Source organism: Ixodes scapularis, unplaced genomic scaffold, assembly GCF_016920785.2.
Source record: "Ixodes scapularis isolate PalLabHiFi unplaced genomic scaffold, ASM1692078v2 PGA_scaffold13__105_contigs__length_92229423, whole genome shotgun sequence".
In the NCBI taxonomy this organism is placed as follows: Eukaryota; Metazoa; Arthropoda; class Arachnida; order Ixodida; family Ixodidae; genus Ixodes; species Ixodes scapularis.
The window spans coordinates 22223004-22482710 of NW_024609839.1; the positions used below are offsets into that span (position 1 = coordinate 22223004).

The following is a 259707-nucleotide window of genomic DNA, read 5'->3' on the forward strand; positions in this document are numbered from 1 at the left end:
AAAAGATTTTATCATAGTTTAATTATTTAATCAGCGGCATTTGAAGTACCATGACCCGAAGAACAAAAAAGTGCTATGTTTGATATAAAATATCTAAACAAAAGAATTTTACACTACATTCAATTTTTTTTCTGCATATTACCAATTGTAAGCACTACATCTGTAGCTAATTTCATTGCCCTAGCGCGTGTCATTAAAAACATATTTGTGCTGAAAAATGTCAATTTATGGCAATATTTGGAGGGTTGAAAAAAACAAAGTAGTGCAAATACCAAAAAAGCGTATTGTTACATTCTGCTCCGACATCATCTTAACAAAACTGCTATATTGGAACCGTGCTATCTTTAATGGATCGTTAATAAAACATGAACTTGCGGAGCAAGTCAGGGTCCGCGCCATCATATTCGCAACGTTACAAACGCGCATGAACAGTAAAAACCAACACATACATAATATCAAATGAAAGAGGATTGCATTGCCTTTCGAATGACATTAATCCCACAAAACAGTATTTAAAAGGAGATGAGTAATGACCTGCCAAAAAGTACCTAAACTGCCACATTCAGTGGGACCGTGGCCTTAGAGCGGCCGTTGTTTGTGCACGTGTGTTATGGTTCGTAGCGCCCCGCGTGACGCACCGCAAATCGGACACGCATGGGCGCTTGGAAGTGTCCCAGCCGGCCGGTTGACGTTTTTTTCGGTGTTTAGAATATACCTGGACTCTAATAAAAAGCGTCTTCGCCAGTTTTTTCCCGTGTCGAGAATAGAGCAATTGTTGAATTCGATCGTGTGACCCTCTTTTTGGACGTCTTTTGCCAGCGCGCTCCCCTGCACGTTATTCTTTTTGACGTCATACTGATGCTGACGTAGACGTTTTGGGAAGTGTTTAGTTTCCCCAGCGTAGGAGGCGGCGCAGTCACCACGGGGAATCCTGTAGACGAGTCCCTGAGCCAATGAATGAAAGGGAACCGTCAGGCCCTAGCTCAATAGACCGATCTCACCAAGCGTTCGGAGCACGCGCGAGGCCGCCATAACTTTAGTTCACAGGAGTCAATCGGCAGAGCACGAGACTGTTCGTACCCTGCACGCGCAGAGCTCCAGCGAGGTTGTCGCACGCGCAAAGACTAAAGTTCCCTCGATGCATTCCGGCAGTGGTGGCGTAGTCAAACTGGCTGGTGAGATTGGTCTATTGTAAATTGTATCGCAGGTTCGATGGAGTTTAAGTGGTGGTGAAGCTTGTTGATTTCTCTGGTATCGACCAGAGAAATTCATTCTTCCATTCTTCCATACATGGACGTGCTAATGAAGAGAAAGTACAATTGTTTGACATTCGAAGTTTACAAAAAACCGACACACACCGGCCGATACGTCAACTTCTCGTCCTACCACCCTGCAACGCACAAATCTTCTGTGGTTTCCGCACTCTTCAGGCGAGCAATTACTGTCTGTTCCACTGAAGAGGCTCTACGGAAGAGGTCACAACGATCAAACACGACCTGAACCAGAACGGGTGTCCCGCGAGGTTTTTGAAAAACACGTACACAATCTTAGGCAGAATCGAACAAAAAACGCCCCCCCCCCCTTTCCACACAACCGCGTATGCGTATCATACATCAAGGGCACTAGCGAGACTTTCGCACGCGTTTTACGAAAATACTGCGTCAGTGTGACACAATAACCGGTGTCCCCCATTGGACGCCTCTTCTCTCTTCCAAAGGATCGTCCTCCAAAAGAAAAGGATCAGGGACTCGTCTACAGGATCCCCTGTGGTGACTGCGCCGCCTCCTACGCTGGGGAAACTAAACACTTCCCAAAACGTCTACGTCAGCATCAGTATGACGTCAAAAAGAATAACGTGCAGGGTAGCGCGCTGACAGAACACGTTCAAAAAGACGGTCACACGATAGGATTCAACAATTGCTATATTCTTGGCACGGAAAGAAACTGGTGAAGACACCTTTTATTAGAGTCCTGGTATATTCAAAACACCGAAAATAACGTCAATTGGCCAGCTGGGACAGTTCCAAGCGCCTACGTGTCCAGTTTGCGGTGCGTCACGCTGGGCGCTACGAACCATAATACACGTGCAGAACAACGGCCGCTTTAAAGAGGCCAACAACACCGCGCAATTTTCAGGACAACAGCAAGAACGAAAACAGTTATCCGTGAACGAGGGGCCGAACTTGCCTGGAAACGTCGGGCTCTGTGTTATTTTTTTTTTTTGGTTTGAGTTTTTCTTTTACTTTAATTAGTCATAAAATGTTTGCTTTTACTAACGAGGGATATGCGTGGTTTCTATCGTTGAATACACAAATAGCTAGCGAGAGTAAAGCACGGCTTTAGGCTACATTTTTTTTTTAAAACGTAGAACAGCATTTGCACAAGCATTAAAATTAGGTAAGCTACTCCTTAAGACTGTTTTAAGGAAGTATTGAAAGTGAATAAACTTCGGAATGCGCGTTCAAAAAACAATAAAAAATTTGGAATGCACGGAAATTCGAACAGTCCAAAAATAGTTCCTCTCTAGCGAGTTTTGAGTCTTGCAAACTTTCAAATGTGACATTAATATTGCATTTTTTGCTCATGTATTCCAGTCTAAATACCTAATACTTGCCCCTCAATTGCGTGGATATAAAGTTTGAAACGTAAACACATATTACACTTTTCTGCGCGTACATAATCATTTCTACTGAACGTGCATGTTTTGTCGTGCTCTGTTTTTGCAGATTACAAAAAAGTAAATTGTTGTACTAAAGAAAACTACATATATTGCTTATTCTTGCATGGTAACTCCGTTCAAGGCACAACAAATATTTTACATGACTACAGTAATATATTGGCACCGTTGTTTCTACTTGTTGTTTCTATACGTTACATTTATGTCACGTATAGAAACAACAATAGCCCGAGCTTGCCTTTCGACGATTTCATCCGGCATCTGGTCTTAGCCCTCTGGTGATGGAGAGTTTTCCGTTGACCCAGAAAGTTTAAAGATACAAACACTACAGTTTGAAAATTCCTATGGTTCAGTGATCGAATATTGTTAAAATAAAGCACCCCCATGGGAGTATTTCACAAAGACCTTATTTTACAGGAATATAAATTTTTCTGCTCCTAAACGAAAAGAAAAAACTGGTTGTTTTCAACATAACGCAAGCACGGGCTTGGGCTCAACAGTAGTGACAGATGGGCTAGTTGGTGTATAGTTCTTTGTGACATTAAGCGTCGGAAGACAGCCACATTTAGTAAGAGACACATCACTAAGCGACACCGTTTTGGTCAACTTTTTTATTTGGACAAAACATGGTTTGGTGGCATTCTTGAAAAAAAAAAACGGCTAGCTTGCCGAAGCATTTCTTTTCAATGTTATTGATAATCGAAGCGGCCGAGACGAAAACCGACGTTTCTTCTCTGTCGGGGAACACGAATTTGACCGCTCGCTATTTTGTCAGTTCTCACACTACTGCACTCTAATGTAACATTTTCAAAATATATGAAATATGCTTTCTCAATCAGTACAATTATAAATACATTAAATTTGAAATTAATGTGAAACTTTTTGTTTGACAATTGTTGACAAAATATGGCAATTGTCTTTCTGTGGCCGATTTACATTATTTTAATGACGTTGATATCACCAGAAAGCCGAAACGTAGCCTTTTCATTCTATAGAAATTTTACATTATAATGAAGAAACAGCACGTAAACAGTCTAGCTGCTTGATGTTACAAATACTTGGAAAAAAGAACGCAGACGATGGATGAAGAAGGGGACAAAACGTCTCAATTGGGACATTTTGTGTTAGTCCCCCACTTCATCCGTCGTCTCCGTTTCTATTTTTTTATCTTTTTTCAAAAATATGTTACAATACAAGTACAAAATAAAATCCGTTGTAAGGACGTTTTTTTTGTCCTTAAACATTTATTTAAAAAAAAAACATTCTAAAAGCTATACTACTATGCAGTCTGTGCAGGTAAGTTATACTGTCGTGGGGTACATAATATTAGCATGATATTTAAAGTATATAAAAAAACATTTATTTAGTAATATGTTTCTAAATTCGTGAAAATAAACCTGTAGCTCCATATAGAAGAAGCTTGTTCGTGTTAGCATAGTATGATGATTTCTGCCATATGCTCTAATTGGAACATATATTTTTCCAATTATAAACTTGCTTATCTTCATCGAAAACCAGTAAATCGTTTTTTTTTAAAGATAATGGCCGCATGCGAAGCGCAGTAGTGCGCTAAAGCGGCACCACCTAGAGGAGAAGGCCAGAACACGGCTCCAGTGACGTCAAGGCAGCAGGCTGACGTGCGCCGCGCTATAGAGCTGAACTGAAGGCTTCACGCGTATCTTTTACGTCTTAAAAACGCGCTTTTTCGCTCTATTTTTTTTTTCTGAGTTAACATGAGGGTTGTGAACACCAAGTGACTTAAAGAACAAATTTTAGAACGCAGCAAAATTATTCTAGACTACAATTGTTGTGGTGATTTCTCGACACAGATGCGTTCCCGTTTGAAACGAACTGAGCTATAAATTATCTCTAAATGGCATGAGCGTGGTAAACATTTTTCTTAAAATGGCAGCACTGGTAGTGATGGGACACGTATAATCTCGAACTAAACTGGCACCTTTTATAAACCGGTACGTCAATCGGATGCGCTCTGCTTATTCCAATATAAAATTAGTTATCTGATTGTTGTATTAAAAAAAAACACTGATACGTTCAATTCACATATTACAGTGCTAAAATTTAATATCTAAGTACAATAATATTGTAGCAGTTGTACGCCGTTCCACACCCATAAATACTTCGACGTAACTGAGTCTGGACACGGCACAGCTATGTTACTGCGTCTAAAAGTAAGTTATGTGTGCGAACGGATGCACGTCTTGAATCTTCATGACCGAAGCTGCTATCATTTACACTTCAAAAAGAAATTACTCACGTTTGAATACAGGTGAACAAGCCTTCTTGTATCGAGCTTTTTTCTCAAATATACGTGTTGAGAAATTTCGCACGCATGCATCTTAGACGACCGTCGGTAGATGTAATGACACCGAGACACACAGTATGTGTACGACATGTCGACCTTTGTGCCATAGAACCACACGAGGATATTGCACAAATGAAATGAAGGACACAGCAAAAATACTATCTGCACTTGCACGCAGGCAACATCCCAGCTGCGTTGCCTTCGCATGAGGATGGAGCACGAAAACATTTTTGGCTTAAGGTGAACAAATTTATGAACCTTTGACAACTTAGATCTTCATTGTAAGGTCTCGCACTTTCACTCACTGCATTAAAGTCTAAAACACATGCTACAGCAGAGACTCACTCTTGTGGTCGTCCTCACGCGCATCACTGTTCAATCGTCAATGGTTGCAATGTGAGATGGTGACGAGCGGGTGCTGAGTTGGTCGCAAATTGTTTTGCTCGCAGAGTTTTGGCTATTTTTTCTGTTTTGCATTCGCACCAACACTGCGATCGTTCATTCTGTTGCAGAAATTTCTTAAGAGAACGTTTGCACTGCACCACAATATGTGTTTCAGGACAAGTTCACTCGTGTGCCCATTGTCGCAAGTGTCAAAGTCTGAAGTATCTTCACTCACCAGGAGTTCCACTGTGATCTCTTTAACGAGTTGTCTCTGACTGGGCACCTTCAAAAACTCTGAATGGCTCGAAACCTGCTGGAGAACAACATAGTTGTGGGCAACAGCATTTTCTGCAAACATTGTTGGAAAAACAAGCCCTCCTCGGTCCAGTTCCTTCACGAGTGCATAGTGTTCCTGTGCGAGCGATATTGTGGCCAGCTTGTTATCTTCTGACAACGCGGCCTTGCATCCCTCGCACTTCAGCTTTTTTAGTGTGGCGTAAACAGCGTATCCAGCCACGTAGACCAGGACCGGCAAGATGCCTGCTATTTTTGACAGTGCCTCTCTGGTCACCGCCACATTGCAGGTAGGGCGTGGCGTGTCCACTCGCTCGTGGAGACCTTCCCAGGCCTTATCTCTGCCAGCTGTGGTGATCATTGGCAGCGTGCTCTGGAGCGGTAGCTTGTTTTCCCCTTCGTAAATCTGCCTTATGGATACGTGATACTGGGAGCCGGCCAGTTGTCTATACTTGCCAAAGCGATCTTGAAGGCCGTCAGTTTGGATCTTCCCCAGGAGCACGTAGTTCAGCCCTAGTTCCTCGAAGCAGTATCGAACAACCTCCAGAAGTGCACGAGTTGTTTGACGGAAAGCTCGATGGGTATCCCTGGTGAGCACACCTGTGCTTAGATCCTTGCTCTTCCATAGATCTAGCCAGTCTAGAAGTTCGTAAAGGAAATCCACCTTGGGGTCGTCATCCAGAGAAAATACTGGGTTCTGGAAGTCGTCTTTTACTCTCCTTCCTTTGTTCAGAGTTTTCACATTCACGATTTTCCACCACTTGACTGTGATCTCGATGAAACTTGCGGTTCCCTCAAACTTTAACAGATTGTGCTTCACTCGAATGGACCGAAGGGCCGGTGGAAGAGAGTCGTTGAAGATCTGCAAAGCGAGTTTCACGTTTTGTCTCTCGATGTTCGGCGGACAGAGAGCCTTTCTTGACAGGCTGTGGCCGTACCTCAACAGCTGGTCGCACACTAAGTTGTAGGCTTCCCTGATAGTTGGAAAAGATGCAGAAAGCATGTGCCGCTCACGTGTGGACTCAGCTTGGAACTCAGGAAAGTAGAAGACACGTCGGTCATTACTTTGGTTGAGCCAATTGTTCCTTGTGCACTTCAGGATGTGCACCCAGTCAATCACAAAAAACAGTGGCCTGGAAGGATCACCACGGTTGGGGATACACATATCCTTCATTTACCTCTTCATCCGGAGCTCTGTTTCTTTCAAGCTTTGGTACCGACAGAAAGTAGGACATTGCCTTGCTGTTCACAGAGTTGTTGTCAGTTACGACGCACGTAACCTTGTACCCAATCTTCTCCAGTCCACATATCAGATCTTCCAACAACTTGTGCAAAACCTCCGCGTCAGCTCTGTGCACAGCTCTGTGCAGCTCTGTGCAATGTGAGCAACTTCCTTGAAAGTGCACGTGAGACTTTGGACCATAAAAACAACCGCGCTGTTGGCTGTTTCTGTGGAGTTGAGTGCCGCACCGGTCATGTTGCCCCCTCTGTAATCGTAGTAAGGCTTGATATGGATGTCGTCCACCATCAATGTCACGAAACGTTGGCGATCATCCAGAATATGAATCCTTGACTCCATGTAGGAGGAAAGGAACGTTTGACTTTGATGCTCCTGTTGGGGGTTCGTTCCGTACGACGAGCATATCCGTCGGATAATCATCGGATGCGGCAGAAAAATGCTCCCATGTCTGCGAACGTACTTATAGGCATGGGGGGAGATTGTGAAGAAAAGGCAGCAAAACACCCTGAAGTCAGCTGAGTAACGCCGCTGCTCCTTCTTTTCTGAGAATAGCTTCCACTGCTCAGTGAGGAACTGGATTATATGGACCTTGTCGACTGTTGACGTCACGGACAACTTGGCGAGCAGCAATCTAATCATCTCGCAAATTTCTTCATCCAAACCTTGGGAACCTGAATTGAGGTTGCAGTTCCCATTTTCGACATCTTCAAGGAACCTCATCACTGTCCTCTTGCTCTCTGCGACAGCCGGAACCTGCAGATGGGATCCCAACTTAGTGATTGGTGTCTTCACCAGATGTAGGGTAACAGTCATGTCCTCTCTAACAACCACCAAGTACTTCATCTATGGTGCGTCATCTTCAATGATGTGCACTAAGGTTAGGTGTCCACCGCCTTCAATCAGATGCCAAAACGTATACTGCCGACTTCTCAGGTAGTCGGCAAGATCTTTGAGGCTGAGGATGGTGTCTGTTTCTTTTTCAGAGTGGAAGGTCTTCATGGAGTCTGAAATCGCGGTCTCCACGACGGCGGCATGCCGACGACTTCTTTTGGAGTCGGGGTTCTCTCTCGTGGTGTTTTGAGAGGACAGGTAGCTGGGGCAGTGCAGGAACTTCGAAGGGATTGCGTCCGGGCGAAGGCGGGGGTGCGTCAGAAGCGCTGTCAGTGTGCGCCCCGAAGAATCGTCAACATGAGACGCCTCCCGTATGATAACTTCGTCGCCAAAATGATGCTCGCAGACCTAGAACGAAGATATGACATCGTGTAAGTAACAGATGAAATATCTTTAAAAACGTTCCGCTAACTTGGCTCAAATGTTGCACAAGCTTGGCAGATGGAACTTTTCCACCGTTTCGAAAGGCCTTCGAGAGTTCGCCAAGTACCTAAAAATTGGTGGCCCTTGCTCCGAGTTGGCTTTAAGGTCAGAGGGGGTCCCTGGCCGCTTGAATAGCTGGATGCCGCTAGACTTGGGTAGTGTGACTTGGGTAACTTATGTAACGGGAGCCCAAGAAACTTAGGAAGCAGCTGAAACGCACTGCGCGTTAGTTTGGACATAAGGTTATACTAGCTAAACGAACATGGCCTAAATGCCCCAAACAAAAGTTGAAATCGAAGAGGCGTGTAGTGGAGCTTCCGCTGTTTGCATGGCTTCACTGCAACGTGATGATCGTAAACGTCGCTTGCTGGATAACTGTCGCCTGCACTCATATATCCGGGCTACCGACTGGCAATAGTATAGCCGTAATTATTATCACAAACTATTTCAAACAAAATTTAAGATTAAATTGAAGATGATTGTCAATTCTTATATTTTGTAAATGTGAGGCAACCTGCAATGCTGTTTGATTTGGCGCTCTCCAGCGAATGAAGCAAAAAACAATGGGTTTGCCTGGGAGCGGCGGCTGCATTGTTCAAACGTCAGCTAATACTCTGATGGCGCCCTTTATCCTGGTGTCTCAAGCAAGAAATACTGGGTAGGCCAGAGAGCCGTGGTCGCGGAAGCTACGGCCTTGGCGGGCCTATCGGAACGTGACTACGTATCACCGGAGTGCGCTTTTACTGCCAAGAAGTATCTGGCTTTTCGCTGCGTCATGCTCCAATATATGCGCGTTGCGCTCGTATACGCAGCGCATACCGAAGCCGTCGGAACGAAATGTGGGGCTTATCGTTCACTCTTTTGCCAAGTTATAACGAGACAGGGTAGCTCTGGGTATAACCGTGGGCTTTCATTCTGCCGGCGCCACCTTGCTGTTGCCGGCTGGCTATAGTACAATATGCGAATAGAATTTAGCAACCGGCATTTATAATATCGCGTTGCGGGTTAGCTAACCAGCGAAAACTACATTTCCGAGGATTCGGGCGACTGGGTGAGTATACGCACCCAGTTGCCCGAATCTGCGGAAATATATATATGACCGCTTCTTCAAGAACTGCAACGAAAAGGGAGAAAATCGGTAGCGGCCACTGGGAGGGAAATATGATAGGGAAGAACTAGAAAAATTATAAGGAAAATCAAAATGGTCTGTTTAGTAAAACTGAATAAAACCGTTGCTAACGTTCATCCTCATAAAATTTCTAATTTCTTAAATATATTTCGTGACTCCGTATTGAACAGAAACTGTACCAGTTTGTGGACCATGCATACAACATTTGGTAGGTGTTATCGGTAATGCATATTGAGGGATACGGCTCCGAATGTCATATGTCGCCAGATTGTGAAAAATTACGATGTATAACATTTTTATCATGGTTATTGCATATGTCAAAATACATGACGAAAATAATCCCTGGAGAAGGGGAACAAAGGGACGAAGGACAGACATAAATCTCCAAACACAGCTAGGTGACTGGTGAGCGACCGAAAAAATCCGTCTGGTCCGGGTATCGAACCCGGGACTTCTCCATTACAGGTGGACCGCTCTACCAACTGAGCTAACCAGGGGTTAGACGTCAGTAGAGCAAACGGGTTTTATCAGCTGCCACCAGTCTAACACCAACAAGGGTGAATTTTCGGTCGCTCACCAGTCACCTAGCTGTGTTTGGAGATTTGTGTCTGTCCTTCGTCCCTTTGTTCCCCTTCTCCAGGAATTATTTTCGTCATTCTGTCCAGCTCGTTTGCCCCTTTGCATTTAATTGCATTATAATCAAAATACATGTTTACTCATAAAAATGGGTTGTGTACCATGGATCGACACACACAACACAGCGAACTAATGTTTTTTTTCGTTATTCATGCGAACTAAGAGAGCTACGTGCCATTACCGCGAGCACGAAATTCAATTCTCACCTTGCTTGACTTTTTTTTTCTCGTGTTTTATAAAGTTATACATTAAAAAATATATATTAAACTGATTTTGTTTCATACAGACATGAGGTTATTAATGTTATACCTAATTGCACGACATCCAAATATGCGCCCCGACACGCGTGTTTGAATTAAAAGAAAGAAACGCCCCATTAACATTTTCTCTAGAGAACCGCCTGCACTGACGTGGCCCTTATGGGAGCCTGATGTGCTAAGCCGAATCTTAAGTAGTGCCTCTGTTTTGGGTATACCTAAAATTGTCAAGTAAATAATTGCTATCCTGCGCGTATACAGCAACTCCAAAACTGGATGTAATATGTTACTTACTAGAGACAGATACCTTCTGCGCTCCGATGCTTATACGCAAAAACGACATGATGTGCTTCGATTTAATTATTTACATCAATGCGCAAGTTGCAACAGCGATCATTTATAAGTAGCATAACATCTGAAAATGCATCGAACCTAAAATCGTCAAATCAATTAGGTCATTCTTTAGTTCCATGCCTAAAGGAACAACCTGCTCAGCAGTTGAATTCCTTGCTCCAATGCCTTAATGATAACACCCATAATTTTTGCATCCCGTCAAGGGACCTACAAAAACAAAGAGCGGGAAGTTCTCACCCTAGTATTCTGAGAAATCACGAGGTTTTCCCGGGGAATAGTTCGAATCCAAGCCTTCCGCAGTCCTTCATTTTGCGGAAACTTGAATATGGAAACTTTAAGGTCGGCTATACCAGTTGCTTTGTCATAATTCCTGCGGCAGCGAGGTACACAACATTTATACGGCATCGTTGCACCGAACCTCAACCGAAACAAACAGAAGTGTTTGAACTGGCGCTACAAGACGCGAGGAGAACTGTGGTGTGTTCCAAAACATACTCCATTACACGGAAGAGTTACTGACCTTGTCGTTCGAAAACTTCCTTGTGTCCAGCTTCATCCTCGTTGGTTTATCCGTCTTTGTTGTCACGTGATCTGATCCGCAGGAGTAGCTAAGACGCACAGTTGAGTAACATTTAGAACACACCCTTGAATGAAACGAACGTGGTAGACGTTCGTTGGGAAAACCCGGGGCGGCCTGGGTTTTCCGGGTTTTCTTAAGCCCGAACGAAAAAAAAGAAAAAAATAAAGCGCAGTGTCGTTAGCGGGGAGAGAGAGAGAAAAAAAGTAAAAGGGAAGGTGCATGGCAAAGAAGCCAACTATCAGGGGAGCCTTGTGAAGAAGCGCACTACCAGTTCAGCCTACTCATGCAGACGCTACCAGACGCTACTTGAAGGGAGAGAGGGAAGCGCTGCGACTTTAGATATAGGTGGTTGTGTCTCGACGCGTATCGGCGCAGTAATGTTCGTGCGCGTTTATCCGACATTAATGCACGTTTTAAAAGCGCAATCTTGTTCAATTTACTATATATATATATAATATAAACGTAATATACAACGCGTTACCAAGGTTGAAAGTGCTAAATTTATATTTTCGAATGAACCGGCTCCGACTTTCCAATGCGACATCTTCTTCCCTCGTACAGGCTCTGATTCCGGTAAATTTAAGTTGTTTGTCAGCTGCTGACTTTCTGCAAAGGTACGCTGAGACATTTCAGAAGGGAAAGAACCGAAAAAAAATCCAGTCATCGCCGCACGAGCAAGAGATGGGTCGACCATATTAAGCCTCTCGTTTCACAATGTTGGTGCTGCTCTCGCGCGCATGTGTGTGTGCGTGGTTTTGTCCTACCCATCGTTTTTTTTGTTTTTTCTTGTCGTCACCACAGTCTCGGGTAGATTTTTTTTGTGTGTGTGTTCGCTTGATACTGCGCCATTTACATGGATTCGCGAAACAAGTCCTGCTACGGTTTGACTGACGTGTGTGGCAACTAGTCAACGATGACACTGGCCGATGACCTCTCTCTTTCGAGAGAGACTTCTTGAAGTTCGTGTTAAAATTTTTTCGTGGTGGATCGTGTGGGACGTATGGATGCGATCGACATGTAAGGAACAACTTATTTAAGGGCTTTCATGGTCAAATAAGACGCAATTAAAGTGCTGCAGTCGATTTTTTTTTAAAATATGGTGATAGAATGGACTTTTGTTCTTCGTCGTTATTCGTTTGCTATAGCGTCGACATCTGTAAATTGCGTGGTAATCTTCTTGTTTTTACTTAAACGCAAATAACAAGTTTGTGTGATTATTGAAAGTGCGTTGTTTGTGCTTATATGTTTTTTTTATACTAATGTTTTGTTGCCTTAACCGTGTTTATACTCACGCTACGCGTGTATAATTATTTGTCTTAGATTTATAACCTGACCCAGTACTTAAACCATTCATTTATCGATAGTAAATCTTCCAATATATTTATTAAATGTGAAGGTAAAAAGACACAGAGATTGATGATGATACAGACGCCAACGCCGCCCTCGGAATTTTTTTGAACACTAGAAATCAGCAGTTTGTCTGCCATCCGCCAGGTAGCGCAACAAAACGCCCAAACAGTTTTTAATAGTTTTTAAAATTAGCTAACCTCTACACCTATTAAAAACCAAACCAAGATCATTGTGAAAATTTAATACATCGCAATGTATATCTATTACCAACAATAAATGTTATTAAATGCCAATAAATCTGTTTGATGTCCAAAAAAGATATGCGTCAAAAACAGGTAAGTTTGAAGGGCTCCTGGAGCGTTATGACTTTGAAAATGAAAAAAAGCCATCGTCCACCTCTTGGGCAACCATTGTAGCTCCAAATATTATAAAAGATTTTATCATAGTTTAATTATTTAATCAGCGGCATTTGAAGTACCATGACCCGAAGAACAAAAAAGTGCTATGTTTGATATAAAATATCTAAACAAAAGAATTTTACACTACATTCAATTTTTTTTCTGCATATTACCAATTGTAAGCACTACATCTGTAGCTAATTTCATTGCCCTAGCGCGTGTCATTAAAAACATATTTGTGCTGAAAAATGTCAATTTATGGCAATATTTGGAGGGATGAAAAAAACAAAGTAGTGCAAATACCAAAAAAGCGTATTGTTACATTCTGCTCCGACATCATCTTAACAAAACTGCTATATTGGAACCGTGCTATCTTTAATGGATCGTTAATAAAACATGAACTTGCGGAGCAAGTCAGGGTCCGCGCCATCATATTCGCAACGTTACAAACGCGCATGAACAGTAAAAACCAACACATACATAATATCAAATGAAAGAGGATTGCATTGCCTTTCGAATGACATTAATCCCACAAAACAGTATTTAAAAGGAGATGAGTAATGACCTGCCAAAAAGTACCTAAACTGCCACATTCAGTGGGACCGTGGCCTTAGAGCGGCCGTTGTTTGTGCACGTGTGTTATGGTTCGTAGCGCCCCGCGTGACGCACCGCAAATCGGACACGCATGGGCGCTTGGAAGTGTCCCAGCCGGCCGGTTGACGTTTTTTTCGGTGTTTAGAATATACCTGGACTCTAATAAAAAGCGTCTTCGCCAGTTTTTTCCCGTGTCGAGAATAGAGCAATTGTTGAATTCGATCGTGTGACCCTCTTTTTGGACGTCTTTTGCCAGCGCGCTCCCCTGCACGTTATTCTTTTTGACGTCATACTGATGCTGACGTAGACGTTTTGGGAAGTGTTTAGTTTCCCCAGCGTAGGAGGCGGCGCAGTCACCACGGGGAATCCTGCAGACGAGTCCCTGAGCCAATGAATGAAAGGGAACCGTCAGGCCCTAGCTCAATAGACCGATCTCACCAAGCGTTCGGCGCACGCGCGAGGCCGCCATAACTTTAGTTCACAGGAGTCAATCGGCAGAGCACGAGACTGTTCGTACCCTGCACGCGCAGAGCTCCAGCGAGGTTGTCGCACGCGCAAAGACTAAAGTTCCCTCGATGCATTCCGGCAGTGGTGGCGTAGTCAAACTGGCTGGTGAGATTGGTCTATTGTAAATTGTATCGCAGGTTCGATGGAGTTTAAGTGGTGGTGAAGCTTGTTGATTTCTCTGGTATCGACCAGAGAAATTCATTCTTCCATTCTTCCATACATGGACGTGCTAATGAAGAGAAAGTACAATTGTTTGACATTCGAAGTTTACAAAAAACCGACACACACCGGCCGATACGTCAACTTCTCGTCCTACCACCCTGCAACGCACAAATCTTCTGTGGTTTCCGCACTCTTCAGGCGAGCAATTACTGTCTGTTCCACTGAAGAGGCTCTACGGAAGAGGTCACAACGATCAAACACGACCTGAACCAGAACGGGTGTCCCGCGAGGTTTTTGAAAAACACGTACACAATCTTAGGCAGAATCGAACAGAAAACGCCCCCCCCCCCCTTTCCACACAACCGCGTATGCGTATCATACATCAAGGGCACAAGCGAGACTTTCGCACGCGTTTTACGAAAATACTGCGTCAGTGTGACACAATAACCGGTGTCCCCCATTGGACGCCTCTTCTCTCTTCCAAAGGATCGTCCTCCAAAAGAAAAGGATCAGGGACTCGTCTACAGGATCCCCTGTGGTGACTGCGCCGCCTCCTACGCTGGGGAAACTAAACACTTCCCAAAACGTCTACGTCAGCATCAGTATGACGTCAAAAAGAATAACGTGCAGGGTAGCGCGCTGACAGAACACGTTCAAAAAGACGGTCACACGATAGGATTCAACAATTGCTATATTCTTGGCACGGAAAGAAACTGGTGAAGACACCTTTTATTAGAGTCCTGGTATATTCAAAACACCGAAAATAACGTCAATTGGCCAGCTGGGACAGTTCCAAGCGCCTACGTGTCCAGTTTGCGGTGCGTCACGCTGGGCGCTACGAACCATAATACACGTGCAGAACAACGGCCGCTTTAAAGAGGCCAACAACACCGCGCAATTTTCAGGACAACAGCAAGAACGAAAACAGTTATCCGTGAACGAGGGGCCGAACTTGCCTTGAAACGTCGGGCTCTGTGTTATTTTTTTTTTGGTTTGAGTTTTTCTTTTACTTTAATTAGTCATAAAATGTTTGCTTTTACTAACGAGGGATATGCGTGGTTTCTATCGTTGAATACACAAATAGCTAGCGAGAGTAAAGCACGGCTTTAGGCTACATTTTTTTTTTAAAAACGTAGAACAGCATTTGCACAAGCATTAAAATTAGGTAAGCTATTCCTTAAGACTGTTTTAAGGAAGTATTGAAAGTGAATAAACTTCGGAATGCGCGTTCAAAAAACAATAAAAAATTTGGAATGCACGAAAATTCGAACAGTCCAAAAATAGTTCCTCTCTAGCGAGTTTTGAGTCTTGCAAACTTTCAAATGTGACATTAATATTGCATTTTTTGCTCATGTATTCCAGTCTAAATACCTAATACTTGCCCCTCAATTGCGTGGATATAAAGTTTGAAACGTAAACACATATTACACTTTTCTGCGGGTACATAATCATTTCTACTGAACGTGCATGTTTTGTCGTGCTCTGTTTTTGCAGATTACAAAAAAGTAAATTGTTGTACTAAAGAAAACTACATATATTGCTTATTCTTGCATGGTAACTCCGTTCAAGGCACAACAAATATTTTACATGACTACAGTAATATATTGGCACCGTTGTTTCTACTTGTTGTTTCTATACGTTACATTTATGTCACGTATAGAAACAACAATAGCCCGAGCTTGCCTTTCGACGATTTCATCCGGCATCTGGTCTTAGCCCTCTGGTGATGGAGAGTTTTCCGTTGACCCAGAAAGTTTAAAGATACAAACACTACAGTTTGAAAATTCCTATGGTTCAGTGATCGAATATTGTTAAAATAAAGCACCCCCATGGGAGTATTTCACAAAGACCTTATTTTACAGGAATATAAATTTTTCTGCTCCTAAACAAAAAGAAAAAACTGGTTGTTTTCAACATAACGCAAGCACGGGCTTGGGCTCAACAGTAGTGACAGATGGGCTAGTTGGTGTATAGTTCTTTGTGACATTAAGCGTCGGAAGACAGCCACATTTAGTAAGAGACACATCACTAAGCGACACCGTTTTGGTCAACTTTTTTATTTGGACAAAACATGGTTTGGTGGCATTCTTGAAAAAAAAAAAACGGCTAGCTTGCCGAAGCATTTGTTTTCAATGTTATTGATAATCGAAGCGGCCGAGACGAAAACCGACGTTTCTTCTCTGTCGGGGAACACGAATTTGACCGCTCGCTATTTTGTCAGTTCTCACACTACTGCACTCTAATGTAACATTTTCAAAATATATGAAATATGCTTTCTCAATCAGTACAATTATAAATACATTAAATTTGAAATTAATGTGAAACTTTTTGTTTGACAATTGTTGACAAAATATGGCAATTGTCTTTCTGTGGCCGATTTACATTATTTTAATGACGTTGATATCACCAGAAAGCCGAAACGTAGCCTTTTCATTCTATAGAAATTTTACATTATAATGAAGAAACAGCACGTAAACAGTCTAGCTGCTTGATGTTACAAATACTTGGAAAAAAGAACGCAGACGATGGATGAAGAAGGGGACAAAACGTCTCAATTGGGACATTTTGTGTTAGTCCCCCACTTCATCCGTCGTCTCCGTTTCTATTTTTTTATCTTTTTTCAAAAATATGTTACAATACAAGTACAAAATAAAATCCGTTGTAAGGACGTTTTTTTTGTCCTTAAACATTTATTTAAAAAAAAAACATTCTAAAAGCTATACTACTATGCAGTCTGTGCAGGTAAGTTATACTGTCGTGGGGTACATAATATTAGCATGATATTTAAAGTATATAAAAAAACATTTATTTAGTAATATGTTTCTAAATTCGTGAAAATAAACCTGTAGCTCCATATAGAAGAAGCTTGTTCGTGTTAGCATAGTATGATGATTTCTGCCATATGCTCTAATTGGAACATATATTTTTCCAATTATAAACTTGCTTATCTTCATCGAAAACCAGTAAATCGTTTTTTTTAAAGATAATGGCCGCATGCGAAGCGCAGTAGTGCGCTAAAGCGGCACCACCTAGAGGAGAAGGCCAGAACACGGCTCCAGTGACGTCAAGGCAGCAGGCTGACGTGCGCCGCGCTATAGAGCTGAACTGAAGGCTTCACGCGTATCTTTTACGTCTTAAAAACGCGCTTTTTCGCTCTATTTTTTTTTTCTGAGTTAACATGAGGGTTGTGAACACCAAGTGACTTAAAGAACAAATTTTAGAACGCAGCAAAATTATTCTAGACTACAATTGTTGTGGTGATTTCTCGACACAGATGCGTTCCCGTTTGAAACGAAGTGAGCTATAAATTATCTCTAAATGGCATGAGCGTGGTAAACATTTTTCTTAAAATGGCAGCACTGGTAGTGATGGGACACGTATAATCTCGAACTAAACTGGCACCTTTTATAAACCGGTACGTCAATCGGATGCGCTCTGCTTATTCCAATATAAAATTAGTTATCTGATTGTTGTATTAAAAAAAAACACTGATACGTTCAATTCACATATTACAGTGCTAAAATTTAATATCTAAGTACAATAATATTGTAGCAGTTGTACGCCGTTCCACACCCATAAATACTTCGACGTAACTGAGTCTGGACACGGCACAGCTATGTTACTGCGTCTAAAAGTAAGTTATGTGTGCGAACGGATGCACGTCTTGAATCTTCATGACCGAAGCTGCTATCATTTACACTTCAAAAAGAAATTACTCACGTTTGAATACAGGTGAACAAGCCTTCTTGTATCGAGCTTTTTTCTCAAATATACGTGTTGAGAAATTTCGCACGCATGCATCTTAGACGACCGTCGGTAGATGTAATGACACCGAGACACACAGTATGTGTACGACATGTCGACCTTTGTGCCATAGAACCACACGAGGATATTGCACAAATGAAATGAAGGACACAGCAAAAATACTATCTGCACTTGCACGCAGGCAACATCCCAGCTGCGTTGCCTTCGCATGAGGATGGAGCACGAAAACATTTTTGGCTTAAGGTGAACAAATTTATGAACCTTTGACAACTTAGATCTTCATTGTAAGGTCTCGCACTTTCACTCACTGCATTAAAGTCTAAAACACATGCTACAGCAGAGACTCACTCTTGTGGTCGTCCTCACGCGCATCACTGTTCAATCGTCAATGGTTGCAATGTGAGATGGTGACGAGCGGGTGCTGAGTTGGTCGCAAATTGTTTTGCTCGCAGAGTTTTGGCTATTTTTTCTGTTTTGCATTCGCACCAACACTGCGATCGTTCATTCTGTTGCAGAAATTTCTTAAGAGAACGTTTGCACTGCACCACAATATGTGTTTCAGGACAAGTTCACTCGTGTGCCTATGTCGCAAGTGTCAAAGTCTGAAGTATCTTCACTCACCAGGAGTTCCACTGTGATCTCTTTAACGAGTTGTCTCTGACTGGGCACCTTCAAAAACTCTGAATGGCTCGAAACCTGCTGGAGAACAACATAGTTGTGGGCAACAGCATTTTCTGCAAACATTGTTGGAAAAACAAGCCCTCCTCGGTCCAGTTCCTTCACGAGTGCATAGTGTTCCTGTGCGAGCGATATTGTGGCCAGCTTGTTATCTTCTGACAACGCGGCCTTGCATCCCTCGCACTTCAGCTTTTTTAGTGTGGCGTAAACAGCGTATCCAGCCACGTAGACCAGGACTGGCAAGATGCCTGCTATTTTTGACAGTGCCTCTCTGGTCACCGCCACATTGCAGGTAGGGCGTGGCGTGTCCACTCGCTCGTGGAGACCTTCCCAGGCCTTATCTCTGCCAGCTGTGGTGATCATTGGCAGCGTGCTCTGGAGCGGTAGCTTGTTTTTTCCTTCGTAAATCTGCCTTATGGATACGTGATACTGGGAGCCGGCCAGTTGTCTATACTTGCCAAAGCGATCTTGAAGGCCGTCAGTTTGGATCTTCCCCAGGAGCACGTAGTTCAGCCCTAGTTCCTCGAAGCAGTATCGAACAACCTCCAGAAGTGCACGAGTTGTTTGACGGAAAGCTCGATGGGTATCCCTGGTGAGCACACCTGTGCTTAGATCCTTGCTCTTCCATAGATCTAGCCAGTCTAGAAGCTCGTAAAGGAAATCCACCTTGGGGTCGTCATCCAGAGAAAATACTGGGTTCTGGAAGTCGTCTTTTACACTCCTTCCTTTGTTCGGAGTTTTCACATTCACGATTTTCCACCACTTGACTGTTTTCTCGATGAAACTTGCGGTTCCCTCAAACTTTAACAGATTGTGCTTCACTCGAATGGACCGAAGGGCCGGGGGAAGAGAGTCGTTGAAGATCTGCAAAGCGAGTTTCACGTTTTGTCTCTCGATGTTCGGCGGACAGAGAGCCTTTCTTGACAGGCTGTGGCCGTACCTCAACAGCTGGTCGCACACTAAGTTGTAGGCTTCCCTGATAGTTGGAAAAGATGCAGAAAGCATGTGCCGCTCACGTGTGGACTCAGCTTGGAACTCAGGAAAGTAGAAGACACGTCGGTCATTACTTTGGTTGAGCCAATTGTTCCTTGTGCACTTCAGGATGTGCACCCAGTCAACCACAAAAAACAGTGGCCTGGAAGGATCACCACGGTTGGGGATACACATATCCTTCATTTACCTCTTCATCCGGAGCTGTTTCTTTCAAGCTTTGGTACCGACAGAAAGTAGGACATTGCCTTGCTGTTCACAGAGTTGTTGTCAGTTACGACGCACGTAACCTTGTACCCAATCTTCTCCAGTCCACATATCAGATCTTCCAACAACTTGTGCAAAACCTCCGCGTCAGCTCTGTGCACAGCTCTGTGCAGCTCTGTGCAATGTGAGCAACTTCCTTGAAAGTGCACGTGAGACTTTGGACCATAAAAACAACCGCGCTGTTGGCTGTTTCTGTGGAGTTGAGTGCCGCACCGGTCATGTTGCCCCCTCTGTAATCGTAGTAAGGCTTGATATGGATGTCGTCCACCATCAATGTCACGAAACGTTGGCGATCATCCAGAATATGAATCCTTGACTCCATGTAGGAGGAAAGGAACGTTTGACTTTGATGCTCCTGTTGGGGGTTCGTTCCGTACGACGAGCATATCCGTCGGATAATCATCGGATGCGGCAGAAAAATGCTCCCATGTCTGCGAACGTACTTATAGGCATGGGGGGAGATTGTGAAGAAAAGGCAGCAAAACACCCTGAAGTCAGCTGAGTAACGCCGCTGCTCCTTCTTTTCTGAGAATAGCTTCCACTGCTCAGTGAGGAACTGGATTATATGGACCTTGTCGACTGTTGACGTCACGGACAACTTGGCGAGCAGCAATCTAATCATCTCGCAAATTTCTTCATCCAAACCTTGGGAACCTGAATTGAGGTTGCAGTTCCCATTTTCGACATCTTCAAGGAACCTCATCACTGTCCTCTTGCTCTCTGCGACAGCCGGAACCTGCAGATGGGATCCCAACTTAGTGATTGGTGTCTTCACCAGATGTAGGGTAACAGTCATGTCCTCTCTAACAACCACCAAGTACTTCATCTATGGTGCGTCATCTTCAATGATGTGCACTAAGGTTAGGTGTCCACCGCCTTCAATCAGATGCCAAAACGTATACTGCCGACTTCTCAGGTAGTCGGCAAGATCTTTGAGGCTGAGGATGGTGTCTGTTTCTTTTTCAGAGTGGAAGGTCTTCATGGAGTCTGAAATCGCGGTCTCCACGACGGCGGCATGCCGACGACTTCTTTTGGAGTCGGGGTTCTCTCTCGTGGTGTTTTGAGTGGACAGGTAGCTGGGGCAGTGCAGGAACTTCGAAGGGATTGCGTCCGGGCGAAGGCGGGGGTGCGTCAGAAGCGCTGTCAGTGTGCGCCCCGAAGAATCGTCAACATGAGACGCCTCCCGTATGATAACTTCGTCGCCAAAATGATGCTCGCAGACCTAGAACGAAGATATGACATCGTGTAAGTAACAGATGAAATATCTTTAAAAACGTTCCGCTAACTTGGCTCAAATGTTGCACAAGCTTGGCAGATGGAACTTTTCCACCGTTTCGAAAGGCCTTCGAGAGTTCGCCAAGTACCTAAAAATTGGTGGCCCTTGCTCCGAGTTTGCTTTAAGGTCAGAGGGGGTCCCTGGCCGCTTGAATAGCTGGATGCCGCTAGACTTGGGTAGTGTGACTTGGGTAACTTATGTAAGGGGAGCCCAAGAAACTTAGGAAGCAGCTGAAACGCACTGCGCGTTAGTTTGGACATAAGGTTATACTAGCTAAACGAACATGGCCTAAATGCCCCAAACAAAAGTTGAAATCGAAGAGGCGTGTAGTGGAGCTTCCGCTGTTTGCATGGCTTCACTGCAACGTGATGATCGTAAACGTCGCTCGCTGGATAACTGTCGCCTGCACTCATATATCCGGGCTACCGACTGGCAATAGTATAGCCGTAATTATTATCACAAACTATTTCAAACAAAATTTAAGATTAAATTGAAGATGATTGTCAATTCTTATATTTTGTAAATGTGAGGCAACCTGCAATGCTGTTTGATTTGGCGCTCTCCAGCGAATGAAGCAAAAAAAAATGGGTTTGCCTGGGAGCGGCGGCTGCATTGTTCAAACGTCAGCTAATACTCTGATGGCGCCCTTTATCCTGGTGTCTCAAGCAAGAAATACTGGGTAGGCCAGAGAGCCGTGGTCGCGGAAGCTACGGCCTTGGCGGGCCTATCGGAACGTGACTACGTATCACCGGAGTGCGCTTTTACTGCCAAGAAGTATCTGGCTTTTCGCTGCGTCATGCTCCAATATATGCGCGTTGCGCTCGTATACGCAGCGCATACCGAAGCCGTCGGAACGAAATGTGGGGCTTATCGTTCACTCTTTTGCCAAGTTATAACGAGACAGGGTAGCTCTGGGTATAACCGTGGGCTTTCATTCTGCCGGCGCCACCTTGCTGTTGCCGGCTGGCTATAGTACAATATGCGAATAGAATTTAGCAAGCGGCATTTATAATATCGCGTTGCGGGTTAGCTAACCAGCGAAAACTACATTTCCGAGGATTCGGGCGACTGGGTGAGTATACGCACCCAGTTGCCCGAATCTGCGGAAATATATATATGACCGCTTCTTCAAGAACTGCAACGAAAAATGAGAAAATCGGTAGCGGCCACTGGGAGGGAAATATGATAGGGAAGAACTAGAAAAATTATAAGGAAAATCAAAATGGTCTGTTTAGTAAAACTGAATAAAACCGTTGCTAACGTTCATCCTCATAAAATTTCTAATTTCTTAAATATATTTCGTGACTCCGTATTGAACAGAAACTGTACCAGTTTGTGGACCATGCATACAACATTTGGTAGGTGTTATCGGTAATGCATATTGAGGGATACGGCTCCGAATGTCATATGTCGCCAGATTGTGAAAAATTACGATGTATAACATTTTTATCATGGTTATTGCATATGTCAAAATACATGACGAAAATAATCCCTGGAGAAGGGGAACAAAGGGACGAAGGACAGACATAAATCTCCAAACACAGCTAGGTGACTGGTGAGCGACCGAAAAAATCCGTCTGGTCCGGGTATCGAACCCGGGACTTCTCCATTACAGGTGGACCGCTCTACCAACTGAGCTAACCAGGGGTTAGACGTCAGTAGAGCAAACGGGTTTTATCAGCTGCCACCAGTCTAACACCAACAAGGGTGAATTTTCGGTCGCTCACCAGTCACCTAGCTGTGTTTGGAGATTTGTGTCTGTCCTTCGTCCCTTTGTTCCCCTTCTCCAGGAATTATTTTCGTCATTCTGTCCAGCTCGTTTGCCCCTTTGCATTTAATTGCATTATAATCAAAATACATGTTTACTCATAAAAATGGGTTGTGTACCATGGATCGACACACACAACACTGCGAACTAATGTTTTTTTTTCGTTATTCATGCGAACTAAGAGAGCTACGTGCCATTACCGCGAGCACGAAATTCAATTCTCACCTTGCTTGACTTTTTTTTTTCTCGTGTTTTATAAAGTTATATATTAAAAAAATATATATTAAACTGATTTTGTTTCATACAGACATGAGGTTATTAATGTTATACCTAATTGCACGACATCCAAATATGCGCCCCGACACGCGTGTTTGAATTAAAAGAAAGAAACGCCCCATTAATATTTTCTCTAGAGAACCGCCTGCACTGACGTGGCCCTTATGGGAGCCTGATGTGCTAAGCCGAATCTTAAGTAGTGCCTCTGTTTTGGGTATACCTAAAATTGTCAAGTAAATAATTGCTATCCTGCGCGTATACAGCAACTCCAAAACTGGATGTAATATGTTACTTACTAGAGACAGATACCTTCTGCGCTCCGATGCTTATACGCAAAAACGACATGATGTGCTTCGATTTAATTATTTACATCAATGCGCAAGTTGCAACAGCGATCATTTATAAGTAGCATAACATCTGAAAATGCATCGAACCTAAAATCGTCAAATCAATTAGGTCATTCTTTAGTTCCATGCCTAAAGGAACAACCTGCTCAGCAGTTGAATTCCTTGCTCCAATGCCTTAATGATAACACCCATAATTTTTGCATCCCGTCAAGGGACCTACAAAAACAAAGAGCGGGAAGTTCTCACCCTAGTATTCTGAGAAATCACGAGGTTTTCCCGGGGAATAGTTCGAATCCAAGCCTTCCGCAGTCCTTCATTTTGCGGAAACTTGAATATGGAAACTTTAAGGTCGGCTATACCAGTTGCTTTGTCATAATTCCTGCGGCAGCGAGGTACACAACATTTATACGGCATCGTTGCACCGAACCTCAACCGAAACAAACAGAAGTGTTTGAACTGGCGCTACAAGACGCGAGGAGAACTGTGGTGTGTTCCAAAACATACTCCATTACACGGAAGAGTTATTGACCTTGTCGTTCGAAAACTTCCTTGTGTCCAGCTTCATCCTCGTTGGTTTATCCGTCTTTGTTGTCACGTGATCTGATCCGCAGGAGTAGCTAAGACGCACAGTTGAGTAACATTTAGAACACACCCTTGAATGAAACGAACGCGGTAGACGTTCGTTGGGAAAACCCGGGGCGGCCTGGGTTTTCCGGGTTTTCTTAAGCCCGAACGAAAAAAAAGAAAAAAAAAAAGTGCAGTGTCGTTAGCGGGGAGAGAGAGAGAAAAAAAGTAAAAGGAAAGGTGCATGGCAAAGAAGCCAACTATCAGGGGAGCCTTGTGAAGAAGCGCACTACCAGTTCAGCCTACTCATGCAGACGCTACCAGACGCTACTTGAAGGGAGAGAGGGAAGCGCTGCGACTTTAGATATAGGTGGTTCTGTCTCGACGCGTATCGGCGCAGTAATGTTCGTGCGCGTTTATCCGACATTAATGCACGTTTTAAAAGCGCAATCTTGTTCAATTTACTATATATATATATAATATAAACGTAATATACAACGCGTTACCAAGGTTGAAAGTGCTAAATTTATATTTTCGAATGAACCGGCTCCGACTTTCCAATGCGACATCTTCTTCCCTCGTACAGGCTCTGATTCCGGTAAATTTAAGTTGTTTGTCAGCTGCTGACTTTCTGCAAAGGTACGCTGAGACATTTCAGAAGGGAAAGAACCGAAAAAAAATCCAGTCATCGCCGCACGAGCAAGAGATGGGTCGACCATATTAAGCCTCTCGTTTCACAATGTTGGTGCTGCTCTCGCGCGCATGTGTGTGTGCGTGGTTTTGTCCTACCCATCGTTTTTTTTGTTTTTTCTTGTCGTCACCACAGTCTCGGGTAGATTTTTTTTGTGTGTGTGTTCGCTTGATACTGCGCCATTTACATGGATTCGCGAAACAAGTCCTGCTACGGTTTGACTGACGTGTGTGGCAACTAGTCAACGATGACACTGGCCGATGACCTCTCTCTTTCGAGAGAGACTTCTTGAAGTTCGTGTTAAAATTTTTTCGTGGTGGATCGTGTGGGACGTATGGATGCGATCGACATGTAAGGAACAACTTATTTAAGGGCTTTCATGGTCAAATAAGACGCAATTAAAGTGCTGCAGTCGATTTTTTTTTAAAATATGGTGATAGAATGGACTTTTGTTCGTCGTTATTCGTTTGCTATAGCGTCGACATCTGTAAATTGCGTGGTAATCTTCTTGTTTTTACTTAAACGCAAATAACAAGTTTGTGTGATTATTGAAAGTGCGTTGTTTGTGCTTATATGTTTTTTTTATACTAATGTTTTTTTGCCTTTACCGCGTTTATACTAGAATCTTAACTGCATTAAAGTAATAGTATTATTGTATACAAAATAAGTTATATTTTGTTTTAAGGCAGCTCGAGCTCATAGGGAGAAGTAAATTAGTTGTCTGTAAATAGTAAGTTTAGTACCCCCGCCACACGTAAAACTTAATATATTTCGATTAAATAATACGGGATTTAAGCAGCTCGCTGTTTTGAGTGATTATATGAGCGTCGCAAGCTGATTTGTCGTCCCCATATTTTTATTCGATCGAAATTCCGGTAATTTTAGTTCAGTGACTGCACGCGATAACATTGGTTACATGATCGTAAGTGGCACTTGTCGGGCCGTGTCCGCGTTGGCTACGTCTACCTGATCTTTAACTTATCTCTATTGTTGCGTCCAATCACTGCGTGTCTCGCCATTTTGTCGAAATATTTCTGTATAAAATACTCATTTCCACAGCAATATTTTTTGACTCAATATTTTCTACTTAAAACAATCACATTTTTCTATAGACGTCTTCTGCGCATTCCTCATGCCATTTCGCATCGATTATTTAGCGGTGTAATGTTTTTCCCGTGTAATAAAGTCTTTCTTAGACCGTTGCAATGTGCAGCTTTCATTTTAGCTAATAAGACACGCGTACGTGACGAAAAGCGCGTTACGACGGTCGATCCACACGCGTTGCCTTTGCTTCGACATGCGCCCCCAATGGCCTTCCTTTGCAACGTCACGAGAAGAGCGCTACGGCCTTATTTCTAGGAGATGTTGCCCCAGCCCGTCTTACCCTCGCCTTACCTTCTTGAGTTGGCACGGACTATAGCTACCCAGACTCTTCATCTTTCGTATTTTTTTCTGATGGAACCAATTTTTAAAGACACGGTTGGTATCGCGAGGATAATTGAAATCCTCAAGACTTCGTCCTTTTCTGGAGTTGACAACATGAGCTCTAAATGTTTAATCGGTACTAAGGTGAATAGCTCGATAATCCTGACTAAAATGTTTAAACAATCTTTCGACACAGGCTGTATACCCGAAACTTGGAGGGTTGGGAAGTTGATTCATTTACGGAAATCTGGCGAACAGCATTGGACAATTAATTGTCCAATGCTGTTCTGTTTCAGACGTGTTCTACTTTCAATCCAAATTTGATCGTGGATCTCTGACAGAATGCATACTAATCAAAATTTCATAAGCATTCCACAATGTAACCCACAAACTACGTTTTCTCAAATTGAGTAAACTTAAATTAGATGCTAACATACTTGCATGGCTGCACTATTTTTTCAATAACCAGTCTCAGTTTGTAGCTGCTAATAACACGAATTTAATTCCTTCTCTATTTGGCACAGGTGTCCCTCAATGTTCCGTCCTGGGCACTCTCCTTTTTCCTATTTATATTAATGACATGCCAGCTAACATACGTACGTGAGTCTCTTCGGAGATGACTGCATGATCTCCCAATTTCGCCAGACTGAAGTACTGGGGAAAATTGCGAATGTACAGAACTCGCTCAGCGTACACTCGAGTAAAGGAGATGTCATTAAGAGTAAAATAGAAAACGAGACGAAAACAATAGAAGGTATAGAAAATAACTTAAATGGGCGTTCCACCAAGTACGATGAGGTTATCGCAAAGTTAAATACTCGCAAAATTACAATGAATTAACTGAAAAAGAAATCAGCTGAACCAAAAACTAGGATGGAGGTAAGTAACCTAGAAATTCTTGAACTCGGAAATACGCTGAACGAGGCACAAACGTACTCTCGTCGAAAGAACATAGAGATTCACGGTTAAAAACAGCAACCACATGATGATGTCACAGAACTTTTTCAGGATCTGGCACCCAGCTGGGACTCCGCGTGCCAGCTACTGAACCCATTGAGACCTTGCACAGGTTAAAAGCTAGGCAAGGAAAAATACCTCAGAACTTCGTTAGATTCATTGACTAAACGAGTAGGAATTTGTGGGCGGAAAAACAAACTGCACTCAGAACTGATGGCATTTTTATTAATACAGATCTAGCAGGACTATTCCAGGGATGTTCTGGTAGGAAAAACAATTCTGCCAGAGAAAAGGAGTACAAGTATGTATAGATGCCTAATTGTAAAATCTTCGTACGGCAAAGAGAGGCTGCGCCATCTATTAGAATTGATAATACAAGAGACCCGAGCAAAATGCGTTAAAATGGAAAGCAGATTTCAATCATCCTCAAAATGGGAGGATTTTATTGAGTGCACTAAAACACAGTCTGAGAATATCGCATTCACGCTGCTCCATGTTAACGTTAGAAGTCTGTAAAAACACTGGGAACAGTTGAATGTTTATTTGTCAGGCAGGTTGAGCAACCTAAATGTGTTAGTATTGACGGAAGTCAATGTTGATAAACCTGCTTGTTCCGGGTTCAAATTTGAATATTCCACGTATCATTTTTTCTGTTGTGAAAAAAGGTGTTGTATACTGATGTCAGAACGTCTCAGGATGACATTTACTTCTGCGCAAGTCCATAGCAGTTCAATATTCAGAAAAAAACGCGTCATCCACAATTTGTACTGTTTACAAGCCTCCCGCCCTCAAAGTAGCTTCTTCTTGCAAGAAATCTGGCTGTTTTTTTTAAGTACAATAAGAGCCTTTATTTGATTTCGGTGGGTGATTTCAACACCCGATAATCTGAGTACCTAAATATATATGCAAAAATATTCCAAAAGCCGAGAATCATAATGATAAAAAAAAACTGCTCCGACTTACCCAACAAGATTAACAATTTAATCAAACGTTTCGTCTCCCATGCGGCAAACATCGTCAGTGAAACCTACAAGCAGGAATTCCTGCTTGTAGGTTACGCTGACAATGTTTCCCGCATGGGAGACGAAACGTTTGATTGAATTGTTAATCTTGTTGGGTAAAGTCGGAGCAGTTTTTTTTTTATCTAAATATATTTTCCGAATTTGGTTTGCAAAACACTATCACCGACTATACAAGAAAAGAATGCTTATGAGACAATATATCTTTGAGCTGCATTGGTCACATCACAGTGAGAAGTAATGAATGTAGAACATTATCCGGAGTGATTAAACAGAAATTTGCACATCATTACTTTGAAATAATAACACTACTGCATGACGTATCCATTCGAAACATTGAGACTGAAGATAAAATTGTGTGTATGTTGGATAATAAAATATTCACAGGTTAATCCAGGCACAAAACTGAAATCTCCTCGTTGAATACGATCATTATGCTATATACCAGCGCCTAGTCAATAAACTAAAAAAGTATACTCCGAGTCAAAATGAGAAAGAAATTTGAAAATAAAAGATACAGATGCATGCATCAATAGAAATATGATAGAACTATGCTCCTCTAAGGAAAATGAAGGGAAAGATGTAAGCAAAATCCTGCCAATTTTCATCAGAAGAAAGAATTCTTAAAAATGAGATATAAGGTAACAGGTAAGATAAGACTAGCAAAAACGAAATATTACCTGAAGAAATTTAAAGACTGCAAAAGTATTTCCAGAAGAAATTGGCAGCTCATACGACAATTAGCAAATCAGACGGCTAAACAAAATGTTGATGGAGCAATTAATAAAAAGTGCGGATGCTACGGACTTCCGAGAGCTCGAAAAATCTTTTAACCATTCATTTGTTAGCAGTGTACAGAGTTTGAGAGACGAAATCAATAAAAAAAAATACGACGACGGGAGGCACAATAACTAATTTAAATTCAGCATACTTACCATAGATGTTAGAGCAAGACCTCAAGGAAATTATCTCGAAGATATCTTTGGTGAAACCAGCACGTTATGATCTGATACGAGTGCTTGATCTTTATTGCAATTTCGACAGATGAAAAGGTCTGTTACTTAGCTTTGTCAATGACATTTTTGAAAACAGGAAAACCCTAGACGGTCTGAAATTGCCTATCGTTAGACCTGTGCACGGGAATAAATATAAAAAAGCACCTAAAAATATCGAACAATGTCGATACTTCCAGGCATCACATATATATCATGGAAAAGTATTTAGCGAAATTTGTGAGCTCATTTTGTGACATATAGCCACGCTCGTCGGCGAACGACCGCGTGCGTGGCCGAGTGGTTATCGCTCTTGACTGTCGCGCGGAAAGTCTAGGTTCGATTCCAGTCAGTGGAATGCTATTTTATTTATTCTTTGAACATTTCGTTCTCGTGAGTTCGAGATCATTCTCGTCTGATCGAGTTCTGAAAGTTCCAGTCGCCGAACATTCTAGGCCGATTGTTCCAGAAGCCAACGCGCGTACATAAGGGGCTCCGCGTGGCGATCTGCAGTCAGTCTCGCCCCAGCATTCGACTCTGCCGTTACGAAGATTTCGACGCCCGCGACGCTCTGTTGTTATCTTTTGTACCCTTTTATTTTTGGCACACGTTCGCCACATTAAACATTTATTTCTTCCTATTTATTTATTGTTTTTTGGTCACCACCGGTGACATTTTGGTGGAGGTAAGGGGTACCGCATGCCCGTTCAGCGTTCCCCTCCAAGGGCCCGCAGTGCAAGTCCGATTCCCGGCTCGGTGAGAAAACCACTCACCGCGGAAACTGAAACTCGGCCCGGCTGCCGCACCAAGGTACAGGATCCTGAGTACGGTTTGCTGCTGGACAAGCCCAAGCCCAAGAAGACGACGATGGCCAACCAGTCGCAGACCCCCGCCGCTCCTGCCGTCGTCTACCTACCAGTCACTCCTCGGACACCGGCTCCCTTCCACGGCGAAAGCCACGAAGACATCGACGACTGGGTCCAACTGTACGAACGAGTGGCCCGTCATAACGGGTGGACACCAGAACAGTGTCTACAGAATGCTTAATTCACCTTGGAAGCAACCGCTCGGAACTGGTTCGAGAACTACGAAGCATCGATCACCTACTGGGAGCAACTCAAAGCTGAGTTGCGAAGAACATTCACGAACCAACAACGAAAAGAACGCGCGAAAGAGCTTCTTCAAGCGAGGAGCGAAGGCCCTAACGGGAGCGTCGTCAGCTTAGTGGAGGACGTCCTGCGACTCAGCAACCGCGCCGATCCTCAAGCCTCCGAAGCGAAGAAGGTTAGAATCCTGATGCGAGGGATCAAAAGAAAACATCTTCGGTGGCCTTGTGCGAGCCCCGCCTACCACAGTCGAAGGATTCATCACGGAGGCAACAAACATTGAACGTGCCCTTCAAGCATGGGCCTCCCATTACCAGCGACTTCCCGGCGTTGCGGCCCTCTCGACTTCCAGCTGCAACAGCCCGGACCTCCGCTAGATTATCCGGGACGTCGTGCGGGAGGAAATAAGGAAGCTGCTACCTGCTGCCACAAGCCCGGCTACGCCCTCAGTCGCCGAGATTGTTTGGGAAGAACTTCAGCAGGCGCTGCAGCCAGAAGTTCGCGCCAGCGCCGCTCCTGAACCACTGAAGCTGAGCTACGCCGCAGCTACCCGACGACCACCGCCCCCTGCTCACCCGTATTCGGCGCCACCTCAACATGAACCTCTAGCGCCGAAGTATTCCCGACGCCAGGAAGATCGAGCGTACGTCCGCCCAGAACAAGCTACGCCACAAAAGACCGACGTGTGAAGGACGGCCGATCGACGCCCGTTGTGTTATTATTGCGGTGAAGCCGGCCGCATTTACCGTCGATGCCCCTACCGACAACTGGGGCTGCGCGGGTTCCACCCGAACGACCCGCGCCCAAGGTACGACGAACGCCCTCGTGACATCGAGGAGTACCTCCGACGTTCGCCATCCTCAACTCCGCTCCGCCGTGAGTCCCGCTCACCGTCGCCCAGACGTTCAGCGTCTCCAGCGCCACGACCCCGCCTGTCCTTTGCGCCGCCGGGAAAACTAAGTACGGCAACGCCTGCAGGTGGCGTTGCCGAAGAAGACCGAAATAAAGAGCCTTCAAGAACGCCCAGAGCGCTCTCACTCTCTCGACGCTACGCATCACAACGACGTCTCTGCATCGGTGTCCAACAACCTAAACATTACTATCGACGGCCACGACGCATCGGCACTCGTGGGCACGGAGCAGACTACTCAGTCTTGAGTGGGAGGCTCTCTCGTCGCCTGCGAAAAGTGACAACGCCGTGGGAAGGCCCTCAAATACGAACCGGCGGTGGGCACTTCATCACACCAGTCGGGCGATGCACTGCTCGCGGCGAGATCCACGGTGAGACGTGCCCTGTGAAGTTCGTTGTTCTGCAAGACTGTTCGAGGGACGTTATCCTCGGAATGGACTTCCTCTGCGAATATGGCGCCGTCATCGACCTCGGAGCAAACCAGTTGACGCTACGAAAACCTGTTTCACCACCGGAGGAACCCAAAGCGACGTCATCTGCGGTCCGAGTCCTCGCCAGCCACGTGAACTTACCCCCGCGGTCGAGTGTTTTCGTACCCGTCGGGGTCACCGAAGCTTTTTCCGGCGAAGTTCTGCTCGAAGGAAACCTCCAGTTGCTTCTTGGAAGAAAAATAGGCGTCGCGAGAGGAGTTGCTGAACTTCAGGATGGCCGCACTGTGGTCCTCGTTACGAATTTTTGAAATGATGCGCAACACCTCACAAAAGGTGCAGCCGTGGGCCAGGTCGAGGAACTTAGAAACACCGCCGCTATCGCCGCCATTACTGACGAGTCCTCGCCACCTCAGCAGAACAGTACGTCGCCAGCGCGGCTCGACATTGACCCTAAGCTTCCGGGCCCGAAACGACGGCAGCTGCTTAACGTTTTCGCAGAATACCGCGATTGCTTTGCGACGTCCTCGAAAGTGCGCCAAACCACCGTTGCGAAGCACCGCATCGTTACCGAGGACAACGCGCGCCCTGTGCATCGATCGCCTTACAGAGTCTCCGTTAAAGAAATGGAGGTGATCCAGGAGCAAGTTCAAGAGATGCTGAACGACGACATAATCCAACCTTCAAGCATTCCGTGGGCCTCTCCAGTCGTACTGGTTAAGAAGAAGGTCGGAACGCTTAGGTTCTGCGTGGACTACCGGCAGCTGAACGCGGTGACGAAGAAAGACGTCTATACACTCACCCGCAACGACGACACGTTAAACGGGCTGCGCCACTCTCGATACTTCTCATCGATGGACCTGAAAAGCGGCTACTGGCAGATCGAAGTCGACGAACGGGACCGAGAGAAGACAGCTTTTGTCACACCGGATGGGCTGTACGAGTTCAAGGTGATGCCCTTCGGACTGTGCACGGCGCCAGCAACTTTCCAGCGTATCATGGACACCGTACGGGCAGGACTGAAGTGGCAGAGCTGTCTCGTGTAGCTCGACGACGTCGTGGTGTTTCCCAGCAACTTTGACGAGCACTTGCGACGACTCCGAGCAGTTCTCCAAGCCATATGGAACGCCGGACTCACCCTGAAGCCGTCAAAGTGTCGGTTGGCCTATGACGAACTGAAGTTCCTAGGTCACGTGGTTAGTAACGAAGTCGTTCTACCCGACCCAGAAAAGACTCGCTCCGTCGTTGCATTTCCGACGCCGACAGACAAGAAGACCGTGCGAAGGTTCCTTGGACTATGTGCGTACTATCGGCGCTTCATCCAGGATTTTGCAAGGATTTCCGCACCACTCACAAACCTCACAAAGGACGCCGATAAGTTCGAATGGGCAGAGGAGCAGTAGCAGGCATTCGACGAGCTAAAACGACGACTGCAGACTCCTCCTGTTCTAGGACAATTCCATCAAGATGCGGAAACCGAAATTCACACGGACGCAAGTAAAGCTGGACTTGGCGTGGTACTGGTTCAAGTCCAAGAAGGCACCAAGCGAGTTATCGCCGACGCAAGTCGGACACTGTCCAAGGCGGAGAAAAATTACTCCACGGCTGAGAAAGAATGCCTTGCGGTCTTTTGGGCAATCACGAAGTTTCGTCCGTACTTGTACGGGAGCCCGTTCCGTGTAGTCACGAACCACCACTCGCTCTGCTGGTTTGCGAACCTCAAGGACCCGTCAGGACGCCTCTCTCGATAGAGTCTACGACTAAAAGAGTTCAACATGAGTGTGCCTACAAGTCAGGCCGCAAGCACAGCAACGCCGACTGCCTGTCCAGAGTCCCCGTCGGAACAACTTTCGGCAGCAGCGACGATGATGACTACGAGTGCTTCCTAGGTGCAGTGAACTCCGACGACATAGCACGACGTCAAAGAGACGATCCTGAGTTGCGTGCGCTAATCGAGCAGCTCAAAGGACGAGGGGGTACCGTCCCCCGTGTCTTCTCGAGAGCCCTGCCGACTTTCGTGCTCCGACAAGGCGTACTCTACAAGGAGAACTTCGTAGACAACAGCATACCAAGGCTGCTGGCAATCCCTACAACCTTAGAGCGGAGATCTTTCAAGCCTGCCACGACGACCCGACGTCCGGGCACCTTGGTTTCAGCCGTACGCTGGCCCGTATTCGTGAAAAGTATTACTGGCCTAATCTGCCGAAAGTCGTTCGCTTCAACACAAGGTCGTGCCACGAGTGCCAGCGACGCAAGAAACCGCCGACGAAGCCGGCAGGTCTCCTGCAGCCGATTGCTCCCCCGACCGTACCGTTCCAGCAGATCGGAATGGATCTGCTTGGTCCTTTCCCACCATCGACGCAAGGAAACAGATGGATAATCGTCGCCACAGGTTATCTCACGCGGTACGCCGAAACGAAAGCCCTTCCTTCAGGGACTGCTGTTGAAGTCGCCAAGTTTTCCATCGAGCCCATCGTCCTCCGGCACGGTGGTCCTGAAGTTCTGATCTCAGACCGTGGATCATCGTTCATGGCCCAGCTGACGCAAGAAATCCTTCGTCTCAGCCACACCAGCCATTGGCGCACAACAGCGTGCCACCCGCAGGCCAACGGGCTGACGGAGGGACTCAACAAGACCATCGCCGACATGATCTTCATGCACGTCGACGTGGAGCACAAGACATGGGACGATGTGTTGCCGTACGTCACATTTGCCTACAACACGGCTGTGCAATAGACCACCGGGGAGACACCCTTCCAACTGGTTCATAGTCGCAAAGTAACGACAAGGCTGGACGCGATGTTACCTCACGAACAGGCTGTCGACGGAAGCGACGACGCCCAGGTGGTTGCTCGACGGGCAGAAGAAGTCTGCCAGCTTGCCAGACACCGTATTCAAGCCCAACAACGTGTCGACACTGGCGGCTACAACGTTCGTCGTCGGGACGTCGACTTCCAGCCCGGAGACAGGGTGTGGGTGTGGACACCGATCCGCCGCCGTGGTCTCAGCGAGAAACTCCTAAAGAACTACTTCGGACCCTACAAAGTACTTCGTCAACTCGGGGATCTGGACCACGAGGTGATGCCCGACGGAACACGGACTTCATCACGCCGCCCTCCACGACCGGAAGTCGTCCACGTCGTGCGCCTCAAGCCGTACTACACACGATAAGATTGCGAACCGTGATCTTGTGCAACGTTTCATACGATTGTGTTTGGCCAGCTTCTGTATTTTCCCATTCTTTTACTTGTCTAGCTCTGTCTTGGGGGGGGGGGGGGGGTAATGCCACGCTCGTCGGCGAGCGACCGCGTGCGTGGCCGAGTGGTTATCGCGCTTGACTGTCGCGTGGAAAGTCTAGGTTCGATTCGAGTCAGTGGAATTCTCTTTTATTTATTCTTCCTACATTTAGTTCTCGTGAGTTCGAGAACATTCTCCTCTGGTCGAGCTCCAAAAGTTCCAGTCGCCAAACATTCTAGGCCGATTGTTCCAGAAGCCAACGCGCGTACATAAGGGGGGCCGCGTGGCGATCTGCAGTCAGTCTCGCCCCAGCGTTCGACTCTGCTGTTATGCCGACTTGGACGCCCGCGACGCTCTGTTATTATCTTTTGTACCCTTTTATTTTTGGCACAAGTTCGCCACATTAAACATTTATTTCTTCCTGTTTATTTATTGTTTTTTGCTCACCACCCGTGACAAAATATAACTCACCGCAATACATACACTCAACGCAATATAAATTTCGCAAAAGCAAAACACGACGTGGCTAATGGAAAATTCTTCAAATAGCATTTATCACTATTTAAATAATGATCAAAATGCTCTAGAATTTTTTCTTAACCTATCCAGAAAATTTGATAACATAGATCATTCAAATATTTTAGAGATTTGGATTCAGGGGACCGTCGTACACAGTTATTGAAAACTACTTTATGAACAAATACCAAGTGCTAAATAATGACTGTCAAACAAGTGATCCAATTAAAATAAACTTCGATATTCCGCAAGGATTTATATTAAGTCCTTTACTCTTTAACATACACATTAATTGAATAGCTCACCTGAAACTAACATCAAAACTATTCCAATACGTAGACGACACAGCACTAGTGTACCACACACACAATACAATTTTGGAGCCACTATTTTACAAGCTTATATAACTCAATTAATGAGCTGGTTCTGTAATAACTGTATTTCTGTCAGCGATAATATGACAAAACTGATCTGCTTTAGAAATGCTCATAAACAGGTTACATTCGATTTCCCTCTATTTCTCATGCTCGACATTGTTGTCCGTGTAACTGCGAGACATTGGAGAATGTGAGAGCAGCATGTCATCTTAGAGGGCATTTTGACAGAACAAAATGTTTCTTTTGAGTGATCACGTTGATCATGTTATACAAACCTTCGTGTTGCTCCAGCGTATCTCAGTAGAATTAAAAGTGGTTGCAACACCAAATTTGATGCGAGAGGTATACCAATAGTTGGGAGTGTCCTGTTACACGATACGGTATTACTATATACGAAAGCTGCCCTGAATTTAACCAAAAATAATTCATAGAACCATTTATAGGTGTATCAGTAATGTAGTACAGTGGTTCTCAAATAGGGGTCCGTGGACCCTTTTGGGTTCCACAAAAGCATTCTTGGGGTCCACGAAGCCCTGCCTCATCAGTCAAGCCCGGCAATAAAAGTCAATTTTTTGAGGTCGAGAAGAAATGTATCAGTTTTCGGGCGAGTTTTCTCGTGTATATGCCAATAAGTTAAGTCTACTTCTCACTAGCCCTTAGTTATATCCATTTATTAAATCGCTATCATAATTAACCTATATCTCTCCCTTCCGCTCACCGCGAACGGGGTCCTCCATCATCTCCGCCGATCCACAAGGGGTCCGCGAAATAGCGACGGTTCTGAACCACTGATGTAGTAATGCCGCGCCCGCAGCTGGCCAAGTAGGCAGCGCGCGCGTGGCCCAACGGTTATCGCGCCTGCCTCCCACGCGAAAAGCCAAAGTTCGATTCGTGGGAGCCACGCATCTTTTGTTATTCCTGCAATATAGTTTTCTGGTAAATTCGGAAATCCTGTTGCTTGTTCGAGGTCCGAATGTTCTACGCGTCGAACATTCTACGCCGACTATTCCAGAAGCTCACTCGTGCACATAAGGGGCTTCGCATAACGAGCCACAGTCAGTTTCGTCCCAGCGTTCAGCTCTGCTGTTACGCCGACTTCGACGCCCGCGACGCTCTGTTTTTATCTTTTGTAACCGTTTGTTTTGGGCACAAGTTCGTCGCATTAAACGTTTATTTCTTTCTGTTTTTTATTGTTTTTTTGGTCACCACCCGTGACAGTATGTACGTCTAAATATGAAACTTACGAAAATAATAAGAAAATTGATGCAGTTCAAATAATGTCATTTGAAAATATTTTTAAACTAGCTGTTTAAGCAGTTACTATTTTTTTCAAGGGTTTCAGGGAAGTATCCCGAAGACTAAAATATCTTCGACGCACAAAAATCTATGCTATTCTGAAAATATATACTAAACATGGAAAAAGCCAACAGCAGTACTATGTTCCCACTACATTTATAACATACGTATATATCTTCTTAACATATCGAATAAGAAGCAAATGAAAAAAGTGCTGCTTTTCTCGAGAGATCTAACCAGAGGATCGATGAGTTGAACGACGAAACTTGGTGCGAACATCTGTGTTCTTATTCATTGCGGCTTGCTATTTTACTTATGGTGATCTTTGTCATTACATATTAATATGTACTAAACTGAACTATATCGTTTAAAAGGTTTAACAAGAGTTAAATTTGTACTTATTCTTCTGATTGTACAGTTTCTTGTTTTATTATTGTAAAGTGTCGAAACTGTTTAGCGGCACCTTTAGTTATTTTTCGTTTATGTCGATAAATTGAGGCGAGTACATTCACTGCCTTGCCCTGCATACGATCGCAGAAAGCTTAAGCGGGCTGGGTGTTTTTTTTTTTTTTTTGTAAATTGACTTTATCCTTTATTTTTTGCTCTTCTAGTTTATCTATCGTGAGATTTACACTGATTATGACATCCACGTCTTCCTCTCTTATATTAAACGTATCTCTAAATGGTGCGACTTCTTGACATGAAACACAGTTTTAACAAGTGTAAATATTTGCGGGTTTCTTGTCGTGATACCGAATGTCCTTCTTATCATCTAAGTAACCTTTTTCTTGAAGCCGTGGCCACGTGCGAAAACGTGGTTCCCGTAACCGCAAAACTACTGAGGGCAGCACAAGCATGCCACGCGAAACATGGAGGTGGATTACCAAGACCCGGTTCCCAACAAACATCTGACCAACCTGGGGAAGGCACGCGAGCGGCTTCACAAAATATATCTGAACAACGGTAAACCATTCAAAAACGCAGTGCGTTTGTGCCACAAGACGGCACAGGCACCTAGATACGCCAAATGCCTGGCTCGCTCGAGGTGGCTTGACAATCACGCAACGTTTGACGAACGAACGGGCACCCGCAAGCTATGGCGCACCTTCAGAGCCTTGACCGGCGAGACCAAGGCGCCCAACACTGCTCGCAACATCCAGCTAGCCACCGACCAGACTCCATAGCAATTTGAGGAAGCAGCCGCCAGGGCCTTATTTGCAAAACCTGCTAACGATCCGGACCTGTGGCTCTACGAACTGCAAACGCCAAGCAACAAAAACAAGACGGCCGTTTATGATTCAAGATTTGACACTGGTCATGAAATGTGTCAACGAGCGCAGCGCCCTGAGCATGAACGGCATCACGTGGCGCATGCAGTGCAACCTGAACGAACCGGAGATACGAAAGTCTTCGAAGAACTTAACGACGTTTGTGGTTCGGGAGAACTACCAGGCGACTGGAAACACTCAGTAGTGTACCCTATCCCAAAACCAAGGAAGACGCCGGATCAGATGCAAAACCTCCGATCCCTCTCACTTCCGTCTACGCTACGCAAGCTACTCCAGCGGGTGGCCCTCCCGCGACTCACTTATGTCTTGCAAGAACCCGAGGGCGACCCTCACTACGACGATGCGCAGACTTCTTTTCGCCCCGGACTGTGAACCCATGACAATCTAAACCTCTCTCCAAAACCTTGTGGGTAAGAGGCGCCGAGGAACCAACAAGGTACCCGTGCGCCTGGTGGCGGTGGCTTTCCGGAAAGCTTCTGACACCGTTGAGCATTCGGCAGTGATCAAGGCACTGGAAGAGAGCGGCGCGGGCGCCTGCATCATCAATGTCAGGAGTTTCCTCAAGAATCGTACCTTTGAGATCAGCTCGGGCGCCCAGCAACCCCGGACATTCCGGAATTTCAGTGGAGTGCCTCAGGAAAGCATTTTTTCGTCAACACTTTTTAACTTGGTCATAAGAAAATTAGCGAGAGTTTTGCGCGCCGTCCCACACCTTCAGCACATAACTTATGCGGACCACATCAGCCATTGGGTGGACCCCCATAATAAAAAGCTCGACACTAAAAAACGGTCATCACCATGCATACGTGCCTAGATGCCATCGACCAGTGCCTGCATACTACAGGCATACAACCTTCTCCAGGGAAACCAGCCTTCCTCATCGATGGCAGTCTGTAGCACAGCAGAGCTCAGATACACCTGAACCTGGCCGGCCAGCCCATTCAGCGCTCCCGCAAACTTTGGATTCGTAAATTGGGAGTTTTGCTGGACGAACAAGGAAGCACGCCAGAATGGATCAGGCAACTCAATCCCAAGTGTCGACAGCAGCTCCACCTAATGAGGAAAATGGGCAACCGCCTCGGGAGTGCGGGCCCGCGCACCATCCGCTTGCTCAATCAGGCAGTCCTTACCTGAAAAGCCTGCTATCGGACTGCGTGTTTCACCCTGACCAAGGGACACCAAGGCAGCTAAAAATATCGGTATCTGCAAGAAAAGCAAACACCGTTTTTCGCTCACAAAGAAAAAAAAATGGAGAAATTGTGCACCGCTCAAACTCTATCCGAACGTAGCCCCAGCCTCCCGAGCAAGATGTCAAAGTTTGAACACTTACCACTACTAGAATAAAAAGTAAAAACTGAAAAAAAAAAATCTGTTCTGTCTATGAGAGGACGGCGTCCGTGAGGAGCAGCAGACGGAATGCCGCTGTTTGCGACCGCATCTCACAGATGGTGCCACTTGCCCCCTAGGCTTCCCGCGCTCCCTCACTTGTCCAACCCGAACGATTGGCGGCAAAGTACAATACCAGACAAAAGTATTGTATCCTTGTCCCCAACTAACGAAAGAATAAGAAATTGTAGTAACTCGTTTTTTTTTCTAAGGAAAGGGATTTTAAATAAACACCGAGTCTTCACGAACGCCGAAATTTACCTACGTGCACCTGCATTGATTGTTTATGTTCAGTTTCATTTTATTACCAAGTAGTGTTCCTTATGCGGCAGTTAAGGCACAAGGCTGGCGGTGAGAAAAAGCAGATGAATTTTCGCATCTCCGTTTCTATGCCATCCCGTTCAACATGTCAAATTTTCAAAAATCAACGCATACAAAGTTCTATCGTCTCAAAGTGGGAATGGTTCGGCCGTTTGTAGGCATTTGTTCATATTTTTAAATTTAAGCATCCACCCCTCGCCAGGGAACTTTTTGAGGACAACCTAGTTCCCAACTAAACTCGAGATATGAGATGTAGAGTTCTCGGGCTTATCTTGATAGTATGCATACCTAGCAAGAATAACAGTTTGAAACCCAGTCCGGAAAGTAAAATCCCGACTAAGAGCAAACTGGAGTCAGACCAGAGAGGTGGCTTCCGCTTTGCTCATACCGTGATTTTTTTTTAATCCGGTTCAAAGTCAAATTGGAGAAAATCCGGACTGACGAATTCCGGTTTGCACAAACCGTGATTTTCCTAATCCGCTTCCAAGTCCAATTGGAGGAATCCAGAAAGACAAGCTCAGGTTCGGACAAACCGTGATTTTTGGAATACGGTCAAAAGTACGATTGAAGGAATTCCAGAAAAACAACATGCGGCTCGAACAAACCCTTCCTTGCCATATTCGGCTAAAAGGCAAATTGGGCGAAGCCAGGACTGAAAATATCCGCTTTGCACAAACCATACTTTGCAATATCTTGTTCAAAAGAAAATTGGATGAGTCGTCCTATGCCGAAGACTTTCACACGTACAGTTGAAACATCAAGTTGCAAACAGTCCATCGTGATCCCGTACGGGCTGCGTCGATCAGAGCTCAGAGCGGAGAAGACGAGCTGCTATGCGGCGCCAAAAAGGCGACATCATGGTGATTTTTGTGCAAGTCATCGCCATTTAATTCCATCTAGCTATTTCAATGCACTCTGCGATACATGTTAATTATTACGCTTAAAACGCGTTTTGTTATTTTAGAGCGCAGCTCTTAGGGGCCCATTTCCGGCTTGAGTGGCGTCGCCGTAACCGCGAGGTCACGTGACCTCCCCAAGGTCACATGACCCCCAAGGTCGCGTGACACCCCCCCTCCGAGGTCACGTGACCCCCAGATCACGTGACTTTCCCCTCCGAGGTAACGTGACCCCCCAGGTCACGTGACTTCTCCCCCAGGGGATGATGACCCCCCTACTGAGGTCACGTGACTCCTTCCCCCAAGAGTCACGAAACTCCCCCCACGGTTACGTGATCCCTCCCTCCCAGGGTCACATGACCTTCACCCTGAGGCTACGTGACCCCCCGAGGTCACGTGATCCTTCCCCTCCCAAGGTCACGTGACCACCTCTTCACCTCTTCCCAAGGTCAGGTGACCCCCCCCCCCCCCCCGGAGGAGATTGAAGAATCAGGGGAGGAGGAGAAGAAGGACGAGGAGGGGTATACCCTCCCCTCAATACCCTTCCCTCCTCCCCCTCAAGAGCTGCGCTCTAATTCGGCGTTGCAGGGAGTTGTAAACGGCTGACTTTTTTAAATTATTTTTCAAAATATTTTTTTATAACTGTCAAATAACCTTTTTTTATATAATTTTCACCGCATAAAACAAACAAAAACAAAATCTATCTCGATGCCACAGCTACGTATGCGCACAATCGGAAAGTGTCATTTGAGTATCTTTGATAGCTTTCCTGGGGTCTCCTTGTTTATGTTGGAACTTTCCCGAGAACGGTATCCGATTCCCTCTGCCTAGAGGATGCACGCGAGGCGCGAGCTGAACCTTGCACCATGGCTTGCCTCGGTGGAAACAATCGCGCGCGGGGGGCGAGCTGTGAACTTCGTACCCGCAGCGGCCGGATGCAGCAGCGAAGATCAACAGGTGGGAAAGTAGAGACTCGACCAGAAAGAAAGCTGGAATGCAAGCGCGCGGAGTATGAGAAAGTGGCACATCGGTTTGCAGCGAGTGTGAGTAGTTTAGAATAAATTTGTGGGTTTTGTTAAGATATCTCTTCGTCCGTCAGGCTTCAGAAGTATCCAGTGAGCGAAACATATGCTGAAGACCCCCGTCTGCGATGGCATCATGAACGAAACCTTGACTCTGCTCTGGATTTCTCAACGGTGGCGGGTGCTGTTTTGCGAGTTCGTGGTTTTCGTTAAATGTGCTTACTGTGACTGTGTATGTGTACGTGATGTGCACCTGTTCGGTTTTATTAGCTAAACTACCGTACATCAGGAATTTACCCAGCAACATTGAGTACTTTGAAATATATTTTTCTTTCTGACAAAGAAGTCAGTTGTCCTTATTTGATATTATCTTTTCCATCTACAGCTGCTTGCGCCCGGGTTTGAACAAACGCTGGTTTTTATTGTGCTTTTGAGTTATAATACGCTTGTAATACTAAATGTCTGCAATAAATTTTCAATAACGTTTTCAACTGCGTTTTTTTCTATGGCTCACAATCATTGGGGCGTCTAATGGGTAGATGGGCTGAAGGGTTTGGGCTTAAGGGTCTGATGTGTTGAAGGGTTTCTCTTGTGGGTATCTCTGTTTCACCTTCTTAAGAGCGAGACACATGAACGGCAGAATCGTCCGATCCGACAGTCCGAACGCCGCTCCGAATCGCCGCACGCGACAGTTTGAGACACACGCTTCCGACCTTGCATGCGACACGACTATCCGTTCGGCTCCGCCCAGGAGGTAGAAGCGATCTAGCGGAGATCCACGTTCACAGATCTCTGGTCCCAGATTGACGGTTTAGCTCACACGAGCGAAGTTAGAAGCTCGTTCTCGTTAGCGCGTGCATTCTTTGCCGTGGCCATCTTCCTCGAATGGCGCAGCGGGATCCACGCATCCGTCTTCCCGCCGCTCGTCCCGCCAAACCCAGTACGTCATCATCACGTTCGCGCTAGCTGTGCTGTCATTGGCTGGACGCTTCCGACAGTCCGTCCGCCGTGTGAAACGGTCTGGCACGTTGTACGCACGCCGGATCGCCGATCTGGCGTCTGAAGCGACAAAATTTTTCAGATCAGGCAGTCTTACTGCCGGATCGGACGCTGGATCGGATGGATTTTTACGCGCATGTGTCTCGCGCTTTATGCAATGCAGCAGATGCTACGAGCTATTCCTAAAAAACAAGCACGGCGAGCATGTCACATAACTGGTCACACCCCGAGCAGCTGTGCCCTACCGGAAAGTCAGGTGACACGCTTTCAGCACTGCATTTCCCAAGATGGCTGGTAGCATCAGCTGCAGTATATCGGAAGGTGAAACAGAGTAGGTATGTCACTCTATTAAACCATCTCTATTATTTCCGGTGTTGCCTGATATGGTTTAATATACGGTTAGACTTACTCCGGTGAAACTCTACGGATTGGCCAGATACGGTTCAGCTTCCGCTTCTACCAATTACGGTTGGGTTTCCGGACTGGTTATTTCCATCTCATTTTACGGTTTCTAGAAATATGGTTTGCTTATGGGCCCATATGACGGACTGAAATTCCGGATTCATTCCGGTTAATTTTTTTTTAATTATTTTTTTAGTAGGATGGCAAATATTCAAAAGTATTTTTTTAGCAAAAGTGGTCTCAAATGGGATGATTCGGCTGTTTTTACGCATTCGTTCATACATTTAAAATTGTCCGACCGCACCTTGCCAGGGAACATTTAGATAACAATATAGTTCCCAACTAAAGTAGAATATGAAATATAGAGCCTTCCAGCCAACCCTGGTACTATGCAAAGTACTTCAAGATTTATACTTTTTTTCGAAGACCGGTCTGAATGTGCGAATGGTTCGGCAGTTTTTTTCGCATCCTTTAATCTTTTGAAATTTGAGCACCGGCGCCTCACCAGAAAACGTTTTGAGGACCACCAAGCCCCCAGCTAAAGGTGGAATAGCAAATTTAGTTCCCTCAAGCACATCATTGGTACTATGGCAAATACTTAAATATAAGTCTTGTTTTTTCAGAAGACCAGCCTAAGAGTGCAGATGGTTCGGCTGTTCTTATGCATTCGTTCATCTTTAGAAATTTAAGCACCCGCGCCTCGCCAGGGAACTTTTTGGGGGCAACCCAGTTCCCAACTGAAGGTAGAATATAAAATGTATAGCTTTCGAGCACATCCTGGGCTTATGGCATATACATCCAGATGAGTCATTTTTGAGAAATCCTCCATCAAATTGCAGATGGTTTGGCTGTTTTAATGCATTCGCTCATCTTTTAAAATTTGCGCACCCGCACATCGCCAGGGAACTTTTTGAGGACAATGCAGTCCCCAGCTAAAGTGTAAGAGTAAATTTAGGGCTCTCCAGCACATCCTGGTACTAAGGCAAATGCTTCACAGCAAGCTTTTTTTAGAAAACCTGTCACAAAATGAGGATGGTTCGGTTGTTTTTGAGCATTCGTTCACCTGTTGAAGTTTGAGCACACTCTCCTGTCCAGGGCACTGCAGGTTTTGAAAATCAGTAAAATAAAACACAGTTCCAAGTTAAAGGCGGAATATAAAGTCTAGAGCCCTCGAACACACCCTAGTACTATAAGAAATACATCCAAATGAATCCTTTTTGAGAAAACCGGGCTCAAAATGCGGATGGTTTCGTTGTTTTTACGCATTCCTTCATCTTTAGAAATTCGAGCACCGGTGCCTCGCCAGGAAACTTTTTAGGGAGGAAGCAGTCGCCTGATAAAGGTGAAATAGTAAATATAAAGCCCTCAAGCACATCTTGGTACTATGGGAAATACTTCAAAATAAGTCTTTCTTGAGAAAACCGAACTCGAGTGTGGATGGTTCGGCTTTTTTTATGCATTCATTCATCTTCAGAACATTCAGCACCCGCGCCTCGCCAGGGAACTTCATGAGGACAGCCCAGTTCCCAACTAAAGGCGTAATATTAAATGTAGCGTCCTCGACCACATCCCGCCACTATAGAAAATACCCTATGATCAGCTATTTTTAAGAAAATCGCTCTCAGTGCTGATGGTTCGACTGTTTTTACGTATTCGTTCATCTTCTGAAATTTGAGGACCAGCGCCTCGCCAGGGAACATTTTCAGGACAACGGAGTTCCCACCTAAAGACGGATTATAAAATTGAAAGCCCTCGAGGCTTGAGCACGTCCTGGTACATTGGAAAATACTTTAAAATGAGTCATTTTTGAGAAAACCGGTCTCATATTGGGGATACTTGGCTGTTTTGACGCATTCGTTTATCTTTTGATATCCTGGGACACGAGCCTCATTCAGGAACTTTTTTAGTTCGACCGAGAGCTTGACTGGTGACAAAAATAGAAAACCTGCACTATAATAAGTTGCTGCCATGATAAATCGTCTAACATTAGTCATCTTTGAGAAAACTTGTTATGAGGTGGACCTATTTCGACTGTTTTTAGCATTCGTTCATCACTTGAAATTTGGGCACCCGTGCCTTGTCCGGGGACGTTTTGAGCTCAGCGACTTGACGCTATTCCGCTCATCAAGCATTTACTCTACGCGGACGACTTCACAATCTGGACGACCTCCGGGCCGAACGGAGAAAAGCAGGACGCCCTACAAGAGGCCATACGAGTGACGCAAGACTACCTCAAAAAGAAACGACTCCAGTGCGCACCGGAGAAGTCAGAAATTCTCTTCATCAATTCACACAGGAAAAGAAAATCTTCGACAGATATGAAGCTCCATTATGAGGACGGCAAAGAAGTTCGCGTTGTAGAAAAGGTTTGAATCCTGGCCCTCCACCTCCAACAGGCTAGCTGATCGGCCCACACGATGCGATTCCTGCGAAACTCCGCTGATCAAGTCATGCGCATGATGAACCGGCTCACCTGTTGAAAACACGAACTTAAGGAGGTTGACCTCATACGCATTATGCAGTCCCTCATCCACAGCCGCCTTACGTATGCGGCACCGTACCTCAGGCTCGCGAAGAAAAACACGGTGCAACTAGATACCATCATCAGGAAAGCCTACAAGCTGGCGCTGGAACTTCCCATGAACACGTCGACTAAGAAACTTCTTAGTCTAAGGGTTTACAACATATACATGGAGCTCGCAGAAACAAAACCAGAAAACAGCGGATACGACTCTCCACCACGTCAACCGAGAGACACGAGCTAAGAACCATCGGCTTCATCATCTCGAGAGAAATACAGGAAACGCAGATCTCGAAAGAAATTTGTGAGAAGATTCAGGCCAACCCCATCCCACGCAACATGTACCTGACACTACATACCGGTAGGAGGGCGGCGAGAGCCAAATTCTTCGCAAAAAAATACAGCGTGAACCAGTACGTCTGATACACAGACGCGGCAATGCACCACACTCAAACCATAGTGTGTCCTCGGACCGTGTGGCGGATCCCTGGTCACGGCCTCACTACGGACAAATCTCCCGGTCGTGGCGGAGGAACAGGCCATCGCGCTAGCTCTCACCACTGCCACCCCAAACTCATCGTCACTCACTATCCTGACAGACCCTCAGGCAGCTCTATGACGCTACCTCGCCGGGAGAATCTCACCTGATGCGCTCCACGCTCTTGCAACTGTTGAACCCAAACTCCTGAGGGTTACCCTCATCTGAACGCCCGGTCATGCAAACGTTCAGGAAAATCGGCGTGCGCAGGCTGCGGCTCGAGCTGGTATCCTCCAAGCCACCCCTCCTTTTCCTTCCACGGCCAGCGGCCGCCGTTCAACGAGTCGAGCTGTAGACCCACAAGAAGAAGAGGAGGCACAGCTCTTTGCCCTTCACGTGCACCCCACGGACCTTCTAGCATTCTACGGGGAATACAGATTAGAGTATCCACCGCCGCACAAGACGCTAACCCGAAAGGAGGCAACAGCTTGGTGACAACTGCAGACAAACACACACACACACACTTAGCTTTATTGCACAAGCTGTTTCCTCAACAATACCCAGCCGAATGTCCTTTCTGTGTAGATCACCAATCACTCCACCGTGTTGCATGGGCCTGTCCCATTAACCGTTCCCTTTCCCCCTCCATCCCTCCCAGAGAACGCGATGCTTGCGAAGTTTCGCTGCGCAGCCCCTCTCCAAACGACCAGCTCTCCCTGATCCGGTGGCTAATAGCTGCAGCAGAAAGTACTGGAGCCCTGAATTGAGGGCTCCATCCCGACCTTAGTGATTTCCTGAAATAGCTGAATAGGTTTGTACCACTAACCACCGAGTTCTTAACTGCCGACGAAATATAAAAGTAAACACCGACGACTACACGGCAGTACTATTTCAAAATCTTAAGCTTCCGCCCTTTTCGAGGAATGTGACATAAAGTCGGATATTTCAATAGGCTCTTCTGCCAAATTTTTTTTCTTTCTCTTTTACTTTCTTTGTGCAGTTCGGTTAAGATAATTAATTTATTGTAAACATTTAGTGCGTTAATAAATATTACTTCTGACATGTGCTAGCTAAATCCACAAGAAAAATCACCTCATAAATTGAGTACTCTTCTCAGTGCTCCCCCTCTTTACAATAAACATCACATTGTTATAATCACATTGCTTTAATAATTTGAAACAATAATCTGAAAACTTTTTTCTTAAATTTTATTTCAGATTATCCCAATTTAAAACATTTGTTCTTTTTTTTGCTAGTTTATTGGTGCCTGTAGCAGAATACTGGAGGTGGCCGCAAGCGTCTAGACGAGAACGAATCCACCTTATTTGAGGAATCGGTCTCAAGAACCTAAGAAAATAACTTTAAGAAAGAGCGCACGTGGTATAATAATAAACGCACAAATACTTTAACAGGATTTAATAAAATATAAAGGCCACCTGACATCCTATGAAATCTACCAAACCTTAAACGAAATACAGAAGTTACGCCTGGAGCGTAACGGACGTCGCCTTCTTTATATATTTTAATAAACAAATTTACAAATCCGCCAGGTCTTACCAAAGGACACATTTTTACCAAAGATCGAAAGGACACAAAGGACATGTTTTCAGTAAAACCTGCAGCCCATTTCGAGATTGTTTTCGATGAATCTGTTAAATCTTTATTCGAAACTCCGAAAATCGATCTCCGGCCGTGCTACTCGATACTTCAAACTCATGTTCGAAGCTTTCGAACTTTTCAAGCTGGTTCATGAAAAAAAATTTAAATTCTTGAAATTTTTGAAATTTCAAATTTTAGGTAAATTTGAAATTTATTAATTTTCCGAAGTTGGTTTGTCAAGAAATTTAAAATCCTCGAAATCCTATTGTACAGAAACCTTTACAACTTCAAATTTTCTGATTTCGAACATCAACGGTTTTCCAAACGTGCGTACTTTTCGAATCTGACTTTAACAAGTTTTGAAATTTTCGAACCTTTTATACCTAGAACGTCAGCAGGTTTGCGGCATCCTTAATTATTAATAACTTACTATTCTTTGTGAATGTATGGGTGGCCGTTTTACGGGGTTGAAATTGTCTACTTTGAGTATGAACCTTGTTGGTGAATAGCAAACAAACTTGTTGGAATGTCATCATCTGTTTTAAAGCTCGGTGTCTGTAGCCGGGTCGAACTTTCAATGAATCCCGATTAATATTGAATAAGAATTGTACGGAAATGTGCACTGTTTTTATTCCACTTCGTAGCATGGGACTGCCCAATTATTTATGTTCTAGTTTAAGACGTTTTACAAAATTGTCAAAGAATGCAGATTTATATAAATATCAAAATACCGCCAATTTTTTTTTTATAAGCAGACGGGGAAAGTAAGACCATCCAAATTTAGGCTGCAATAACCCACATCGGAGGAAATTATGAAATGACCCAGAACGGAACGATGTTCACGAGGGTACCTTATGTGGGTTGTGCATAAAAAACCACTATGGGCCCTATAAAGAAAATCCTTCCCTACTGGAAAAAGAACATTTTGGCGGCTATATAAAAGTAAACGGGCTCATACCCTTAACAGTTTAGCCATACCGGCCACTAGTTTGTCAAAGGGGTCGGTCGCCCGTATGGCTCAAAGTGGTCCCCCGGATGAGCCAAAACGGTCACCTATTTGGGCAAACAGGTCAATTCTTTGGCAGATGGGACAGTTGTCTGGGCAAATGGATCAGTCGTTTGGGCAAAGTTGTCGGATGTTTGGTCAAACCGGTAACCATGTTGCACAGACGGGTGACCGGTGACCGGCAAGCTGTACCGGTTTAATCAAACGGCTCTCCGGAGCCCCTTTTAATACTGAACGTACAGATCGGGGGCATGGGCACGCCAGTTTCAGCAGTGGCAGCCTGTTTCGGGAAAGTCGGGAGCGTCGGTTCATAGATTTACAATCGTCGCTTAACGGAAGTAATTATATTTATATTTTGATTGCGCTGATGTTCGCTTATACTGCAACAACGATAAATACTTTTTTACGTAAACATGCGACGTTGCCGAGCCGATATTTTTGACACATCTTTAAAACTTTGGAGTTCTTCGTTGCATCAAGTTACTTACTTTGGCGTTCTTTTTTGCATCAATTTACTTATTCAGCTCGAATCTCTCTCGCAGAAAACTCTAGACACCGTTTCGCCTCAATTCAAGACACAGCAAAGGTAGCGCGTGAACACGTGGTTGCACGAACATCAGGCATTGCGAGAGACGGCCCGTTGTTGCAGCAGTCAAATTACAAGCTCGCGCTGGGTGCTTTTTTCGGTCGGGCGCTAGCCCAGCTTCTGTCCGGCGCGGCGCGCGCCCTTTCCAGCGTTCAAGCGTGCTGAAAAAATTCGCCTGCTTTTCGAGGCAGCAAACACGGCGCGGTCAGCTTTCTGTGGCAATCCCGAGAGAGGAGGAAAGCGCGTGTACTACGGTTGGTGCACCCTCTCCCCTAACATTGACTGCAACTAAAAAAAAAAAAATAATTAACCGCCAGTTTTTTTTTTTTTTTTTTTTTTTTCGTAGAAGGGTGGGGGTGTCCCGGTGTCCTGCGCCTTGACCTCGCCCCCTCCCTCCTTTCTGGTCAGCTGTGTCACGTGACCCGGGAAAGCTTCCCAGATCTGGCCAAGGGCGCGTTGGCAGCTGCTTTGTTTTTTATCTGCTTGTAGTCCTGTGCAGTTCGAAATTCGATCGTCCTGCCTGCTTCGATCTGCCGTCTTTCCCTGCGGTCTTATTAGGAAGTTTCTCGACAATGTATTGGATGTGCACCAAAGCTATCACTGTTCGAAATGTCCTACGCTTACATCGCCCACAAGCCATTCTGCAAAGAAGTCAGGAATTCTTGCTGTTTGGTTGGGTTCGGCAAATTACAACTTGTGCGCCGCATCGTGTTGAAACTTCAAGCTTCTTCTTTTTGTGTTTGTGTGGTTGTGCTGCTTTGATCATGTCGACATATATTTTGGATTACATCTTTCAAGTCCGCTATTATTATGGTAAGTGCACTGCAACCTACTCGTTGGCTACGATTGACCGTTCTTCTACGCGTACTCTTCCAGATTATCTATAGAATTATGCAGCGTTTAATCTCGCGGCAACCGGGAGAATAAGTTTCCCCAAAGTTTGTCATTACAGTCTGAAATTACCTCGGCTGTATAAAAGCTTCCAGTGCCTCTTCACATTTCACAGATCGCTTGCACGTTTGTACTTGTCTACGGAATGCGGTGTAATAAACTTCTAGGAGAATTGAACACAATCTTTTGTGTCTGTTTTTCTGCCCATGGGCAAGCACCTGCGCGAGCATGATTTTTTCCACGGGTTTCCTCCATGTTAGAAATAGGTCTATGAGTTTAAGATAGCCCACCTTCCAGACGGTACCCATTTGGGGCTAGCGAATAATTTGCCTATCCGAAATTCGCGTTCAAATGTGTGGTCACGTGCCTGGTCGAACGGGCACCCTTTTCAAACGGGTACTCTTATCCCATAATCATGTTTGATCCAAACGGATTGACAGGTTTGCCACCCATTTGATTCAAACGGGTCGACCAGTTTCCCACCCGTTTGAATTTAAAATGTTTTTTTTTTTCACGAGGGTTGTTAGCTGCCGACATCTTCTTTGGGCCCCAAGCTGCGTCCAATGTGGGCTGCCCAAGTAGGGCTCCTGTGGGTCTCCCGAGGACAGCCCACTTTGCACTAATGGGGTACGTACGCTCCTAGGTAGAGGTCCAATATCAGAATAACTAAACATATGCTAGTGCGTCGAAATATTTTTCTAATATTTTTTAACGTTCAACAAATACCGACTGTTTTCAGTAATCTAGAACATGCTGAATAATCATTGGTAATGTAGTTATGTTTAAATAAAACGCTGAACCCTTCGCTGTGTTCTTTCATATCTTTATTTTTGACTTCTCAATGAACATGTTTATTACCAGAGCACGCATTTGTGTCTCGGGTTCATCTTTTTACCGTTGCTGCAGCTGAAAGCGCTTGCAAATTCGGCAGAGTTCATCAAAGCCACATTTACCCTGTAAATAAAAGAACCATGTTTTGCGCGCATTAGTGTTAGTAGCCGTATACACCAGGACACGCGTTGAAAATAGTTTACTACTACTAGTCTAATCAACCATGTCACAGGAAGGTACAAAATATTATCACCAACCATCAACGCTGTTAGCTTAAATTCGTAAAGTATTTTGATATTTCGATTTGGAGAATTCTGATAATATATAAATGTTAGTGGTTCCTTCTTACAAAATATTTTAAATAATCAGCAATTCCAGGGGCCTGGCTATTGAACAGTACTAAATAATAACAGAAACTTCTTTTTTTTACCACAAACAAGTTTTAGCTTTATTTTAAATTCCTGCTTAACGGTTTATTCTTGTCCCGCTAAAATACTTCCTGTAAATAGTTCATGGGTTACACAGGTACGTCACATTCAGCAAAATGCGAACGACTTGCTTCGCATCTCTCAATTGTTTTCTCCAAGTCCATAGGTACAATTGAAACTTGGTCGCCCTGTCTTAGCGTCATTGTAACAATCATAGTTTGGTGTTTCCCGGCGTGCTGTATATTGTCGCGGATGGAAAAAGCTCCACCAGCCTACAACTGAAAAAAAAAAGTTTTAAGCGGCCAACTTGCGACAGAAACAAAAGATAGAACGAGCGTCCAGACAGCAGCTGCGAGCGTCGAGATTTCGGCGTAAGTTGCTGTTTATATACCAAAGTCGACAAAGGAAACGCGCGTCAGAGCATGCCGACGTTCGTCTGCCCCTACGCCACGTCACACCCTTCTGAGAATCTCCCGGACAAGCGAGTTTACCCTCCAGGGTAGACCAGAGCGCCCGGATGAACTGCCGAACTTTGCGCATGCTTCTCTCCGTGGCAACCGCGTCGTCTCGCGCGGCGTCTTTAAGCTTTCTGGTCGGTACCATTTGTGTAAAGAGTAAGTGTGGTCCGTCCGTGGTCGTGTCGTCCTTCAAAGCAGCGATTCGGAGCAGTATTTTCCAGAACGAAAGCTATCAGATTATGACCATAACGAGTGCGAACCAGCAATTATCGGCTCCCAAATGTCGCAGAAATGTTGGTGCAAAAACGAAGGATTAGGATATTACGTCTGTCGAAACTGGCCACGGCCGCTCGGAAGGTTGGCCAGAAGCGCGAGACAAATGCGCGACAAAGCAATTCGATGCGACGTGCGAACCACCGGAGAAATGGCCGTTCCGACTCCCCGCACACGACAGTTGGAGACGCATATGCTTCCGACGCGTCGTACCCTTCGGCTCCGCCCAGTCCCGGGTGTCTTTCTGCAGTATGGATCTCTGGAAGCTAATGGCTACAATTATAAATGCGGTACCTTGCGCCACCGAGTCTATGAACCAAAAATGTGATTCATCCCCTCTCCTTTTGTGGTTTCTCTGAATTTTAAACAAACACGTTTTCATTAGCTTGAATATAACTGTACATGTTTGAAGACTTTACGAGATGTTACTTTTTTGCTTAAAGTCACTTAACCAGGATGAACAGCATCGGACCTTAGGAGCCATGCCAGCGAAGCGAGCACTGCGTACAAGTCACGTGACTACGCACACAGCGGATTACTGCGTCTGTCCCGAAGTTCACGTGACACTCACACGGCGTTGGAATGGCCTCGAAGCGTCCGCTGCTGTCCATTGTAAGATAAAAAGATGTATATTCTGGTCTAGGCGGTCTCGATGGGTCCAAGAAGGCTGGTTTACTATGAACGTGCGAAGTCAGCAGCTCATTTTGTGCGTGCGGAAAAACTCCGTGGCGTGCGTTGCCTTTAGTTCACGACGATAACTCGCGTGACGAACCGCTTTCATCCTCTTCTCCTGATCGAGCCTCCCTTCCTGTGACAGCTTGACGTTATTGCCATCCGTGCCGCCATTGGCTGCGGCCCTCCGACAGTCAAACGGCGGGGGCGGCGAATATCTGACAAGTTGGTCGCGAGCCGGAGCCGGCGACGCTCCGGTCCGACTAAACCTCTCTGGACCGACGGTCGGTCATATAGTGCACATGTCGGATCGGACGCTTTTGACTCGCACGTGTTTTGTTCTTGAGTCGTGCCAAAGTCACTTTCGTGAATCCGCAGAGATACTTCAATAGAAGCGATGAACTCAATATTACGGAGCGGCCTCTTTCTTACAGAGGGCCAGTGTACTATAATCATAGCTAGGCTTTCACGTCCTCTCCAGAAAGTGGCACCGAAGAAAGCGGACGATGCCCCAATGGCAAAATGTACGCATTCGAAATGATGGCGCAAGCAACGGAACCAGAACAAACTATCCAGGCTTAAGGTGCGTTTTTATCGCTTACCCCTACCCTCGTCTACAGGTTGGTATGCGCGACATAAAAATGTATGACTGACTAAATAGTTCAGGTATGTTTTACTGGGTTTCTCGTTCTCGCACATTTGAAGGCGTTTGTTCTTCCAATCGGGAACGGCTGCCGATGTGGACAACTAGCACATGAAGTCATTCCTAATGCTAAATAACTGCACATTTGGCACGTCATCGAGCTTCAAGCTTTTGGCAGCACCCCGTGCGAGTTCGTCCTGCTCGTTAGGCCTACAAAGCATCTCGGGCTAGCGCGTTCTTGGAGCGTTTCCCATCTACGCACCAGCTCGCCGAGTCGAGCGGAAAGGTGTCAAGTATACACGCCAACACACGAACGCGATAACATGACACATAACATAACATGATCGCCCCACACGCTCTGGCTGGCCCCGAACCCTCGACATCCCGATTCCTGATTGGAGCCCACGCGCGAGAGATTCTGGGATAGCCACCTTCGTCGAGGTGCGGCCTGTGACGTTGCCAATAGAGCATGCCCTAGTTCAGTGGTATTTAACCACTAATGTTTCGGGGATTTCTTCTTGGTTGGTAGTATAGAATAGGGGACCCCATCCTTCAAGAGAAGGGAGGAATTCGACGATTGCGATAAACAAAAGTAAATGAAATTAACTAATTGAGCTCCCTTACTCACTCAGCCCGTGTGGTTTGGTCTATTTAGCTTAGTGGAACATACCTCATCAACAAAACAAAATTGTTGCTCGGCTTGACTGATGGCCACAAGGCACAAGACGGCGTTCAGAAACTCCAAAGGGTCAGCGAACTCCCACTTGAGAACCAGTGCTCTAGTTCGTGGTGCCAGGCGCCGAAACACGCCGGACTACGCTGCTCTACGCCAAGTTACGCATGGCGACGGAAACTTCCAAGGCAATCGGGCGGTGCGCTCGTCGAAGTTACGTCGGAGCATAAACAACCCTTAACCGCTGTACAGCACGAGAGCCCGTCGTTGTCGGAAGAGGGATTCGGCAATGGCACTATGGGCTCCTGAGTCCTTACCTATAACAGTCGGTATCTCGAACATTCCGTCTAGAGTGTTCGAGTATCCAACACTCGGAAAACTGACTCGCCAAGTTAATGTAGCCTTTTTCTCTATCAGACTCGCGACAAGAATAAACGCGAATCTTCTAGAAGTATAGAGAAGCGTTGCTTTTCGGTAATGCACGCGGTAATAAATCGTTGTTAAAGGTTTCATACATTTTCCGTTGCCTTAAAGGTTAAAACCTTGATATTTTTTTTTTTCAAGAATCAGATTTAGTGGTTACGCTGCGGTGGCAATCAGTTCGTCGAACGACGTTTCATGGACGAATCGTTTCGTCGACAGTGCGATGTTTCATGGACGAATCGTTTCGTCCACAGTGCGATGTTTCATGGACGAATCGTTTCGTCGACAGTGCGATGTTTCATCGACAGATCGTTTCGTGGAAACGAGCGTCCGCTCGTTTCATCGACAGACGTTGCGACGTTTCGTGGACAGCTCGCTATGCAGCTCCGCCAGCTCCACCTCCGCATGGCCTCTGCGCCTGCGCGGCGCGCGGCCTTCTGCTGGATGGATGGATAGATGGATGGACGGATGAAAGATGGCCGACTGGGCCAAGAAGGGCGAACCAGTGCGCAGCCATCTTGCCTCACCAAGTTAAACTATTTTGTTTTACTACCGGTTGCACCGATGTCGGAACTAACGATTTGTATGGTTTCGCTCGCGTCTTCGCCCGAACCTTCGGGGAAGCGTTGTCAAAGCAGGAAAGTTTTGTTCTCGACCACTGCCCTTTATCAAATTAGATTCTTAAAACATTAACAATCTGCGCTGCTCTTGAGGGCTACGTTTTCCCCAGCATACCTGATCGAGGTGCCTGTACGTCATCAAATGCAACCCTTCGCGTGCTGGCCGCCCGCACTGCGACTGTTTTGACGAAGTGTCAGGGTCGTTTCCAAAGAAAGTGTATCTTTCCGCGCGTCGCGTCTTTTGATAGAATCCTCAAGAGCCACTAGAACAGTCCCCACGTCAAAATAATAATATGTCAAAATATAAAATCGCATAAATCGGTTGTTTAGCTGACTGGCATCTAGTCTTAGCCGCTAGCACTAAACTTTGGAGGAGACTGAGCATTCGGTCACGCGTAGTTTACTTTTACGGTTATAACACATGGTTCTTCTCTTATCCAAACACCGGGTATTCAACGTACCGTATTACCACAACGCATACGATTTTTAGACTTCAGCATATTCAACTTCTGGATATTCAATAACATAATGGTTCTGCATAAGTTATGTCTGTACTGCAATTTTGCATGCACATAAACCAATGGGTACGTGACCATAGAACATTATATTTAGCTGCTCTTTTATGCAAACAGCTGGGTTACGAACTTGCCCAGGTATCTCTCTGCTGGCATCAATAAAAAAAGCATTGAATGTCGCGTCTAAGGACCAGTCGGCTGCTGCCGACAGATCTCGCCTAGTGGTACTCCCGCCTCCAATGCCTTATCTGTCGCGGCCGTTGTTATCAATTATGGTTTACTTTGTGTAATAAGACTGAAATGGGGGTAATGTTTTATTTATCTATAGTACCAACTCTCGTGTTTGTTTCTTTGCACTGCAATGTAGCTTTTTCTTGGTTTACTCGCGGGCACCGTGCTTGCGGGAGTGGGAGTGTCATTGTTTTTCGCGCTTTTGTTGTTTATTTTTATTTGACATTGTTTACAGCCCCTTTCTTATGTAATGTCTCGTTTAAACGGCCCTTAAAGATTAACGACAATGAATCGAGCGCTACCAAACAGTTTTTTCGCGTATAACTCGCAGTAGCCGGTAAAACTGCATCAATTTTCCTTTTGAGTAATTGAGGCTAATGTTGATGTTTAATTTAAATTTAAATATTAGGGTTGCAATGTAGCAAGAAGAAACTCCAAGCTGTATTTTTGTTTCAAAATAACCAATCTGAAAAAAATATATATATATATATCGGTGTCCACTTCCTTTTCCGCAACCCACCATTGGATCGAAGTTTTGTTTTGCGCCTACGCATATTTTCCTTCACCACTTTTCTCCTTCCAGTAACTTTCGGTTCCATAAACTGGCTTCGGAACTTGCAAATATCCCAATAGGCCGCGCGCAAAGTTCTGTGCCCTCTTGCGTATTCCATGTGGCACGGATGAGAGCTAGAAGGTAGCGCAGTTGCTCGCGTTGGAGAGCAACTGCTCTTGCGTCTGGAGAGCAGTTGCTCTCCAAGGTCGTCTTTGTCGTCTGTCACAACCGCTTGCACCTTGAGTTTCCGGCATTCCTTTCGGCGCCGCAAAGAAAAAAAAAACAAAGTAAAAAAAAATGTTATCGACGAAACGTTTTAGGGTTATGCTGTCCACGAAACGATTTTCGACGAAACGTCACAGCGTCGACGAAACGTGTGTCCACGAAAAATTGTCAATAAAACGTAATTCCATGAAACGAGTTTCGACGAAATCATAGGGACCCGTTACGCTGCGACTCTTATGTTGTAACCTCTAAGATGTGTAGAGTTCGGGTCGTCCCAAAGCGGGGAGAAAGGACGAGGAGAATGTGTTCGTAAACTCTATTTTATTTGCAACTTGAAACGGGAGGACCGATGCGTGGTCCCCACACCTGTGCCGGACGAACAGCATCTGGGTTCGACTCGTCGGGGTCCCTTTCTTCTTTCTCTTCCCCGACGATGTCCTCCTTTCTGGTCCTCCTCGCAACGTGTCTCTCCGTCCTGGCGGCTCCCTTTGTTTCTCAAAGGGAGGCAGGCCGGGGAGAGATATCTGATTCCCGATAGTGCTTGCCGCTTCCAACTCGTGTCGGCTTCTTCTCTTCTGATAAACCGCCTTGGCAGGTGGCTACGACTACGCCGACGTCGCCACAGATGTAACGCTGGACAAGCACCGGTAACATCTACACGATTGACACGATTGTTTATTTTTGTTTCCTCCCAAAAAGATAACTTAGAAAGGGAGAGGGCGAGGGAAGGACCAACACGTCCAAGAAGGAGGCAGAATAGGAGGGGGAGTGAACAGAACCGTTTTAGTTCAACGAATTCCGAAACTATAGAGACGTAACCTCACGTGACCAGACTCTTTGGCGCCTTCACCCCTTCACTGCCATCGCCGCCGACGATTCGCTTTCGGAGGGATCGCGGTTGTGGCCGCGCGCGGCTGTTGTGCATGGTTTCGGATCGGAACTCGTCGTCGCTGCTGTTTCATCTGGACTACGCTAAGACGACAAATCTTCACGAAGTGTGCTTGACATTTGGCTAGTGAGAAAAATGTTAATGCTCGACGCAGTATTGAATCTACATCACAGCTTCGGTTCACGTTCCTATACCGAATGTTATTTTATGCAGCTTGGTTTTGAGTCCGAGTTGAGATGCCAAAGGCAAGTGTCTGCCCTCGTGGACGCCGGGATCAATGCAGTCAACATCTTTCCAGAAATGCACGGAAAGCGCTGTTTTTTTCTCTGACGTTGAGCGACGCCTGAAGCCAGCTGAAGCGAAGTACCTCTTGATCAACCAGGTACGGAAGGTTTCAAGACTCATTTTCTGCGTTGTCTTGTGCGAGATTTCCAATAACAAGTTGAATACTTCTGATGTATATAATTTACGTGAGTAACAATATAATGCCTTAGGTTGGCAAAATAGTGAAGATTGGAACATTTATTACATGCAGGCAGACAATGTCCCCTTGTAGTACTTTTAACGATAGACCAAATCCACATATTAGGGAGTTTTCGTAGATCGTTTCCGCTGTCCCGCAACGCTCTCCGCAACCAGTTACGCTAGCCGGAACTCTACAGTCAAGCCCATCGGCGCGCCGGCGCAGTAGTGGCTGCTTCGTTGCGGAGGGCTTAGCGGAAGGGGAAACGCGGTCTACGAAAACTCCCTATTGTCAGACCAATACTGATAAACGATCAGCACACCAATGATTTGAAAAATTCCACAAGCTCGGGGAGTTAGTTTCTTTTTTGTCTGTTCATGCTGCAGGCAGAGGTGCCTGGCAAACCCACTTTGTCTGTCCATCACATATACGAAACAGCTGAGAAGATTGTGATTTACGGCGCAAAACAAGGACAACGTTCCACCAAGTGATCCGTGCACACTGTAGAAAGCCCTCGTGATCGCACTTGCGCAGCTGTTGATACCGCTCCAAAAACAGCTTTTGCCCAAGGGCACTGCACCCCGACGGTTAAGGAACGGAAAACTGAAAGCATTGCTGGTTAAGCTGCGGCAATGAAGATTTGTGTGACCTATGTCGAGCATTATTATGCATTAAAAGATCATTTTTTTTGGAACATTGTCGTGAACAGGACGTTTCATTTTTTTTTTGTAATTATTTTAGGGCTTTGACAATAAAGAGTGTAGTTTTCAATATTTGTTGCATTATTTATGCTACTCAAGCGCATACTTTTATGTGGGATGTTCATATTCAGCAATTAGCGAGCCTACACTCTAAAAAATGTCTGTGCGTCTACTTTCACACATAACACTCGGAGAGCCAAACAGCGCAACTTACGGATGCAGCTCAGCGAATGACGATGCGGAAGCATATGTTTAGACCAAAAAACGTAGTCTGAGTTGACACATTAAGCAATGCAAGCGTGACGTTTTGCATTGCTTAATGTCAAAACTCAGACTCCGTTTTTTGGTCTAAACATATGTTTCGGCATCGTCATTCGCTGAGCTGCCCCTGTAAGTGGCGCTGATTGGCTCTCCGGGTGTTGTGCGTGAATGTAGAAGCACAGACTTTTTTTAGAGTGTATGTAAGCGTAGAAATGACAAGGGTCAGAGTCAACTTTAAATGAGGGCCGATTATAGGGCGAGGGACGTGCTTCGTGTTTAACTTTGTTGCTAAAACCTATATTCAAGGAGGATCCTAAATTGGTGAAAATAACTTGTTGAAAAGTGTACATAAGTAAATACTATATACAGAGCGTACTTTTATTGTTTACGGTGTTTGTTTTAAGAAAGGGGGTATTTCTAAGTGATTGCAGTCTTTGCCGCATTTTTATGGGGCTCGGCGAATATTAGATGAGGGGATAAACGTCCCATTTTGTTGACTAAATAAGCAAAGTGTGTTGATTAACTTTTGAATTAATGGCTCAATTGGCCAAGTCGCAATTGCAGTCTTAACGGGACCAATTATTAAAACCTGACCGAATTTAGACAGTTCACAAAAAAAGGAATTACAACCTTTAAAATATTTGTCGTTTAAACGTTTGCCTTCCCTGCTTGATTCAAAGCCGCTCGCAAGAAGGCGCACCTGATTATGGTGCGTATAAGTGATACGCACTTTTATCGAGTTTTATTGTAACTATCTCGACGGCGTGCCTTTGGTGGACGCGCTGGCGTGAAGCTTAAATGACAGTGACGGAGGGACAGGTGTAACTACGTCACTTTGCTGCGGATTATAATCAGCTTGAGGTCTTGAACTGAGCGAAGGCAAAACGTTAACCGCAAATATCTGAAAGATCGTTGTCTTTTCACAAAATGCCTCAATAGGGTGAGGCAGTAACCATTACCCACGTTAGGACTGCAATTGCAACATGACAAATAAAGCCATTAATTAACAGGTTAGTTATCGAATTTAAGTTAATTAGTGAGCACAATGCAACGTTTATCACCTCATATAATTTCCATCGGCTACACGAAAATACGGTGAAGACGGCATCCACGTAGCTATTACCGCCTTCTAGAAAAAACAACTGTGAAGAATTAAAAAAAAAGCCCCGACGGAGCGGTCGCCCACATTTTAAACCTTAAAAAATAAAAAAATAAACACGTTATTTCAGACGTTATTGTAACTTTCACGCAGGAGCTTTCACGTGACCACTGCGTTGAGGGTAATAATGTTTGCGGTTACATTGTAACTCCTATCTTAAAAGATACAAATTTGCAAAAACCTACTCTCTACTAAAGGTTAACCCTGCTAAGAGTGTAATAATGAAATCTATTAGCAATGGTTCGTTTGAAGAGGGACTAGCTTTTAGCTAGTAGAAATTTCCTAACCTGTGTCTCGGTACCATGTGGGGGTTTGTACGAATGAAGTCTTTCCTTGCTTCCGTAGTCATTTTGTTGCAGAACATCTGTGAGAAAAGAAGTTTGAATAACGTGCGTTTATAGAGGTAATACAGATCGACCAGAAAATTATTATACACGGTACGGGTACATTTAGTTCACATGCTCGTCCCTGGATCTCAATTTTTGGAATGTCGAAACGTTTAATAGGAGCTCAAAACAAGTTTCAAAGTTAAGAACGTCATAAGTTTCAAGCATTGGGCTCGGACGCGTTATTAAATTAGTATGGTCGCCAAACGTTTGGCAAGGGTTCGGATTGGGGACCTGTTGCAGTCTCAATATTAGATTTAACAATGTAAACCAAAAACAAAAGACTAAATAAACAACCATTTAACTGAAAAAATTTAAACTAGACAATAAATTCAAAAAAAAATGTAATACATATACTTTGTTTTTTAAATGAATTATTTCGACATTCACTAGATTGCAAAATAATTGTGACCCCGAGATCTCACCAGACATAAATCAAATTGCATAGAAACTATGGTATATTCACAAAGGACCGAATACTAATGAAAACGGTAGATCAGGTAAGAATACTAAGCGCGAGACGCACAAGATCGCAAAGGAGTTTTTGTTTTTTAGCTACGCAGATATGAATCAGAAAACTACGAATAGTAACTCTGGTAATGATGATGTACACTAAATAATATGCCCAGAAAACCGGCGTTCGGACACAATTTCCTAGGCATGTGGAGATACTGTATTTAGAGTTTTAAGTGAATTTGAAGCGAAGACTGGTTTTCCCGAATATTTTTTAATCGTATATATTATAGTTTCTTTAAGTATTTCAGGTCTGCCATGCCTAAACAAAAACCCATCTGAACTTCCAAAAGGTTGTTCCGAAGCTACCCCTTGTTCATATCTAAGCAAATTTTATTATAACTGTTTTTATGAAGTGTGACCTCACAAACTTTATTGCCTAAATGGGACTGGTAAGTAAACGATGTATTTCACGTAAAATTAAACCTATAATAACGCCCAGCTATACCTAATCAAAAGCACTTATAAATGTTTTTTTTTTGTGATGCGAATATTTTTAATTATATCTAGAATTTTGAGAGAAAAAAGAATCACGAATGATGCTCGTAAGTGGTCTGGACCCCCCCCCCTCTCTCTCTGCCTAACCTATACTCTATCATAATAGCCACCGTTTAATTCTGAAAATTTTACTGTAGTGTAAGTATCAACATTCACGAAGTTTCCGTTTCTTTTTACACACACCACACGAGCGCGTGCACCATCTCGTTTTGAAAGTGGGCTTTCCTCTTAAACTGCAATAATAGTAGTTTTGGAAATGTTCATCGCGGCGAGTTTGCCTCGTTGGGGCCGCTTTTTACCGAGTACCGGTGCACTGCGAAAAAGCAACACCCGCGGAAGCGAGCTTCGCGGGTGTTGCTTCTCCGCAGTGCATCGGTGCTCAGTAAGAAGCGCGCCCAACGGGGCTAACTCGCCGCGATCAACACTTCGAGAAATACGAATATCTCAGTTCATCTCGAAGCGAATATCGAATACAGTATTATTCGAACATATTGAATATTCACACGATACCACCGTTTTTTTTTTTCTAATTCTTCCTGACATCTTCGTTCGCGCCTTCCGTGCGTGTCGCGCCACCGATTTATTTTACGAGCCGTTATTTTTTGCGTTGGTTCAGAGGGTCGCGGGCCGGGCGTCGTTGCGAAAACCGCGACCATCCCTGGGCTGCCCGGAACGCCTCCACGGGACGGACCTGGCCCGCGGGCAGGGTTCGGAGACCCCTGGTTAGGTGCAATAAAGAATAACGAGGCATTCTTTCGGCGGCATGGGAGCACAATTCTTTTTCAGCAGCATGCAAAGCCTGAGCTGTAGAGGAAGTGGCTGAAACCAATTTAACAATGTAGAAAATCCACTCCTATTTGCGAAATGTAACATCTGCCGCTCCTACGTCATACGTGGTGTTTCAACTAACTTGGGGACAAGAATAAAAAAACAAAGCTGGTGCACGCCATACGTGTTAAACTAACGCAGTATTTTGCGAAGTCCTACGTGCCGACAAAGTGAGGGAGAGGAGGAGATGCGAGGGTGCGGGGACGTCAGAACGTCCAGCTCTGATTGGAATGATTAGTGGGTACAGCTAAAGCTAGCTGCCTGTCTCTCCATTGGGTCATTCCATGGCAAAAAAAGACGAGGCAATTGTTTATGTCTGGGATATGTAGAAAAAGTTCATTTGTTTTTTTCTTAAAAGACCTAATGTCTAAAAAATATCGTTCATTTTTTTGTTGATTTCACGTTTTATATTTTTGGAATTTGATTAAAACCCATGTGGTCAAGAAAAAACATTGCCTAAAACAGTTTAGTGCCACAGAAATTTAGGCGGCCGCCTAATTACTTAATAATATTTCCTATCTTACACCAAAATACAAACATGGAAATATGCCATTTTTAGTCGAAATGACCAGGAGATTTTATTTTTAAAACAATTTTAGTTAATTTGAATTTGGGTGTTTGCTAGGACATTGTGTGTCTTTGTTCTTTTAAAACTAATAAATGAATTCCTTGTATTAAATTTTTAAACCCTTGTTTTGTTGCGTTTTAATTAAATTACAAAATCTCCAGTTTGCGCAGAAACAGCCATATTTGAGAGCCAGAGAAAAGCAATGTGGGCAGTGATACCCACAACTTTTCAAATAGCCAAAAAATTAAATCCTTCTCATATGCACAACCACAGTCTCCTATACACTGACAAAGCCCGGCACGAGAAGCGGCCAGCGAAATGGCGGACAACAGATGAAAGGAGAGCCACGTGACTGGCGCCTCGCTGTGGCAAGACGCCGAAACGCGCTTCTCCCGAGGTAACAAGTGTGTTTCGGGTCCTCGCCGCTACAAAAGCTGTGTGCTGACGTCCAGGTTTTCCGAGAAAATGCCCTTTGATGCTTTGTGCTACCAGATCCTCGCGCTCCAAATCTGCGACCGAGCACTCTATGGCTCCGTCGTCGAAGTGCCAGGCTTTCTGAGTATAGAGGAGGCTAGTGTCCAACATATATAAAAGCAGTTTGTTGTTGCTGAGGCGTGCCCGCCCCGTAGGCGACGCACACCGGCGTTCGCCAACGAGGCGTCAACGGTACGTGACGCCGCAGTGAGGTCCTTAACGCTCTCATGAACACAAGCTTTATTCAATTGAAGTGGACGTTATTCTCACTCCCATGCGTCCGTGTCCTCTTTAAGTTACCTAATGATATTAGCGTCTTACTTCTACTCTACTGCTGCCCAGTTAACTGCCGTCGAACGCAGGCCCCCATCGTCAACTTCCCAAATTTGGGAACGTACATTGCGCGTCTTTTACTTGTTCATACCGCTCTCTCTTTTTAAAGCTTTAGTAGGAGTGGTAAAACATAAATTCAAACCCCATGTTCAGATGAATAAAAAAAAGTCAGCAACGTCGGCAGTGCTGCCACAGCACTGCAGCACAAAAGGCACACGACAATTTTTACCGAAAGCGACAGAAGTTTGGAGGCATCTTTATCCAAATTAATGTTTTTCGTACATATCCCAGATAGGAAAAACTTGCCGTGCCTCCTTTGGCATGAAATGACCACACTGCACGCGTTCCATTGAAGAGCCAATTGCCGGACCCCGGCGTTCCCCGTTCTAAGTAGACAAAGTCTGCATGTCTCTACCGCACTCGTCGAGCACCTTAGAAAGCCAAACGCCGGCCTCCGGCGTTTGGTTCTTGCTTTCGAATGCGTTCGAGGAGTAGAGTGGACACAAAGGCGGCTGGCCTTAGGTGTACCCGCTAACCAATCCAACCAGAGCTCGGCATTCTCACGTGCCCAAGCGCTGTCGTCTCCTCATCTTCCTAAGTTTCTCGGCGCAATAGGGCAAGCTAATATTAGTTTTCCAATACGTTAAATTGACAAATTAACATTGATTGTCTAGCTGTTTTTTGTAAAAGAATAACATGTGCACAAAACCACCAATACAAGGTTGCTGTGCATGTTGAAACATCCCATTGTGTTAGTTGCCGTGAAAGAAGCCTTAGTGTCCCTAGTAGTTTAAAACATAAGAAAATGCGCTCGATAAAAAAAAAAGCTCACGTGAATAAGATCACTAGCATCACAATGTCTTTTCCGGGTAGCCAAGTAGGAAACTTATTGAAAGAACGAACAAGAACAAGCAGAGAGAAAGCGAAGAGGATACGAAGGAAAGTGCGGAAACACCTCACAGATTTATTGTGAGGGATACAACTATACTAGGGAATGTCGAGATTGAAAAACAAGAAAGACATTTAAAGTATATATTCAAAGAATAGGCCATCAATGTGGCAGCCATTCCTTGCTATCATTGCGTAAGAAACAAGTAGCATTCCTAGCCAATACATACAATGAGTGATTTTGGCCGGCCTGGATTTTTTTTTATTTCATTGGGTTTCCAACTTTGTTGTTTTTCTTTCTCTTTTTTTAGCACGACTCAATCGTGTCTTACAAGTTTTTTTTCTTTGTATCAAGCATTTGTGTTCCATTTCTAATGCCTCGTCTTCATCTTTCTTTAGCAATACATCAGTTGGGAGTAAGCGATCTGTCCTTCGTGTTCCGTTTATTTCTTCTCTGCTTGTGCGCTGTTTTAATATGTGGTCTAACTACCAACTAACTCAACTTTCCGCGTTACTATGGTAAGATATAACATTTTTCTTTAAATGTCGTCCGATTTTACTAAGGTTCGATAGCATCAAACACATAAGTCTACCTTGATGAAAACGACTCGGTCGCACACCGGTCACCTAGCTGTGTTTGGAAATGTGTGTTTCTCCTTCATCTTCCATGTTCCCCTTCTCCGAGAAGTATTATCTTTATTCTTGACCAGCCCGCTTGCACCTTTGCATTAATTGCATTAACGTCATAACCTTGAAAGGCATGCCAGACCGTTCACCCATGTTGGTGTTAGACTGGTGGCAGCTGATAAAATCTGTTTGTTCTACAGGTGTCTAACTCCTGGTTAGATCAGTTAGTAGAGCGCTCTACTGGAAATGGAAAGGTTCCTTGTTCGATACCAGGACCAGGCGGATTTTTTCAGTCGCACACGAATCACATATAGCTGTGTTTGGAATTTTGTATTTGTCCTTTGTCCCACCTGTTCCCCTTCTCCAAAGATTATTATCGTTCTTATTATACGATGGGGAGTTTCTCATGGCGCCCAGGGAACTCTTTCCCCAAAAAGGTTTCGCACCTATCATAATTTAAACATTGCACTAATTAATTTGTGTTAATTAGCCAATTTGAAGCATAATAGAAACATTATATTGATTTGATGTATATAACTAGGAACAATACTGCGTCGGTTTGACACGCCAGAGTGCATCATATTTTTAATGCCTTCGCAACATAGCTGAAACACCCTGTAGTTGTGTAGTCAAAGTTAAATATTTCGGCTTACACTTCCAAATGAAATAAAAAACAGCTGCTCTGCACTGTATCTGTCTAATCCAGGTAGCTTCACTCGGCTTGTAGGAGTCCGCATCAGGGCATTTTGCAGAGCCTGTAACGTCATCCATAATATTCATTAAAGTGAGCAGTTATAGCTGTTTTCTGAAGCATTGTGTAACGCGTTTGCGTATCATGCTCTCTCACATATGTGAAGCATTATGTTAATTAGTCATATAAACAATATAAAGAGGTGCTAGCGGTTAAACAGCGATATAAACAGGTGCTAGCGTATTACTTCAATCAAATAAATCAATTGTTGCCTGCAATCCCAACTGAAACATGCTTAAAATGTACCTTAGTTCCAGGAACGCACAACTGTTTTGCAACAATCTTTTTCTTTTCTAACCCGAGCCAACGTTACTAGAACTTGCGCATAAAAATAACTATACATGCAAAAAAAATATTCTACAAAGAGGTAATTGAGCTAGAATATACAAACATTCGGAGCTCATGATTCATATTTAGTTTATATTTTTTTCCCGTGACAGTAATAAAATATCACCAAACTTACACTTGCCCTTCATGCGATTGTAATAAAAAAAAATTTAACACAATTAAGTGAAACAAAACTTAGTGCCTTACAACTTTTCAGCTTTAATTAGTTCGAGAGTAAGAAGTTTATTTGAAACAAAATGTGTTCTATTTCGTTTTAAATTTACGCAATTTGCAAGATGGGTGTATGAAAAATCATATTGGTACAGAGATCCCTAAACTCTATGCCGCCACAAGATTATCCGGTTTTAGAACATTGTTCTATTTCTGCGTCTAACAGCCAAACTACGTAACAACGTGGTGAACGTTTGGCTCTCCATTCAAAACCCAGCCCGGGGAAAACATTCCAGCTTTTGCGGTGACCACTTTAGCTTTTGAATTGCCGGCAATAAAGAACTATTTTTGGTAGTTTAGTGGTGGCTGTACCTTTGACAAGCACTGTGTTATCGCGGACAAAATGAGCTTGAACAGTCTTTCATACTCATCTGGCTTACCTGCAAGCTGTTTTTGTTTTACAGAGCTGTGATCGTAACTGGGAATAGAATGTGATGTACAGGTACTTTACCTGTGACTATTTAATAAATGGAGATATAAGATTTATTTTGGGGACTGCAGACGTACACAGAAATGCGGGTTCAGTTGTTTTAACCTGTGTTTTGCGCGGAGGTAGATACACGAAAAGAAATTGATATGCTTTTGCTTGAAAAAAAAACGTGATGTGATCTAAACTACTGGCGTAGTAAAAAAACTCATTTGCCGCAACAAACTAAGCGGAAAATTTGGTGTCCGTCGAAACTCCGAAGTCGTGTTTGGGCCAATAGTGTAGCGCCGCGTTGTCGACCTCTGAGTAGTGTCAACGTCATAAAGCGGCAGCCCTAGTGGCCGGTGTCCATCATCTCGTACTTCGCTACTTTTGTTCGGAAAGTGCGAACGCCTTCACTGGCGCCACTTGATAAGATCCCATTAGAGCTGCCGAAGATCACAAGATTACCTTCATATGGTTCGCGAGAAATAAAATTATTTTTCACACAATAATCTTGAACTATTTTGCCATTCAGAGTTTTCTTGTGGCAGCAAGACGACGGCTCGCTGAAGTTCATTGTTGCTTTTGAATATAATATTGATCAAACGTTCGCCCTACAACGTGCTGCAGTCGAGCCATGATAGATCGTGAGCGTTGTTAATTGATAATCACGTGTTCATTTAGACAGGAGCGGGAGTTCCGTCGCGGAATAGAACAATTTAGAAAACACATCTTGGGTCAAGCGGAAAACTAATTTAATTGAGCATTGTCGTGCTCCTTTGGCTGTCGATGATACACCAACGTAACTCTTTGGTTTTGCTATGCTCAAAGTAATTTTGACCGTATAATTATTTGCTCTTTTCACTGTTTATGCACCATGGATATTTCACAGGCAAATCTCAAATTTCATGCATATCTTGAAGTTTATAAGACCATCAAAATTGTTGTCCAGGAGGTTGTTCTATTTTATGTGATATCCATTAATCTCTGATCTAGGAGCTTAGATAAAAGACAAACTAGTGTAAGAAAATCGACGTATAAGTAAAAAACAAAACATATCGTGTTCTTATCATGTCTACATAATTTAAGTGTTTAGTAAGTCTTTGCCAACCAATACTGTGAGAAAGTGTCGAAGAATAATATTAAGCCAAAGCAAATGGCGACGACACATAGATTTGCATCTCCGTCAAAACTTCAAAAATATATATTCAAACAAAAGCCTATATATCCCAAACCCATATATGACACTTGATTGTTGCTGGTATTTTAGACGATGCTAGCTAAGATATCTTCATATTGAACAAAACAAAATAAATAAAAATGAAATATTAAAAAAACATTAAAAGTCGTGCAGTTAGAGTTTAGTCCTGTATACAAAGTTGTTTTTCCTGGCAAAATAATTTCAACTCAAACTATAAATCATGTGCGCTTGTTGAATTGAACATATTTAAGAATTCATTTGCTATATTATTTATGCCTTCACTTTGAACGTTACAAATGGCATTGTCATTTAAACTAGATAAACTATTGTCAGGTAGGTAGCATATTTTTAACAAAATAATTTTTAAAAAACTTGGACGACGCTTAAGCTTCGCCTTTATAGAGTGGAACGCGATGGCGTTATCGGGCCCCGTTTGCATCGCCTTCTCATTCGCCGTGCCAGCGTGCCTTGCAGGGCGTGTCTGGCCCGCAGCCAAAGGGTCGTTCGTTCGAATCCCGGCTAAATTTTTTAAATTATGTTTTAAGGGAAATGATTTACTTTATAAAGTGAAATAATTTGAGGCTTACGCCGACCTTCAATTCCCATTACACGTCACATTTTAATCACTTTCATTCCACGCGTGACGTCATGTGAGCGTTGTGGGTTCTTTGAAATTACCGCGCCAGGTCATGTGGCTGTCACGTCATGACCCTATCGACCAATAAGGATTTTAACGTCACGCCACCGAAGCCGGCGCGACACAAGCTCCTTAATCCTATCGCGTTCATATGAAGTTTGTATATTTATTTCCCTAACCTATTGTAGTTAAAAAATTCGTAGCAAGTTTTGCTGTTATGCAAAATGTAAATAGGTCTGGTGTAACACAAAAATAGTTCACTTGTGGCGATCGCCCGAATCTCAAAATTCATATTTGGTCAGTCGAAAATTCAAGAACTAAAATATGTCTCAAAAGGGATTTAATTATCGTTCTAGTCACGAGCTGGACCGCAACAGATAATATTAAAAATATTTGTTTTAATCATCACCTTTTCTCGTTTACTTTGAATTAAATCAACCATTTATAATTGTTATGTCTTGTGCTCGAACATAACTTTATTTAATAACAAGATAAGCGGCTGGCGAGTCGTCGGCTTTCATGGCTGCCGTTCGTCCACAGTCCGCTGGTCGTGCCGCGCACGGCTTGGGCGCGGTGGTGACGCGATACGCGATGGGATGGTATCGCCATCTCCTAGCGGGCCGTGCAGTCTATACACTACAATAATAATCAAGGCGAGCCCTTTTTCACACCTTTATTTTAATTATTTGTAGACTAGAGCTGTGAACACATTAAAATTTCATCAAATCAGGGAACGCGAACGACCACCCTCTGAAAACGAGTGCGATCATACAGAGGAGGTCTAGAGTGAAATTAACATAATTAACGTAGTTTCCGTGGTCATGTGTTCTTAGAGGATAATAACATGCTAGGGTAAACACTATTGACGCTAAGTAGCATTTATTCTCCAACATTATTCTTGTTCAAAATACTGGGCTGACCGTCCAACCACGCCTATATTCCACAAACAGAATTGGCAATGTGAACCCTCTACCTGCAGATCAACAGTATTGTAACCTAAAATAACTTACAAAACGAAAACTCTTCAAAATGCAAATCTGCAACTCTAAATTTAGTATTCTTGAGACACAAGTTCTTTATTAAATGTGATAAATATATTTAAAAATGTTGCAAGCTGATGCTAGAATAGCGAAAAGCGCGTGCTTTGTCATTCTTTGGAGTCCTTCGTGTTGACCGCGTTCTGGTTGCAGAAGCAAAAAAAAAAAATTCAGTTTAGAAAATTAACATTTTGTAACTCTAGAACATGCACATTAGATCCAAAATTTTGTTTCCAATTGCTCAATACCTCCGACATAGGCATGTGTATGTATCCTTAACTGGCAGATGAAAAATAAATGTTAACCATTAGTATATAGCTCAAATTTAAAAACCAAAATATATATATATATATTTTTTTTGGTAACTTTTAGTGTATGCGTCTTGGTGTTACAGAAAATAAATAAACCAAGTACACAAATTATACACGCGTTCTTTCTTATCCAGCCTGTAGATGGGTCAGAAAAGAAGCGTGTTTGCTCGCGGTCAGGGTACGAAGAAATCCCACCCAGCCTTCCCACTCGGCCCCCCACTCGTTAGAGTGGGGGGCCGCTAAACTATATATAATAAAAACGCAAATACGGCACGCATCTATTCTTAAAACAATGAGATAGTTCAATCAGTCACTCAATCAGTTATAGCACAGTCTAAATCAACTGAACCGCGTATCGATAAAACTTACAATAGGCGGAAGAAATAATAAAAAAAAAGAAATCCACGACACGAGAACAACTTTTTATAAAAGAGGAACTCGTGTCGTTTATTCTTTTATTTATTTATTTAAGCTAGTAAATAAATCCCAATTTCTCAATTTATTTGCCCGATAATATTGTCTCTTTGTTCCGCACTTTTACAAGGCATGAGAAAGAGAATTTCCCAAAATTGACGCTTGCCTACAAATTTGTGGGCGTTAAGTGCACGAAGAAAGAACAAAAAAACTACCTTGTATGCGATCCTCATGCCGCCGTTGTCCGCAATATTTTCTCGCAAATTCCGCAACCCGTACAGCTGTAATAATAAATGCAAAGAAATTATATTGCCTTCTTCTAATTCACATTATTGGTGTAGTATTTGCTATTTCTCTCCGATGGCGAAATTGATTTTGTACACAGAATACGTTCAGGGGGAAAACATCCACAATAGACAGGCGGTGAAAACTAAACTAATATATCTGAATCACAAGTCAATAAAACGCAGACACGTCATCAATCTTTGTCTTACGTCAGTCTCTCTTGCAGAGCCCGACCTAGGCATGACGCTTGGACGCGAAGTAAATACAAATATTATTTAAACGAATAATTTTGAAAGTTTTTTTTATTGAAATAACTCACTCCAGCAATACCACAAATATAATCACAAACTAAAGGCTACCTTTCAAAACCCACCTGGTACTGCAGTCTCAGCGGCTTTCGCTGACTTTCTTCTAAGTTATAATCTAGATCTCATCATTGGTCTCCTGTGGTATTACAGTCGCTCCAGAGAGACTTAAATCTTCCTTAATTGGTGCGAAAGTGCCTACTCCATGTTAATAACACACAGTGTGCTTATTTTTTAGCCGAACAATATTTTAAATAAAGCAATAAAAGTAATATGAATTCGGTTTTAACGGCGTGTTTATATTGCTCAGCGAACATTAGATGAAAATATGACCTTCACTGTTATCAAACTAATGAACTAAAATAGTTATATAACTTTTTTATTACTTTAATTAAGATATATGTTAATATTACAAACTTTGAGGTAAATACATGCCAAGACTGTTCCAATTTGTTTTTAAAATTCGCTTAATTAGCCCGTGTTCCGATATATCTGCTCTCAAATTTAATACTCAACCAAGCATATATTTTTCATTCAATCCAACATCCCCGCGAAAGTGGGGCTGTAGCCAATTTTCTCTACATTGGCCTGATAAAAGTGCTGAATTCGGGGACGAATATTGCAGAACACGGGCTGACTACGCAAATTCGACAAAATAAAAGACTTGGCATTCGAGCGCCTCAAAGTTTGCAATATGAACATGTATCCTTATTCCAGTAATTAAAAACCTCATTCACAACTTTAGTTAATTCACTTGATTGTAGTGATGGTTATATTGCCAGCTGAGATCCGCCAAGCCATATAAACAGAGTGAAAACTACATGTATATAACATCTTAACCCTTAATTTAAAATTTTTGATGCCACTAGAATACATTCACCCTGTATATAAACACTGCAAATGTGTACACAAAACCGTTGTGTAAAAGCGCGCTGTAAACATATGCAAGGTTCAATTAGCGTCACACTGTATGGGACTCGCGGTAAATGTACTTAAAATCAAGAACCTGGCGTCATGGCGGGATGGCGATTGTGATTTGACGTCTAATTTGCTATTATGTATTGCGCGTTTCCGACTTTTTTTACCTTGATTAATCCCACAATTGGTTCAAATTTTGTAAAAAATAATGCAGTTTAGAATCCACTTAAGAAGGTAGATCTATTACCCGATGAAGGGTGTGAATTTCTAAATCGAGCTGATTTTTTCTTATATAATATTGGGAGTTGGATTAGAACCATCTTTACCATACATTTATAGGGTTTAGTAAAAATGAATTGAGAAAATTACTGCCATGCTAGGTTGTTTAATTAACTAACAATGTGTTCAGTAACTTTAGAATTATTGGCTTCGGGGTCATGTTGCAGTTGCAGTATTGACGGCAATTATTAATAGGGTCCGACCGATCGGAGGAATTTACGGAAGCAACGGTTTTTGAGATAGTAATGGATCACTTTTTGGGGTATTTGTTCCCGATTTAAAAATTGTGCTTAAAAAGAGCACATCAAGCCCTGCCAACATTATGCCTGGACGAGTGACGTGGTTGATGAGGTCACGTCATCACTTGTGCTGTCGGCGCACCCTCCGAGCTCACGCTGCCGAGATAGTTACGACATTATTGAAACGACCACGTCACTCCTCGCGTCAATACGGACGGGGATTGATGCACTATTTTTATTTTAGCGTAATTTTTTTAGACGTTAAAAAACGCGTAAGTTAGCTCACAAACGTCTAAAAAAACAATTACGTTTTCATAAATTCTGTATTTTGGTCTAGCGTCTAATAGTAATTGGCTCTAATGCTGCAATTATGACATAACCCCTAAAGCCAAAAATATAAAAGTTAATTGAGAGATCTTAGTTAAATAATCAACTTTCCAAAACAATTATCCCCTCATCCAATGTCCACCGAGCTTGATAAGTATATGGTGAGGGAGAGAGTCGGCCTAACGCGTGACCCCCATTAAAAAAAAGAATCTCTTCGAATAAAAATCAAAAACTGTATAATGCCGGTTTTAAAACATTTTTGAAGGAGGCAGAATGTGCGTATTAATCTAACAGTACACTGAACTGAAATTTAGGTGATACACTTATTTCTAGTATCATTGGAGACTACGTACCGGCATGTCAGCTTCTTTGTCTTTAATAGCAGTGTATTGATTGGTGAAACAATGGGCCTGAGATTCGAATTTCTTCCGCACATCGGCGCTCCACCAGTCGTGAAGCTTTCCAGTAGCGTCAAACTGGCTGCCTGTAAAAATTAACATTGTATCTAATTACACAGCACCCCCCCAGAAAGAGACGCCGTTTGTTTCTTTGAATGGACATTGGTACGCACTCAATTCTTTAGATAATGTTGCCATTCCGTGATAGGAAAGAAGGAAACTAAAGTGTCCGAGGAAGAAGATTTTGGCGACGACCTGAAGATGCGAACGGACTAGGAGATAACCCGAAAAAGTCTCGAAGAGACCACTGTTTGTAAGATGACGGTCAAAAAGAGCCCAGTGGTGAGCCCGCAGAATGAGAGGTAGCCTGGAAAGGAAAACCTCAGAAAGGAAGGCGTAGGGGGAAGTGAGGGAAACCTCTAAACATTGTTTTAGAGCGCAGCTCTTAGGCGCCCGTTTCCGGCTTGAGCGGCGTCGCCGTTGCCGTCGGTGTAACCAAGGTCATCCCAAGGTCACGTGACCCCCGAGGTCACCCCAAGATCACGTGACCTCCCGAGGTCACGTGACCCTCCCAAGGTCACCTCAAGGTCACATGACTCCCAAGGTGACCCCACGTGACCCCTCCGAGGTCACGTGGTCCCCTCCCCAAGGTCACGTGACCCCCGAGGTCACGTGACTTCTCCCAAGGTCACCTCAAGGCCGCGTGACCCTCAAGGTGATTCCACATGACACCCCAAGGTCACGTGACCCTTCAAGGTCACGTGAACCCCCAGGTCACGCCTCCCCGAGGTCACGTGACCCCCCTCCCCGAAGTCACGTGACCCCCCCCCCCCCGAGGTCACGTGACCCCCCGGAGAATAATAAAGAATGAGGCAAGGAGGAGGAGGAGGGGTCTACCCTCCCCTCAGTACCCTTTACTCCTCCTCCTCAAGAGCTGCGATCCAATTCGGCGTTACAGGGATTTGCAAACGGTTTTCACTTTTTTACACTAAATATATTGAATGTCTCGAACGTCATGCTGCCGAGCATCGTAGTTTGGTTCATGAATTTTACGTGTTCACACTACCTCTCATTTTAAAATTTAGAAAGTGGACACCGTTTCTTAATTTTTATTATTTTACTTTCATGTAGTTGACGTAGTCTTATGCTCATTAATGTGTAAATTAGTTTCTTGTATATTGTATTGTTTAAATGCCTGTTTATTGATTTTCTTCGGTAAACTTAAACACTATAGCCACGTATTTTCTTATTGTGTTAAGAGGTTTTGTTCTTGCTAATATTTGTAGTCCCTTCCACAGTAACCTTAAATGGTCCGTAGTATCCTCTAAATAATAATAAATGAAGAGATAAAGTGCGAGACACAATCGGAGGTACTTGAAGCGACGTAGGTGACTTTCTGCAGAGACTAGAAAAGCCTCAAAGCCATAGTTCACATATGGACCCATGCGCGGCCATCGCCAATGAAGACCACTGGAAGACGCGACTTCGTCAAGACCCTTGGCGCAGCGACGATAACGCTACGGATGCCCGTCATATCAGCTCTAGATGCATAACTACGATGAACATCACAGAACACTCTTGTGGTCCTATCAAGAACACTGTGCTACTGTTGCAAAAAAAAAAAAACTTCTGCAGCGTTCATTTTTAATTTTGTTGAATATAAATTTTATGTATTCCAACAAACATGATATTTTTCTTCATTCAAGCGGTTTTCCTCAACCTGGAAAATGCAAACTCACCCAGTGGACCATGCGCTAGTTTACCCTCTAGAAATTTAATTAATTTTACAGGTTAGTATCAACTCATAAGAGTAACTGCGTCTTTTTCTTGCGTTTGCAGCTCGCCAAGATGATCTTGACTTGCTCAATAGAACTGCCAGCAATACTGTGTTATTTCAAAAACGCTGTGTGAACCAGCTTTTTTGATTTTCTTGGAGCAAGTTAAGTGAGACACCCTCTGGATTCAAAACTGGCACTATGCTGTCGCATGGAAAGCCAGCTTCTCTTCACATTTCCAGACACAGCCTCCTACATCGTATGCAACTAGTACTGAAACTTTAGTATTAATATTTATAATATTATTAATAATTTTATAGTTATTTTTATTATTAATTAATAACAATATTACATGTTTATTGCACGGACAGATAAAGCCAGGTAGAGACACGGGTTGATCAAACCTATCTAGGGCATGTGTGATGGACATCATCTTGATGAGCATGGTGCGTGAAGTCAAACAGAAAATTACAATCGCTAACAAACATTGTTTCCAAATACACTTTAGTACAAAAAGTGAATTTAATATGAGTCCTCACAGTATGTGACAGCTCACTACAATCAAACCCTGTATGGCTTGTGTGGCCGAAACCCAGCCTCCAGCGAAAGTTGGAGCGTCAAAACTACTTCATCCAATAGCAGTGATTTCACAACCTAACAGTTGCTTCCATGTGATTCAGCGCCACTATAAAGAAGGAACAAAACTCCTTAGGCAAATCGCAAAAAAATATAAAGCCTAGTTTAAAGATGTCCAGAGATTCAGTAACAAGAAAAAACCTGTGGTTACACATAGAAATAAAAAACAAATACGTAGTATGCTTCAAAATGTCCAGAAGTTAAACTCAATGCATGTGGAGTCGCCAAAAAAAAAAGTCAAAGTAGATATCGTATGGCATGTTTAAGTTTTCCTTAAGAATCCGTCTCAAATATGTTGTCAGAAAACTTATTAAACATTTCAGGCTCATAAAATCGCAAGTCTTCTTACAGACTTTGTTGATACCTTGGTACTTCAAAGCGTGTTGTAAGTCTTAGTGAGCGAGTTGCAATGTGAGGAATTTCAAAAATGGTTACTCCAAAAGTATTTTAAAACAACCGTTTTGGAAAACAGAGCTTGACATAGCGAAAATTTAATTCAGCTATTTGTTCCCGTTCTGTATTGGCATCAGAACTGTTTATAATACGTTTAAATGTTTATTTAAAACATTGTCTACTTTGGTGTGCCATAGGTCAGAGCAACCACCAATGATAGGGATTTCATATCTGAGAATGCTTTAGGGTAAAACGTTAATATTCAATGATTTACATATGGTGGGGCGGGATACGTTATGTTATACAATAGGCTAGATACACATCTGAGCATTTTGCATAAAGTTCCTCGATGTGTATTCCACAACGTCACTATCGAATTAGCACCTTGGTACTTTCCGTTGTTACAAGAAACAGGGATACAACGACGCGAGGTGCATGATGACGAATGTAAGAATAGAGGCGCAGTGGGAACAAGAACTTTTAAAGAATTATGGAAACATGCGAGATTCGCTTTTGTGTTGTTAATTTTTTAAAGAATTTTACTCAAACTACTTCATCAGATGATTTGTTCCGTTTTGAAACAAGAAAATTGATTTGTCATATGTTATATGGGGTTACAACAGTAAAGTGCCATGGTCTACTGATAGAGTTTTTTTTATATTTTTTTTAATATGTATCTACTGGTGTCCAACCGACAGCTCGGCCTGGCGCCCGTTCTTTTCAGAGCACGGGGTTGGGGCACGGGTCTGGTGCAGGTGACTGGTGCACCGGTTAAAGATTCGAGGCGCCGTTAATTACGACATCCGGACGCTACCTAGTTAGAGTTTGAGTCCTTGCTCAAGAAGCATAATATTTTGGTGACGAGTTCGGTCGACAGACAAGAACTTCGCTGGGAACTATGGTCACTCAAGGCGAGCTGCAAGAATTCGACAAAACAGCTTGGACATCCTCGGCCGAGCGTCTCAGCTTTTTACTGTGAAGCCAACGGAGTCGAAGAGCCTTGAAAGAGGAAAGCTCTGCTGCTCACGATTTGTGGAGCCAAGACCTATGAGGCAATATGAGCACTCGTCACAACAAGGACACGTGAAAACCTAAGGTTTGACAAGCTGATTGTTATGTTAGGACGTCAATGATTGAGACCAAAACCATAGCCATTCCATAAGCGTTGTGCCCCGAGATCCTGCCTCGATCTCTCGAGCTCCCCCAACACTTCTTCTTTATTTAAGAGTGCGCATGTCATGAACATCACATTTTTCCCCCTTTAATTAATCAACCACTAAAGGTAGTTACTGGTTTGCAAAACGCTTTGGTGGGTGTCGGATTCGTATAGGGTGCCGCCCCTCTTTGAGATGTTCATCAGTCATGTCTCCCGTTACGTCGCTCGACCCCGACCTGGTTGTGGGAGTCTGCGTCTCGATGTCCTCGGCCTCGACAATGACCACTGACGCTCCAGGATTAGGACGCGTATGTTGGTTGTTGGCCACTGAAGTCTCTTCCGATGATGGGGCACACACCGGTTTCTACATGTGAGTACTGTCTAATGACTGTTCTCGTTGCGGCTGAGCCGGGATCAGCTGATCCTGATGGCTTCTCCATATCCTGCCGGGGGAAACCTGTACCCGAAAGGATACCGGTCCCGTTTGAGAAACTACAGTACCACGCGTCCACTTTGACGATCCTCGATAGTTCCTCGCGTAGACATCATCACCCTCTGTCAGCGTGCATTCGTGTTCCGGCCTCGCCCTTTGTTGTTTGAACTGAGGCCTCCCCACTATGTCCGAAATGGTGGGTTTCAGAAGATCTAGTCTGGTTCGCAGCTTTCTCCGCATCATTAAATTGGTCGGAGACTCTTTGGTTGTTGAATGAGTCGTGTTTCTGTAGGCAAGAAGAAACCTTGAAACCTTGGTGTCAATAGACGCCCCAGACGTTGTCTTCTTTAAGTGGTTCTTCATGGTCTGGATGAATCGTTCTGCCAATCCGTTAGTCGACGGGTGATACGGTGCAGACGTAATGTGCACAATACCGTTTGTCTTGACAAAGGTGTTGAACTCTTGAGACACGAACTGTGGCCCATTGTCTGATACCACGCTGACAGGCAGTCCAAAGCGTGCGAAGCACTGGTGCAGGCGTTTTATCACGGCTTCGGACGTCGTTGAGTTCAACACGAATACCTCTGGCCATTTAGAATGTGCGTCGACTAGCACGAAGAACATCTTGTTCATGAATGGCCCAGCCAGGTCTATGTGGACTCTTTCCCACGGGTGTGTTGGCCAACTCCACGGGTGTAATGGTGCCTGTGCTGGGTTATTTCGTTGCACTTGACACTGCTTACAGGTTCCCACTTCGTCCTCTATGTCTTTGTCGATGGTGGTCCACCACCCATAGCTTCTAGCTATTTCCCTTGTTCGAACGATACCAAAGTGATCGATGTGCAGCTCTTTAAGGACTCTCTCTAGCAAAGTTAGGGGAACAATTACCCGTAGGCCCCACATTAGGCAGCCTTGATGAACCGATAGTTCCAACCGACGTGTGAAGAATGGTATAATTTCTTCTGCGCATTTTTCACTTCCCCAGCCCTTGAGCACTTTCTCCAAGACTTGGCATAGGACAGGATCATGGGACGTAGCCTTTGCAATATCTGTGCTCTTCACTGGGAAGTTGCTGAAATAGTCGCAGTAGAACACGTAGGTTTCATCTACGACGAATTCGTCTGAAGTCTTCGCAGCTTGCGGGAGTCTTGAAAGGCAATCGGCGTTGGCGTTCTCTTTAGACGAACGATAAACGATGTTGTATCGATGTCCTGCCAGTCTGCAAGCCCATCTCTGAAGGCGTGCTGCCGTCATCGTCGGAACTCCAGTCGTAGGTCCCAAAATCTTTTGAAGTGGAGCATGGTCGGTTATTAGTGTAAAGGGGTACCCATACAGATAGTAATGGAACCTTTTTACACCAAAAACAATGGCAAGGGCCTTTTTTTCAGGCTGCGAGTAGTTCTTCTCACGCGTAGACAGTGTTCGTGAGACGAACGATACGGGTTTTTCTGTCCCGTCTTTCATGATGTGGGACAACACCGCTCCTACGCCGTACGCTGAGGCGTCGCATGCCAACACAATCGGAAGAGTTGGGTCAGAGTAAATCAGCACTGGTGCTGACGTCACCTTCTTTTTCAGAGTCTTGAAGGCCTTTCTACATTCTTCGTTCCAACTCCACTGGACATCCTTGTGCAGCAGGAGGTTCAGAGGACTCAAGATGGTTGCCAAGTTTGGGATGAACTTGCCATAGTAGTTAGCTAACCCCAAAACGGAGCGCAACTCTGCTTCGTTCTTTGGCTCGGGTGCATCTCGTAGAGCAGCCACCTTGTCATCCAGTGTCCGTAGTCCCTCGCTGCTGATGACATGGCCTAGGTAGGACACCCCTTTTTTGAAAAACTCGCACTTCTCCTTTTGAAGTTGGATGCCATTCTTTTTAAGGCGTTTGAGAACCTCTTTCAGGTTCTTCAGGTGCTCCGCTTTTGTTCTTCCTGTTACCAGGATATCGTCAATGTAACAGGTGGTGTGCGTCAGGCCTTGTAGTACCTGATCCATCGTTCGTTGAAATATTGCTGGAGCTGAGGCTACACCAAAAGGAAGCCTGTTGACTTGAAAAAGCCCCAAATGCTTGTTGAAGGTTAAGTACTGTTACAAGCGGGGATAGGCCGCACGGCCGGCAGGACGTGGCCGGCTAAGCAGAAACATGACGCCGTCGTTCCTTTCGCTTCAGGAACTGAAGAAGAAGTGTTTTAATGTCTCGTGATGGCAATCGAGGTAACCGACGACTACCGCTATGAAATCTGGTAGCGCTAGCAGCCAGATAGAGATTGTAACAACTCTCCCCCCTTAGAACATTGCAAGCGTAAAAAGAACTAAGGAGAGTAGCGCTGCACGGGTCTTCTAGCCCTTGCGCTACGTCGCAGATGCGATGCGCTGCTGGTTGTGGCGAGGACAGTGCTACTGGTGTCCATGGGTTTGCCAACATCGGCAGCTGTGCCTACTGGTACCATAGCAACGGAATCATGTGGAACCGTAACTGGATCAGCAGTTTGGATGGTGTCTTCTGTTTGTAGTTCTTGCTGATCTGCGGCAGTCTCGGGCTGAAGTGGCTCGGTGACTGCTGCAGTTGTCTCCGTCTGTCTGGGCCGCAGGTGGTCACCATGACGATGCCACACTGTACCGTCGTTGAGGCGGACTTGTGCTGATGGGTTACTGGTGGCGCCTATCACACGAGCAGGCAGCCATGTCGCACCTTGACGGAAATTCCTTGCGAAGACTTCCTCTTCAGTGCCACATGACGGACCTTGCCGGCGCCCTTTATCCGTGTACAGCTTCTGCTTTAGCTGTTTGAGTAGTACTGACGACTGGAGGCTTGGCCGGAGGACATCTAACGGTGTTTTAAAACGTCTCCCGGTCAGTAGCTCGCACGGCGCTCTGCCGGTGACCTCATGCGGAGTGGTCCTGTAGTGGAACAGAAGTCTAGATATCTGAGTCTGGAAACACCCAGATGCACTCTTCTTAAGTTTGTTCTTGACAGTTTGAACAACACGCTCCGCTGCACCATTTGAAGCTGGATGATAGGGTGGTACAAGCATGCGGCGTATACCGTTGCGTGTCAAGAATTCCAAGTATTGTTCACTTGCGAAGGCAGGAGCATTATCTGATACTCTCAGATCTGGCAGTCCATGCTGGGCAAATGCTACTCGCAAAGCTGTGATAGTAGCTTCTGCCGAGGTGGATGGCACGGGGAAAACTTCTACCCACTTTGAGAATGCATCCACAATGACTAGGAAGGTTCGCCCCATGAATGGGCCTCCAAAGTCAATGTGAAGCCTTGACCAGGGCTTTTGTGGAAAAGGCCAGGGTGTCTGCTGAACCGGCTGTGGAGCCCGTTGATGAGCTTGGCAAACTGTGCTGCTCTTCACGTTTTTGGCAATATCATTGTCAATACCCGGCCACCAGACGTGGCTTCGGGCGACCATTTTGCTTTTCTCAATGCCGGGATAGCCTGCATGAAGAAGCTTCAGGACTCGATCTTGCAACACTTGTGGGACTACCACTCGTGCTCCCCAGAGCAAACATCCGTCATGAAGGCTTAGCCCAGTACTCCTTGCGCTGAATGGGTTCCCTTCTGGTCCCAATGTAATGCCCTCTCCTCTCAGGACAGCAAGCATCACGTTACCCAGAAACGGGTCATTCTTCGTTGCTTGAGCCACTACAGCAGGTGACAGAAGACTGGGGTAAGCCTCTTCGAGCATAAAGATTTCAGCTGGCACAGGTTCTGAAACACTGTTTGTCGTCACTGGCAGTCTACTGAGTGCGTCCGCGTGTCCCAAGTCTTTCCCCGGTTTGTAGAGAAGCTGGTACTTGTAAGCAGAAAGCTTGAGAGCCCACCTAATGAGTCGAGGCGAAGCATGGACTGGAATCGGCTTGTCAGGACTCAGCAACCCAAGTAGAGGCTTGTGGTTTGTGAAGGTTTGGAACGGGTTTCCCCACAGGTACTGGTGGAACTGCTCAACACCGTATACCAAAGCTAATGCCTCTTTGTCGAGCTGGCTGTAGTTTTGTTCGGCTCGGGACAAGCTTCTGGATGCGAAGGCGATGGGTCGTTCTTGACCATAGGCTTCCTGGTGTGCCAAGACGGCGCCAATCCCGTACGGTGAGGCATCGGAACTGAGACACACAGGCTTCTCTGGGTTGAAATGAGCGAGAACCGGAGCTGAGGTCAAGAGGTGCTTGCTTGACGTGAAAGCTTCCTCTTGGTCTTTTCCCCACTCCCACTTCTTCCCGTCAGTGAGAAGCAAGTGCAGTGGACGAAGACGTCCAGACAGGTTAGGAAGGAATCGTCAGAAGAAGTTGATTAAACCTTAAAACTTTGAAGTTCCTTGACATTTCGTGGTGCCGGGGCATGTAGGACAGCTGCCACCTTGCCGAGACCTGGTGACAGTCCTTCCTTGCTGATGATATGCCCTAGGTATTCTACCTGAGGCAAGAAGAAAAGGCACTTGTCGGATCTCAGCCTGAGTCCAACGCCCCGAAGGCGAACGAGAACAGAACGAAGATTGTGAAGGTGATCTAAGTCGGACGTGCCAGTGACAAGAATGTCATCAAAGTACACAGCAACATGTGGCAGTCCTCGGAACAAGTTCTCCATCTCCCGCTGGAAGATAGCTGGAGCCGACGAAACCCCGAATGGAAGACGGGTGTACTGAAGCAAACCCATGTGTGTCGAAATGGTCACATACTTCCTGGAGTCTTGCTCGAGAACTACTTGCTGGTAGGCATCTCTCAAATCTAACTTTGTGAACTTCTCGCCCCCGGAAAGTGTGGCCCACAGGTCTTCGATCCTTGGAATGGGGTACTTCTCCAATGTTGCCACTGGATTTACGGTAACTTTGAAGTCACCGCAAATCCTCACACGGCCATCCTTCTTGGCCACAGGAACAATGGGCGCAGCCCAGCTTGAAGTCTTTACTGGTACAATGACACCCTCTCTTTGTAGGTGCTGGAGCTCTTGTGTAACCCCATCCTTCAAGGCAAAAGGTAGCGGACGTGGCTTGAAGAACTTCGTAGGAGCATCTTGTGGAACCTTAATAGTGGCTTCCCTGCCCTTGAAGGTACCAAGGCTTTCCTCGAAGACTTCCGAAAACGCGTGAACCAGAGTTTCCACATCAGAGAGAGAATGAACGGTTGCCTCCACCTCCGAGAAATTGATTCCCAGTTCTCGAATCCAATTGCGTCCAAGCAGTGTAGGGGAACCATCTCCAGTAAGGAAGAGAGGTAAAACCGCCTCCTTGTCTTGGAACTGTACTCTTGCATCAATTTTTCCTTGGACCGGAGTCAGTTCCCCGGAATAACTTCGCAACAGCACCATAGATGGCTTGACAGGTACGGCTGGAAGTAACTCCTGAAACCGTTTTTTTGACATGACGGAGACAGTCGCTCCCGTATCCATCTCCATGCACAGTGGCTTGCCGCAGACGTTGATAGTGACGGTGAAAGGCGGTGACGGCACAGAGCTGTCAACCTGCCACATGTCAAAAACCTCGGACGATGTCACTCCGCTATCTTCAGTGTTGTCATCCAGGACATTCATTGGAAGTGTATGAGGAAGACGGGACTTGCGTCCTGGCCCTGAAGAACGATGCTTCGCAGGTTTGTTCTTGGACGACGGAGCGTCCTTCCGTTTTGAATTACACACCTTCGACAGGTGTCCCCGCTTCCGGCAGTAGTTGCACGTAGTATTCACATGCGTGCAGCTGGACGCAAGGTGTCCATCCCCGCAGCGGTAGCAGGTGACGTCTCCCGCCGGTGTCGTGACGCGGTGAGTCGTGAACGCATTGGTGCTCGAGCTTGCCTGGCAAATCTCTCCAGCGTCCTTCTTCGCTGCTTGCATGGCCAAGGCGGTCTGCACGGCATCCTCGAACGTGAGGTCCGGCTGCTCCAGGAGTCTGGACTGGATTGTAACGCTGTATATTCCGCAGACTATGCAGTCTCTCAGCATGTTCCCTAGTTCTGTTCCAAAATTGCAGTGCTCCGACAGGCTCTTCAATGCTGCAACAAACTTGCTTACGGTCTCCCCTTCCGCGCGAACACGCGAATTGAAACGAAACCGTTGAACGACAGCAGAAGGCTTGGGGCAGTAGTGACTCCCGAGAACGTCAAGAACCTCGTCTAAAGACTTATCTTGTGGTTTGGCGGGCTTCACCAGGTCTCGCAGTAGGGAGTAGGTCTTCGCGCCGCAACAGCTGAAGAAAATGTCCTTCTTCTTGGTATCGTCAACGTCGTTCGCAGAAAAAAAAGCTTCAAGACGTTCGACGTATGACGGTCACTCCCCAACTTCTCCCTCAAAAGGTTCAATTCTGCCGAACGTGGGCATGGCGAGCTGAGAAGCTTGAAGAATGCCTGGTGCTCGCGAACTTTCACGTCGCGAACTTGCGACGTTCGAAGAACTTGAACGAAGTCTTTTTCCCTCGTCGCCAATTGTTACAAGCGGGGATAGACCGCACGGCCGGCAGGACGTGGCCGGATAAGCAGAAACATGACGCCGTCGTTCCTTTCGCTTCAGGAACTGAAGAAGAAGTGTTTTAATGTCTCGTAATGGCAATCGAGGTAACCGACGACTACCGCTATGAAATCTGGTAGCGCTAGCAGCCAGATAGAGATTGTAACAAGTACCTCTTTGAATCTTCGTGCATTTGAACTTGTAAGTACGCTTTGGCTAGGTCAAGTTTAGTGAATAGCTGCCCTCCCGCCAGCGTTGCAAACAGCTCTTCGATTCTTGGCAAAGGATAACTGTCCACATCGATCACGGGGTTCACGGTGGACTTGCAATCCCCGCAGATCCGGATCTCGCCGTTCTTCTTGACGACTGGAACAATTGGAGAAGCAAACTCACTTGTTTCTACCGAAGTCAAGATGCCTCTTTCTTGTAGAGCCAGCAGTTCTTTGGCCACAGCATCTCTTAATGGGTGTGGTACTGGCCTCGCCTTTTGAAATGGTGGAGACATTGCGTGTTTCAGTTTGAGTTTTGCTTCAACTTACGCATCCCAGCTCATCTGAGAATATTTCCTTATATTCATTAATCAGACCTTCAATCTCTTGTCTTCCTATCTCGTCGGAACAGTGTATCGCTTTGATGTTTGCCCAGTCCAACTTCATGACTCTTAGCCAGTCACGTCCAAGAAGAGGTGGTCCCTTGAAATCGACCACTTGCATCTTCAGGTTGGACTCCTTGTCTTCATGCATCACCGTCACTTGTACTTCCCACAGTGGCTTGATCTTTGCTCCGTTAAATGCCTTCAAAACGACATTAATTCGTTGCCTTTTGAGGTGCGAAAACTTAGCCTGGTAATCTTGTAATGGCAAAACAGATACTGCTACTCCTGTGTCTATTTCCATTCTCAAAGGAATTCCACTGACCGATAGCGTTATTTCTAACGGATCATTTCGCGCGCTTCTTAGCTCGTGCATCTCTATCTCTACGTCGGCATCTTCCACAGTTACAGCCTTCATCTTTTTCTTTTCGTTGCGCTTACTGAAGGGTTTAGACGCTTGTCCTTGCCACTTTGGAGCTGAGCCTTTACAAACTCTTTGCAGGTGCCCTACTTTTCCGCATCTTCTGCATTCCAGGCCCTTCCAGCGGCATTTGACCGACTCGTGATTCTTGTAACCACAGTGTGAACAACCTTCTTTTTCTAAAGGTTTGCTTCCCACCTTTGAGCCGTGTAGAACTTTCGCACTGGAGGATGCAGCTTGCATTGCTACCGCCATTTCAAGCGCTCTCTTGAAAGTCAAATCCTCTTCTGAAAGCAGCCTTTTTTGTATGCTGTCATTGCATAAGCCACATACAAAGCGGTCTCGCAAAGTTTCACTCAGCGCTGTTCCAAATTCGCAGGTTTGAGCCAACTTTTTCAGTGCTGAGACATACTCAAGGATGGTTTCGCTGTCCTTCTGGTCCTTCTTGTAAAAGCGGAAGCGTTCAGCAATCACAATTGGCTTCGGTGACAGATCCGCCCGAAGTATCTCGACAAGTTCCAAATAGGTCTTACTTGATGGGGCGTCCGGCGCTACGAGGCTCTTGAGTAGCGCGTAGGTCCTTCCGCCGATGATGCTCAGGAATGCCGCCACTCGTCTCGGTTCCTTCACGTCGCTGGTGATGAAGAATTGGCTGATTCTTTCGGCATACGTTGGCCAGTCCCCTTCCGCTTCATCGAAGGGTTCGATGCTTCCAAGCGTTGACATGGCCCTTGTCGTAGCGCTGAGCGGCATCCTTGAAGTTAATCCTAGACGGGGTACCTCGTCGCCAGTTTGTTATGTTAGGACGTCAATGATTGAGACCAGAACCATAGCCATTCCATAAGCGTTGTGCCCCGAGATCCTGCCTCGATCTCTCGAGCTCCCCCAACACTTCTTCTTTATTTACGAGTGCGCATGTCATGAACATCACACTGATGACGCTTCTCCTGAAGTATTATGACACTCGGCCGTAAGAGCCTTTCAGCAGAAAAAAAGTTCGAGCGAAAAGACCAGCAGCCCCGGTAATCCATTGCCAGCTAAGTCGCAGCTTGAAACGAGTTGGCGGCTTACTGCAACTTCGGGACCTTGGTGATATTGGTGATTGCGACCACATCCACCACCGCGGGCGCAGGCTCGGCTACAGCTCTTATCGGCGCCGCCGGTACGGGTGACATTAGAAAATGATAACACAAGGTAACATTAGAAACGCAAGGTAAACACAAGGTAACATTAGAAAAAAAGCGATCTGCTTTTGTACGCAGGTGACAAACGTTTTGATGGAATAATAATTTTAATAATATTGATAATATATTAATTTTATATTGCATTAGTATTACGTGCCTTAGCACGACTAAATCGATAATCTCAGCAGTTGTCAAGAACAAAATGATTCCTCTTCACTCAAATATTCATACTGTGAGGAGAAAATGCTTCAAACATGTTTCTGTACAAACAGAGTCTAGGGCAAGGTAACTCACACATTCCGTAGTTATTAGTATGGACTGTATATACATAAATTGGTACTTACCGAGTGTATCGAGGCCGTGTGTTATTTCGTGTGCGGAAGTCCAACCAGTCGCTCCCATTTTTACAGCACTGTGTTAAATAGTCGAATGAATAAGGACATATCTGAGTTTATTAGAGCGTAGAATTAAATTATAGGAAAGACGTACTACAATTCAGATTAAGTCGCTTAAAGAACAAATATAAATGAATTGATTTATAGTAAAGATCTTATTTGAAATAACCTCTTTAGTGGCGTGCTACTTAGGATACGTGCTATTTCTGTTTTAAAAATAGTATATATTGTAAAATTATTTAATTAGAACTTTATTTCTTGAGTGAAAACGATGAAAAGGGCATGCTTAATCGCGAAAAAGGGACACCGAACGACGAAACGCACACCGATCGCCTTAATTAATACCGAACGACGAAACACACACCAACAGCCGCAACGGATCACAACGTTTCCCACCATTGTAAATAATGTACATAAACTTTTTTTAAATTCCTCCTCTTAACGCTATTTAACAAAATCATGGTGCCGAAACTCGGGAGCTAATCGCCAAGATAAGACGTTCAACGCAAGCCACAACGACCTCGGGCAACCCAAGCAACCGAACAGCGCGTACGACAGCGGCTGCTATGGAGAAGCCCAAGAAGAAGCGAGGAGTAGTCTAATCCGCGATTACAAAGCTCATCAACCGGATAACAACAGTCATGAACCAACTTCCCGCGCAGCAAGCTAAGTTTGAAGATACGATCACTCTTCTCGCGTTAAAAGAAAAATTGCTTCGGAAGCTCAACACTCTGATAGCGGACCTTCTTGATGAGACAAATATGGAAGAAGAAAGGGAAGCTGGCCTCGGTGATGAAGACTCAATCAGCATAGCCAGGTCGAGAGCTTCGAGTTAATTACAGAAACTACAGCCAAAGAACAACGAAACGACTTCTTCGGCCTCTAGCAACGCGTGACGTTCAGAGGGGCAAGAGACGAACGGTGCGACTATCCCAAAGGTGAAATTACCGAAGCTGGGCTGTCGAAATTCAACAGAGAGCTGGCGGAGTGGCAGACATTCTGGGACCAAATTCAATCATCTATTGACAAGAACCCCGTCTTGCCTCCCGTGGACAAGCTGAAGTACCTCAAGGCGCACCTGGTCAGCCGAGCTGAGGCGGTGATCAAAGGAATTCCGGTAACAGGTGACAACTACGACACGGCCATAGAGCTGCTCAAAAAAAGAGTTGGTCAAGCTTCTGTCATCGTGAACGACCACCTCACACACCTCTTGAGCGTAAAGTAAATTGCGACGTCAGACGCAGTGGATGGACGCCGGAGACTCTATGACGATGTGATGACCCGGATGAGGAGTCTAAAAAGCCTCGGAGTTAGCTCGGAGTCCTATGGGGTACTACTGCATACTGTACTAAAGAAGTGTCTCCCTTCAGAGCTCATTCCCAGATACCATCGCAGCTTGATTGTCGAAAAACAACCACAGAGCGAAGACAAAAATGAACTCCTTAGGCTTCTCGAGTTCATTGACATCGAGATGGAAACCAGAGACAAGTGCCGCCAGCTGACACCCCACACATCACAGCAACAAACACCCGATTTACATCGCCTAGAACGCCACTCCGAGAGGGAAGGGCCGGCGGCAGCAATGACCAGTGCCAGGAAACCTGAACTCAGGCGCTGCGTATACTGCAGCTCTAAGGAGCACAACTTGGAGAACTGCATGGCATCAAACGATAAAAAAAGGACAAGCTAAAAGTAGAAAACAGGTGCTTTCGGTGCACTAAACTGTTCCGTCGCTCCAGAGAGAGCAGATCAGCGCACAAACTTTAGTGTGCAAAATGCTCTGAAAAAACACTTGACCGTAATGGTGACCCCGAGTGGGCGGCGACAAGGCAGCCGGCTAACACCAGCTCGACTCCTCTTCAGTTTATCGACATCTTGAGCTCCAGTACGACAGCTCACAATCAAGTACTGCTTCAGACAGCCATGATACGAGCGAGTGGTCAGACCGAGACGTCCCTACGAGCACTGATCGACGGAGTGAAGCAACGAACCTCCATCCGCCGAGACACCCCTGAAAGGCTTGGATGTCAACCGTTTGGAGAGGAGGAGCTAACGATATTCGCTTTTGGCGACTCAGTGCGTGTGACAAAAAGAAACCGTCGTCGTGTGGAACTTGTACTTTGAAGCCATCACGGGCCTGCCGAGATCGTAGTCGAGGCTTTAGAGGTTCCGAAAATCTGCGGAGAGATCCTTACTTTCACTAGTGGCGACATCATCAGAAACCTACGAAGATAAGGGTTCACACTCGCTGATCCACCTGTGGGGTACTGTCAAGGGGAGCGTGGAGTGAGAATTCTAATAGGAGCAGACTACCATTGGAGGGTTACCACCGGAAATGTACGTCGCGTCAACCTTTCATTCACCGCAGTGGAGACCATTTACGGGTGGTATCTACAAGGGCCCATCAAGGTAGGCAACGCCGCCAACATGTGGTTGAAGACAACTGTTTTGCAAGATCGACGATGACGATGAATCTCCAAGGTTGTGCCGTGGCGACCCCTCCTACTACGCCTATCAAGGACGACAGCAAATCATACGGTGACGAGAAACCTACAGTTAGGTTCGACGACAATGGTGACACTCCTGCAAGGCCTATCAAGGGTGATCGCGATCCGTACGACTTCTCTGCGGGCCGCTCGCTTTCGACGTCTTCTCCGGTTGACTTTTACGGAAGGCCGGTCAGGTCCTAACCGGGGAAAAAGCGCACCAGAAAGAGGAACTGCTCCGGCGGTAGTACGAGAGGGCACAGAGGCGTAAGGCCTTTGAACAAGACATCTTAGAAAAGGAAGCAAGGGGACGTCCCGATGAAAATGCCCCCATCTGGTTCGACCCCCTTCCCAGGTGCGACAACAAGCCAATCACGTCCAGACCATTTGACTACTTCAGAAGGCCAGTATACAGGTACACACTGGAGAGAAGGCTGCTCATGTGGAGGCATTGCTGAGGGAGCAATACAAAAGGGTTCAGAGCAAGGTGAGGGAAAACGCGCGATGGCAAGAGGCTTGAAGGCCCCCTGAGAAGCAGAGGTTCTACAGGCAGCCTCAACTGCCACAGAGAGGCGACGACTGCTGAGGAAGAAGGGAGACAGGAAGGGGGTGACACATGAGTCACCACTACATCTTGTTACATACCGTCCCTACGATTACTTCGGCCTGTCCTGTTCAGGTGCTGACAGGCAAAAAAGCGGCGCAGGCTGAAGAGGTGCTTCAGAGACAGTACGAGCAGTACACGCAGAAGTTGAACGGCAGGAAGGACAGGAACCAGGATCGAAGCCGTTGCACACCTGGTAGAGATTGAAAAGCGGCCCGTTCAGCCACCTTCAGCAGAGGTTACTTCGTCACCTGTTGACCATTTTGGAAGACCAGTTCAGGTGCTTTCTGCAGAGAAAGTCCGCCAACAGACGGAGTTTGTGTGACAGATGCACGAGAGGTCTGAATCAAGTAGGAACATTCAGGAGTCGAGAAGGTGCGTAGAAGAAGTGCGCAGGTCTCTTCGCGAGCAGACACAGACATAACCACGGGCAAGAGCAGGCCATGAACCAGGGGTCCTCGAGGGAGTCGAGGGGACCAGTCGCAATAGGAACGAGCGGAAGTTTGCGCTTGAGTATGGAGGACAGGGAGTTGATGAGCAAGCTTACGCCATATTGTCAGGGATAGCTACTTCAAGGATCTGCGCAGAACCCGAATGAGAGAAGAGACTGATCCAGTGAGAACGAACTAATTCTTGAGCCGGTACAAAGACACGTGGAGGAGTAAAGCGTCCCAGCACACAGATCCTTAACGAGTAACCGGCAAATGATGCCCCGAACAAAGACAACGTCGATGACAAGGAAGACTACGATGACGAGCTCTAGAACGACCAGCCGGATGGAGACATCCCGCTGACCACAGCAAGCACGGAGGATACGTCATCCGATTTGAGCAAAGACAACTCTAAGAGGGATGCCACGGCTACCTTTACATCTAGCAAGGCGCCCTACGACCAGACGTTCGTACGCGACCGAAAGCAAGGAACCTCCTTCTTAAGCGCCCCGAAGGTCAAACGACACCTCTCATCTTAGTCCGGCGCCACCAATAATCAAGGACGTTGGAAATATAGGCAAGCAGCGGCTAACCACTTCAGGAGGAGATAGCGAAAGGAGTACTTAAATGAACTACGCTCAGCTCACCACCCCCGACCCCTCAAATCCAGAGGACTCGACGAAGGGAATTTCGTCATAGTGTGTGAACCTCTACAGTCACGTCAGAGCTGGAAAACAGGACGCATAGTTCAAACTTTCCCCGCACGCGACGGACCCCGGGCGCGACGCACGGTCATGCGCGGTAAAGCTTCCCCATGGAAGGGTTATCAAACGACCGGTCCAGCAGCTATTGTATTCGCTAGAGCCCATCAACAAATGACCAGGCCTATGCTCATTCCGTGGGAGTGTTTGTTGAACAATTTAATTAGAACTTCATTTCTTGAGTGAAAACGATGAAAAGGACATACTAGATTGCGAGAAAAACGAAATAACAGAATTACGAGAACGAATACCGAACGACGAAACGTACACCGAACGCCTCAACGGATCACAACGTTTCCCACGAATGTAAATATTGTACATAAACCTTTTTCATTCCTCCTCTACACGCTGTTTAACATACATGACTATTTAGTGAACAGCGCGCATTTTGGAATAACATATTCTTATAATACGTGGCATTCAATACCATATAAGTCATCTACATTCGAGTTCGCCTTTACAGCTTCCTAGCCTCCCGCTATCTGCATCATTAGGAAAGTATAATTACTTACATTGGAATATTCCTCTGATAAAATGGACCCTGCAGTAGCCCTGCATATAGAGCTGTAGAAAAATTTTATTATATTTAAAGTCACTACATTTTTTGCGAATTGAACAATCTTATGACCAGGCGCTCCTTGTATTCCCAGCATGTGCAGTAATGAACAATCAATAAGTGAATAAATGGCTATGCAAACAAAAAGTAACCAAAGTAAAATTAATACATCATAAAAAATAAAAATAGAAGAAATTAAGAATACATGAATCAAAGCACCCTATAAAGTAAGGAATAAAGGCATTATATTGAGGTACCTCCACAATAAGTAAACAATAAGGAAGGCAAAAGAGCTAGAGATTAATTTTATATCACGAGAGGGCACGCTAGAACGTCATTCTGAAACCTGATAAGAAAACGCATTGGAGCGAAAGTAACTGCAGACACATTAAATACATTAAACCTTAAAAATTCGGTTTCACGTCAAAATTTCAAATATGTCAGGTTTTGTTCACATACGTACGTTTGTTTTGTAAATAAGCGTAGGCACAAGATATTTCAAACATTCTCTAAACGTTTTTTTGTTTTTTTACCATTTGTTGGTTTAGGCCAAAGATAGTTCTACCGCGAGAAAACCACGACAAAACTTTGTAATCGATGAGACGCATACTATTTAAAGATATGCACAAGCAAACCACAAAAAAAAATGTATGCGAAATGCTTGTTCACAAACGATTTAAAAGGCTCGCAAAATTTTGTTTGAAATTAATTTGAATATTATCCAATATCTTGAATCATTTTGGAATCTTTAAAATAATTCAATATAAAAAAGTACATACAAATTTATTTACAAAACATAAACAACCGACTTCGATTGTTATGTTTTCATAATCAGTATATTTTCTGTACTCTTAAGCAGCAAACTTGCCTCTATGTTCCAACTAGCATACATAAACAAAGAACAAATAAAGTAGCTTTTGTTACTTTAAAATATGGAAATCTTACGATTTATAAACAACGCTATGCCTTTTCAAAAATAATTTATTGTACATAAAGCTACCATCCCCTCGGGTCTTTCAACATATTACTCAAATTAACATCAACATTTTCACTTTAACAAAAAGTTATGTCGTGGGGCGATATGAATTTCATATTTATTGCCGCATTCTCACAATTGCCCAAAGCATTACTTTTTTAATTGGTTAAAATAGATATTAGTTTTGACTGCAAATACTTCACAGCGTTGCAGTTTTTTTTTATTCGGTTTTCTGTGCCTTATATTTTATTTGCTGTTGGACTATTTTTGTTTGGACAAATATATTTTAGGCGGTGTAAACACGCTGATTTCATTCGGTTGTTTTATTATTGTTTGCCTGTTGCTGTTGTTCTCCTTTTGACATAATGCATTGTACTGTTTTAAGGCCTAATTTTATTATACGTTCCATAAGAATAAAATAAGAAATGTTTAAATAAATGATAAATTGATTCCTAGATACAGAAAACCGGGGAGCAAACAAAAACTGCGACCTATTTGGGGGACACTAATTATCGCAATAAAACATGTCGGACAGCAGAAGGACGCTACCATTGAAACGATTCCTTGCCAGATATTCTGCAATACCAGAGTATGTTTTTCTTTATACGGGCCCTTTTGAGCCATCATTGTTTTGCGTGAATGCACTTTAACGCACTCCTTTCCTTATTGTCCTTACACGCTGGTCTTGGTTTGGGTTCAAGTTGTTTTGTCTACAATCAATAGTCAGTTTTATGGAACCTTACCTAGCGCATTTGTGTGAGGAATATACGCTGCATTGACTGCGGCCGGATCCTCGAGAAAACTGGAAGCGAACAGACAAGAACACAGATTTATGCACTTTTGAAACGGCATGTTAAAGGGATTAAGACAAGGCAAGAATAAAATATGCAATAGCTATATTGCTGGGACCTATAGGGTGTCGCTATACTTTTGCTCAAATTCCTCTGTAAGTGGGGCATTAGTTTCGTAGATAAATTGATTTACTGTAAAGGCTTCCGAATCGAACCCCATTCGCGAAAGCCGCCATGTTCAGTATGTCGGTGAGGTACTATCGGGGAAAAATGAAATGCGAACAAACGAGCGCGTGGCTCGCGGTACAGGCTGCGCCACCTGGAAGTGAGCCTAGGGGCGAGGGTGCGTGGCCTACTCCGATGTGTTCACGCACCTCGCTCAGCGCTCCCCAAGCTTCGGCAGCTCGCCTCTCAGTACGCTGCAAGCATAACCGCTATCTTTGCTGGCTCAGCGCGTGCGGTGCGAAGCTCGCCGCACACGCCGAGCGAGTGAAGATAGCGGTGATAGCTTTCAGCGCACTGAGAGTCGCACTGCCGAAGCTTGGGGAGCGCTGAGCGAGGGGCGTGAACACATCGGAGTAGGCCACGCACCCTCGCCCCTAGGCTCACTTCCAGGCGGCGCAGCCTGTACCGCGAGCCACGCGCTCCTTTGTTCGCATTTCATTTTTCCCCGATAGTACATTTTCCGCTGTCCCTGGCGGCGCGGCATCCCCTTGCACGCACTCGCGGCATCTCGCGCTCTAGCTTCCTCGATTACCTTCCGCGTTTCAAGCCCGAGGGTCCGAGATAATGACGTCTAAATGCTGTATCACATGCTGCGATTCTCGACCGAAATCGGTGCGATTTCCAGTAAATGCGGGACTAAAATCGCAGTCGTACTGTCGCAGCGGCTCTGCGACTGGTTTAAACCAAGTTGGTATTTTGTCGCAGAGTAGGTGCGGTCGCTTTCTCGCCAACCAGCCGTTCATTAGCCAGCTTTCATCAGCGATAGCTCAGTATTAAAAAACAAATTTAGACACCTAAACGGTTTTGGTTTGATGCTTAATTATTATAAATTTCTAGTTATAGATTGTGCTCCTAAAACATTTGTTTGTTTATTAATACGTTTTTGTTGCATTTTAGGCAAAGTCAACTGTGTCTTGTCCCTGTCCGTTGCAACTAACCTTGGGTGGAAGAGCCAGCCGCGCAGACAGAAATCGCGTGGTTGTTGGAGCATGTGAGACCAAACATTGCGATCGCAGTCGCTGCGTCAACTGTCGCCCGGACATTTTTTTTTGCACAGTCGCAGCGTGTGAAACAGGCTTAAGGCATATCTATCACTTGTTTGGGGTCTTCTAGTTCCCGCATGTGTGAAACCGATCCCAGCAGCGATGAGCGCTATTTTTTATAAATAGTCTCTTGAAGTTGGTCATTTTTACATCGAGCAGCCGGTGACCAGCTCCAGCAACCATGACGAGATCGTCAAGAACGAACTCGTCATGGTTCGCGTATAAGTGCACTCGACATTGAAATGTTTCACACACAAAGCCATCTCGTACGACGAGGCACAGCCACGGCGCCCGACACTACGCTTCTACGCCTTCCGTCGCGTAGGTTTTTACGAAACCGGGACATCGAAACCGGCGGCTGTCTTGTACATTCCAACCCACCGCACAGCAAACTTTGCTCGGCATTTGGAACTTCTTTCGCGTTGGGAACTGCTCATTTGAGTGTAGCAAAAACCGGTGAGCCGTGGCGTCAAGGTCGAAGGACCGACGGCAGGTGAGACAGGCGCACGGGCACGTCGGGAGGAAGGTCAAAGGAAAAGAGGGTGGCAGAAGCTTTGGAGGATGGAGCTCATAGCATGGAAAGCTTGGGAGAGCATGGGGGCATGAGGAAGCCTAGAATGAGAGCGCGATTAACCACATGTCGTGACCACGTTGTCAATGTACACCATAGTGCGACTAACTTGCGCTGCGATACCAGAGTTGCACCAGAGTTGACTGATCGCAATACGAAACTTATAAACTTTCCTAAATTGATTTTGCAATTGCTGGAGTTCTAACAATCACAAACCTGGTGTATACACTAAGAAACCTACGAGCATTTCATTTCAAATTGGAATGAAAAATAAAAACTTAAACAGGAATTGAAAACGTTAAACGCGTAAAACAAATGGGTAAAATACCAGTTTACGTTTCGTGTCCTACCCCTTTTACCCGCAATATAAGTTTTATTTGTTGACGAAGTTTTTGAGCTGAATGCAACAAGCCATAAAAAAGAGTTGTGGGATTTACCCGCATTTGGGGGGGGGGGGGGGGGGACCTAAAATATTCTGTTTTCCATACGCCGTGAGGAAATTTATTGTCTTGAGTAAAAATAATTGTGGGAACAATTTCAGTTTTTATTTTTAATTGTGAACTGAGGTAAAGTACATCTTGCATATATAGTAATTTAAATTGATAGTATAAATAGAGTAAAATCATATACGTTTAATTTATACCCTAGCTTTGTACAATAAAATACGACCTGGTGGTTGTGCAGAGCTTCGTGCACTCCAGAACTTTAGACAAAAAGTAAAATTAGGCATATTAAGTAAAGAAAACCTGGCGCGTGACTTTTAGGTAATATTAATCGTTTTTTCTTCAAAGGTGCACTGCTATATTCATACCCCGAAAAGATATTCTCAGCGGTCGAAATTTAGAAATGAAGCTGGTAATCGAGTTTCACCCTTTAGAATCTTGGTGGTAAGCGACAATTTTGTATTTGCGACGAGAGGTGTTGATGGTACCGCGTTACGGGCACCCACCTGTGACGGAGCTGGAAGGATGCTAGCAAATGACGCGCTATTCAAGGCGCGGTGTGGCTACGTTAATTCCCATCTAGGCCGATTAGCAACAATTTATTTATTTAAAAAAAACGTGTATGACGTTTTAGTAACTGATTTTTTTAATGAATCAGAGCGCCTCGAACTTGCTGTTTATATTTAAAAAAAAAAAAAAAAAAAAATTTGCAATGCTCAAAAACAAGCCCGGACCTTCACATTACAGCTTGCGCTGCGAGCGTCAAGGCCATTCACAACCTCTTTTATTCTTGTTTTTTTTTTCGGATCTGTAGAGGCTGCTGTAGAAAAAGCATTTGCATTCACCAAAAGAAATGACGTGCTCTCGTCATAGCTATGCATGCGCGCACACTTATGTAGCAAAGCACCGCATACTTGTTTTAGCCACATTGGGCTTGCCGATGCCAATTCTTATGTTCAAGTGTGACTCGACAGTTGCTGAACAGCAAATGCTTGTCAGCAACTGACGCCTAGAGCCTCCCATATCGAATACGCGACAAAGAAGTTTGTTACATCGCTACTTGCTTAAAAGAAAAGCAGAAATTTTTATAAATTCCTAAATTGTCGGATGTGGCCCGGCAAATTCAGGCGATTCATTAATTTGTTCTATTCGATTTTAACTAAGAATTGTTTACAACTTTAAAATCGCTTGATAAAATGAGCATCACGCATTATGCGCATTGGAGTCCGCAAAATTAAGCATACAGATGATAGTAATTCACAGCAGGTCTATACATAATTTTTGGAGACACTGAAGTGTCACTGACGTATTAGAATTGAGACTTTGATCGCGAGGGGGTCTCGCATCTTTCGCGTCGACTGAGTGAATAAGCAGGTATTTAATTGAAACGACTCTGGAATACCTCTTCTGCCTGCCAGGTATTATTAGTAAATGTTTGTTTACTGGTTTACAGAATAAGAAAAAGAATGAACTTGGAATTAATAAGAAACCAGCACTCACAAACCACATTGGAACCAACAGGATAAACGAAGACACTTCCACTAGAGTGTTGAGTACACACGTGAGAGGTTCTCTAATTTCGCTTTGCTATTTTCAATTTGATGAGACATTATTTTCTCAGTTTTATTTTGTTTGAATTATAATAAACAAATGCACCCTATTCGCCGTGGCAGTTGTTGTGGGTTAAACAAGAAGTCTATCGAAATAAATATATCATTTGAAGTAGTTTTTTGGTGCAAGAAAACAAACGACGCCATATTTTGCCCAGTTGTACTGCACTTCAGCAAGACTCACTCACGCTGAGCAGGCTACTTAGTGAAATCCTGCACAATTTCTGCCGAGGCCTGTTGTACGACCATTCAATACAAGGTGAAAGCCAAAGTGGCACCCGCGGATATTTCGCCGCTCACAATAGTAATGGCCTTCTAAAGCATGCGAGTTGGCGCCGTCCTGGAGTCATCATAATAGCAAAGCACATGTTCTGAATGTGTCACTAGTCATTTTTTGTTATAGTCAACAGAAACTTCTTTTATCATCTACATTAGTTTGCAAATTTCAAGATCCACATGCCCACGGGATTAAACGTGGACTTTTGTGTAGTTCGACATGATGAGTCATCAAACACTTTTGCTTTCTACGCTCGAAAGATTCTTACAGTTAAAAAAAATGCGACAGTAAAGGTGTCATATCCCTATAGATGCCTCAGATCTAAGGAGGCTCATATTTAGCGATAACGTTTTTCATTTACTGTCTCCCAACTTCAAATCTACATGCTGTGCAGGTGCTACACATTCCACAATGGTGCATTAAAAAGTGTCCTACTCATGACGACAATGTCGTCGCAGTGATTTACGGCACGATTTTAATGTTGCGGTGTGCTAGCAATTATAACTACGTCTTTGTTTTGTACATTACTTTATGCCGGGGCTAGAGGCGTTCTAAATTCAGCTGATGAAATAAGTAGCATTTAAGCGAAACAAAATAAAATATATCAATGCCGTTTTTATTTTCTAATATTTTTTTTTTAAATTGACCTGCCACAGAAAAATGGCTTTGTTCATACTACAATTGCAACGTGGCAGGTAACATATGAGGTACATAGTTTTATTTTACTTTTTGAAACTTGTCCCACTGGTTATGACGGTCGTGGTCCAATCTAATATCACCAAGTTGAACATACGCGCAGTAAGAACATTATTCATAAAACGAGTATTACTTTTCTAAGATATATGTATGCACAAACGGAGTTACCCTCTTTAATCTAGGCAGTGGATACTTACACTTTGTTCCTGTCAACGGTTTTAGGCAATTCTTTAAGATTTGCCAGAAAATTGTTGCGTAACGTCATGTTTATCAGTGATACATAGCTCATGGAATCTGAAACTAGTGGTAGCTAAAAACAGAACAGAAAGGTATTAGTATATTATTTTCGAATTTAATAAAATAATACAAAAATCTTGTTGCAATAGATTTCTTCGAATATTCGATTAGACACACTAGGAAATGAAGTGTATACAATGAATGTTTTTTATTCAAGTAAACGTAACAGTAAAAGAGACACAAAAAGCAAAATCAAAAGTAGTGATGTATAGATGATAAGAAAATAGCTGTATGCGTGTATTCCCGCGTGCGTTGCGAAGTTGTCAGAGCGGAAGAACGGGGTTGGAACTCCATGCGAACCTCGTTTGACACATATCTTTCTTTAATACTTTAATACTAAGCTTCCACGGCATTGTCAGCTTCGGAGTGAACGGAGTGGGGAAGGCAACTTTTCCCCGAGTTCAAGGGACTGGTTAGCCTTCTAGGAGGAGAATGGTGGTGTCCGGGTACACAAACGAGGGTCCGAGCAAGAGGGGAGTCCCTCCTTTCCGTCTTCTTTAACTGTTTGGTACTGTACGCTATTTGTGAGTTGAGGAGGAAAGCTAAGAAGGAAAAAGTATAAAAATCATTTCATGACCCCTATAAGTTTTATAACGAAATTGAAGCTACCGTTTATTCTTTTAAGGTCCTTTTTTTTTCTGAACCGCACCTTGACAAGGTGAAAGGGAAGACGCTACTAGGACGCATTTGACATGCTCATTCCAGTTCCCTTTTATCAAATGTGGGAGGGAACGGCAATTGAGTCTAACGTTTTTCAAACGGCTCTGTTGATAAGGATGGCTAGTTGAGCTAGTTGGCTTTGCTCTGTTGATAGCCCATTAAAACAGCAACACAAAATTGCCTTCTTTGATTGCATGTAAGAGTTTTACCCATGCAAATGTGATTGATGAAAAAAAGGTTTTTCGAACCTTAGTCTACCAATTGGTCTCTCTGCCCTTTTCCAGAAACGCTGGTACATGTTATCTTGTGCTGCGCTAAAACATAACTTTTTTAGGCACAATTGCGTGCGGTGCTAAGAGTGAATCTGTATGTGTCATGGCGAAGTGCGATGTTCATTGAGTACGGGTTAGGCGAATCTGGTCGAAAATTTGAGGTTCTAACCATCCTGGGCCTTCATGCACTGTGGCGGTCAAGAACTGGTCAGCTCCTTGTTGCCGAGGGAGGCAAATCAGCGGAAAGGAATTTTGTTGCAGTGTTTTTTTTTGTTTTTATTTATGCCACTTTATTGATAGTGTCTACAAAACAGGAGGGACTAGAGTGTTGTGAGACGCTGAAGGCTTGCCTCGGAGTGCGTGGGCTATCTTACACCACCAGGTGGGGTCTGCCACTTGCTTGCTGGAGTTTGGTTCCCGTCCGGTCCCGTTTATTTCATTTTCATTTATAGTCTTAACATATTGCCTTGTGGCCTTATGTTTCCTTCTCTTGAAGCTTGCATTATATGCAGGACAGTCTCCGTTTTTTTTAACTATGTACAAATACCCGTATTTTAATAATAAAATTAAAAAAAAACCCAATGGGTATTGTGGTTGACTTCCACGCAAAAGGGCCGAGGTTAACTGCCCAGGAGTGGGCGCACATTTTCGTTATTTGTGTAAATGTCGCGTTCTGGTAAATTCGAGAACCCTGTTGCTTGTTCGAAGAACGAATGTTCTACATGCCGAACCTTCTAGGGCGATTGTAGCAGAAGCCACCCCGTGAACATAAGGGGCTCCGCGTGGCGAGCCGGAGTTACATCTAGACGGGCTAATTTAGCGCACCTCAACCAAGTGCACTTCAGCTCACCGAAATGTCACTTCAAGTGTTTCGGTACCACACGGGATAAATTAGTGTCAGTCCTAAATAATGAGAATAACGATGAGTAAAGTATTATTAGGCACCTAAAATATTAAATTAAAGGCATAACTCTTTTGGAAATATTTAGTATTTTAATACAAACCCGATTAAATACAGCGTTTCGTTAATTGACAATAATTACGGCAACTGGATGATTCCGATCGATTAAAACACGCAAAGATAAAGAAAAATAAGATTAAACAAGAAGAATCAAACTCACTCGAAGTCGATTGTGTTTTTCAGGAAGGAGGCGTGTGGCACACTACACAAAAGGCACTCAATCGAAGTGCACACGTTTGAACTGCACTAAATTAGTTCGCCTGACAGGAGTATCAGTCTCGCTCTCGCGTTCGAACCTGCCGCTACGTCGACTTAGACGCCAGTTACGATATTTTGTTATTTTCTGTTTCCTTTATTGTTTTGACACAAGTTCGATACATTAAACCCTTAATTTCTTTCATTATTTACCTCCCCATAGCCTGAAATTTGTGACAATATCAACATACATTACACAATGCAGAATTATATCCGGGCATAGTTGATTTAATGTTCCGAAAACATTATCATGCTCACGCTGTTCCAAAATGATGCTACATATCTTAAACGACAAAGAAATAGCGGAAAGCAAGACTTTAAAATCATTTTTTCACGTCAATCTGAACTACCGTAATAAAAAAAAATATTGTCTCCCAATATTTCTACTGCAGTAATTCATATAGCTTCATACAATTAATTATTATGAACACTACAAAGGAGTATTTTTGGAACCAATATCTCTGGCGTTTTTACCTAGTATTGTCACCATCAATGTATAAATGTAGACAAGCTTAACATACTTAACACAAAAGAGTAAAAATATAAAAATGTACAATGACGACCACACTCTTTAAATAGCAATTATGTTTTCCTATTTGAGAGAGTGTGGTCGTCCGGGTACGCCTTTGATGTTCTTGTTCTTTCGTTTTTAAGTATTTATTATAACAACGTGCTCGAAATAACTAGCTTAACATACGCTTTGTCTTAACAGTTACCTAAATATAAAAACGTGTGTCTTTAAACATGGTTATTCATTAGAGGAGCCACGCATCGATTATCACAATCAACACTAAGTTCCAAAGGTTTCGCTTTTTCTTCAGTGCTTGTGTCCTTCAAATTCACAAAAACGATAACAAATCACAATACACCAAGAAAGGATACGATGAAAATACCTCCCTGCTTTCTATGCTTGTTTCTTAAGCAGTTTATCGAACGGGACTGCCGCTCTGAGACTCACGAATTAGTTTATTCACAGTTTGGGAGGTAGCGTCGCCTCATTCCAATAATGTTTCTCCCAAAAAAACGATCAGTGGCAAATGAAGAATTAAAACCTTGTCAAAACTGCAGCGTGGCACTAAAGCCGAACTTATTGCGAGGCTTGATGAGATATGCGTCAGTACTCCGTCTCTCATGTTGTTAGAAAAAGAGTTAGTTTACGCCGCCAGGAGATAATTGCGAAACCTTTGTGTATTGGCCAAACGGAGATAATGGCGGATAGTTTCTGTGCATTGATTTAACAGACGACTGAGAAATAAAGATAAAATCTAAAATAAAGTTGTGAGTTCAGCCCGGTGTGTATGTTGTGTATTTGTCTGAAATTCTAGTCTGAGTGTGTGATATTTGTGCGCTGAGAAGTCAGTAAGAAATATTTCGCAAAGCAGGCTTACGTATTGATATAAAAGTTCGAGTTCTTCAGGTTTCTTGATCCAGTTAGGGTAGCCAATAAGCTGGAACATATTCTGTACCTATAAAAAAACATTGTAATTAATTAGGCAGGCTAAAATAATTATTTCAGTGGTCCTCTTTTACCTTTTGAATTGCCGCCGTCCTTGTGCTTGTGTCAAGCCAATCCTTTTGCGGATCTTGAAGAAGAGATGTGAGTGATTGCTTCAAATATGTGATCATCTCGTTGATCTGTAAAGCAGGTTCTACATTCAAGCGCATTTTTTAAACTAATTCATATTATTTACAGTTTGCTTTCCGACATGCTATACCATTGACGGGAATACATTGTCGTGCAAAAAAGTGCCTGGATACAGGGGGAAATACAGGGATTTATACATATATATTAGATCCCTAACGTCTAAAATGTAAATCAACAACAGTTTATAACACCAGACTTAAGCATGCCACATATGAGCGGTTGAAGTGGGCGTCGCGCGACACTCGCCGCTCGCAGTTAGGCCCGCCACAGGCTTACCGCGCATGAGGCCTATTAACCGTACGTAAAGCGTTGAACACATGAGCGGTGAAACTGGGCGCCGTGCGCCGTTGGCAGCTCGCTGCTAGGCGCACCACCGGCGAACCGCGCGTTTTTATCTGTACGCCAGATCCGGTAAAATGGGTATGTTTCATTATTGTGTACTTTTTGCGTGCATATATTCACATTGTAAGAACAAGTGAGACGATATTAGTCAGTTATTAAATCGTGTTGTAACTAAGTTCAGATACTACAAGTGTCTCGCCCAGAAGATTCGAAAGGAGAGAATATTTCTGAGATTAGGCCAAATACATTTTTATAACTATTCAGTGCTAACAAAGATTGTTATAATATACGTTTTAAATAACCAATCATGGGATTGGCGCTTGAAATATTGTGCTGAACATGAAGCCCCTAAGTGATCTTAGAGTTAAGGCAGGAGATATTGCCGCATGCAGGGTGGAGAGGGAATGCAAATGGAATGTACCGGCGCAAGACATCACTTTTACGAATTCCTTCTACTAAGTACCTTCAGACGATACGTGCTTACTCCCTGGAACATTCTAGGACAAATCTTCGAGATATCGCGTGTAGTAGATAAAGTGCCCAGCGTGACCATACCGAGTCAGTCTCGCAATAGTCAGCTGCCACGCCGACACCTCTACGCTCGCTTCTGTTTTATAGACTCCCCATTTTTCTCTTTTTTTTTTTTGAACAAGTACGCCGATTAAACTTATATTTTCAGTTTTATTTTTCTCTGCTGTTTTCATCTGCTACGGTTCTGGTGCAGGTGAGGGGCGACCTTTTATGTCCCTTCCTCGTACAGACCTCATATAACGTATGTCGCGGGAGTCGCGAAATTCCGCACTATAAGCGGTACTGCGTTATAACCAAAACATCAATTTTTCAGGCCAAAATACATGTCATGAGACAACTTACCTTTGTAAAACAATTTATTTTATGTTAGACGAGAGGAGTCTTTATTTCACCAGACTAGTACACTCCTCTTTTAAGTGTGTTAATTTTGAAAGAAATAAGCGACTTTTGCCTGGCGCAGCCTTTTAATGGCGTCGCTCATTGCGGACGGACGTTGCGAGCGTTCAGGATAGCTAACCCTAATCACTTTTCTCCGGTGATGACGCGTGAAAATTCGCATCCTTTACCGGTACGCGCCAGTAAAACCTTCAACTTTAGCACAGGCGTGAAATGCTCCAAATAAGAAATCCGGGCGATGTTCGAAAACACAAATGCTTAAAAAGCACCACTGTAGTTGAAGTAAACAAACACGACGACACGGGGGTTTCTGCCATCTTGAGAGTACCGCCACGACATTGCCGCACGAGTAGGTGGATCTTCTAGTACGTGCTGGGTTATCATAGCGGCACACAACAAAAATTCACAGTCAAGGATAGCGCTTTTACGCGGAACGATCGCAACCGACGCCATGTTTGCGAATAGAAGCCGGCCAGCGACCGGCATCCAACGCGCGCGAACACTTTTCCTCGACCTGCGATTGGTCTGTCGTTGCGGTTTTTTCCAAAGTTTCCGACGAAGCGGAGGGACGCACGCACGTGAACGACACGTGCGTGCGTCCCTCCGTCGCTATGCCAACTGAAGCCTCTCTCTTCGCTTCTCTCCGCTTCTTGGAGCCACGACTTCGAGCAACCATCTTGCCCCGCGAGTGCCGCTTGCGGCCAGCCAGGCTAGCGCATTATCTAGTGTCGCACAGGGAAGCGTGCTGCCTGCGCCGGTCAATCGGCGCAATCGGCGCGCTCGGTGCGCTGTTCCAGAAACCGCACTATAACCGGTATTTCCCTTCGCGCGCCTGCATTTTAAGCGGTATGTAATTACATGGAGTTCTATGGGAGGAGAACCGGTGGTTTAAAAAAGCCGCGTTATACCCGGTCCTGCACTATAAGCGGTTACGTTGTAAGTGGTCTATACTGTACACCGTCTTGAAGCCGTCAGATGAGATAGATTTCAAGCCCCGGAAACCTCCCTTTTCTGGAGCGAGTCGAAGCCCAAGCTGCGCATCATGCGTTCCTCCTCCAGCCCGTGAGCATCACCGCTCCACATGGTGCCAAAATCCACATCGGGTGTCTGGTGTCCTTGCTCCGTGTACATGGTGCAACAGCGATTCTCGACCGAGCGGTAATGTTTTTCACCATCGACCTTCTTCGTGTTTACCATCAAATTTCCATGGCTCCCGAGGACATTCCCAAGACAGCAATAACAACATCGCTTGGCATCTTCCAACATCTTCGAATGCATTTTGGCCTGAGGCATGCTCCGCAGACATTTCAACAATTTCTCGACCAAGTCCTAAGAGGAATGCCCTTCATATATGCATACATAGACGTCATTCTCGTCGCAAGTTGCAACGAGCAAGAACACCAAGACCCCTTACAATGTCTCTTTCAGAAATTAGATGCGCAGGGCTTAATGATCAATCCGAAAAAGTTCCACTTAGGAGCGTCCAGCGTTTCCTTCCTAGTCCGCCAGATCGATCGTCACGGCATCTGTCCACTCTTTTAAAAATTAAAGGCTATTAAAGAGTATTTCCCAGCCCTAAACAGCGCGTGACCTACGTTGCTTCCTCGAGCTTGTGAATTGCTATTGTCGCTTTGTTCCTAGATGCACGAAACTTCTCCAGCTTCTTCAAAAAGTATTACCAACCGGAGAAACTGCGCCATTAAACTGGACAGATGCCACAAATGAAGCGTTTGGCAGCATGAAAAAACAAATTGCACGTGCTACATTGCACGTGCTACCTTACTTCATCATCCAAAAACAGGATTACCAATATGTCTCGTCACCGACGGCTCGGACACTGGCATCCACCAGTTCTACAAGGATGCATGGCATCCGTTGTTTTTCTTCTCTCGCAAGTTAATCCATACGGAACGACGATACAGCCCTTTCGGTAGTGATCTCCTGGCTGTTTACTCTGCTATCCGTCATTTTCGATATCTTCTGTAAGATCGACGATTTCACATCTTTACGGATCACAAGCGCTTGCCAGACGCCATACAATCTCACGAGCCAAGCAGTGGAACTCACTCTCCCCTGGAACTGCGACAAATGTCATTTCTTTCTGTGTTCATCACAGACATTCGGCACGTAAAGGGGACTGATAACAATGTTGCCGACACCTTGTCTCGAGCCGTCATCGCCCAAATATCAGATAACCCAAACCTTACTCCTGCTACTCTTTTGGCACACCAACAGAATGACGCAGAACTGACCAGGCTCACCACTACACCCGGTGCATTAGTTCTTCGAGAGATCACACTAGCTGGACTATCCCACCTCTTGGTGTGCGAGATGTCAGCTGGCGCCCCTCGACCCTTCGTACCAATCGCCTTACGACGACAAGACTGACTCCTTCCATGCTCTGACATATCTCAGTATCCGTGCATCACAGAAACTAATAACCGCGCGTTACGTTTGACCTAGCATAAACATTGTCGCTCGAAACTGGGCTCGCAGCTGCTTTTCTTGCCACCGTGCCAAGGTTCACAGGCGCACGCAGACTGCACCAGATGTTTTTTTTCTATTCCGGGTACCTGTTTCGAGCGTGTCCACCTAGACATAGTAGCCCTACTCCTGGAATCACAAGGCAACAAATATATACGAACCGCCATTGTCCGCTTCACCAGATGGACAGAGGTCCTCCCCATTAGCAGCATCACAACTCAAGGAGGCGCTCAGGGATTTATGCAAATCTGGATTTCATGGTTTGGCGTGCCGGCCACTCCCACCACCGACTGCGGTAGGCAATTTGAGTGCATTTTTCAGCGAATTCACCTTTCTTGTTGGCACGAGTCGATTAAGAACGACGACTTACCATCCACAGGTCAGCGGTATTGTTAAATAATTTAATTGCCGGCTAAAATATTCACTTATGGCGCGTCCAGATATCACTCATTGGACAGAATCACTCCTAGTAGTACTTCTGGGCCTACGACCAGCATTCACGGAAGAACTTTTATGCACTCCTTCGGAAGTGGTAAACATAATTTCTGCGTCTTCCGCAATGCGTTTTCACCCCTACGGACCCAGCGGTTTCACCGAACCCGACCAACTATGCTCAACGGCTACCAGCATCCCCGCGACAGCGATTGCCGCGGCCAGTTTTCATTAGTAAGGATCTTACAAAGACAAGCCACTTTCTCGTAAGCGACCATACTGTTCGCCGCAGCCTTCAACCACATTATCATGGGCCGTACATTATCACGAAGAGGACTCCGAAATATTTTGAAGTGTTGATAAACGGCAAGCAACAAACCATATCGATCGACAAACTCAGGCTTGCCCACATGGAGTCCACACAACTGTCCACAACTGCTATGACTCGTTTTCACAGGAATTCTCCACGACGCAAGGCCCATTTCTTTTTTCCACACGCGTCCTACAAACTAGATGTGGAAATAGTGTGGCGACCACATATAAGACCCAGCAGCGGAGGTAGAAGAAAACGCCAAACGGGTTCGAGCTTTTCTCCTCGGGGGTTTAGCAGGGCAGCCATGTCATACTTCGACAGTCCGTAGATTCAGCGTGCAAATAATGTAAATAAATAGTTAGTGTATACCGCAACGCAGGACTCGTTACAACCCTGACGTGATTGTTTGCCTGTGTCTTCAAGTTTTATTTATTATTCTTGAAACCGACTCATTTGTTTATTTTAATGTTGTTTAATACCTACTGAAAAAACAAAAACCAGGAGATAAAGGGCCAACCCTTTTTGGTTCACGTTCCAAAGAGGGACTGGGGGCAAAATGGGGCTGAGGGCTAGTCAAGTGTAGAAGAGTAGTAAGTTGGGCGAGTTGGTAAACGTTGAACATGGTTAAAATCGCGCACGTTTGTCCTTAGAGCAGTCAAGCTTCTTGTAGAAGCTTTTTCCCTTTTGCTCCACCATTTCTTTAAATGGAAATAAAGATTATTATTATTATCATTAATCTCCCAGCCTTGTTCCGCCCTCTCTCCCAAAGCTGTCCCTCTCCAACCCCAATCCTGAAAGGAGTGGCTCGCTCCCCCACAGCGCCTGTTTGGCCTACTGAGCGGCACTTGCCGATCACTAGGAGGACATCCTCGGGGAAGACTAGATTTGTAGGCAACACCCTACCATATTGGTGAGCCCCGCGAAGACGCCGATAGAGAAGTTTATTGTTGCTTTGTTTTTTCATATTTTTTTGCTCTTTTATTTAACTTTTTGATAATTGTTCCGAAGCAGAATCTCCAAAGCCCTCTCGAGCTGCTCACTTTGTAGATGCGCGACGGATCTCACTTCCGTGTTTAAACAATACAAATGGCACGCGTGATGGCCTACGTGCAGAGATGCATACATCACAGAGGGTGGAGGTGTGCGCGCATGTATGCCGCAGTGCATATTGCTCTCAAGTTTCTACCCTGGTGCGTACCGTAATGTCAACAGTATGACCAAGTAGACACAACATGATCCCTGCGAAACCAAGCAAACCCGAGCAGCGTCGAAGGAAATGACTCCTCGACAGATTCTTCTCTTTTACAAACAAACAAATTCACAAACTAATGAAAAAACATAGTAAGTAATACTATACACAGGTAACTCACATCAGACACCGCTTCTGGCTTGAAGTATTCAGATGTGTATAAATCTCCAAAAACGAATTTCATATTCTTCATCAGTTGAGGTATGCAGTTAGCTTGAGCAGACAGCTTATTAAAGGAGCCATCAACTGATCCCATAAATTGAGAGTATGTAGTGTAGAGTCTCAGTCTTGTGTATGGTAAAAACTGAACAATTCGTTTCCACCCAAGATAATTGAAAAGCACTTCCCTGTAAAAAAAGGAATTTCATATTCAAACAAAGCACTGAAATGATCTCAAATTTCATCTTTTTACCATCGAAAATGTATGGATGTATTAGCAATAGCAAACATCTTCCACTGAATATAGTTCAACTTCGCTTCGTGCTCACAGACGTTTTTGACGCGCAGTACTCATTCCGAATATACGATCCCCAACGCATATCTTGCCGGTTAACACAATGTAAACTAGGAATATTGAAAAGAATATGGTTCTTGACTTATGCACCAAACTTTGCAATACTCTCATTCGGTAAATGCCACATGGATGCATTATTTGTTTACAGCACAATGTTTAGAACTCCGGTCTAAATTCAAAATAATTTTGCCAACTCAGTAAACGCCAATCGATAGTTACAGAATTTTTCTTTTCTATCTTACTTGCCTATTTGAAATATGGGACTCGATAACGGCTAGCTCACAGTAACTTATCTTTCATCTTCACCTTCTCAGGATGTTGATGATTTGCTACAATTTATATATTTGTTGTGAAGTAGCCTAGTGACACTTGTTCAAACACAGAATGCATTCTCAAAAGCACGGGCAAACAAGCGCTGAGATCCAAAGTTCGTTGGAACGAGCACCAGCTGCAAGAAAAAATTGTTTGATACATTTGACACAAGAAAATTGGTCGATCATTTGTGTCTTTAAGAAAAAAATATGTGCTCAGGAACTTCGAGGTCTCTCTGTTTTATGTCATATTTAGCCCGACTTTAGAGTGGTATAGTTTTATTTTAGGAACAATGAATAATAAAAACTAGAAATATATGCGCGTTTCTTGTTTAACTTTCTACTTACTTGTTTGCGAGCTATACACGATTACATGGGTGCGAATGTAACGTTCAAAATATCATAAAAGTCTCACATTTATTACATATTGAATAAAGCTAACCACAGGCTACCTTCGGACCAGGGCGGTGCATTTGTTTCGCGATACGAATGTATCGCTATAGTATCTCAGATATACTTTCGACTATGTGTATATTAAATTGAGATACTTATGAAAAACGTATTTGTTTATGAGTAGTGATATACATTATCAATATATAACTTGTATCCGGAACTCTAAGCCAGACTTCGGTATTTTGTTACCTTTGTTTACGAAAATTAACTGTCTGTTATTTACGACAAACACAACAAAACAACAAAAAAGAAGTGAAGTGAACGCGAGAGCGCAAACTAGCTGGTGAATATTTAGCATGAGAAAAATACGAAGACTGCAGATAAAAACGACAGAGACAAAAAGATCTCTACTAGAGACATTTTACTGTATGTACCACTTTTACACACAGTCCCGTGATTTTTGCCACGTCAGAAACCAACTTTCTGGTGCAAGGGTTTCAGAGTTCGTGATATGAACTCGGCAAATAACTCCCTCTTCAAGGGGTAAAGGGGGAGGAGGGAGCCTGGTGCCTTGGTATATCACAGTCACGAAAGAAGATAAAAAGAAAAATCTGAAACAACATGAACAAAGGGGGTTGGCAGAGCGATTGCTTGAACGAATTCAAGACAAGCTCTCTCCCCCCCTCTCCCTCTCAAAAACAACAGCATACTTTTACTGTTTTCGCTTTAGCGAAACGAACGCTGTAATCAAGACGAGTTCAGCGGAGGAAGGCGTCAGTCCTTAACTGTAGAGAACTTAAGGAGGGGCTTATCTTCCTGCAAGGGACCTGAACAGGTTCCGTACAGGAAGATAAGACCACATCTGGCTTCGTTCGATATTTGTGTGCTTTGGAGGTACTCTCACGACAAAACAAGAATCAATTCAGGCAGATGACTTTTATCAAGCAGTCGTTGGTGTCCAGTCCTTTGTTGAGGGCAACTACGTTTTTTAACTGCGTTTTGAATTCTAGGTGTGAATAGATAAAGAGCTTTAAGAAGGGAGTGTGAATAGACTCACAAATAAAAAGAATACAAACAGTACCATTTACAATAGCCCCTACCTGCTCCTTCCCCACCTACTACTGTTCGGATATAAATATGTTTATGCACGTATAGATAGATAACCCTACTATGGAATACTCTTTTAGCGTTTTGCTAGAAGTCAGGAATAATTCGTTGCAAAGTATAAGAAATGTATCTCGGTATTTTGTATTTTTGCATTAAAACAAATTTATTTCAGTACCTGCATATATTTTTTAAATACATCGATCTCTGTATATGTATCCCGAAATATTTTGTGGTGCACATCTACCCAGTCCGACCTGGAAAAGAAATAATTTTGACTCCAGTTTCATAATATCATTGCCTCGTCATATCCTGGTTCCTACAAGGTAGAAAGATGCAGCTTCCGCATGACTTCCTAAAGTAAATTGTTCAGCTCGGCATGGGAAGCTGCGCAATCACGCACATCACTTTCGGACTTTCCTCTCATCACCGGGATTAGAGTAAAACAACAATTAAAACAAGCCTATCAATACCCTGCTTTAGAAGGCGGAAACGTCTTCCCCCTGTTTTGGATATCCAGGTTACAACTTCAAACAATTCAATTTGTTTGAAAAAGCTGAATATTCATTTAGAAATCAATAATACATGTCATTACTTTGACCTTTCTCAGACTCACGCAATTTGTTTTCATAATTATGTTATTCCAACTAGATTCGTAATGTTTAATTATCCTTCCTAACCCAGAGTCAAGTTTTCCAGTAAGACATTATTCTTTTAACATACATGACTATCCTTCGATACGGAAAATGTGAACATAATTGTGTCTTATTGCTTGGCTGTTGTTGCTTCCCACTTTGCTGTGTTTTTTTTTATATTTTGTTTGACCTATTTTCTTTTTCAGCGCCCATAAATCTAGTGGTAAATGAATAAATTTCATGTTATGTCCCCTCTACTATTGGTTGTTGCAGGTTAAGAAAAAGGGACGAGCTCTTTGCACAAAACCCTTCCCTCTTCATTTGAGCAGCACGAACGCTGGAGAGGAGGCGTCAGGAGACTCGCTTACCCTCCTGAATTCACTCTATTAAAATGGGAAGTTTGAGGAGCTTTGCAGGAGGAGCTTGCGCTGATGTGTCAAGCAGCAGCCTCTAGACATTTTTTGCTGGGCAGCTACGATATATATTAAACATATTATAGTAAAATATGAGCACGCTGCGCGCAGATCCTATTTACCCAACTTATTTGACGGCATATTTAAATACTGGCGCCACCTCATAGAAAATTTTGAACGCATGTACTTACGGCTTTGTTTGACTAATCAGTCTAGAAACACTTTTGTAGTACCCTAATCTCCATACCACGACGCTTTGTGAGTTTTTTAAAGCCGTTCTAATGGCTTCGAATTGGTGTTGGAGAATTCTTTTCCAGGGCAGTCCCTGTTCAAACAAATTGAAGCAGATAAAACTAATGAACACGGAAAAATATCCGCAATTGAATTGCAACCTCATCAGAGATTTAACTTTGTTAATTTTTATTTATTTACCTGATATTTTTTTATTTTCTTACCACATCGCCCGATGGGATTACAGTTGGAGGGATATATACATAAATCATACACACAAGCGCTATATTATAACATCTCAGGAAGCGCATATGCAAACATTAATAAATGCAGTAAATAAGGTCACTTGAAAGCAAAGGAATTCACTTTGCAATGCAGTAAAAACACGTCATTGTTCACAACTTAAACAACTTTCGAGCTCAACTGATTCTCTTGCGGAATCAATTGAATCGAGAGGCAGTCAGTTGATACTCCTACAAATCACTTACTGAAAGGTTTTTATTTGTATTCAGAAAGCATTCGAAAACATACAACACTGTAGCGTAATCATTATGATTTATCCAAGTGCAGAAACAATTATGTGCGTTTCAAAATTATCACAATATTTCTCGCGATAATTTTCCAATATCTTCTCGATAACAACAAGCTACAAACAAAAACTCTTAGGCAGTCATATGTAAAAAAATATATATGTGTTTGTCGTTTAACTAGGTGCGTGGACTTAAGCTATGGGTTACCACAAAACGCTTTTCACTGTGGAAAGATAGAGCATGAATTCGTCTAATTGGAGCGGGTTGGTATGTTACAAGAATTTTTAAAAGAAACGAAAACAAATATTGTTTGTTTGTTTACACAAGTCTAGTTCGATTTGAAAATAAATTTGGCCACCAATTCAACCCGTCATGCAAACTGGCAGTTTGGTAAGTTCAGTAAACGACAGCTAACCTGAACTTTTCAACGCGCTTTGAGAGTAGCGACCACGAAACCGAATTCCGTTTTTATCGTGACTGAAAACTTCAAATGTGCGGATTGAGCTAAAGATATGTGGGTTAGATTTCGGGGGATTCCTGCACTCAAGCGATATACTCTGTATATAGCTTACACGGGCGGCCAGACTCGGAAATTCTCTAAAGGTGGGTTTTCTAGGTAACTCACCCCAATCAATCTCTCTACTTCCTTAAGTGTCGTCATTTCTCGGTTGTTCTTTGGATCAATTCTGCTGTCTTCAGTTGTAGCCTGAAGGTTTGAAGGCAGTATTGAAAGAAAGGGTTCCATTTGAAAAGACAAGCAATATATACCAAACACGCTATAGATGATTGCAAGCAGCCCCTCTTCAAAACTTTGTGTCGCCATCTTGGGTAGATATTGATTTCTATGAACTCCAGTCTAATATTCATGTGCACGTCCGAGCAAGGCTTGACTACCGGGCCATTTACACACACCTGCAGCAAGATGGCGGTACTGCTAGAGGCCGCTGCCGTTGCTATCAGCAGTACGCGTAGTACTGACGTCACCGGGCGCTCTATAAGAAGAGCACCGTCGTACGCGCAGCCAGATCGCTGCCGGCCTCTGCGGAAATAAAGCTGTTTCGCAGTCCTTCCTTCGTCTGGCCACTCCTTGCACCGCAGACATAACAACTGGCGACGAAGATGGGGGCAACAAAGCCAAGACGAAGGTGAGAAGCCTTGAAGCTGCGTCCAAACAGACAGCGAAACATCACCGCACGCCGCTGGGTACTCGGCGACAGCAAGTTTCTCAAGATGGCATCCTCCAGTCATATCGGCCAAGTAGAAGCCTTCAATGAAACTGTGAGTGACTGGCAGTCTTATGAAGAAAGGTTGACGTCCTTTTTTCTGATCAACAAAATACCTGACGACCTCAAGGTGCATGCTTTTTTAAGCGTTATTGGGCCTAAAACGTACAGTCTCTTGAAGTCTTTGACGGCACCTGCCAAACCGTCAGAAAACAGGCTAGAGCAACTAACCCAATTGCTGCGAAACCAGCTGTCACCGAGAGTATCAGTGATTGGAGAACGAGCGAAATTCCATCGCCGTAGTCAGTTGGAACACGAGAGTATCGCACAATATGTAGCGGAGCTCAGGAAGCTCTCTCAAACCTGTGAATTTGGCGGTTTCCTAGATGAGTCGCTGAGAGATCGGTTCGTGTGCGGTTTGTTCCGTGCGGACATACAGCGGTATTTGTTTGCAGAGGATAAAACGTTGACATTTCAAAAAGCCGTTGAACGCGCACTCGCGTTAGAAGAAGCTAAAAAAAAAATGTTCAGGAGGCGCACGCAAAAGAAAGGAGCGATGACTTGCACAAGATGAGTACCGAAGATTCCGCGAAAAGGAAACAGTCGTTCGAGTGTTATCGCTGTGGCTCTGATAAGCATTTCGCCCGGGCGTGTCCGCACATTGCAGATAAGTGCATGAATTGCGGCAAGAAGGGTCACGTTCAGCGTGCATGTCGGAGTGCCAAGAAGAAGACTGTTGGCGGAAAGAAGTGGGTCCGGACTCTTCAAAGCGACGACACATTCAACGTCAAGATGCTGTCACCGCAAAGCCGGCGACCCATCACCGTCGACGTGGAAGTTCAAGGAACTTCTTTGAGCATGGAATTGGACACGGGAGCCACGGTGTCCATAATACCGAAGCAGCAGTTCAAGAAATTTCAGCCTCCTTTGAAGCTTGAACCCACCGAGCTACGCCTCAAGACTTACACCGGGGAAGTCGTGCAACCCTGCGGTTTCGTCAAAGCGTCCGTAAGATACAAGAGTCAAGAGGACGTTATACCCCTCTACGTAGTTGACCACAATGGCCCGCCTCTTTGGGGCCGCGAGTGGCTCACACGTCTTCGTCTGGACTGGGACGACATCTGCGGCGTACACAAGCTGTCGGACCCTCATCGGTCTGATGCAAGCAAGAAGTACGAGGCACGCCTAAAAGAACTTCAAGCCAAGTACAGCCGCATCTTCGACGGCACCCTTGGCAAGATAGAAGGTGAGCGAGCCACTTTATTTTTGAAAGAGCAACGTCCGAAGTTCCTCAAAGCGAGAAACGTGCCTTACGCACTCCGGTCGGCCGTAGAGGAAGAGTTGCAGAAGCTTGAACAAATGGGCGTCATTACGCAAGTGTCAACCAGTGAGTTTGCTACGCCTATTGTACCGGTAGTTAAAAAGGACGGCACCATACGTGTGTGCGGGGATTACAAAACAACGTTGAACCCTGTCCTAGACACGGAGCAGTACCCCCTGGCCAAACTTGAGGAAATACTAGCTGCGCTCGCCGGAGGCAAATACTTTTCCAAGCTAGATCTTAGCAGGGCATACCAGCAGGTAGAGATGTCGGAGGACTCAAAAAAACTTCTCACACTAAACACGCACAAAGGGCTTTTTGCGGTGAACAGACTCCCTTTCGGAGTAGCGTCTGCGCCCGCGTTGTTCCAGCGCATTATGGACAACATACTTAAAGGACTACCGGGTGTCATATGCTACCTTGACGATATTCTCGTCACGGGAGCAACCGCTGAAGAACACCTCAGGAACCTTGAAGCCGTGTTTTGTACACTTCAGCAGAAAGGTGTTCGCGTCAAGCGTGAAAAATGTGAATTTTTCAAAGAAAGCCTGCAGTATCTGGGGCACATTATCAGCGAGACCGGCGTCAAGCCAAGCGAGGAAAACGTTCAAGCGTTGCTGCATGCCCCAGCGCCTGCTAACATCGCACAGTTGTGTTCACTGCTTGGACTGATAAATTACTATGGAAAATTCACGCCACGGCTAGCAACGCTGGCAAAGCCTTTCTACAGGTCACTACAGAAGGATGCTCCCTGGTGCTGGAATCGGAAATGTCAAGATGCCTTCCAAGCCATCAAGGAAATCTTGTCTTCGACGGAGGTGCTGGCACACTACGACCCGGCACGCCCGCTGCAGCTATCCTGCGATGCGTCTGCGTATGGTCTCGGCGCTGTGCTGTCGCACCTCATGAAAGATGGCACGGTAAGGCCAATTGCCTACGCTTCCCGAACATTATCAAAGGCTGAGGAAAACTATAGCCAGATTGAAAAGGAGGCGCTCGCCCTAATCTTTGGCGTCAAGAAATTCCACTTCTACATTTATGGTCGGGAGTTTACGTTGATTACTGATCATAAACCTTTGCAAGCGATCCTTGGGCCAAAGAGTGGGATCCCGGCAATAGCCGCCGCAAGACTGCAGAGGTGGGCGGTAACTCTGTCAGCTTACAAGTATAAACTTGCCTACAGGACGTCCGCAGAGAACGCGGACGCGGACTGTTTTTCACGACTTCCGTTGCAGTCCACAGAAGTAGTCGACAGTCACGACGAGACGTTTTATACGCTGCGATTGGCATCTCCACCAGTCACCAGTAGGGACATCGCGCGTCATACAGAGCGTGATCCCGTCCTCAGCTTGGTCGTAGACTTCACCAAGAAGGGATGGCCAGCACATCTTGATGATAAAGTGTTGAAGCCCTATTTTGACAGACGCAGGGAACTCACAGTCCACGAGCGGTGCCTAATGCATGGAATGAGAGTCGTCGTGCCCCCGAAACTTCAACAGCTGGTCCTGGAGGAGCTACACCAGGGACACCCAGGAATAGTGCGGAGCAAAGCACTCGCCCGAAGCTACGTATGGTGGCCCTCCTTGGAAACGGACTTGGAGAACCAAGTGAGACACTGCACGGCATGCCAACAGCAGCGCCACATGCCAGAAAAGGCACCATTGCACCCTTGGTCATGGCCGATACAACCGTGGTCACGGGTACATGTAGATTTTGCGGGCCCTCTTCGCGGTCGTATGCTACTAGTCATTGTAGACGCGCATTCTAAATGGCCGGAGGTTTTTGTCATGACGTCGACCACCGCAGAAGCGACGATAACAAAACTGCGCGATTTATTCGCTCGGTATGGGGCACCAGAAGCTCTGGTTAGTGATAACGGTGCGCAATTTACATCGTCCGAGTTTAAAGAGTTCCTTAAAGAACAGGCAGTTCGACAGGTTCTCACTTCTGCATATCACCCCAGCAGCAATGGACTCGCAGAGAGATTTGTGCAAACCCTAAAGAACGCACTACGAAAAGGCCCTGCAACTGAAAGTATGGAGGAAACCTTGTCAAAGTTCTTGATGACATATCGCAACACTCCGCATGCGACGACTCAAGAAACCCCATCTTTTCTTTTTTTGGGTCGTCGGCCACGAACACGGTTGGATGCACTGAAGCCGGCTCTGGATCGTACTATCCGAACACGTCAGTTTGAACAGACTTCACGGCGCAGGGGTGCTAACAGTGTGTTCGAAGTGAACGATGAAGTGTTCGTGCGTAATTTCAGGAGCGGCCCCACATGGTTCCACGCAACAGTACTGCAGCGGACGGGACCAGTGTCCTACGTGGTCAAGGTGCGGACACCGGATGGACTCCGTACTTGGAGGCGACACAAGGACCACCTGCGCTCAGCGTCTACTGCAGTGACAGCGCCGTCCCTTGTGGGGGAGGACGATACCGACACCATCTATCCTGCGTCTGAAGCCGACGTACCACCTCCGTCTACTGTCTCCGCAAGACAAACGGTGCCCGTCACCCCCACTAACGCTGCGCCTCGGCGATACCCACAACGCCAGAGAAGACCCCCCGATCGCTATGAAGCCTCATGACGTTCCAAATTGCGGTGGAGGAAGTGCTAGAGGCCGCTGCCGTTGCTATCAGCAGTACGCGTAGTACTGACGTCACCGGGCGCTCTATAAGAAGAGCACCGTCGTACGCGCAGCCAGATCGCTGCCGGCCTCTGCGGAAATAAAGCTGTTTCGCAGTCCTTCCTTCGTCTGGCCACTCCTTGCACCGCAGACTTAACAGGTACAATGACGAGCTGGCACGCCCTACACACACCTAACTTGGTACAAGCTTGGTGATACTAGAAGCTAACTTTGGCCTAAGACAGTTTTTACCCCAAGGGCTCAGTTAGTGTCAGAGTACTTTCCTTTGGCCTTTTATGTCTTCCCTCTGGCTTGACACATAATTGCCGAAGTGCCAGACGTAAGCCGAAAATGCCACGTATTCACCTTACAACCATCAACCACTTGTTAGTCAGTTTTGGCCCAAAGTTGACGCAGGATAGCCAAACAACCAGAAGTGGAGTCTAACTACGGCAGTTTGGCGATTTGGGTCAAAGATATCGGATGATAGCCTTACTACATGCAATAAAGCCTAACTTTCGCCCTTGCTTCGGAAATTAGGGCCAAGAAACACAAATTCGAACCAAAGAAAGACAAGTTGGGCTTCACCTTGGCTTCTTCTGGGTTTTTATGGCCCTACATTCCCAGAGACAATACAAATGTTGGCCAAAAGAACTGCGGACCTGGGGAAGGACGGGTCTGCAAACCTCTATGGCGATGTACGAAAAAAGATCTTGGCTGTCATCACCCAAATATATTTGCTCTTATTTACAGTGAATGCGCAGGCGAGCTGGTAGAAGTCTACTATAATGAGTTTGACCCGAGTCTGGGGCATGCAGAAGAAAGAAAGAATATTCTATGGTGGAAGAAAAAGTAACAGGGATAGACAACGTCTCTAACTCAGCTGATGGTTGTATTCAACCAACCTTTATGCACAAAACTACAACCGTCACAGAACAACCGAACATCGCTTAAAAACGCGAAGAGTATATTTGCAGCTGACTTTCCACGCCGGATCTTTTCAATGAACTAGGGTGTATAGTCCATATTGAAGGAGTGACTAATCATTTAATCAGAGACACCATCACTGTGACGCAGTAACACAGGGTAGAGCAACGACCATTCCTGCTACGCTGCAATCTACGCTACGTGCTCTTGGCTTTTAGTATAAACGATCACCACTGAAGAATAAGCGCTTAGTTTCTACCATGTTGCCTCCCGAGTCAGGTACTGATGAGCTGGTGCAACGACTACAGTGGTGACGAGGATTAACAAACACAAATACAAGGCCGGTATTTCGTCATCGGAGAATGAGCATCAATAAGGCAGCTTGAACACGAGTGGAGAGAGGGCTCAGATTGTGACGTCCTTCGGCGACGAAAAGGATAAGTTGTTTTCTCACCGCATCCTGATTAAAGCATTTTTGAAGAGTACGCCGTGACAGATCCAAAGAAGCTAAAGTTACCGCTACAGAACTCGATCTGGACGTTTTATGGACTGGCTCTTTTCTGTTTGGTCACTTTTGCATCGCCGTTAACGGAGACTAGGATGTCCATAGCATTACACGTCAACGTTCTATAGACCTCCTAACTTTGGAGGCGTTTGTTACTCCTTTCTAATACACCGTCAGGGACATTTTAGCATTGGGCAAGTCTATGGACATCCTAACTCTGGGTGAGTCTAGGGACCATCCTACTTTTTCTCTATTTCTTGAGCTTAAGTCTCATGGGTGCGAAAGAGTTATGTGACTCTTTTTGTCATTTGAAAAACTTGGAAGGTGTGAGATATGATGAAAAACATCACAGAAGAGAGAGGCCAAGGAAGAGACACACATAAAACACAGAAGCGCTGACTCGCAACTGAGATTTATGAGAAAGAAAAGGAAACAACGTTTATACATAAAAAAGGAAAAAAAATTACCACGCGCAATACATTCATACAATGACTATTTATAAAAAAAATAAAAAACTATGAGAACTAAAAAAATTCGGCAGGGAGACTTAAGACTGTTTGCGCCTGGGAATGCGAAAGCATTATAGTCCCATTGATGAAATGTTTTCAATTGATGTTTTCGACACGCATTAACGTTCTTTCTGCTGATTCGGTGTGTGCGTTTGCGTATACGTTGGCCAACCACCGGACACACTCGGACCATTTTGCCGCAGAACGCTGATTTTTTTTTGTCAGGCTATGCGATCCCCCACGTATAATGGTACGTCTGAAGACGTACCGTTATACGAAAAAGAAAGAACGCACTGTGCTCTGCATTTGCAAGGTAACAACCGTCAATTCCGCACCAAGCCAGTGGGCAAAACCAAAGAGAGATACAAACATGCGCTCCCAAACCGAACCAATTGACCTTGGGTCTGTCTGTGTTGTGGGTTCACGTTTTCTTCGAAATACCTACTGCGCACGCTGTCGATTCCCGGATGCGTCTGGGTTTGGATTGTCTTGCTATTGATTGTTACTGTGGGCTGTCTCTTCTTCGTGTGAACTTCGGGGCAAGATAATCTTTAAGGGGGACAAAACCCATGTTTTGGGAAGCCTACACTTGGTTACAGCAACACAAACCTGGCAGGATTTAGGTGGCACGACCCTCAAGTCCGACCTAGAGTGCCTTCAAGCAACGCGCACATAAAGCCAACCAGTCGGACCGTCACACAAGCTAGCGGCCACAAACGAAAACCGCATTCGTCCTTTATTTTTCGTTATTTGTTTAAAGCTTTATTTTTTTGCAAATGCAAGAGCTGCTTCCTTTTTTTGTTTATTTCCGAGAAAATAAAAAAAAAGGCATGCCTGAAATATCCGAAAAGTAATTACGATTTTAATTACAATTACCGCCACTAGGGTAATTCATTACATTACTAAATTACCTGTATCAAAAAGTAATGAGATACATTACAAATTACTCTCAAAAGTAATTCAATTACAGTAATTTCATTACTGCCACCTCCGGTAGCATGAAGTGAATAATAGTGTTATCGGAGGAGGTCGTCGACTCAGCGATCAGGGGAACGAGACAGAACAGCACATGGCAAAAAAAGCTCGGCGACAAAACAGCACTCGTCAAAAAAGCACAGCGTCAAAATGGCACAGCGACAGTAGAGCACGTGCCAATACAGCACCGAGTCAAAACAGCACAGCAACAAAACAGCACGCGTGCGCAACTTCGAGCGCGCTCTTTACCTCTCTCTGCGCGAATAATTTGGAACCTCCTTGACCCTTTCATTTATTGTCGCTAGGTTATAAACGAATTTATTGCCTATTTCAGTGCTTACCAAACTCCGCAACCCGGAAACCTTCCCAAGAGATAAAATATCGCGTCACGACCCCGCTTGCGCTTTTCACGAGCCTACAAGAGTCAGTTTCAATGAGCACTAGTCGCAGTGCACATAATAAAATGTATGCTCACGCTAGCTAAACTGAAATCCATAACAATAAAACAAAAAAAATGAAAGCCGTTTACAACTCCCTGTAACGCCGAATTAGAGCTCAGCTCTTGAGGAGGAGGAGGGAAGGGTACTGGGGGGTGGGTCAAGTGACCTCGGGGGGCGGGGGGTCACGTGACCTTGGGGGTTACGTGACCTTGGGGGTCACGTGACCCTGTGGGAGTCACGTGACCTTGGGGCGTCACGTGACGTCGGGGGGGGGGGGTCACGTGACCTGGGGACACGTGACGATGCCGATGACGTCATCAGTGACGTCACTGATGACGCCATCAGTGATGATGATGACGACGGTTTTGATGCCGGTGACGTCATCAGTGACGTCACTGATGACGTCATCGGTGATGATGACGATGACGATGCGGATGCCGGTGACGTCAGTGGCTATGACGTCAATGGGGGGTCACGTGACCTCGGGGGGAATCCCCAGGTCACGTAACCCCGGGGGGTCACGTGACCTGGGCAACCATCGTGACCCTCGTGAGGGTAACCCTAGTAACCCTTGTGAGGGCAACTCTCGTGACCCTCGTGAGGATAACTCTCGTGACCCTCGTGAGGGTAACTCTCGTGACCCTCGTGAGGGTAACTCTCATAACCCTCGTGACCCTCGTGAGGGTAACCCTCCTGAAGGTAACCCTTTTGAGGGTAACTAATCCTCGTAACCCTCGTGGCCCTCGTGATCCTCGTGAGCGTAACCCTCATGAGATTAACCCTCGTAACCCTCGTAACCCTCGCGAGGGTTACGAGGGTTGCGGTTACGCCGACGGCGACGCCGACGCCGGCGCCAACGCCGCTCAAGCCGGGAACGGGCCCCTAAGAGCTGCGCTCTAAAATACCGATGGCAGCAATTGCTTCGTGACCCCCCCCCCCCCGGATCTGTCGGAACCACAGACCTCCTTTTACACTGAAGCAGTTGTTGATAAGTCTGTCGGATTTTTCCGTGTCGTTGATAGTAAGCAGAAAAAAAAGGTCAAAGGTCAAATGCACCCATGACATCATTTGCTATGATGTTCAACAGCTTCGTTGGCCAAACATGTCAGCAAGGATGAGTTTCAATCAAGCTTCGATCTTAATTCAAATGTCGTAGAGATTAGTGCACCTTATTTGGAAACCGTTTCGTTATACAGCCGCAATTAACTGTAAACCTTATGGACGATTACATTTATAGTGGAAGGTGCAAATTGAATGAAGGCATATTTCTGACAGCTCCTTAAAGTTGGAGATTAATCGTATGCTGGTGAACCTGCGATGTATTCATTTATTGAATAAGCGTGCGAGTCACAATTAGCAGAACTGCTCGAGAAGTAGCCAGAATACGCACCAGCGGGCGCCTATATTCCGCTCACAAAAGAAAAGGTTCAACAAATTGGCTGTCGACATGTCGGCTTTCGACGAATTGGCCTAGATTCTCCAATTAATTTCAGCGCCTACTTTGATACATGCATTTTTTAACTCCATATTCTATATCTAGAATTAAGCGTGTACGCCTTAAGCCGAAGAAAACCTTTAAAAGTACGCCGAATTAATTTTCTAAATTCGGTTTTAACTGAAAAAGGGCAGTATTTTCGAGGGCTTTTGGAGAGGTCAGGGGGGGGGGGGGAGGGAGAGGAAGGGGGGAATGTGATTCATTACTGACCGTATGACCACTTCCTCTCGCAGCTTTCAGCTTGTCTGCGAGATCGGTTCAGCTCTCTACAAAAGCTACGAGGGCGCAGGGGCTTTCAATACGAAATCTGGGTTTTTCACCTGATAGGGTTTTGTGGCTCAAGTTCTTTGTTCAAATGTGAGAGTTTCATCGTGCAATGAACATTGAAAATGAAGGGCGTCCGTAATTGTCGAATATTTCTTGACACCCCTAGCTTCTGTCTACTAGAGGAGGGCATAAATACGATTGTTTTATTGTCGTTTCTGTGATCGGCACAAATTCACCACCTCTCGCAGTCGCGAAAACGGGGAAAAAAAAGCACTGAGTACAATGCTTGCCTTTCTGGATTTTGATATTTGCCTCTCCAACTGAAGTGGTAGTGACGTTCATGTTCGTCTTGTGTATAAATACGAGCACATGACGGTAATGTAAGATCACAATAGGGCCACAGTGCGTCTTGCAGAACAGGTCACGTCGGCTGCCACAGGCAGTAACAAATAAGAAAAAACAGTACCTGGTTTACTCACTATACATTTTAAACAAACGCTTTTACATAATGTATTTTCGCCAGTATACTGGTTTTCGTCAATAAGCCGAAAAGAGCAGAGAAGTTTATGAGTCAGCAAATATTCACCGCAATAAACCGAAAACTTCTGTATGAAATAAAAACCGAAAAAAGTATGCCGAACTTTAAAACAATAAAAACTGAAAAAAGTCTAACCCTAGCTACATTGTCAATGTCCTGTTTTGACAGTGTGCTGTTTTGTCGCGGTGCTGTTTTGACGCCGTGCTCTTCTGTCGCTGTGCCCTTTTAACGCTATGCTGTTTTGTCGCTGTGCTTTTTTGACATTTTGCTGTTTTGACGCCGTGTTGTTTAGGGAGGTGCTCTTCTGTCACTGTGCCGTTTTAACGCTGTGCTGTTTTGTCGCCATGCTGTTTTGGCGCTGTGGTGTTTTGACGCGTGCTCTTTTGACGATGCTGTTTTGTCGCGTGCTGTTTTGTCGCCTGCTGTTCTGTCACGGTGCGAGCGATCAGTCTGCCCTATATTGCTTTTAACGAACATATGGAGTAATTTATACACGAGGCCTTTTGTGCATGGAAAGAATAGTCCCTGAAGTCGCTTCGCACATCCGGGTTTTGAGCGCTCGCCACCTTCGGGGGGCTAAAAACACCATCGGAACCTCATAGTGATTCGCCACTTTTTTCATATCGTGTGATACTTTGTGGACGTAATGAACCACCATCGAGTGACCCCTCCGCTTTATGGGACCTTGCGTAACAAGGACCCTATTACCTCAGTTTAAACCTGCTGTGGAAGTGCTGAAGAGTACAGGCGTTCCAATTGAGCTTTAAAACTATATTTTACTTTGTGGGAGCATGACTTCACCTGCGCCCACACTAAAATGGAGCAAAGCTACTCACGCTTCCTACAACTTTGGAATGCGATGGCGTATCATGTAGGATACCTTCCACTGTACTGTCACGCGTGCCGATTCACACCAAAGTTCAAACAAAGGAGAATCTTAGGAAACTTTTCAAATCAGACCAGTGGAAGCGTACAATGCAGCAAAAGTAAGCGACTGTTGTGTCAGCAGGCCATTCACAACGCTGCATAAGAGGGAAGTGCTCGTTCTAGCGAGTCCTTTTAACGAATAAGCGTCTCCTGAAACAGCGATTTGTCCTGCATGTGTGCCCTTAGAGATTTATATTTTTCTTAGTTTGTTAATGTGTTTGTAAATATTCGTGATGGAAATGTATTGTGCTTCGTCTTTTTTTTTTTTTTTACGTATGAACGTTGTTTTTTTTTTCCTCTCATAAGTGTCAGTTACCAGTCAGCGCTCTGGGTTGTATGCTTGTCTCTTCCTTCTCCTGTATTTTGAGCGCTATTTTTCATCGTGTCTCGATACGAACAGGCCCAACTCACCAGATTACTCGGAAGGTGCCCACAGCGGCACCCACCTTCTTAAGAAATGACTTTTTTCTCTCAAAATCTTAGTGATTACGTTTTATCCATAGATGGGGGAGTAGCATATCAAAATATGATAAAATAAAATCTCGCGTGGACACGCGTGCATGATCTTATATGGACAGACCCAACATCACGAAATATTTTTATTTTTCTATAGAACAAGAAACAAGATAACACAGAATTGCTGTTGCCGTTACGCTGATCCTCGACGAATTGCGTTACAAATTACTGCAGGGGTTCCCACTCAGCGAAGGATGAAAATTCCTTCATCGCAGATGCTGGAATTTCTGTGTTCAAAAGCCTGCCGTTCTCCCGGGCGTCGGCGATTTTCAATGCAGCCACCACAGCTTTCTTCAATCGCCCTTTATGGTCAACATACTATTCGCTCAGCGCTCGCGAAATTTAAATCTTGAGCTGAAGTATCACGAGCAGGGAGTACCTTGAACCTTCAGACAATGTTTGCACCATACATATATGTGTGGTTGCATTACTTTCTTAGCCCGAGCGCAGATTCTAAGTAGTCGTGAACTAGCAGGCGACACAAATACCAGAGGCGTCCTGGAGTTGCAAACTTTTTTCCTGCATTTCAAGTGTTAAACTACTCTTGTAGATTTCAGGAGTTGAAAGCTCTTGCAGCGAGCCCAATTAGCAACGAAAAAAATGCGGGTTCATTGAACGTCGTTTTACAGTGAGGTCGTAAGCTTACTACTGAAAGAGGCACCCGGATTAGACAAAATCATTGACTTCTGAAGGTTGTTTGGAAGGGCACAAAACTGATATACAGGTATCTGGAAGTTTGTCTCAAAAGGGCAACCGTTTTCAAGCCACAGTGAAAAATTCGCTTACGTCCCTTACTAATTTCCAACATACAAAATAGTTATATTAATTTTGCAATAAATTTGATAAGTTTAACTTATTAATTTAATAAACAATAAGCGGCGGTTGGAAACAATCTCCAAATTACGACCGGCCGAAATTGTTAAGCCCTGTCTGTACGCGCTTATTTATATCACCTACCAGTACACGTAGACACCGAAGGTGATCTAAATGAATTTAATGAACTCCCTGTAGTATCAATAACATCTAATATTTTCCCTTTCGCACATATCTGTCTACAGCGATTCACATATCTATCTACAGCGATTCAACACTCAACACCTCGAAACAAAGAAAAGGAAACATTAAGGGTTTTATGCACGCAGAGAAAGCGCATACAAACAATTTCGTCATGAAGTTTTGCGAAGAATGTTAGTGAAAGATAACGTCCGCTTTTCTCCTTGATATTACGCGGCGATAAAGCAGGCGATACCGGGAAATATTTGACGACGCTAGGACATAACAATGTAACAAAGCGACGCGGTTTTCGTGTAGAACTTCAGACTTTAGGTACTCTGCAAAGATTAATCGGTTCTAGCGGTTCCTATTTCCTTGTTTCTCTCAGGTAAATGTTACGAGTTTAACTAGTTATTTTACGCACCCGCACCATTCGTTTATGTATAGAAGACTTCTTACCTTCATAAGTTCAACTTCGAAATTATATATTGAGTCTACAATAGAGCGCATGCGTTGTCTATACCCCGGATATAAAAGGTTAGTTATATCTTCAATGAAATTTTTGTACAATGCCTTCTTTGGGTTTGAAAGGTCACGAAATGCTCCCTCCCTTAAGGGTTCAAAGCGGGGAACATCCATCTGAAATGAAAAAAAAGTGCATGCTCAGAGTGTAAGCTTATTTTGTATCTTGTAAAAAAATATCGCCTTTGTGAATAGTTCGTGCATATTTCTAGGGATATATTCCTTACTGCGGTGTATATATTTTTGCACCCATCAAAGGTATAGAGGGCAGTTTATGTCCTCAATAAATAATTTCCATACAGGGTTCACCAAGTTAAATTGCTACGCGCGTCACCGAGCGAGCGCGTGCGTGGCCGAATGGGATCTGTATGTGTCGTGGCAAAGTGCAATCTTGGTTGAGTGTGGGAGAGGAAGAGATAGTCGGAGCCCTTGAGGTTCTGACCATCCTTGGTTTGCACGTGCTGTGGAGGTCAAGAGCGGATCACCTTCATGTTGTCGAAGGAGGGAAACCTGCGTGGAGGCATTTTTGGATGGTTTTGTCTATGCCAGCTCGCTGATAGCGACAACAGAGCAGGAGGGGCTTGAGTGTTGGGAAACACTGGAGGCTCGGCTCGGAGTGGGCAGCTTCTCTGCCGTCGCCAAGTAAGTCATGCGATTTGCCTTGTTGCGGTTTTCCGGGTTGATACTGCCTATCCAATTCCGCCCTTTGAACTGCGGATTAGATATGCGAAATACTGCGCAACTTTGTGTTACTCTGCACGGTGCGTTATGCTCTTTTGTGGTTTTGACTGCAGGTGGAAGTGTGAACGAATTTTTTTAACATGTACATAAAGTTCAATTTTAAATTAAAAAGAAGGGGGAAAAAAGTGCGTGGCCGAATGGTTACCACGCTTCACTGTCGCTCGGAAAGTTTAGGTTCAGTTCCAGTAAGCGCAGTGTTCTTTTACTTATTCATTTAACTTGGCGTTCTCGTAGGTTCAAAAACATTTTCGTCTGATCGAGTTCCGAATGTTCTACGCACCGAAAGTTCTACGCCGAATGTTCCAGAAACCCACGAGGGTACATAAGGGACTCAGCATGGCGAGGGGGGTCAGTCTCGCCCTAGCGCTCGGTCCTGCTGTTTCACCGACATTGACGCCTGCGGCGCTAACCTTCTTCTATTTTGCTTTGGGCACAAGTTTGACCCATTAAAGTTCAGTTTGCTTCAGGTTTGTCGTCTCATAAATTATCATTCGTGACAATATCCTGAATGCATTCTATTGGCGAGGTGACGGCAAAACAATGCTTTCGCACATACTGGCAGTGACGATATTTCAAGATGGTGATGCCCTTGTGGAATAGGTGTAAAGGAGCGCATCTTTGCGCTATTGTCCCTCCACCCTCCCCCTGCCTCCGCTTCCCGTGGCCACGAAGCGCAACGCTGGTGCGCCATACATTATTGACTCCTACGAGGGAGGCGAGGCGGTAGTTTCGCGCTTTGGCCACATGGGAGCAGGACCGCTGGCGCTAATATTAGCTCGAGTAGGAAACCGAAGCCTAGAAACGCGTTCTTTTCAGCTGAAAAACGCTATACCTGCCTTACATCCTTCTAAAACGGCTATATATTGGTAGTTTTGATGATTACTGAAAAAAAAGTGTAATTGGAATCATGTGTTTATTTTCAGTGCTTAAAAAGTAGATTAGTATACATTAGTTAATTTTCACCCAATAAGTGCATATTTTTGTTTAATTGCTAACCTCCGCCGAGGCTGCCACTTTTGTTCCCGGAAAGATCTTTTCGCTTTCTCGAAAACGGTGCAGCGATTTTTGAAATTCTTTTTTATACACCTGGTTTACGGGGTGTGGGCACCATTCCCGGCCGCCATGACAGGGGATTGAAATGCTACTGCTTCTAATATGTTTACGTTGTGTTTGGGTGGGTGTGCGTAGGCTCGTGGTACTCTGGCGAGCAATTGCGTGAGAGTCATGCGCTTCTAGAAATGCCCCAGGGTCTTGCTTTTAAGTTGTCAGTGCGCACCGGCTCAAAGAAATTGTCACATGTGAATTTTCTCGAGAGAAGGGATGCGAGACGCCGCTGACGCCGCCGAATTTGGGTGATCGCAGGACGGCCACTACGGCGACGACGGTGCTCGCATTCTTCGATGTGCTGCCGACAGATGGCGCAACGTAAAACAGAAGAGGATGCGGCGAGGTGGTAACTCTATCGACCATCTCCGTACAGCACTAATGAGCAACCAGGCCATTACTTCACATTCAAGTGCAAGGCGACGCGAAGTTCTGGGAAAGAAACCTTGAATATAGAGGCAAGCAATTCTCGGAGCATTACAGAAAAGTGTACATTACAGAGACCCGCGTTCATACTGAAGTAAGCACACTAAAATCATTCGGGAGATTGTCAACTAAGCTCAGGTCCGACTCGGCGCCCCCCACTGGGAAGCTCCGCGCGTATCTTCTGTGCTTGGGGGAGGTATATGTCCACTGTCGATGCCTCGCTGTTCACGATGAAGTTTAAAACGTTTAAAGACTTGTAGGTTTTAAGTCGTGTTCAGGTATACGAGCAGGCGGCTCTAATAGGTAGTCGTAAAGCTGCGCCCACGATACCTTCGGCAGATTTGTCATTCCTTTGAACAAGAAATGCTTCTTTCTGACTTAATGTTTAGATACCTCGAAAATTGTAATTTTTTTTTTTTACCGGGTCAACAAGGTATACAGTGCTTGAATCGCGTGTGTGCGGCCATTCTGCAAGTTGCACCATCCTAAGCAAGGATAGTAGTCAAATGACAAAGGAATTCATTGATGCCGAAGATATTGCTAGGCTTGACAATAAATATGTCAGTACTCTCTCCACGTTGTCAACAACAAAAAAAAGTTAGTTTACCTGGCCATACGGAGATAGTTGCGAAAACGTTGTGTGATGGTTTTTTATATTCGCCACAAGAAGATATTTGCGGACAATTTGTGTATATTGGATTAACATACGAAAAAGACTACACAAGGTATAATAAAAAATAGAGGTGTGAGTTCAACGCAGTGGGTATGCTGTGTGTTTGTAAAGACACTAGTCTGTATACCTGACATTTGTGCGCTGTGAAGTCACCAATATGCCCAACCAACTCGCCCAAGCTGCAGTTTTGGCGTAACAATATAATTTGTCATTCAAGGCAAATTCAAGAGGGCACAGTTACTTACAAATATTGTATGGGTACCAGGGTTGAAATAATTTACTTCCACAGAAATTCCAAACAGTCCATTCCAACCTTGTTCATTAATCACACGATAATTGTCTTTAGGTAGGGAGGCGGTCGGAACAACCTTCGGCCACGATGCGAAACCACTGTCTTTAAAAACCGCTTTAAGGGTCTTGATCTCATTCGCGTCCGTGGTATCTGCAAGAAACATCCATGGGACACCACAGTGGCAGGTTAACTTTTGAATATTGCTTGTGTCATATTGTTAGGCCACGTGTCTGTATCTGGTGCATTTAAATCAAATTCTGTAATGTGAATGCCAGTGTAACTGAGTAAGAAATAAATGTATAGACCACCCAGAGGATGAAACGCAGGCAAGTTTATTGGTTGTCAACAAACGAAAACGAAATGTCATTAGTAATTTAGGTTTTTGCAACTATTATTATGTGCTATAGAGGCATGATTGTACCGAGGTTGCCCCTAGTTTTGAATGTAATACTCGCCAGCAAGCGGTTGGGTCAAAGCGTTTCACAAGGTTGCCCGGATGTTAAATTGTCTCTGCCCATTTACACCGCGCGGTAGCCAACCGCAATCGTTCATGCGAGCGGCGCTCCGCCGCTGATAAAAGGGCGGCGCAGATTTTGGGCAAGCATCGCGGGCAATGACTGTCAATAAAGGTCTACGTGTTGCTGAACCGGTGCGTTCTGTCATACTCCGAAGCGCGTAACAGCAAGGGGAATCGTACGTACTTTAACAATAATTTTAAAATAAATAGGTTAGGCTAGTTACGCATTTCACATGACACACAAATGCTATACTACCTAATCTTCCTTACAAGGAGCGTGGCTGACGCTACCCTATAAAGTATTTGGAATGTTTTGCTACAAATAAAATTCAAATGGATGTAATTTGTGATGAACAGGTGTAAATCCTTCACTACGTAAAGTTAATAATAATTGGTCGGTGTATTATACGCCAACATATATCTGGTGCTTACTTACATAATCTAACATTAAGGAGCCATATAGTTACAAATTATCTGGTAAAACCCTTGAAGCTAATGAATTTGTGCGGGCGATGACATGCATATACTCATTAATATCAGGTATTTAAGCATAACGTTTAACCAAACCCTAACTAAGGATCCAACGTTCAAAGGCCTACTCTGCTTTTTCTTCTGGGGTGCCCCAGGCTATGGCCATTGATGAACAGTTTGGTTTTTGTCTGCTTTTAAGCTGGTGTCTTTGTCTTTGGAACTTTAATACAGATCGACCCCCATAAGAAATCACTCAAGGTGACGTCTACCGCATATCATAATTGAATTGTTCTGCTTTCTACGTTGCCGGGTGTAAACACTTTCCAGCGACCTCGCTTCTCCACCATGAGCACGATGACCCGAAAAAGGATGTAGAAGCAAGTGCGATAGCACAACAAACCCTCTAAAATCCGGACACACAATAGCAACAGCAACATGCTGGCCTAGACTGTAGTGTGTCTGGCGCTTAACCGAGTAGCGTGGTTTCGAATCCAGCCTAAAATTTTTCAAGTTTTTTTTTGTTTTTTTTTAAGGCAAATCAATTGGTTTAGAAAGTGAAATCATTTGAGATATGCGGCGACCTTTAATTTGCATTACATGTCATGTTTTTAATCACTTTCATTCTATGCGTGACGTCACGATTCACGTGAGCGTTGTCGGTTGTTTTAAGTTTCTGTGCGAGGTCACGTGGCTGTGACGTCATGAGCCTATCGATCAATCTTGGATCTTAAGCCACCGACGCCGGCTTTTCTGCGACATAAGCTTGTTAAAGCTATACTGTCAAAGTAGTTGGAGAAAGCGCTTCTTCTTTGGATCACAGTTCAGTCAAAGATCAAGAAGAAACGTGAACAGTTCTTCAGGCATTCTGCCCAGTAACTACGTGGCGTAATCAAAGATTTATACATTTATGTATGTGCAGAAGCGGCGCCTGTCCTTTCAAATGATGATGATGATTAACGGTTTAATGGCGCAAAAGCGACGAAGGCCATGCTGCGCCAGACTACAAGACTAATGCGACTCACAGTTATGGTAATTGAGAGCATACATGAAGCTGATGTTTTATATATTTATGGTGAACAGAAAATGCAGTACTTAAATTTTGTGTAGAAGGCCACTTGCTTGCAAAAAGTTGAGGACCCGATTGAATGGAATGATGGGATGCTCGCCTAACAAAAGTGTTGGATGGAAAGGAATCTGATATGTAAAAAGCTCTGGAAAACAGGCAAGCCGGTTCTGCTCAAAGCCTAGACAAGAACACAAAATATGCAAAATTGTCAAAGGTTCACCGCAACGCTCGCAGCTTGGAGCGTCTTCTCCACAAAGAAGATGTCCGTGAGTCAGGAAGGTGTGGCCGATTCTAAGACGGCACAAGAGAACCTCATGAAAACGGTTTTTACGAGATGAATTCTCCCACAACCCCAAAACTGGCTTAATAGCATGCAGCTTATTTGCACTCTCTAGGTTCCATTCCGATTGCCAAGCATCGAGGAGAGCTTTCCTAAGGAGGGGTTTGATATCGTGAAAGGGTATCCCCCGTCGGATTTCTAGGAGATTGCTTGCGGAGGTAGCCAGCTGGTCTGCTTTCTCATTGCCTTTGATCCCAACATGGCTTGGGATCCAGCAGAATTTGATAACGAACCCACGCTCTAAGCAGCAATTGATTTTATAGCGTATTAGCTTAGCGAGCATGTTTTTTGTATCTCTTACAGAGCAAAGGGCAACGATGACACTTTGGGAGTCTACAAAAAGAATTGCCTTCATTGTTTTGCTGGTGGTGATATACTCGATTGCAAGGAGAACACCGTATAGCTCCGCAGTAAAATTACTAGCCATGCAGCTAAGCCGCTGGGCCTGAATGAAAACCTCAGAATAAACAGCCGATCCCACTGCAGAAGACGTCTTGGAGCCATCTGTATAAAATTGAGTATAGTCGTCATATTTATTCTGTAAGCCAAGAAATTCTTTTTGAATAAGCAGAGGTGAGACATTATGCTTGCTATACCGTGTGAATGACCAGTCGCATGATACAGGAAGCATTTTCCAAGGGGAATACTCTCGGCCTTTTGGAGAACGTTAATGCCATGAAGGTCGAGACCGAGAGATGACTGATCACTGTGAACCCGAAAGCTCAATGGCCGCACAATGCTTGGTTTATTTTCAAAAAGGCGAGCAAATTGAGATTGCTGGAGAGCAAAAAAGGTTGGATGGTGAGGATTAGACAAAATCCTGGAAGTATAGCTCAAGCCCAGGTACTGCCGTCGCTTGGAAAGGGGCATCTGGTGAGAGTCCGCGTACAAGCTTAAAACAGGCGATGTCCGAAATGCACCCGTAGCAAGGCGCAAGCCAAGGTGGTATATTGGGTCCAACATCTTTAGGGAGGATGGTCGCGCTGAGTTGTACACGACGGCACCATAATCAAGACGGGATCGTACCAAAGCGTTATACAAGCGTAGTAGGCATAGTCTGTCAGAGCCCCAAGTTTTATGTGACAAAATTTTCAAGATGTTTAGGGATTTCAGGCACTTTTGTTTCAATTCCTTTAAGTGGGAGATAAAATTAATTTTCTTCTCAAATATGACTCCCAGAAACTTATGCTCGGCTTTAACTGGTATAGGTGCTCTGTTCAATTCCAACACTGGCTCAAGGGACAGCCCTCGTCGAAGAGAAAATGGAACGCACACCGTTTTTCCGGATGAAAACCTGAAGCCATTTTCGTCGGCCCACTTACTGATCTTATTAATTGCTAGCTGCAGCTGGCGTTCACAGCTGGACAGATTACAAGAGGAAAATGATGTCTGTAGGTCGTCGACATACAATGAGGGATCAATGGAAGGTGGCAGTATTTGAGCTAGGGTGTTAATCTTTAAAACAAATAATGTGACACTCAGGATGCCCCCCTGAGGAACCCCATTTTCTTGAACAAATGTGTCTGATAATGTGGTGCCTAGTCGAACCTGAAAGGTCCGCCCAGTCAGAAAAGCTTTTATACAACGCAACATGCGGCCCCGTACTCCGCAGGCATAAAGGTCTCACATGATTCCATATCTCCAGGTCGTGTCGTACGCCTTCTCCAGGTCAAAAAATACAGACACACAGTGCTGCCTCTTTACAAAAGCCTCCCGGATTCTCGTCTCGAGGCGCACGAGGTGATCTAGAGTAGACCGGCCTTGGCGGAAACCACACTGATTGTTATCAAATAGGTTTTGTTCTTCAAGAAAAAACACCAGCCGTTTGTTGATAAGTCTTTCGTACGTCTTACCAAGGCAGCTCGTAAGGGCAATCGGGCGGTAGCTCGAGCAAAGAGAGGGGTCTTTGCCAGCTTTCAAGAGGGGTATAACATGTGCTCTTTTCCAGGATTCAGGGAAGTAAGCTTTTTCCCAGAGAAGGTTGAAAAAACTAAGCAGATGTTGTAGGGGCAGCTTACGAAGCATCTCATAGTGGATGAAATCAGGGCCTCGGGCCGACTGTTTCCTGATGTCAAGAGCCAACTCCAGTTCACGGAGCGTAAAGGGCTGGTTGTATGGTGTAGAGGTTGCCCCCGACATAACTATTCGCTAGCATTCTGCTTTCATTTTAAACTGTTTAAAAGTGGCACTGTAGTTTTCAGAACTCGAAACGCTCTGGAAGTGAACGCCAAGAGTATTGCCTAAGTCTTTCAGTGATGTGGGAACATTCTTGAACAATGGAGGGATAATAAAACAGCGGCAATCCCCTTTGATTTTGCGATAATGGTCCCACACCTCCTTTGCGGGGACAACGCTGTTCAGTAAGGAGACATATTTCGTCCACGATTTCTTTTTTGCTTGCCTTCTAGTCCAGCGGGCTTGAGCTTTTCGCCTTTTAAATTCAATCTTGTTATTTACGGTGGGGTAGCGTCGAAATATGCCCCAAGCTTTGTCCTGTTTCTTCATTGTCGTGGAACATTCTTCAGTCCACCAGGGCCTGCACTTTTTTGGTAATTTCCCAGAGGTGCGAGGAATAGATTGTTCTGCAGCCTCAATTATCTTCTTAGTAACATAGGCTGTAGCATCATCTGGAGACAAGACTGATAATAAAGAAATATCAAATGTTGCAGATGAGCAAAAGAGTTCCCAATCCGCCTTGTCAAGGCGCCATCTCGGCGTACATTCTAAAAGCGTACTAACAGCAGCTAGGCTCTCTACGACAATCGGGAAGTGGTCGCTCCCGAATGGGTTTTCTAAACCCTTCCAAGAAAAACAAGAAAGCAGATAGGGCGATGATAAAGATGAATCGATGCAGGTGAAGGGGTTATGAGCATCACTAAAAAAGGTTGGAGATTTCGTGTTTAAAAGACAAAGATTCGATGACAATAAAAGTCGTTCTTTGAGTTCTCCACGTGAGTCAACTCGTTGCACTGCCCCACATGGTGTGATGAGCATTAAAATCGCCTAATATTAAAAAGGGTTGTGGTAGTTGGGCAATGAGCTTTTGAAGTTCACGCATGTGCACTGTGATCTGTGGCGGAAGGTACAATGAAACAACGGTGATTAAACGGTCGATCAGAACCCTCACAGCCACTGCCTCGAGCGGAGTGTCCAGGGGCACCTCGGCACATGCCACCCCTTTCTGCATAACAACTGCCACACCACCGGCTGAGTGAGATGATGGGCGGTCTTTACGAAAAGTGTGATAGGACCGTAATACATTTGTATGACTGGAATTCAAATGAGTCTCCTGCAAAGCCAGAGCTATCGGTCGTAGCTCACTAAGAAAAAAACTAATGTCATCAATGTTGCGTAAGAGACCTCGACAGTTCCATTGCATAAAAGAAAGATGACCCATAAAAATTATTTAAAATCAATAAAAAGTTGTGGGCAAATTGCATAAAAATATCGGTGTGGCTGCCTTTTAGTGAGATCCCCTAAAAACGTATAAAGAAGTTAAAAAGATACCTATATATACTTCAGCTAATTTTCTTTCGGAGCTAAAATCCGAGGAATATTTATTTTCTTTCTAGCATTGTCTTTCTGTCGTTCTGCGGGCTCACCCGCAGAAGACGACAAGGACTCCGCTCCCGAAGGAAGCAAGTCGTCATCTGAAGCTAGACCTCCATCTTCCATTTTCTCTTCCGTTGATACCTCTGGGCCCCTCAACGAGACTGCCTCGTCAGAGTGACCCGGCCTCTGCCTGACGAGCCGGCAGGCACCTGGGATGCCTGCGCTGATTTTTTTAGGGGTGCAGAGGAAACATTGCCTGCCTTCGAGCATGAAGGCACAGGGGTGGCAGTTTCCATGCTACCCTCGGTGGATGGGACATTGACCTCCATGGCCTCCTCCACCCCCTGTGCAGAGGAAGGAGGGAATCCCTTTCGGACTTGGGAACGGGTGGGGTCAAACACCACCCGAACCTTCGGGGCCAGGCGTTGCGGAAACGCATTGGACTTCGTGAGCTTCTGTGGGGCCTCAGGCGTCTGAGATCCCAACGAAGTCTCTGTAGCGGTGAGGGGACTGGGTGGGCACTCAGTGTCTCGAAGACTATACTGGGTACCCACTGATGCCTTTGACAGCGACCTAGTCCCCCTGACGGCCGCCTCGGCGTATGTTCCTCCTTGAAGGAACGAAAAGCGTTTTCGTGCCTCATGGTAGCTCAAGTATTTCCTTTGTTTTTAAGGTTAAAATTTCTTTCTCCTCTTTAAACTTTGGACACGATCGCGAGTAAGCAGGATGGGAACCAGTGCAGTTGATGTACTTAGGGGTTGAGCTGCCACATGTATCTGTTGGGTGGTCTGTGCGTGCACACTTTGCGCAGGTTGTTTTTCCACGGCAGGTGGCAGAGCCATGACCAAACCGTTGACACTTGAAGCAGCGTCTCGGGTTCGGGACGTATGGGCGCGCCTTACAGTGGAGGTAGCCCGCCTTGATACTTTGAGGCAGCAGAGTGGAAGAGAATGTAAGTACAATATGTTTTGTTGGTCGCTCGTTTCCGTCTTTACGAAGCAGGATTCGTCGTACTGCCGTTACTCCTTGACTGGAAAGACCTTCCAAAATCTCCTCGTTACGTGACTCTAGCAAATCATCCTCGGAAATTACTCCTTGGCAATTATTTAGTGTTCGATGTGGAGTGACGCAGACTCTATACTCAGAAATCTTGTTGAGGTCCAAGAGGGCAGCACTCTGTGTGCCATTTTCAACTTCAACAAGCAAGTCACCAGATACTAGCTTCTTTGCTTTGAAGTTTTTGCCTACAAGGGTTTCTAGGGTTTTTGCGATCAGAAAAGGTGACAACTTCGCAAGAGGTTTTTGGTCTTGTTCAAAGTGCATAACAAGGAATCGGCTAAAAGTGTTCTGTACCGGTGAAGACTTATCATTCAGTTTTACTTCGGCCCGACCCCTTTTCAGGGGCCGATCAGAGGGTTTAGGACGGAGGGGTGCCATAAGAGGGGCAAAGAATGTTCAGAATCCTCGGTGCACCGCCCACCACCGAGCCCAACAAGGGGTTAGGTAACGCACCATAACAAGAAGGGCTTGGCTGGAGACATTACGCTAAAAGTGCTGCCGGGAAACTATACCCAAGTGTAGGTCAAGACAGAGGTCTATTGCCACCCAAGGTTAGCCCTTGCCGCCAAAGAGGGGTGAAAAAGGAGGAAGAGAAATGAGAGAAAAATAAAGGAAGCAGGAAAGGTAAAGGTAAAAGATTGGAGGGGATAGTAGAAGAAAAGGCGACTAGACTGAATCATCCTGGCCGGGCCTTACCAGGACTCCCGTCTACAGGAAGCAGGGGCCAAAGTTGTGTGTTGCCTCGCCCGGGGGGCCCCGAAGGGTCCAAACCTACCCCGGGCTCAGCTCAACCACCAGTATGCCCTTTTCCCTGGACACGGGCTCGCCACGCACAGCCAGACGTGGGTGGGTCTTACCCACTTGTTACCCAGGGTCCGTTATGTAACCAATGTGGCTGGGGTCCGTGGTGACGCTACTCACCAAGCACCAAGCACCTAAGGTGCAGGCGCCCCCTGCGGGGCTCGGGGTCCGTGGAGACGCCACTCTCCAAACACCTGCTTTCACATGTGTCCCCTGCGGGGTGTTTTTTCAAAGAACTCACCCGTAAAAAACGGACCGTGTCACACGCTTAAGGTAAGGACTTTTGGCTAATTTTGTTTCAAAGTGTTCAGCGAGAAGGATACATTTACCAGCAATCTGAATGTATCACGTTTTGTGTCCGTATTTTGTCCTATCAAGTTCAACTAGACATTTTTACAAAACGAGACCGAACTGGTTTCTGAACGTTGGAATTCAGCTTATAAAATGTGATTAGGGTTTGCATTTATTGTTCTTCGTCACTGCTTAACCAGGTAGAGACCTGCCGAACCTTTACATTCAAGCCTGTTAAATTTAGACAAAAAGTACGCCAACCAAAAATTTAAAGTAGGATCAGCCCAACAGCCCTTAATCTCGGCATGGAATCATACAATCTGAAAGTTAAACAGCTGAAAACTTTTCTCGTACAAACCGAACACGGATTTTGTCAGTTTGTTTGTATAACAAAACAAATACTTTACAACACGTTTTGTGCACCTCAATCAGAGAAATATATGAATACTCACATACCCGTTTTCTTGCAAGATTTGAAGATGTAATGCATTTCCGTCCGAGGCGTTTGCGCACCGCCTGGTGGTCTGCAGGTATTGATAACATCTAAATGCAATAAAACAAAGCTGTAGGTTAGCAGTTGCATGAGATATGTCATTGAGATAATTGCTGCAGAATACAAAGCGCCTTCTCAATACCGCTTGACGGGGTGAGGCATAAAGATAATTGCGCCATGAGTTATCTACTAAAGAACACGCCTTAAGTAAACAAAAAGCGATGTAAATTGTTTACTTCTTGAATAAATATACTCTTCACTTTTGTCGGTATAAATGAAAAACTGGCACTATATATCAGAAAACTGGAGGAACCTTCGTGTCATATTTGCGTTGTGCTCTCTCGCAGTCAGAAAAAATAACGCAAATTTTTTCGATGGCTGAAGCTTTGCCCAATACCTCTACGCCAACTCATGCTCGCAGTTACTAAAAAAAATTGATGATCTTTATTTACTCTGGGTGAAAGGAAATATCTAAATCCTTCAGAATCTTCGTGGACACAGGCTAAAAAAGTCTTGAAGGCTGGAAAAAGCCTAGCTCGGCCCTCTAGTTAGTACGGTGTATATTGTGCTGCCAAATGCCACGAGGCCTACGAGCTGAAGCAATTCAGCACTCCAATGCTGAAGAAAGGAGGATGGTTTAAATACATTTTAATATTAATTCTGCCTACCTTATACATGCCGGCCTTATATCATTCCGTTAATGAAGGGCTGATTTAGATACATTTTCTCTGCGGCTTATGGTACCTTGTGTACCTCTTGTTAAGCAAATCTTCGAATTGATCAAACTGTTCTCATGTTTGAACACAATGGTGCTGACTAAAATCACTGGATTCTGGAAAAGTACTGTCATTGCCTTCCCTACCTTCTAGCTGGACATAAACATATACTAACATACGGAAGACCCGAACGTCGCAATCTGATTGGGCTGATCGGTCTCTATTGCCATGGCAACCGACATTTCGACCTTTTGATATCTTCGAAGCTTCAAAAAAGTCGTACTAACCAGCGCACCAAAAACGCTCCGGAGCTTCGTCGTACTAAAAGCGCTTCTCGCCAGAATAAGCGTCCTTGGCACTGTGTATCCAATCCACTTACCAATTTTTCTTTTTTTGACAGATCTCTACCCTATTGGAAAGACCAGTTTGAAAATCTAACTGGTCATACTGGTATTTAAACTGGTCAAACTGGTATTTGGACTGGTCAGAGTGGTCTAACTGGAAATCAAACTGGTGGAACTGGTAGTCAGACTGGTCTAACTGGTAACCATATTGATCTAACTGGTCACCAGTTTGCCTTCTAGCTGGTCACCAGATTGGCCTGACTGGTCACCATATTGACCTAACTGGTCACCACACTGGCTGAACTGGTAACCAGATTGACCAAACTGGTCACCAGATTGGCCAAACTGGTCACCAGATTGGCGAAACTGGTCCCCAGACTGGCCGAACTGGTCCAACTGGTAACCAGATTGACCAAACTGGTCACCAGACTGGCCAAACTGGTCTAACTGGTAACCAGATTGACCAAACTGGTCACCAGATTGGCCAAACTGGTCACCAGATTGGCGAAACTGGTCCCCAGACTGGCCGAACTGGTCCAACTGGTAACCAGATTGACCAAACTGGTCACCAGATTGGCCAAACTGGTTACCAGATTGAACCCCTCTTTTTCACTTTATTTGTAGGGGTGTGCGAATAGGATAGCGCGGAGTCATTCGTAACCTTCACTGTGCAAAATAAAGTCGCAACAAAAGGTTCTGTTAACGGTGTTGAAGCTATTTATTTGTCATATATGTTCTACCATCTCACAATTGTCACAGGGCGACATGGTACTATAAACAATTAATTCATTTGCAACTAAATTCATTGCATATTACTGCCCACACGAAAGGTCAGCTTTATTTATTTAGCTAGAGAACACTTCATCAATCCAAAAAAGTAAGAGCCAACATACTTAGATATTCTTAAAACGTTTTTTTTTTAAATATTTTCTTCACAAAAATAGGTTAAACCAGTTTAAATTCTACAAAACTTGAGATAAAAACGTTCATCACTGCTGCACCATGCTTTATGTGGGTGGTGGGACAAGTTTACTCGAATATAACGCGCCCTCGATTGTAACGTGCACCCTTTTCTCGAGGTCCGAAAAATGAAAAAAAAAAACGCCATGACTTCGATTGTTACTCGCACCAGATTTTGTAGGATAAATACAGAAATGAAACTTTTCTCACTTGGAACAACAAAGGTTTATTCCGAATGCTTCAATCTTGCGATGAAATGAACGGCGCTGTCTCTCGCCGGTAAGGTCGTCATCATGGCGACGGTCCGGTGCAGCGCTCGTGGGGCAGTATGCATCACTCGTCATCGTTGTCGGGCGACTCCTTATCGCTGTCAACGGCCCAAAGCATTTCATCTTCGGTGCCGTCCCTAGCGTTAGGAATTCCGCACTTCTTGGAGGCCTTGATAATCATGGCAGACGGGATCGTGCACCATGCATCTTTCGCTCATCGCACGTGATGCGGCCCAATTTCCATCGCTCTCTGCGCACAATATCCATTTTCTTTTGAATCCAGCATCATTGCCTTTTTTATTTGAATCAAGTTGGTATCAATATTTCTAATTTTAACTTCCAAGCGGGAGAACCGCATTAATGACAATTTTTTTTTCTACATGCGCGAATTGAGCTTTTACACTCCACATAACTCACAATAAATAAAAAATTGGCAGAACAAGATTTATTAATTCTATAGGCAAATATGTGTTTCTAGAATGAACCTTGCCACAGCAGAGAAAATGTCTGGCCTTTACAGAACATTTTCTCTATGCAGATGTCGCATAACAGACTAGTAGACCAAATAAAAGCTTTATTTTGACCCATGTACAGCTAGCTTGCAACAATAGTTCGTGACAGGTCAAGAATTCTGTGATGCAATCGCCTCATACAAGTTCATTACCCTCTGCCGGCCAATCGTTCCCACTTGGACTTTATAATTTTCCCGCTTTTTAGCACGGCCTTTATCCACCCTGGCCTGCACCGAGAAGCCGCTTCCAGGCTCCAGCGCAAGTGCCCGAGGCCGAGGCAGGGAGCCTCTCACGTGATGTTGGAGAAGCGCGGGAAAATATGGCAGTATGAGTCAGGCCCCCCCAATGCGCCGGTGCCCTGGGTGCCTTGAAAAGGGGGAGATGCTCACGTGCCAGGACAGGGAGCGCGCGGGCCAATCAGCGCGGCCCTCGCGCCCGCTCGAAGCGCCAGTCGGCGTCACCGACAACTCCGGCAACCAAAAAAAAAAAAAAAAAAACGGATCTGGCGCGACGGTTGGGCCCACGTTGGGTCGCTTGGATCTTTGTTGTTTGGGGCCGCTGTTCTGCTTGGGGAGGTTACAAGTTGTCTTCAAGCTGTATTTCTATAAGATAGTTTGCAGGAGCCTTCAGTGCTGCCTCTGCCGATGGTTCTTGTGGCTGACGACGTCCTCCACCTGAGTTCCACTCTCTCGTGGGCGAAATGGCTGCGTCCCAGAACGGCGTGTTTGGAATTCGCTCTGTCCTCATTGCGGCGCTGGCAATGGCTGCCTCTGCCTCCGCGCCAGCGAGCCAGGTAAGCAGGCTCGATTGTTTGGATTCATTTTCATAATCAGGTGCATGTGAAACTGAACGTTTCAGCAACCCGATTTGGAACAGCTATGCTAGTAATACAACCGCCAGTGTGTATGCAGCTTCAGAGATATTCTACCATAGTGGTTGCGAGTTGCGTAGCGGACGACAGACTGGGGAGGCAGGAAGGGGGTAACGGCTGGATTTTTTCGCTCCTGGGCGTTGCTTTGCGTAAAGGCTGAACCGCATCTAAGCGATTAAGCGAACCACGGTGACAGTGACGAGAATCAGCAACGAGCGACGGAGATTTCCCACGGTCGGTCGTCGCGTCGCTAGGTTTTTGTATTTCTAGAAATCGTCGCTCATCGCCTTGGTCGCTTGCTGCCGTCGCTTTCATGCGGTTTGTCTCGTCGCGCGAGTGACCGAGCGACAGCGAAGCGGACCGTCGTCGCTTCTCTCGTCGCTCGCCAAATCGCTTACATGCGGTTTATACTTAATTGCCGCTAGACTGGCACCACATGTACGGTTGGCGCACGCTTCCATATTCCCTCTCATACTGTTTATGATAGTGCATATTCTTTTATTCGTGGCATTAGTTACATACCATTTTAGAACAGACGGGTGCAAATAAATCTGCCATGGCTCTAATTTATGATGTTTATTCTTATTTCAGATGCCTTGAGGTACTATGTTATCCACCACCGGAACCCCGACACACCAGAAGACGTGGAAAATCTCGCCGACCGGCTGGGACTATAATGAATAATATAATGACAGTTTTTATAAATTGTAAATATGTTTTTATGTTTATTTTTGTGGTCTGAAGTATGTGTATTTTTTGTGGAAAAAAGATAATTTTATCCGTTTACGACCTGTGTTGTCAATATTACCAGTTTAACTGCTTGGAGTGAACCAGTATACGCAGTCGTACAGTACTACCAGTATACACATTTTCACAGTCAGACCTGTATGCACAGTTTCACAGTAAGACCAGTATGCACAGTTTGTTTGTCCAGGTCAACCAATTTAACCAGTGGCAATAAGCCACTGGTTACCAGTTAAACCACCATGACCAGTTCAACCAGTATGACAAGTTCAACCACCATGACCAGTCAACCAGTTCAACCAGTATCAAACTGGTCAAACTGGAGCAATATCCAAGTTTGAACCTGGTACCAGTTTGAACTGGTTACCAGTTTAAACTGGTCTTTCCAATAGGGTAACAATGTAATTTATTGCAGGAAAAGTATTTTCTAACGCCAACAAGCACCGACGCCCCATGATGGGGTGCAGCGAAGATGTCCGCTTGATTCGCCGGGGTGTGAATCGACAAATATTGGTATAGACGAAATGTCTTTATAAAGCAACCTGTGACCGGAAATTTGCGACGGCTCACCAAGAATGAAGAAGCCGAAAAGAAACCGCTCATTCCATGAACCAAAACGGCCAACATGCGGGATCTGGGCGGTACTTTTCCAAGATCCGGTGACTCTAGTGCCGACCTGATCACGCTGTGGCCACCAACATAGAAAGACGGACGGAGCAGGCCGTTTGTGGGTGCTCTTCTTTCAAACCTGAAACTGCTGGGGCGTGTCGCCCAGTGTTTACGCCACCCTACCGCGAACCAGGCTCTCGGGAAAGTTGGAAAGTGTTTTGCGCTCACTCCGGGTGTCCCGCCGTTACTACGAGGTATGTTTTCTAATTTTCGAGAGTTGCGGCTGCAGTGAGGATTCAAATCCTCCGTAGCTATTAATGCTACTTGCTCGAGGGGGGGGGGGGGGGGGGGGCGTTTTTCGATCTGCCTCCGCACCGGACGCCCTCTTATCCCATTGGAACTTCCACAATCTTAGCCGAACAACGCCAGTAGGGTCCGTGGCACTCGTTTTTAGACGTAACGTGTGAAACATTGGCATGGTCATTATTCATTGATTTAAAATTTTTATTTTGTTTTAATACACGATCTCAAGCTTAAACGTATGAACCATCTGCAGTGCAAGTTCTATGCTTGATAGCCTAATAATATTCCTTTTAGAAAAATTCCAGGAGACGTCTTGGTTATCCCATAATGCACTTCGGGGTAGCGGGAATTGCGGGGTTATTTTTATCTACCCTTGGACGGACCCAGACTTTTCGTGTGTTTTGGCAACGGCATAATCTATTCTCCCCTACTATCGTGTGTTTAACACGCACGCAAAAGAAAACCAGCAAAAAACACCGTCATCACATCCCCTATCTTGCTTGCGTGTTACCTTCTTTGCGTTTAGAAATTAAATTAGGAACCAATACCAAGTGTGTCTTATATGTATGCGTGATCTCTTACTGTGATGGGTGATCCACCACGAAGAGAAGGAAGAAAAGAGATGCGCGAGGAATGGCACGGTTTCTGAAACAGAGCTCGAGAAGGGCACGAGCCCAGCTCGGACTCGAAAGGCGAAGCTGCGAACAGCTGTTCGGACCTCGGTAGACGCGACCAGGCGTCAGAGGCCCGACTCTGTCCCCGCCTCCTCCCGTAGTCAAGGCGCCGGCCTGCCTGAGGCCGACTGGACTACCTGAGGCGCTAAAGACAACTCCAGCGACCGGGTTCACCAACATTTCTGGCAACGAGACGCTCCAGGCTAACAACAACTGCCGCCGAGCCCATCAACCACGAGCCCTCCACCATCCTCCCTCGGCGCTACCCCTCTATGTGACAAGGAAAAAAAACTGTGAGAGCGACAACACGTACGATGACATTCTGTAAAGAGTAATGCTATATGCACTCCGGAGTGCATATAGCATTGCTATATGCACTCCAGCGACCGGGTTCACCAACATCTCTGGGAACGAGACGCTCCAGGCTAACAACAACTGCCGCCGATCCCATCAACCACGAGCCCTCCACCATCCTCCCTCGGTGCTACCCCTCCATGTGACAAGGAAAAAAAACTGTGAGAGCGACAACACGCGACCCCCAAGGTCACCCCGAGGTCACGGGGTCCCCTCCCCAAGGTCATGTGACCCCTGAGGTCACGTGACCCCCAAGGTGATCACCACGTGACACCCCACGGTCACGTGACCCCCCCCCCCCCCCCGAGGTCACGTGACCCCCTCCCGGGAGCATATTAAAGAATGAGGGGAGGAGGAGGAGAAGGAGGAGGGGTCTACCTTCCCCTCAGTACCCTTCACTCCTCCTCCACAAGAGCTGCGCTCCAATTCGGCGTTACAGGGAGTTGTGAACGGCTTCCACTTTTTGCCACAAGATCTGACACAAACTTGTTATTGCCATGCCCTGGGTCGATTCATTTCAGAGTGCACTTACTTGGAGCTAATAAAGAACGCAGTGCCAAAAGGTACGTCGGACGTATCCGATCCTGAATTCAGAGTCTAAAAATACGTCGGATGTACCCGGAACGTCTAAAGGTGCGTCGGACTTACGCGGAACGAGCAGTCTAAAGGTGCGTTGGACGTATCCGGAACGAGAAGTCTAAAGGAACGTTGGACATATTGTAAGCACCGCAATTCTGTACAAGAAATTGGAAATCGGGGACATGCGATGTCTGCTCTCCATCAAGGCTGAGCGTCCGAAATGTCCCTTGTTTCCTTTCCGCTTCTCTTTGCATGTTTTATCCACGCTTTTAGTTTTGTTCCCACCTTAACGTGCCGGCAGCACACCACCTTTGGTCAATAGCGCTCGGTTTCGTCATCAGTTGGTTGATGGCGGCACACAACGGCACTTGCGGTACCGTGCAGGCGTATTAGAATATAGGCACAAGTAAGGCATTGTGGGTTCTGTTTCTGTTTCGTCGCCGTTCGTTCGACTTTGTCGTCTGAGTTGAAAGCGCGCCTCTATTTTCTTTACGTGGTTCAGTCCATTTGTTCAGGCGTTCAGAACTTTGCTGTACCCCCAGAGTGCGCAGAGGACTTTGTACTTAGTGAAGTTAGAGCGAACGGTAAACACGTACGCAAAAGGCAACAGAAACCACGGCACTGCAGAGCATATGCGATACCGCGTGATATGGTAAAGAATACAGCGGGAGGTGGTATTCAAGGGCGCCGCGACCTATAAAACCTGTATGGGAACGCGCAATAATGCAAAAGTCGACATCCGAAACTTGAGGAGAAAATCCGTGAGTTTGTATACAGCTAACTGGACGGGGCCACCAAGGACTCGTCGAGTCGTAGTGAGAGCAACTGGTTGACCGTGCTACGAGGTGAGAATTGACGGCAAGCGGGCTAATTCTCTACGGGGTAAGTTTCATTTCTTCTGTGGCATTTAGTTTATGAATTTTCTACATTCGAAAGATGTTTCTTCCACAAATTTTGAAAGATCGGAGCATTTGTTGAATGTAAACACCCCCCCCCCCCCTTTTCCTTGAACATCGCGGGTGTGTAAAGAAAGAAGTGCTTAGAATGGAGCTAATTCCGGTAGCAATGAGAAATAAAGATGGAGTGAAAATTGCCAGTGGGGTCTCAGTAAGGCACGCTATGACCCGCTGCGATAACACCCTTCCCCATCGCGGCTACGTCCGACGCATCTCTCGGTACCGCGCACGTCCGACATGTATCTTAAGGCTCCGGGGTCCAGATGTGTCCGACGTACCTTTAGACGTTCCGGGTTCATCTGATGTACCCTTAGAAACAGTGAATATAGAATAGGTCTGAGCACCCGAATGGCTTGTTCTTAAGGTTGCTGTATAAAATGGGGGCCGTGTCAAAGGAGTGCCGCATCAATCATACTTGCATAAGCCTGATTGGTCATATTTTTATAATTAGTATTATGAAAGGTTACAATATTGCCGCGCCCAGGGCTGAGAAAGCAACGCTCGGTCACGGACCTCCAGAAAGTTCTCGTTTATTCATGTACCGCACGTAACTTCTATCATTTATTCCTGCTTTTGTTTTCTAGAAAGTGCGTGTTCATTCTCGCCCGATCACGCAACGCTCGAGCTGCTTTCGCCGAATCTTCGAGATAGCGACGCACTCTAGATAAGAGGCCGCCCGCGACCTTGTCGAGTCAGTTTCGCCTCAGCGTTCGACCTTGCTGCTTCGCCGCCTTCGACGCCCGCGACGCTCTGTTGTTATTTTTCTATTTCCTTTTATTTTTGGCACAAGTTCGCCACATTAAACGTCTATTTCTTTCTGTGTATTTATTGTTTCTTTTGGTCACCACCCGTGACATTTTGGTGGAGGTGCTGGGTACCGCATGCCCCTGCCGCGTACCCCTCCGAGGGCCCGCAGTCCAAGTCCGACGCCTAGTCCACGAAGAACCAACGAAAGCACTTCCGAGATCCGGTTCAGTCGTCGCACCCAAGGCCTACACCCGGAATTCGGACCTCTGCCGCCCAAGACTAAGCAGCCAACGAGACCAACGATGGACAGCCAGTCGTCGCAGAACCCGTCCACCGCCAGCGTCGTCGTCCTGCCCGTCGCACCCCGGACTCCGACGCCTTTCCACGGGGAGATCCACGAAGACATCGAAGACTGGCTGCGACACTACTAACGTGTAGCCCGCCACAACGGATGGACGACTGAGCAGTGCCTCCACAACCTTTACTTCTCGCTTGAAGGCACTGCGAGGCACTGGTTTGAAAACCACGAAGCCTCCTTCCCCACATGGGAGTCCTGCGTCGCCGAACTCAAACGAACATTCATTAACCACCATCGTCGCCAGCGAGCAGAGGACCTGCTTCAAACAAGGGTGCAGGGCCCCAATGAAAGCCTGACCAGCTTTGTAGAGGATGTTCTGCGTCTAAGTGCCCGAGCAGACCCGGAGGCCGCTGAGGAAAAGAAACTTCGAATCCTCATGCGAGGCGTCAAGGCAGAAATTTTTGGAGGCCTGGTTCGCAATCCCCCGACGACCGTCGATGCATTTGTGAGTGAAGCCACGAACATCGAGCGCGCACTGACGGCCCGAGCAAGCCACTACCACCGACTCGCCGGCGCGCCTACTTCTCCAACCGTCGCAGCTACACTTCCGGACCTGAGCACCACCGGTGTCGACAGCCTTCGGGATATCGTCCGGGATATCGTCCGGGAAGAGCTCCGGAAGATTCTACCTGCTGCGGATCGCCCAGCCTCACTCTCACTCGCCGACGTCGTCCGAGAGGAAGTTCACCGAGCTTTCCATCCCGAGGTTGCCGTCACCGCAGCAGCACAGCAGGAGCCAGCCGTAAGCTACGCTGAAATGCTCCGCCGAGCACCATCAGCACCGCGTCCGTACATGGCGCCTCCCGGACGTGTGCTTCCAGAGCCGCAGCATTCCCGACGCCAGGAAGATCGGGCACACGTTCGTCCAGAACAAGTTGCGCCAAGGAAGACCGACGTGTGGAGGACGGCTGATCGACGCCCGTTGTGCTACCACTGCGGGGAAGCCGACCATATCTACCGACAATGCCCCTACCGCCAGCTCGGCCTACGAGGGTTCGCGCCCAACGACCCTCGACCACGTCTTGGAGAGCGACCTCGGGACATCGAGGACTACCTCCGCCGCTCTTCAACTCCTGAGTCGTCTCCCCGCCGAGTATTCCGTTCGCCATCTCCCCGACGCTCGCCATCGCCCTTCCGCCGGTCTCGCCGAGACAGCCTGTCACCCATTGCGTCCCGTCGGGAAAACTAGGCGCGGCAATGCCGGGAGGTGGTGTTGCCGAAGACGAACGATGCCAAGATCCTCCAAGATCGTCGGAGCTCTCCCACTCTAACGCCGCAACGCCCCGAAACGACGTTTCTGTAACAGTGTCGAACAACCTCAACGTTATCATCGACGGCCACGACGCGACAGCACTCGTCGACACCGGAGCGGATTACTCCGTTTTGAGTGGGAGACTCTCTCGTCGCCTTCGGAAAGTTACGACGTCGTGGGATGGACCACAGATACGAACCGCCGGCGGACACCTCATCACGCCTGTCGGCAGGTGCACTGCTCGCGTTGAGATCCATGGTGAAACCTGCCCTGTCAAGTTCGTCGTTCTGCAAGACTGTTCGAGAGACGTCATTCTCGGAATGGACTTTTTGTGTGAATACGGCGCCATCATCGACCTTGGGGAGAACAAGCTGACGCTTCGGAAACCTGTTCCCTCGGCGGAAGATCCCAAAGCGACGTTAGCTGCAGTGCGAGTCCTTACCAGCCATGTAAACCTGCCGCCGCTGTCCAGTGTCTTTGTCCCCGTCGGGACCGACGAAGCCACCTGCGGGATAGCACTGTTGGAAGGAAGCGTCCAACTTCTCCTTGGACGAGGGATTGGTATTGCAAGAGGCGTAACCGAGCTCCAGGACGGGCGTACCGTAGCCCTTGTCACCAACTTCCGGCAAGAGTCGCAGCACCTTACAAAGGGTACAGCTGTGGGCTACGTCGAGGAAATTCAGGACTCGGCCGCCATCGCCGTGATCTCAGAAGACGCCTCTCCGACGCACCACAAGGGAACCACGCCGTCAAAGCTCGACATCGACCCATCCCTCCCAGGCCCACAACGACGACAGCTGACTGACGTTCTCGCTGAGTTCAGTGAGTGCTTCGCCACATCGTCAAGGCTACGCCAAACAGCGGTTGCGAAGCATCGAATTGTTACTGACGATGACGTGTCCTATTCATCAGTCGCCGTACCGAGTTTCGGTGAAGGAGAGGGAAACCATCCAGAAACAAGTTCAAGAAATGCTCGACGACGATATTATTCAGCCTTCAAGCAGTCCGTGGGCCTCTCCAGTCGTGCTGGTGAAGAAGAAAGACGGAACCCTTAGGTTCTGCGTGGACTACAGGCGGCTGAACGCTGTTACAAAGAAAGATGTCTATCCGCTTCCCCGCATAGATGACACCCTCGACCGTTTACGCCACACCCGGTACTTTTCGTCGATGGACTTGAAGAGTGGCTACTGGCAGATTGAGGTCGATGAACGGGACCGCGAGAAGACTGCCTTTGTCACGCCCGATGGACTTTACGAGTTCAAGGTGATGCCCTTCGGACTCTGTACGGCGCCGGCGACTTTCCAGCGGGTCATGGATACTGTACAAACGGGACTGAAGTGGCAGAGCTGCCTCTTTTACCTGGATGACGTCGTCGTTTTTTCGCACGACTTCGACGAGCACTTGAAACGGCTTAGGGCCGTGCTCCAAGCCATCAAGACCGCAGGGCTCACACTCAAGCCAACGAAGTGCCGCTTCGCCTACGCCGAACTTAAGTTCCTTGGTCATGTCGTTAGTAGCGAAGGAGTACGCCCTGACCCCACGAAGACATCCGCCGTAGCCGAATTCCCTCGACCATCGGACAAGAAGGCCATCCGCAGATTCCTGGGACTGTGCGCGTACTACAGGCGCTTCGTTCAAGATTTCGCAAAAATTTCGGCGCCCCTCACACATCTTACGAAAGACGCCGTGAAGTTTCACTGGGCAGAAGAACAAGAACGGGCGTTCGACGAACTGAAACGAAGACTTCAGACACCTCCGATCCTCGGACATTTCGACCAGCACGCCGAAACCGAAATTCACACGGACGCAAGTAACTCCGGCCTTGGTGCGGTATTGGTACAGCTACAGGAAGGCACGGAGCGAGTTATTGCCTACGCAAGTCGGACACTGTCAAAAGCGGAGAAAAATTACTCCACGACGGAAAAAGAATGTCTCGCGGTTGTATGGGCGATCACAAAGTTTCGTCCGTATATATACGGGAACCCGTTCCGGGTGGTCACAGACCACCACTCGCTCTGTTGGCTTGCAAACCTCAAAGACCCTTCAGGACGCCTGGCTCGATGGAGTCTTCGACTGCAAGAATTTGACATGACCGTAGTCTACAAGTCAGGACGGAAACATAGCGACGCCGACTGCTTGTCCAGAGCCCCCGTCGAAACGCCAGACTGTACCGACGTGGATGATGACGAGTGTTTCCTAGGTGCCGTGGACACCAACGACATGGTAGGACTTCAACGAGACGATCCGGAGCTCCGCGCCCTGATTGAGCATCTAGAAGGACGAGGAAGTACCGTTTCTCGTGTCTTTTCACGAGTCCTGCCGACCTTCGCTATTCGAAGAGGTGTACTTTATAAGAAAAATTTTGGAACCAGTAATTCGTCGTGGCTTCTGGTAGTCCCCACCAGCCTTCGAGAAGAGATTCTTCAAGCCTGCCACGACGACCCAACTTCAGGACACCTCGGTTACAGCCGAACACTAGCCCGAATACGTGAAAAATACTACTGGCCCAAGCTGCCGAAAACCGTCCATCTCTACACGCGATCGTGCCATGAGTGCCAGCGACGCAAGAAACCGCCGTCAAAGCCAGCAGGTCGCCTTCAGCCGATTCCCCCTCCAACCAAACCGTTCCAGCAAATTGAAATGGATTTGCTGGGCCCTTTTCCACCGTCGACCCTGGGAAACCGCTGGATAATCGTCGCCACAGATTATCTTACGCGTTACGCCGAGGCGAAAGCACTTCCTTCGGGGACTGCTGTCGAAGTCGCGAAGTTCTTCATCGAGTCCATCGTCCTCCGGCATGGCGCCCCCGAAGTCCTGATCACAGACCGAGGGTCATCGTTCATGGCGCAGTTAACCCAGGAGATCCTTCGTCTAAGCCAGACGGACCACCGTCGGACAACTGCATACCATCCGCAGACAAACGGGTTGACGGAGCGGCTCAACAAGACCATCGCCGACATGATCTCCATGTACGTCGACGTGGAGCACAAGACATGGGACGAGGTATTGCCATACGTCACATTTGCCTACAATACGGCCGTACAAGAGACCACAAGAGTGACGCCCTTCCAGCTGGTGTATGGCCGGAAGGTGACGACTATGCTAGACTCTATGTTGCCGCACGATCCAGTCGACGACGGAAGCGATGACGCCCAGGTGGTTGCTCAACGGGCAGAAGAGGTCCGCCAACTGGCAAGACTACGAATTCAAGACCAGCAACATGTCGACGCCGGCCGATACAATCTTCGCCGGCGTGACGCCCACTATCAACCCGGAGACCGGGTATGGGTGTGGACACCAATACGGCGCCGCGGTCTCAGCGAGAAGCTTCTCAAGCGCTACTTTGGACCCTACAAGGTGCTTCGCCGTCTCGGGGACTTAAACTACGAAGTCCTTCCCGACGGAACCCGCCCATCTGCAAGACGTCAGCCGCGACCCGAGGTAGTGCACGTCGTCCGGCTGAAGCCGTATTACGAACGATAGGACTCTCCACTCTCGTCGACGAGTGAACTGTGAACTGTGAACTCCGGCTAGCAATTCCGCTGTCCTTTTGTTTTTTTGTTTTCCGTTTTTGTGCTGCATCGGGACGATGCACTTTTAAAGGGGGGGATAATGCCGCGCCCAGGGCTGAGAAAGCAACGCTCGGTCACGGACCTCCAGAAAGTTCTCGTTTATTCATGTACCGCACGTAACTTCTATCATTTATTCCTGCTTTTGTTTTCTAGAAAGTGCGTGTTCATTCTCGCCCGATCACGCAACGCTCGAGCTGCTTTCGCCGAATCTTCGAGATAGCGACGCACTCTAGATAAGAGGCCGCCCGCGACCTTGTCGAGTCAGTTTCGCCTCAGCGTTCGACCTTGCTGCTTCGCCGCCTTCGACGCCCGCGACGCTCTGTTGTTATTTTTCTATTTCCTTTTATTTTTGGCACAAGTTCGCCACATTAAACGTCTATTTCTTTCTGTGTATTTATTGTTTCTTTTGGTCACCACCCGTGACAATATATCGTAAAATAATTGCTATTTACCTCATGGTAGCCGCTCTATTATTTAGGCTGAGGATTTGGTTATCCACAGTATCATCACTTGTCTCAGAGGAACGTAAAGGCATAATATACAGAGATGTTACGACGTAAAGAAAGCAAACATAGGCATTGGAGCGAGCGTGAAAACATTATTTTTGAGAATGCCTGAAGTGGAAATACAATATGATAATAAATGAAATTATTCTTTGTTCTGCTTACGTTCCATTTCCCCTTCCAACTTCATCATGGTTTGAATAAATCTGTCGACTGCAGTCCTCTGTGGTGGAATCGCTGTTTTCGAGATGTAATTACCACAGGCGAATTCATAAAAGTCATCGCATGGGTCGATGTCAGAATTCATGCCATTTGAAATTCGTTTTGCTGAAAGACGTGAAATAGAGATATTCAAGCATCTGCTTTTTTTCTATTTCACAACTGCATCGACATATAATATTAAAAACTTATTTGAGGCGTCATACACAACATGTAAGCTCGAACACTCCTAGAAAGCATGTAGGTAATGCGTCTTCATCCTTTACCTTTCACTTTTCGAATCTTACATACACGATATTCTGCCCGTTAGGATATATGTTTTCAAAACTATCACATATATGCAAACTTCTTTATCGCATATACTATAAGCTGAAACATCCCTTGGTGGTTGCATTTATCTACACCAGAGATTTGAAGATAGCTCTGGTCTGAGCTAGGAGTAGAATGCGATGGTAAGATCGCATATTTTGAAAGATTTAAGACATTTAGAAATAATAAAACTTGTTGGAACCGAAGAGACAGCAAATGCCAAATCGGGTAATTCATGTCATATTGATCGTAATGGTACGTATTTTTGTTCTCCCGATAGCGATTTTCCCTGTCTTAAAGAAACGCAACTGATCCATTCCTATAAGAAGTCGAGACTCAATCTCTCGAACTTTCTCACTGTAATATGCGAAATATCTTGCCATTTTAATCAATCTTTAGAAGATAATGTTTGCGTTGCGCTACAATTAACACATGTTGATACTCCCCCTGTTGCAATGTTCAGCGTTATTGAGAGGGGCATGTAGACTATGAGAGATACCTACAAAATATGTCTTGTATAAAATAGGTTTTGTAAAAAAATACAAACACGGTGCGCTTTTTCGCTCCCAAAACGACTTTTCGATATTGCCTAATTAAATTTAAGTATTTTTTCCTTATGCATTTCATTCGTTATAAAATTTTGAAGATTAAAGTTTGAGCTAATTTTTATATATTTATTTGTAGACAATTAGGTCTGCACGAGCCCGATGGACGATTGGTGTGGTTACTCTTTTCAGAGGTGATACCTTTAAAGTCTTCAAATTATAACAAACGTGTCCTTCCTTTAACGCTGTGTAAATGAATTATTATATAAAAAATACTAGGATTTAGAAAAAGTCTTTACCAGTTTCTTTGCACTCTTCCGTAGTGCAAACATTGTTACGATCTGCGAGAGAAACAAAAAAGTGAAAGTCAAAATCATAACTGTTATTTTTTCGAACATGATGGGGGAAAACACAGGAGCCCAAACAGGATTTTTATATTTAATGAAATAGAAAAAATTCACGACACATCGTTGAAAAAATTAAAATGTGAAGCACAACGAATACAAGAGCGATCTTGCAACGAGGGACGTAAACTAGACTTCTCTATAACATTGACTGTTCATAGTGTAATCAAGGAAACCCTTAAACTTTCAGCTAGAGAGGAGCTGTAATGGTTTGTCTTCTTAACACCGCTCTATAGCTTTGTCGATATTAGTCAAGTTGTAGATGGAAATACGAACACCAAACACAAAATTATTTGGGAAAGTAGGCGTGCTCGTCAAGGCCGCATCAGTAGCAGACCATGTATGAAAAGGGCAAGTGGTCACAGAATAATTTGTTTCAGGGGTACTCGCCACAGAGCTGAAAGATACAAGGACGCACGGACAGGCTGCCCTCCTATTCATTTGACTCTACATGGGCAAGCAAGAGTGGGGCCATATCACAATTCGAAATATTAACTCCGGCTTCAGTGTGTTTGAGTTAAAGTGAATGCATCATCAATGTAGTGTGCTAAGAAATATGCAGGGTAGGGTGTTCCACGTAACTTTAGCCAAGGTTTAGAAATATGTTGTTGCATTTGAGAATGACGAAACCAAAAGAATAAGGTTTTTTTATCTTTGGCGCAAGTGAGCCTATTCTTTGTGTTTTATCCAATGAAATACTTAAATAAGATTAATTAATGACATTTTAAAATATTCAAATCGGAGCAAACGTTCCCATGACAAAGATGTGCAGCGTCTTCAGAAATATCCCATTCAGTGGTTTTTGTCAAGAAACCCCTAACGCGATTTGTTTTTCCAGACTTCGTGTACAGCCCGCAAATTACGGGAAAATACGCTACTCCGCTCTCGCGCGCTTTGTATTCGCAACTTTCACGACCAATAGGGGACGCACTGGTGCCTATCAAAATGTCTGTCATCTGGATGATCGTCGTAGAACAGCAGTACGAGGCTGGATCTGCAAGGCGTGAGTAATTCTAGTTTTGCTTCATACGAGCAATATTAGAGCCCCAGTTTATTTTTTCCTGTCAGGAAGGTGTTGGTAAGCATCGCTATCGTGAAGCCGACCATCCAGGAGCTAGGGAGCGCGATTCTCACACCGCGGTACCACCATCGCTGAAAGTTGCGAATTGTAGAGCTCCCAAACGTGGTTTGAATGAATAGACTTCTTCCAGAACCGACGCGCCCCATCGCGGCGAAATACCACGCAGTGCCCTCTGGGAACTAGTTGGCCACTCAGTTTCGGTTTTGACTGGGCAGCTTCATCTCATGCTATCACGCCGCGACCGAACGCGCTGCTTGCGTTTTGGATTATCTGACTTTTTAGGAATGCAAAAAGTCGCGCACTCATTCTCGAGCGATATAAAACGAAGACTGGCGCGCTTTCCTTGGTTCCCGAAACACCCGATATTGTGCGTGCGTATGCAGACGTAGTAAGACGTGACTTAGTCACTTCACCCCACGAGTGCATCTTTGAGCTCAATGTCAATAATCCCATCTAGTACCAGTAAGCTACAACTGAAATTTGGTCACCTTGAGCCTTACACGTATTTCGATTGCCGAACGTCCACTTCTTGTTACTTCATTGGGCGAAAGCAAGCCGCATCTTCACTGGAGTATCAAAGTTGAGCCCAGCTGGTGCATGAACTCTTAAGGAAACGTAATAAATTCGACCTCACTACTGCACAAAAGTTACTATGATGCCTTCCTCGTGTCATCATATATCTCCCACTCAAATTTTATGCTTATAGAAGATTAAGTTTTCGCAAACGCTGAGATCGGCTAGCTAGGACGGAGGCCCTAACAAGCGTCCCCTACTCCTCGCTAAGCCTTTTTGGGCGACCTTTTACTGACGCCCAAGATATGTACCTGAACGGTGTGTCTGAAATTATCTCGGCATACTCAGTCAGGGAGAAAGCAAACACATAACAAATATTATGGCCATTAGCAACCGTCAAATGCGCTTTGAATAATTTTGTTCATTTGGCGCACCGCATAGGGGTTCATGTCCGTCTGGACAACTTCCGGCGAACGGTGCGACATTCTTCGCACAAGTGCTCGACTTTTGCATTCTTAAAACGGTTTGTATGTGCGAATGTGCCTATATGATTGGCAGGATAACCTTATGCGCATACGCAATGTTGAATATTAGTGAAATGCAAGCGGGTGGGGACTTCACTTCATACAGTGCTGCGGGGCAGTACAGATAAGAGATGAGAAGTGTGTTCAAATGAAGCTTTTCAATTGTGCCTCCGAGTTTTACCTCGCGTACTCAGGCGTATTAAGAAAAAGAGTAATTGCAAAAATCTATATTTCGTCTATGGACGCACAAAACAGACAAACGTCTTTATCAACAACTCTAATGTAAAGGTGCAAGCTCGATGAATGCATACTTATTGGTTGCTACAGCTTGTTGATTCGTACACAAGAAAGCTCCCCGAGCTTCGCAGCGTCGAGATTCCCAGCACTGGCTGGTCCGCATACCTCGAAACGCTAACAGAAAGGCTCAATTACAAAAATTCAACAAGCATGTTTTAAGACAAGCTATACGTCTCAAGCTTGTAAAGCTTCGAGGTCTGGCCATTTAGGTTAGTTTAGAGGCCACAAATGACGCTCTCTGGACAAGAAACCATGAGGTAACGGCCGTTAATAGTCCACGCTCTGTGTGCAATCTCTTGTCGACGTGTCGTTCGAAACCGAAACCATGCCACGCTCCTCCCTGGCCAACTAGTTCCCAGGGTACAACGCGCGCCGTCTTGCGTGCAGGGATTTATGGAAGTAGTCTATTAAGCCTGCCTGCTGGCCGGGTGCGCTGCCGCTGCCGCTGCGAAAAAAATCCAAAAACAAGGCCATGATTGTGACGCTGGCCGCGAGATACGCGACACCGAGTTGTTTCAAAGTTTGCGTGTGTAAATAAAGTGTGCTGCCGCTTGTTATAGCAAAAATAACAGTGTTGAAGGTAGAAAAAAGATTGTTTAATCTTCTATGTTTATATGGCAGAGAGATGGGCGTCATAGCAGGCGGAATAGTAGTTAATTCATGGGTTTAACATTTCGCACAAAAATTCTTCCTTTTCAGAAGACGTGTTCAGGCGAGCCATCCTGTGAGGCAATGCAGTAGTTGCACCTTGTCAATACATTTGCTGTCACGCACTTCAGCGATATCTCCGAAACTTCACCACAGACTTTTATTACCTTGGTCTTCAAAGCCTCTGGCGTTCTGGTTTCTGCCGTGACCACACTAGCCTCGCAGAGGCTTGCCAACCGTCGCTTGCTGCCGGAGGCTGCCGGCGAAAACCAGTTTTCAACCTCAGCGGCTCGACGCTGGGTGCCACCCAAGCAACTGGCCCAAACGCGGCTGAGGGCTCGATTCTGTGCGAGGTGGAGTGGATAGTGACGTTGCGATGCCATGGCAATGCCAAAGCCTCCTCGCCGCGCGTCTTTAACGTTGTAAAGCAGCGTAGTATAATCTCGTTTCCTCTGCAATCCCTATTTTACCCCATGTTTTTCCCAACGAAGTGGTTCCTCGAAACTGTGCAACATTTTCCTTTTTGTATGACAAGACGTGCCCAAGCTACCTACATAGGGACGCTAAGGGCAACTGCTTGAAAATGATCGAAGACGAATTCGGAATAACAGATGAGTTTCTCCTTGGCACTTGTCGCATGTCGCTGTGTTGTGAGGGATGTCGTGTTGATTTGGTGACACTCTAGAAAGAAGACTTCATCTCCGGCGCGCAGCCGGGGCAGCAAAGCACGGACTTGTCATTCGCTGTTTCGGTAGCACCAACACGGCCGGTCTCAGAACCTGCGTCTCCTACCCCTGAGAGCGCGGCAATGTTTGTTTTAAGATTAACAAGAAGGCTAAGATGATCATATTTCGCGCTGGACAACACGTCATCATCGACACCTGCCATGTAGGCAGCGAGTGCGGTTTCGATGCTGATATATGCGAAAGATTTAAGCCGAAACGGAAGAAACTAAGAACAGACAACGAAAGCGCGGGAGATCCGGCGGATACGCACGCACGATCTCGAGAAAGCCAGGGCCAGTGCTGTCATGGGACGATAGCGCGAGGAAAACAGAGGCCAATGTGGCCACCGGTAACGCTGTTGCCGCTAGTGTGATCAGGCTTTAATGTAGCCCCACATTAAAAAAAAAACAATCGACGGGTAAAATCGGGTGATCCTGCTGGCCAGAATACGGCCCGTGGCGCCCGATTCATTGTCCTGGAAAGGCACAGTCCAGCCGTGGTTGTGCTTGACTGCAGCTGTTCGCGGGAACCCCTGCAACTGCGATGTCCCATTGGCAGGCTGATACGTGGTATCAGCATGCAAATGGGACATCACAGCAGAAGTCATCGACTGGTCCTTTCAGGATTTTACTCACACATCTCTGCCCAATCAAAGTCGTGTCAGAAAATACTGGGCACATGAGTGTGTTGTTGTCGTTGCCGCACCAAACATTGAACACCGGTACTGGAGGCGAACCTTCGCAAATCAATCGGGATTGATGTCACTCCAATAATGTCCGTTGCGGATGAGTGCGATTCGTCAGTCCACAGCATTTTGTTCAAAAGTAGGAATCCTCCGCTACTTCGATCAATATGCAGTTTCAACGGTCGAGTCTACACTTGAGATCCCCGGTCACAAAGTTCAGATGCAACTGGACCTCGGAGGGGGGAAGGTTACCACATTTCAGTATTCTCCACGTTAATGACGTAGGCACTTCGGTCTCTGCGCTCACGTCACGCATGCTAGCATGTGGGTTAGCCACCGTGAACTCCTAAACATTGCTTCACAGCCACTTCGTGAACGTACCGGTCTGCCCTCAATGCCCCATAATTATTCAATATCGCCATTGGCCTGTGTCGCGTTCTAGGGTGCCAGCTGTGAAAGATCTTTGCGGGTTGCCTTCTGCTTCTGTCCGCAGCCCCAAAGGCGTCGACCATGACTGATTTTTCTTCATTAAAAAACCCATAGCGTGTTTCCTAGTGCGAAAATAACCTATCTTCACGTGGGACGCACCAAAGAGGAAATGGCTCTGGCACTGGTGCCTATGTCTCACCTTTGCAAGCAAAGTATTTTTTTAATGCCGTTATCTCTGCTAGCCTTAACAGCGTAGCATGCGTCCGTCCCATATTTTTGTTTTTGTCTCATTGTTTAAAGACAATCCCGGCTTCTCTGTCTTCGGCGTGTGAACAGGCTGTCTCTGTCCCAAGCAACCGCGCAATTTCTCTTTTTTTTTTTTTTACGCAGTGGAGCTGCACTCACTTGCTATATTTCGCTTTACCTCAGGTCCGAGTGCGGTAATTGTTATGAGCCGAAGGGCGTATCAAACAGCACAAAAGGCACCATGTCATGGCGTGCTCTTTGCGCTCGAGAGGACAAGCCGGTGGAGGAGTACGCACAGAAAGACGGCGAACATCGGCTTGTCCTGTGAGTGTAGGGAGCACGCAGGGCAAAGCAGGAGCCCTACTTTGGACACTTGGCGAAAAAGTTGGCGAGAAATCCGGATCCTGATTGGCCAACGCCACACTTCGCCTTGGCGCCGGCCAATCATGGCCGCCAGAATTTTCGGCGACTTTACGCCAAATATCTACATTAGTGCCCCAAGATAACTCGCTGTCGCGTATCTCGCAGCCAGCTTACGGTAGGATTGACTGTGAATCGTTGCGGTGCTTTTTATGTTTTTAATGTGATGACGAAACTGACGACGGGACAACTGTTAATATATTAGGTCTCTTCGATTCGCCTCAACTGGCTGAAGATGTTCAGCAGTGCAGGAACTGGGGCACTCAATTCAACCGGAAGTGGCACGGCCGCTGTACTGGTGCATTCGATTCATCAGAGCTCTGAACAGGTTCAGACCCAGTTCCCCAAAACCTTGCACCAGCTCCGGGGTCAGTTTAGCGGCCATGCAGAAGCAGACGTCGAGAGCAGGCGACGAGAGCAGACGACACTCCTCGTCCATATCTGCTCGCGGTACTATTTCTCGGGGCTTTTGCTGTAATGTTGCCGCGCGCTGCCTACTTGACACCGACGAGAGAGGGCTGACGACCTGCTGCAATCAAGGACCCAGGGCCCCAATGAAAGTGTCACGAGCTTTGTGGAAGACGTCCTTCGTCTGAGCTCCCGCGCCGACCCTCAGGCCACCGAGGAAAAGAAGCTGCGTATTTTTATGCGTGGCGTGAAGGATGACATTTTTGAAGGCCTCGTTCGCAACCCGCCGACCACCGTCGAAGCCTTTGTCATGGAGGGAACCAACATCGAGCGTGCAGTCCAAGCGCGCGCTTCCCACTACCAGCGACATCCAGGTGTCGCTGCACCCACGCTTAACGGCGAAAACACTCCGGGTACGCCGGACATCCGAGAAATTATTCGGGAGGTCGTCTGGGAGGAACTGCGAAGGTTGCTGCCAACCGCCAGTCGTCCGCCAACCCTTTCCATCGCCGAGGCTGTCCGAGAAGAAGTGCATCGGGTGCTCGGACCAGGGGTTCTGGTCATCACGATGGCACCGGACGAACCGACGTTGAGCCACGCCGCCATAGCCCGACGCCCGCCGCAAGCTCCCCGCCAACCACGGCGCCACCCCGATGTGACGCCCCAGCGCCGCAGTACCACCGACGACAGGAAGAGCAGGCACACGTTCGCCCAGAGCAACCGGCGCCGAGGAAAACAGATGTCTGGAGGACGGCTGACCGACGACCGCTGTGTTGCCACTGTGGGGAAGCTGACCATGTGTACCGCCGATGCCCATACCGACGACTCGGGCTGCGTGGGTTCCACCCGAACGACCCGCGCCCCAATTATGGTAAACGCCCTCGGGAGATCGAGAGTACCTGCGACGACCTCAGTCCCCCGAGCCTGCGTCCCGCCGAGAGTTCCAATCGCCGTCGCCACGACGTCCAGCTTCGCTGATGCACCGACCCTGACGTGAACGCCTGTCACCCCTCGCTCCTCGCCGGGGAAACTAGGCGCGGCAACCCCTGAAGATGGAGTTGCCGAAGACGACCGACGCCATGATCCTCTACGAACGTCGGAGGGCCCCCACTCGAACGCTACCAGAGATCGAAACGACGCCCCTGCAACGGCGTCCAATAACCTAAACATCGTCATCGACGGCCACGACGCATCAGCACTTGTGGACACCGGAGCAGACTACTCACTCTTGGGTGGGAGGCTCTCCTGCCGCCTTCGAAAAGTCACGATGCCGTGGGATGGACCTCAAATACAAACCGCTGGAGGGCACCTCATCAAACCGGTCGGGAGATGCACTGCTCGCGTCGAGATCCACGGTGAGACGTGCCTTGTCAAGTTCGTCGTTCTGCAAGACTGTTCGAGGGACGTTATCCTCGGAATGGAGTTTCTCTGCAAGTATGGCGCCGTCATCGACCTCGGAGCAAACCGGCTGAAGCAACGAAAACCTGCTCCACCACCGGAGGAACCCAAAGCGACGTTATCAGCGGTACGAGTCCTCGCAAACCACGTGAACCTACTGCCGCGGTCAAGTGTTTTCGTACCCGTCGGGGTCGATGAGACTTTCTGCGGCGACGTTTTGCTCGAAGGAAGCCTCCGGTTGCTTCTAGGAAGAGGTATCGCACCGTGAAGAAGCGAAAGTGCGAGAACTGCAAAAATGCCTTGACAACAGACTGCATGATTTCAGCTTCCCCCGGCCATTAGTACTACCATCTCATCAAAGACATTGACAGAGGAAGCCTCCTGTACTCTGCAATGACCACAGTTAATGCTGTCGTACACAACTGCGTTGTTGTTGAGAAAATTTCGAAGCGGGTGGACTTCTTAACGATAAGTAACCAAGGCCAGCTGGTCACGGACCTCACACTGCACTTGCTGGTCGACAATGATTGCTCCTACTTCAATGTGTGAACAAGGACACAAGAGTGAGGTCGTGCTGAGGCAAGTGATGTAGTTCTCTGCAATCATTCTACTGAAAAGCTTTTGCCACAAGCTCAACGACAAAGTTGTAGAAACAAACAAATCTAAGAAAAAAAAAAGTGGCCACGTGAACAAAAAGTGACGTGAATATCTTAGCATGCACAGTGATTACCGTTTGGTTCGAGAGATTTAACGAACGAGTCAATAAACACGCGTTTGCGCCGAAAAACTGGAGTAATTGCTACCCTTCAGCGCTGCTCCGCGGCGCGCGTTTGGCTTTGCCAAAGCAGACTACCGTAACGTCACGCGCGGAGCCCCCCGGCCTTCCACCCTAGGCAGCTTTTGCCGGAGGGGGCGAGGGGGGGAAGGGAAGGGGGGGGGGGATAATTCGTGTTCCTCACATGTTTTAAGCGTGAGGCACTTGCGTGCCCAAACTGTCCGATCCGACATACGAACTCCCGGAACGACGTTCGGGGGCTGGGGTTTTCATAGCACCGGAGAGCGTCGAAAACCCTCGCCTCCAAACGTCTTTCCGGCAGTTCGCACGTCGGATCGAACAATTGGGACGCCCATGTTACGCTCTGCTTTCAGCCATGCCCGCTGCCCTCACCCGCGGAAGAGCGGGCGCGCTGTTCGCGGAAGAGCGAGCGCGCTGCTTGTAGGAATGCCCTGCGTGTAAGAATGTTTTTTTATTCCTACACGTGAGGAGACTTAAGTGTAATGTAATAATTATTTGCTTCGTCTTACCTTACGATGAACCGCGGAGGAGGCTACAACCAATAAAAGCAACACAATGCCGTCTGAGTGTCACATGACTTTCGAGAGGCCGCAGTGACGTCACTCGATACGCTTTATTGGCTGAGGCGGCTCGTGACATCCGCTACAGTCCATCATAAGAGGAAACAGAGTATAGTGATGTCTAGAGTAGAGCACTGCACGGGCCCAGGCCAGCCCGAAGGCCCAAGCCTGGCCCGGCCTGCGGGCCGGGTTCGGGCCGGGTAGCACACATTTTCTCGAGCCCGGGCCGGCCTGGGCCGTGGCTGGGCAGTCGTGTGCTGCAAATTCTAAATTGTTGATATGACAAATAGTGCTTATGGATCTTTTAGGTTCAATAAAAACAAACATGCGAACTGCAAAATCACTATGGCGCCACTAAAAAAAAGTATGGCATCTTGCATTTGGAAAGCCTTTACGTGAATAAAAGGAATCAGATGGATTCCTCCAGCATACAGTGAAAGTGCGGTCGAGAAAACGAGTTCACTCCAGTCGCAGGGTACAACATAAATATCTTTTTCCTGCTTTAAAAAAAAAGAAAAAAAAAACGCAGAAGAAAAAAACGCGAGCTTGACTTTGCACTTTGTGCAGGAACCTTACTATGCCGCCAAAGCTAAGCTGACTACCATATACAACTTTATGCTCCTACAGCCTCTTGAAGATGCACTAACGTGATTGCGATAATTTCAATAAAAGCATTTAGAGAGAAATGTTATCTGTGAATCAAATTGAAAAACAAAAGTCCAAATAATTTTTTAAGAAGTGCATAAATAAAATATTGCCGACTTTTTTTTTCTAACAATCACTTATGAAGTGCATATTTAGACCATATTCTTGAAAATACATCGTCTAAATCAAAATATTTATCGCGTCAAAAAAAAAAAAAAACTCCAACGTTTTAAAGAATTTCAAATAAATATGCTCGCTTTATGCTTAGACAGTTTTTAGATTGAAGCCTGCAAACCTTTTCGGGCTCATGTATATAATCTGTAGGGCTCGGGCCGACTCAGGATTATATTTCAAAAAGTTTTTCATGCTCGGGCCGGGCTCAAGCTTCTGTCTAAAAATTCTGCCGGGCCCGGGCCGGGTCCGGGCAGTGTCTCTTCCGGGCCGGGCCTAAAAATTAAATATTCTATCGGGCTCGGGCCGGGCCCGGGCCCTGCCTCTACCAAGCCGGGTCGGGCCGGGAAATTCCGGTCCGAGCAGTGCTCTAGTCTAGAGAACGGAATCAAACGATTTTGTCAACAGACTGCACATGTTAAGGTACTACCCTGGAAAGAGCACAGTGCAGCGCAACCAGCCATGTACAACACTCTAAAGACTGAACGCGACGCAAATTTCAGATTTCCTAGGCAAAATAAGCCACGTCACTAATAAAACAAAAAAAGCTCACACGCTTTTGTACCACGCTACATTCTTTCTGGGTGATAATGCGATCAAGTATGGCTACTTTGGGTGCGGTGCTGGAGTACCGCTAGCCGTTCTGACAGGAACCCTCCAACGGTAATGAACAGCAACATAGAACTGACTAAAGGTTTATTTTTTCCTATGTAAAAGCAGGGTGCCAAAAATTTTAATAAAAAACTCAATGAATCAATTTTTTCTCTAATTTTATTCAGATGCATTTGATTTAGACCAAGTATACGGATTCGAATCCCTCTAGGAAGACATTAGTGATCCTTTATCACAAGATGTATTTTGAATATTTTGTATTTACTGATCCATCCGTCTGTGACCAGTAAAAATGCCGAAGAAAAAAATAGCTGTAAATAAATTGTTTGTGTGATCCACGTCATATTAGAAGCAAAACTTGATTTCTATTTTGATAAAAAAAATGAAATCTTACTCTTTTTGTGTGCTGATTTCATTGCAATAAGATGTTGCGGGACTGACAAATAAAATGGAAGGTAGAAACCAAGCCGAACGCTCCTATTTACTAGGTAGAGCATTGGTTTTTGCTCATGTTTAGCCGTTGATGAAGGTTTTTTTAAATTTAGATAGACAGCAAATGTACAGAGCAAGCCTCAAATGACAGACAAACTGTAAATAAACAACAATCCGGGATTGTTTTCTGAGAATGTTTTGATTAAAATCAACACAGTAAAACTTATCTGACTTAAATCACGCAAAAGTCGTGATTGAAATCACAGTTTAAATAATCCTTACTTTTATTCTCTACTCTCAATAAAACAATTCAATTTAACATTTTCCTTTGGATTATGAATTACCGGTTTTAAAGGGTTCATCGAGGGAAGTTTAAAAAAATTAAACGTTTTTTTTTATTTCTAAACAAAATTTTTACATTTTCAATAAAAAAACATAACACGTTATATGTTATAAACATAACAAATATGCCAGTTGGCGTGCTTTATATATGAAAATGTTTACGTCACTGAAAGTTTTATTTTTTATTCCTGTGGAAACATTGAAGGTTTGTCTACCCGGAATTGAAAAAAATCAGTGTTCCGCCCAGTTTAAGACGCGTTTTTTTTTCAAAAACAAAGCAGTATTTTTTAACGGTAAGGTTTGTTTTGTTTGTGCACATGTCTTGCGACCTCATACAAAACTTTAATTGAAAAATAGATGTGACACCCCTAAGATTTTCCTTGTCTGAACATACCCTGCAGTGGTTAAAATAAATTGATCTCACCTGAAACAGATAATGCTGACGTAAATGAAATAAATCTAATTTAAATCAAATAGATCCGAATAAACCAACTTCATCTGATTTATATTATGTCTTCCTCTAAATTTATAACAATATCGGTATATTAAACAAACTTGAGTGCAGGAGGTCATAAAGTGACCTGTTTCTTAGACCTGAGCGAGTACATTGCATAAATATTTGAGTATAAGAGCATGTTCATATAAAATTATAGCATTTAAAAAGTTTCCACAAACAAAAAGCCTACGATTCGAACTTTATTGCCAACAGGGATGTCTCCAAATTTCTACGAGTTTGATTGTTTGTTCCAGGGTTCATTACCATAGCTTCCCGAGGTTAACATGGTTTCTTTTTGTATTAAGTACATGTTGAAGAGATTCTTTTTTTAGATATAATCATTTGCATCATAACTGCATCAAGTACTTTACATGCTCACAAGTAAAATATTTTATAATATGTTTTCTCTAGTTTACCGGCGATCAAAAGCCACAGCCACGTAAACCCTTTGTTTTCTTACCCTTCGGAGGTACGACAACGCTCCACCCGACTTGCAGCGCCGCAAACAGCCACCATAGTTGATTCGCTTGCATCGTGGCTTCCACAACTACATGTATGTCCGCAGTAGCAAAGAGGACTGAAAATACAAAGAAGATATTTAGAACAATTCAAGAAATATTAAAAAAAATTGCATCGATGACCTATAAGCAGTAAAAACATTTCGCCAGGAAAATTAAATAATATTTTGACTAACTTAAGTTCATGCATTTATCAAAGGTAACGTGCTTCATTTAAATAAATGCATCCCAATAAGAAATCGGCAATATTCCTATAAGTTATTAAGTTATTAAGAGTTAGCAGAAATTCTACAGTATTGATACCAACAAAAGAGCAAGGAAATGTGTTCTGTCTATCTTACATCCGTACATTTATAGCGAAGTGCGCCTCAGTGTTCACACGTGTAGAAAGATGTGACATTTAACAAATGTTGCATGACATTGCAACTTGTTACCTGATGAAAAATATTATTATAATAAAATGAAGATGATTTCTTAATGCATTGTTCTGACGGAAGCTTGATCGAGTCGGTGAGAGTTTATTTATTTATTTATTTGTTTATTTACAATACCCTCAGGGCCATAAGACGTTAGAGAGGGGAGTGGGTGTTTAGTACAATGGTTGATAGTGGTTCTCGGAATCTGATGGGATCCTGAATGGTGACGATGTCTTTAGGAAGGTCATTCCAGTCCACAATTGCATCAGGAAGAGGGGCGTGCCGATGTGCTGTGGAAAAACACTTTGGCCGGGCTATTTTATTGCAATGATTGAGACTGGAGGAAAGATAAGCTGGTGGGGAAAGAAGAGACTGATTTAAAAGTGGTGAATAAAAAACTTTATGCAGAAGGCAGAGACGGGATATTTTTTGACGGGTGAAAAGCAATGGGAGAGAGAGATTTGATTTAATGAGGGAAACACTAGAAAAACTGGAGTAATCAGACTGAAGAAAACGCGCAGCGCGGCTTTGAACAGATTCAATGTAGTCTGTTAATGTAGTTTGATGAGGGTGCCAGATTGAAGATGCATATTCTAATTTAGACCGGACTAGTGCAAGATAGAGGAGCCGTTTTAGTTGAGAAGGGGCGGATCTGAAATTGCGAAGAAGGAAACCCGAACTTTTGCTAGCGGAACTCACAACTGAATTAATATGGTTTCCCATGAGAGGTTTGAAGTTAGAAGAACGCCGAGGTATTTATACATATCCGTGGGTTGAAGAGGGATGCCATTGAGAAAATGAACAGGAGAGGTTTGAGAAGAGGAACGAGAGAAGCGCATGCATTTCCATTTGCTGACGTTAAGCGTCATCTGCCAGTTAGTACACCAGCTCTGAACTAGGTCCAGGTCATTTTGTAGGGTTAAACAGTCATGAGGGGATGTTATTTTTCGGTAAAGGACACAGTCGTCGGCAAATAGGCACATGGGTGAAGATACCTGAAGAGGAAGATCGTTGATGTAGATGAGGAAAAGTAACGGACCAAGCGCCGTTCCCTGAGGCATGCCAGATGTTACGGGGGCTTAAGCAGAAGAACAATTATTAACATGAACAAACTGATGACGCTGAGAGAGAAAAGATTCAATCCAGGCGAGAACATTATTATCAAGGTTTAACAACGATAGTTTTAGACGCAGACAGTTATGTGGAACTTTGTCAAAAGCTTTAGCGAAGTCGAGAAATACATCGTCAGTGGGGTAGCCAGAATCAAGGTTTGCGAACAGGTCGTTTGTTAAGCAGAGAAGTTGGGTTTCGCGGGAGTAGTTTCGACGGAAGCCGTGCTGCGCTTTGTTAAAAAAGGAGATAGAATCAAGGTGAATAGATAGTTGCTTTTGGATTACGTGCTCCAGTATTTTAGAAGGTACAGAAGTTAGAAATAGGCTTGAGGAATATTTAGTGCTTTGTAAAACCTTAGAATTTATGCCGTCGACACCACAGGAAGAGGACATTTTCAGTGACTTAATAATACTAACAATACCTTCGTAATCGATACAAATTGGATCCATAGGTAAAACATTGCTAGTAACAGGTAAGGACAGTGTTAAGGGACAGTGGGCGGTGAAATGGGAAGAAAATATATCATTAAGAACTGTGGCACACTGATTAATCTCCGATAATGTTCTCAGAATCATCAATAAGTGCTAGTGGGGAGAATAGTACATGATTTACAACATTCCTAAATTGGCGTGGGTTGTTTAGTAGCATAGATGGAAGGGTCGCCTGGTAGAATATGCGCTTCTGCTGCTCTAACATAATTTTATATTCAATGGCGCATTCATGATATTTAGACCAGGATAAAGCAGTGTATTGTTTTTTGGCTACTCGAAAACGTCATTTTTTATTATTGTTAAGGGTTTTCAGTGAGCGCGAATACCAAGGATTAGAAGACCGGGAACTGATGTTAATAGTTGGAACATGAGCTTCAATGAGTTGCAGTAATTTGTTTTTAAAAAGGCACCAATTTTCATTTACATTCCTATCGTTAAAACCCTCCAGGAAGACTGAGAAATAGCTTGAGAGGTCCTGGTTAAGCTGCTCATAGTTCCCGTTTATTATATAGCCTTATTTGCTTGGTCAACCTGACTGGTTCTGGTATTTGAAATCCTAGGTTAAAGAACACTGCTTTGTGGTCACTGATGCCTTCAAAACAGGTGATAGAGGTAATAGATTTCGGATGGTTAGTCAAAAGCAAGTCTAATATATTTGAACATGTGGTGGTTACACGGGTAGGGAAAAAAATCACCTGGGAAAGGTTAAAATCCAGGCAGGGACTAATAAAATCTCGACACTTACCAGAATTTCCACTACCAACAAGATCTGATAAATTCCAATTTATCTCATGGAAGTTAGAATCGCCTACTAAGAAAACGGAATGACCAGTATATTGTGTGAACAAAATCGACAACTCATCACGCCAAGCAGATACAAAACTAGGTGACGCATCTGGTGGTCCATAACACACGCCAACCAGGATTGACTTAAAACCACATTTCACTGAGACCCAGATGGCCTCAATTGACATGGAACCGAAAAGAAGTGTGCTTATGATACTCTTATCAATGCATATTAAAACGCCACCACCACGACGATCCTTCCGATCGCGTCTATAAAATGTGAAGTTTGAATGATTTGGCAGTATTTCATTGTCGTTTATATCAGGATGAAGCCAGGTCTCAATGACCAGTACTATCTTAGCATCACATGTTGAAATATGAGAACACAATTCGTCACGCTTTGGTATTAAACTGCGCGCATTTAAGTATAGAACACCGATAAGTGAATTAGAGTTGGAGGAAGCAACGCGTTTGTTCCCACTCCCAGCGTGTGCCTATGCGCATAAGCGCCAACTACGGGGGGGCAGTGGGGCTCATGCCCCCCCCGGACGGCTTCACGGGGGGGCAGAGCTCCCCCCGGCCCCGGCCCGGGATTTTTTTTAAAGAGCTTGGCTTGGGTTTGCGCCCATCGACAGTGGACTGTTGGCCGTCCTGACTGGCAGCTATTTCACAGGGGCCTGTTTATTCTCGCTTCTTATTTCCTTTCAGGCTTTTAAATGGTGGATCTCGGGACAGTGACAGGTCAGACATTCAGTGGAAAATTCCCCTCAGACGGAGTTAGATGCGCGGAATATGTTGTCTGAATGAACTGCTGAAGTGCCCGCTTCAGCTATGACAGGCTAAAAAAAGTCTTGAAAGCGTCGCGACATCTCTGTCGGTTTTTAGACAACAAAAATGCTTCTGAGAATAGGAAGCATCCCCGACACAGTGAGTCAGTGACTGATTCTGCAGACCTGCTCGCCAAGAAAAAAATTTTAATTTCTTGCGCGTCTACAAATGAATGCCCTTTCGGCCAAGAAAATATTGTACACATTTTTGATTGGTCAGTGAAGGGCTTTACTACCAGTCTTGTCACCGAACAGCGACTCGAATACTCGTCCAGAAAACAACTTTTGGCGGAAAAACTTGTAACCCCAGCTTCGCACAAGGTATAGTGGTATCAAATGGTCTTTGCTACCGTCTGAGAATTATTTTTGGCCCTCTTAAAATTGAAGTCAGTCGTATAATTAAAGCTTTTTGTGCCACCATTACCCCACTCTCCCCTGCTGCATGTGTTAACAAAATAAACTAAACATGACAATAAAATACACACCAGAAGCCAAATAACAGCATCGCAAAACACAACAAAAACAAAGGGACAGTGCTTTGAAACAAAAGCCTGTGGGGAAGAGAGCGATTGGGCCTTCGGAGTCTCTACGAAGGCCAACTTTGGGGAAAGAATAATCATCATGCCCGATACGTGTTCCTTTTGTCATTTTTAAAACGTTTGTATGGACAGTGCGGCGCGGGTCCCTATCATTTCGTCGAAACTCGTTTCGTGGAATTACGTTTCGTGGACAACTTTTCGTGGACACACGTTTCATGGACGCACGTTTCGTCGACACTGTGACATTTCGTCGACAATCGTTTCGTCGACAGCACCACCGTTAAACGTTTCGTCGACAAACTTTTTTTTTTTTGCTGTTCCGAAAGGAATGCCAGAAACTGAAGGTACACGCTCTTATAAGAGATGACAAAGACGATGCCTAGCGCAGTTGCTCTCCAAGGTGAGCAACTCCGCTATCCTCTCGCTCTCATCCGTGTCACATGGAATAATTAAGAGCGCGCAGGACTTCGCGCGCGGCCTATTCGGGTATTTGCAAGTTCCGATGCCCGTTTATGGAACCGAAAGTTACTGGCAGAAAAAATGTGGAGAAAAATATGTGTAGGCAAAACAAAACTTCGATCCAATGATGGGTTACGGAAAAGGGCGTAAACACTGATTTTTTTCTTTATATTGGTTATTTTTAAACAAAAATACAGCTTGCAGCCTTTTATTGTAACATTACAACCCTAATATTTCACTTGAAATTAAGCATGTTCATTACCCTCAATTATTCAAAAGCAAAAGTGATGCGGTGTTTTACTGGCTACTGCCACTTACACGCAAAAAAAAAAAAACTGTTTAGTCGCACTAGTTTCATCGTCATTTATTCTTAAGGGCCGTTTAAAAAGGACATTAGATAATAAGGGGGCTGTAAACAATGTCAAATAAAAATAAATAACAAGAAACACGAAAACCAGTAACACTCGCACTACCGCGAGCACGCTGCCCGCGAGTAAACCTAAAAAAAGCTACATTGCAATGCAAAAAAAAAAAAAAAAAAAAGCACGAGAATTGGTAACATATAAATAAAACATTACACAAAGTTTAGCCTTATTACACAACGTAAACCATAGATGATATCAAATGTGCAACTTAATGCATTATATAGCTCCTATCGAGCAGCCGCCAAATGCAAGGCCTTGGAGGCGGTAGTACGAGACGAAATCTGTCGGCTACAGCCGACTGGGCCTCACACGCGACTTTCAATTTTCGTTTTATCGATGCCAGCAGACAGATAACTGGGGCAAGTTCCAGCTCTTTGCATAAAGGAGCGGCTTCCAAATCTAATGTTCTTTGGTCACATATTGGTTTATGTGCATGTAAAATTTCAGTACAGACATAACATATGCAGAATTATAGTGTTATTTAATATCAAAAAGCTAAATATGCTAAAGTCTAAAAATCGTATGCGGTCTGGTAAGTATAGTACGTTGAATACCCGGTGTTTGGAGGAAAAAACAACCGTGTTTTATCACCGTAAAAGTAAACTACGCGTAGCCGAATGCTCAGTCTCCTTCAAAGTTTATTGCTTGCGGCTAAGACCAGATGCCGATTAGCTTAAAAACCGATTTTATGCCATTTCCAACGGTAGAAAGGCTGTGTGCACCGCAAAAAGGCCTCGTTTTTTCTTTCAACATTTTTTACGAGCTTCAGTGTTTTTATGTGTGGACTATCTATGCTCTGTTCAGGTGGCTCTTGAGGATTCTACCAAAAGACGCGACGCGCGGAAAGATATACTGGCTCTGGAAACGATCCTGCCACTTTTTCAAAACAGTCGGAGTGCCGGCGGCCAGCCCGCGAAGTGTTGCATTCGATGACGTACAGACACCTCGATCACGTATGCTGCCGAAAGCGTAGCCCTCAAGAGCAGCGCATATTGTTGAATGTTTTAAGAGTCTAATTTGAGAAAGGACAGTCAGTGGTCGAGAACAAAACTTCCCGGCTTTGACAACGCTTCCCCAAAGGTTCAGACACGAGCGAAACCATTCAAATCGTAAGTTCCGAAATCAATGCGATCGGTGCCCCCCCCCCCCCCCTAAAAAAAATAAATAAATAAATATTAATAAGCAGAAAAAAATTGGGATAGTTTAAGCAGGTTAGAGTCGGCTGGTTCGGCCATCTTTCATCCATCCATCCATCCAACACAAGGCCGCGCGCCGCGCAGGCGCAGAGCAGAGGTCGCGAGGAGGTGCAGCTGGCGGAGCCAGGACAGCCAGGAGCTGGCAGAGCGAGCTGTCGACGAAACGTCGCAACATCTGTCGATGAAGTGAGCGTTTGCTCGTTTCCACGAAACGATCTGTCGATGAAACATCGCAGTGTCGACGAAACGATTTGTCCATGAAACGTCGTTCGACGAACTGATTGCCACCGCATTCATACATATACGCCGCAAACAGTCAGTAGAATAGCAAGTGCTTGATCACTTCCTTTGAGGCAAGGTCACCGGAGCTTATTACCTGTGGAAACTATTTTATATTAACTCCCTGGGTTGAGGCTTATTTGACAAAGAGACGGAAGCAACTGAAGGATCGTGATTGGAGTCCCGGAATAACGAGCGGGGCCAAGCGAAGTTCAATTGAAACTTAAACCGTGAGCCGACACGAACACCGCAAATGGAAACCTAAACTCAGAACCCATTGACATTCTTGAAACGTAAGCCGTTCTCATAGGAAGTCGACTCGCCCAGTTCCGACTCGGCTAAGAACGTGACAGTTCGTCCGGTATCCTGTGTAAAAATTAAGACGAATGGCTCTCCGATGGGTCCCTGCGTTGAAAAGCGAAGTCCAGCTCGTCAAAAAGTGATTACACGAGGCGGCGCACCGAAAGGAACGAGCATCCCGGACAGCAAGGTCGCCGCGTGGGGAGCGTGCCTCCAGGCGGAGAGTGCGCGTAGACAAGCCCTGCCGACGGCAACTTGTGTCTGCTAGGGATCAAAGGATTAACACTTTTGGTGCGCCTGCGTATCCACTCGGGGAGTTTGGTACTATATGGGCATCTCAAAATACACTTTACACACAAAATGGCCCGCAAAATTTAGATCCTTGGTGCAACAAGTAGGAATATTCCTGAAATACGTGTTTTACTGGTCAGATTTATGCAACAAAATTTTAGACCCGAACTACCCCTGCAAAAAAAAAAAAAAAAGATTCGCTTTTTTGTACTGGTAGTTTAGTCTTGCAATATGTTTGCATAAATGTGGCCAGTAAAACACGTATTCAGAGAAATTTCTACTGGATGCGTCAAACCGCTGAAGTTTCCGGGTCATTCTTTTGCGGAGCGTCTTATTTGGGGACACCAGGTAGTTAGCTGTCACAATGTCCGTGACCGTTTGTTTATGTCCTTGTCCCTTTTTCTCCAGTCTCGGGTTTACCAAAATGCTCGGTAAAGGCTCCGACTGCTGCAGGTGACCCTTATGGGGAGAACCCACGGAACAAATAAAACAAGGACCTTCTCCTCCTCTCTCCCCCCCCCCCCCCCGCAGCCTCCCCCCCCCCCCTTTTTTTTTTGAGCCACATTCCGGGTCTGCCCCCCCCGGGAAAATGGAAACTCTACGCCGCTGCCTATGCGGAAGCACTAACCACAGAATCGGAAACTGTGTCGTAAAGGAAGTCATTTGAACCCATATGTAGTTTATCAAAACGCAGCTTATACCCTGTGACTTGGCGAATGCGAGAAGTCTCTGACGCGCAACGCGAACTTTCTTCGAGAAATCTTCAGACATAGAAAAAGGGAGGCCGCGCAGCTTCGGTCCACACAAAAGTAACTGGCTTTTTGTTTTGTATGAAGAAACGCTTACAATAATAGGCCTGTTCTTTTCCCGAGATGGGGTTCCCAATCTATGTGCACGTTCGATCTGAGAGCTATCAAGAGTGACACCAAGTTTCTCATTGGCAAATTCTAAAACTTTTTGTTCGGACAAAGACCATGACTCGCCGGCAGCATCGGGTGTGCCATAAAATAGAAGATTACACCATCGCGAGCGGTTTTCAAAATCATCAAGTCGAGATAGCATAACTTCAGTTGAAATGGACGGCATAGCGACGGAATGTGGCAGATTACAGATATCTGGTTTGGCCTGCGTGATAGACAAGATTTTTTTTCGAATGAAACAAGTTTTGCATTTAGCGCCGCCACCGAAGTCTCAAGTTGAGCCTGTGTGCCAAGTATCGCCTCGACATCGGCTTTTAGGGCTGCTTCTCCCGCAAGCAAGGCCGGTTACATTAGCATCGAGTTTCTGCATTAACTCGTACATACTACCAAGTTGTTGCACCTGCGCTTCCAATTCAGCCTTGGTAGGGGCGGGACCAGGATTTGTTTCAATGTCACCGGACAAGAGTAGCAGATTACCAATAACGCACGGACAATCACAAACGAGACAAAGTAACACTTTGGGGCACGGGAATAGTAAAATCTTCACATTGTTTGTACTCTTAGCATGCACCGAGAAACGTTTACAAACCTGTACGAGAGGAAGCATTTCATACGTGAGCGACCGTGCTGCCTTAGCATTCCCGTGCCCACTGAGGAAAGAGTGGCTTGCGCCGTCCTTATGTAGGCTGGGATCGTGGAATGCTGGGAATGCTTGCGACCAGGGTCACGTCACGGTGCTTGGGGGTTTATATTAGTAGCAACGGCGCGTCATAAACAAGTCCAAAAGAAGTAGAAAGACCAGCAGAGAACTGACTATCAACTCATGTGTATTTTACTTCTTTGTATGAAGTAAGACAAAGGTATAAAGAAATCGAAAAGAACACCCAGAAAATATTCGCTTATTACACTGACTACTTCGCCAGGTAGTATGGTTCTTTGGCAGATAACGAAAATAAAGGTACGCTGACACACCTGTCAAGTCGCTCGCCTTCTTTCTGGCCTCTATAATTTATCTGATGAGAGGGTCGCCAGTGCGAGCCAACACAGAGCAATTTTTTTTAATTGGGGACTAAACCACAGTTTCTGCAGTGTATTTCTAGATGATCAGATAAAGTCTGCTTTGAGTTGTTTTGATGTTCTTGCTGCCGATCGTGGAGCTAGGATCCAACACGGGCACCCTGGAAGCACCATTGCGAAACTCTGCTCCGAGAGCGGAGCATATACAATTACTCTACTGTGTGCTAGATTAATTCCCGAGCAGCACAGGGTTGGCCAGTCGTCCGCCAGTGGCTGGCGATGGTCCATGGCAAACTGGCCAGACAGTGGCCAGAGACTGGCCGGTGACTGGCCTTTATCTGGCCACTGGCCAATGGCCACTGGCCAATGGCCACTGGCCTATCAGCCATCAGCAGAGCATTGGTTAATACATGGCCACTCTCTGGCCACTGGCCAAAAGACCGTCGCCAGACATTGGCCAATGCTTGGCCAATGTCTGGCGATGCTTGGGAACTGTATATACAGTTACTCTACTGCGTTTTGGAGTTACTGTATAGGCTCTGCTTGCAGAGCCAGAGTATTGCGTTCCTTTTCTTTCCCCGCCAACTCCGTAATGGCAGAAAGCCGGTCGTGTACGCCGAGCTGGATTTAATCTCCATGAGAAAAACGACCTTGCAGGCGCCGACAGTCGGGCGGGGCATGTTTCTAACTTTCGGTTTGCAAAATATAATACATCCTGCACTAAACTCGAACAGACTGGAAGGATCCTTGACCATTGCCTCGACCGATACACACCAATTCAGTTTCCCCGCTAAAATTTGCGGAACATCCATGCCAAACGACCAAAACATCCTCAAACGTCTCGCGAAATTCAGGGAAAAAAATTAACGTCACGTGACCTTGCGACACTTGGCGCATTAATGAATTTGCCTTGCTAAATCTGACATGAAAATTGACTTCCCGTGATCCATACACAAATTAGGTTTCCTCGCCGAAATTTAGCGGGAAAATTCACGTCACGTGTCTTCATGACATGTGGCATAACAATAAAATTTTCCTGCTAAATCTATCAGAAAAATTGACTTCACGTGATATATACACAAATTTAGCTTCCCCACTAAATAAAGTGGGAAAGTTGCCATCACAGCCGCTGTCGACACGTGACACACCAATAAAAGTTCCCCCCTAAATCTAACAGAAAAATTGACCTCACGCGACCAATTAACCAATTTAGTTTCGACGTTAATTTAAGCGTGGAAATTGAAGCCACGGGACCTACATACCCAGTTTTCCCGCTCAAAGTAGCGGGGAAATCAATAAAAATAAAGTTTCTTGTTTACTTGCGGAAACAACAGTTTAATGTCTTCGAAATAATTTTAGAGGATTGCAACTTAAACGATATATTTATTGCATTATTGAACTCTGAAGATTAAGGTCCCGGCCAATGTTTTGTTACTAGTAGTGTGACCGGTGAGGACAAAGCGGTTCAATAAGACCTTGCTGTTGTATCGTCGTACCATGTCGTTGACATATGTCCGAAGGGCAAGGGGGACGCGTTGGGCAGGCTGTAGTAAGGGGCAGCTCGTTCCACCACAATTCTTTGTGTTGCTTTTGATGTAAGCAGCCAATTGGCGTTACCGTCCGGGTCAGCAGTCCACAGTCGCGCTCCTGTGGGACAGTAACGAGCGGGTAGTGCGATGGAACCCAGGCACGGTAACGTAGCATTTGCTGGGAGTCCACTCTCGCAGACCACCGCTATGGGCTTCCTGCACTGAGGCTTTGAACAAACGGTGGCGCCTTCTCTTTGGGTAATACAAAATCACCTGATTGCACCTCGCACTATTTGTAACGCCCTTGCTGAGCTCTCTTTTTTCTTCATGTTATTGTAGTAATGAAGGACGGAAGAACACCTTTCGACACCTGAAATTGGCTAGGTCCGACACCGTAGAACAATCGAAACTCTGAGATTCACTCCACCAGCTCTAGAGTATGCGTCTCCTATCTTTGCGTAGTGACGTCAAAATATCTGGCGTCGCGACGCGTCTTTCTTCTTTTTTTTTCTATTATGGGACGATTGAAACGGCATCTTTTGACTCACGCCCATAGCGTCTTGTCTTAGACCTTTAATACGACGGCGGTCGACTTTTAGCTGTCTCCTTGCATTTCCCTCGTGATTGCGTTCCACGCCAGAGCAGGCACGCTTCTAGACGTCTGACAGTTTGAGACGCCCACGTTTTACTGCCCAAAATTAGTTTCTTTTTGCAGAGCCGCCTGAGCAACAAAGAACACCTCTTGTGGCAACACAGAGGGGAAGCGGGTTGGTTCCAATAGTATGTTTTACACCAAGTCTCGAGGCGCAGCCGAGGCAGTGCCACAATGCGTCGTCACGGCACTGGTCGTGTTTGTGCCACTGCTCTGACCGGCTGAACCAATCGCGCGGAATTATTTTGTCGTAAATTTCTTTTTTACTCTGAGTGATCGGCTTGGCCGTTGAAATGCTCTGACCGGCTGAACCAATTGCGCACAATTATTACGTCGTAATTTTTTTTTTATTCTGAGTGATTGGTCTGGCCGGTGATAGCAAACACACAAAGGCGACAAGCTCTGTGACAATACACTTCTTTTTCCACGACTTTATTACCTCCATTGCGTCGTAGTGTTGTCAGCGTTCGAATGTAGTGCGAACGGAGCATTGATGACACATCCCAAAATACATCGCAAAATCAAAATAGAGCGACCAATTGTGTGCTTGACTTCGAAGAGATAACGTAGCGAACGTTCAGCATGAATGTAGAAGACAGAAGTTACAAGCCTTTCATTAAGAGCGATTTCGAAAAACAGGAAAGGCTCTACCTCTCTAAGCGTGACAAAAAAAAATTATCATAAAAAAAAAAAAAATTCTGCTGCGATGCAGATACAATTGACCCTGTAAGTGATGACGTCACAACATGGCGCTTCGCTCCAAACAAACCGTCGCTAGGACCGTTCCAATGGACGAATGCATAGGCGCTCGACGTGAAGTTAGAGATTGCCTGATAAAAAAAAAAAAATCTTGAGCTATTACACTTTGTAAAGGGTGATGACCAGAGAAGCTGTTTAGCACACGGCACAGGCCTGACACAAAATATTGAACAAAGGTACTGCAATGTTCGGCGAGTTCCCGGGACAGCGGGGCATTGACGAGTGCACACAAGCTTGCCCAGTGTTCATCTGTTTTAATCTCGTGCGACATGCTCTTTATATACCAGGTGCGCAGGGGCCGCCACCTGGCTGTCTATCACATCCCCCCCCCCCTAACAAAAATGAGCCAAGGTCCCACCGATTTTCACGGTGAAAAGCGCACAGGAGGCTTTCGTGCTCAGTTACTTCTCCTTGGTAGTGGAGTACCAGGACTCCTTGGTAGCGGAATGCCAGGAACAGGCTGAGTATCTTCATGCTGGTATTCAGCTGTTACGGTTTGAGGCTCCGCTTGGGCAGAATCCTCTAGTGGTAGAGGCACAGTCTCATTAGGAGGAGCGGCCTGATCTACCGGCTCTGGTCGCGAACCCGATGGTGCCCTAGCTTGGGCTGGGTCAGGACGCAGATGTCCTTCATGACGTCTCCAACACCGACCATCTGGGAGTGCGACATCTGTGATGTGGTCACTTGGAGTGTCGGTCACAGTTGCCGGTACCCATGGTGGACCTTGTCGAAAATTTCTCGCATAAACGGCATCCCCCGGTTAAACAGTTGGTATCAGTCGAGCACCCCTGTCGTGCGCCATCTTCTGGATGAGTTGTTTTTTCGATACGCTTGACCTCAGGTCCGGGTGAAGTAGAGCCATAGCAGTCTTCAACTTGCGGTCCATCAGTAACTCCGCCGGAGTGCACCCTGTGGTTTCATGAGGTGTAGTTCTGTAGTTGAGCAGGATTCGGGCCAGCTGACACTGGAAACTTCCATCAGCTACATTCTTCAGCTTCAAATTTATGGTTTGAACCGCTCGCTCAGCGGCTCCATTTGACGCTGGGCGATACGGTGGCGTTAGAATCTGCCTTATTCCATTTTGTTGAAGGAAGTTCTTAAAGCTGCTGCTTACAAATGCCGGCCCGTTATCGGATACGACGAGATCTGGTAGTCCGTGATAGGCAAACATCACTCGCAGGCAAGGGATCATGGCTTCTGCCGACGGCATGGACACAGGAACGACCTCAATCCATTTTGAGTAGGTGTCGACCACGATGAGTAGATATCAGTTCTTCATTGGTCCAGCAAAGTCAATATGAAGACGAGACCATGGCTTTTCTGGAAATGGCCGTGGCATCATTGGTGCTGGTCGTGCGAGTCGATGGTTTTCTTGACACACACGACATCCCCGCACTGTAGCCGCAATGTGTTCATCTAATGATGTCCACCATACATGGCTCCTAGCCACGGCCTTTATTTTGGCGATCCCTGGATGACCTTCATGCAAAAGTCGTAGAACCTCTGGTTGTAAGGATCCTGGGATGACGACTCTTGACCCCAACAGGGTACAGTTCTCTTGTACGCACAGCTGAGTTGTTCGAGGAGAGTACGGTTTTAAGTCTGGGTCACGCAGCTCAGCTCCAGACCACAAATGATCTCGAAGCTTCGCCAAAATCAAGTCTTTTGAAGTGGCGTCGGCCACGACAGACGCAAGTAGTACGCGAGGATAGGCCCCCTCGAGCATAAATACCTCGGCTGGCCGCTCGATGGAACATGCAGGAACTGGCAGCGGCAGCCTACTCAAGGCATCCGCATTTGCTATGTATGAACCAGGTCTGTACTTCAGTTTGTAGCTGTAAGCCGACAGCATCAGTGCCCAACGCAGCACACGTGGCGAACAGGTCTCAGGTACAGGCTTGTCCGCAGCAAGCAGCCCCAGCAAGGGCTTGTGGTCTGCGACCGCTTCGAAGCCACGGCCCCACAGGTATTGCCGGAGCTTAGTCACACCAAATATCAGAGCCAGGGCTTCCTTGTCAAGCTGACTGTAGTTGCGCTCAGCCGGCAGAAGACCTCTAGATGCAAACGCGATTGGTTTCTCAGCACCTGAATCTTCTCGGTGAGCAAGGACAGCCCCAATTCCTACGGCGACGCATCGCAGATAAGCACCACTGCTTTCTTTGGGTCATAATGCGCCAATACCGCGGCAGACAGCAGTAACTCCTTGCTCTGACGAAAAGCCTGTTCCTGGTCCGCACCCCAAGTCCAAGGCGTATTTGCCCCCAAAAGATGGTTTAACGGATGTAGAACGCTGGACAAGTTAGGTAGGAACCGACGATAGAAATTGACCAGTCCCAGGTAGCTCTGCAGCGTTTTTACATCGGTAGGCCTTGGAGCTTTCAGTACTGCGTCAGTCTTTTCTGGGTTGGGTTGGAATCCCGCAGAGCTAACGACATGACCCAAGTATTTAACCTGGGGAACCAAGAAATCGCACTTGCACAGCTTCAGTTTCAGCCCAGCTTGCTGCAGCCGACTCAGCACTTGGCTCAGGTTTTTCAGGTGGTCTTGATCGTTTCGCCCTGTCACGAGAATGTCGTCGAAATATACAACGACGTGCTTAAGTCCTTGCAATAGGTTCTCCATTTCTCGTTGAAAGATCAATGGTGCAGAGGTCACACCGAACGGCAGGCGAGTGTACTGGTACAGACCTCGTGGAGTGTTGATGGTAACCAGTTGTGACGACTTCTCATCAAATTTAACTTGTAGGTATGCATCTTTTAAGTCCAACTTGCTGAATTTCTCGCCTCCGCTCAGCTTAGCAAACAGGTCCTCCACTCGCGGGATGGGGTACTTTTCAGGTACAGTCACAGAAGCCGCAGTGGCTTTGAAGTCTCCACAGATGCGAATCTGCCCATTTTGTTTCAGGACAGGTACAGTAGGGACAGCCCATTCCGAAGTCTTCACTGGACGTAGGACTCCCTCCCGTTCCATGCGTTGCAACTCCTCGTTGACTTCGTCAAGCATCGCAAGTGGAACTGAACGAGGCTTGAAAAACCTTGGTTTGGCGTTGTCCTGAAGATTTATCTTTGCGGCCACCCCCTTGAAAGTCCCTAGACCTTCATCAAAGATACTGGAGTATTCAGCAACGAGGTTCGCAACAGAAGTCACCAAGTTGACGTTTTTCGCGTTGGAAAGGTTGATGCCAAGGCCTTTCATTCAGCCACGTCCTAGCAGAGATGGGCAGGTGCCAGGGACAACATACAGGATGTCCTGACATTCGCTGTTTCCAAGTTTTACCGTTGCAGTAAGGCTTCCCTGAACTGGGGAAGGTTCACCTGAATAGCTTTTCAGCATGACGCGCGACGGGTCCAGCTGCCTTGATGGAAATTCTCGTCGAAATGTTTCCTCAGACACAACAGACACGCTAGCTCCCGTGTCAATTTCCATCAGCAATGGAGTCCCGTTCACCGTAACTTCCACTCGGAAAGGTTGGCCGTCGACTACAGATGTCATTTCCCACATCTCGTAGACTTCTGGCAGTGAGACATTTTGCGACTGGCCCGCTTCGTCCAAGGTGTGGACCGATCTCGGTATTCTAGTGGACGTCGTCGGGCCGTCGGCAGTCGCATCCGCTGTCTTTTCCTTGCACACTCGTGCCAGATGCCCCTTGCCCCAACACTTGTGACAAGTGGTACTTGCATGATGGCACTGTGTGGCGTAATGCTCGCCTCCGCAACAAAAACACGAGATGGTGCCAGTCTTCCGCTTCGGGTTCACAGCTGCATCGCGTGACACGGTGTTAGCTGACGCGAGGTTTGGCTGGATAGACGTCGATAGCATCTGCGAATCTTTCTTCGCTGCTTCCATTGCAACGACCGTCTTTTTTGCGAGGTCGAGGGTCAAATCTAGAATCTCTAGGAGTCGCCTTTGTATCATGTCGTCGTTAATACCTCCAACGATGCTGTCTTGCAGCATTCTATTTCGGAACGCGCCGAGTCCGCAATCATCCGCCAGCTCGTTCAGACAAGCAAAGAAATCCGCCGCTGTATCACCGTCATGACGCATTCGTGAATTGAACTTAAAGCTTGCGACGACTTCCGAAGGCTTCGGTGAGAAATGCTCGCCTAATACCTCGAAAATGGTTTCTAGGCTGGCCTCCGACGGTTTGACAGGAGCCAGCAGATTTCGAAGCAACAAACATGTGGCCGGTCCAAAACATGTAAGTAAAACGGCTCGCCTTTTCTCATCCCTGACATCGTTGGCGATGAAGTACTGTTCAACCCGCTCCCGGTACTCGCTCCAGTTTGTTTCAGTGTCAAACGGCTCTAGTCTGCCGACCACCGGCATTCCAGAACAGGCGCACGGTCCGACGGCAGCAGTTCAACACTTCCACTTCCTCGTCGCCACTGCAATGTTTGGCGAGTTCCCGGGACAGCGGGGCATTGACGAGTGCACGCAAGCTTGCCCAGTGTTCATCTGTTTTAATCTCGTGCGACATGTTCTTTATATACCAGGTGCGCAGGGGGCGCCACATGGCTGTCTATCACAGGTACGAACACACTTATCGTATTGTAAAGTGGTCATCGTGACGGAACGTACGCACACAACATTAATTGACCTGTCTTAAATGGTGGTTAGTATTTGTCTTCATCGGTGGATCCGTTTGTCGTGATGGTGGTGACGATGGCCTTGTGGTTGCAATGGTAGACATTGATCGTCTCGGCTACAACCTTGGACACGTTCTGAGCTAGAGTCAAGTCTGTACACGACCGGTGGTGAGTGGTGGGATTTGCGCAATTTGTGTGGCCCATGAAACTAAAGCATTCCAACACAAATTGTAACGAGACCGCCACCCGGCGGAAAGTAGACAAGCGCGACGGGGCCGCTACCCCGTGAAAGCGGAAGGAAAGGAAACTAGACACGCAAGCGCTTGAAACGACGACAAAGAGATAGCGGTGCGAGCGTAGGCATAACCTACGCGGATCGCACCAAAGCAAATCTTTGAGAAGCCTTTATTATCTACCTGAGACACTACTGATCTCGCTAATGGTGCTGATTGATAACTAATCTGCTGAAAATTTATATCCAAGTGATGAGATGTATAAGCTTTTGCGTAGAACGAAGCGATTTTGCATCAAACTCGGGGCCTGAGTTTCTGTTGACGCCGACGAAAAATCCACGGAACCCTAGTCATAAACAGCTTCATTGTAAAAGTTTTTGTTATGCCCAAGTCCCACTAGAGTGACAAACAAAAACAAACAACAGCGGCAAGCCTCAAACACATGCAGCATGCTAGCGATGGTACGTTTGGCAGACGCTTAGTCGTTCGGTGTTCGCGAAGGCGCACGTGTGATTGCAAGCCTGCCTAAGCTACACTCGCGTGCAGGATGCTCTTGTTTGAGCATAGCCTCCTTTTGTCCCCAAAGCCTGTCGAATCGCGAAAGATTCTGGTTTGACGCTTGTCGCTGTCGTTTGTTTCTGTTTGTTGCTCTACTGGAACTCGGGAATAAGCGTTGTGGCTTCTAAATATCTAATCATGAAGACTTTTCTATCATCTCTGTGCCATAAAGCGACAAAAAAAGCCCGTAATAAAGTTTCCCAACTGGCTTTGCCTTGCTAGCAGATGACGCAATAGCTTCGCGGCTTAAAGGGGTACTCCGGCAATTTCTTCATGGTCCCCGATTAGCTTAATTTTTTGCTAAACTCGCCAAACAACACCGCCAAAATAGTATCGCAAGTATTAGGTCAAAATAATTTTTTTTACGAAGTTATTGAATTTACAATGTTGGTCCTCACCAGCGTGTAAGATAGACAGATGGGGAAACGAGAGCCAAATGAGCGACCGGGTTGTGTACCCCTCGATTTTCTCTTTTTCTGTGGCGCCATTTATGTGGAGCACCGCGAACTCTCACTCCAGGTGGGCGACCGGTGGCGACCGGCTAAACTGACGGAGATGGTTTCTCGTTGATTTTCAATAAAGGACTGTCGTGCTCTGGGTTTACTCTTCCATAAAGTTCCATGCAAATCCGATTCCGATTTTTTTCCTCTCGCCGCAGCGCCATCTGTCGCAAATCGGGGGTATCCGCAAGCAGACGAGTACACAATCTGGTCACGGCGCTGCGGTAGCCTTCTATGGGCCGTTTCCCCACCTGCCTATCTTACACCCTGGTCCTCACCGTGCTTTTCAAATTGAAAGTCTCTACTGGCAACAACGAAAAAGTGACGTCAGTGGAAGTGCAGGGGTTCACTCTTTGGACTGTAGAATTTGTTCCCAACTGATTTGAAGCAGTTTCAGGGTGTCAAATGAATGCTTTCGAAGCTCGCTCCAGTCCCCGTGCTCCTGCACGGAACAAATGATTGGCATATTCTATTTTTTAGACTGCTCACTCGACTGGCAAGCCTGCCCGCCACGGACGTCACGGCACTGAAAAGTGCGGGTATAATTGAATGTTGGTTTTTGCATCATTTTCATTTGCCGATTTCGCAATAACTATTATGACATTCGCGATACTGAATAGCATACCGCAAAGGGTAAAGGCCGGGGAGTCAGAAAATATAGTTAGTTGAGGTAGCTCAAAAAATCGCCGGAGTACCCCTTTAAGTGGTTCTTTGTGAAAGAGTACACGACCGCGTTGAATGAAGTTAGTGACGATCAACGGAACTTCTATTTTCGGGGTAAACTTTCGGGCGATTTCGGAAGCGAACGATACCCGTGCACAGATTTGATCGACGCTTGTGGTTCACGAGCGCGCGAATGCCTGCCCGTGGAGCTCGCTTCCGCAATATTTGAGAAGAAAAAAAAAAACAAAAAAAACGTGGAGCCGAATAACGGACGACGACGACGACGGGAAATCTATCGAGGTCGAAGTGCAGGTCAGCACAAGTTTCAAGTATTTCTGACACCACAGCTGCTTTAGTGTAAATATGTGTGATCAAACAAACTGTCCGTAACATAAATATACATAGTGTCTCAGGTGGAAATGGATCGATAAGCGTAAAACGGAAAATAAAGATTTATTCTACAAACTTGTGCTTAGAAAAGAAAAGAAAAGGATGAGCGTCGACGGCGGCGGCAGCGAGCGACGATGCGTCGGCGTGACAACTGGCTGTGAATCGACAAAGCTGCGGTTGGCTCCTTATCTAGCTGCACTCAGCATCTGGAGAATTCAACCTAAAATTTTTGTTAGTAAGCAGGGGAGACTGAGTAGGCAAGGTCACTATGGCCTCTTTATTTTTTAAGCTCGGGGTAAGAGTAACCTCGAATCTTCTGGAGGCACGGAGGCACGGAATTTGATGATTACGAGGCAGGTACGAGACACGGGCCCATATTATGAGCCTGGAAAACGATGTTTGCGGTCTCCAACCGCTAATGGTAGAGTCAAAATTATGGCGCTTTCATTAAAATGCACATGAACCGCAAAATCATTAAAGGGGACCAAAGCTGCTTTAACATCATGTGCTAAATAGATGCTTTCATCACTGTATTTTTAGCAGATCTCCATGGGTTTTCTCATTTTCGCCAGACAGTATCCCGTATCGCACTGCAAAATATAATTCGTTTTTATAAAATTCATGAGTTTTCTTAGGCCTGCCATGTTCCAAATAAAAATAAAATTCAAATCATATTATTTTGCAAGCGATTCGAAGTGTTGCAGAGGGCATACGTATGTCATTCCATGTGCGTTCGTCATGCGTCTGTCGTCTGCAGCAGGCATCTCGAGACGTCTCGAGGACCGGATGTTGCCGTAGCAAACATTTCAAAAACAGCCGGCTCTCGGAAAACTACTGTAGGGCTAAGTGTGAGATCTACGCTTCTGCTTTCTATTATTTTTAGACGTTTGAATTCCACATCCGATTTTGGACCGATCGCTCTTTCGGTGCCAAATCTAGTCCCAGGTATTCGTCCATTACAACGCCCTTAGCAACGGTTTGCTTGGAGCGGTAACATCACGCTTAAGGGGTTAATAAAAGTTCTATTTGGCAAGGTTCCTAAAGAATAAGAAATTAGTTTTACTTTAGGCAGTAATATATTGTCAAATACTATTGCAATTTATTAATACACACTACGTTGAACAACAATATTCACCAGCGTGACGTAATTACTGTTTTGTTATTTGTAGAGTCCCTGATTGGTACTAGGGTGACATAGAGCTTTGGTCGTTTGTCAAATTATGCTGGAACAAGGTATCGATGGGGATTTATTTTCTGGATGTTGAGTCAAAAGGTCGTGGAGCAATGCAGAAAAACCGTATTTGATTCTGCTGTTTTCAAACGCTACTTTTTTTTCAATAAAGCAGTTTTATTTTATGCGTTGGCGGGTTATTGTTGCTTCGCCTGCCAGGTCTCTAAATGTCAGCGCAGACATCCGTGTAAACTAATAAATCGTTGATCAAATAGGCGGGGAGGCCAAGCGGGCATTGATGATGAACTGAGTGGTCGCTAAATGCCGCTGCTGTACGTCATAGGCTTGTTTACGTTCAAATATGTTTATTTCGATAGTGCTCGCGGAGTTCAGAGGCACCCGTCTTTATGACCTTTACTATACCTTCCACAGCTGTGCATCTTCGACTCAAAGATTGTAAAAGTGGCTTCACAGCAGTCTTAAAGGAATTAGCGGTGATTCCCACGCAGTTAGAAAATAAACAAGTTTCTTAATTTCACCAATATTGACACGGCTGGTGACCAGAAAAAAAAATAAATAAACAGGAAGAAATAAACGTTTAATGTGGCGAACTTGTGCCAAAAATAAAAGGGTACAAAAGAAAACAGCAGAGCGTCGCAGGCGTCGATGTCGGCGAAACCGCAGGATCGAGCGCAGGGGCGAAACTGACTCCGCTCGCCTTGCGGAATCCCTTAAAGACCCTTGTGGGTTTCTGGATCGTTCGGCGTAGAAGGTTCGGCGCGTAGAACATTCTAACCTCAAATCAGCAAGACAGTTCTCGAATTCACCAGAACATCAAATTACACTGTCAACAAAAATGTGTAGCCGCGCGGCCAGGAAACCCTGGCCTTCTACGTGGAAGGCAATCGCGATAACCGTTAGGCCACGCGCGCGCTGCCTACTTGGCCAGCTGCGCGCGCGGCAATATAAACAAACACTTTCTAAATGCTACTGTAATGCACGGATTGGTTAATACTCAATATTTCAGTGATATAAGCGAGAATTATCCTTCTGATATTCGAGCGTCTACTAGCGGTTTCGAGAAAAATGGAAGGTTTTACGAATATAATAATAGTTCGAGAATATTTTGGTACAATGGGAAGTTATACGAGCAGTTTATTTAAAGATTTAGAATGTGATACACGCACATTTAAAGAATATGCCTTCACAAAAGTAACCGGTTACTCAGACAAACACGAGCTCATGAGCTCACGAAGAGCAAATTTCACAAGTTATCTCGAAAGGTATTGATTGCTTCGCAAGTCAAGGGTGGCCGGCACCTCCAGGCTTGGGCTGCGTGGTAGAAGCACTACGGAGTAAGGATATCCGGATAGGTTTTTCAGATAAAGTAGGAGGTTTCGTAGTCCTTGCTGCCGGGACCTACAAAGAAAAGGCCACTGCTGTCGTAGCAAAAAACTTCATCCAGGTTGATGCGAAACGGAGCCGAAAAACTAAGCTTGCCGTTAACAGGCTTCATGAAGAACACAACCTAACCAGATAGGGCACCAAAGTGAAAGCTACAAAGGGCGGACACCTCGACGTTTCCGTCTTTGCCAAAACACATAAGGTAAAGGTACGGTTTCGTGCCACTCTCTCGGAGAGGAAAACCTGCCAAGCTCATGTGTCAACCTATCTCGCAAAGCACTTGTGCTTGGTGCAATGCGATGATTCATTTAAAATTCACAACTCATAACAACTTACTGCTTATCTTGAGGAGCATGGGTCCGAGGTAGTTTCTGGATTTTCCATCGACATCCAGGATATGTTCTATTCAATACCTCACACCAGTCGCATGCCACACGGCGTAACGCCTTTTCAAACCGCAGCAGGGATTAGCATAAACGCCTTCTTGGAACTGCTAGGGGTATATTTAACGGCGACCGTGATCTCGATGGAAGGCATAGAATACATCCAAAAAAGTGGGATCTGCATTGGTTCAAGGGTGGCGCCACATGTATGCGATCTGTTCGTGGCGGCGTGTGGTAGGCACGTCAAATGTATCCTGAACTATGCCTGAACTATGCCTATCTAAGAAAACGGATGCAGGAGCACGATCATGGAAACATTCATGAATGTTGTCCCGACCTGGTCTACACTCACGAACTGCCCATGGGCAAGTCTATTAGGTTCCTGGACCTTGCACTTCAGTTTAAGCATGGACATGTGTGCTGGAGGTAGGAACCTCGTTCAAGCAATTGTTCTCTTCCGTTTGAATATCGCCATTCAAAAGCCGTCGAACGAATTGTTGCCAACACTGTACTTATGTCAGCTCTGCGCAAATCATGCCATCATCACGCTGACGCTAGCTTTCCAAAAACAGATTGCCCGCCTTTGTGACTCTGGGTAACCAGATGTCCTTCTTGCCGTATCTGATATTATATGCAGGAAATGTTCTCGACGATCAGCAAGTACCGAGCGACAAAGACAAACTCCACGAAAGAACTTCGTGGTAGTCCCCTACATCCACGCTGTAACCCACCGACTCAAAAAGATCGCTGCACGACAAAATGTCCGGGTCGTGTGCTGTGCACCGAACAGCACACGACCTGGAGTAGATCTGGCCAAGAACGAGAAGAAAACCTGCAAAACTGCGCACAGGACTAAAAACGCCACGTGCCAGACTGGTGTTGTGTACCAGATCCCAATGGCACGCGGGAGCTGCTACATCCGGCAGACGGGACGCAGCATTAACAACAGTCAGGAAGCACGCGGCTTCACTAGAGCGAACGGGCGCTGGGCACCTTGCAGCCCATTGCCGCATGTGTGGGTGCAGGCCAAGCTTTAGCAGCGTTTCTATTCTTAAAAGACACAGATATGCCTTGGAACGCAAAATTCTCGAGGCCCTGGCCATTGAGGAAAGCGCCAATGACTGCGTGAACATGTGCTCCGTCACGGTCAGCAAGGAAAAAAAAGGCCGTTCTGTAATGTGGCACGGCCCCGTGAAAGGGAATAGGAGGGATATGTGTCGGAGGTGGTTTCTGGGTCGGGTCAGGGAGGTGTAAGTGACCAGATTTAATTCTTTAATATAATTTATTTAATTTATCAGTGTAATGTAAGTATTAAGGTTGATTGATTGGCATTACTTTAGGTGTGAATCTTTGGGCTAAAGTGATGGAGAAGAAGTATTAAGTCTCAGTTGATAGTCAGCGACGTTTTTCTGTTTCCCCCTCTCTGTATTTTGCCCCTTTCGTTCCAGCTGACCGTTTTCTTTTGCATATGTACAAACTAGCTCAACTTCAGCCTGTTATTTAGGAGTTAGTAACTGCTTGTCACAACATTCACTAGTTTTTAGTAACTAGAGGTAGAAACTGTCATTTGTAGCGTTATTAAATGGCAAAGCTAGTACCGGTTACCAACCAAACATCTACTAACATTAGCTAGTAACTGGCACTAACTCTCACAAGACCTACACTCTAAAAAAATAGTTTTCCTTTCTCCCTAAAAGGCGGAACAGAAATGTCCAATATATTGCTCTACAAAAAAAAAAAAAAAATTCACCATATCTCGTACGCGAAATGCCAGAGTTTTTGCGTGTAGCATTTCTTCGTCTAGTTCCACAGAGCGTGTTTGGTGTAACTTCCACCAAGTGGCGTTCAAAGCGGAAAACAAAAAGGCGGAACTGCGCTGCTTGCTTTTCGTTGTAATTAAAAGAAAATCCTCGTCGCCATAAATGTAGTATGATCGAAAATGCGGACACCCGAGAAAATAAAGAAGAGCAGTGCCTGCGTGGGCCTGCGGAAAACGAGGGGTCTTACATGCCGAAGAGGTGAACGGCGGGCCGGGCGCGGGAGCCCCGGACGGAGAGAGAGAGACGTCCGACGCAGTCGGTGGTTGAATCGTAATTGTTTATTTAACGGTCAACAACGTGGGGTTGAGCGCCACGGGGACGCAACCCTGATAACACGGGCAATGGTGTGACAGTGGCACCATCTAGGTAGTGTGGCGAGAAATACTTAAATGAAAAAAATTAAAATACTACACTTTTACCTCGCCATTTGAGCTAAAATGATCTGATGGGCCAGTTGGTTATACAGAATACACAATGCAGCGCAAAGAGCAAGCAAAAGTAAAAAGCGTAGACTGGACAAGCGCTGAACTCACAACTGACGTTTAATGAAAAAATTGTAAAGGAATGTGGAAGAAATATGTTACGGGTATATTTAAATTTAAAATTAAGGGAATGTGGAACTAACTACATAATTAGCCTCTGACGTGTCGTTAGTTTTAAAACTGATACATATCATAAATCACCTATTCTCATAAATATAGTGATCATACTAAATAGAGAAGACATTCAAAGTTTACATGTAAAGGAAGAAGATGACGGTAATTCTGGGACGATGTTTACGCATAAAAGAAAGAAAAAGGTAAATCAGGGACAACGATTTATAAAAAAATCTAACTTTTTCACCCACAGTTCTATCGATGCCGAACTTACGCAGGCCTGTCCTTTTGACGTAATCACTTTTGCCTCATATACTTCTCTAGCCATTGGGTCATAAAACGTTTTGAGTACTTTCGTGGCAGACAAAATTGTGGCGCAACCACAGTCCCTCACATGCACAGCTAGATGGCCCCCTGGTGAAGATTTAAGGGATACATACGGCATGCCACTCGAGTCTTACGTTGGCACACCTCCCTGATTGTCCCCCATAGACTTTTCCACATGATAACGGGATTTCGTAAATGATGCTGCTGCGACAGCCAACTAACTTCCGTGCATGTTTAATCTGACATTAGTCATGATAGTCTTGCTGCTTGCCGATCTTTGCACGCAGTCGTCTAAGTTTGTCAGGTGCATCAAGGAGGATTCGTACCTCAAACCTCGCGGCCACTTGCTTTAGGTTGTAGGACAAGCGGTGAACGAAGAGCATTACCACAGGTCAGAGCCTAATTATGAAGTTTGTTCGACATTCCTTCAACTAAAATTTAAAAATGCCAGTAACATCTTTCTTCTCCCTCACAACCTTTCCATTAAACGTCAGTTGTGAGTTCAAGGCTTGCCCTTTCTACGACTTTTACTTGTCCTTGTCCTGTCTGCTGACGTGTATTTCACCATTTGAGCTCTAAATACGCAAACATGCCGAAATATACGATACAGCCGACTGAAATGTACAAGCAATAGAAAACAAGAACAACAGCAGCACAACAGTGAAACCTATGACGCATTCCACTTCGCAAATTTCAAGTTCACCCGATCGCTTTGTATAGCACTCTTACTTTTTTTCTATTCGACTTGGGTGGTGACTGCTGTATTTGTCGCATAAACATATAAGTGCTGGCCGTATATTAAGCCTGCATAAGATATCTTAGGAATTCTCCGAGGGTATCGTTTATATAGCTTAATTCAGCTTTTACAAAAAATCCACAGTAGATTAATTAACCAAAATCTATAATTGACCTTTCATACTTTTTTAATCAATTGTGATAAAATACAGTATTTACTGTAATTCCTCTCAGAGGCTATGCCAATTATTCCATTTTAGTTAAGTAATAAATTACCGCAACAATTATTCTCTCACATTTTTAAAGTTTAGGTCGGGGGCGTAGTGTTCACTCAATTGGTCATAAAAAACATCAATGTTAGACATATAAAAAATGACTATGTATTACTGTTTACACATATATTTTATATATTTAGTCTATGCCACCTTTCTTAGATTTATTGATTTATGTATTTCACAATACTGCAGGCCTGCTCTCTGGCCCAAGCAGGAGGAGCAAATTATAGAAACACGAAAAGGCATGTAAATACACAATAGCAGAAAATACAAGACAACACAACAAAACAATCTTGGCCAACAAATATTGTAAATATCAGGGATGGGCAATATTTCAAATACAAGCATTTGAAATACGTATTTCAAATACTTTGTGTATTTCGCATTTGTATTTAATTACAAATTGGATAATGTATTTCACGTGTGTATATAAATACTAAAACGTAGTTACTTTCAAAAAAATTGTAATTAAATACAATTTTGTGGGCGGAAATACATCTTGTTTTTATGCCTCCATAGATATATAGTCTCCATCCTTTATTCGGCCATGGGGCTTTTTTTCTTTTTCTCCTCTGGTTTTATTTTAAAGACACTGTCCGGAGCAGGACGAAAACTACGTTCTGCACCGAACGCAGTGTCTCTCAATCAAGCACAAGCGTTTAGTTACTTTGTGATTACGGTGCTAGTCCAGGGCCAGAATAGTGACGATATCGACGTTCACAGGCAGACTGGCTAAATAAGCGCCTCTGACAACTTGTGATACTTTCCAGCTGATTTCCCTCTATATTTTTGCCTGGAACATTCTAAATGGGCGGGTCGTCCAGATTTTCGTAACTGGTGCGAGTTGCAACAATAAAGAATTATCTAGCTAGTGCTGCGCGTCTTGGTCGTCTCGGTTCTTTGCTGGTCTATACCAAAATGTAATCGACAAAAAGAAACTGCTTGAAGCTCTGTACTTCTTTTACCTATTACGTCCAAGCTGATTACATCTTTTTGTGATTATATTTCTATTACGTTACTAGAGCCTCGCACACAAACTCCCGAGTGTGCGATGCGAAATTAAAATGAGATACCCAGAAATCCGTTGCAGGTACCCTGAAGTCGCTGACGCAAATTTTGAGGAATGTATTTGGAAAAGTATTTGGAGGAGACCAAATACATTTGATTGTATTTGTATCTTGTACTTAAATGCTTTTCTGGAAGTGTAATTAGATTTGTAATTAAATACGTTTTTGACTAAGTATTTTGTATTTGTATTTCAATACATATTTGCATGTATTTCGCCCGTCCCTAGTAAATATATATATATATATATGAATATATAATACATATAAACACATAGACAATACCACTGCTGCAAGCAAATTAGGGTATTTAAGTAAATAGTCTTCTACAGCCTGATTGAAATTAGACGTTTGAAAAATATCTTTCGGAAGTGAATTCCACTCAGAAACTGTACGAGGAAAAAAACTGTTCTTAAAAGCATTTGTCTTGCAGACAATAAATTGGAGAGTGTGTTCCTTGCTCTGCTTCTTGTTCTAAGCGGAGTTAAGTAAAAAGGTGTTTCCATGTTTACTTCCTGTGTTAATATGTTATAAAGAAATAATATCCGAGTCATTTTTCTACGTGATTCTAGCGTTGATATGCGATTCTATTTCGTAAGTTTTGTGGGGTAGTCTAGTGTCCTGTATTTACCGAATGCGAATCTGACCGATTTTCCTTGAACAATCTAAATCTGTTTAATGTCATATTTTCAATGTACGGGTTCCAAATGACTGCTGCATGCTCAAGTTTTGTTCTAATTAATGTGTCATGTGCAAGAATCTTAATGTTACTTGAGCCGTGTTTCAGGTCACGCTTTAGAAAACATTTTGAGAATGCTGCGGAGCAAATATTCAAGATATGTTTTGACCATGTTAAAGAATTAGTAATTATGAAGCCTAATAATGGATAGCTAGTAACGTATGGAATATCACAGCTAAGTAAGCGGTACACAACTGAACTAATACTTATTTTCCTCGTAATTCTCAAAAGCAGTTTTCTTGATCTTCAAGTTCAAGTCCCAATTTTCCCACCATTTTTCAATTCCAAAGATAGATTCTTGAAGTGCAACATGATCGTCACCAGAGTTAATCTCTTTAAATATAATACAGTCGTCCACGAACAACTTTAACGAAACTGACTGCGGCACTATTTCAGCAGGATCATTAACATATATTAGTAAAAGAAAACGCCCTAACACAGTCCTTTAGATACATCAGATGTGACAGCAAGAACCTCGGAAACATGACCGTCCACATCAACAGAGTTATATTTCTTAAATATGCTGTAATCAAAATGATAATATAAGAAGGCAAATCTACGGGATTAAGCTTATATATCAGTTTCCCAAGTGGTACTTTGTCAAAGGCCTTACAAAAAAATCTAAAAAATTGCATCAACTTGCCCCAATTGATCGAGTATCGCGGGAAACTCTTGAACTGTCGTCACAAGTTGCATGACGGTAGACATTCACTTCATAAATCCATGCTGCAGAGTCGATAAAATACCCCCTCAGTTGAAAAGAAAAACTTATAATAAAACCATTCACCACGTGCTCTTGTAACTTGCAACAATTACAATTCGTTGATACTGGCCGATTATTTCACACTAAACATTTATCTCCTTTTTTTCGAAAATCGGTATTACTCAATTTCTGTTCCATTCGTTAGGCACTTCACCAGTCAGTAATGAAACTTGAAAGATATTAGCTAATTATTAAACCAACTGCTCGGAGTTGTGCCTTAAGAAGCATCGGGGAGACTATCCGGATCTCAGCTTTTTTTAACTTTCAGCTTACGTGGCATGGTCAAAACCCTTTCCACTGAAATGGACAAAATCACGTTACAACTGACTTACTGGTTTTGAACCTCGTGTTCCTTTTTTGCATTCAACACACATTGAAAGTACCATTTGAAAGCTTGTACTATTTTCCTATCCTCGGGTACAAAATCCCCATCTAGTTTTAGTTTTTCCGGGACTTCTTTTTTTTTTTTTTTTGTTTCATAGGTAACGCTTACATTTTTTGTTGGTTACTTTTAATAAACTCAAAGAGTATTACAATAAAAGAGTTTGTTTTTGACAAACTTATCTTCACCACCGATTCCTGTTTTATTTCCTGAAATTTCCGTGTTCAGGTGTAATGTTGCCTTCTGGGTTGCTTTATTTTCCGTTTAATCTGAATAATTTCCCGACTAACACGAGGATTTTTGCAATTGTTCCGTACTTTCCTCGAAGGGACACAATATTTAATAGAAAACTTTATAGCATCCTTAAACTTCACCCATAAACTACAAACATTATCCTCAGAGGTAATATTTAATTCAGCATCCAGGTAATTAATAATGTTTTCGTTAGACTCTCGTCTTCTAGCCATGTACAGTCTCCGGCAATATGAAAGGCCCACTGGGAGCGCGTGACCGAGGCGGTGGACGGCGGGGGCGCTGCGAGCGCTCCGGGCAATTCCATTCTGCTTTGAGGGGAGGACGCTCACTCGGGGCTCAGCACAAACTGATAAGCGCGTTTCGCTTGAGCTGAGCCCGAGTGAGCGTCCTTTCCTCAAAGCAGAATGGAATTGCCCGGAGCGCTCGCAGCGCCCCCAGCAGCCACCGCCTCGACCACGCGCTCCCAGTGGTCTTTCATGTTTCCGGAGAGTGTACTCTCGAACCACTAATTCTGCAAATAGTCCATTGGGTGTTGCCCACCTCACGAGATCACTCCAAGCCATGCAAGAACCATTACAGATACCTAGCTGGTGTGGCTGTCATTGCATTACAAGGCAGCTGAGAGTGACGAATGCTTTGTGCATTAACAGAAGCAACAGAATATGACTTATTGGATTTTGACTTAAATTTTTATGAGGCGGGGTTTTGTGCTGTGTCAGGCTGCAACACTGACTGATGGTGTCTCATGTACTCTTGCAAAATAACCACTCCGATTAAAAAAAACAAAAAAAAAACAAGGTCTCTGGCATGGAACAGAGATGTCAACAGCGTGCCTCTTTCAAATCATATCAGTAAAAACATCTAACCACAAGATAAATTATTGCTTTTAATTCACTCTCATAATCTAGGTAAATACCAAAAGAACAAAAATCTCACTTATCCTCGTTGCACGCACTCACTTGACTTTCAGAATGTGAAAACAAGCTTGGAACAGCTGTGGCTTTCAGTCTCCTCCAGCCGTCAGAGCACCGCGTCTGGAACTGGGGGGGCTCGAAGTGGTCCTGCAGCGAATAACGTTTTGGTAGACGTCAAAACTGTGTATTCAGCCGCTCAAGGCACAGTACAGTTATTCCGCTGACGAGAGGCTCACGCTTTCAAAATACGCGATCTTACAACTCCATCATCGCACGACCGCCACAGGCCTGAACCACTCGTCTTTCTGCGGTGAAGCGAAAGCGCACAGAGGACGCTTCCACGGCAACAGAGGATAGATCACAAAATGCACAATGCACTCGCGTCCACCGTGTTCGCGTCACAATATTAACAATGAACAATACGTCACCTCGCTCGCGTCACAATATTAACAATGAACAATATCTCACCTCGCAAAGATACGTCCTGTCGGGAGGTTTCCACCCCGCGCCGCGGTTGATTCCTGAAAGCCACAGTTTCCGTCTCCTCGGAGATTTCGGCAGCTTGAACAAGCGAATTCCCCTGGAAGCTCTGTTCCGGCACTTCAAAGCACAACAACTATCCATTTTTCAAACAACGCCGGAGCTCCCGCGGTTACACAAACTTTTTTTTACGTTATTTCAACGCACGTGTCCGCGTGTTTGGTCCAGATTCGTTTATTCTACCATTAAAGAAGGCTATGACGAAAAGCTCACATGCACCAAGTTTTCGGTCACCAGGCGTTAACTTTTTTAACTCTAGCGACGCTAAAATGAAATTACCGAACCCCGCTTTACTTGTGAAGCTCACGACCACCGCTAGGGGAGGTTTTGCGGCTTGTGATGTGATCGTCAGCGGCAGTTGCGGTGAGCCAAGGAGGTTAGAAGTACTAGGAGGGGGCGCGTTGCAATATTGGTGAAGCCTAGTCATAAAACGTTTAAGCGATTTTGTGCTTAGCGTGACCGCAGATCTGTCTGGCGATTGGTGCGCGTGATATGTCACGCGTGAGATGGAAGGATGCTTGTAGGAGGATTCCTTGCAGGCTTGCGCGCGCTCCGTCCTGTAGGTTTTATCAGATCGAAGTCTAGGCTGTGGTGTATTCTAGTACACCATAGCTAGACGAAGGCTAGCTACGGTCACGTGATGTGGTGAGAGTAAGGAGGAAAATGCGAAAGAGGCGAGGCGTTAAGGGAGCATGGCTTGTGGAGCCTACGCGGCTGACGTCATGCCCTCTCCTACCCTTCTATTCTCCATGCGGTGAGCGGACGTGTTTCCTGGTTCTCCTCGAGCATCCGAAGCTAAGTGCCAGTTTTTCTTCTTTTCTTTCTCTTTTTTTGAGAGTTGATTGGAAGTGACTATGCGGTAGCAGTATTAGGTTTGAACAGCAGCAGTTAACGTTAGTTTCGCAAAGTAGGCTCTGTTTGAAGTTTTGGCGGGAAGGGACGGTTTGTTCCCGGTCTAGACATGGGTCTAGATTTGGGTCGGCATGACAAGGGTGGGGACGGGTTGGTGCAGTGCGAGGGGTGTGGGAGGTGGTGTTACCTGGAGGAGACGGGTTTCGGGAGCCTGGAGGAGGCGGCGGGGATGAGTTTCGAGTGTCGGCTTTGTGTGAAGCTTCAGCAGGTAACTGGGGAATGGGAGGGTAGAGTTCGGGAGATTGAGGCCCAGCTTAAGGCAGAAGGAGAGAAGCGGGTGGGTCTCGAGGCCCAGGTAGAGGTGCTGACTAGGCAGCTTAATCATGAGAGGGAGCAGCGGGTCGGCTTCGAGAAGCAGGCGGAAGAGCTGGGGGAAGTGTGGAAGGCGGGTTTAGAGGAGCGTAAGAGGGAGCATGACAGTAGGGTAGAGCGCCTGGAAGGGGTAATTCGAGCGAGTGAGAGTAGCGAGGGAAGAAAGGAGGAAGTGTCAGTTCCAGCGGGACGAGCCACCAGTCTGGATGCTGGGGTCCCTGGTGGTCGGGAGTCCGGCCTGTTGGCTGGCGGGCTCGACGACGCTGTAGAGCTGAGTGACACTCAGCTCAATGGCGCCTTCGAGCAGCAGGCGTCGGGCAGTCAGGTGACAGGAGATAAGTCGCAGGACAAAGGCGCACAGGCGACAGGGGGATCTAGGGTACTGGTAGTGGGGAGCTCTAGCGTAGCACGGGTTAGGAGGGGTGTACATAACAGGGTGAAGGGAGACCAGAGGGTAACCATAGAGGTCCAGCCAGGGAAGTGTATGGTGGATGCTATGACCGCAGCACGTGAGGGGGTGTGGGATAACCGGGAGGGAAGGAACCTAGTAATAGTTCATGCCGGGCTTAATGATGTGCTCAAGGGTAGGAGCCAGAACCTCGGAAAGCAGCTAAGCGTGGGAATACGTAAGCTGAGGGACGTGTCTGAGAATGTGCATGTGGTTGTGTGCACCATTCCAGAAGTTCGGGGGCAGTCCGGGTTAACGGAGAGGAGGGTTGTCGAAGCCAACGGCGTAATTAAGGGTATGAGTCAACAGCTTCGGTACGACGTAATGGAAGTAAACAGAGAAGTGTACGAGGCTGGCTCCCGCCCTTTTGCAGATGGCATTCACTACAGTGAGGCCACGGGTTACAGGGTGGGGGATAGGATGGGCCGCACGGTGACTGCTTTTTTTGGGGGACCGAGGGCCCTGGGGGCACTGAAGTAACTGAAAACCCAACAAAGTCAGGAGAGGCACCCAGGGTTAAAAAGAGGAAAAAACGTAAGAACAGGTATAAAAAAACAGCACAATCAGACATTGGATATATTAACATGCAGGGTGGTAGAAATAGGTTAAAATGGGAAGAGGTAGAGGAGCAACTAAGAAAGGAGGATTTAATGGTGTATGGGTTTGTGGAAACACATCTCAGAGACATGGAGCAGCCACCTTGCAACCCTGACTATGTGTAGGAAGAATGCAACATAATGGAGGGAACGAGAAAGAGAGGTGGAATTTGAGCATTTATTAAGAAGAATATGAACTTTCAAAGGATCAGAAAGGAGTGCGCCGAACATTTGTGGTTGAAAGGTAAAGTCGCTGGGGAATCAACAGTTCTTGGAGTTGTTTACTTATGGACAGGGACAGGTGCTAAAGAGGAAAACAGAAAAATGATTGATTGCATATCAAGAGGCATTAGTGAACTAGGGGAAGGCTCCGAAATAATTATTATGGGAGACATGAATGCCCATATTAAGGGTCTGGATGGGTATACGGACTCAACTGGAAGCATATATTACTAGAACTGGTGGAAAAACATGACTTAGTTTTATGTAATACCAGTCAGAAGTGTGACGGGCACATAACTGGGGAAACTGGCAAATTGCATTCAACTATATATTACGTACTCATGTCACACAAAATATATGGTAAGTTACAAGTAATGAAAATAGATGAAGAAGGTTCCAAAGTCTTGGTAGTGATCACAAACGTATTAAGCCTAATTTTACCAGAGACGTAAATGCTGAAACTAGACAACATAATTCAAAGCAAACTTTCTGCAGCGACAAAGAGTTGGAAATAGTTGTTGAAAGAATAGAGGCAGCAGTTTCAGGGCAATGGTATACAGATTGGACCTATGAGAGCCTAACTAGGCTTTTTGCTCTAGAACTAGACAAAGTTCAGAGTAAACGAAAGGGGAAGCAAGGACATAGACCAAAAAGCTGATGGGACAAAGAAGTGAAGCAAGCGATACAAAAACGTCAGGAAGCCTCTATTGAACACAGGTATTCCAAGCGTAGTGGGGAGTCCGAAACGTAAGTAAAAAGAAAATGGAACAATTTTATAACATGTCGCCGAGAGGCATCCAGTTTGATCAATGCGAAAATTCAGAGAAAGGGTGAGGAATGGATGAGTAATGTAAGTAAGAAAGATAGAAACGCTGCCAAGAAGTTTTGGGAGCACTTGAACTCTCTCGGTGAAACGACGCAAGCTAGACAGAGGTTCATACTCTCGCATCAGGGAGGTCAATTAGAGGGAGATGATGCGATACAATATATAGGAGCAGTGATGGAGGAGAAATTTCTGGAACGGGTACATGTGGAAGATAGGAGAACCGAAGGAAGTAGCAGTCCAGTTTGTGACATCGCGGATTTTGGACAAAGAGAATGGGAAAAGGCGGAACGAAGAGTCCCTAGTGGCACGTCGACAGGCACAGATGGTATCCCTATCAAGCTGGTGAAGAATTTGGGTCCTAAATCTAAGGCAAAACTAAGGGAGGTAGTAAGTACCATGATAACAAAAAGAAATATTCCAGATGAATGGAGGCTTAGTAGGATGAGTATGATATATAAGGGAAAGGGAGATAAGTCTGATATTAGGAATTATCGTCCCATAACCGTGACACCGATTATTTACAGGTTGGTAATGCAGATTATAAAGAACAGACTGGAGGAATGGGTAGATTGCGAGGGCATACTGTGCGAGTTACAGAACGGGTTTCGGAAACAAAGAAGGTTGAATGACAATTTATTTTCTCTAACACAGTGTATAGAAATAGCGCAAAAAGAAAACAGACAGCTCTGGCTGGCATTTCTGGATATCAAGGGTGCCTATGACAATGTGGACCAAAGGAATCTGTGGGACATAATGGAGAGCTTAAACCTAGATGAAGGACTAACAGCACTATTAAGGAACATTTACAAAGATAACAAGGTGATTATAACATGGGAAGGAAAGGCGACAGGGAAATTGGAGATAAGACGGGGCCTTAGGCAGGGGTGCCCGTTATCGCCTTTGCTGTTTATGTTGTATCTGAGATGATTGGAGGATAGACTAGAGAAGAGTGGGCTTGGATTCAACCTTTCTTACAGTAAGCTAGGCCAAAAAATTCAGCAATCCTTACCGGGATTGATGTATGCGGATGATATCGTACTAATGGCTAACAGCAGGACAGAGTTGCAGGAATTAATGAGCATCTGTGGTAGGGAAGGAGAGGAATTAGGTTTAGAATTCAGTAGCGAAAAATCAGCAGTCATGATTTTTAACGAGGATGAAGTTGAGAGGCTGAAGATACAGAATATTACAATTGAGAGAGCTAGTAAATACAAGTATCTAGGAGTATGGATATGTGATGGTGCAGAATATCTCAGAGAGCATGAAAACTATATAATAGGTAAGGGCAACAGAAATGCAGCTGTAATGAAAAATAGAGCACTTTGGAATTACAACAGGTATCAGGTGGTGAGAGAGATTCGGAAAGGAGTCATGGTGCCTGGCTTGACTTTTGGAAACCCGGTGCTATGCATGAAATCCGAAGTGCATGCGAGACTAGAAATGAAACAGCGCGGAGTAGGTAGACTGGCTTTGGGGGCACATTGCAAAACGCCAAACCAGGGAGTACAAGGAGAAATGGGATGGGCGTCATTTGAGAGCAGAGAAGCGGTGAGCAAGATAGAATTTGAGGATAGGTTGAGGCAAATGGATGGGGAGCAATAGGCACGAAAGGTTTTCAGCTATTTATACATGAGGAGTGTAGACACAAAGTGGAGACAGCGCACTAGGAAATTAAGAGGAAAGTTTTTGGGCTATAGCGAAGATACGGAAGAGCAAGTCTCAGTTAAGAAGAAAGTTAAGGCCACAGAAAGTGATCGGTGGCTAGAGGGAATGCAGACAAAAAGGGCTCTGGAAAGCTATAGATTAAACAAAACAGTTATTGCCAAAGAAAGCATTTATGACAATTCTAGGGGAAGCTCATTGCTGTTTGAGGCGAGGACGGGTGTTCTGCGAACCAGAACATACAGAGTGAAGTACCAGGAAATGGATACAGTGTGCACTGCTTGTGGAGAGGAGGACGAGACGGCTGAGCACTTGATACTCTACTGTAAAGGGCTTCACCCTATGCCTACCGAAGACAACATCGATTTAATAAAGTCATTGGGTTTTAGAGACAGCGAAGGGAAAGTGGATTTCGAGACTGTAGAGATTACCAAGCAAAGATTAAGTGAATGGTGGCAGAAACCGAGAGAAAACTAGGTATTTTCTTATTCACTGATGGCAAGGGGGTTTCATAGCCTCACTTTCTTTCCACTGCGGAGTGAATATAGATTTCACATTTAAATATTCTAGACTTAAATGGTAAAACAAAATGGCTAGGTGGCGCAAGCTACCGCCCGATCCAAAGGGCTCAGCCGTATTCATCCATCCATCCATCCATCCATCCATTGGTCACAAGCGGCCTGTCATTCAACTTTTCGGCCAATAGATTTTCGCCCCATTGATACCAATGAATGGCCAAGCTCTCCCAATATACGGATCGGGACCGAACTGCGTCGCCGCGCGCGCCAGAGCGTAGAGTTTGGCCAGTGGGTGTGGCCAACAGAGAGGTTACGTCACAATGGCAAAGGACGTAGTTACGTCCATGGCGTAACTACGTGAGAATACCGAGAATACGCTATCGACGTGAAGAAAATGTGCCTTGACAAGCGGCGCGGTGGTGTTCGTTCACTCGCGTTTATCTGACATTAGTATATGTTCTAAAGGCGCAGTCTTGTACAATTTATTACATATAGAATATAAACGTAATATACAACGCGCTACCAAGATTGAGAATACCAAATTTATATTTATGAGTATTCCCGTAACCACGGGACACCGTGCAGTACCGCAGCACCCCACACTTTTCGAAAGGACCGGCTGCGATGCTGCCGATGCCACATGGCTCCAATTCTGGTAAATTTACGTTGTGTGTGAGCTGCTGACTGTCTGAAAAGGAACGCTGAGACATCTCAGAAGGGAAGGAAACCGAAAAGAAATCCAGTCATTGTCGCAGGGAGCGCACACCAGCAAGAGATGGGTCGACAACGTTAAGCCTTTCGTCGCCGTTGCCCGTCTGTGGTACTTTTGAGACTTGTTTGCCGTCGTATTTCTGTCATCACCGTAGTCCCGGGTAGTTTTTTTTTTTTTTTGTGTTCGCTTGATACTACGGCATTTACGTGGATTCGTGAAACAAGTCCTGCTGCGGTTTGAGTGACATGTGTGACAACTAGCCAACGAAGACTCTGGTCGATTAATCATAGACCTCTCTGTCGACAGAGAGAGGCTCCTTGGAGTTCGTGTTCAAATGTGTTCGTTACGGATATTGTGAGACGTATGGATACGATCGACAGGTGAGAAACAACTTATTTACGGGTTTTCTTGGTCATGTAGGACGCAGGTAAAATGCTGCAATCGTTTTTTTTTATTCGCATGATAGATTGCAATTTTGTTCTTTGTCGTTATTCGTATGCAGTTGCGTCGACATTTGTAAATAGGGTGCGACTATTTTGCCGGCAGCCGGCAAAATAGCCCGGGGAAAAAAATGCCGGCACTTTCGGACGGCGCGTGCATCACTGGGGAGCTCGTTAACATATCCCACCGCCTGCGTTAACGCCGCTTCGCGGCGACAGTCTGTGGCTGCTCATTACAAAAATATTGACCCAATTGGCCTACCAGTACACGCCGCTTCGCGGCGGCTCAAGCCCCGCTGTCCTCCATTCACCCCCGGAAAGGGAGTCCATAGCGTAGTTTTGTCCACAATATTTGTTTTATTTATTCACTTTTTTTTTTTTAGTGTTAATCCCAAAAAAGAAGATATGTCGTAAATATCGCCAAATGCCTCTACAAAACTACGCTATGGACAAAGTTTGTTTTAAACTTTAAAAAAAAGAAGAGGACGCGGTGAATAGAACCAGGGTCCTGCAGCGTACGAGGCAAGCACCTTACCACTTGGCTACTTCTGCACCTTGAAACAGCCGTGTTCACAATTCGTTTTATACGAGACCCAATGGGGTACAACTGCCGGCACTTTTTTCCCCCGGCTATTGTGCCGGCTGCCGGCAGAATATCCACTTCCTTGTAAATATGCGCGGTAATCTAGCTTTCACTGGAAGATGAAAAACAAGTTTGTGTGATTATTGAAAGTACGTTGTTTGTGGTCCTGTGTTTATTTGTACTAAGGTTATTGTATTGCCTTTACCGCGTTTATACTAGAATCTTAACTGTTAAGGTGATAGTATTATTATATACAAAATAAGTTATGTTTTGTTCTAAGGCAGCTCGAGCCCATAGGGAGAGGTAAATTAGTAGACTAAGTAGTACGTTTAGTACCCCTGCCACACAGAAAAGTTAATATATTTTCATTTAGAGATATAGGATTTAATCAGCTCGCGGTCTTGAGTGATTATACGAGCGCCGCAAGCGGATTTGTCGACCCCATAATGTCATTCGATCGAAATTACATTAATTTTGCCATGTGGCCGGGGTATGATGCAAGAATTCAGTGACTGCACGCGATAACGTCGCTTACATGATCGTGAGAAACACTTGTCTTGCCTTGTCCGCGTTGACTACGTCTACCTGATTTTTAACTGTTCCGTTTTGCTGTTTCCAAATCACTGCGTGTCTCGCCATTTTGTGGAAGTATATCTGTATAATATATGCATTCCTACAACAATAGTTGCATGACTCAATGTTTTCGACTAAAAACAATCACATTTTTCTATAGACGTTTTATACGCATACCTCGTGCCATTTCGTAGCGATTATTTAGTGGTGTAATATTTTGTTCGTGTAATAAAATGTTTTCTATACCCGTTGCTATGTGCAGCTTTCATTTTAGCTAATATGACACGCGTATGTGACTAAAAACGCGTTACGACGGTCGACCCACGCGCGTTGCCTTCGCTTCGACGCGCGCCAGGGTTCATGCGGGTCCTTGAAATCCTTGAAAACCCTTGAATTTAAAAGTAGCATTTTCAAGGCCTTGAAAGTCCTGGAGTTTTTACAGATCCTTGAAAGTCCTCGATTTTCTAGTTTGACGACGAGATTTAGCCGATGCTTATGAACGCCTGGCCACACTGGAATCAGTTTCGGTTCCGAAGGGCATAGCCAGATCCACATCCAATCCTCTCCTGTGTGTTATTTCCAGTACGAGATCAGAAGTTGCCGGCGTAGCTCGAACGTAAACTGGTGTGTAATGTGTGCAGTCAGAATTACTGCAGCAACTGCAAGTGATAAATAATGCCAGGAAAATGCAAGTTCCAACGCACGTGGCTGAGCAACGACAGTTATAGTCACTGGATTGCACCGGACACGCCGAATCCAAATCGGGCTAAATGCAAGCCTTGCTCGCAATTACAGTCGTCGGGCTTGGACGGTGTGTCCAAGAAGCGACTGATGCAGAGATTCTGTGGATTCTAAAAGTAACTGCGTCGCACTATTCCTACAAGTCCTGTTCACAGACAAGTGACTTGTTCAGAAGAATGTTTCCCAACAGCGAAGTCGCTCGAGCCTTCTCCTGAGGAGGGCAGAAGTCTTCGTACGTCGTGTGCCATGGTCTCAGACCCTTTTTCTTATTTTCTTATCTTCAATTGGCAGGTCGCTGTGGAGAATATGAAAGATATTTCCTACACCTCACAGCGAATTGGATGTAACGCTGAAAACAAGGCAGGTGGCATCTTGAATGTACAAATCACGAAGGAACTCAGGATGTCCGTGGCTTCTGCAAGGCATCATTACCGTGCTTTTGGGAAGCCAAGAAGAAGCGGGAGCTTGAAGATGCAAGGCAAGTGAAGAGGCGCTGCATTTACGAAGAAGTTCAAAGATTGAGAAAGAAGAAGAAACTGGAAGTAGCTGTTGCTGAATTGACGGCTTCAGCAGACGATTATGCAGAGAAGGCAGAAGCCACGAGTGACCTCACATGGACCATGAAATCCAACAGCCTCAGGAAGACTGCCAAAAGCAAGGCACAGGAAATTCGGAACATTGACCTCGAAGTTCAGAAAAAGCAATGTGAACTACCATGAACTTTGGACGAGTGCTTGTTTGGTGTATATTTTTTGTTTAACACGTGGGACATGGCAACGTGTGTTGTTGTTTATGTGGTTCTTTGAATCTAACATACAAAAAGGAACGCCCCTTAATGTCTTGTCTCGTGTAATAAAGTTTAAATTTTTAACGCATCTATAATTGTGTTTTGTCTAAGTAAGGCTCTCAACATGGTCCTTGAAAATATCCTGGCTGGGGTTTGAAAGTCCTTAAGAACCCTTGAATTTTTGTCTTCGAGGCCAGCATGAACCCTGGCGCGCCCCCGATGGCCTTCCTTTGCGACGTCACGAGAAGAGCGCCACGGCCTTGTCTTCTAGGAGGCGTTGGTGTGGCGACGAAGGCGCCGGAGAGGAGAAAAGTAAATGAAAGGGAGGTGGAGGATAGCGCCGAACGAGCGAGAGAGAAAGAGGGGAGCAGAGAGGGAGACGACCGCCATTTTTTAGCAACGCTGTCGGAGACTGGTCGGAGAAGACCACTGCTGAGGCTACGCGTCGTCTGCTACGAGCCGACTTCCTTTTCGTTTGAATAAAAGTTTGTGGACATACACCGAAAAATCTTAATTTATTAGCTTTTTAACCCGCCGAGGAATAACAGAATGTAATTTTCTTGCCAGAGCCAGCGATATAAAAGGCAATAATCGAGATTTAGATGCCGATCCCACGCATTCCGCCGGGAGAATGATCGAAGATGGCGGCCCTCCCCACTCAGGAGGGAGCAGCCGGGAGTTCACGCGCATGCGCTCATGCCTCTCGCTCTACGCTGCGTGCTGATTGGCTCACTTGGGAGGAAAGCGTTACGGCGGCGAGATCATAGACTGACCAAACTCTCCCCATATACGGCTCTGTACCGCGCTATCTAGCAGCGCCGGCTGGAACTGACAGGCTGCATTTGCGCATGCGAATGTGCCTTCCGCTGGGACCTCCGTTTTCTTCTTGCAACCCACATGTTATCGGTGGTTCGAGCTGTCCAACGATCTTCCTAAAATCGGCGCCTGATAGCACAAAGGGCGGTGCTCATCGACAACACTGGCCCTTTCCCACTTTCCCTCGCGTTATCTCTCCGTGTGAGCGGAACACCTCGCGGTGTTTATCGGAACATCGTTTGGCAGCTCGAGACGCCGATAATGCCAGGATCAAAATCAAGAAAGACGAAGGACAGCGCGAACGGCACGCGCGCATGCGCAGAGGGCACCTTTCAGTTGCAGCCGGCGCTGCTAGATAGCGCGGCGATGCAGTTCGGTTGCCGCTCCGGCGCTCCGTTTTACTTTGGGGGGACCTGTACGTTGGTTGACTCATTGCTGTGCCTAGATTGTAACGGAGCCTTTTTGGTGTGATCTTATTCCGATATCGTTATATCTTGCCTTTTCATCTTGGCTGCACACTTCTGGACAATTAGCCTTGTGATATTTACTTACCCTGTGTTTGGCGCACTATGGCCTATGTTGCTGCTGCGCCAGAAAACTCCAAATTCATTCACTTCTAGACGACATTCTACACATTGCACTTCTTGTCGACATGTCGCTGGTGCTTGAGACTAATTGGAAGTCACTGTTTACTCACACCTTGGTGCACATATTTTATGTTCAACATCAGTTATCTGAAGGAGGCAACATGAAACCCTGGAATTTGTTTAGAGGTACCTCTACATACCGTATTGGAGTGCTGTTTTGTGTGTTGTAGGTTCGTAGAAAACCAAATTGCACTTTGTAATATACCCTATGACTCTTTACTACAATTAAAGTTGCAATGAAACATTGGCCACGAGAGGCGACTCAGCCAACGTGGCCGACAAATTCCTCGCATAATTTTCTCCATGGGTCATTTTGGATGTTGACAAATTTTCTTGTGAATAATGAGTGTTATGCACATGTTTCTTCTACTTTTCAGACAGGTACTTCAGTTAGTTCAACCCCAGCAAAGGCAGCAAGACAGTCTCATAGGGTCACACCAAGGATAACGGCATTCCTGCTGGAGTCCCGGGTCTTCTCACCGAACTTCACTGAACATAATGGTACATTCCCTTTCCTTAACTTTGTGGGAGCCAAGGGTGAAAGACGAGGCAGAGGGCATGTGACAGGCGGTCGGCGGAGAAGTCACGAGCTGGCCCGAGACAGTGCGTGCTCAGCGAGGGTGGAGCTGGGCAGGAACATCGGAGCCGGGCTGCCTGGCCTGGCCCGCGGCGAACCCCGGAGCGGTCCACCAGTGAGGTTCGAAGTCCGGACCGGTAGAAACAGCGAGTCCTGGCCATCTAGCCTAGGCCACGACGATCCCGGCGTGGTTCCGCAGCGAGACTCGGGCAGTGATAGCCCGGGACAGCCAGCCTACGCAGCGCTGGCGTGGGAAGGACGATCCGCAGGCCTGGACACGTACTCCGACTGTGAGCTCTGATTGACGGGCGACAACAAGGGTCGGCGTGCCTGGACTGCCGGTTCTGAACGACGGGCAGCCGTGAGGTACAGTAAACTTATTTGCTGTCTTCTCGTTGCTGTATGTCAGTCCCTGGGTGACGGGCGGAGCGCATACCGATCGTGCGGTGATTATTAGTAGCTAAGCGAACTCCATAAAGAAACCCACATTAAAATGGCACGTCCAACGTGGGGCCCGTTCGGTATGCTTCTGCTTCTAGTTGTCCCCAGGGAGCCTCACGGATTCGTTGAGCGGGTTGTTCACTAACGCTAACGATGCCCGTTAAGACAAATATGTTGGAATTTTGGCGACTTGTCTCACGGCAGAGCTCAGTAGGTGTCTCCTCGAATTGAGTACCTAAAGGTCTCGAAGAACGAGGTTGCAGACACGCTTTCTCGGGTATCCAAAAACAGTGGTTGGCAGAAGACGGGGAGCACGGTTAAGATGTAAGAAAGTCGTCTTCAGAGGCAGAGGAGAGTCACGGCATGTTTGCTGGAAGGCAGAATAACGAGTGTCAGGAGGGGAAACAGCCAGGACTCATTGCAGATTTAGGATTTAGGCTTGGGGTGATGTGGTAGGCAAGTAAGCGCTTGTCGAGGCCTGGAGTGCAGATGGTTTTTTGTCTGTAGGTGTTGGAAAGATTGCGAGAATGGCAGTTGACACCGGGAACACTGGCGGACGAGATCGTCTGCGGTTGTCGGGTAAACTGGCGGAAATTGCGGTTGGCACCGTGAATGCTGGCAGGCGAGTTAATGAGCACTATGATTTGTAACTGCTGGGCCTAGGCGGCTAGCTGCTTCGCGTCAGTCCAACAATCGACGAAGGGCAGAGGGACGATGTCCTTTGAGGGGGTTCGTTCCAATAAAGCTTCGAAATTATTTATATGATGCTTTCTCGAGTTCACTCTGGCCGGTCGTGAGAGTGATAGCAAGACTTTTAATAAGTTATGTCGCGTCACGACCTGGCCGAGGATGATGAGGTAGACATTTAAGTGGCTTGTAGCTGTCCAGCTTTCCTTGAGGTGTGAACGGTTGAAGCGGGCTTGCTCGCTGAGCGTGAATGGTGGACGCGAGCCTAAGGTCCACTTCAGACGGGGCAATTTCCCCCCAGCAACTTAACGTCGCAACACCAGCAACACGGGCCGCCTGCGTTCACACGCTGAAACCGAATTGCTACGACTTGCAATCATAATCATGAAATTTGATTTTTCTTGCACTATATAGACATACAACTACGTGCTAAAAACTCGTTTCTATATATTTGAGTGGCGTTGAGAATACTCACTCATGTTTCTGAAAATGTTTATTTCCAAAAACGATCCGTTTCAAACCAGGACAAATTCTTCAGCTGTCATCCTCACCACCACAGGGGTGTCACGTGAAAATATTGCGCCCCTGATTGGCTGCTGCTGCTTCAAACTTCTCCAATTTGTTCGAGTTGCTTGTCTGTTTCGAGCCGAGCCTGATCTCAGAAATTCGTGTTCATCTGGGAAAACCTAGGGAACAACCCGCCAGTAACCTCAAAATTGCTGGAAAAGTTGCCCCGTCTGAAGCAGGCCTTAGGGAACTGAAATCAAGGGCAGTGGAGCTCTGGGTTAAAACCCACCTGGAGACGTTTCTTTTCTTTTTGTCTTTTTTTAGTATACTATATAAATATATATATTTATATTTATAAATAATACTTTTTTTAAGTTTTAACGTATAGACACATAATTTACACACTAGTTCGCATTCAGAAGTGCTTTTATTCACACACTGTGGCTCCCTAGTGCTTGCAATAGCTTCTTGCTAAGCTATTGCAAGCTCTGCAAAGGGAGGGGCATCTTCCCACCCTTTGCAGGCTGTAAAGCTGTGGCTTGCACAGCTGTAGCAGGCCGCACCTCGCACACTGGCTCCATCATCAAGCATAGTTGCTGCATGAGTCGCGCCACACCGTAAGGCTATATACGGTCGGGTCACAGCACCTGGGACCACTCGTCGCTGCAATCAGCTATGGTATGGTGGCATGGTCGGGGCATGAAGCAGGGGTACAACTTGGAAATGATCATCTTCATCACATTTGAAGCACATTTTTTATTACTTTTGTGTCGAGTTGTCAGCATTTTAAGGGTGAGGAAGCAAGCAGCAGCGAGAGCAAGAAAAAAATTGAAAGCCGCTCTTGTTGAGAATTTATTACGAGCACTAGGAAGCCGAGGAGTATTCTTAAAACGCTTCTAAAGGTGAATTAGCGTATAAATTATGCACTAGTGCCTCAAAAATAAAAATAGATTTAAATATAATTAATAAGGATAAAAATATACACCAGGAGGACTTAAGCCAGAACTACAGTCTGTAAGTTTGAAATTTGACACCATAAACCACTTGACCACCACCCAATATTATTTTTTGGTCGTTTATCGAGGTATATGAATTTCGTTTGCAGCTGTTGGCTGCAAGAGAGATAACCTTATTTTCATTTACTTTACTATTCCCACCAAATATGACAAGTGACCTAGAATAGAACCTCATTTGTCGGCCGAGGCACTGTGCTTGCATCAAGGCAAACTAGCCTGGCTTGGTAGGCTTATATTTTGTTTCATCACTCGTTTAGGATTCTGTCGTCGCTCATCAAAAGAAAAAAAAACTGACTAAGTCTGACTTATTCTGGTGTGCAGGTACCCTTGGCAGTAAACTCTGCTAAATGGGGCAAAATATATATTATACATTTGTTAACAAATATGCATTGTTTTGGCAAAATGAGCTACACTATTTGACTAAGGTGAAACAGAACGAGCCTCTCTACCTGGGGTTGTTTTCAACTCTCGCAGACACTATTTCCTTCTTTTTGTGTTTTGTATCGGACTTTTGTGTCTGTGTCCGGCCAAAGCATATGTGTTAGACTAAGACGGGTTCTTTAGGATATGCGCAGGTGGCCAATCAGGAACACGAGTTTGTTCTCGGCCACGAAGAGCAAGTATTTTCAAGGTGAGCTATTGCCCGCTTATAGGAGCTTTGTGTTTCATCCCTCTCGGATGCCATTTCCTATGCGTAGTGGCCTTGCATTAGTATTTTGTTGTGTCTCTTCTTCAAAAAAACCCAAGTTTGACTAAGACCGGGTTCTTTCTTATACATGCAGGTTTTGGTGGCAAGCACCAGCCAATCAAGGCCAGAAGTTTGCTCTTTGCCACTCATGGCAAGTGTTTTCAAGGTGAGTGATTGATTCCTATCTCAGTTGTGTGTTTCATTCCTGACAGACACTCTATTTCCTTTCTTTATAATGGTCTTGTCTCAGGCTTTTTCGTCGCTGTCCGGCCAAAGCATCTGTGTTAGACTAAGTCTGGGTTCTTTAGGATATGTGCAGGTACTCTTCGCAGCTAATGGCTGCCATTCAGGAACACGAGTTTGTTCTCGGCCACCAAGAGCAAGTATTTTAAAGGTGAGCTATTGCCGGCCTATATGAGTTTTAGCATTTGTCAAGGAGCGCAAAAATCAAAGCCCGGGGGTTGGCCATTTCAAAAATGTTGACTCGGAAGAGCAGAGGGAGGAAGCTTTACAAAAGTATCCACCTGCCTCTACAAGTGAAACCGAAACTAAGAATGTGGGTTCCATTTGAAAAAAAAAAAAAAACATTGTCAGCCCGAATTAACTTGGGGGCGGCACGGAGCAAACAATCCACGGTACGAGTATGCTTGGTTCCGGCTTTTGTAGGGGTGGTCGATGACTTGGTGTTTTCTGAAAAGTTATTTTTTTCTAAAAGTTTGGCGGGTCGAATATTCGGGGATGGACATTGAGTCGGGATGTTAAGTTAAAAATTTCACCCACATGCCGGGATTCATGTGCCTTGTCCCCCTAGCGAGGGGGACAAGGCCTTAAACATTTTAGGATCGCAAAAGAGGTGCGTCAGTATTGACGTCTCATTTTACATCAGGCCTCTCATTTTAAAACTCACTATATAAATGACATGCCTAAAATTCGTTTTGGTGTACTTCCTCCCAGCAAGTATACGGTTGTGTCTCAAAAGGTCTAATCTGAAGTTGACCGCACCTCAGGTCTCCACCGACGATTCATCAGGACGAGACCCAACCGGGACATTAGGGAGGAGCGGCTTAAGAAAGGGAGGCTACATATACGACAGCTTCTTGCGGACAAGAACCAAAAATAGGTAGGCGGTGGGTGTTTCATTTGCTATGCCTTTTGGCATGCACATTCTGTTTGTTATGATTGAAGATTCCTGCTGAGTTCAATTTCAACTATTGTAAAATACCTAGCATGCGCTCAGATCGCAGAAGCGCCTAACCTCTGATTCGAAACGATCCGCAAATAAGCAGAGGGCATACCAGACACCCATTTACCTGTTTTGAGCCATGCTCAAAATATTAAAAGAGCACATCAAGCGCCAGGTGCTGTGATGTCTTTGCTACAATGGCGCCAGTTTCAGAGCTAACAGACCCGTGACTGGCACAATCATGGCATAGCCTTTGGGAACCAGGGAATCGAGATTAAAGAAGTAGCGCAGAAATTGGAGGCGAGTGGTGAAGGTGAGCAGAGTTAACAGAAAACAAGGATGAAGGGAGTTCGTCGCACGAGGCATCTATGTCCCGTGCATATAATTTTGAGTGTGCTGTAGTTGGCTACTGAAAAAAAATTGTTACTTGGACGTAACTCATCGCAAATCTCTTGCAGTTTCCACGGCCCACAAGCCAGCAGGCACCAGTTCGTTCTTTTTCAAAGGTGAGGATTCTAGATTTTCTAAATAGCTCTGAAGCAGCAATACTCAAGCCAGACAAGCGATACGGCATATTTAATTGACAGAACTCGGAACAGCTGGGGACGCTTTCACTGAAGCTTGTTTTGCTGCAATACACGCGGTACGGCATATTTAATTGACGGAGCTCGAAATGATTGGGGACGCTTTCACTGAAGCTTGTTTTTCTGCAATACACGCCTGTATTGCAGCAAAACAAGCTTCAGTGAAAGCGTCCCCAGTTGTTCCGAGCTCCGTCAATTAAATATGCCGTACCGCTTGCCTCTCTGGCTTCAGTGTTGCTGTAGGCGACAAAACATGTGCCCAGTTTTGTCACAAAGGCATACTATGTCACGCACATGTAATTTTGAATTTATCCGGCTTAGTGTGCTGTAGGTGGCTGGTAAAAAAAATTAGTACTTGGACGCAACTGATCGCAAATCTTTCTGGCAGTTTCCACAGCCTAAGAGCCAGCAGGTCCCAGTTTGCTTTTCTTCAGAGGTGAGAATTCCAGATTCCCGAAGCAGGAATACTGAAGCCAGACGACCGGTACAGCATTTTTAATTGACGGAGCTCAGAACGACTGGGGGCTCCTGCATTGAAGCTCATTTTTCTGTAATACACGCGGGCGACATTGACGTGTGCCCAGTTACGTCGCAAGAGGATATCTATGTCCCGCGGATGTAATTTTTTTAATCTTTCCGACTTGGTGTACTTTACGGGGCTACTCAATGTATTTGCTACTTGAACGCAACTAATCGCAAATCTCTCTTCCAGTTTCCACGGCCTACAAGCAAGCAAGCAACAGTTCGTTTTTCCTCAAAGGTGAGCATTCCCCTAGCAAAAATAACGGTTTGAAATCAGTCCGGAAAGTGAAATCCGGACTAAGATCAAACCGGAGTCACACCGGAGAGGCGGCTTCCGGTTCGCACAAACCGTGAATTTTCAAATCCGGTTCAAAGTCAAATTGGAGGAATTCCGGAGAGGCGAATTCCGGTTCGCTGATACCGTGATTTTCCTAATCCGGTTCAAAGTCCAATTGGAGGAATTCCGGACAGGCAAATTCCGGTTCGCTCTAACCGTGAATTTCCTAATCCGGTTCAAAGTCAAATTGGAGGAATTCCGGACAGACAGATTCCAGTTCGCACAAACCGTGATTTTCCCAATCCGCTTCAAAGTCAAATCGGAGGAATTCCAGACAGTCAAATTCCGGTTCACACAAACCGTGATTTTCCTAATTGGTTCGAACAAACCGTGATTTTTGGAGTCCGGTTCGAAGTACAATTGAAGGAATTCCAGACACACAATATGCGGTTCGAACAAACCATTCCTTGTCAAATTCGGTTAAAAAACAAACTGGACAAAGTCTAGACTGAAAATATCCGCTTTGCACAAACCATACTTTGCCATATCTTTATCCAAAGAAAATCGGATCAGCCGCCTGATGCCGAAGACTTTCAAGCGTATGGTTGAAATATCGAGTTGCAAACAATCCATCCCGGTACCGTACGTACGGGCTGCTGCGTCGATCAAAGCTCAGACCGCAGAAGACAGTCAGCTGATATGCGGCGCCAAAAAGGCGACATCACGGCGATTTTTGTGCAAGTCATCGCCATCTGATTCCGTCTAGCATTTTTATGCACTCTGCAATACTTGTTCATTATTAAGCTTAAACTACGTTTTGTTATTTTTTAGTTATTTTTTAAATAATTGCTTGATAACTGTCAAATAATTTTTTTATATAATTTTCTCCACATAAAAACAAACAAAAACAAGAACTAATTCGATGCCACAGCTAGATGTACGCACAATCGGGAAGTGTCATTTTAGTATCTTTGACAGCTTTCCTGCGGTCTCCTTGTTTATGCCTGCATGCTGAACATTCTATTATGGTGTACATGCAGGCAATTTCAGGGTACGCAAAGCAGGGATTTAAACCGTAACCGAAACCGAAAACCATTTAGGAACGAAAATTTTCAGTAACCGTAACAGGAAGAAAATTGTTATTTGAAATTTTAAAAAAAACAAAAAAACGTAACCGTAAGCGTAACCGTAAAGTATTTACCGGTAACTGGTTTTAACCAATATTAACCGAAAAATAAAAAAAAAAAATTTTTTCTCAGGTATGACTTGGAGGACGGATCTTGAAATATTGAGGCAATTTGACAGAGTTACTTTCAGCGAGTGGTGCATCTGGTAATACAATTTCCGTTCAATCTAACTTTAGGATTAAGGATACTTGGTTAGAATCAGTAGTCGTGCTTATAATAAAAAAAAGTCTATTTCTAAATCTATCACACTCCTACATCGCTACATGTGTAAATACGTGTCGCCTTCAGTGTAATAACTAATAAGTTAGAATTCTCAGATGTCCATCCAATTCGGTTCTATCAAAACCACCAATGTTCCTGACATGCAGTAGCCAGTATGAAGAAACGAGGTAAATATACTGTCATGCAGAGCTGGCGGAAAAGAAAACATGGTATTCATTTAGTCTGAAACGTCGCTAGTGACGATTTTGAGACAACACAGAAAGAAAAAACAATGTGAGAGGTTTGACATTGGCGTTAAGTGTATGTTTCATATTAACCGTGATCCAGAATTTATCTGAACAAAAAACAATCACAAAAATAAAATTATTTTGTGAAGTGAAAGCTAATATGTCCTTTGATGGCCAGTATTTACATGGAAGTTCAGTGACTGGCCGGCATCGGCGCTTTGGTGTTCAAGCTGGCGAGCCCCGTCATGGAAGATCCGTTTACTGACCGGCATCGTCTTATTTTTTTCGCCTTTTTCACTATGAAGTCAAGTCATTGAGATTCTGACAAACTGTGGCAATTCATGGATAGCGAGTGGAAATGTTTGCGTTGATCAATCTTTCCTAAATGACTGCCGACGCTAGGGTATTTTATCCCAGCATGGCAAGGCTGACGTGTTTCATCGCGAAAACGCAAGAAAAAACAATACGGTGAAGAAAATTAGCTGCAGAGGATTTGAGAATATGACCGCCTACGCCACGAAAAGTAAATTTTACAACGCCGAACATTACTTTTTTTAGGAAGCTAGTTTAATTTGATGTACTATACTTAAGGTCCGGTGGTATACGCAGGTGTTTGGCCCTGATAAAAAATAAAAACGGTATAACGGAGCCTAAAAATGAAGAAAAAAAAAACGTGGTATGACTGAGCACGCGCTTTGAGTTACAAAAACAATAATAAACATTACTTTCCAGAGACTAGAAAAGTAAGAGGTGTGTTTATTGCTTATGACGCTACGAAATTGAGTGCGAAAATATGCTATTTCAGACAGGAATCAACTGCTTTCTGTGGTAGTTACGATTATCTAACAGAAATATTTCGAATGTTCCCATAGCCAAACGATATCTGTCGCTTTGATAACTTATGTTATACGACATACCGTTCCAGAGGAACGCGAATATAAAAACTTCTTTTTTTAACGCAAAAAAGCGAGAAACACCACTGCATTGTGGATGTTCACACTGCCGGGTTTGTGAATGTGACCTCTTGACGCTACGAAAAATAATTGTTACAATGTTGAACGATGCCATTTCTGAAAGCTAGTTTAATTATCCGTGCTGCACTTGAATCTCAGGAATAAAAACGTGTCTAGGCCTAATAAAAAAGTAAAACTGCGGAGCGCAACCTCTATAAATAAAACCTGGCGGCATGCGGGGGATAGAACTGATCTACGAGAACATATTAAATACTACTTTCCGGAAGTCAGAATATTAAGAGATGTGCTTAATGCGTAGCGCGCTATGAGCTCAGCTAAATTACTGCCTTAAAATGACGGTATTTTTGATTCGACAGTGGGTGAAGATGGCCGCTTTCAGACAAACTTCAGCTGCATTACTGTGGCAGTTTTACCACTTACAGTTTTTCCCATTTTGCTCGCAATATGCTCATTATTATTACATTTCTTTCTTCTTTGAAAGGACTTGTACTGTTTGCCTACGGTTATGAATTATCCCGGCAAAACAAGAGGGCCACGGTTTGTGCTTTGCAACGATTCAAACTTAGGCTCGCACTTTTTGTTTTCACCTTCTCCGTGATTATTACCCTAAAGAACGGTGCCGACGACTGCAAAAACATAGAAAATATTTAAAATAATAAAATCTACTACAGAAAGGTGAGAAAAAAAAATATTTAAAAATGTGAAAGCTAATACAAGAAGGCGAGAAAAAAATATTTTAAATAATAAAAACTAATACAAAAAGGCGAGAAAAAAAAATATTAGAAATAATAAAAACTAACAGAAGTAGGCGAGAAAAAAAAATATTTAAAGTAATAAAAACTAATACAAAAGGTAAAAAATATTTAAAATAATAAAAACTAATACAAAAAGAAAACACATGAAAAAAGAGTGTTTTCGGGATTCGAACCAACGTCCGCTCGCTCTGCAAGATAGCGCGTTAGCACACTAGGCTAAAGTCGCCCTTTTTTTTTTTCTTTATTGTAGACTAAAGTCGCCCGGTTATTCCGGTGTGTTTTCTGAAAGGATACATGTCTGCTGAATTCGTTTCGAACCGTTGTACACTTAGTTTCGTATTTAATATTTTGCTACGTGTTCCGGACTTATTTATAATATTATGGCAATAATGAAGTATGCAATAATTTATTATTGCTGCGTCTTTTATTAGTTTTATAATGCGGTTTGCTTATCCTTTTATTTGAAACGTTTTGAAGATACGAAAACAATCTCATCGAATCAACAGCCTATGTTTCGCACGGTTTGCCGGCCGTATCGGCCGTATGCGTTTGAATGCCTGCTTTCACGACCGGATAACGGTTAAATTTCCCGATTAGTCGTGATGCGTGGAGTTTGCTTTAGTTTCAAACGTGTCCGAAAAAGACGGAAGCGACTGTGAGAAGTGGAACTTCGTCAAATCGGCTCAACAGCCAAGATCATGGCACGGGAACCGAAGTAAGTTTGTTTCTTTGTTCGTTAGGGCTATCTTATTTCCTGCGTTCAGAAAGCTTGTTATTGTCTGTAGATCGCTTGCTTTTACCAGTATTATTAATTGTGCGCGAATGGTGTTATGCGAGGCTGTTTTTCTTCTTTTTTCCCCGATGCAGAGACTGTACTCGCTCAAGGTTCATCACTAGCGGCGGAACTCTTTGGGAGACGGGGGGTGCGGGGGTGGGGGTCAAAGCGGATGGGTAGGATTGCCTCCCCAAAAGCCTCCCTCTGCCGTATTGTTTACTGGTAAACTAGAATCTCTGGAAGCGCGCGGTGCGGTGCCCCTCCATCGCCGACGCCATTGCATGCGGAGAGCTGGACCCGACAAAAAGCAGCGATTGATTGATCGAGCAAGCCCGTGGCTTCCACCGCCCAGTCGTCTCCAAGCGATTTCATTTTCGCGATTCGTAATCAGAAAAGAATTGCGAAAAATTGGTGCCGCAATGAATTCACCCCATGGTTATTAATGCATAGCATACCACTTCCGATAGCATAAATTTGTGCCCGCGAAATAATTTTTGACGCCGGCACTTATTCCTCGCGAAACGTCGAGCTCTAAATATCATTTGCTGTACACGTGTTTTGTATGATCCAACGTACGTGCAACGAATTTCACAGCTCCAGAAACACTCGGGCTGCTTTAAATGGTGAAGCATTTATTCTTTTCCTACTGCTGTTTTTTTAGAGGCTATCAAGTATTAATTACAAGCTTCTAGGGAAATTTACAAGCATGTCCTGAATTAAGGTAGTGTCTCGCCATTTTTTGGTATCTATTTTTTTCAGTATAAGTATATAGTGTTAGACATACCTCACCAAATCCCTGTTTTTTCGTTTGGTATCGCCTTTAGCGAATGGTGCAAGTTGTAATTGTTTTTAGTTGTTGCATGATTGTAGTAAGGTGGTGAGCTGGTACTAATGGAACATCTTGAAAAATAGTTTGCAAAAAAATCAAGGAGACAGGGAAAGTAACACATAGACCTCATGCAAGCGCAAACTGAACTCTCATAAATCAGAGAAAGGAGAAATATAAATGCGGAAGGGCTCGAGCACAGGCCCAAGTGGAACGCGCTGATTTACCTGTTAGCAAAAGCCAACTAAAAAAAAAAAAAGAAATTGTAATTTTTTATGTTAGTGAAGGTAACAGATAGATGGCTAGTACATAAAGAGAGCTCAATCTCTCTCTAAAATCTACGATGGATTGTCACATACCTATGCACTGTTTACACTACTCGTGTATGTCATCCTTAGGAAAAACGTCAATAATTAGCAGATACTATAAAAACATAGAAGATAATTATTTTAGGCCTTTCTTATTCGTAGTATGGGGCAACCAATGGTGTCCGCACATCCGTCGGTTACCTGAGCTGCCGAGGAAATTGTTTTTACAGTATTATGCATATGAGTGAATTAGCACGGCCCACTTGGACCTGTTCGAACTTTTGTTAAAGCTCCTAACGCATTCTCTTTTTTTTCTTTTCTTATGTATGTGTGTTGGGAGTCTGCACTCGTATGTAGTGTATGTATTCCTAGCCTTTATTCCTTGTTTTTTGGGTACTATTTTTCAAGATGTTCAATCAGAATGAACTAACCACTTTACTACATGGAAAGGCTGTTGCTAGTTCTAGAGTGACTGTAAAACAATCTACCTGACATCTTTGCCTCACATCCCGGTTCCTGAAGCTCACATTCTCTGAGTAAAACCTTTCTGATTTCTCTCATCCTCTTGTTTTCTTTTGTGTAATATCAATCGAGTTGCGAATGTACACCAGTCTGCGTCCTACGTGTTTCTGTATTTTTGTCCTTGTCTTTTTGTGCACTTTTTCAAGTTGGTCCATGATATTTTTTATCATATATTCTAATCTGTGTTTTCATTTTTGTACTTACTGCAGCCTTTCCCAATTAGATGTTGGCATTCACTTTCGCCATCCTGATGTGAGTGACCTGAGACGACACAAAATGACAGTCTCCCCTGCTGAAGTCCTGGCTTCATGAAAGACTGCCAAGGCTGTTCATGGTAAGGTTAGCAATATAATAGCAACGTATTGCTGCTAGGATTGTTTTCGACACAGACTGCATTTATGGGCTGGCCTTTAGCAATTCTGTTGCCACTCACGTGTAATAAAAGCCTTTAGGGAAACTGCGCATTTCATTCGTAAGCGGAATGCTGAGTTTACAACAGAAGTGCATTGCGTTGCCTTGCGTTGGGGTTCGGTGGCCGACTGGGCAAGCGCACACCATTTGGAGCACGTGGAACGAAAGCTTGCGCTGCAGAACCCTGGGATCCTGGGTTCAGTCCGAACCCCTGCCCATTTCGATCTAGAAAGCATCGTACTGGCATGTGTATCACTACTGCGTCGTGCAGGTTGTAGATTCCAGGCTAGCTGTCATACTGCACTGGCTAAATTGCTCACCTACAGCGAGCAACTCATCGCAACTTTGAAATGGCTCACCAACTACACGCTGTAAAAATATCCACAGAACCCCAACAGAACTGCGTCCCTGATTGCATCCAGTATTGCTGTGTGTTGTATCTGTATTTTGTATGTTTATTTAGTGTTCCCAATAATGGCTGAAGCCTTCCCATTGGTGCGCTTGTTAGTAGCAACACACAAACACAAACAAACGGCGAGAGTGGTGAACACCACCACTTTTACCGCTCGCCGCCGCGCCCATTGGTTTTCGGAGAAGTTTGCAGTGTTAGTCCTTGTGGTATTTGGTCATATATCGCGCATGGACACAACCAGGGCACTGTACCTACAACTCAACACTTGCAAGACTTGCGTGAATACACCCTGTAGGTGCTCGCACTTTCAGAGTCATTTTAATGTTGCAGAAATGATAGAATGGATGCTTGGGCGAGTTGAACCATATTCTATGGTGACAGCGCAGAAAAACATTCGCACACCAGATACTCAGGAAGACAAGCACACGCGCTGAACTTACAACTCTCGTGTATTCGACTACTTCGTTCTTCTCTTCAACGTCTAGATTGACTTTTCAGAGTGTGATAAGGAGAATAGCACAAAATACAAGGAAAGAAGCAAAGAACAGAAAAAAAAAAGAAATGGAGGAAAAACAAAAATAGGAAGGTCTTACAAGTCATCCCTCTCCCTCACTACTATCCTTAAGATAGAAATCGGAGCTTTTTGGTTGACAACACAATAGAAGGACTACTTACACACGGAGCTTTTTGGTTGACAACACAATAGAAGGACTACTTACACACTTGTTCTTCAGATGCTCTATTCTTTGCGCTTCCTTTATTTCTCTTGGCAATGGGTCTCGACTCTTAACTATTACGGAACAATTTTCAAAATGCGCTACACAACCACACTCCGGACAGTGGGTTCCCAAATGTCCAACGGCGACTCGGTGGGTGTTATAAAAATGCTCCTTTAAACGATCATTTAAACACCTGCCAGTCTGGTCTACATAAGTAGTGTGGTAAGACGTATGTAGGCCAGACTGGCAGGTGTTTCAATGATCGTTTAAGGGAACATTTTTATAATAACTACCGAGTAATCGCTGAGCATTTGGGAGTCTGCTGTCAAGATTGTGGTTGCATAGCACATTTTGAAAAATTTTCCATAATAGATATGATTTGAGACCAATTGACAAGAGAAATAATGAAAGCGCAAAGAATAGAGCATCTGAAGGACAAGTGTCTAAGTTGTCCTTCTATAGCGCTGTCGACCAAAGAGCTTCAATTTCTATCTAAGTAATAGCGGTAGGGAGAATGATGATGTGTAAGGGTTTTCTTTCTTATTTTGTCTTGTCTTTCGCTTTTTTCCTTGTATTTTGTGCTATTTCTTCTGCTTATCACGTTCTGGAAAGTCTATTTAGACGTTGAAAAGAAGAATGAAGTAGTCGAATACACAAGAGCTATAAGTTTAGCGCGTGTGTTTGTCTTTCTGAGTATCTGTTGTGTGATTGTTTCGCTGCACTGTCACCGCAGAATATACAAAAATGAATAATGCCATTGGCGTATTTGTCATGCCAAAGCCTGTCACACTTGTTCCGAACTTTTATCTCCACGAGATCACAATACCATCATTTCTGTTGTAGTGACACTGCAGACTCTATACTTGTTTTGCTTCAGTCTTTGTAAGGGGGACGCTGTAGTCCAATTCTACACATCTATAGTGTACTAGACAGCACCATATTTGCAGAGCTAGTCTTCGGTTTTTGTAGTTCTATCGAAATATATTTCAGCTTTTAAGTTATTTGTTATTTGGCATGTCCATTTACAAGCTTATCTAGATTGAAGGCAGCAAATATTTTGCCAGCACTCATGGTACGCGTTTGAAGTATATTGCGTTAACATAATTGACCCAACCTCTGATTTTAATTTGTCCGTGCCTCTAGCGAATTGTGCATGCTAGGATTGCTTTTGTTTGTTTGTTTCACATAATCTACGGCACATTTTTCACCTTTCTACTCAGTGCAACCTTCGCCGAACAGAAGCTAGCATCGACCAAGCCGAGGTTCAGTCCATGGCAGTGTGCAAAAGTTGTTGATGGGTAAGCTGCCTTATATATATTATATATGAGAGACTTCGTTGTACTGTCCGTTTTTTTATTTTTCCTTCGTCTCGATTTTATTATGGATACCATTCCCCAGCTCGCCTGTGTTTTTTACCTTTTTTCACTTATATATACAGCTGTGTAAGAGCAGCTTGTCTTGGGTGACAATTTGAAATGCATTTTTATGTTCTAGAAAGTGAAATTTGCATGGGCATACTTGCAATGTGAAACCTTACCAAGCCTGTTCTGAACTTTCATCCTTTTGAGATTTCAATACAGCCGTTTGTGCTGCACACACACTGGCTACTTCGGCCAGACAGAGACTTGATCCATATGAAGGTAAACAGGCGAGTATCAACGGCTCAGTTCCGTGTATGGTGACGTTCTCTCCTTATCCGACGACTTACCACACTTGGTTCGCAAGGCATTTGAAAAGGAGAGCAAGTCAGCTGCTGGATGATGCTCCCAGTACTGAGCAGTCGACGATTGCTTGTTCACCTTTGTATAGATCACGACTGTACTTCAAGCTCGGCAAGTGTGACACTTATCTGATTCAGCCTAGCAGTAGTGTGCTGAGCAGTATGTGTAGAGCTAGTTGATTTGTGTATAGACAGTGGCTGTGCGGTATAAAACAGACCCAATTGGGAACTTTAATGCAATCTTTTGTACTCCCATTGATGTTATGATTATGATTACACAACGTTTTATGGTGCAAAAAAAACGCGATGTAATCGTTTTTTGAGACTGCGTGTGCGATCTCCAAGCTTGTGTTTGTACGTTCTGTGCGGTGAAATGCCCTGTATAAGCAAAACTAGAGAATCCTTGAGCTATATGCTGCAAGGAGTGAAAACAGCATTCCGCCCGCATTCTCCCCTCTTCTGTATACTGTGCAAATGCAGACGGACGTGCACTTTGGATGCTTTGCACTTAAAGGCCCCACATAAAGCACACTGCTTAATACGCATCAATTATTGTGAAGTGTTTGCGGATTTGGCTTTTAAACGTCATGCATATAGGAAGTACAATGGTGATGTAAAGTATGCCGAAATCGTAATGGTGCACTTTAAGGTTTTACAGGGTATGTTCTGCAAAATGCGGAACAAATTGTTTGTGTCAAAACTTTACATCGCCCAAAAAAAGGTCTTGTGTTGTCCTAGGCCAGGGGCCTATTTAGAAAAATTATTACAAAACAATGTAGCTAATAATGTGTAGATCTGCTGATTATTGTTTTTTTTTCTTCTTCCAATTACAGCATGCACGGAGGGTATCTCCAAGGAGAAGGGGTAGGATTATGTAGAGAAGCTAGTGCTTCTCTCTATGGGTACAAAGCTGTCCGAAATAAAGTCGGAATGGAAAAAGCACCACCAAGTTCCGCCTGGTCCTGAGCAGCCACAATAATCAACACAGAATTCAGAAAAATAGTAATATGAAGGACCTAGGCAGGCAGCCACACGTTTTGAATTCGCAATGACATTTGATTATGATCACAAATATTCCTGCATTGCTCAAAGTCGCATAGTTTACACACCATATTTGTTATGGTTAGCGCAGCAGGAATATTTTTTTAGCAGGCTTAAATGTCATTTTTAATTGAACAAATGTGGCTTTCTGTGTAAGTCCTTTGTGTTTTTACTCTTTTTTATTTGTGTGTTCGTTGTTTCATTTTTTTCTTATGATTTAGTCCGGGTTTCTGTTACTTATGTGTTCATTATTTATTTATTTTTTTCTTTTATTAAGTTTTAGTTAAAAATATGATGCCCTCGTCATTTTCCAGTCCGGGAAACGGTGGTGACCTCGTCGTGTTCAAGGAGCAGTAATGAACTTTTGATCCGGCGAACAATGGTGTCTGTGCGTGTGTGTGTGTGCGACGTGTTGGTCGCAAGGGATGATTTCGGGACTGAACGGAAAAACAAGGCCAGCGAGGAGCGACTGGGGGACTTTGAACATCGCACGGTGCAAGGAAGGACTTCAACGACGAGGCTAGCAAGCAAGCCCATGTCAAAACTGCTGTGCTCGACCGGAGAGTTGAATCAGAACTTTACCCTGTGAGTAAGGATCAACGACTTTGGAACTTTCGTATAGTTTGCAGCTTAATTGTCGCCTTCCTTTTGTTTTATTTTAATAGGAGTCTGTGTGATATTACATTTCTAGTTTATTTTAATGGTTGTTCGTGTGATATTACTATTATTTTTTCTTGAACGGCAGAAGTGCTTGTTTGGAATTTTGGCGCTTTTATGTATAAAACTTTTTTTGCAAACTATATCTGTCTGCTCCCTCGACAACCAATCCCGCCAAAGGGCTGTGACTTTCAGACGTCGAATCATATGTTACAATGTTTGCTAACTAGCGATCGCCTGCATTTGATTTTTGTAGCATACATATTTGTCGGAATTACAAATTTTGAACCAGGCCACTAAAGATTGGTCAGTGGCCTATTCTGCCGATGTATCTACGTAAACACACGTTTGGCAGTGTGGGATAGCAGTAAAATGTATATTTTGTGGATATTCATAGAAATGCATTATATGATCCCATGTCTGGACCTGAAAGTATGGTACCTGCCCCATGGCAATAATTTTAATGTGATGCTAGAAGGAGCATCACATAAAAATTGCTTTATATGAAGTGGGTACCCTATTTGCCAGGCCCAAACACGGGATCATATAAAGCAGTCTATATATGGTATATAAGGAATTGGGCAGATATGGCTATATCTATCCATATACGGCCTGATTACGCATATGTGGTCATATCTGCCCCATTCCTTATATATCCATATCTGTATTTTCATTATAAGTCTAGATATGACATTTTTGTAAGGGATGGCTTGTAGCATCAGCTGCAGTACATCGGAAGGTGAAACAGTAGGTGTGTCACTTTATTAAACTACTTCTATTATATTCAGGTGTTGCCTGATACGGTTTAAGATACGGTTAGACCCACTCCGGTGAAGCTCTACGGATTGGCCAGATACGGTTCAGCTTCCGCTTCGACCAATTACGGTTGGGTTTCCGGACTGGGTATTTCCGGTTCATTTACGGTTTCTAGAAATCCGGTTTGCTTAGGGGCCCATATGACGGATTAAAATTCCGGATTCATTCCGGTTTATTTTTAAACCGTTTTTTTTGGTAGGGTCCAGATACTTTAGTTGGGTGCGAAGCAGGAATTGTGAAGCCAGACGAGCGGAGAGGTATATTTAATTGACCGAGCTCAGAATGACCCGTGGCAGTGGAATTGAAGCTTATTTTTCCGCAAACGCAGACATAATTTTGAATCTATCCGGCTTAGTGAGGGAGTGCTACTTGTTGCGAACTAATCACATATTTTTATTTTGCAGTTTTTATATGGCTACAGCTAGCAGGTGCTGTTTTCATTAAAAGGTGAGGTTTTCAAATTCTGTTTTCAAACATCAAGTTTTTGAATGAGCGTCCTAAACAATTAACTTTCTTTTGCAGTAAATGCCTGATGCTCCAGTTCAGGAAGATATTAAATATATTTGGTATGGATACGCCCAATGTTTTGCTTCTTTATTCACAATTTGACAACAGCAACATTTTTTATTTTATCACTCAGAAATACACACAAGAAAAGACTGCGTTGCAAAGAAATGTCGTGCTGAACATGATATTCCAACTCGTATATAGTTTTATTGGTAGCCGATATAATATATTGAATTCCAATATCCATAATACGCTAAGTACACTGGAATTGTAAACCCTTATTGGATCCCCATAGACACATGGGGATCCAACAAGGGTTTATACGGTATTGGATTTCAATGTTTTTAGCGTATTATGGATATTGGAATCCCATAGCAAACCCTTATTGTAATACAATACAATAAATGTAATGTTTTCCAATACACTGTCCATATCATATTGTAATACAATAAAAGGTATTGTTTACCAATATCCATAATACGCTGTTCATATTGGGGTTTTCCAATAGGGCAAAGTTAAAGCAATGCATGCCTTCTTCCAATAAAGGTATTGTGGCAAGCAGGGTTGTAAAGTACCTAGATACAAGTAACTGTAAATCAGTAACTAGGTACCTTTTTTTGTTCCTGAGGTACAAACCTAGGTACTTTCATTACTCAGTATCTGTATCTGTATCTTAGGTACATTTTCCAGTAACTTGTAACTATTTGAAGTTACTTTTTACAGGTACTTTTTTTATTCACTTCGTCAAAATCGTAGAAAATACAATATAATATATAACTGAAAATAAATTATAATTACAGTCGTAAAGCAATTTAACATCACGTAGTGTTTCCACGCAATAATCGAACCAAAATTTTGTACTTTACAAAACTGAAAATGCTACGCCTGAAGAAACTCCCTCCTGGTTTCTAAAACACCACCTACGAATACTACATCCAGAGTCAGTTATAATTACGTGCGGAAAATAGTATTGGGAGACCTTAGATATGTAAATGTTCATTTCACATAATTAAGCACAACAAAACTGGCAGGCTTCGTTGTCAAAACTTAATGCAGCAGTAGAAGGATAGAATCATCAAGGGCAGATAATCTAAGTACTCATACTCTGGCCGAAAGGAGACTTCGAGCTCTTGATGTAGTCCGCCACTGATGGCTGGACTGCTGCTATTTTTTGTTGTGGAGGCCTTTGCTACATTCGGGTCTTTCCTTTGGTTCCGCGGCTTTCCGTTTTACTCCGGCGACATTCGTCTTGCTCTTGTCGACACTCTTTAGTGCTTGCTTGTGAGACCTCTTGAAAAAGCAAAGCATGACTAGTTAATACTTATTGCACCGTATCAGAACAGCTCAGCGGCGCAGGACACTAGTCCAACTAGGTTTCAGCATTAGCACTTGAGACGTAAACAATATTTCTGCCAGAAGCCAAAGATGGTCAGCAGCGGCGGAAAATTCCGGACGTGCGGGCATTAAAAAGGGAAAAAGTGGTTGCCTCCAGTAAAACTAAAATGAAGACGATATCTAAATGACCAATGACAAAGCAACTTACAGATAATTGTTCTGGGTCAGTTCATTTTCTCGGAAGCCTACTTTACCTAGCACACCCGGACATCTTTGTAACGACTTTTTACCGTCGCTCCATACGCCTTGAAAAGTGGACCTGCACCGTAATTTTGTCTGCACCGTAATTTTGTATAAGTATGACCAAACCTTTTTTTGTTACCCATTCCTGACGAAGACCGGACTCCGGTTGAAACGTCGAAAATAAAGCTTCCGTTGTTCTACCGAGGGACCTCTACTTTGTCATATATAATATATAGGTGAAGTCAGAGTGGTGAATGGGTCGAAACAGGTCGAAAACGAAGAGTGAGTTGACGGAGGGACAGGTTTTAAACAACGGTTTCGAGGAGGTCGTGCAAAGTTCTAAGTCCCAGTTACCGAATATGCGCAGTTTAGAACAACGAGAAATCAGTAGCAGGCGTATTGTACGCACGAAAAGTTGCTACCCTCACGTGCGACGCAACGTCAATCTCTTGGCCGACTGACGGACGTAAACGCACATAATACGGAGCATAACAAACCTTACACAGTGATGGAAGTGCCAACTGACCTTTTGGAGCAGGCCTTGTAGCAGGCAAAATGTTGTTTTGGAGCAGATAGCGGCCCTTTTGGAGCAGGGTCCGGCATATGTTGGCATATTACTTGAAAATAAAATAATGCTGCATTGCTATATAAAGCCCATCTCTATTATTGGAACACAGCGCCTGTCGCCTTTTTAAGACAGGATACTTTTTGTGTTTACTTTTTTGCATTTTATATATCATAAAATGCAAAAAAGTAAACACAAAAAGTATTTTTTTAAACAAAGTTTATATGCTCGTCAGATAAAAAAAATACAATTAATTATGTAACACTGAGTTCTGATGGTACAGGATATTTAGTTTTATCAGCCTGCACTTCTTTTAAGGTATCTGCAGTAGCATCTAACGACCCTCACTGTTGTGGAATGTTTTAGTTCAGATTAGAGTTGTTTTTTGGGCAGCAGCTTGCAATATTACGGTATCTGGTATTCGCTTCAAGAATTCCGATTCATTTTCTATGTGCTGGCGAAGTCACGATCGGATCACGGCGAGTTAACCCGTTGAGTGCGCTCCTTGGCATGCACTGACGCGCTGCAGAGAAGCGACACCCGCGGAGCAGACACCACAGTCGCGCGAGTCGCGCAGTGCTTTTTGCTCCGAAAAGAACGGTGAGGCTTTACTAGCACTACATCCAGAGTTTGGTGCATATAGACGCTTTCAGGCAGCTGTGCATGGGCGCCGCCATAACTGACCTTCAGGTTTTGTTCCCTATTATTCCGTCCGCCCTACTTCCTCATTACCACAGTAGGACCGGTTATTATCATTTTAAATGTTACTGTGTCCTTCTCCCCGGCATAGGCCCTTGTGGAGGCTCGTCAACACCCGCTTCAGTGCCTTGGTATCTCAGTAAGACAAGAGAAGGTCGGCAATGGCTGCTCAATCTGGCGCGCGCTCAAAGCGTCTATACTTCGTTTCAGCTTCGGTGCGAGCGCAGCCAAAGCTACAAGCGCGCACATGGAGCCCGTAACGGTGCCCCCTCTGCGCGAGCACACGCGCGAGTCAGGACTCAGGAATGCACAGAGCATTGGGCCCGCGCTAGCTTTGACTTCGCTGGTAGCTAGCGCACGGAAACAGGGCGGGAACAGGGAGGGCCCATTGACGCCAATAAAGCATGTTTATCAAACTTGTTTTTGTGTACATCCCAGTATACAAAGGATTTACTTCTAATAATAATGTGACAAATTTGAGAAAAATACTTGACGTGAAAATATAAAGTATATTTGAAGTAACTCTACCTGTTCCTAGGTACATTTTTAAGCGAGTAGCTAGATACGCACCTAGGTACATTTTCGTATGAGTAACTGTAACTGTATCTTAGCTACATTTTTGAAGTAACTTTTACAACCCTGGTGGCAAGTAGGTATGACTCAGCTTCAAGTAATCACAACATCTACTTTGTTCATTTCTGATCACCTGCTGTATGTAGTCACCACTTCTGGTCAGTTTTAAGCTTGTTGCTGTAGTGCATACAGATTTGTTTTAAATTATTGTTGAGTCATTTTAACAGCCCAGTCTATAGCATCCTTGCTCGTATGTTTACGCTTCTTTTGGTTTTATTTGAAACCACAATAAATCTGTTTTAGTACATGTACCTGACTGATTTCATCTTTGCAAGGGTAGTAAATTGCAATTAATTTCATCTCAATATGTGCTGTGATGAACAGGAGCTCGGTAATGGTTGTGCATTCTAGCGCTGTTGTTAATAGTGTGCAGTGCTGTGCCTTTCACAAACATTCTTTTCTTCAGTTAACGGACTAGCTACAATCAAGCTTCTTCAAAAGCTGCATACAGTCAATTCTCTGCAGTTATGTATATAGTGCACTGGAGTCCGGTGGTTCATCTTCTGGAAAACATTGCCATGTGTGCGAAAAGGGACCTCCTTGAAAACCCAAGACGCAATATTTTGCTGCAAATCTTAGCTTTTTCAGTCCTTGGAAAAGCCAGGTCTGTAGCGAAACGCTGCCTGTTGTTGGGTTTCAAGGAGGTTCCTTTCCAACACCTTTCTTTCAGCTTTGACTACCTACGGTTTTGTTGGCACCCAAGTTTATAAAACATTAAATTCACATCAATGAAAATGGTACTGCTACACTAGCAGAATATCCACAAAATGTTAGAAAGAACTTTTCAGTTGATGAAGAAAAGTGTTTTAATCAGACGCAGTTGCTACCCATGCAGTTCGCCTTGTTCACAGCAGAGGCATGGGTAGCATGGGTAGCGGTTGCGTCTGATTTACAATATTTTTGTCTTCGACAACTTAAAAGTTCTTTCTACCATTTTGTGGATATTCTGCTAGTGTAGCAGTACCATTTTATTTTGATGTGAATTTAATGTTTTACAAACGTTGCATACCGGTTGTAAGGGTGTTTCTCGAATGTTAATATAATGTTTCCTTGAATGTTAGTCTCATGTTTTCCAAACATTAAATTTATGTTGTAGGAACGTTTCCTGTGTGTTCAAATAACGTTTGGAAAAACATCAATCTAAAGTACACATAAACGTTGTGAAAACATTAAATAAAATGACATTAAGGACATTTTTCAAACGTTTGGGCCAAAAAAACAAATAACATTATTATAATGTTTTGGTGCTACCTGGGTTACTGCAAAAAAGCATTCTAGGGCACAAATGGCAAGGTCCTCCTATGCTTCGTCTATGCATTATGGCGCGCAAATGACCAATTCAATATCAATTAATATTTTTTTCGGAACTTTTATTGAAAGGGGCTAGGGAGGAGGCTCAGCGGGGAGCCTATGCCTGGTACTGGGGAGGGTTCTGGGGTGAGTCCTGGGGCTGGGAGCCATTACGGCTTCCGGACGCCTTTTCCTGCCGCCTCCCCTGTCGCAAGACCCTGGCAGCCACTTCACCACTATTTTTTAAGCTGCCGATTCTTCAATTTTTAGCTTCGCACTGATGGCATCTACAAAAAGATGCAAAGTTCGAAGATCAACGCTTTCAAGCCCACATTGGTGTTAGTGAAGCAAACTCCCAAGCAGCACGTTGTGAATGGGCCAAGGCTCTACATAAGTTCACTTGTTTCTGTAGCATCGCGATGTTCTGAAGAGCTTGGATCACAGTGGACTAAAAGTTCTTCCGCAACCTCAACCAAGTTGTCGTGAAGTCAAGGATGACTGGCCACCTTTAGCTCTTTCTGAACTATGTAACCGAATATACCATGCACAAGCAAATGAACAGACGCGATCAAGCCACGCTGCAACCTAGAAGCAATGCAACCTAGAAGACAAGGTCCATACGCATGACGTCGTCGTTACCCGTCCCAACACAAACACTCTGAAGGTCGATGAAAACACGCCGCTAAGCGGCATATCCGTGAGTCCCACGTAGCCGTGTGCTAGCGTCGCGCCCGTTGTGAGACGCAATACGACGCGCAATACGTCCGCTCACTCCTTCGCCGAGACTCGACGGTATACGTCCTTTTTGGACCAGCCCTCCGCCTCTCCTTCGCGACGTCATCGCGCTTCCCGCCGTACCCACGCGCAGTGGGCCGGGTCACGTGATAAGAGGGAGGCGGCTGATTGGTCCGGTGGCCAAGTAACTCCCATCATAGTCTCAGCTTAGGGGAGAACGGAGCATAGTGGTGACGCTTACGCAAGCTAGGTGGCGCTCCGTGGATCTACTAGTGATTACATTTGAGGGGGGGGGGGGAGGGCGAGAGACACAGTTTTTTTTTGTTGTTGCTGTATTGTTATGAGGTCCTGACGTGAAGTGATACAGTAGGAGGTGCTTAACTTAAGACATCACGACGACCATAGCACTTTGTAGCCTAGTGAAACTTATAACAACGAATAAACACCATAACATTGTACAGAGTAGTAGGTCGTCTCCGTGTTGCTCCCAAAAAGAGAAGTTTGACCTCCGATATTCTGGAGTCTTTGCTTGCTTCAAAAAAGTACCGGTTGTAGGTAGTGTCTGATGAGGTGACTGAGCCTGACACAAGGAAAAATCTGCCTAAATCTTTGAGCGCTCATAATTATATTAACAAGAAACTAATATTTGTTTTACTTGTAATAGTCCACTATAAGACTGTGGTGGTGCTGTTTAAATATGTAATAATAAAATGTAAATTTTAATTTGGGCCTTCGCATCGTTAATGGCTGGTGTATCTGGAGATATGACGTCATCTTAAGAAAATGAAACCCTGAATCTCATATTTTGTATTTTGTAGGTTTATGCCCTATTACTAATGGTATCTAAATATTAGGGATACCGCGTGCTAGAGCAGAGACCTAAATGACAGATTTTGTATGTGCATTGATTTCTTCGTGTGCATGTATATTTAAAATCTATCTACGAAATATACAAGAAACAATCGCATTTGCTGGAATCACTATTCGCGGTTATTTCAGCACTCTGGTGTCATAGCGACAGTGACTATCTAGTGTGACTATTTGGCTTATTATTTATTTCCAGAAATATATGAGACACAGAAATAAAATTCACACGAGAAAATTTTAAATATAATGGCAACTGCTTACAAAGTATGCAAAACTACAGGTACGCTGATTTTTAAAGTTCACAAAAATACTTCTTAGAGTTGACGAATATGGGGTCTTTCAGATATATTGCCTTGTTTACTAAAGGACAATTTAATTTGGACTATGTATAAGTAAAAAAAAAAGTCAGGACAATCCCTTGTCATCACGGCCAGAAATTTGCGATAGGCGCTTTAGTTCACTTATTTCTCTCCACGTGGCGTATTCACCTCTAACGTTGACGCCGTGTGCGAATTCCCGCCAAAGCGGAGTAAAAAAAAACAAAAAAAACAAGTAGATTCAAAAATTAAAAGTATAAAAAAGAATATGAGATGATAAGCGTTTTGCGTTTGCAACATACTGATAATTTTATAACGCTTCATTACCATTTCATGGCAATACAGCGACATAAGGCACAACATCGGAGCTTCTAAAAGATTTCGCAGTAGTCCTCGCACGCTCTCTATAGTTCTAATAGGTGATTTCGAGTACGATATAGTTAGGTACCTTCAGAGATAACAGTGCTGTGGCATAAAACGTGTGCTTTTATTTGTGGGTAATTCCATTCGTGGACGTGTCTAAGCATGGATTGTCAGCTTATGTAGTTTAGATACATATTTTCTACGCGTTGGTGAAAATCCGCTTTCCGCCTGGTGTATTGTTGTCACCAATAAAAGACCAGATAAATGTAGAACGAACGATGAATGTTTTATGGGGCGAAATTGTGCCCACAGGCATAAAAAGAAATATGCCACGCATGTTACGTCGGCGACGGAAGGGTGACTGACCGGAAGCAGCGCCTTATTGCTACTTTCATATACACGACACGCTCAGGAACGTTCCGGACAACAACACTCGATGAAAGCCGAGAATATAATGGGATTTCGTCGCAGAGTACACATTTAATAGGATAAGGATCTGGGCAGAGAGGGATTCGAACTCCATTCTTCCGTTAGACAGCCGCATGCTTTTCCGGCTCCGACACGCACACGGCAATTTCGCCTATAGGCGATATAGCCGTGTGCGTGACGAAACTAAGCATATATACTACGTTTTAGCTTCAAGTCCAAACGAAGCCGACGTTACGAGCTAATTGAACCAATGAAACAGCCTCAAAGGCGGACCATCATGGTGTTCGTCGCATTTCTGTACGTGTTTTCTTGTCGCTAAACCAATTATATACAGAAAAGGTCCAGTGAATTGCACTTCTGACGCTGCCTGATTGGTCGCATGAGCCCATAGCGTCGGCTGCGTCTGGGCTTAAGCTGAACCGCAGTATAAAAACAATCGCTCATGTGGCATTTACAGCACGTCCGAATGTACTACAATTTTGAATGTATTACATTCATGTCATGTAGGATGAAAAATACGATGGAGACAGGTTCGAATTTTTTACTTGTAGTTCTGCGGCCTACACTGGAATGTAATTGTATTTATTTCTTCTTTTATTGCACCAGCAGATTAAAAAAACCTACTCGCATCCGTGAGCAACCTTGTGCTCAATTTCGAGCCCTTCTTCACTTTTTATGAGCCTTTTGCTGAACCCACCGCGCTAAGCCTACTGGCCCAGGGCGGCGAGGAGTTAGGGCACGGTGACGGTAGCACCGCCGGCACACCGCACCCGCGACGCAGTTTTACCTCCTGGACTAGTCGCCTCTGATCGCGCCTCCCCGGCTGCAGCTGCTGCAGGCTTTTCAATATCAGAGGTGGCCAAATTACTCATTTATTGTAATTAAATTAGTACATTACTAATTACTTTTCTAAAAACGACTGAAATGTACAGTCGAATCTCGTTAATTCAAACTTGAGGGGGACCAAAAATGTGTTTGAATAAACACATTTTACATTACAAATGACCACTACACGGAAGTAATGAATTGCAACTGCAAATTACCGTATAAAAGTAAGGAAATCTCTCAAATTACTGCTTCATATATTTAAAGGAGCAGCTAAACAGCAAGAAAGAACGCACTCTGCTCTGCATTTACGAAGTACCAACCGTCAACCCCACACCAAGCCAGTGGGAAAAATCAATGGCAGATAAGGCGAACCAACATGCCCTACCAAACCGATCCGACTGATCCTGGGTCTGTCTGTGTTGCGGGTTCACTTTTTTTCTGAAATACCTACTGTGCACGCCGTCGATCTCCGAAAGCGTCTGTGGTCGGATTGTTTTGCTATTGAACATTCCTGTGGGCTGCGTCTTCTCTGGGTGAGTTTCGGGGCACGATAATCTTAAAGAGGGACAAAAGCCATGTTTGCGTATACACCTTTCCAAAAAACGCTCCTAGGCCGCCGCCATATTGCTGATGCTGATGCGGCTGGGGCGACTCTCGCGCCCTCTATCAGCTAGAAATTTTCTGCCACTCTCTGGGACTGTGAAGACCCGCTCAGCGCGGTTCTCTACCTACGTTTTTGCGGTTTTGCTTTCGATGTTTTCTCGCCCCTCTTAAAAGTTCCCACTTAATTTTTTTTTATGCGTGCTACGTGTCCTTTTTGTGTTATCTTCCATTGTGAGAAATAATGCTGGTAAGTGCCTGCCATTCCAGTTTTTTTTTTGCTTTACATTCACGGGAAACGAAGGAGGTGAAGGACGTCGAACGACCCTCGACGCGATTTTGCGAAGATTGTTCTCCCCCCTCCCAGAGATAATCCGCGTAGAATCCTCAGTAATCTCCAAAAATAGTTGTCAGGGTTGGGGTGAGAAACGGGTCAGTCGCGTTTGTTTCTTTGCCTCGATGCGGTTGTGAAAAAGGTAAGCTCTCCCCAAAATGTGCCCCAAAACGAAGTCATCTCGGATTCCGTCCGATCGTCAAGATGGGACTGCCGTCGAATGTGACTGTGTTATTTGAGATCTTTCTCAAATAAATTATTTTTGGATAACGCTGCATCGTGTGGTATGTACGATATATTGTTCGAATGTTAACACTTTCTCAATTGTATTTCCGTGTCCTGTCCATCGGTAAACACGTTATTTGTGAGGTTAAAAAATGCATGACTTTCGGCCCTCTTTTGTTGCAATTTATTTTTGACAGCAAAGCGCTTTGTCGTTTCACATGCGGCGAATCCCGCGGCGCCGTCAAAACTTATCGTAAGAAAAAAAAAATAACTAGAACTATACATTCCAGTCGCATTCGTTCTGCCGCGCGCGTACCCAACAAAAATAGTTTACAACTTTTTTTTCTTGCTTTTTTGTTTTTTTTAGATGTTGCACAATGCTTTCTCAATGTCCTCGGGAAAGTACATGTACCATGAACACACAAAATATAGCGGGAAAAGACGAGAATTTAGCCGCCAGCAGCGTTTGAAACTGCGCCTCCGGAGGCTGCGCCTATTGAAATCACAGTCACAAAAAACACTCGATCCCAGGGGCAACAAACCGTTTTCGAGCCCAATCACTGAGTTTGAGGCTAGACTCTCACCGGCGTCCCTCCTAACCCTAACCGAGTGGACTGTGATTTCAACAAGCGCAGCCTGCGTAGGCGCAGTTTAAAACGCTGCTGGCGGCTAAATTGTCGTCTTTTCCCACTATATTTTGTGTTTCATGATACATGTATTCTCCCGAGGACATTGAGAAAGCATAGTGCCATATTTAAAAAAACAAAAAAAGCAAAAAAAAAAAAACTCATAGCTATATCTGTTGGGTACGCGCGCGACCCAACGAATGCGACTGGAATGTATAGTTCCAGTTATTAATCTTTTTCTTGCGATAAGTTTTGACGGCGCCGCGGGATTCGCCGCACGTGAAACGACAAAGCGCTTTGCTGTCAAAAATAAATTGCAACAGAAGAGGGCCAAAAAGCATGCATTTTTCACGCTCTCAAATAACGTGTTAACCGATGGACAGGACACGAACATACAATTGAGGAAGTGGTAACATTCAAACAATATATCGTACGTACCACACGATGCAGCGTTATCCGAAAAAATATTTATTTGAGAAAGATCTCAAATAACACAGTCACAGTCGACGGCAGTCCCATCTTGACGATCGGACGGAATCCGAGATGACTTCGTTTTGGGGCACGTTTTGGGGAGAGCTTCCTTTTTTCCCAACCACACCAAGGCAAAGAAACAAACGCGACTGACCCGTTTCTCACCCAACCTGGACAACTATTTTTGGAGATGACTGAGGATTCTACACGGATTATCTCTGGGAGGGGGGAGAACAATACTCGCAAAATCGCGTCGAGGGTCGTTCGACGTCCTTCACCTCCTTCGTTTCCCGTGAATGTCGAGCAGAAAAGCTTGAATGGCAGGCACTTACCAGCTTTATTTCTCACAATGGAAGATAACACAAAAAGGGTACGCAGCACGCATAAAAAAAAAAATTAAGTGGAAACATTCAAGAAGGGGCGAGAAAACGTCGAAAGCAAAACCGCAAAAACGTAGGTAGAGAACCGCGCTGAGCGGCTCTTCACAGTCCCAGAGAGTGGCAGAAAATTTCTTGCTGATAGAGGGCGCGAGATTCGCACCAACGGCATCAGCATCAGCAACATGGCGGCGGCCTAGGAGCGTTTTTTGGAAAGGTGTATACTTGGTCACAGCAGCACAAACCCAGCAGGATTTAGTAGAAATGACCCTCTAGTCCGACCTAGTGTACCTTCGAGCAACGCGCACATAAAGGCACCCAGTCCAGCGGCCACAAACGGAAACCGCATTTGTCCTTTCTTTTTCGTTCTTTTTTAAATAAGCTTTCTTTTTTTTTTTTTTTTGCAAATGCAAGAACTGCTTTCTTTTTTTAACGTCTGGGCAAATAAAAGAAACATGCCTGAAATATCCAAAAGGAAATTACGATTTTAATTACAATTACCGCCACTTGGTTAATTCATTACATTACTATATTTAGAGTTCCTGTATATAGCTACCTACGGTAGCAGAGTTGCGCATTCAGCCTCGGCAGGTGGCCGTAGCGCCGGCTTTCCTGGAGACCCTGGATGATTTGCTCCGCACGTGACTAAATTTGGCGAATAGCGGCGCCGCGCGCGCCGCCGCACATGGAAAACAGGAGAGGAGGAGAAGGAGGGCGAAAGCAGGGGTACATACGCCGGGGCGCGAGAAACGTCGGCGGAGCGAACGTAATGGCGCGTTCACACTGGAAGCGGATCCGCGTTTGCGAAGCGGATCCGCGCGTTCTCAACCGCAAAGCGGCTAGGATCGAGCGGTTGGAGCGCGTTTTTATCAACCGCATCGGGACCGATCTGTCCCAACCGCTTTCACGAACCGCAAAGCGGCAACCAATCACAACGCGACGCTGACATGACGTCAGCGACTTTCGAAACAAGATGGCACCTTATGCTGGTGAGGCGTCCAAGGCGCTGTAATCCTAGCGCTGTAGTCTTAGCTTTCGACAAATCAACGGAGAAACGTGATGTTCACGTCCGTCTCTTGAATCCGCCGCGAAAAGAATTGACTCGTAATTTTAACGAGCTTCACACCGGTGATTTGGTTCGGGTAAACGTTTGTTTATTATTCCGGGTGCCACAGCCCAAGCTCGCTGCCTTGTTAATCTCTGCCTCTAGAACGTCAGAACCCGCCCCTGATCGACCGAAATGTCGACTTTTCTACCCACTAAGATAGTCGCATGAACTATTGAAAGCTTTCGACACCGTGCATGATCACCACGAAGGCCGATAGAGACGTCGTGAGCTTGATTGCGTAGCCAACGCACTACCGCGGAGGGGGCAGGGTACCTGCGCTAGCTCGACCTGTAACGTTTACTACTAATAAAATAAATAAAGGGAACCTACTCAAGGAATAAAGTGTACGTACCAGACACTGCAGAGGCAATCCATACGGCGTTTATTTGAGCTTAATGTCAAACAAACAGTAGACTCGATCGACGAGCGAGTGACGAGTGGAGAGTCCGCAACCAACGAAGCCCACGACCGGCTAGCACCGAACACATTCCCCCGCACTACGGTCCACCCTACCGCTCACAACTTCGAAAATGATAAGAGCGAACAACAACGAGGGGGAAAACTGGCCCTCTATCCCAAAAACAAGGTCAGCTAATCATGCGGGACGGGTCCACTTCGAAGGAAAGGTCGGGAGCATCCTGTTCTGAGTCAGCAAGGCGCGCCTAGCTCAGCTTTACTTGTGGGCGAAGTCGAGGGCATCACAGGCGAGTTTGGCGGGTCCATGCTACTTTTTTCGCTGCCTGAACTCGTGATGCGTGCGAACACCCCGCGGAGAAAAATATTCCGAGTGCCAAAATAGCAAAACTTTGGCATTGGATCTTGAATTAAAGTGAATTTTGGATTGTAAAACAGGGTTGCCAAACGCAAATCTCCAAAGATCACGCGTGATCGCCGAGAAACCGCCAACCGCCTCTCGGTGTGTCTGAGCGGGGTCGCTCGCGAACCGCATCCGCGACCGCTTCGCGAACGCGGATCCGCTTCCAGTGTGAATGCGCCATAAAGGTGGCTTTCTTGCACGGCGCCAGATGCTTTGCTCCTTACGTGATGGATCTCGGCGAATAGCGGCGTGGCAGCGCGGGGAAAACAAATGCGAAACTCTGCTCCCCATTCGGGGGAGCATATCGAGGAACTCTAACTAAATTACCTCCATCAAAAAGTAATGACACATAATAAATTACTCTCAAAAGAAATTTATAACTGTAATTAAATTACAGTAATTTCATTACTGCCATCTCTGCTCAATATCACGCCGCTGTCACTTTGTACAAAACTTCTTCCCCTCTCTCGCAAGAGATGGACGAGGACGACAAAGACTCCGGCCCGTCCAATACTGCAAAAGGCTTTCGTTCATTTGACGATAGTGTTAAAGAAGGCCCGGGTACAAGTCTCCAGGCTTCATAGTCTTCGGGCGGGCCCGACTTAAGGCCTGTACAAACAGGACACTAGAAAAATCGTCAGACGACACAGCTCCTGCAAAAATTGTCAAAGTTGAAGCGGATGCTTTGATTTTGACGATTTGTGCAGGAGTCGTGTTACCGGACGATTTGTGTGGCCAACCCAGCATCACAACTTTCCTCCTCGCCCCCTCCACTTCTCTTTGACGTCGGTGCTCGTCAGATTTGATATCACACGCCACCTGCCACTGGTGTTCTCCCGCGGCTCGCTGACCTCGCTACCGCCGTCGGCTCGGCTGGAAGGCCAAAGAGATCCGGCTTCGGGTGGATTCGGGAGTTTTCGGCGTCGAAGCATGCGTTTCGCTTCCCGCAGGGAAAGGGAATGACACAGTCAAGTCATTTTCTTTCCCGTTTTCTGGACTTGAAAAACGCCGGAGGCCTTGAGCGGTTGACCGACAGCCAACAGAGCGTGTGAGTGGCTCTCCGGACCCACGTGATGAGCAGATCAAGGAAGCCGTGGAGGGCACGGGCGAGATTTGACAAACAAAAACCTTCTCCCCGGCAAAAAAAAAAAAAAAAAAGGCCGGAAGCGGAGCGCCGAACGATTTGTCGGAGCCGTGTCGCCTGGCGAGTTTTGTAATGCCCTGTTTTGACAGGCATTCGACTTACTTAGAGGGATTTTGGGAAAAGGCTACAACGAGAACTAAGTGCCGAGCGCAACTCGAGGCAACGGGTCAACCCCTACAAACCACAAGCCGTGAGGAACGCATAAATCTTGGCACCCGCGTAATCAAGATACAGCCCACAGAACGGTGCGAAGTGTCGCGCCTAGACCCAGAAGAGCTGAAGATTGCTATCATCTCCTTCACCGGTGACATGAAGTTACTCAGACATGAAATATTGAGGGTGAGCAAACTCTCTAATACCATCGTCGTTACTACGTGCGACTCTACACATGCCCCGTATTTCCTCCTGATGTGCCAATTAAATTTGCGATTGAGACCACCACTCCCGGTTCGCACGCACCAGGTTCCCATGGACGGCATCTCCCGAGGAGAAATTCATGGCTGCAAACCCAACGAACCCACGGCTAAGCTTTTGGGGATCTGTACGTCGACGGAGTGGATATCTTGACGACCCGGTCTATAGGCTCCAAAGCTAGAGTCGTCATCCACTATGCAACCCCGCGTCCGCCACGCGAAGTTATGTATTGGAGCTTCCTGAGAAGGGTGAAATTCTGCGAACAGTGGTCTCTCGTGTGCCTGCACTGTCACCGCCCGGGACGTAAAGCGGCCAGCTACCCGATTAACCAGCCGGTCTGGAACAGCTACGGAAAACAACACGAGCAATCCCCGGAAGCCTGTCCGAAGGTGCGGCCAAGTACTTTGTTCATTGTAAACAGAATAGACAGGTGGCAACCGACCTTTCTCTCCTGGCTCGAGCTCAATAGACCTTATCGTATATTACACAAAAATCAAGGAGAATGCAAGAATCGGTGTTCCACGCGCCGCACGTGCTCGCCTCAGCAGTAAAAACATTTCTAAAGAAAATACCTAAAACAAATGGCATCTTGCACGCGTGTTCGTCAACGCTTTATTTTGTTTATTTACTTGGAATCTTTTATACGTGGAAGTTGTGCGCGTCTGGCGCGTGGAACACCAATCCCTGTATTCTCCTTGATGCTTGGGTAACATAAGGAGTATTTATTGGCGGCCATAGCTGTTTGTGCGACTGCTGAGCGCGTGCTGATGGCAAGCTTCGGCAGTTCTTTTGCAAGGTGCATTCCATACCCTCAAGATTGCCTGTCTTGGCAACCTATTAATCTGAGCTCATCCTGAGCATGGGCTCTGAACAGCGCCCTCAAATATGGCGTCCAGTGAATACCCCCTATAGCAATAGGTCTATTCGCTCAGCGCGCGAAACAAAGGGAAGGAACGAAACAAGAATGGCGCAGAGCCGCTCGCGCAAGCGCCGGCAGCGATCTACACAACCCTCGGGCACAGCTAACTCACGTAGGGGTCGCAATTGTACTACCCACCAGCTGCACAGGTTGAGCAAGGTACAGATCTACGATCCGCCCCACTCTTACGCCAATGTTACGCCAATGTTACAACGAGCGGTTTCAAGGGCTGCGGCAGCCCTAATACAAGCCAGATGCTTGAGGCACTCGAGGTCGGGCAAGACCGCGATCAAGCCAACTTCGATAGCAACATGAAATGGCTGGAAGAAAAACTAAGAGAAATTCAGCCTACAGTAGAACAAGTTAAGTGAAAACACATTCAACGGCAGAAATTCTTAGCCAGCCGCCTCACGCGCTGCGCCATAAAATTGAGGAAAAGAGAGATCGGAAAGCGAACTTCTCGAGAGAAGAGATTAACACAAGTCACTCTCACCTGCGCGGTATCGCACACCATCTGCATGGAAGTACCCCGTTCACAGGACGGCAGGCAACAAAAAAAATCCCAAGTACCTGCGCTCCAGTGTTATGCAGCAACCCAAAACGAGCCGCCGGTGTGGATCCAACTGATAACGCAGCAACAGCAGCAAGCGCAGGAAATGCAACAACAGCAGATGCAGCAGGAAATACAAATGAAACAACAACAAATGTAGCAATTCCTCTAACAGGCGACTCAAAAGGTCACTCAACAGGTCTCCGCAATCAATCTTCACCTAAATTTATTTTCTGTTCAATAATATAACCAGTGTTGCATCTATACGTGACGAATTTAACTCGGTTGCTGACTCGTGCGATGCTGAAGTGTTAGTAGTCACTGAAACATGGCTTTCCTCGAAAGATCGACACAATTTACTTTTTTTAATGCAGCAAGCGTTTCAATGTTTGTCGGTATGATAGGGGGCAAAGGTGCGCGGAGGTGGTTTGATTGTCGTGGCCGATTACCACTTTTTGTCTTCTGAGGATGTCATCAGCAATTTTGAAACTGCTTGGGTAGAGCTTCGCGTATGTTACAAAAGTTCATCTTAGGTGTTCGTTATCCATCGTCGTCGAATGCATCTTTTTATCCTAGTACATAGTCTAGTGATCGTGATAATGTCTTACAAATGTGCGCCGATTTTTATTTCTCGCAAGTTGTAAGTCGACCAAAACGAATTGCATCAGCAACATCGAGTGTTTTAGATATTCTGGTCACCACCTCACCTGAACTTGTCGGTCCCATTTGTTACAGGCCAGGTTTAAGCTATCATTCTGTGCTTCCTTTCACAGCAAACATCCTCGTTCCTGGCTATGATAGCCACAATAGATGAGTTTCTATATGGATTTAACGACAGGCATTTAGGTAATAACTAATATGTATTTCAGGGTAAAGTTACTTCTTTCACGAACACCATTATAATGCTGAGAATGGTTACATCATACCAAAACTCACCTTTCTCTAAGCAGACATCGAAAAGGCTGTCGAATAGAAAAAAATGCATGTTTCGTTCCGATAAGTCATCCGGTTCTATGTCCCGTTGTGATATCTACTTACCTGCAGCAAATGAATACAAAATAGCTCGCAAAAAAGCCTTAGATTCATTTTTTAATGAAAGATTACCTGCTATGCTTTTAAATACCCCTAAACAATTTTGGAATATATGTTATAAACAAAAAATTATAAATACGTTATAGCACTAAGAACTTATGATGGCGCTGCAATTCCCAGCGCTGAATGTGCTAAGCACTGTTTTTGCTTTGGCTCTTTCTACTAATACAGTTACTATAGTCCGCGGCAACTCAAGAAGGTAGGATGAGGGTGAGACGGGCCGAGGAAAAGAAAGCAGACGCAACGCTGGAGAAGAGAGGGGCAAACCTCCTTCTCTCTTTAGCGTTCCGTCTGCTTCCTCCTCCCCAGCCAGTCTTACCCTCACCCTACCTTCTTGAGTTGCCACGGACTATAGCTACTCCGACTTTTAATCTTTCGTGTTTTTTTCTGATGGAACCAATTTTTAAAGACACGGTTGGTATCGCGAGGATAATTGAAATCCTCAAGACTTCGTCCTTTTCTGGTGTTGACAACATGAGCTCTAAATGTTTAATCGGTACTAAGATGTATTGCTCGATAATCCTGACTAAAATGTTTGAAGAATCATTTGACGCAGGCTGTATACCCGAAACTTGGTGGGTGGGGAAGTTGATTCATTTACAGAAATCAGGCGAACAGCATTGAACAATTAATTTGCGACCCCTGTCACTTAAACAGTATTTCATTTAAAATAATTAAACATGGCATTTACTTCTATCTTCCAAACTTTTAAGACTCCAATTTTTTTTCAATGTTGCACTGCATGCATTTTGCAAAGCATTTTCATACGAGACTAAGTTGTTCTGTTTCACACATGATCGACTTTCCATCCAAATTTGATCGTGGATCTCTGACAGAATGCATACTACTCGAATTTTCATAAGCATTCCACAAAGTAACCCACAAACTAATTTTTCTCAAATTGAGTAAACTTAAATTAGATGCTAACATACTTGCCTGGCTGCACTATTTTTTCAATAACCAGTCTCAGTTTGTAGCTGCTAATAACACGAATTTCATTCCTTCTCCATTTGGCACAGGTGTACCCCAAGGTTCCGTCCTGGGCACTCTCCTTTTTCTTATTTATATTAATGACATGCCAGCTAACGTACGTACGTGAGTCTCTTCGGAGATGACTGCATGATCTCTCAATTTCGCCAGACTGAAGTACTGGGGAAAAATGCGAATGTATAGAAGTCGCTCAGTGTACATCCGAGTAAATGAGATGTCATTATGAGTAAAATAGAAAACAAGACGAAAACAATAGAAGGTATAGAAAAGAACTTAAATGGGCGTTCCACCAAGCACGATGAGGTTATCGCAAGGTTAAATACTCGCAAAATTACAATGAATTAACTGAAAAAGAAATCAGCTGAACCAAAAACTAGGATGGAGGCAAGTAACCTAGAAATTCTTGAACTCGGTAATACACTGAACGAGGCACAAATGTACTCTTGTCGAAAGAACATAGAGATTCACGGTTAAAAAAAGCAACCACATGATGATGTAACAGAACTTATACAGGATCTGGCACCCAGCTGGGACTCCGCGTGCCAGCTACTGAACACATTGAGGCCTTGCACAGGTTAAAAGCCAGGGAAGGAAAAATACCTTAGAACTTCGTTAGATTCATGGACTAAACGAGTAGGAATTTGTGGACGGAAAAACAAACTGCAGTCAGAACTGGTGGCATTTTTATTAATACAGATCTAACAGGACTATTCCAGGGATGTTCTGGTAGGCAAAGGAATTCTGCCAGAGAAAAGGAGTACAAGTATGTACGGATGCGTAATTGTAAAATTTTTTAAGGCAAAGAGAGGCTGCGCCTTCTATTAGAATTGATAATACAAGAGACCCGAACAAAATGCGTTAAAATGGAAAGCTGATTTCAATCATTCTCAAAATGGGAGGCTTTTATTGAGTGCACTAAAACGCACTCTGAGAATATCGGATTCACCCTGCTCCGTGTTAACGTTAAAAGTCTGCAAAAACACTGGGAACAGTTGAATGTTTATTTGTCAGGCAGGTTGAGCAACCTAGATGTGCTAGTATTGACGGAAGTCAATGTTGTTGAACGTGCCTGTTCCGGGTTCAAATGTGAATATTCTACTTATCATTTTTTTGTGTTGTGAAAAAAGGGGTTGTATACTGATGTCAGAACGTATGAAGATAACATTTACTTCTGCGCAAGTCATAACAGTTCAATATTCAGAAAAAAAAGTGTCATCCACAATTTGTGCTGTTTACAGGCCTCCCGCCCTCAAAGTAGCTTCTTCTTGCAAGACATTTGGCTGTTTTTTAAGTACAATAAGAACCTTTATTTGATTTTGATGGGTGATTTCCACACCGACTGTAAAAATAGATATATTTATGGATAATCTGAATACCTAAATATATTTTCCGAATTTGGTTTGCAAAACACTATCACCGACTGTACAAGAAACGAATGCTTAGGAGACCATATATCTTGAAGCTGCATTGATCACATCATAGTGAGAAGTAATGAATGTAGAACATTATCCGGAGTGATTAAACAGAAAGTTGCACATCATTATTTTCTAATAATAACACTACTGCATGACGGGTGCATTCAAAGCACTGAGACTGAATTTGAAATTGTGTGTATATTGGATAATAAGAATATTCACAGGTTAATCCAGGCGCAAAACTGAAATGTCCTCGTTGAATACGATCATAATGCTATATACCAGCACCTAGTCAATAAACTAAAAAGTATACTCCGACTCAAAAAGAGAAAGAAAATTGAAAAAAAAAGATACAAATGCATGCATCGATAGAAATATAATAGTACTATGCTACTCTAAGGAAAATTAAGGGAACGATGTAAGCAAAACCCTGCCAATTTTCATGAGAAGAAAGAATTCTGAAAAATGAGAGATACGGTAACAGGTACGATAAAACTAGCAAAAACGAAATATTACCTGAAGAAATTTAAAGACTGCAAACGTAATTCCAGAGGAAATTGGCAGCTCGTACGACAATTAACAAATCAAACGGCTAAACAAAACGTTGACGGAGCAAATAAGAAAAAGTTTGCGGATGCAACGGACTTCCGAGAGCTCGAAAACTCTTTTAGCCATACATTTGTTAGCAGTGTACAGAGTTTGAGAGACGAAATGAATAAAACAATACGACTACGGGAGGGGCAATAACTAATTTGAATTCAGCATACTTACCATAGATGTTAGAGCAAGACCTAAAGGAAATTATCTCGAAGATGTCTTTGGTGAAATCAGCACGATTTGATCTGATACGAGTGCTTTATCTTTATTGCAATTTTGGCAGATGAAAAGGTGTGTTACTTAGCTGTGTCAATGACATTTTTGAAAGCGGGAAATCCTTAGACGGTCTGAAATTGCCTATCCTTAGACCTGTGCACGGGAATAAATCTAGAAAAGCACCTAAAAATTATCGATCAATATCGATATCCAGTCATCACATATATCATGGAAATGTTTTTAGCGAAAGTTATGAACTCATGTTGTGACATATATACACTCACCGCAATATAAATCTCGCAAAAACAAAACACGACGTTGCTCATGAAAAATTCTTCAAATATCATGTATCACTATTTAAATAATGATCAATATGCTCTAGAATTCTTTCTCGACTTATCCAGGAAATTTGATAACATAGATCATTCAAATATTTTAGAGAAGCTATATAGATTTGGTTTCAGAAGACCGTCGTATACAGTTCTTGAAAGCTACTTTATGAACAGATACCAAGTGCTAAATAATAACGGTCAAACAAGTGATCCAATTAAAATAAAGTTCGGTATTCCACAAGGATCTACCTTAGGTCCTTTACTCTTTAACATAGGCATTAATGAAATAGCTCACCTGAAACTAAAATCAAAACTATTCCAATACGTAGACGACACAGCACTAGTGCTACCACACACACAATACAATTTTGGAGCCACTATTTTTCAAGCTGATATAACTGAATTGATGAGCTGGTTCTATAATAACTGTATTTCTGTCAACTATATTATGACGAAACTGATCTGCTTTCGAAGTTCTCATAAACAGGTTACGTTCTATTTCCCTCTATTTCTTATGCTCGACATTGTTGTCCGTGCCACTGCGGAACATTGGAGAATGTTAAAGCAGCATGTCATCTTAGAGGGCATTTTGACAGAACAAAATGTTCCTTGGAGTGATAACGTTGATCACGTTATACATACCTTCGGGTTGTTTTAGCGTATCTCAATAGAATAAAGTGGTTGCGACATCAATTTGATGCGCAAGGTATACCAATCGTAGGGAGTGTCTGTTATACGATACGAAATTACTATATATGAAACATGTCCTAAATTCAAACAGCAAAGAATTCGTAAAACCATTTATAGGTGTATCAGTAATGTAGCACAGTGGCTCTCAAATAGGGGTCCGTGGGCCCTTTTGGGTTCCGCAAAATCATTCTAGGGGTCCGCGAAGCCCTGCCTCATCAGTCGAGCCCGGCAATAAAAGTCGATTTTTTTCAGGTCGAGAAGAAATGTTTCCGTTTTCGGGCGAGTTTTCTCGTGTGTATGGCAATAAGAGAAATCTAATTCACACTGGCCCTTAGTTATATCTATTTATTAAATTGCTATCATAATTAACCTGTATCTTTCCCTTCCTCTCACCGCGAACGGGGTCCTCCATCATCTCCGCCGATCCACAAGGGGTATGCATACAAATATTAAACAAATTGATGCAGTCCGAATATTTTCATTTGAAAATATTTTTAAACTAGCTGTTTAAGCAGTTACTATTTTTCAAGGGTTTCAAGGAAGTACACAGAAGACTAAAATATCTTCGACGAACAAAATCTATGCTATTCTAAAAATATATACTAATCATGGAAAGAACTAACGGCAGTACTATGTTCCCACTATATTTATAACATACCTATATATCTTCTTAACATATCGAACAAGAAGCAAATGAAAAAAGTGGTGCTTTTCCCGACAGATCTAACCAGAGGATCGATAAGTTGAACGACGAAACTTGGTGCGAACATCTGTTCTTATTCATTGCGGCTTGCTATTGTACTTATGGTGATCATTGTCATTATATAATAAAATGTGCTAAACTGAACTATATCGTTTAAAAGGTTCAACACGAGCTAAATTTGTACTTATTCTTCCGATTGTAGAATTTCATGTTTTATTATTGTAAAGTGTCAAAACTGTTTAGCGGCACATTTAGTTATTTTTCGTTTAAGCCGATAAATTGAGGCGAGTACATTCACTGCCTTGCCCTGCATACGATTGTTGAACGCTTAAGCGGGCTGGGTGTGTTTTTTTTTTTTTTGTAAATTGACTTTATCCTTTATCTTTTGCTCTTCTAGTTTATCTATCGTGAAATTTACACTGATTATGACATCCACGTCTTCCTCTCTTATATTAAACGTATCTCTAAATGGTGCGACTTCTCGACATGAAACACAATATTAACAAGTGTAAATATATGCGGGTTTCTCGTCGTGATACCGAATGTCCTTCTTATCATTTAAGTAACCTTTTTCTTGAAGCCGTGGCCATGTGCGAAAACGTGGTTCCCGTAACCGCAAAACTACTGAGGGCAGCACAAGCAGCCACGCGAAACATGGAGGTGGATTACCAAGACCCGGTTCCCAACAAACATCTGATCAACCTAGGGAAGGCACGCGAGCGGCTTCACAAGATATATCTGAACAACGGTAAACCATTCAAAAACGCAGTGCGTTTGTGCAACAAGACGGCACAGGCACCTAGATACGCCAAATGCCTGGCTCGCTCGAGGTGGCTTGACAATCACGCAACGTTTGACAAACGAACGGGCACCCGCAAGCTATGGCGCACCTTCAGAGCCTTGACCGGCGAGACCAAGGCGGCCAACACTGCTCGCAACATCCAGCTAGCCACCGACCAGACTCCATAGCAGTTTGAGGAAGCAGCCGCCAGGGTCTTATTTGCAAAACCTGCTAACGATCCGGACCTGTGGCTCTACGAATTGCAAACGCTAAGCAACAAAAACAAGACGGCCGTTTACGATTCAAGATTTGACACTGGTCATGAACTGTGTCAACGAGTGCAGCGCCCTGAGCATGAACGGCATCACGTGGCGCATGCAGTGCAACCTGAACGAACCGGAGATACGAAAGTCTTCGAAGAACTTAACGACGTTTGTGGTTCCGGAGAACTACCAGGCGACTGGAAACACTCAGTAGTGTACCCTATTCCAAAACCAAGGAAGAGGCCGGATCACATGCAGAACCTCCCGACCCCTCACTTCCGTCTACGCTACGCAAGGTACTCCAGCGGGTGGCCCTCCCGCGACTCACTTATGTCTTGCAAGAACCCCGGGGCGACCCTCACTACGACTATGTGCAGACTTGTTTTCGCCCCGGACTGTGCACCCATGACAGTCTAAACCTCTTTTCAAAACCTTGTGGGTAAGAGGCGCCGAGGAAACAACAAGGTACCCATGCTCATGGTGGCGGTGGCTTTCCGGAAAGCTTCTGACACCGTTGAGCATTCGGCAGTGATCAAGGCACTCGAAGGGAGCGGCGCAGGCGCCTGCATCATCAATGTCAAGAGTTTCCTCAAGAATCGTACCTTTAAGATCAGCTCGGGCGCCCAGCAACCCCGGACGTTCCGGAATTTCAGTGGAGTGCCTCAGGAAGGCATTCTTTCGTCGACATTTCTTAACTTGGTTATAAGAATATTAGCGAGAGCATTGCGCGCCGTCCCACACCTTCAGCACACAACTTATGCGGACCACATCACCCATTGGGTGGACCACCATAATAAAAAGCTCGACACTAAAAAAACAAAAACGGTCATCACCATGGAAACGTCCCTAGATGCCATCGACCAGTGCCTGCATACTACAGGCATGCAACCTTCCCCAGGGAAAACAGCCTTCCTCATCGATGGCAGTCTGGAGCACAGCAGAGCTCAGATACACCTGAATCTGGCCGGCCAGCCCATTCAGCGCTCCCCCAAACTTTGGATTCGTAAATTGGAAGCTCCGCTGCACGAACAAGGAGGTGCCCAAGAATGGATCAAGCAACTCAAACCCAAGTGGCGACAGCAGCTCCACCTTATTAAGAAAATGGGCAACCGCCTTGGGGGTGCGGGACCACGCACCATACGCTTGCTCAATCAGGCAGTCCTTACCTCAAAAGCCTGCTATCGGACTGCGTGTTTTACCCTGACCAAGGCACACCCAGGCAGCTAAAAATATGGGTGTATCTCGAAACAACCGATTCTTATTTGAACCCTTCTCGTCTGAACCCATTCGCAAAACGCCCTTCTCGTTTTAACCTTTCGCATTTCGACCCATTCTTATTTATACCCGCCTCATTTGAACCCATTCTCATTTGAACCCTTCTCGTCTGAACCCATTCGCAAAACGCCCTTCGCGTTTTAACCTTTCGCGTTTCGACCATTTCTCATTTGAACCCTTTGTCATTTGAACACCGTAGTGAGGTATAGAAAGAAGGAAAAACAGGTGAGGATGAAGGTTGAAGATGAAGCGAAGCGGCACCATCTCTTGCATAGCACGTGAAACAATTTTCCTTATGCCCGCGTGCCACCCCGAGTCTGTTGACGTATACGTGGTCACATGGTGACGTGGTTTCAAAAGTGCTAGAGCAGATTCGGTACTTCATTTCTCTTCTGTCGCTGATGTCGTCGTGTGGAGCGAATGGATCATTGTGCTAGTCGTGTGTTATTGCTTTTAATGGCCGAATCGGGTGGTCACTTTCCCTGAAAAAATGTTTTCCCATACCTTCGGCAAGGGCGTTCGCGTGGTCAAAGGCTGGCGGGTGCAAGCTTTTCGGGTTGCGCTTCTCAGGTGTGTACCGGCAATTTACAAGCAGAAGTTTTCCCGAGCTGCAAGAGTTCGGGCAGCTTGTCTGCCAGACTGTATCAGGTATCGTCACATCAGAATCGGGATAGGGAACCAAAGCAAACAGTGCTCGCTGAGGCGGCAAATAGCGGGTTCGAGTGGCAAACGAAGCCATCGAGACAGGCACCCTTTTGTGCTCTGAGACAAGATAGCAAAAACAACGAAGAGAAAGATAATTTATGTTTCAAAGAAAGTGAACGTTTTTGGAAGAATTTATCCAGCCTGAGCAAGGTATGTTTGCTCTGAGACACGGGCTGCATCATATATCACTTTATTTTTAAAACTCTGTAATAACAAGTTATTACACCGCTGAAAAAAAAAGTGTGCATAGTGATGCAGTTTGAAACTTGAACACGCATTACAATTCCAAGGAGGGTGGGTGCAATGAGAAGACTGAGGATTCCAAAAAAGGTACTAGAGAAATTTAGTAGATCGTTCCGATACCCCCGATAACGATACTATGCACGCGCAATGGAGGCGGTGGCGGAGTATCGGGTATCGTTATCGGAGTTATGGGAACGATATACTAAAACTCTCTACTAACAGTAAACAGGATGTGGAAAGCGACGCTGGCAAGCCTCCGTGGCAACAGTTAATTGAAAATCCAGACGAAGTTTATTGAAATTTGACGCGCGTGCGGGCAGCACCACACTGAATTATACATCTGCCCTTTCATTGATTTTATATTTTAATATTCTGTCAGCTGTAAGGACTGTGGTAATGCCAATATTTTGAAAAGATTTGTGAAGCCGCTTCTGTTTACAGACATCTCAAAGAGTCGCAATTTATGTTGTTGGCGTATGCAGCGTGCTCATGGTAGCATAGAATGATCGAAGAAGTTAACAGAGCTCACTCGCGACCCAGTCAAATAAAAACGCCACTTCATTGCGCTTTGCATTCGGGTTGAGAGGGTCACGTGATGCGCCGCTGGCGCGTTTTTGGTCGCCGGTGCCACATGCAAGGGCTCGCAAACAATTAATTACCCGAATTCGCCATAAATACCGCAGAAAGATTGCGAGATCATGATGTTGGATTCATGTGGGTTCGAAATGAGAGAGGTTAAAATGAGAAAAGTCTTTCTTACAATGGTCAAAACCAGAAAGTATGTTTTGAGAAAATTTGAAATGAGAAAGGTTAAAACGAGAAAAGTCGTTTTGAGAAGGGTCCAAACCCGAAAGTTTGTTTTGAGAACGGTTTAAATGAGAAAGGGAGAAACGCGAAAGCTGTTTTGCGCTGGGTTGAAATGAGAAGGTAAAAACGGGAAGGTAGAAATGCGAACGGGTTCAAATGAGAACCACCCAAAAACATCGGTATCGGCAATAAAAGCAAACACCGTTTTTCGCTCACAAAGAAAAAAAAAATCGAGACATTGTGCAGCGCTCAAACTCTATCAGAACGTAGCCCCAGCCTCTCAAGCAAGATGCCAAAGTTTCAAAACTTACCACTGCTAGAATAAAAAGTGAAAAGTGAAAAAAAACAAACTGTTTTTTCTATGAGAGGACGGCGTCCGTGAGAAGCAGCAGACCGAATGCCGCTGTTTGCGACCGCATCTCACAGATGGTGCCACTTGCCCCTTAGGCTTCCCGTGCTCCCACACTTGTCCAACCCGAACGATTGGCGGCAAAGTACAATACCAGACAAAAGTACTGTATCCTTGTCCCCAACTAACAAAAGAATATGAAATTGTAATAACTCGTCTTTTTTAAGGAAAGAGATTTTAAATAAACAGCGAGTCTTTACGAACGCCGAAATTTACCTACGTGCACCTTCATTGATTATTTATGTTCAGTTTCATTTTATTACCAAGTAGTGTTCCTTATGCAGCAGCAGAGCTCAAGGCTGGCGGTGCGAAAAAGCAGATGAATTTTCGCATCTCCGTTTTCATGTCATCCCCGTTCAACATGTCAAATTTTCAAAAATCAACGCATACAAACTTCTATTGTCTCAAAGTGGGGATGGTTCGGCCATTTGTACGCATTTGTTCGTATTTTTAAATTTGAGCATCCACCCCTCGCCAGGGACCTTTTTGAAGACAACATAGTTCCCAACTAAAGGCGAGATATGAGATGTAGAGTCCTCGGGCTTATCCCTAGCAAAAATAACGGTTTGAAACCAGTCCGGAAAGTAAAATCTCGACTTAGATCAAACTGGAGTTAGACCAGAGAGGCGGCTTCCGGTTCGCTCAAACCGTGATTTTCTTAATCCGGTTCAGAGTCAAATTGGAGAAAATCCGGACAGACGAATTCCGGTTCGCACAAACCGTGATTTTCCTAATCCGCTTCAAAGTCAAATTGGAGGAATTCCAGACAGACAAACTCTGGTTCGGACAAACCGTGATTTTTGGAATATGGTTAAAAGTACGATTGAAGGAATTCCAGACAATTTACAATGTGCGGTTCGAACAAATTCTTCCTTGCCATATTCGGTTAAAAGGCGAATTGGACGAAGTCAGGGCTGAAAATATCCGCTTTGCACAAACCATACTTTGCCACATCTTGTTCAAAAGAAAATCGGATGAGCCGTCCGATGCCTAAGACTTTCACGCGTACAGTTGAAACATCAAGTTGCAAACAATCCATCGTGATCCCGTACGGGCTGCGTCGATCAGAGCTCAGAGCGCAGAAGACGAGCTGCTACGCGGCGCCAAAAAGGCGACATCATGGTGATTTTTGTGCAGGTCATTGTCATTTAATTCTATCTAACTTTTTCTATGCATTCTGCAATACTTGTTCATTATTATGCTTAAAACGCATTTTGTTATTTTAGAGCGCAGCGCTTAGGGGCCCGTTTCCGGCTTGAGCGGCGTCGCCGTAACCGCGAGGTCACGTGACACCCCCCTCTGAGGTCACGTGACCCCCCGATCACGTGACCCCCCCCCCTTCGAGGACACGTGACCCTCCCAGGTCACGTGAGCCCCCAGGTCACGTGACCCCTCCCCCAGGGGCAGGTGACCCCCTACTGAGGTCACGTGGCTCCTCCCTTCCCCCAGGGTAACGGGACTCCCCCCATGGTCACGTGATCCCTCCCTCCAGGGTCACGTGACCTTCACCCTGAGGTCACGTAACCCCCGAGGTCACGTGATCCTTCCTCTCCCGAGGTCACATGACCCCCTCTTCCCGAGTTCAGGTGACCTCCTCCCCCCGGAGGAGATTGAAAAATCAGGGGAGGAAGAGAAGGAGGAGGAAGAGGGGTATACCCTCCCCTCAATACCCTTCCCTCCTCCTCCTCAAGAGCTGCGCTCTAATTCGTCGTTACAGGGAGTTGTAAACGGCTTTGACTTTTTTAAATTATTTTTCAAAATAATTTTTTTATAATTGTCAAATAACCTTTTTTATATAATTTTCACCACATAAAACAAACAAAAACAAAAACTATCTCGATGCCACAGCTAAGTATACGCACAATCGGAAAGTGTCATTTGAGTGTCTTTGATAGCTTTCCTGGGGTCTCCGTGTTTATGTTCGAACTTTCGCGAGAACGGTATCCGAGTCCCTCTGCCTGGAGGATGTACGCGAGGAGCGAGCTGAACCTTACGCCATGTCTTGCCTCGGTGGAAACAATCGCGCGCGGGGGGCGAGCTGTTAACTTCGTACCCGCAGCGGCCGGGTGCAGCAGCGAAGATCAACAGCCGGGAAAGTGGAGACTCGACCAAAAGGAAAGCTGGAATGCAAGCGAGCAGAGTATGAGAAAGAGGCACATCGGTTTGCAACGAGTGTGTGTAGTTTAGAATAAAATTGTTGGGTTTTGTTAAGATATCTCTTCGGTCCGTCAGGCTTCAGAAGCATCCAGTGAGCGAAACATATGCTAAAGACTCCCGTCTGCGATGGCATCATGAACGAAACCTTGACTCTGCTCTGGATTTCTCAACGGTGGCGGGTGCTCTTTTGCGAGTTCGTGGTTTTCGTTAAATGTGCTTACTGAAACTGTGTATGTGTACGTGAGGTGCACCTGTTCGGTTTTATTAGCCGAACTACCGTACATCAGGAATTTATACAGCAGCATTGTGAGTACTTTGAAATATATTTTTCTTTGTGACAAAGTCAGTTGTCCCTATTTGATATTATCTTTTCCATCTACAGCTGCTTGTGCCCGGGTTTGAACAAACGCTGGTTTTTATTGTGTTTTTGAGTTATATTATGCTTGTAATACTAAATGTCTGCAATAAATTTCGAATAACGTTTTCAACGGCATTTTTGTCTATGGCTCACAATCATTGGGGCGTCTAATGGGTAGATGGGCTAAAGGGTTTGGGCTTAAGGGTCTGATGGGTTGAAGGGTTTTTCTTGTGGGTATCTCTGTTTCACCTTCTTAAGCATGAGGCACATGGACGGCAGAATCGTCCGAACCGACGTCCGATCCGACAGTCCGAACGCCGCTCCGAATCGCCGCACGCGACAGCTTGAGACACACGCTTCCGACCTTGCATGCGACACGACGATCCGTTCGGCTCCGCCCAGGAGGTCCAAGCGCTCCAGCGGAGGTCCACGTTCAACTTCACAGATCTCTGGACCCAGATTGACGGTTTATCTCACACGAGCGAAGTTAGAAGCTCGTTCATGTTAGCGCGTGTATTCTTTGCCTTCGAATCTTCCTCGAATGGGGCAGCGGGATCCACGCATCCGGCTTCCCGCCGCCCGTCCCCCCAAACCCAGAACGTCATCATGACGTTCGCGCTAGCTGTGCTGTCATTGGCTGGACGCTTCCGACAGTCCGTCCGCCGTGCGAAACGGTCTGGCACGTTGGACGCACGCCGGATAGCCGATCCGGCGTCTGAAGCGACCAAAATTTTCAGATCAGGCAGTCTTACTGCCGCATCGGACGTCGGATCGGATGGATTTTTACACGCATGTGTCTCGCGCTTTATGCAACGCAGCAGATGCTACGAGCTATTCCTAAAAAAACAAGCACGGCGAGCACGTCACATAACTGGTCACACCCCGAGCAGCTGTGCACTACCGGAAAATCAGGTGACATGCTTTCAGCACTGGATTTCCCAAGATGGCTGGTAGCGTCAGCTGCAGTACATCGGAAGGTGAAACAGAGTAGGTATGTCACTCTATTAAACCATTTCTATTATTTTCCGGTGTTGCCTGATACGGTTTAACATACGGTTAGACCCACTCCGATGAAGCTCTACGGATTGGCCAGATACAGTTCAGCTTCCGCTTCTACCAATTACGGTTGGGTTTCTCGACTGGTTATTTCCGGTTCATTTAACGGTTTCTAAAAATCCGGTTTGCGTATGGGCCCATATGACAGAGTGAAATTCCGGATTCATTCCGGTTAATTTTTAAACGATTTTTTTAGTAGGATGGCAAATATTCAAGAATATTTTTTTTAGCAAAAGTGATCTCAAAATGGGGATGATTCGGCTGTTTTTAGGCATTCGTTCATACATTGAAATTTGGTCGACCGCACCTTGCCAGGGAACATTTAGAGAACAATATAGTTCTCAACTAAAGTAGAATATGAAATATAGAGCCTTCCAGCCAATCCTGGTACTATGCAAAGTACTTCAAGATCTATATTTTTTTTTTTCGAAAACCGGTCTGAATGTGCTGGTGGTTCGGCAGTTTTTTACGCATCCTTTAAACTTTTGAAATTCGAGCACCGGCGCCTCACCAGAAAACTTTTTCAGGACAACCAAGTCCCCAGCTAAAGTAGTAAAATTATATCCCTCAAGCACATCTTGATACTATGGCCAAATACTTCAATGTAAGTCTTGTCTTTTTAGAAAACCAGTCTAAGAGAGCAGATGGTTCGGCTGTTTTAATGCATTCGCTCATCTTTTGAAATCTGCGCACCCGCATATCGCCAGGGAACTTTTTGACGACGATCCAGTCCCCAGCTAAAGTGAAAGAGTAAATTTAGAGCACTTGAGCACATCCTGGTACAATGGCAAATACTTCACAGTAATTGTTTTTTATAGAAAACCCCTCACAAAATGAGGATGGTTCGGTTGTTTTTCTGCATTTGTACACCTGTTGAAGTTTGAGCAGCCTCTCCTGTCCAGGGCACTGCAGGTTTCGAAAAATCAATAAAATAAAGAAAACAGTTCCAAGTTAAAGGCGGAATAAAAAAGTCTAGAGCCCTCGAGCACACCCTGGAACTATGGGAAATACATCTAAATGAGTCTTTTTTTAAGAAAACCGAGTTCAAAATGCGGATGGTTTGGCTGTTTTTACGCATTCCTTCATCTTTAGAAATTTGAGCACCGGCGCCTCGCCAGGAAACGTTTTCAGGACAACCGAGTCCGCGGCTAAAGGTGGAATTGTAAATTCAGAGCCCTCGAACAAATCTTGGTACTATCGCATATACTTCAAAATAAGTATTTTTTGAGAAAACCGGTCCCAGAGTGCGAATGGTTCGGCTGTTATTACGCATTTGTTCATCTTTTGACATTTGAGCACCGGCACCACGCCAGAAAACTTTCTGAGGAGAACGCGGTCCCCAGATAAAGGTGAAATAGTAAATATACAACCCTCGAGCACATCTTGGTACTATGGGAAATACTTCAAAAAAAGTCTTTCTTGAGAAAACCGAACTCGAGTGTGATGGTTCGGCTGTTTTTACGCATTAATTCATCTTTAGAACATTTAGCACCCGCGCCTCGCCAGGGAACTTCATGAGGACAGCCCAGTTCCCAACTAAAGGCGTAATATTAAATGTAGCGTCCTCGACCGCATCCCGGTACTATAGAAAATACCCTATGATTAACTATTTTCAAGAAAAACGCTCTCGGTGCTGATGGTTCCACTGTTTTTACATATTCGTTCATTTTTTGAAATTTGAGGACCAGCGCCTCGCCAGGGAACATTTATGACGCTGTATGAGGCTACCTCGCCGGAAGAATCTCACCTCAAGCGCTCCACGTTCTTCCAACTGTTAGACCCAAACTCCTGATGGTTGCCCTCATCTGGACGCCCGGCCACGCAAACGTTAAAGAAAATCGGCGTGCGCAGGCTGCGGCTCGAGCTGGCATCCTCCAAGCCGCCCCTCCTTTTCCTTCCACGGCAAGCGGCCGCCGTTCAACGAGTCGAGCTGTCGATCTACAAGAAGAGGAGGCACAGCTCTTTTCCCTTCACGTGCGCCCCACGGACCTTCTAGCATTCTACAGGGAATACAGATTAGAGCATCCACCGCCGCACAAGACGCTGACCCGAGAGGAGGCCACAGCTTGGCGGCAACTCCAGACAAACATACACACACACACAAACTAAGGTTCATTGCACAAGCTGTTTCCTCAACAATATCCAGCCGAATGTCCTTTCTGTGGAGATCACCAATCACTCTATCATGTTGCGTGGGTCTGTCCCATTAACCCTTCCCTTTCCCCCTCCATCCCTCCCTCAGAACGCGATGCCTTCGAAGTTTCGCTGCGCGGCCTCTCTCCAAACGACCAGCTCGCACTGATCCGGTGTTTATAGCTGCAGCAGAAAGTACAGGAGCCCTGGACTGAGGACTCCACACCGACCTTAGCGATTTCCTAAAATAGCTGAATAAGTTTGTACCACCTACCACCGAGTTCTTAACCGCCGACGAAATATAAAAGTAAACGCCGACGACTACACGGCAGTACTATATCAAAATCTTAAGCTTCTGCCCTTTTCGAGGAATGTGATATAAAGTCGGATTTTTCAATAGGCTCTTCTGCCGAATGTTTTTCTTTTTTTTACTTTCTTTGTGCAGTTCGGTTAAGATAATTAATTTATTCTAAACATTTAGTGCGTTAATAAATATTACTTCTGACATTTGCTAGCTAAATCCACAAGATAAATCAGCTCTTAAATTGAGTACTCTTCTCAGTGCTCCTCCTTCTTGCAATAAACATCACATTGTTATAATCACATTGCTTTAATAATTAAAAACAATATTCTGAAAACTTTTTCCTGAAATTTTATTTTTGATTATCCCAATTTAAAACATGTTTTTCTTTTTTTGCTACTTTATTGGTGCCTGTAGCAGAATACTGGAAGTAGCCGCAAGCGTCAAGACGAGAACAAATCCACCTTATTTGAGGAATTGGTCTCAGGAACCTAAGAAAATAACTTTGAGAAAGAGGGCACGTGGTATAATTATAAACGCACAAATACTTTAACAGGATTTAATAAAATATAAAGACCAGCTGACATCTTATAAAATATACCAAACCTTAAACGAAATGCAGAAGTTACGCCTGGAGCGTAACGGACGTCACCTTCTCTATATATTTTAATAAACAAATTTAGAAAACCGCCAGGTTTTACCAAAGGACACATTTTAACCAAAGATCGAAAGGACACAAAGGACACGTTTTCAGTAAAACCTGTATCCCATTTCGAGATTGTTTTCGATGAATCTGTGAAATCTTTATTCGAAACTCCGAAAATCGATCTCCGGCCGTGCTATTCGATACTTCAAACTTATGTTCGAAGCTTTCAAACTTTTCAAGCTTGTTCATGAAAAAAATTTGAAATCTTGAAATTTTTGAAACTTCGAATTTTAGGTAAGTTTGAGATTTATTAATTTTGCGAAGTTGGTTTGTCAAGAAATTCAAAAACCCCGAACTCTATTGTACAGAAACCTTTCCAACTTCCAATTTTCTGACTTCGAACAGTAGCGGCTTTCGAACGTACGTACTTTTCGAATCTGACTTTAACAAGTTTAGACATTTTCGAACCTTTTATACGTAGAACTTCAGCAGGTTTGCGGCATCCTTAATTATTAATAACTTACTATTCTTTGTGAATGTATGGGTGGCCGTTTTACGGGGTTGAAATTGTCTACTCTGAGTATGAACCTTGTTGGTGAATAGCAAACAAGCGTGTTGGAATGTCATCATCTGTTTTAAAGCTCGGTGTCTGTAGCCGGCTGGAACTTTCAATGTATCCGGATTAATATTAAATAAGAACTGTACGGAAACGCGCAGTGTTTTTATTCTACTTCGTAGCATGGGACTGCCCAATTTAGTTATGTTCTAGTTTAAGACGTTTTACGAAATTCCCAAAGAATGCAGATTTATATAAATATCAAAATACCGACAATTTTTTTTATAAGCAGACGGGGAAAGTAAGACCATCCTAATTTAGGCTGCAATACCCCCCATCGGAGGGAAATTATGAAATGACCCAGAACGGAACGATGTTCACGGGGGTACCTTATGTGGGCTGTGCATAAAAAACCACTATGGGCCCTATAAAGAAAATCCTTCCCTACTGGAAAAAAAAACATTTTGGCGCCTATATAAAAGTAAACGGGCTCATACCCTTAACAGTTTAGCCACACCGGCCACTAGTTTGTC

At 44.9% G+C, this 259707-nt stretch overlaps 2 protein-coding genes across 2 annotated transcripts; both read right to left on the reverse strand.

The window, feature by feature from the left end:
• Positions 1-51334: 51334 nt before the first annotated feature.
• On the reverse strand, positions 51335-165922 carry LOC115332173 (neprilysin-1-like). The gene is made up of 20 exons (XM_042289829.1): positions 165850-165922; positions 153857-153898; positions 152650-152811; positions 138125-138211; positions 129525-129721; positions 126273-126452; positions 113173-113253; positions 111978-112111; positions 108538-108763; positions 102555-102659; positions 102413-102490; positions 98777-98889; positions 93667-93725; positions 91904-91955; positions 87059-87126; positions 73638-73768; positions 71147-71212; positions 66267-66368; positions 60786-60862; positions 51335-51434 (listed from the first exon to the last, which is right to left on the reverse strand). The coding sequence occupies exons 1-20, from the start codon at positions 165920-165922 to the stop codon at positions 51335-51337; spliced, it is 2133 nt and encodes a 710-aa protein (XP_042145763.1).
• Positions 165923-181101: 15179 nt separating this feature from the next.
• On the reverse strand, positions 181102-181752 carry LOC115332167. Its single transcript, XM_029994524.3, has one exon. The coding sequence runs from the start codon at positions 181750-181752 to the stop codon at positions 181102-181104; it is 651 nt and encodes a 216-aa protein (XP_029850384.3).
• Positions 181753-259707: the final 77955 nt, after the last annotated feature.

Excerpts from the sequence above, each read along its gene's own strand:
- LOC115332173 (XM_042289829.1), bottom strand. The coding sequence starts at position 165,922 with ATGCAAGCGAATCAACTATGGTGGCTGTTTGCGGCGCTGCAAGTCGGG. Across the intron at positions 126,453-129,524 it reads CTGGTACCCATACAATATTT|ATGGATGTTCCCCGCTTTGA; the intron begins GTAAGTAACTGT and ends TTTTCATTTCAG. Across the intron at positions 98,890-102,412 it reads TCGAACTTTTATATCAATAC|CTACCACTAGTTTCAGATTC; the intron begins GTAAGCCTGCTT and ends TTCTGTTTTTAG.
- LOC115332167 (XM_029994524.3), bottom strand. The coding sequence starts at position 181,752 with ATGGAAGCAGCGAAGAAAGATTCGCAGATGCTATCGACGTCTATCCAG.